This window comes from Amia ocellicauda, chromosome 1 (assembly GCF_036373705.1).
Source record: "Amia ocellicauda isolate fAmiCal2 chromosome 1, fAmiCal2.hap1, whole genome shotgun sequence".
Classification (NCBI taxonomy): Eukaryota; Metazoa; Chordata; class Actinopteri; order Amiiformes; family Amiidae; genus Amia; species Amia ocellicauda.
The window spans coordinates 21,440,476-21,673,015 of NC_089850.1; the positions used below are offsets into that span (position 1 = coordinate 21,440,476).

General features: G+C 37.5%; 6 protein-coding genes across 10 annotated transcripts; 5 read left to right on the forward strand and 1 right to left on the reverse strand.

Moving 5' to 3' along the window:
- The first annotated feature begins 46,034 nt into the window (after positions 1 to 46,034).
- On the forward strand, positions 46,035 to 93,772 carry lama4 (laminin, alpha 4). Its single transcript, XM_066698824.1, has 40 exons — positions 46,035 to 46,480; positions 51,171 to 51,272; positions 52,850 to 52,977; positions 53,435 to 53,515; positions 53,961 to 54,175; positions 54,672 to 54,772; positions 56,770 to 56,950; positions 58,920 to 59,012; positions 59,732 to 59,883; positions 60,835 to 60,945; positions 63,108 to 63,219; positions 63,506 to 63,670; positions 63,872 to 64,065; positions 65,635 to 65,751; positions 66,399 to 66,547; positions 68,575 to 68,716; positions 69,184 to 69,277; positions 69,627 to 69,743; positions 70,800 to 70,985; positions 72,201 to 72,340; positions 72,813 to 72,977; positions 73,409 to 73,554; positions 74,366 to 74,528; positions 76,096 to 76,229; positions 77,769 to 77,940; positions 78,209 to 78,340; positions 82,043 to 82,185; positions 83,067 to 83,196; positions 83,563 to 83,700; positions 85,414 to 85,547; positions 85,651 to 85,809; positions 86,100 to 86,253; positions 86,621 to 86,814; positions 87,113 to 87,302; positions 87,574 to 87,729; positions 88,304 to 88,463; positions 89,068 to 89,198; positions 91,578 to 91,671; positions 91,766 to 91,885; positions 92,765 to 93,772. The coding sequence occupies exons 1-40, from the start codon at positions 46,379 to 46,381 to the stop codon at positions 92,908 to 92,910; spliced, it is 5,643 nt and encodes a 1,880-aa protein (XP_066554921.1). The 5' UTR covers positions 46,035 to 46,378; the 3' UTR covers positions 92,911 to 93,772.
- Positions 93,773 to 96,426: 2,654 nt separating this feature from the next.
- On the forward strand, positions 96,427 to 107,997 carry tube1 (tubulin, epsilon 1). Its single transcript, XM_066698835.1, has 12 exons — positions 96,427 to 96,672; positions 96,905 to 96,978; positions 97,822 to 97,874; positions 98,102 to 98,162; positions 98,990 to 99,105; positions 99,385 to 99,506; positions 100,299 to 100,486; positions 101,229 to 101,401; positions 101,699 to 101,839; positions 103,996 to 104,136; positions 105,816 to 105,990; positions 107,281 to 107,997. Exons 1-12 carry the CDS (start codon positions 96,648 to 96,650, stop codon positions 107,437 to 107,439), a joined length of 1,428 nt encoding a protein of 475 aa, XP_066554932.1. The 5' UTR covers positions 96,427 to 96,647; the 3' UTR covers positions 107,440 to 107,997.
- Positions 107,998 to 108,236: 239 nt separating this feature from the next.
- ccn6 (cellular communication network factor 6) lies at positions 108,237 to 115,245 on the reverse strand. The gene is made up of 5 exons (XM_066698849.1): positions 114,945 to 115,245; positions 113,456 to 113,738; positions 111,123 to 111,362; positions 110,156 to 110,349; positions 108,237 to 109,006 (listed from the first exon to the last, which is right to left on the reverse strand). Exons 1-5 carry the CDS (start codon positions 114,990 to 114,992, stop codon positions 108,725 to 108,727), a joined length of 1,047 nt encoding a protein of 348 aa, XP_066554946.1. The 5' UTR covers positions 114,993 to 115,245; the 3' UTR covers positions 108,237 to 108,724.
- A 10,166-nt stretch (positions 115,246 to 125,411) lies between these two features.
- On the forward strand, positions 125,412 to 203,750 carry fynb (FYN proto-oncogene, Src family tyrosine kinase b). Of its 5 annotated transcripts, none has more exons than XM_066698895.1 (14): positions 125,412 to 125,690; positions 158,661 to 158,727; positions 182,443 to 182,699; positions 184,560 to 184,656; positions 189,269 to 189,367; positions 192,114 to 192,217; positions 192,725 to 192,874; positions 195,537 to 195,701; positions 196,205 to 196,360; positions 198,871 to 199,050; positions 199,866 to 199,942; positions 200,229 to 200,382; positions 200,998 to 201,129; positions 202,051 to 203,750. In XM_066698895.1, the coding sequence occupies exons 3-14, from the start codon at positions 182,453 to 182,455 to the stop codon at positions 202,257 to 202,259; spliced, it is 1,770 nt and encodes a 589-aa protein (XP_066554992.1). In that variant the 5' UTR covers positions 125,412 to 125,690; positions 158,661 to 158,727; positions 182,443 to 182,452; the 3' UTR covers positions 202,260 to 203,750. The 5 variants fall into 5 exon arrangements, with proteins under 5 accessions (XP_066554992.1, XP_066554974.1, XP_066554983.1 ...); XM_066698871.1 differs by lacking the exon at positions 196,205 to 196,360 and adding an exon at positions 134,240 to 134,371 and having other exon boundaries at positions 125,461 to 125,690; XM_066698877.1 differs by lacking the exon at positions 195,537 to 195,701 and having other exon boundaries at positions 125,414 to 125,690.
- A 4,605-nt stretch (positions 203,751 to 208,355) lies between these two features.
- LOC136759840 (probable G-protein coupled receptor 139) lies at positions 208,356 to 210,293 on the forward strand. Its single transcript, XM_066714923.1, has 2 exons — positions 208,356 to 208,457; positions 209,055 to 210,293. The coding sequence occupies exons 1-2, from the start codon at positions 208,385 to 208,387 to the stop codon at positions 210,062 to 210,064; spliced, it is 1,083 nt and encodes a 360-aa protein (XP_066571020.1). The 5' UTR covers positions 208,356 to 208,384; the 3' UTR covers positions 210,065 to 210,293.
- Positions 210,294 to 212,149: 1,856 nt separating this feature from the next.
- Positions 212,150 to 225,327, forward strand: traf3ip2a (TRAF3 interacting protein 2a). Its single transcript, XM_066698907.1, has 10 exons — positions 212,150 to 212,849; positions 213,588 to 213,648; positions 216,749 to 217,465; positions 218,075 to 218,234; positions 218,638 to 218,855; positions 219,255 to 219,343; positions 220,261 to 220,329; positions 221,602 to 221,706; positions 223,359 to 223,433; positions 223,968 to 225,327. The coding sequence occupies exons 2-10, from the start codon at positions 213,594 to 213,596 to the stop codon at positions 224,136 to 224,138; spliced, it is 1,659 nt and encodes a 552-aa protein (XP_066555004.1). The 5' UTR covers positions 212,150 to 212,849; positions 213,588 to 213,593; the 3' UTR covers positions 224,139 to 225,327.
- Positions 225,328 to 232,540: the final 7,213 nt, after the last annotated feature.

The window sequence follows — 232,540 nt, forward strand, 5'->3', positions numbered from 1 at the left end:
CAACCAATGTCGATCTCACGCTCACCCTTACGCAACCTTTCTATTTTATTTTATTTTTATTGAGAGAGTCAAGAAGATCTTTTTCTGCTTCTGCTATTTTTGTAGAAACGTTGGATTTTTTAGTCATGTCAATATTTTAAGGTAAACCACATAAGATCACTGCTCACAGACTGAGAACACATGTGGGATGATGGGAATGTGAGCCTAACAGCAGTTACGATAGATTTAGTGTAAAATACTTATGTTGTACCTTCACAGTCTCTGTAGTTGGAGAAAGGACAGCACTGTCAGCCATCAGCTCACCAGCCAATTTGCAGATGAAAGCCAATACGAGGACAGGTGGCGAAAAAAGACGATTTACAAAGAAATGTCATATAATCATTAGCGACGACTCTTTCAAACAATGAGTCAATGAATTGTGGGGACTCAACAGGTGGAAGAAAGTCTTGGACTGCTCAAAATAGCATCCATCCATCCATCCATTTTAAAAACCGCTTATCCTGGCAAGGTTTGCGGGGAAGCCAGCAGCCATAGACCGCAAGGCAGGAATATACTCAGGATGGGACGCCAGTCCATCGCTGCTCAAAATAGCAATTCCAGCAAAAAGCAGCATCAAATGATTTTATATGGCAGTAAACTAAAACTCTGCGGATTTGCAGCGATCAACTTCACGTAATGACCAAGGATTTCTTGAATATTCTGCTAGTATGTACCGTGAGGGAAAAAAGTATTTGATCCCCTGCTGATTTTGTACATTTGCCCACTGACAAAGAAATGATCAGTCTATGCTTTTAATGGTAGGTGTATTTTAACAGTGAGAGACAGGATAACAACAAAAAAATCCAGAAAAATGCATTTCAAAAAAGTTATAAATTGATTTGCATGTTAATGAGGGAAATAAGTATTTGACCCCTTCGACTTAGTACTTGGTGGCAAAACCCTTGTTGGCAATCACAGAGGTCAGACGTTTCTTGCAGTTGGCCACCAGGTTTGCACACATCTCAGGAGGGATTTTGTCCCACTCCTCTTTGCAGATCCTCTCCAAGTCATTAAGGATTCGAGGCTGACGTTTGGCAACTCGAACCTTCAGCTCCCTCCACAGATTTTCTATGGGATTAAGGTCTGGAGACTGGCTAGACCACTCCAGGACCTTAATGTGCTTCTTCTTGAGCCACTCCTTTGTTGCCTTGGCTGTGTGTTTTGGGTAATTGTCATGCTGGAATACCCATCCATGACCCATTTTCAATGCCCTGGCTGAGGGAAGGAGGTTCTCACACAAGATTTGACGGTACATGGCCCCATCCATCGTCCCTTTGATGCGGTGCAGTTGTCCTGTCCCCTTAGCAGAAAAACACCCCCAAAGCATAAAGTTTCCACCTCCATGTTTGACGGTGGGGATGGTGTTCTTGGGGTCATTCCTCCTCCTCCAAACACGGCGAGTTGAGTTGATGCCAAAGAGCTTGATTTTGGTCTCATCTGACCACAACACTTTCACCCAGTTCTCCTCTGAATCATTCAGATGTTCATTGGCAAACTTCAGATGGGCCTGTACATGTGCTTTCTTGAGCAGGGGGACCTTGCGGTCGCTGCAGGATTTCAGTCCTTCACGGCGTAGTGTGCTACCAATTGTTTTCTTGGTGACTATGGTCCCAGCTGCCTTGAGATCATTAACAAGATCCTCCCGTGTAGTTCTGGGCTGATTCCTCACCATTCTCATGATCATTGAAACTCCACGAGGTGAGATCTTGCATGGAGCCCCAGACCGAGGGAGACTGACAGTTATTTTGTGTTTCTTCCATTTGCGAATAATCGCACCGACTGTTGTCACCTTCTCACCAAGCTGCTTGGCGATGGTCTTGTAGCCCATTCCAGCCTTGTGTAGGTCTACAATCTTGTCCCTGACATCCTTGGACAGCTCTTTGGTCTTGGCCATGGTGGAGAGTTTGGAATCTAATTGATTGATTGCTTCTGTGGACAGGTGTCTTTTATACAGGTAACGAGCTGAGATTAGGAGCACTCCCTTTAAGAGAGTGCTCCTAATCTCAGCTCGTTACCTGTATAAAAGACACCTGGGAGCCAGAAATCTTGCTGATTGATAGGGGATCAAATACTTATTTCCCTCATTAACATGCAAATCAATTTATAACTTTTTTGAAATGCGTTTTTCTGGATTTTTTTGTTGTTATTCTGTCTCTCACTGTTAAAATACACCTACCATCAAAATTATAGACTGATCATTTCTTTGTCAGTGGGAAAACGTACAAAATCAGCAGGGGATCAAATACTTTTTTCCCTCACTGTATGCATGCATATCTGTCAAACTAACAGGCAAATGACACTTGAGTGGCTGTTCTGTCCATAGATTTATCAAATGCCTAATAACACCCAAACACACTAGAAGTGGAAACTGTGAGACCATTCCAACGTTAACTCCTTGAAAAGGGACCAACATGGTGTTCTTCATTAATCATTTGTGAAAATGATGCATCTGTACTCAGTTGACTGTCAGTTAATGGGTAAGTCATTTGGTTAATCATGTACAGTCCTGGTTGACAACATTTGTCACATAGTATCCATTATATGATTTTGTTTTTTTCACAAATTACCATGCAGGTCTATCACAGATGACTATGCTAAATGCCAAGATAGTATTTTTCCTTCAAATGTAAAGCCTTGCTCCAGTTCTTGTTATTCACAATCTTTCATGAATTCATCACATGAGCTGGGTTTCTTAGGTCTATAGAACAGGCCTGAACTGAACAACAACCCTAATATTGGCCATAGCTGCATTCTAGAAGTTTTAAATAGTGGCAATCCATCAATATTAAACTTTAAACATAATCCATAAGCGACAGTATTTTAAGCCTAAGGTCTTTTGCAGGATGTAAGGATTCCAAAATTATGGTATTGTTTAATGAACTATGTAATTGGTCTTGTTTTTCAGCAAAGTTGTAGCATCTTTAGGTAATTTAGGGTGATGGACACTAAAGAGACTTAACAGTGATGTTAAAGCAACCAATGTAATACCATAATGCAAGGCCCAGTTTATTAAGCCCTTAACTAGTGATGTATCTTTCTTTTCGGGGTCACCTTCACTATCAGAGTCATACACTGGAGCATCATCGTTTGAAGGACAATCAAACCAATCAGTTTAAGCTGCATGTTTTCCTCAACATCTGTATCCAGTGTGTAATTGTCTACATTATTGCCAACATCATGGCAAACAGATGCATACATAGTATTAGTGCCAGGTGTGTCAATTAAATAATTAATCTGCTCTGCATTTTCTTCTGTCATACTTCTGAGCAGTCTGTCTCCCAACTGGAAAGCCCTGGCAACACCTTTCTATCCATTTTATCTAAAATTAAAAATGTAATATAATAATAATTGTATACATGCATACATATTGATATGAATGAAGAAAAATACAAAACTGTATCAATTAGACTAGAATATTCAAAATGTATTAAGTGTTTTAAATTACTGAATGATTAAGAGTGAATCATCTTTCACTGAAATTGTAATTCTTCTATATGAATGAGGAACTTTACAATTGCAAATATATTTTATTGATGAGGCTCATTGTGTAACAAGCATTGTGCTGTGCAATAATTGTTATTTATGTATTGTTTATTCATTTGACATGTAATTCTCCTTTCTTGTGGCCTATATCTGATTCCATCTCTTCCTGTAATAATTATGTCAAATCATAATTGTACAGCCAATGGTGGTAGAGTATTTAGCTGACATATACAGATAAGCACTGGGCTGCATGCACTAAATGATGTAGTTAAGTTTTAATTTAATCCGGCCCATGATTAAGGTAAGAGATCACCAGAGATCATGAAGGACATCTTTGTGTTTTTTCAAGTTGATTTACAACATGAAGTTGTCATGATATGCATATCAAATTTATAAAGTGTATGGTCATATACAACCAATAAAGTAGGCCTAAGAAAACAAATAAAATGTAGGCTAATTCAACACATTTCAGTCAAAAAACTTGTAATGAAATAAAACCACTAGAGTTATTGGCAATCCCTACAAGACAAATTGTAATATTACTACTATTACTATAATAATAATACACTGCTAATTAACTTTGAAACAAGTCCTGATGTAGCAGGAGAAACCAGATGAAAGCTGAGAGGTTTCTAGCGGCACCCGAGAAGTCATGTGGCACACACACAGTGTGATATTTGATTTCTGTAGTCACCAGGATGATGACTACTTAGAGTGATGTTACCAGTATAAGAAACTACCAGTCTTAAACATCAAACATCATTTTAAAGTTTGGGTCACGTTTTCAGCTAATTTTCTGGAATCTACCTAGCAAGTTATGCATTTCAAACTTGAAACAGTTTAGGTTGATGATTTGATAAATCCCAAATTTTAAATCAATCCATACACAAGATTTTAAAATAAATGTGTTAGGGCCTACATCAGGCATTCACCCTGAAAAGTTTGAAAGTGATCAGTCATAAGTATTGTAATTGAAGTGCTAGTTGTTGATTTTGCCTTATTTATGCATTTTCGCTGCCTTGTTTTTTTTAGGTGGGTTTGCTTGTTTTAGGTATTTGAAGTTGTCCATCTGTTGACTGTACATACTTCTCCTTTCTATCCTTACCATCAATAAACTTGGGGAACAGTCTGTCCTTCTCTTCATGCAACATGCCATCCCAAACTATCTGGTTTATTTTGAGTTTTGTTACCTTCTGTAGTACATAATTCCACTGGCCATGGAGAGGTGCCTTCATATCAGCAAATTGCAGTTTTACAATATTGTTAAGTTTATCAAGGAGCTGTGGAATTTTCTATGATTTCCAGTTTGTGGACAATTTCATAAGGTGGATCTTTCTTTGATTCACATTCATTATTTGTCCAGTTTAAAAGTAATGGGTTATGTTTTGATGGAAAAAACATTAGGATTTGTTGAACATATTTACAAAAGATTTGTCATTGATCATGTTTGCTGATCTCCTGGCTTAATCATGTTTCTCGATTGCCCCCTGGGCTTTAACTGTTGAAAATATAAAGATATTATGTTTGATCGGCTCTGATAACCCCCGGTCATCTCCTGGTGTGTCTCTGGAAAGGTTTTATAATGACCGAATGTGTGCACTTTCTATTTAACTGTTAATCAGTGTCATAATATTGAAGTAAGTCCAAATAAGTCGTTGTGGATATGGAAAGTTTGAAGAATTTTAATTTAATTTAAAGACAAAAAACTTTATTGAAAAAGAAGGCTGAAAAGTATCTATACCAGAAAAAAATCTTCAGGACTGCTATGAAAACAAAATCACAGTCTCAATAGTGGATGCTCTTAGATATCGATCTTCGATGATGTTTTGAAATATAATTTCACTTCTAATTGAAAAGTGATAATTACAAAATGCTATCTGGTGGAAGCTGATCTTTGGGAGGATTTATGAGAGCACAAGTTCAATCATGACACCTGCATTAAAACAATAAAAGGCGACAAATCACCTGAAGGAGTTAATAAGTAGAACTTTAACATAATGTATGGACTACTTTTTCAAGATAAATATACGAGTGGATGTAATATCTAAATTATTAACTTTAAAACTTTAAAATGACCATTACTGTTTATTCTTTCGGGAAGAGCTGTGGCTGTGATGAATGTGGTAACAATATTTGTCACAGCCAATATCCTATTGTGTTGAGATCCTTCCATCTACTGAGGAATGTTCCTATATATTCTAATACGATTCAGCAAAACAAAACAGATACATCAACAAGTATTAACATCCTGCAATTTTAAATATTCTTTACAAATAATCTGTTCGTTGTTTTGTACAAAAACTAGTAAAGCACATTCTTCCTGTGACATTGGACTCAACAAGTTTATTAAAACATAATTCTGTATCATAATGTCTGTCTTCAGTGAATGTTTATAAATTCCAAATATTAATTTTCTCATTCTTTTCATATTTCCAGAAAAAAGAAGACTTCTGCCAACATATCAATAAATATTAAAACAATTAAAATATGTAAAATGTACAGTTCATGCAATCTTTGTAAAATTATCTTGCAGAGGCAAAAAAACTTTCAATGTACTCTCAAGGGAGCATACCTGCATAAAGAGAGTGTGTGTGAATAGAAGATGGTAAACAGGAACTCGTGTATGACCCATTTATAAGTCAAATGCCTAGAATTTCAAATATGTAAGCACTATGTATTGTATGTTAGGACAGGACACATTTTTTCTGTAAATTAATACAGAATGGCATATTTTGTGTAAAAGAGGCTTTCTCTCTGTCTGTGACCATTGTTGAACTCCAGGATGAACCCATGACCTTTCCACTTTCTGAGAACACAATAGCCTTTGATATGAGATGGTGGGAAACAGAGTGAGAGACTCATTACACATTCAGTTGAATTTCATCAGCCTGGTCGGGACTTCTAGTGGCTTTAAATGGATGCTGCCATTGATGGTTAAATCAATTTGTGATGGTGACAGCATGGCTGGGCTAGCCGACTGTAACAGTTTCAGATTACATCAAAGATATGCCCCTCCCACGTCTACTCCCTTTTCCTTTTTTGTGCTGCACATGGATATCAGTGCAGTGGGTTGGGGGTGGGAAAAATAAGTTAACCCGATTAGAATAATTCTTTCACATGAGAGAATGGAGCATAGGAAAATATACACATAAACTGCAACTAATTACATAGTGTTATTTCTCCCTCGGAAACTGTTAATATTGGAGACACGATTGTTAAGTATCCTGAACTACACTAAAGGGTGCTGTCACTGAGTGGGTGGTCTTGAACACTGAGACCATGTTGTGACACAGCAGGTTTAAAAAAAAGGTGGGGTTGCATGTGGTAACGAAGAATCAGCAATCAGACACAATAGCAGATCAAGTGTGCCCTCTTCAGGTACTGCTCACTGTGTCTGGAAAATAAATGAAAATGAAATATGCCAGGAATCCAGATTCTAATCATGAATTGGTGTAGAGGGTTCAATAGAGTTGTACTTATTTGTCAATGTCTTTTTGTAGGATAATATTTTTAAAAGAATCAAAAGGGAGATGTTATAATAAGAGGGTTTTGCACAAAATTAAATTATTTAATATGAAGCTATATTTAATGAAGGTAACATGTTTACTAAATACATCATAAAAAATGTAAAGCAAAATCAATATAATTCAATAACTATTTTAAATAATTAATGAAAACTGTGTGTGTGTATATATATATATATATATATATATATATATATATATATATATATATACACACACACATGTGGCACACAAATACTGTTTTTCTGTGTTCTGTGTTTATTTGAGTGGGGGAGGGCTGATACATGCAATACAACCCAGAGGTGGTCCATGGTTTCCATGGTAACAGTGTAGGCTGAAGTAGCTCTGAGCATATTGAGTGTGCAGAAAAATGCTCCCCTGAGATCTCTGAATGGATTTAAGATGGCTGTCAGGGATTGAGAGACATAATCCTGAATGAGCACCAATGCCATGGTTGTTAGAAAGCCAGCAGACAAAGGCTTATGCAGATATCAAACGTTACATTAACGTGTGCTGTTATTTTGTTATTTTGTTTCTTTTTTCTATATAAGACCAAACAATTTAAGGGTAAATATAATAAAAACATGCACGGTCTATTCTCCCTGTATTTGTTATATTTCTTAATATAATGTATTTTATATTAATACTAGATAGTCTCTTCCAAATGTATTCATACTATTAATATGATGCTTATATTAACTTTTATGGTCATAGTCACGAAACTATCTTTGTTTTGTCTTAAATTTGATAGAGCAATGCAGCAATTTGTTGTGAAGGGCACTCTATAATGTAAACACAAATTTGGTTGATTGATAAAGGGAAGGTAGTTGATTCAACAATATAAATTAAGGTATACATTCTATATTTATCAACATATGAAATATAAAACTTGAACTTGTATGACTTTAAGTTTAGGCGCATCTCAGGAAAAATTCTTAACCACTCCTCCATGCAGAACATCTCCAGCTCTTCCAAGTTCCACATTTACATTTAAACATTTTTCAGTTCATTCCACAAATGTTCTTCTGTGTCGAGGTCTGGAGATTGTGATGGCCTATCAAGAATGTTGCTTTTATCCTCCTTTAAAAACATGTTTCTTATACCCCATTCACACTAAAATAATTGCTGGCTATTTGGTGGAATTTTGTTGCCGGCAAGGTCTGGTGAATGGGTTTATACCTGCATATCGACACCAGCAATTTTCCACCTCGGGACCTAGTCTAAATGCCAGCAATATTCCGGCAACGGATCTGTGTGAATGGAGCAGAAAAACTAATGCCTGCATATGACGTGTCACGTCCTAGCGTTAAGCCACCTCTGACAGTAGTTTGTTTCAAATTATTTTATTTGATTTTAAGGCGGTAATGTCAAATTTAAAAAATATAAATTAAGTTGTTTTGAGCAATCAATCAATTGCAGATCTGCACTCCCAGACTGCTGATAGATATAGATATACACACAATTTTAGTTGATTTAACTTTGCTGCAGTGTGTCAAGACCCCACACAATGCCACAAGGCGACCATGAACCGAGAGCCGAGTCTCATACTTGGTTCACTGGTTCAATGATCTGTGACTGCTGGGTCCAGTGAACAAACCGCAAAAACACACAACCACACAGCCTGATGACCTGGTCATATCACAATTTCACTCCTGACTATTTGTTCTTGCTAGTGAGTCCAAACAGAACTGGCGCCCTGCTTAGAACCAATAACCCATTAAACACAATGGAAGGAAACTGGCAAAATGGGGAATTTTTACAAACATGTCCAGTATATCGGTCCATGTCTCCTCTCCCGAATCCACAGGCTTCCATAGCATCACGTTCCCAAGGCTACAGCGCTATTGCCTGCATTCTCTGTTTTCTGTCTGAATGACACCCTGCAATTTGCCGGCATTCAAAGCCAGTGGGAATAGGAGTGCAATAGGAAAAAAGCAGGCAAATGTTGCCTGCATTTTGCTGGCATTTCAGTGTGAATGGAGCTTTAGACTTGAATGCATGCTTTGTATTGTTGTTCTGCTGGAAACTCTTGACCAGTTCAGCCTGGGCTTTTTGACTGACGGCATTAGTTTCAGTGCTAAAATATTCTACAGTACTTTAGACTTTATCCCTACCTTCTAACAAGAGCAAATCTGCATCAGAGAGGGGATTACATTATTCTCAATATTTTGACAATATGCTATTGATATATTGTAGTCTATGGATTATCATATTTTTTCACATTTTGATACTGAATATACAACAGTATTTTCTTTTTTTATTTATTTCTGCACACACTATTGATTGTTGGTTAGTGCTTTTGCAGGTTTTATTACGCATTTGATTTTTGCACACTTTTGTCTTTGTTGAGCTGAGCCACTGAAGGACACATGCCTGCATTGACTAGGGCTGTCGCCGGCTCCCATTCACAGAGACCTGGTCACCTGTTTTTCCTCTGCATTAAAGAGGGCTATGTCATATATTGGGTAGTTTTAGGATTTAAGGCTCAGAGAGCCATATATTTTGTGTTTCTTTTCCAGTTAGGTTTTAAATTGTGTTTTGTCGCCCTGGATTTATTAAGGTGATCTTAAAATAGGAATTTCTAGTTTTGGAGTATATGGAGCACAGACGTCGTGCCCTGTCTCCTGTAATTTGTAATCTGTTCCTGTGATAAAATATACATTATTGCTTACCTGCTTTCCTGGTTAAGTGCACAACGATCTTGATCTGAACCTACTTGGGGGGCAGAAGGGTGGTGTTGAGGTTCACTCAGTAAACCTTTGGGGTGGTGTGGTCAGAGTGTTAAGAGTCACCACTACCTGTGACAGCCAGACTTTATTTTTTCATCAATAATTTTAACATATTTTAAGTTATTTTTTGTTTTTTTGATTTTTGGTCATAGTTTCTCTTTTTCACAATTAATAATGCCCCCATTGCATTAAGACCTTAGTTTCCATGATCACTGTAACCAAGTGAGAAGGAGAAGTATGAGAACCAGATGTCATTTTTTTCTTACGGGGAGGAAATTAAAACAAACGCATATTAGCTCAAAACATTTGGTAAATTGCCAAAAGTGAGATTTATCTAATATATCCAGTGTTACATCTGCTAGACTATGCAAATCAAACATCTGAACCTATCCACTGTCAATTAAGGATGGTGACTGAAGAACCGTATGTCTTTCCCTGGGTGTCTGTGTAAACAAGGTCACTGTCTCACTGTGCCACGGTACTGTGCCATATTTCAACCCTGATACCTAGAAGAACAGGGTCGGATAAGAAGCAATTTTCAGCAGGGATTTGGGCTTGATACATTGTACAAGCCCTCCTTATATTAAACATTAATTTTCCCTGGTTTAGCCATATATGGGTCTTCCTGGGCAGATGTGGGCCTGTTATCTGTCTCTCCTGTCTGGTTGGCATAAAAGTGCCTGTAGTTTGTAACTTCTCTAAGACTGTGCTTGAGATCGCCTCTCGAACACCTCTTCTGTGAAGCCGCTCATAATAAATTCTCTCTCTTAATTATTTGGACTCTTCAGCCCATGACCAGCAACATGGCAGAAGACAATACCCATGGAGAGAGAGAAGAGAACAGCGACATTGGAACTGGGAGATGGGAGAGGAAGAAGAGCACAGAGAGCTGGAGACCATCTTGTATTCTCCTTCAAGTTCACAGGTGCCAAGACAGAAGAGAAGGAATCCCAGTGTTGTCCGCTTTGAATAATCTCTCTACAGTCAAACAAAGGTTGCCTTATGAAAACACGTTTTATTTGATGCAGTATTTAATTAATGTTATATACAAATATACAAAATTGTTAAGGTTCAAGTTGCCTATACTCTTCTGTCTTCACAAATTGCACCTGAAGAGGAAGAATATGAGATTGTCTCCAGCTTGCTGTGCTCCTTTTCTGTCTCGTGGTCAAGAGTGCCAGGTTTGTAAAACTCTTCGCTCTTTTCCTTATGTTGTATACCACGTTGGTAGTTGTTCTTTAAATACTATGAATACGTCAACATTGTTCCTGGACTGCTGGGAATCCACAGAAAAATAATCAAATGGTTTAGAGTGCAAACAAGACTACGTGACATCGCAACAGAGGAAAATATATGAAAATCACAGTGGGAAGGACACATAGCTTGGTCACTGCTGGATCAAGAAAATGTTGAGTTATATCCCAAGATACCAAAAAAGATTAATCCTGTGAAGAACCACAGTACTGACAAAGGCTGTCAATGATTGAGCTGATAGTCAATTATGTTATCTCTGTGGTTTCAAAAGAGCATATGACATGCTTCCTTGTGATGTCAAATCTTTAATAAATGCTATTCAATCATTTATTATTAGCATCTAATTATCATTTTAATTCACACATACACACACATAACTCATTGTAACTAACCAATGATATTAAGCAGAATGACTATATATCATATTTAAAATGTACATTTGTATTGATTAAGTGCAATTTGCAGGTTACATTGCTCAGAAAACTGAGGAGTTGTTTAATTTAGTTGCATTAGCTAATTTTATGTGAATTAATGCTATTTGTTGCAATAGTTACATTCATTGATATTTTCAATATCATCTTTAGTCCATTATAGTAATCTTTTTTTTAGGAATCTGCATTTACAGACATAGGGCCGGATCAAATCAAAACTTTGACCCACCCGCTAATAACATTTATGATTAGAAGAAAGTGGCATCTAACTAAAAATGATGCCACCACTGAGCACAGTTCTGTAGTTTTCTATTAGCGGGTGGATCAAACTTTTGATTTATTCCCAGCCATAGTCTATATTCCCTAATGCATTGATAATTGCAAACACAATTTTGGAGTTCATTTTCACTGTTTAGATATTCTTGAAACCAACATATATGCACATAATTTTCAATGTTATTAAATACAATTAGATAAGCTTTTACATTAACTGTGAATAAGAAAAATAAACATGCATTTTCACTTAGGCAGAATAGTCATAAATAATCAAGTATATCAGTTGTTAAATGCACAAATGCAGTTTAGCACTTAATGCAACTCGAATTAATGAACTGTAACTTGAACTCAGCAGAAATATTCACAGTGACATTGCAAGAATTGTTTCCCAAGGCAATGTTCTCATTATACCTGCAGATTTTGTTTTTTACTTCACTAGTTTTATTATCCAAGGAAGTCATATAGACCACCGACAATTCATGCCTCATGCAGGATAAATTGGCTTGTCTGCTCAGAGGCCTTCTGTGCTTCCTGTCTTTGCGAGCCTGTGAAGACTTTGCAATTATGTTAAGAATGCAATCATACAGTATGAAATATCGGCATGGTACTATTATAATTCTGTATAATGACAAAGAACCATAGACAATGCTGCGAAGTTCTGCACAGTTGCATGAGATGACATTTCCGGCATGGGTCTAAAGAACACATCATCCTATTGTACAAGTTTATGGTGTCATGGGGGGTTCACGGAGGAAAAGAAGCAACGTGGGCCTTTGTATTTCATAGTAGCTGTCTTAATCCCTTTCTTAAATAGAAAAGTCCTCATCGTGCTAGTTGGTGCATCAGTGAAAGGAACTAACAGTGTGCAACAAGACATTACCCCCCTGCCGCTTTTAAATTGTAGAGTTTTATTTCCTCGATTACTTTTTAAGGAAATTAAAACTGGCAATATTTCAATATTAGATAGAATAGGCAATTTATTTTTGACATTCATTGTATGCTCATTGTACTAGGAGTTTTTTTTCACAACATAGACTGTACACCAATAATATGATTATTATTTACTGGACTAAAACAGTATTCAGGCTATAGAACAAGGAGTGATCTGTTACTAATAAGCAGTTCCACAGCACTTTCACTCAAATAGAAAAAAGCCACTGTCATTATTCTGTAATGATAATGGTGCCTCTTTGCAGGGCATAATTAAATTAAAATTAAAATCTACAAATAAATGTACGTACAACTGGCTGTTGTGTTTTAATTTATTTATTACATTTATTACATTAATGTATGTATTTGTTAGTTGTGGTGCAAAGCCTAAACTCTTTTCAGCTGTTTGATATTAATAAAGGTTTATGTAAAATTAAAAAGGCATAAGAAAGATATATTTCGTTGTGAATAGTGTGTATATGTAGCTTGTGTGATCAGAGCTCCCATTTAGACTCCAATCGCCATTTCAGGCACATCTCAGTGCAACCGATGCTGAAAGCGTTGCTGAAAGTCCCTATGTTTTATGCAACTGCAATACCCTAGATATTCCTGCAGCCTCCCTGTTAAAGTGAACACAAAATTAAGAAAGTGTGCACTAATTAGAAAAATAAAAACTAATTATGATTAGTATAAATGGTTATTGAACACATCAAAGAGTTAAAATAAACAGAGAGACCTAACTATGTAGTCTAAAATACTGCAATCAAAAAGTATTTAATTGAGCTAACCCAAGCAAAAATATACACCTGGTATTCTGTAATAACGATGGGTATAATTGATTTTGCACAACTCTGCACAAAATGTATCTTTAGACCACACTTGAAAGTCAACATTTATCACCAGAAAAAAAAACACAGAAAATGAAACTCTGAGATTGACAGCTATTAAACTACCTCCTCCAGTAAAAACATAAGTTATGAAGTTATGATGCCAAGAATATGTTATTTTCTCTTTGAAGAGGCATTTGAAAAAATAAAGTGCATTTTTGAACAAACGTAATAAATGACAAGCAATTTCTATAGCAGGCCAACTGGAAAGGGAATATCTATGGATTTGAAAGGAAAGGGAGCTTTAAGTGACTTTCATCTTTAATTTGAGGGTAGCTACATCCAAACTGGGTGAACGGTGTAGGAATTACACCCATTTGTATATGTGGTCCCCCCAATTGATCGACGATCATTATTTTCTCTACTTAATCAAACAGTTTTTTTTTCATTATAAAGACTGGCGATCATACAGTTAAATTATAAAGTAGGCTATTCATGTGAGAAATTGCATCACATCACAAGAGCTACAGTACAGTATCCATGCACAAAATGCATGGTTAAAAGATGCTAAAGGGAAAACTACAGTTGAGCTTTGGATTCAAACTGGATTCAGATGGAAACATTGAAGGCCAATTAAAGGAAAGGCATAGAGGGAAGAATTGAAAGTGGCTAAGGTGTACTGAAATTGCACAGATAGCTGGGCACTGAGCACTGTACAGCAATTTCCCAGCTCAGAGCTAACCACTGGCTGTGTCATCCTCACTCCACAATTCCACTGTTCGCCACCAGAGGTCATCATCCCCTGAATCCTAACCTGTATTTCTCATTCACAAGCATCAATCATCCAATTGACATTCCACAGCACCATGTGCACTTGCAACATTCAACCTCTCCCCTCATTGGATCAGCACCTCACATCCCTGTCCCCTGCCTCACTCTGCTCTGTATATAAACCCTTTGTTCTTTGCATTCAATGCTAAGTCTTGACTTTCCTTATGTTGTCATTTCTGACTGTTTTCCCCGACTGACTGTTTTCCCCGACTGACTGTTTTCCCCGACTGACTGTTTTCCCCGACTGACTGTTTTCCCCGACTGACTGTTTTCCCCGACTGACTGTTTTCCCCGACTGACTGTTTTCCCCGACTGACTGTTTTCCCCGACTGACTGTTTTCCCCGACTACTATTTCTTGGATTACCTCTTCTGCCTTGTTTGAACGATTGCCTGACCTCCAGACTGTCCCCCTTGACGACTCTTTTGCCTGTTCCCACGGATCCTGTTTGCCGGCCCCCGACCCTCGCATGTTTCAACTCCTCTTTGCTTCTCTGCACCTGAACATGACTTTAAGCTCCAGCAGATCACGGACACATTAAACTGCATTCTGCTTCATCTGCCACCAAGCACTGCAGCCAGTCCTGCGGTCCCGACTCCTTCACAACAGCCATGACATGAGAAATATGCCTCGCTGTCCCAGAAAGATATGATGGCAATCCAGAAAGATGCGAGGGCTTTGTTTTTCAATGCTCTCTGTACTTTGCCAACCAACCCATGGCTTTTCCTGATGATGCTGCCAGGATTGCCTTCATGATTACCCTTCTGACGGGGAAAGCCTTGCAGTGGCAGCGGCTGTGTGGTCACAGAGAGGTACCATCACACAGTCCTTGAGAGTGTTCCAGGCCCACTTCAAGGACATGTTCAACCATCCCACGGGAGGAAGGGGGGCTGTGGAGCAGCTTCTCCAGCTTCGTCAGGGCACATCGTCAGCAGTGGATTACGCCCTGCAGTTTTGCACGTTGGCGGCCTGCAGTGGATGGGAAGAAATAGCTCTGTTGATGGTGTTCAGACGGGATTACATGCAGACCTGCAGACAGAGCTCACATGTAGAGATGAGGATCTGGGTCTGGAGGAACTGATTCAACTGGCGGTTCAATTGGACCATCTCCTCCGGGCCAGAAGACGATGTCCTCCACATAACGACCTGCCCCTGTCAACCAGAGTCCCTCAACCCTTACCATCCATGCCTGATCCTGAGCCAATGAAGTTGTCTCACAGATGAGGAAAGACAGCGGAAGCGCCTGCAAGACATATACCTTTACTGCGGCCAGGCTGGGCTCTTCCATGAGTCCTGTCCGGCTTGTCCCAAACTTCTCTCCAAAGTTCCCATGAGTTCAGGACACTGTCCACTCTTACTCACAATCAATGTCTTTTTTCGGCCAGTATTATGTGGGAAGCTACAAATGTCCTCGTCTCTGTCTTGATTGATTCTGGCTCTGCAGGCAACTGCATCCACCGGACAACGGTGAATAAATTGGGAATTCCTCTGCTCTCCTGTGTGCTGTTGCTTCAGATCAAAGCATTCAACAATCAGCCTATTGGACCGGGCACAGTGACACAGATGACTATTCCCATCACGCTCCAAATTGACTGCCTGCACACGGAAACAATATCGCTGCTTGTCAACGACTCCCCCGGCACTGACATTATTTTGGGACTGCCATGGCTGGCTATCCATAATCCCACCATTTCCTGGAGGAATGGAGAAATCATGTAGTGGGATGTTCAATGTTTTGATCGCTGTCTCTCTCTGCCATGCACATTGAGAGTCCCGACCCATCCACTCCACCGGCAAATACCCATGGAATATGCAGACCTGGGGAAGGTTTTGAGCAAGACAATTTGTCATAGTGTACATTGATGACATTTTAATATTCTCCTCAATGTTGACAGAACATATAGCGCATGTACGCCAAGTATTAAGCTGCCTGTTACAAAACGGACTATTTGTGAAGGGGTTAAAATGTGAGTTTCATCGACAGAGCATCCGGTTTTCTGATACACAGGGGGTACACATGGATCAGGATAAAGTCAGTGCTGCCACCAAATGGAACCAGCCACACATAGTCAAGGAGCTCCAGCGATTCCTTGGATTTGGCAACTTTTACAGGCGATTCATTCGCAACTTCAGCACTGTCGCCTCACCCCTCACTTCCCTCCTGAAGGGCGCAAAGCGCTCTTTGGCCTGGACCACCCCAGCCACCCTGGCGTTTCAACAGTTAAAGACTCTGTTTTCCACAGCCCACATCTTGAAGCACCCGGATCCAACTGCTGGACACCGAGTTGGACAGTGACAGCTCAGAGGGTGATGAGGGGGCAGTTGAGCACCAGAGCACCATGGTGCCCACTCCTCCCCAGAACAGGGAGGTAGTTATAGTAGGAGACTCAATTCTTAGAGGCGTAGATCACACAGTGTGTTCTAGTGATAAGGAGACCCGCATGGTATCTTGCCTGCCTGGTGCTCAGGTTGCATGTCTCCCTAAAATAGTAGACAGGCTACTGGCCAAAGCCAGGGGAAATCCACTGGTCATGGTCCACATTGGAACCAATGACATAGGAAAAGGTAGGGCAGAGGTTCTGCAAGACAAAATAAAAGAGTTAGGAAAGAAACTAAAGAGCAGAACCTCCACGGTAGTTTTCTCCGAAATACCTCCGGTACCACGTGCATGGCCAGATTTATGGAGCATTGGTCTTTCTTCTGGGATAGATGGGACCTGTACAAACCGGATGGTCTACATCTAAACAGAAGGGGGGCTAATGCACTGGGAGAGCGTATGTGCAGAGTAATTGAGAATCTTTTAAACTAGGGACCAGGGGGGCAGGGAGTTCTGACAATGGGAGATGTTCCTCTAAGGAAAGAAAATCCCTGCATGTAGCAAGGATGTGGCTGTTATAATGGGGGATTTCAATTTCCCAAACTTAGACTGGGAAAGCCCAGTTGGGACTACAGAAGAAGAAATAGAAATGGTTGAGATGGTAAATGATTGCTGTCTAACTCAATTTGTCAGGGAACCAACCAGAGAGAGTGCATGTATTGACTTGATCATTTCAAATGACCAAGATACAGTCAGAGGGACACTAGTTAGAGAACCAAAGGCAAACTGCGATCACAATATGGTTAGCTTTGAGGCATATTTTCAAAATACAAGGACCAAGTCTAAAACAATGGTCTACAATTTTAGAAAAGCAAACCTTGAAGGTATGAGGCGGCACTTAGAAGAGGTAGACTGGAGCACATTGGATACAGATTCAGTTGAAAATTGATGGTTATATTGTAAGAATATAGTGTCATGGACAGTGCTAATTAGCTCCTTAATCACCCATGTGTTATATTTATTTTTTTACTTTGCAATATGATTGTGTGTATTTTTGGTAATTATATTGCCTTACTTTGTGTTTACTTTATCCTTCACTTATTGTTTAACTTGTTATTCACTTATTATTATTATTATTTTGATTGTTTGCACGTGTGTCTTATTTGTTTTTCTTTGAGTGAATCACTGCTGCATTTCATCACCACGCATCCTCACTTAATCACCCTGCCCTGGGAGAGGAGTAGAGGAGAGCATCTAATACGAGCAGAGAGATCTCCCGCATTGGAGAGCGAATAGCAGGCGAGCTGGTCTGCGGATTACAGGCAGACAGGAGGGGAGGTCGCAGACTGGGGAGCAGGTGCTTGACAACGTTGACGTGAAAAATGAGTGCGTCGAAAAAGCGAAAAGTGGAATGTCGTGTGTTCAAGGAGGAATGGACACCAAAATACTTCTTCACTAATGTTTTACAGAAGGCGTTGTGTCTGATATGCCAAGACAGTATTGCAATTTTTAAGGAATACAACCTCTGTCGTCATTTTTCAACCAAGCATGCTAACTACGCATGAAATCTGTTCTCCCAGGAAAAGGCAAGCAAGGCCTCTAAATTCTCCACGAACTTAAAAGGACAACAACATATTTTTACGAAACAGTGCTCTACCTCTACTCAAGAAGCGGTAACTAAGGCAAGCTATATAGTGGCATATAAATTTGCAAAGCATAGCAAGCCTTTTGCTGAAGGGGAGTTTGTGAAAGACCTGTATGGTGGAGACTGCTAGCATACTTTGTCCCGATAGTAAAAGCCAATTCGCGGCAGCCACACCTCTCCTGCCTGCAACGCCCACAGTGCGCGCCGCTACAGCCGTGTGCACATGCGCCCCTGCGCAAGCACGTTAATGACAGGGAAAAGTGGCGGAGCGACGCCCACGGGCTCCCTCCCCTTCTTCTGAGTCGTCGTTAGCCACGCCATCAGCGATGGAGAACCAGCTTCACAGACGGAGGCAGCAGGATGGACCACATCTGCGCCCTTCTGTCTGCACAGGCAGCGCAAACAGCAGCCCAGACCCTGACCCCCTCCGACATCAAGAGTCTCGACTGCTGGCCCATGTATCACGGGACTTTGAGGGGAGCCTCTATTCCCTGTCCATGGACAAGGACAGCAGACAGGTAATCTGGGAGGAGGACCGCTTATTACTCAGCCAGCACGCGGGTTTGAAGTTAGCATGCTCAACCTGCGAACCATGTCCCAGGCCTTCATTTCAGTGGATCTGAAATTTGCTTACTTTCTCATCCCTATTGCGCAGATGCACGGGAAGTTCCTCTGCTTCACCTAAGAGGGCCGAGCATTCGAGTTTGCTGTTCCCCCCTTCGGCCTGTCACTAGCCCTTTTTCCAAGTGCATGGATGTTGTGTTCGGCCCTAGGGGCTCCCTCTTCTGACTGAGAGCTCGCGTCAGGGTCCCTTGCCAGAGGCTGCTGGACCTCCTAGCGGTAGCATCACAGACCCTCCTCCTCTGCCTCCTCCGATTGAGGATGCTGCAGTGGTGGTTCGAGTCTTTACAGATGCATCTTCGCCTGGAAGGCGCTACATTGGTGTCGGAGCCCTCACAATTTGTCCCTCGGTGTGCCCCTGGGGCCAGTCTACCACCGAGCAGTTTTGTGTTTCTTCCATTTGCGAATAATCGCACCGACTGTTGTCACCTTCTCATCAAGCTGCTTGGCGATGGTCTTGTAGCCCATTCCAGCCTTGTGTAGGTCTACAATCTTGTCCCTGACATCCTTGGACAGCTCTTTGGTCTTGGCCATGGTGGAGAGTTTGGAATCTGATTGTTTGATTCCTTCTGTGGACAGGTGTCTTTTATACAGGTAACGAGCTGAGATTAGGAGCACTCCCTTTAAGAGAGAGCTCCTAATCTCAGCTCGTTACCTGTATAAAAGAGACCTGGGAGCCAGAAATCTTGCTGATTGATAGGGGATCAAATACTTATTTCCCTCATTAACATGCAAATCAATTTATAACTTTTTTGAAATGCGTTTTTCTGGATTTTTTTGTTGTTATTCTGTCTCTCACTGTTAAAATACACCTACCATCAAAATTATAGACTGATCATTTCTTTGTCAGTGGGCAAACATACAAAATCAGCAGGGGATCAAATACTTTTTTCCCCTCACTGTATATATATATCAATAATTGATTCTGTAATTTGGTCTAAACTCTATTTGCCAGGTAATCCCTTATAATTTTAATATGAAGTCAGTATTGAAAATTGGTTGACAGTTTACACTACAAATTAATTTAAATACCTGCATGAGATCATCAGATGATCACTGAAGGAGAACAGATGCAGATATCTGCATCACAGAACATAATTTAGCATTAAAGTAATTATTCAAATTTGAGAAAACCTACAATAATTACTTCCTAATGATCCAAGGATAACTTCATAAAGATCTTGACAACATCATGAATTGTAAATGTAGATAATTCATCTTAGACATTTAATTTACAACATTCAGGAAGATCATTAGATAATTCCCAGATGAGTCTAAGAATATATTATATTATATTTGAATTAGCAATTAGCTTATAAAGTGTCAGTACTGAGAGTTACTGTCATTAGGGTTAGTGGCCTAAAGAAAAGTCTTAATAAAATAAATAAAAACATTTATTTTCTCCAATCAAGTTGTTGCAAGCTCTATAAATAGCATTCGTTTTTTCAGTTCATTTACATACTGCAAACACAATTTGCCTTTTGCAAACATATTAGATTAGGTAATTAAAATCACATTTGTAAAATGTAGTGGATGTGATTTTTTGTCTAATAAAGTTAAACGCATATCTTATGTTCTTAAATAATGAAGAAGCTTAGCAGGAAGATACAGGACACAGTATCGTAACTTCAAATTTCACAGAGGACTCTTCAAAACCTTTGTTTTTGAAATTGCTTGCTCTCAGTACCTGGGAAATATATCTGATGATCTCAGACCATGTCTGAAGGCAAATTCGTGCCCATGACACCAGACTCCCGTTGGATCAGAATTGCAGTACATGATATGTTCGAGCATTTAAAGACATTAAAATGGACAAGTGGTTAATTAAAAATGGGAAATTAACAGTACAGATTTTTGTACTGATAATAGAATATAGTACTGATCTATAATTAAATCACACTAAATTAATTGGGTTCTGATCTGAGGCATAGCTGGACTGTTAGGGTTATTATCAAAGAAACTTGTACCAAAATAGAGCAGGAATGTGTGGAAGGACAGCCGAAGGAAATTATTTATTCTGCTCTAATGAACTGAAAATGAATTGTGATAGCTGGATTTGGAACCTCGCATCCATTTTTTTATATATTAAAGTTAAATACATCAGGGAAAGGTGGAAATGTAGGTGTGCCATACATACAAGAAAGGGAAGTATTTAATAATTTCTTTGGACTCTTGAGTAATTTCAATAAGGAGATGCCAATTTCTCTATTCCCTTGCCCCCTGCACTGCCCTGGATATATACCCCGCTCCGCAAACAAACAATAAATAAACAAATAATAATATTTTAATCTCACATTCACCCCTTCATAGACTGGTCACCTTTTTAGCCCCATTGAATGCGGAAAAGTCTAAACATTCTCGGTTTATTAAAAACAGATGTGGTTTTATGGCCCCTGGGTATCACTTTACCTCCTGTAGTTTTCTCTAGTTCTGCAGTCACAGCAGGAAAAGCTGCACAGCCGTCTGATCAGCTGGCCATTACCCAGACGTGTTTCACTGGGGAATGCTGTTTAACAATAATTTATTAGCAACCACATACCCCATGAAACAAGAGGACATTTCACAAATATGTGGCTTTATATGTGAAAATGTAGAAATGCATACGGATTTTGCCAACAAGCTGTTATAAATCGTATTTATTACATGACTGATATTTTAACACTATTGAATAGCTACAGCCTAGTTGTAAAAAAATATATAATTCACTTAATTCAAAGCCATGCAACCATGGCTGCTCTCCTGAATGTGTGTAATCCCCTGGGATTCACACTAATAGCATAGTTTGGATTGAACTATCAGCCTCTAGGATGTAGATCCTATCTTGCAGTAGTTTAAGTGCTTTAGTGATTTTAGATTTAGATTAGTTACATATATAAGATACTATTTCTTGAAAGTATTTTTGAAAGCAATCAGATCACATGATATGCTGTTTCGTGTTTGGGTGTTTTAAATAATTTCCATTACAAATTGGATTCAGTCCTCTTTTAACATAAAAAGGCAAACATCTATGCACTTGCTCATAAAACAAAACAGTTTCCAATGACTACATGTAGTAAAAATACAAATGTGTTTTTACCTTTCAGTCATTGGTTTATACTGACTGAATTTAAATTTCAGTTCCATTTTAAATTCAGTTTCTAGAGTTGTTTGTTGTTTTTTTGTCAGAAAAGGGGTTTCCTTTCCGATTAAATACAAATGCCTGCTTAAAAGCATGTCTCTGCTAACTTGATTAGTATGAACTTTCAAAATGTATGCCCTTGCATAACCCATTATTAAACCTTTCTCACTTACTGCATCTAGCTTGTGTTCCATCGGCAGCAAGCTGTAGTGTCCTATTCTGGGACTTCGCCCACAGGATGCCCACTTTCTGAGTCTCTGCATTCCTAAAACAGATGTTTTAAAGACAATAATTTTTGCAACTGGCAGGAAAGTGAAAAATAAAATCCTACACTAAAAGTGGCAGACATGAGTGATAATTCAATAATTATTTACAATTACATATTCAAAGATCAAAAAACCTCCCTCCAAAAACTATCCAACATAATTGTATAATTCATATTTTAGAAATATACCTGGCAGTATTGCCAAAAGTAACAACTTTTCATGCACTATAAGTGTAAAGCTTGAGAAAGAGAGTAGGAGGGCTATCCATAGTGTCAGAGATTGTAAAATAAAATAATTCACTAAGCAATCCATTATATTTTCAAAGATGATCAATTATACTACAAATATTGTGTGGTGTATTTAGCAAGAATTAAATACATTCTCTATTTCTATGGTGATTCTTTATAAGAACATAAGAACTCTCTGTGTGAAGAAGTGTCTCCTGTTTTCCATTTTGAATGCCTTGAAGTCCAATTTCCATTTGTGTCCCCGGGTGCGTGTGTCCCTGCTGATCTGAAAAAGCTCCTGTAGTTTGATATGGTCGATGCCTTTCATGATTTTGAAGACGTGAATCAAGTCCCCACATAGTCTTGAAGTGTGGAGCACAGAACTGTACACAGTATCCAGATGAGCTCTAACTAGTGCATTGTACAGTCTGAACATTACTGCCCTTGTTCTCAATTCTACACTTTTGACAATACCCTCACCTAAAGGATTATTAGGAACACCTGTTCAATTTCTCATTAATGCAATTATCTAACCAACCAATCACATGGCAGTTGCTTCAATGCATTTAGGGGTGTGGTCCTGGTCAAGACAATCTCCTGAACTCCAAACTGAATGTCTGAATGGGAAAGAAAGGTGATTTAAGCAATTTTGAGCGTGGCATGGTTGTTGGTGCCAGACGGGCCGGTCTGAGTATTTCACAATCTGCTCAGTTACTGGGATTTTCACGCACAACCATTTCTAGGGTTTACAAAGAATGGTGTGAAAAGGGAAAAACATCCAGTATGCGGCAGTCCTGTGGGGGCGAAAATGCCTTGTTGATGCTAGAGGTCAGAGGAGAATGGGCCGACTGATTCAAGCTGATAGAAGAGCAACTTTGACTGAAATAACCACTCGTTACAACCGAGGTATGCAGCAAAGCATTTGTGAAGCCACAACACGTACAACCTTGAGGCGGATGGGCTACAACAGCAGAAGACCCCACCGGGTACCACTCATCTCCACTACAAATAGGAAAAAGAGGCTACAATTTGCACAAGCTCACCAAAATTGGACAGTTGAAGACTGGAAAAATGTTGCCTGGTCTGATGAGTCTCGATTTCTGTTGAGACATTCAGATGGTAGAGTCAGAATTTGGCATAAACAGAATGAGAACATGGATCCATCATGCCTTGTTACCACTGTGCAGGCTGGTGGTGGTGGTGTAATGGTGTGGCGGATGTTTTCTTGGCACACTTTAGGCCCCTTAGTGCCAATTGGGCATCGTTTAAATGCCACGGCCTACCTGAGCATTGTTTCTGACCATGTCCATCCCTTTATGACCACCATGTACCCATCCTCTGATGGCTACTTCCAGCAGGATAATGCACCATGTCACAAAGGTCGAATCATTTCAAATTGGTTTCTTGAACATGACAATGAGTTCACTGTACTAAACTGGCCCCCACAGTCACCAGATCTCAACCCAATAGAGCATCTTTGGGATGTGGTGGAACGGGAGCTTCGTGCCCTGGATGTGCATCCCACAAATCTCCATCAACTGCAAGATGCTATCCTATCAATATGGGCCAACATTTCTAAAGAATGTTTTCAGCACCTTGTTGAATCAATGCCACGTAGAATTAAGGCAGTTCTGAAGGCGAAAGGGGGTCAAACACAGTATTAGTATGGTGTTCCTAATAATCCTTTAGGTGAGTGTATACCCTAACATTCTGTTTGTCTTTTTTATTGCTTCCCCACATTGTTTGGATGGAGAAAGTGAGGAGTCCACATTGACTCCTAGGTCTTTCTCATGCGTTACTTCTTCTAGTTCTATTCCTCCCATAGTGTAATTATAGTGGACATTTTTGTTACCTGCATGTAATACCTTGCAATTGTCCACATTGAATTTAATCTGCCAGGTGTCAGCCCACAACTGAATATTGTCTAAGTCCCTTTGAATAGCCTGTGCTGCTGAGTTTGTGTCTGCTGAGCCACCTATTTTAGTATCATCTGCAAATTTCACAAGTTTGCTAACTATCCCAGAGTACAGATCATTAATATAGATTAGAAAAGGCAAAGGCCCTAGTACTGATCCCTGTGGAACTCCACTAACAACCTCACTCCAGTTAGAAGTGACTCTTCTAATCAACGCGCTCTGCTTCCTAGACTTCAACCAGTTACATTACCCTGAATACCTCTAGCTTCCAATTTTAGGATCAATCTTTGGGGTGGAAAAGCTTATCAAAAGCTTTCTGAAAATCTAAGTATATCATATCCTTTCACATGATCCACAGCTGCAGTTGCATGTTCAAAAAACTCCAATAAATTTGTAAGACATGATCTGCCTCGTCTAAACCCATGTTGACTATCTCCAAGAATATGGTTTTCATTAAGATGTGCCTCTATTTTCTGTCTAATCATTTTTTCCATTTTACAAGTAATGCAGGTGAGACTGATTGGTTTGTTATTTCCTGGCTCAGTTTTGTCCCCTTTCTTGTGGATTGGTATGACATTTGTCGTCTTCCAGTCAGTTGGCACATCCTCCAAGTGTCTTTTAGAATATTTGAGTTAGCAGCCTATAAATAATTTCCCTCAAGTACTGTTGGAAATATACCATTTGTCCCAGGTGATTTGTTTGTTTTTAATCCTGCTAGTCCATTTAGTACCTCTTCCTCATTTATGCTGATCTCTCTTAGGGTTTGACTGGACTGGTTGTTAACCTGTGGCATGTTATCTGTTTTTTCTTTTGTAAAAACCTCTGTGAAATACTCATTTAGAACATTTGCCACATCTTGTTCGTTTTCCAGGATACTTCCATTTCTGCCCTTTATCTGTTTCACTTCCTCCTTTATTGACCTCTTGCTGTTGTAGTATTGAAAAAATCTCTTTGCATTAGTTTTAACTTTAGTTTCTTTCTATTTCCCTCTCTGCTTTCCTGATCCCTTTCTTAAAATCTCTTTGTAGTTCAACATATTCTTTGTATTTTGTTTAATCTCTGTCCCTTTTGGATGTGCTCTACAACATTTACTTTCTCTTGATATTTTATTGCATTCTTCTATTAAACCATTTTGGCCATTTGGTCCTCAATTTTCTAAGGTTTTAAGTATTTATCTAATCTCTATTTAATGTTTTGTTCAAAGAAAAACAGATTTACTTATAACCAACAATGAAACTAGAATAACGAAAGGTTGCATATGCAACCTCGGTTATCTGAAAAAGGAAGCACTGCCCAAGGGGGAGGGGTTTCTGCGCACTTCCAAAGGAACCCAATCCAAACGTCACTCTATCAAAGATGCCATTTGCCCCTGCGCGCGTCAATCAGAACAGGTCTCTTCCACTTCCTGTTCTATAAAACGTGACGTCAGTGCAAGTTCGTCCTCTTTTGCTGGGAGCCAGGACTCCCGCGCGACCTTGCAACCCTTGGGCAGTGCTTCGTTTTTCAGATAACCAGGGTTGCATACACAACCTATCGTTATATTTCAAGTCGGAAGCACTGGCCAAGGGGAGGTGTTACTGTATAACCAAGCCTTCGCAAGGGAGGAGGCAGCGAACTGATAAGGGAGCCTGCCCCGAGGTGTACCGTTCATGCACTCTTCGCATAACATGGGAGCATTGGCCGCTTGCTCCACTAGCCCAGCTAGGAGCGAGGCCACATCAGCTCTACAATGTTGTACAAATGAACAACAATATATATATATGAAACGAACTATATACAGGGCGGCCTTGTAAGGCAACGTGCTTGTAGGCCACATAAAAGACTCTGGGAACACATCGACAGGGCTGTCAGTAAATCCAGAAGCAGCTCGCGCGGGTGCTCAACTGGAAGGCATAGTCCAGTGGATGGGAAGACACGGTTCACTAGCTCCCTCAGGATGCACTTAACAGGGGCAGATTGGTAGAGGAAAAGGCAGGAGCCAGAGCCCGTAGGCTACTAGAGCTCGACTGCAGCCAACACTGGGTTCCTAATGAAAGGGACCGGTCCCGTCACGTCCAACCTGTAGAATCGGGCAAATGTAAGTGGCAAAGCCCAAGCTGCAGCCGCACAAATTTCTGCCAAGGGGGCGCCTTGATGAAGGGCCCAAGATGTGGCAACGCCTCGAGTGAAGTGGGCCACCAGGTGTTCAGGCACCGGGGTCCCGGTGGACTTGTAGCCCATGGTAATGGTGTCCACAATCCAATACAAGAGGCGCCAGGTCCTGTGTCCATAAGACACAAACAGTTTGTCTGAGCACCGAATTACCTAAGTGCGTTCCAAATAGCACCTGAGGGCCCGCACTGGGCAGAGCAGGTGAAGCCAACTCTCTTGCTCTGAAGCAAAGGGAGGAGGATGAAAACCCATCAACTCAATAGGTCTGTTGACATGGAATAGAGACAGCACTTTCGGGAGGAATGCAGGGTTAGGCCGTAGGGTGACCCTGGAGCCATCTCCCGCAAAACGGACACACAATGGGTGTACGGACAGGGCGTGTAACTCCCTCATGCGTTTGCAGAGGTGACTGCCAGCAAAAACACAGTCTTAAGTGACACCAGCTTCAGCTCACCTGTGTTCAGTGGCTCAAATGCGGCTTGGAAAAGTACGTCCAGCACTACATCAAGATGCCATGTGGGCAGTGAAGGGGTTCAAGGAGGCCGCACCCATCGAGCTACCTTTAAAAACTGCACAGCCAGGAAATGAGACCCAGGGGGCTCGCCATCAATCCAGACATGACATGCGGAGATGGCTGCCAGATACACATTGAGCATGGACGGGGACTTGCCCTGATCCAACAGGTCTTGTTAAAACTGTAATATGACCCCAATAGGACAATGAATTGGGTATTGACTGCCAGCTTGGCACCAGGTGCTAAACGTCCACTAGTGGTAGGAATACTGCAACCTCGTAGAGGGAGCTCTCACCGACTGAATTGTGGCTACTACCGCGTCTGACAGACCGCAGGCAATCAGTCACTCCTGCTCAGGGGCCAGGCCCAGAGCTGGAGGAGGCCCGGGTTGGGGTTCCAAAGCGTGCCCTGCACCTGGGACAACAAGTCCGCTCTCACTAGGAGGTGCCAAGGCTCTCCGTGGAGGAGGGCGATCAGGTCTGGGAACCAGAATCTGCGAGTCCACTGAGGGGCTATCAGCAGAACTGTTGCTCGTTCTCTCCTGAAAGGGTTCCTGAAGGGTCTTGGACGGAGAACCATAGTGGGCAGCGTGTGGATGCCCTGCCGAACCGGCTCCACAGTTGCTGTACCACAGATGGGTGAAGGCGCCATTCCAAGACTGGGGGGCCTCCCCGAGAGAGGAGGTCCGCTGCCATGTGGGACAGGCCTGGGAGGTGAACTGCTCTGATGGAGCGGAACCGTGGATGCGCCCACAGAAGCAGACGGCGTGCTAGACAGTACAGTCGCGTGACTGGAGACCTCCTTGCCTGTTGATATAGGCGACCACCGCTGTGTTGTCCGTCCGAACCAGCACGTCTGTCCCGCAGGACTGGCAGGAAATGAGACAGTCCAAAGAATACTGCTTGTAACTCCAGGACATTGATATGGAGGGCTCCGTCCACCTGTCTCGGACTCCATGTCTGTCGCAGACTGCTCCCCAACCCTGCTTGGAGGCGTCTGTCTTCATACAGTGAGGGAAAAAAGTATTTGATCCCCTGCTGATTTTGTACGTTTGCCCACTGACAAAGAAATGATCAGTCTATAATTTTAATGGTAGGTGTATTTTAACAGTGAGAGACAGAATAACAACAAACAAATCCAGAAAAACGCATTTCAAAAAAGTTATACATTGATTTGCATGTTAATGAGGGAAATAAGTATTTGACCCCTTCGACTTAGTACTTGGTGGAAAAACCCTTGTTGGCAATCACAGAGGTCAGACGTTTCTTGTAGTTGGCCACCAGGTTTGCACACATCTCAAGAGGGATTTTGTCCCACTCCTCTTTGCAGATCCTCTCCAAGTCATTAAGGTTTCGAGGCTGACGTTTGGCAACTCGAACCTTCAGCTCCCTCCACAGATTTTCTATGGGATTAAGGTGTGGAGACTGGCTAGGCCACTCCAGGACCATAATGTGCTTCTTCTTGAGCCACTCCTTTGTTGCCTTGGCTGTGTGTTTTGGGTCATTGTCATGCTGGAATACCCATCCACGACCCATTTTCAATGCCCTGGCTGAGGGAAGGAGGTTCTCATCCAAGATTTGACGGTACATGGCCCCGTCCATCGTCCCTTTGATGCGGTGCAGTTGTCCTGTCCCCTTAGCAGAGAAACACCCACAAAGCATAATGTTTCCACCTCCATGTTTGACGGTGGGGATGGTGTTCTTGGGGTCATTCCTCCTCCTCCAAACACAGCGAGTTGAGTTGATGCCAAAGAGCTCGATTTTGCTCTCATCTGACCACAACACTTTCACCCAGTTCTCCTCTGAATCATTCAGATGTTCATTGGCAAACTTCAGATGGGCATGTACATGTGCTTTCTTGAGCAGGGGGACCTTGCAGGCGCTGCAGGATTTCAGTCCTTCATGGCGTAGTGTGTTACCAATTGTTTTCTTGGTGACTACGGTCCCAGCTGCCTGGAGATCATTAACAAGATCCTCTCGTGTTGTTCTGGGCTGATTCCTCACCGTTCTCATGATCATTGAAACTCCACGAGGTGAGATCTTGCATGGAGCCCCAGACTGAGGGAGACTGACAGTTATTTTGTGTTTCTTCCATTTGCGAATAATCGCACCGACTGTTGTCACCTTCTCACCAAGCTGCTTGGCGATGGTCTTGTAGCCCATTCCAGCCTTGTGTAGGTCTACAATCTTGTCCCTGACATCCTTGGACAGCTCTTTGGTCTCGGCCATGGTGGAGAGTTTGGAATCTGATTGATTGATTGCTTCTGTGGACAGGTATCTTTTATACAGGTAACGAGCTGAGATTAGGAGCACTCCCTTTAAGAGAGTGCTCCTAATCTCAGCTCGTTACCTGTATAAAAGACACCTGGGAGCCAGAAATCTTGCTGATTGATAGGGGATCAAATACTTATTTCCCTCATTAACATGCAAATCAATGTATAACTTTTTTGAAATGCGTTTTTCTTGATTTTTTTGTTGTTATTCTGTCTCTCACTGTTAAAATACACCTACCATTAAAATTATAGACTGATCATTTCTTTGTCAGTGGGCAAATGCACAAAATCAGCAGGGGATCAAATACTTTTTCCCTTACTGTATATATATATATATGGGGCAGGTGAGGATTAAAAAGCTTGTTTTATCTTTAACATTTTCTTAATTATCAAAATAATTGGGCATTACATTTGTTGGAGAAAAAAACTAAATAATTGTATCATATTCATACATCTTTTACTGCAATATTGTAGTCAATCATCCATGAAATACATTTTTATCCATTTCTTTTAGTGCTATCCCATGCTCTGTAAATTCTGCTGCCTAAGTAGATGAAGATGTAAGTAATGTAATAACAGGCTGGTGCATGGAGGAATCATACTTTCACTCTCAGACAGGGACTGTTTCCTCCCTGTGGTCAGCACATGCTCCATCCATTAAGAAATTAAATGGCACATAACACAAGCACATTTAGAGGCTGCAGTGGGAGTTTAGAGAGCTCATTAAATGCAGCGTATTGTAGTACAGTGCCAGTGCAATTGGGGGTTAGGTCAAATGCTTGCCAAAGCTTTTTTTTTCTTGCTATACATGAGATTGAAGTTCTCTGGGACTCTCCCATTTGTGTATGAAATGCACTCATGATGATGGTTTCATCTGTGATATTTTTGCTCTTCCCAGACAGAACGTAACATAAAATAACAGCCACCTTAATCTACGCACACCAATAGTGTAGATGAGGTGAAAAAAGACAATGATAACCAAACAATCAACTTGCAATCCCAAAAAGTAATAAATATTTATTTAAAGAAAAAGCTGACATTTCGACACATGCCTTCATCAGGGTGAATATATATATGCAATACACATGCTTTTAAAGATCTTTCACAGGTCAAAAGGTCATTACTCTTGTGATAATGTATCATTAGTACAATAATCAGATTAAATAATTGCAATACAACGTTGAAGTTTTTACATAGTTAATCAATCACAGATCAAAAACGTTTGGTGATTAATATTTGAGTTAAATAGTTGCAATATAATTTAAGGTTTGTACATAGAGTACATTTAAAGACATTCAAATGATCAAAATGAGATAACGAGATGTTATCTGTACTATTGCACACCATAGAAAAACAATGGTACCTACTAATTCTATGCTAATTTTTCATGTTTTGACAATTTGAACCATTAAACTGGTTTATATAGCTTTAAAAATATGTAATACATTTAATACATTATTATTATTTATTTTTTTACATTATTTATCTTATATGTGATAATGTACTCAGGTCTATTCTTACAATGCTATTATCCACCACTCTTAAAAACTTTTGAATGCATATTGGCATTGGCAAAGCAGACCTGGAAACTAAACTGTTAATGAATATCAAACTATTATGTTTGCTTGTACAATAATACTAGCACATTTCACGTTTTCAATAAACAAGTTGTATCTTAAATCACGTACTTGCAATCAGGAGGATCTTGTTCACACTCAAGCTACAATGTGCTCCGTGACTAATTAAAGACATGCCGTACAGCAGGCTCCTACCTGGCTGTAAATGCCCTCTGGAATATTCTCAGGCACCTTGAACCCCCAGAACTCATGGGTTTATAATTTATTCAGATTTATATTTAAACTCAAATAAAATATTGAAAATGTTATTCCTTCAATGTATGCCTTTTAATTAAATTTAAGGTATATTAGATTAGTAAGAATTTACTACAATTAGACAATATGATTACAATACCTTAAATCTTCACTATGTCTATTTTTCTTCTCGGTTGCAGGCAATATATGTCCGGGTATTTAAAATATATACAATGCATGCTCTGAGTATTTAAGTTGAAGTTGAGGTCATGAATCTTAACATAATCACAATGTTTTTGTTACTTGAGAAACAATATCATAATTTGCAGAAATATATATTTGACAGGAAAAACTGGTTTACAAAATTTACAAAAATAATTTAAATTGACAGATTAAGTCATAGTCTTAATAAAATATTTTAAAAGATTAACTTGCAAATGTGTTTAGACTTCTACATTCATGTTTTGTATATCCAATGTATATTATATGTTCATACCTTTTGCCTATTTTTCAGCATTATGGGCTTCTCTCATGGTGGATCTGGCCTGCCCTCGCACTAGGCCACACACTGAGCCCAAACTCACATTATCAGCTGTAATCAGCGCTCACTTTGTGTTCAATAACATTGAAGCTCCTGGAGAGGGGCTGGTTTGAACAATATTTTTAACTATAATTACAGCAATATTGAGAGATATGATGAAAGGATGCACTACCCTAGTATGGTCTCAGTGTGGCTTTGTGTTTATACATTTCAGAAATGTCTAACAGAATACACTGTTATCATTATTTGGCCTGAATTGAAAAACAATTCTGACAACTGAACTGATATGAATATGAAATAAGGCCATTGATGGACTGAAAACTGCTTAGCAATTGTATTTGCATAAAAAGTCCTAATGTTTCCTGTTTCAATTACCTTCTTGTATCATATTTTAAAGACTACAGGCTAGGGTTCCATTTTGTAGCTTATTTTTAATCATTATTTTTCTACTACTACTACTACAACTACTACTAATGGCCCGTGGGAATATTTGGTTTGAACCAAACAATGTTAAACATTGCCATCTAGAGTGTCTGCTAAAGAACTACACCTCATTATTAGAAAGTGGACCAAGCACACTGTGTGACAAATGGATGTCTGATAGTACTGCAGGCTCTGAAATGCTAAAATGAATAAATGAACCACTGTATCCATACCTACTGTCTGTCTGCTGAAGGTAAAACAAACGTTCATACTATTTCTTTGTTCAATGTAGCACAGATTGATTTTTTTTTCAATGTATGCAGTGAAGTACTCAATGTTACAACATAAACAATAATAATAAGAAAATATTATAATATATTATTATACTATAATATCGTACATTAATATTCAAGATGTAACGTTGTCCCAACTTAAAATTTAGGTAGAGAAATGTGGTACCCTGATTGTGAACTTCATTCCACATTGTAGAAATGTTGAATGCCTGCAAGGAATTGTACCATGTACAACCATCAATTTCAAAATGTTTTGGCAATTACATGGGCAACACTGTCTATTTTCTCTATCAGAAATCAATTAATCAGATTTTGGATTACAAAATGTCCAAGAGTCCTTGGGGGTGAATACTTATGCAATACACTGTATGTATCTGTGCAAAGGATAAAGCAAATGGTTAGTTAAGGTATTATTTCAAAACATTTAATAAAAATAGAACACATCACATATTTGTTTCGACAGACAAAAATCTTTTAGTGATAATGTATTTACTTTATTATTCGTAAATTTTTAGATCCACCTCTTTTTAATTTGGCAGGTGCTGTTTTCTTTTGCGGCTGATTAATAATTCTGAACCACATGGGGATTATTTTTCTTTTTCCTTGTGCCAGTCCTATAGATCTGGGCCTCTTTAATCAGATCTCAGTGGCAAATACAGAGGCAGTACTGTTGGATACATGTCAGTATAATCGAAATCCGCAGTGAAAAGTCATACTATGAGGGAGGTGTAATGGTGCAGCCAGCTGTAAAGCATTTTGGCTGGCAGATTCAGATTGCTGGAAGGGGAGAGAGCAGTAATAGAACTGGCTGGTCTGTGCAAAGAGGAAACCTGATCCCTAAGTGTCTGGAGGCCTCTGAAGGGTTTGTCACTGTCAATGCCTAATACCATTGATGCTTCACTAATACAAGTTTACTGTTTTGATTAACTTCATTTGTCACAGTGAGGTTCCACTGGCTGGGAAAATCACCATTATGAATTGAGAAGCAATAAACTTCAGTCTAACTGTGTGATCCAAAGCATATTAAGTGCAATTGATCATATTCTACAGAAGTCTGCACTGGAGTCAGGTTTGAGGGATTTACTTTATTGTCTTAAAAATATGGGCAGAGCAGGAAATAAAGATTTTGAATGAATCAAGCTGAAGTTTTTGTCAGAAATAGGCAAGAAAGTCGTGGGTTAGCGCTGCTGCCTCACAGCTCCACTGTCTCGGGTTTGAGTCTAGCCTTCAGGGGCCTGTCTGTGTGAAGTTTGCATGTTCTTCACGTGACCGCGTGGGTTTTCTCTGGGCACTCCAGTTTCCTCCCACCATCCAAAGACATGCGAGTCAGGTTGATTGGTCTCGCTAAATTGCCCTGTGTGTGTGTTGCCCAGCAATGGACTGGCGTTCTGTCCTGGTTGTATTCCTGCCTTGTGCACTATGCCTGCCGGGATTGGCTCTGGCTTACCTATGACCCTCACCAGGATAAGCTGTTTTGAAGATGGATGGATGGAGGCAAGAAAATCCAAATAGTATTTTATATTATTAAAAGTAAGCACTTTTAATAATGCAGTCTTTACCTCAAGAAGGGGCGCCTATTCTTAGCAAATTCTATCCAACACCCTATCACATCAATCTTCAATACACATTAAAAAAATATCAATGTATTAAGAAAATGATCCAATATTTCATTTTTTAAGTTGGCTATTACACTTTTTCCTTAGTGAAAGTGCACGTGTGTGTGTTTTATATGCAATACAGTGTATGCTGGCTATAGAGTTCATATTGTGGTGGTCTGCAATACTTTAATAGTATGCAGAGTGAAAAAGTTTGGGAACCACAAACAAGACTATATTTAAAGTAGTTTCACATTATCTTTAAATAGAACTCAAATTCTTTACTAATCTATACTGCACCCTTTTTAAGACAGTGTTCATATTTTCATAGGCAAGAGCACCTATGCATGCAAAATGGACACCTAATATGTCATCTGCATTTATCTATCTATCTATCTATCTATCTATCTATCTATCTATATATATCTATCTATCTATCTATATATATATATATATATATGTATATATATATATACATATATATATACACTCACCTAAAGGATTATTAGGAACACCTGTTCAATTTCTCATTAATGCAATTATCTAACCAACCAATCACATGGCAGTTGCTTCAATGCATTTAGGGGTGTGGTCCTGGTCAAGACAATCTCCTGAACTCCAAACTGAATGTCTGAATGGGAAAGAAAGGTGATTTAAGCAATTTTGAGCGTGGCATGGTTGTTGGTGCCAGACGGGCCGGTCTGAGTATTTCACAATCTGCTCAGTTACTGGGATTCTCACGCACAACCATTTCTAGGGTTTACAAAGAATGGTGTGAAAAGGGAAAAACATCCAGTATGCGGCAGTCCTGTGGGCGAAAATGCCTTGTTGATGCCAGAGGTCAGAGGAGAATGGGCCGACTGATTCAAGCTGATAGAAGAGCAACTTTGACTGAAATAACCACTCGTTACAACCGAGGTATGCAGCAAAGCATTTGTGAAGCCACAACACGTACAACCTTGAGGCGGATGGGCTACAACAGCAGAAGACCCCACCGGGTACCACTCATCTCCACTACAAATAGGAAAAAGAGGATACAATTTGCACAAGCTCACCAAAATTGGACAGTTGAAGACTGGAAAAATGTTGCCTGGTCTGATGAGTCTCGATTTCTGTTGAGACATTCAGATGGTAGAGTCAGAATTTGGTGTAAACAGAATGAGAACATGGATCCATCATGCCTTGTTACCACTGTGCAGGCTGGTGGTGGTGGTGCAATGGTGTGGGGGATGTTTTCTTGGCACACTTTAGGCCCCTTAGTGCCAATTGGGCATCGTTTAAATGCCACGGCCTACCTGAGCATTGTTTCTGACCATGTCCATCCCTTTATGACCACCATGTACCCATCCTCTGATGGCTACTTCCAGCAGGATAATGCACCATGTCACAAAGGTCGAATCATTTCAAATTGGTTTCTTGAACATGAAAATGAGTTCACTGTACTAAACTGGCCCCCACAGTCACCAGATCTCAACCCAATAGAGCATCTTTGGGATGTGGTGGAACGGGAGCTTCGTGCCCTGGATGTGCATCCCACAAATCTCCATCAACTGCAAGATGCTATCCTATCAATACGGGCCAACATTTCTAAAGAATGCTTTCAGCACCTTGTTGAATCAATGCCACGTAGAATTAAGGCAGTTCTGAAGGCGAAAGGGGGTCAAACACAGTATTAGTATGGTGTTCCTAATAATCCTTTAGGTGAGTGTAATCTGCCAATCCTGCAATTTAATATATGTTGAAGAAATCAGAAGTTTTTCATTATTAAAAGTACAATCTGGCTATTAATGTTCATATGTTATTACAAATTGTGATATAACGTAAAAATTGTATTCCTGATTTAATAGAAATGTGACTCAGAGTATTTTTTCATTGCATACTGTCATCACATTCATGCTAAATTATGCAGTAAATTCAATGTTATGTCCCACTATATTGTATGTGTGACTGTAACATGTGTGTTTGTGTGTGTGGGAGGGGGGGCACTTTGGTGGCAGTTCACCTAGGATGTCAATTACCCTGGCACCATCCCACAAATTGAATTTTAATATAGCATATAGTGCTTGGGTGCAATTTCACCATAAAACAGCAGGGGTCACAATTGCAACTGGAATATTTAAAGCTTTTGTCCATTCTGTTAATATACCAAAAAAAGTATTTATCGATTTATTTGAATGTATCTAATTATTGTTTTATTTTGCTAGATTGGTTGTTGTTCTTTCAATGTTATTCACCATATTACTCTACAATTGTTGCATACATAGCTTTTGAGAAGGCATCTCAACATTTATAACATCAAGAAGTACAGAAGGGTGTCTGATTAAAGTTCTAACTTTTATTATTATTATTATTATTATTATTATTATTATTATTATTATTATTATTATTATTAAATAGGAGAAGCAGTATGACCACAAAGACAGATGATTTCAGTCCTAGGTAGAGATCTGAACTCATGTCTACAAGACTGCTGTAATAACTTAACAGTAGGTTCTGCAAGAAAGATATCAACTGACAACTGCACCTTAGTTATAGATTTAGTTTCTAGTATTGATAAACATAATCATAGTTTTATTATTATACATATATGCAGTTAAAGGCATTATACACATTTAAGCTCTTCTATTCAAAAGCAATTAAAAAAAATCTTCTTTCTTGTTGGAATACAAATCATTGTAATTGAAAATAACTCATTGTCGTTGTGAAGGTCTACAGATCAGTTGAATACATTGCTGGTTGCTCTTCTAATGGTCAGATCCCTGATAACAGGATTCTGTTCTTTTAATAGAAGGGGGGTTGAGCACATCAGCACATAATGTGTTAGTGCTATTTTCCAGAGGTTTACTTTACTTACTTAAGGGCAGCTACTTGTGAAAATGTACCAGATTCCCAATTTAGACTGACTGTTTCCCTTATTGTTAGCATACAACAATAAGTTATTTTTCCTTTCTCACTTACTTTATGAGTGTATTGACTTTAAAATATATTTTTAAATTATAGTATCGATTCATTTTAATTTCATGTTTTGTTCTTTTGTTTTGTTCCAGAACTGATTTGGAATATTATGTATGAGCTTCCCTTATGTGATTGCAGTTATGTTCTGTAATATCAAGAATTTGCTAATAAAATATGAGGTATATAATAAAATGCGATCAAAGGATGTGGCAGAGCTCAAATATGTGTCTGAATACGTAACAGTTGAACTCACTGCATTACAAGTACATTACTGTTTTGAAGGTCTAAGTCCCTAGTGTTAGATTACCTTTTGGCAATGTTAGCTTTCTATGTGCTATCACTCCATTTTTCATCCGTCTATCCTGCAGTGTACACCCATTTTTTGGCTGTTTGGCACTTGTAGTCAATTTACAACAAGCTAACATCCATAGAATACTCTCAAGTCATATATTATTGCTCATATCAAAGCTCAAATGTATCCAACTGACACACTTTTAAATTGCTAGGCTCAACTGACCCTTGACCTTTGACCTCTACAGCTGCAATAAGGTACATCTATATTGCTTTATAGCAACCACCAGCTTGATTTTAGTCTTCATTTGACTATCTCTAAGTAAAGGCCATTGCATAAGCTTTACAATGATATATAATATGTCAAAGAAATATGTCTAATGTGATCTAAGTCTTAGCAAACCTAGACATTTGTGAACAGCCATAGCAGCTATGAAACATTTCAGACTGTGCTGTAATAGTAGTACGATTCTGCATTAGGGTCTCCTTTTATGTGTAAGGGAAGCCAAGTACAATATAAGCTATAGCTTAAAACAATGCAAGAAAGACCAAGAAAAGACACAGCTGCTGTCTTTATACAGAATTTGAACTAACTCTAAAACATGGGGCTGGATTAAATCAAAACTTATAATAATAATAATAATAATAATAATAATAATAATAATAATAATAATAATAATAATAATAATAATAATAATAGAAAACTACAGAATTGTACTTAGTTGCAACTTCACTTTTAGCAAGATGACACTTTCTTCTAATCATAAATGTAACCGCTATGATGAACAGGTTTGTAGTTTTGTATTAGTGGGTGGGTCAAAGTTTTGATTTAATCCGGCCCATGGTCAGTATACAGTTGTAAGGGGAATATGGGGAAGCGCTCTTATGCATTATGGATAAATAAAATCTCTATGGTACTGTAACACTGTTAAGAACATTTACATTTTGGTTTCTTTAATAATGCATTTGTATTCATATTGTAATTTATTGAGGACACAACATAGCTCAGCCCCAGGGCTCATGCACACATGCACATTATTATTATTATTATTATTATTTATATATATTTTTTGTTAAAGCTGTGTAATACACTAAAGGAATTAAATCAATACGTTGATCCAGACCTATAATGGCAAGTTACAAACCCAGTAGGCAATGCCAGGTGTGTGTAAAATAATCTGGAAGTCTCCAGCAATCAAATATTGAGATTGTAATTGGTCAATGGTGGCTGGGTCTAAGATACAGTTAGGTCCATAAATATTTGGACAGTGACACAATTAACATCATTTTAGCTCTGTACGCGACCACAATGGATTTGAAAAATCCAGTTTAAAGTGTAGACTTTCATCTTTAATTTGAGGGTAGTTACATCCAAATTGGGTGAACGGTGTAGGAATTACACCCATTTTTATATGAGGTCCACTCAATTTTAGGGGCTCAAAAGTATTTGGACAAACTAACATAATCATTAATTAAATTGTGAGTTTCAATACTTGGTTGCAAATCCTTGCAGTCAATGACTGCCTGAAGTCTGGAACCCATAGACATCACCAGATGCTGGGTTTCTTCCCTGGTGATGCTCTGCCAGGCCTGCACTGCAGCTGTCTTTAGTTCCTGCTTGTTCTTGGGGCGTTTGGCCTTCAGTTATTCTTTTTAAGAGTGTACCAAATAGTTGATTTGGCCACAACTAATGTTTTTGCTATCTCTCTGATTGGTTTGTTTTGATTTCTAAGGCAACACTTTTTGATGAAAGTCTACACTTAAAGCACATCTTGATTGTTTCTTTTAAAATTCATTGTGGTGGCGCACAGAGCCAAAATGATGACAATTGTGTCACTGTCCAAATATTTATGGACCTAAATGTATGTAGATATTTTTGGTTTATTTGGTTTGGTATTATTTTTTCTTTGGCTTGTTAATGGTTTGTTGTTTCTTAGTTTGCATGTTTTTTAACTATTTTATACTTTCTAGTTTTATTTTACCAAATACATTCGAAGACACCATTCAGAATTTCTCAACACAACCCAATTAATTAAACTCTCGGGGTTAACCATAGCAGTTTGTTTTGTTTCTGTGGTAATGTAGATTAAACTTTGTCTTGGTATCAGTTTACAATGTAGGCTGTTTCCCATCAAAAAGAGCTGGAATGACTCATACTCCCATGACAGCTAGTTTTCCTCCCATTCCTTTAAAAGCCTATTCTCACACGACCCCCTCATTGCATCTGTTTTTAATCAAACTGCTCCAAGTCTTCCCAAGGCCAGGATGTGATGGGTATTAGACTCTGTACTTTCCCATGGGGGAACAGATTCTAAAGCATTGAAAGAATCTTTATAAGAAACTATCAAAAAGACAATAAATATTGTTCCTCTTTATGCATTAAGTAGCTCCCTTCACAAAGATCATTTTATATTTTGTTCAGATTTTTTGGATACTTTTTGACTTTCAAGTCTCGTGGACTCCTGTCTCCTTTCAGAAGTTTAAATAACATTCGTTTTTTTCTGTTTCCTTTGCTTAAACAATAACATTTTGTTTTATTGTTTTGGCTGTTTTGGAAAACATAGCTTTACAAAATGTAAATTGCTTTAACACAGGTTCAAATACTTCCTCTGAAAAAGGAAAAAACACATTTTTTGTTCTCTCTCTCTCTCTCTCTCTCTCTCTCTACATTATGTATGTATGTATATATATATATATATATATATATATATATATATATATATATATATATATACACTCACTTAAAGGATTATTAGGAACACCATACTAATACTGTGTTTGACCCCCTTTCGCCTTCAGAACTGCCTTAATTCTATGTGGCATTGATTCAACAAGGTGCTGAAAGCATTCTTTAGAAATGTTGGCCCATATTGATAGGATAGCATCTTGCAGTTGATGGAGATTTGTGGGTTGCACATCCAGGGCACGAAGCTCCCATTCCACCACATCCCAAAGATGCTCTATTGGGTTGAGATCTGGTGACTGTGGGGGCCAGTTTAGTACAGTGAACTCATTGTCATGTTCAAGAAACCAATTTGAAATGATTCCACCTTTGTGACATGGTGCATTATCCTGCTGGAAGTAGCCATCAGAGGATGGGTACATGGTGGTCATAAAGGGATGGACATGGTCAGAAACAATGCTCAGGTAGGCCGTGGCATTTAAACGATGCCCAATTGGCACTAAGGGGCCTAAAGTGTGCCAAGAAAACATCCCCCACACCATTACACCACCACCACCAGCCTGCACAGTGGTAACAAGGCATGATGGATCCATGTTCTCATTCTGTTTACGCCAAATTCTGACTCTACCATCTGAATGTCTCAACAGAAATCGAGACTCATCAGACCAGGCAACATTTTTCCAGTCTTCAACTGTCCAATTTTGGTGAGCTTGTGCAAATTGTAGCCTCTTTTTCCTATTTGTAGTGGAGATGAGTGGTACCTGGTGGGGTCTTCTGCTGTTGTAGCCCATCCGCCTCAAGGTTGTACGTGTTGTGGCTTCACAAATGCTTTGCTGCATACCTCGGTTGTAACGAGTGGTTATTTCAGTCAAAGTTGCTCTTCTATCAGCTTGAATCAGTCAGCCCATTCTCCTCTGACCTCTGGCATCAACAAGGCATTTTCGCCCACAGGACTGCCGCATACTGGATGTTTTTCCCTTTTCACACCATTTTTTGTAAACCCTAGAAATGGTAGAGCTTGAAAATCCCTGTAACTGAGCAGATTGTGAAATACTCAGACCGGCCCGTCTGGCACCAACAACCATGCCACGCTCAAAATGGCTTAAATCACCTTTCTTTCCCATTCAGACATTCAGTTTGGAGTTCAGGAGATTGTCTTGACCAGGACCACACCCCTAAATGCATTGAAGCAACTGCCATGTGATTGGTTGGTTAGATAATTGCATTAATGAGAAATTGAACAGGTGTTCCTAATAATCCTTTAGGTGAGTGTATATATATATATATATATATATATATATATATATATATACAGTACTGTGCAAAAGTTTTAGGCAGGTGTGAAAACATGCTGGGGCTGCATTTCTGCAAATGGAGTTGAGGATGTGGTCAGAATCAATGGTCTCCTCAATGCTGAGAAGTACAGGCAGATACTTATCCATCATGCAGTACCATCAGAGAGGCATCTGATTGGCCCCAAATTTATTCTGCAGCATGACAACGACCCCAAACATACAGCGAAAGGCATTAAGAACTATCTTCAGCATAAAGAAGAACAAGGACTCCTGGAAGTGATGGTTTGGCCCCCACAGAGCCCTGATCTCAACATCATCGAGTCTGTCTGGGATTACATGGAGAGAGAGAAGCAACTGAGGCTGCCTAAATCCACAGAAGAACTGTGGTTAGTTCTCCAAAATGTTTGGGCCAACCTACCTGCCGAGTTCCTTCAAAAACTGTGTGCAAGTGTACCTAGAAGAACTGATGCTGTTTTGAAGGCAAAGGGTGGTCACACCAAATATGGATTTGATGTAGATTTTTCTTCTGTTCACTCAATTTGCATTTAGTTAATTGATAAATATAATCTATTAACATGTCTATTTTTGAAAGCATTCTTACTTTACAGGATTTTTTCACACCTGCCTAAAACTTTTGCACAGTACTGTGTATATATATATATATATATATATATATATATATATATTCTAACAATGGAAGTGTCCATTTTGTAATCCTCATAATCCTTTAAGTGAGTGTATATATATATATATATATATATATATATATATATATATATATATATATATATATATATATATATATATATATATATACATACATACATAATGTAGAGAGAGAGAGAGAGAGATAACAAAAAATGTGTTTTTTCCTTTTTCAGAGGAAGTATTTGAACCTGTGTTAAAGCAATTTACATTTTGTAAAGCTATGTTTTCCAAAACAGCCAAAACAATAAAACAAAATGTTATTGTTTAAGCAAAGGAAACAGAAAAAAACTAATGTTATTTAAACTTCTGAAAGGAGACAGGAGTCCACGAGACTTGAAAGTCAAAAAGTATCCAAAAAATCTGAACAAAATATATATATACAGTATATGTTCATGTAAAACTTTGAAAAATGTTCACAAAAATACATACCAAAATTCCATCAAAGATATTTGCACATCAAGTTTGTACATAAATAAAAATATCTGTTTGTTTTCTTTCTGTTGACATTTTGCAACTTGTACATATTACAGCATAAGAAAATTGTGCAATGCCAATGAGCCATCCAGAATTGTTTTACTTGACAGCAGAATATAATCATGTATACAGTTATACATTTACAAACATTTCTATACTATATTCTGTGATTAAATCAATTGTTTCTAAATGATTAGTATCTGAGCACATATACTGCAATATAGGCTTAAGTAAATAAAATGTTGCAGTGTTATAATAGTAGAATCAGTAGTAGCAGATTTTTTAAGAGGGAGATTGTAGACAAACATATGGTGGCTTTAGAAGTTTGCACTCCACAGCTGTATGTCATAAAGGTTATATCAACACATTTGACATGTGCTGAGAACTCATAAAATATATGTGACTACATCATATCAGATTTCCGTTATAATTACATGGATTCTATGGTGTTACAGGGAAAATCCCCAACAATAAATAATAATTATGTCCTTTTCCTGTTTTTTCTGAGTGAGAAAGGTCATCTTTCTGTGCCTTAACTTCTGTAACACAGGGAACAGGAAAGCTTTAGACACTAGAGAGGAAATGTTTTTGCTGAAGGTCAATGATGTTGTCTAAACGTTTTTCATATTATTAATTTATAGAACAACATATATGGCCATAAAATTAAATATGGAATAAGGAATACATTGCCTTTGTGTGGAAATAATATACAGGAATATATATTTGTATTTAAACTCCCAAAGGTTATTTATGCATTGAACAATAATTTATATTTTGGCAAATGGGGTTGTCCAAAGTAACAAACTGTGCAGCCTCTTACATCAGAGCAACAGAATTAATATCAATACATTAAAATCACAGAAAAGTCAGAGTGTACTGAGAGTGTTATTCAATATTATTTATTTGAATGTGTAAATAAATAATTTAAATGTTTCAGTTTACTAATATGAACAAATAATTTGTGCAGAAACGTTTAATACCCACCCCCCCAAAACAAAACAGCACTAATTCCCAGAACAATTTATATAAAATACTGAAATTATAATAATGCCATATGATCAATACATACAATGACATTCTTCAAGGTTTGTTGCCAAATTTAGTACATTTGACTAGTAATGTCCACATTGTTGCCCTTGTCAGCAATATTTGTGCAAATAATTTTCCAAAACCGGACAAGCTGGTTGCAACATTTAAATGTTTAAACATTACCCAAAGACAATCCAACAAAAGGCTCTATGTTGCCACCTGAGTCATGAATTACACAATGTGGCACTTGGTATTCAATCAATCTTTATTTGGTATAACACCCTTCACATATTTGCCACAGAGTACTTCAAAGATAAAAGCAACAATCAAAGACTGTGATTCATATACACTATAAAAGTAAACCATTAGGCATGGAGGGGTAAAAAACAAAAACCCTGATAGAATGACAAACTTAAGGAGAAAATAAATCTCTGGGGGTCCACAGAGTAAGGCCTAGGCCTAATGATTGCCTCCCCTCCAGGGAATGTAACATAAACAGGCAGTGACCAGCACTCTTTGTTGGTTTAACCCTTTGGCACATACTTTGTAAGTCATACTGCTTGGATTGAGAGAGTGAGTTTTACCATGTTTGCTGAAAATAACAAATTCTATAATAGCATAACATTCTCCTTCTATTTAAATGCATTTTATTCTCAAACCAAAAGCTGCATCTTTGCACCTGTTTCTGCAGTTCATTGCATACATTTCCGCACTCCAGGTTGCATTACAGTTGGTGAGATACACTAAACCAATTATTTAGGCTAGTGTCTTTAAAGGGTGAACTGAACAGGATATGTCTAGGTTCCGTTTAATTTGATTTGCTCCCACTCTCACTGTGACTCGTCTAGAAAGCCAACTGAGGGTCTTGCACATTTTGAAAGATTGTAATTTGTTTAGGGAAGAGTTCTGTTTGTCGAAATTTTGAACATCCGTTCAACAGCAACTTTGTGGAAGAACAAATATTTACTGATTACAATATTGTGTTGTCATTGTTTTCTTATTGATCTTATTGTTAAGACTACACAAAGATTTTAGACAAACATATTTTACAAGGACTGACGCCCTAGATAACTACTATACCAACAACGATCAAACAAACTGGATAGTGAATATGAAGTGAATTTGCTCACGCATCGGTGTGGTGATATGGTAATCAATGGGTTGATTCTTAAAAATGTTTAACAAATGTGGAATTATTTAACTCTTCTCCCTCTCCCGATCTCTGACACGCTGTTAGCAGGCAAATTAATCCATTAAGATGTTTAGAGTTGTCTCTTAAGCCCAGAGTTTAGGAGAGCATGGACAGTGTGACAGAAATCCATAAATTCACAGTTGGACTCTCTGCCACTTCCTGCAATCGAAATCTTTGACCTGGAAGGTGTTAATCACTCCACCTTGCATTCCACAAGCAAAGGTGACTGATGTTATAAATCCACTGTCAGCTACCTGAGGAGCAGCCAATCACTAGGCGATGTATCTACCCCATGTGGAGCGCACCAAACGTATCACGGCCCATGAGGGGAAGTAAGCCCCATACGCTCGCATACATTTTCACTAAAGAGTGGCACTGACACTTCGCAACTTTACATGAAGTACATTAGATTAAGTACTCTTTTCAAGATGCAACCCAAGTCTGCGTTTCATGCTACTTAATTCTCAGAGTGAACTTTGAACCCAGATTTGAGATATCTCTAGTTGAATTTGAGATATCAGGGAATTGTGTCAGTTTGAGATATCTGTAATTCATTATAAAATATCTTAAACTGTATTTCAAGATATCTCTGAATGACAATATGGCTTGCCATATAAGTAGCAGTCCAGACTGTAGGGCATATCTGAGCCATCTACGGTTCCAGAGTGAGCTCCTATACTAGTAGCAATGATGGGAGGAGCCCAAGATACTTGTCTGAAGTGCCACAAACTTTTGTTTCTACTTCAGAAAGAATTATATCAACAGTATTCGACATCCTGTTTACTGGTCTTCATTGAGTAATAAGTTTCACATGGTTCTCTAAACAAATTAGTTAGTTTATGGTATTTTGAACTGCAAACAAAATCCTTTTTGTGGATGGTACAAAAGAACTTCATTATAATACATTGGACAGTGCTGCATTAGAAATGGGAAGATATTGCAGCAGGTTTCACTCTTTATTTAAGAGTTTAATAATATTTAGAAAATGATACCTAAATAATAGAAAGAAAACATAGCATGCATGAAGGCCAGGTTTCTTTTTCTTTCTTCTAAAAAGTGTGGGACTAGATCTTAACAAAATCTCTTTGTGCTCCATTCACTGCTGCTCTTTTTACACGATGAAAGAAGTTCTGGCCTCTAGCATGGTTTTCATAAATTTGGCACCTTCTTTGATGGTATGGCCTAAGAAAACATGCAAAGGGGTAGGTGGGGGGTAGGAGCTGATGCCACTGGAGGGGTTGGGGGGGGGGGGTCTGCTGAATATAAGCTACACCTTGCCTTTTTGACTAAAGACCACAAGTGGGAGGGACAAGCGTTCAGCCCAAGGTGAAAGGGTGCAGTGACTGTGTGAAAGAAGTCAGACTCATATGCATTCAATCTGCATCCTTATGAGGGAGAGAAGGTAGGATGCAAGCTGAGACTCACTGGTACACAAACTTCACTGACACTCGCTCTCTCTCTTTTCCTCTACGGACTGCCCATCTGCATGCTATATAATAGGAGGCCCTAGGGGAAAGGGAAGGAAGGGAAGGAAGTACATACAGTTAGTTGTACTGGATTTCAGCTGCACAAACGTAAGCAGCTCTACATCTGGAGTCTAAAGACACGGCAAAAGTCAAAACAACCGAAGCACTCATCCAAGGGGGAACTGACTCCCGAAGTGGCTATACAATAACCAGGAGATTAAAAAGGAGCCATTCTCAGATGAAGGAGAGGAAATGGATTTGCTAGTTTTTTTGTGCTTTTTTTCTATCTCCTTGGGACATATCTGTCCAGCATTTGGCGAACTGTACTCGGTACAACAACCTGAAGTGTGGAAAGTAAGTTCTGTTTCCTTATAAAAAAAAATTCATGTCTTACATATAAGAAAGGAAATAACTACAAATTGTGTCATATGAATTAAGCACAGACTAAAAAGTAATAGCTTTATGGGGAAGTTTTACAATATAATAAAGAATGCATCAAGATCCTTGGAGGAATGCAGAAGAATAAGTCTATTTTTTTACATATTTGATGTGTAAAATATATTACTTTGAAATATTGTCAAGAGGTAAACAATTGTATTATGCACAGATTCACTTCTACTTCTGATTCGGCTCTGCTTTGATTATTTGCACTAAATTGTAACTGGATCCTGCTGATCAGCAGAGAGACTATGGAGACTTTCCTCAGTCATAATAAGAACCATCTGTAGAGAATTTAGCACTAGAATAGCACAGAGTGAAGCTGTTAAGAAAGTGAATAATAGGGTAGGCATAATGAAAAACATTCTCTTAGGAAATGTTCAAATAATTTTGAGTGGACAGTATGACATTGTTTATGAAATCAGTTTTGTTTCCCGAAAACAATCTTTAACTTTATATATAACAGATATATAGCTAAAGTACTTTTTAAAAAGATTGATTTTCAAATGTTTCAAGAGCCATGTTTCAAGAGAACTTTATTAACTTGGACCCACCATTCAACCTCAATACATCATAGAGGTTGTTTGTTTTACATAGGATCCCTTTATTTCCAAAGGAAACCTGCTATAAAGTGTTAGATTTGTAATTTTCAATTTGTTGGTTTGCCAAAATGTTATATTTAATCAACACACAAATGTATAACTAAATGCCAGAATACCGCCAAGCAGTTTTAGCAGTCCACAAATAAGCAATCTTTAGTCTGATGGTGGCTCCTATGAATGCAGTTTCCTCCCTCCCACTGTACATGGAAAAAGTACTTCATGGCCCATGACTTGTAAGATTGGTTTGCACTTAAAGTTAGGTCTTGTTATTACTTGGATTCCCTGATATTTATGTAACAGCAAATACTCTGGTTTAGCTCTTGTCAGATCCATGATAAATCATGATTGAAGATAGCACAAGTACTCAAAAACACAAACGGTCAAAGATAATTATATTCTGGAATGTAATTATTCTAGAGGACCCAAAGAACTGGCTGAAACATTTAGGGTGTCACTACTGAACACGATCAACGTGATCTATTTTCTGTTCAACCAGTGATTCCACATGGTGTGTCATAAATAGATGATTTCACTCTTTAGGAAAATTATCTTTAGGGACATCCTTTCATGAGGATCCAAAAAGACAACATGCACAGTTAAGTGTAGCTTACAACACAATCCAAATTACTTAAAAAGCTGTAAAAAATATATATTTTTAAATAATTACAAAAACTTTACTTAGGACATATGTGTTTTGAATACTTTATATGTGCAAATAGCATGAAACCTAGATCACTAGGACTACAGGAAAAACGATTATTGCGTAATATTAATAAAATTAACATACCAACACAACTAAATATATTATGGCAGATGTGTTTTTCACTGTACCCTCATGATTAGACTGTCACCAGTACTTCAGTATATACTTTTTTCCAACTCTAAAATCAGGAAAGTTAAAAGGGTTACAGGAAATACTGAACTGCCACTGAGATTGGGTATAAAAGCTTTACTGTTCACAGGATGTTTCACATTAGTTCGCAGAAGAGGCATATCTTTGTGTTTCAGTACGCAAGGAAATAAATCAAGGGAAAATATGCATCAGAACTGGGCACATATTTTAAGAATGTGCAAATGCCTTCTTCACAAGACATAAAATAAATGTCCAATTGACAGCTTTTAATGGAAGGGCAAGACTTTCAAATTCTAACAGCCAGCTAAAAACAATGTCATATTGATAGAATGAGAATCATTTTAAAAGGGAGAGCTGTAGAGAACAACTAGGAATATGTGCAGTTTGGGGTTGGAAGGTTCAGGCTTCTGTCGCAGGGCTAGATTAAATCATAACTTCGACCCACCTGCTAGCAAACTACAAACCTGCACTTGACAGAGGTTATATTGAAGAGTAGAATAAAGAAGCATCTGACAAAGAGCCAGCACTGAATACATACTCCAGATGTCTTCAGATTCTAATTGTTCTGATTATCTATGACAAGATGAAAAGTCAATTTAACTTTATAACCTGTGGTTCCAGCTCACAGTAATTTAAATGAACCCTCAATTAAGCAAATAATTAATTTGATTTTTAACTTCAGTTTATAAGAAGTTGTAGATTTGAAGTTCTTTATACAATTTCATACACAACTTGAAATCTCCAACTTTTTCAAATCATTAAACACCTTTGATCAGGCAAAATTTTAATTGGACCAGACACCCACTTAAATTTGGAAGCTCTTGCGTATACCCTCGTATAATCTCCTAAAACGAAACATGTCGTTGGTCCCCCCCAGCAGCTGGATGGATCAGTAACACAACCCCCCTCTCCCCACCTACCACTGCTAGATAATTCATCAGCAGAAGTACAGCAGTTTTTATTTATTTTCCTTTTAATATGTATCTGAAGTTACATAACAATTGAATCACACAGCTGGTACCCGCTGCCCATTGTCTCATGCTTTGTACAAATAATTGCCAGCTAATTACTGGTCAGTTACTGTCATCTCATAAATCCTGCCTTGTTTCACATAAACTTTTTAAATTTAGAAATAAAGTGGTCGTTGTAGCTATTTTCTTAAATCATCTGTGTTAGCTATCACATAAAAAAAAAAATTGAAGCACCTGTATACAGTGAAAAGTCATTCTTATGTATGTAGGTATGTTTCTTCTAATTAAAAGCAATTATGAGATTATACACATAATATGACTTTTTTTTTTACATGATAACCCCTATACATTGCAAATATGAGTCCATTAAGGAAAATAATAGTAAGAAGACAAAATGTCATATAGTACAGAAAAATGTCATATGCAACACAATAATGTCTGATTCTGATGAAGGTTACACTTATAAGTTATAAATGTTACAAAAATTATAGTATTGAACAATAAAATCACAGATGTGTATACACTCCTACTAACACACAAGTAGGCCTACATATCAACTAGTCTTTTTCGGGACTTTGATAGTTCACCTTTAAGTCACCTTGTTTACCCCTCATAGATACAAGTGAAATCATATATCTCCTTAACTGCTAAGTGAATTTCAAATGACTAGAAGCCTGGTATACAAAAGACATTGATGTAATACATATTACAAATGTAGGCCTTTAGATTAAACTACTCTATAAGAGTATGTTCAAATATAGAATTAAATATATTTTGAAGTGCTATTTTGGGAGTTTCATAGAGAACACACTTGAAGAAGCCACAGAAACCTTTAATACATATTGCTTGGATGTTTAGGAGGTTTTCACAAGTTTCCTCAAAAGAGATTAATGTCCAGTCAAATCTGGATTCACAACAGGCTCTGATCTTAAGAGACGCACAATCTGCTTTTATCTAAAGTAAAAAAAATACTCCCAAATTTCCCATAATCCAGTACAGGAGCCTTCCTTACATAACAAAATGAACACATCATTTGTGGAGAGACATTTCCAGTCCAAACTCCCTTAATCTCTTTTGTCTCTGTAGTGAACAGGGGTCTACATGTTTCTGAGGGAGGCGGGGTATTGTTGGGCCAATGTAACATGAACTTTATGTCGGTACACTTCCTTAGAGAGTGTAAGCATGTAACAACTATTTTGCCACATGTCACATGGGCTGTTTCTTTTGGCAATGTGGTAACAAGCTTGCCTACACTGTTGGGAATCAAACCTTGGACCAGATTGGCATTCCCTCCAGCATTGCAATATATTAGCAACACAGATTAAGGTTAAAATAGACAATTAATTAGCTACACAGTTAGGATGGAAAAGCCACAATTCACAAGCAATCATGCTCAGAATTGTAATAATTTGGGCTTTGGCATGACAAATTATGAAATTAAATATTTCTGTCCTATTATTCTCTTGTATTTTTATATTTCTAATCCCTAAAATAATAATTCCTTAATTTCAAACATACTGCAATATTTTATGATTGTCTATATGACTATATTTTTCTTGTCTTCTTAATTTATTTTACTACATTTCAGAACATTATTTTCAAATAATCATTACATTCTGATTGTGCTTAGTTTTCTGACAGACCAGAACCTTTTGTCAGGACACTTTAAAGCATTTGAATAAAACTACTCTAAACATGATTTACACTTTCAATGATGGAGTTATTCTAGGGAAAGTTATTCAGAAAGCAAAGAGAGCTCTCAACATTAAAAAATATTTGTATAGGTAAATTGGAAATCCTAGTAAATGTGGCAAATGCATGTATTCATATGTTTTTATTATTATTCACTGTTCCTTTCCCCAGCATTATTTTCAGCTGAGCAGAAAATCTGGGGAATGAAGGGAAAAAAATGTTTTCTCAGCTATAAAATAACATTCCAGTGATGTGAACCTATAGTTTTAAAAGTCACAAGAAACTAACAAAAACAAAACTAAAAAACTAAAAAAAACAATTAGCCAAGTCAAGTGGCATTCCTGTTTTTCTATGCAGTATTGTTTAAAATTGACATATGAATCATGACAGAAATTAATGCACTTTGAATTGTTTTTTCATTCATGACTTAGGCTCACTTTTTGTATATTTGTTTGTTTTTAAAGTCTAACATTCCTTTCTTTTCTTAGATATGTGGGAAGGGATATTTTCTTGAAGAATTAAACAACTGCTTGCCTTGTAACTGTAATGGACACTCCAACCACTGTGAAGACATAACAGGAATTTGCATTGTAAGTCTTGTTCTTTCATAATAATAATAAAATAGGAACGTGATTATGGTATATGTATAATTGCAGGACAAATTTTAAACATTGATACAATAAATTACTACTTGTTTCAATTTTAATAAGGGAGTTCACAAAGGGCCGGATTAAATCAAAACTTTGACTCACCTGCTAATAGCAAACTACAAACCTGTACATCATAGCAGTTAAATTTATGATTAGAAGAAAGTGTCATCTTACTAAAAATGCAGCTGCAACTGAATATACAGCTCTGGAAAAAAATTAAGAGACCACTGCAAAATTATCAGCCTCTCTGGTTTTACTATTTATAGGTATGTGTTTGGGTAAAATTAACTACTGACAACATTTCTCCCAAATTCCAAATAAAAATATGAATGGAATGGAATGGCTGCCATACATGTAGAGATGCTAATTTAAAAAAAAATTGCAGTGGTCTCTTATTTCTTTCCAGAGCTGTAGTCCTGTAGTTTTCTATTAGTGAGTGAGTCAAAGTTTTGATTTAATCCGTCCCAAAGTGAAAAGAGAGGTGTCATTATTCAGCAATGTGTGCGTCAGACTGCATTAGGCTTGCAGTACGTTCAGGAGAGTAGGCAGAACAACTGGTGTTACTGTTTACTGCAAGTTGGGTGGAGATCAAAAATGCAAGTGGTTCTTGGTTGTTTAATATTGCTGGAGCCTTAGTTTCCAGTGTTTAATGTGCTCCTTTTGTGGCAATAAGCAGACACCCTTACCCAGGGCAACTTACAGTTTTCAATTTTCAACAAACATTTTCAAAGCATTACAAACTACAGTAAATACAATAAGTGCAATAGTTCATATATCCTGGTGCAAATGAGCTTGAACTGGATGCAAGCTGGGAGCGGAGTAGTGGAGTGGTGGAGTAGTGGAGTAGCATGGGCATATTGAGGCTGAAAGAACACCAGACAAGCAGCTGAGTTCTGGATGAGTTGAAGCAGATGAGTAGCAGATGTAGTAATCCAGCCAGGAGAGAACCAGACTCTTAACAAGGACCTGAGTTGAGTAGTTTGTGAGATCAGAAGAGAGTGAAGAGTAGAAATCTGGTTTGGAATGGTTAAGTTTGAGATAAAGTGAGTACATCTATGAGGAGATACCAGACACACAGATCCAAAAGGGAATGAGAGAATCAGAAAAGGGAGAGGAAAAGAAGATCTGGGAATCATCTACATATCTATGATACATTTCCAGAATTTGTTGAACACTGATTCAGCCTAGCAAAAACAAATAAATCAAGTTTACTTAAATTAGTAATAATACTTCTCTTGACTGCTACAGTATAGAATTCAATTAATTGGTGTTCAACAAACTTTATAGATAGATTACATTAATTGAATACATTAATCACAGAACAAAATTTTAAATTAAGGGTATGAATTACCCACTAAGTAACATTGATACTTTATACAACTGTATTTGGAAAAGTAGTAATCAATTGTGTTGTGTACAATGTGAGTTGTACCTCTTCAATAAAACATTGACAGACCATGTAAATCCAAGGAAAGTCATTTTGGATTGTTTAATATTTTCAATGCCTCATTTTACAGGACTGCCAAAATAACACCACTGGAGATTTCTGTGAGAAGTGTCGTGATGGATTCACTAAAGAAACCACTCCAGAGGGACAGCACGTTTGCCAGCCTTGTGCGTGTCCCTTGCCAATCACATCTAACAAGTAAGGCAGAATGTGTACCTGAAGTTACAAGACCTACACATGCTATTGCCTTTAGTTCACACTTACATTCATAATATCAATTTCAACATAATTTAAGTTAGAAATGGCAAGTCATAGTATACCTACAAAATGTCTTTAGCAACCCAGGATCCCTTATACAGGGAGAGCATAAAGAACTGTACGTTTTGGAAAAGTGGAGGACATGGATTAATTTATTTCAAGAAATAAAACAAAGAATATATGTATAAACTGATGTGTAATAAGATTTTGTAAGTAAATTGTTTCAATTGTACATGCTTCTGAGTAAAGCCCAAGTATCCCCTTTATGAATCAGTTTTTTTTCCATATAGTTGGAAAAGTAGCATCATTCTGTTAAATAGTTTTGTTCAGTAAAGGCGTTTATGGTGTTATTGATGTGCATATTTATTTCCACTTCATACCTCTTGCTCTTGGCCAGTTTTGCAGTGGCATGTGAAAGGAGAGGCAGGGCGGTGCGGTGTATGTGTCAGGAGGGCTACGCTGGACCCATCTGTGAAAGGTCAGTGCTGACGGGGACTTGGAGAGAAGAATGTGGCCCAGAATTATTCTCTTCCATCTGCTAAATATTCTAAATAAAGCTGTGATTATTATATTTGCATAGTAAAGCTTTAATTGTACTGTACAAGTTTTGTTTTTACATCTATGTTGCTTAAAAACATTTATTCATCACTTACAAGTCAGTCTTAATAGTTCCTGAGTTAATTATGCATTTTAGATATATTACTACTACTACAAATATAATTATAATGAATACATACATACATAAAATGGGTAAATAATGTCTTACAATTATCATAAATCATAAAATGAATAACACAACTCTACTACTATAATAATTATAAAGCAGTATCTTTGTTTTTGGAAACAAGCAAGAAATAGAAAATGATTCAGTCAAATACTGACCATTGCTTCACTATAAAAATCACTTCTAATTTATTCACTAGATGTGCTCCTGGTTACTATGGAAACCCCATAAGGATTGGTGACACTTGTAAGAAATGTGACTGCAATGGGAATTCTGATCCGAACCTCATTTTCAACGATTGTCATAACGTGACTGGCCAATGTCAGAACTGCTGGCACAATACTGCTGGCGTGAACTGTGAGCGATGTGCCCCCGGATACTTTGGAGATGCCATTAGTGCTAAGGATTGCAGAGGTGTGTGTCAGCATTACATGTTTATTTATATTGTATTGAAACAGGAAACTAAAGTAATGCAATTGTTTATAGTGTGTAAAAAATAAAAAATAAACACCTATATGAAGTGATTTTTTAAAACCTCATACTTTTGGATTCATGATTTGACTTTTGCCATTCATTTTTCTACTCTTTTTAGATGAGTAATTCTATATATCTGTGATTTGAAGGTACATGTAAAGGTTGCAATTTAGAAGCTAACTACCTGTAAAATAAGAGGGTGAAAAGTGGCTCAAGTTTATTTGCACAGTTGTCCCTGAGGGTTCTGTGATTGTCTGTCAAGCTATTATGCAAGATCAGAATTTCCATAACACATATGAACTTGGGAGGTTGGTATCTGGATGGTCTATTCAATTGAGGTGTTATTCATTACACAGTTTACTGAATTAAATTACAGCAAACTGTAATATTATATGTGTTGCATGCTATGTTTTTTTTTTTTTACTATTGCTTGCAGAGTGTCCTTGCAACAAATGTGGAACACAGTCTTGTGATGACAGGACGGGCAGATGTCACTGTAAGCCAGGAGTTACAGGCCGGTTATGTGACCAGTGTGAGGTAACAAAGTGAATCCATTCATATTAATTATTCATTAGAAGACTGTTCAGTGAAGAAGTAATGTATTTATTAAATATCATGTTTTGTGATAAAAATGCATCTCTGGGTGTCATTCAGCTTGATGTTTCAGGATGTACACAAAAACTGACTTAAATAAAGTCACTAATGCTAGAATTTTGTAACAAGCATCATAGAACTAGTTTATTTTACCTTATATCTAATCTGTATCTGTTGTGTCATTAAGAAAGTAAGCTACAGCTTGGGGGCTCTTAATATTAAAAAAGTGACTACATTTCAGATTTTACATAATCAGGAAACAGGGAAAAAGACTCTCTAAACTGACATAAAAAACATACCTATATGGCCAAAAATATATATTTTTCATATTGAGTTTTTAAATCCACAGAAATAACATAATTAATGTCTAAATTTCAAAATTGATTCACTGAAATTAGTTGTGAACATCTATGACTGTCTGTAATTCCAAAATATCTGGCTGTGTAAATGTGTATTTATAATATTTATAAAAAAAAGTTCTACCCAGTATAGTTGCATCATGTATTTTATTTATATAGAGCAGCCCTGTGTGGATATTGAATGCGATCAGAAAACATTTATTTATTCCCAGCCTTCACTTATGCACAAATGCAATATTCACTGTGGATTTTTCTGGACAATTGGCAACTGACATCTGTGAGTAATTGAGGGAGCTCGTCCTTGACCATATCCAGAAGTAGGGTCAATGAGGAGAAAAGGCTGACACCCAACCAACAGTTATTCCTCAGACTTCATGATTGCATCCTTGTCTGTAGAAAAAGTTGTAGAGATCCAAACCTTTCTCTCCCTCTTCAAGTTAAAAGACAGGGTGAGCATGGGAAGAATGTCAAACAATGCTGGGCTTCTTAATGGCCGCATCACAGGTCCTTCTCTAGGCTTTCTCCAGATGAGGCCTCTTCAAGCCTGGTTCAACACACTGGTGTTGTACCCACTATGCAATCAGCATCGCCAGGTGCTTGTCACTGTGTCCTGCTGCAACGCTCTCCGGTGTTGGCAGAGACCTTCCAATGTGACCCTCCCTTTGCGCCTCAGGCCTGTAAACCATCGAGAGGTCTTAATTTAAGACACTTCCAAGAAAGGTTGGGGGACGGTTTGGAATGGGACATGAGTCTGGATATGGATGGAGCCTCATCGGGCTCTCCAGATCAACATGTTGGAACTATATGCAGTGTTCCTGGATCTTCAGTACCTTTTGCTGGTCCTCAGGGGCAGCCATGTGCCTATACAATTAGACAATACCTCCATTGTGCCCAACATCAACAGACAAGGAGTCCTGTGCTCGCTGATGCTCAACTGTCTGGCACCTGTGGGCCCAGCCTTGGCTGGACTTGATCAGGATGGCTCACCTCACAGGGCTGACAAACATGGCAGCAGAACTTCTCTCAAGGTCTATGAACCTGCTGCCCTGCCAGTACCTATGTGAATAGAGGCATGGCTGTGTCCTGGGCTTTCTTAAGGGGAGCCTCCTCCATCTGAGCTCATACATGTATGCGTTTTTATAGGCTTAATGTCACAGGACCAGCCTCATTCATCTGGGCTCCTGTACTTGGTTCAGTTCACGCATCAGGACACTCTGTAGTGTCTTTGCTCATCACTATGGCTTCTTGTCTGAGCTGAGCTTTGGGCCCTTGTGGGTGTACTGCTTCTGGGTATGTCTTCTTGACTCAATTGAGCTTGGGCCCTCTGTGCCTCCCTTTGGCAGCTATTTTTAATTTAATAGCTAACATTAGATTGCACATGGAACCCTGGTTATCTGAACAAAGAAACAAGCTCAGAAACTTACAGGGTTGCACATAGGCCATAACTTCATAACTGGAATCAATCATAATTGTATATGTGGCTTTTTCTTGAATACCCATTTCATATATATCATACATATTATTTTATTGATAATTAAGTTCTTCATGAAAATAAATATTTAATGTGTGTTTTGATTGTAGGTTGGCTACTCTGGATTTGAAAGCTGCCTAGGATGTAAACGGTGTGAGTGTGCTTTGGCCTCAGTGAGATATGCCTGCAACCCATTGACACAAGCCTGTGAATGCCAGCCAGGGGTTATGGGTAGATACTGTGAACGATGCATGAGGGGCTACTGGAATTATGGACCTTCTGGCTGCCAGAGTAAGTAAAATATGTCATTAGACTGCTTGTCTCCTGAAAAATTAAATAGTATACTACAAAATGGACACTTCCATTGTTAGAATATATATATATATATATATATATATATATATATATATATATATATAGTACTGTGCAAAACTTTTAGGCAGGTGTAAAAACATGCTGTAAAGTAAGAATGCTTTCAAAAATAGACATGTTAATAGATTATATGTATTAATTAACTAAATGCAAAGTGAGTGAACAGAAGAAAAATCTACATCAAATCCATATTTGGTGTGACCACCCATTGCCTTCAAAACAGAATCAATTCTTCTAGGTACACTTGCACAAAGTCAGGGATTGTGTAGGCATATAGTCAGGTGTCTGATTAAACAATTATACCAAACAGGTGCTAATGATCATCAATTCAATATGTAGGTTGAAACACAATCACTAACTGAAACAGAAACAGCTGTGTAGGAGGAATAAAACTGGGTGAGGAACAGCCAAACTCAGCTAACAAGGTGAGGTTGCTGAAGACAGTTTACTGTCAAAAGTCATACACCATGGCAAGACTGAGCACAGCAACAAGACACAAGGTAGTTCTACTGCATCAGCAAGGTCTCTCCCAGGCAGACATTTCAAAGCAGACAGGGGTTTCCAGATGTGCTGTCCAAGCTCTTTTGAAGAAGCACAAAGAAATGGGCAACGTTGAGGACCGTAGACGCAGTGGTCAGCCAAGGAAACTTACTGCAGCAGATGAAAGACACATCATGCTTACTTCCCTTCCCAATCGGAAGATGTCCAGCAGTGCTATCAGGTCAGAATTGACAGAGACCCTGGTACAACCATCTACTGTCCGGAGAAGTCTGGTCAGAAGTGGCCTTCATGGAAGACTTGCGGCCAAAAAGCCATACCTCCGACGTGGCAACAAGGCCAAGCAACTCAACTATGCATGAAAACACAAGAACTGGGGTGCAGAAAAATGGCAGCAGGTGCTTTGGACTGATGAGTCAAAATGAGAAATATTTGGCTGAAGCAGAAGGCAGTTTGTTCACTGAAGGGCTGGAGTGCGGTACACGAATGAGTGTCTGCAGGCAACAGTGAAGCATGGTGAAGGTTCCTTGCAAGTTTAGGGCTGCATTTCTGCAAATGGAGTTGAGGATTTGGTCAGAATGAATGGTCTCCCCAATGCTGAGAAGTACAAGCAGCTATTTATCCATCATGCAATATCATCAGGGAGGCATCTGATTGGCCCCAAATTTATTCTGCAGCATGACAATGACCCCAAACATCCAGCGACTGTCATTATGAACTATCTTCAGTGTAAAGAAGAACAAGGAGTCCTGGAAGTGATGGTATGGCCCCCACAGAGCCCTGATCTCAACATCATCGAGTCTGTCTGGGATTACATTAAGAACTGTGGTTAGTTCTCCAAGATGTTTGGGTCAACCTACCTGCCGAGTTCCTTCAAAAACTGTGTGCAAGTGTACCTAGAAGAACTGATGCTGTTTTGAAGGCAAAGGGTGGTCACACCAAATATGGATTTGATGTAGATTTTTCTTCTGTTCACTCACTGTGATAAATAAAATTGATAAATATAACCTATTAACATGTCTATTTTTGAAAGCATTCTTACTTTACAGCATTTTTTTCACACCTGCCTAAAACTTCTGCACAGTACTATATATATATATATATATATATATATATATATATATATATATATATATATATATATACATATACATATATATATATATATATATATATATATATATATAATCAGATTTTTTGTTATTCGTTGAGTTAAGTTATTGCTTATTGGAATTTTGAGGTCCATCTCCATATTGTGTGTGTATAAGTGTTCACCCAGACACTATTTCAGACAGTATTCATGTTTTCTTATTTTATATTTACATTAATTCATACTGAAGTCTCAGAACCCAAATGTTGATAACATTTATCTTTTATTATTATTATTTAGAGTGCAATTGTGACGGAAAGCCGTGTGACAGCAAAACTGGAGAGTGCATTGTAGAGCCTTCAATACCCCCACATGTCAATGTCTGCAATATCAGTAAGTTCAACACTTAAAGAAGAGTTCCTTATTTAATTTGATGGTAAGGTATATGTTACAGCAAAAAGTTATTTTTAAATCATAAAAAAAGTAAATATGAACCTGTCATTCTTTACTTTTGGTACTTTCAGGAAGAGCAAGTTTCTATATATAGTACCTACAGGGAGTATTCAACCTACCTGGACTTGGACTTAGACATTTTGTTGTGTTACAAACTGAAATTGTTAAGCATTTACAGTGCCTATAGAAAGTCTACACCCTCTTTCAAAATGTTCACAAATTGTATTTGTATTGGATCTACACGTCCTATCCCACAACTTCCAAGTGAAAAGAATACCCAAGAATTTTTTGAAAATGTATTATAAATAGCAATCCTAAATTATGTGATACATGTATAACCAACTGCCTTCCAAATCACAAACCAAGGTTAAGTGGCCACCACCTGTGTTAAATTGTAGTGATTCACAGGATTTCAGGATCAATTTAGCAGTACCTGTAGGTTCACTCTGCTGGGTCGTGCATTTCAAATCAAAGATTCAACCATTCAACCACCAAGACCCTGCCTAGATCAGGTCATCCCCTCAAACTGGATGACCAAGCATGAAGGGGAAGGAATATTTATATATAGGTTTATATTTAACAGTGATCAGGCAGCAACAGTACTGCTGTGTGTCTAATTTGACTATTTTAATACTGCAAATATTGTTTTTTTTCAACAGGCTGTGATGAGTGTATCTGGTACCTAATTGAGGACATCATGTTGTCAAACAAGTCTCTGAAGGATGTCAAATCTAGCTTGATAAATATTTCCACTGGAGCTGCAGCCAATGACCGCTTAAATAACCTCAATTACACAACCCTGAACCTCAAGGTACCCTGCCTACCCTACATTTCACATCAGTGGAAAATGTACAATTCTTCTACTGGATACAGAACATATAATATAGCTTTTCGCTTCTCTTTTGTCCATTACCAGAAATATGTGAAAATCAGCATTGCAATTTGATAGGAAAAGGAACCACATGACATTGTATTGTAGGTTTTTAACTATATTTGCAATTAAACATTTTTGTTTTGCAGTTGATTTGTAAGCTGCTGAAAACAAATCATATACATTTCCTTAATGCATTATTTTCTTAACTTAACTTTTTTTTGTAACTGTTTTACATCAGTGGTTGATGTTCGTACATGAGCTGGCAGGTTTAATGTTTAGCACTGGTGTTCTGTATTGTAATGATAATACAGGGCTTAATTTTTGTGCGTGTCTATCCTGCACATTCATGGCATGGCTTGCTGTGACACGTTGTGGTGTAATAGCTGTATAAACAGCTGTATAAACAATTTAGTACATTACATTTTCAATTTTAATTTAAAAATATTTTTATTGTAAAATGGTGCTGTAAATAACATTGCTAATATGCATATGAACCACTACCTTTATCCTTTAAATTAAATAAGGAGAAATTCAAATTCTGAATTCAACAGTACAATGCATTCTTACCATTCAAACACGAAAATGTAAGGACTATTTTGTATTGGTCTATATGCTCATATCGAGAGTAAAATAAAACATGCATGGGATCTATTGAGTGTCTACTTAAGGCTTTGCATGACGCATAGGCGAATCTATCAAAATCCTTCTTTTGTGTCTGTTTTCTTTTGTGCTTGGTGTTGTGCCCCGTACACATGATTTGTGTGATGCCTACTCACATTCATATTGCATGGCTTTGCACATACACAGTATAATAGCATGGCTTTATGGCTTACCAACATTTTAGAAACATTGATCAATTCTGCTTTTTTTATTATTATTATTATTTAGAGTAAATTTTCAGAATGGAGGAACCAATCAGATGTTATGAGGATGCAAACAGAAGCCGTAGAGGAGGCTGCACTCCATGTCAAATCAGATATGGAAAATCTGGGAGAAAAGGTTTGTCTCACAATTATAATTAGGCCAGTACAAAACATAACATCGGTACTTCATATGAATTAGGAATATGTGAATTTAACATTGTTACCATGTATGTATTTCTTTATGTATTAGCATATACCCTTACAGTTAGTAGGGGCTTCTGTTTATCAGGACTTGGTTTGTATTTCAGTCCTCCAGCCCCCAGAGGTTGATATAGCCTCCATTTAAAGACAATTATGGAGCAACTACTGGCAATCATAAAAAAGGTTTCAACCACACTTTGTAGGCAGACCATTAGCTTTAATTCCTCATCGCTGTCTTTAGCTATCCACCTGTTTTTTTTCCTTCACTACACTGGGTAATGTAGTTTCCACATGAAAGCCATTTTGTGACCTGTAGTCTTCAAACAAGACACCATTTGGTGCAGGGACCCTGAAAAAGCTCCACCCTCCATGCAAAATCACTTTATGCACTTTATCACACAGACACACACAAACACACATAAGATACATAGTGGTTTGATGAGAAATAAAATAGGTTAATGTACACTAAAAGATTAAATTAGCTTAAAAGAAAAAACAGTGTCTTAAAACCATCTTTGTATGTTTCAGTTGTACCATATTGTAGCGCTGTGTATTCTGGCAGGCGCCTGTCACAGCCTCTCTCTCTTTCCCCTCTGCCTGGGTCTCAGTGTTCGGCCTGCAGTCTTAATTAGGAGAGCATAAGAGCTAGTCATGGAGTAAAAGAGCATTCCTATTTCTGAGCTCCTTTACTTACATACAGTTGTGAACTGTTACAGCTATTTAAGGTTTAATATAAATTACACTATTTGTGTAATAACGAAAGTACCAGCCAAGAACAATATATAGGCTCGTTGTAGCATAGTTTTCAACATAGCATTCGATATTGGCTCCTTATTGTGTACAAGAAAAATGAAACTGGGCCAAACAACTGCGCCCCTTTGTGTTCCCTAAACATAGCAAAGGCACTTGACAGTTTCCCTTACCTCTTTTGTAAAAAAGATTCGGTTAGGAAAAATATAAATGACCAAACTAATATGTAACAAGCCACAGTAGTTGCTTATTGTGTATATACAAAATGACAGAATGACAAAAAAAAGTAAATCATGCAGCACTTTCCCTCTCATTTTTCCCCTGTTCCTACCAATGGACTCCTCAACACAGCAATGTTAGATATTTCTCAGACTAACACCACATTAGACAATGCTGCTGCCTTACTGGCACAGTGACAGCTCTGTATCATTCAAAACTATTACTAAAGAGTAATTCTTAGGTGTTGTTTCTTGGAAATATTCTACTGTTCTGTATGTATAAAGCCATTAAGTTTTTCGATTGTTACATAACTTTTTGAAGTATATAGACACCTTTTCAAATGACTTCTTTACAAATCCAAATACAATCCTATTAAAATATACCTTTTATTGGCTATAATAATTGTAGAGTGAAATTAATAGATTTTTGTAAACTATATTTCTTTCATAATATTCCTCTTCTTATTCTTCCTTATTATTATTATTATTATTATTATTATTATTATTATTATTATTATACAGTTGGCTTAAGGTTCAGTGGAGTTGTTGTGAAATCTGCAGCAGATGCTCCTGCTGAGTCTTTCCCGTGGTTCCACAGCCAAACTGTTCCGTTTCTTCCTGGGCTCCGTACATCTCACCAATGTCAATCTCAGCCTATGCTTTGTTATGTTACATGTCAGTTTATTGTTGTTTTTCACGTGAGATAAATTGTAGGTTATACTAAATATCAGTATATAATAGTGGATACTGTTAAATGCATTTTCTCAATTAAATGCTATTGTTGTTGGTACATCAACTTTTAGGCTTCCTCTAAGTCCTTTGTTTAAATCTATGAATTTATTGAAATGCACATTCATTGTTTTCTAATTCATCACATATTGTTAATTAGATTAGTTAACCTGGAGTACCTATAGTGCCACCTGGAGGATACAAATTCAAATACACCTTAAAAAACTATATAATTTGAGATCACCTAACATTTTTTTTCCATGTATATTTGAAAGTTGTTAATTATAGGTGCTAGGCAAAAATATAGTTACCTCTATTTAATAATCTCTGGCTTTCACTGAGCATTGGAGTTTGACCAAAAAACAGACATCACTTGTCTATCATGGTTGTTGTTTGACAGGAGATTTCAGTAAAGTCCATGGGAGAAGACGTGAACCAAGACACACAAGACAGTCAACGTCGTGTTGATCAGCTCTTAATACAACTGTCCTCACTGAGCAGCACCATTCAAGGTATGGTATGATGACCTTAATACAAATTACAACAGAAACTCTACTGCATACTATGCAATACATCAATATTAACAATTGTCTTATATAATATGGCTCAGTATGAAGTTTTTGAGCTGTCTTCAGTGAAGGGGATTCAAGGGTAGCTTTTGAGAAAATGGCAAAATAGCAAAAATTGGGAACTGGGATTTTTTCACACTCTTCCTCCTCTCATGAAGTGCCTTTGATGTGAGACTAGTTGGGGTGCTGCTGAGTAAGTTCAACTTTCCATATGCTTTGCCATTCACAGGCATTGAAGATGATTGGAAGTTCTATAGTACAAAGCAGGACTTGGATCCGGAAGACATCACAAAAAAGATGTCAGACGCAGAGAATATGGTGAATATAATGAGAAAAACAGATGTCTCTATTAATAGACCAATCGCAAGAGAGGAATCTGTCAAAGCCCTTGAGCGTAAGTATTATCATTTATAGAGGATTAAAAAATATATATATTGCTTTTCTTTATTTTTAAATAATGCTCGCATATAACACTAGATAGTTTATACAAAGTTGTATAAAGCATTTTAAGCAATCTCAGGTAAAATGATACTGCTTGCTCTCAAATTGAGTGTTTGTTTTAAAGCAATACAAGATTACCTTATATGTTCTCTAGTTCTAAAGCGTGTCCGTCAGCTGGAAAGGAGGCAGAAGGGCACCGAGGGACTGGTTTCACCAATACGAGACCTGCTTTCAGAGTTCAGCAACAAGCTGACTGATTCCAGTGAACTTATTGAGCAAGCCTCAAGAACCACCCATGAAACTGAAGAGAAAAACAATGAAAACCTTGTCAAATTCCAGGAGAATGAGGTAACTTATCTAGCCTAAGTCCATGATCAAAGATAAGCACATTTTAAAGTTTCCTCTATACTAGGAATATGGCTGTGTAATATTTGTCATTATGCTTTAATTGATATTAAGTATTTTTGTAAAAGCTCAATTTTATATATCACCAAAGGTGTCATTTTAAAATATTTCAAAGGACTTAAATATGTTTCTGCTTGATGTATTTTCACTGTATTTTCACTGTATTCCCAAACATAGAGCTGCAATTGTTCAATAGTGAATGAATCAATTAATCCTCTCCATTTTGAATGAATCCTTTCCTTTCTGGAACCCATTTTACTACTTTGTACAGTTTCAACAGAAAACACAAGCAACCAATCAGAAGCAGTAAAACATGAGGTTTAGTTTACAAAGAAATCTCAATCTAAATAAAGAAGGAAATAATTTACATAAATCACTTTTGTTTTATAGTATTATCCCTTCACTACTTAACATCTATTGAAATCTCTTTTACAAGTAATGTTACCAAGTAGTAAATTTCATAGATACAAAGTAGAGTGATGTGTTTATTGGTCAAAAATCATACTTTGAATGTGTAATTTAAACTTAATTATATATAGTCAAAATTTGCAGGTGAAGGGATGAGAGTGTGTGTAGTAAAAACTTATATTTTTCAAGCTGAGTTAGTCTGATATTAAATAACAGTAATATATTTTTCCTTTAAAGCCTGTTTTCCATTAATTGGACATAATGCTAGTGTCCAAACTGAAGGCTGAAGATATAAATATGCAACTTTAAGTTTCTCAGTTAATCTACATTGCCCATAGAACTGAATTCTTTATTTAGCTTCAATGGATGCCTGAGAAAATACTTTAATACTCCACTCATTGCATTCCTTTATATTGCACATAGAATCATTCACGGGATTTCTGTGTAGGCCATTGTCTTATATTAATTGACAGTTATTTTAGCTTTGGGCTCATGTTTCAGTAAGTTTTAAATCTCCTTAATTAGATTTTTGGTAATACATTATCAAATGATTGGCAAGCCTTTTTTTAATAAAATAGGCTTTTCAATCAGTGTGCTTATTCAACAGTTCCACCTCTGGTATAAGCTCTGTACAGGGAAATGTAAGAATATGGTGTGTACATCTCAAACATTTTTATATGATTTGTATTTTATTTTGTCATTGAAAATATGTAGCTGGTAATGAATCACCCATTTTAAATATAATGCTGTTTGGTATAATGTATGGACATATGAAATAGAAGAATAAATAAATATGGTTGTGAGGCCTTTTTGAATGCAATCTATCAAACGATCTGCTTGTCTCATAACTTTTCCATTCAAGTAACCATATAAACTATACTATTACTGTAGTGAACCATGGTGTATTCATAGTAGTATACCACATTGAAGGCATACTGAACCCAAAAGATGCCACTGCAAAAATATATTTAAAACACAGTAGAATCATGTTAAAAGTGCAAAGAATCTACAATAAATTTACCTAACAAAGATGTCTGTTTCAAATATTTATTTCAAGAATTACTTTTCAGTTTAAGATAAAACCTCAAAATGTTGTTTTAACAGAATGTGCGTCGAAACCTGCTGGAAAATTATGGGATTGTCAACGAGACACTTCAGACAGCAGAATATGCAATAACTGATACAGGTCTCGCAGCTGATGACTTGCTGACAATGATTAAGGTAAAACAAACAAACAGAAATGTATGGTTTTGTTTTGTTTTTTTGGCAAGGGCAGCCCTTAGTCAGTGGAAAGGCTGGAGTGCTGTTGGACAGGGTCTGATTGACTGACTGACGAGAATGTAGTTGTATTATTTACTCTCATTGCATGATCATCACCTGATGAGGGGGGATTCTTCTTTAATCCAGAAAAGGCCTGTAGTCAATTACTTTTGGTTTATGTTAGTTGTTTTAGTTTGGGATTAGCATTGATCATTTCTTAATTGAAATGTGTTTAAATGTATTAAATGTTATTTTAAAAAGTCTATTTAAAAAAAGGCTTTATGTTTTTGCTCATATCAATATATCTTGATCTTATATGTTTCAATATTTTTGCTTAAAACAAACTTCGACTGTTCAGTTGTAAGAGCGTTTAGTGTCATGGTTTAATCTCATGTTTAATTTGAAATTTGTAGATTTAAGAATCTCTTGAAAAGAAGGCAGACATGTATGGTTAATACCTGAATTTCACACAATAAATACTTGATTGATTGATCTCTGAATTTCATGTGAAGGGGCTAAATTGCATGTAAAAATCATGCTATATAGAAGACTATAATAGAATCTACAGCAACTACATCCATACCTTTGTGATTTGTCTCAAATGGCAGAATGTGTCAGAATTTCACGCTGCGATTGATGGTGCCAGCAGACTATTGAGGGAAAAGGTGGATAATTTGTCAAGATCAGACAGCGATCTCGTCCTTCGAGCCACAGAATATGCCAAAGAACTTGAGACCCTTGCTGCACAGCTGGAACAGTAAGCATATCTATTTCGTGATATAAAAGAACCATATTAAAACAGAACACTACAATAATAATCCAATGTATATAGTTTAATTTCAGACAGATAAATTGTGTCTAAAGGCTGGATTAAATAAAAACAAATTCTTCTATGTCACCTTAATGAGAGGCTGCAAAAAAACTGCAGTTCTGAATATAGCCCTTTCACTCCCTTTCACTGCCTATGCAAACAGCCAGGAAAGTGGAGGACTCAAGTGCGGGACGAAGCAGGTATATAACAGTCGAGTTCAAAGAACTGGCAAACCAAGCAATAGAAGCAAAAGGAGTAGTTGGGGTCACATGTGGTAGGTAAATCGATGAGGCATACAAACAATCAGAGGGCAACCCAGGAGTCAAAACATAGGGAGTAAACAATGGTCAGGAAACACATGAGATCAGAAATTAAGAGGAACCCTTAGAATTGCAGATAAACTGACAAGCCTTAGCATTGAATGTAACTAACAGGGGGTTTAAATACTGATCAGAGGGAAGCAGGAGCCAGCGATCTGTAGTGTTGGTCCAACGGGAGCAGAGTGTCGATGGTGCATGTGCACATGGTGCTGAGGAGTATTAATTGGGTGATGCTTATTGTGCTGGGGAATGAGAGACAGGGCTAGAATTCAGGTGATAGTGACCTCTGTAGGCGAACTGGGGAAGTGTGGAGAGCTGATGTAACATCACTTTTCACTGTATTAAATCAATAATACCTTGAGCTGCGAAGCCAATGACTGTGGTTGTTATTCAGGATAAATCATAGAGTGGAAGCCAAGGAGTGTCACCACAAAAGACTACATACATTTGAGCTGGGTTTCGTGTCCTTGTATTATATTTTGAATTAGTGTATGTTGTGGATGTTATACCTAGAACATTAATAATAATACAAACAAACAAAAATCAGTCACATTAAAAAAGATAATAAGTCATATACTGTCATATTATGCAAATTAAAGATGTGCCTGATGTAGAACACTTTCTTTGAGAACGGTCTCATTCGACGATTCAACAGCTCATCCTGTAAATATTACCCAGACTCCTCTATAATGTTTTATCTAATTTACACATGTGAACCAGTTCATGCACGTTATAGGAAGAAAATCTAAAAACGTTATTCAGGACACTATAGAAACCCAACACCCCATTTATACCTAATTGCAATTATACTGCAATTGTATATTTCTATGGAATAAAAGAGGGGTCTAGCAGCACTAAATGTGATGACCTTGCCTCCCATAGGTACTGAGAGAATGTTATTGTCTCCCCTAATAATGTATAACTGGCTCCATAGGCAAGGGGACATGTCCCCCCCAATTCCGAAACCAAACCTATGCCACCGATGCCTCCATATATGACAGAATGTGCCAGGTCCCAATAAACATTTAGAACAGTCACATTGAAAAATGTTACTTATTACTATTGTTACAAGTGTATAGTCACATTTATAAACATCTTATGATCCATCTGTTTTTTCAAGTCCATATTTATTTTGTAAATATCTGCCTTCCCCCACAGCTGATGTATGTATTCCCCATGTATGTATATATGCAAGAAATCTATGTGTATAGATGAGTATATGAATTAAAATATCTGATCACGTCAGATTCAATACTGCTAATGCTACCGGGAAAATATTGCAGGGCGAACATAGAATTTGACCAAGTTCTGACTGCACATACCACACATAGATTACATCTGATGAAAGTTCAGCATATTGTTAACACTTTAAATTAAATATGTGTGAAAAGAAGGACAATCCATTGCAAGTTACACAAGTAGACCAGATTTTTTGCAACAATGCCTCCATTTTACTGTGGCCTGCTCAGCCACAGATGGCTGAATACACTCTGAATAGATTTAGTAAGAGGTAAGAGGTATAACATGAGCAGATGGTAAAGAGTAAACCAAAGTTAATTCATTTTACCTGAGGCTTTTTTGTTTTCTAAATATCAGCATTTCCTAAAATAAACAAAATGAAAATAATAACTGCTTTATTTCATTTTTCCATAGCAATATGAAAAACATTGATGCAAATGGGTTTGTCCAGAAAGCAATAAATGCTTCAAACGTGTATGAAAACATTGTCAAGTATATTGAGGATGCAAATGCTACAGGAGTGGAAACATTTAACTTGTCACAGAGGGCTGATGATGTGAGTGTGTAATTAAATAAATATATACATTTATTTGCATAACCTGCAAACAGTGGACTTAGTTTATTTATATCCTGTGGTTGGCATTATGTGATCATATAGCAAATTAATGTATAAACTGTAAATAAAGAAGAAATATATCCTTCTGCAGGCTGCTATGCACTGCATTCTATATTTCTGAATATGCTTTTAATAAATCAAATGCACAAAAAATAACAAACCTGTTTCTATATCAGAATTAACTTAATGAAATATGTCTTCATTTACAAAGAAAATTGTAAAACATATTTTAAATGTATGATTTACAAATGAAACTGCCAACACCATGACAATTTCAGAAACAACTGAAAAGAAACCTTTAAAAATCAAAACTAGCAGAAATATGTTGCTGATCCTAGCCAGTACAATGAATCTGAAAACCTGTTTAAAGTGCTTAATTATTCAACTAATCTTTATTGTTATTTAAGGCAATCTCTGGTATCAACACTCAGATTGAGCATCTTAAAAGTCTCAGTGAAACTCTCCTTGCAGAAGCAACCAAAGTACAAAAAGAAGGAACAGGTAATTTCCTTTTGACTTTTCCTACATTATTGTATTAGCACCGTAGAAAGCTCAGCAATTGCTTTAAAGCTAGTGCAGATTTAGATTCTAATAAATAATATCTGTAATGTTTGAAAGGAATTTGGATGTTTATTTGAGCATTTAAATAAATAGACATGTCTGATTTTGGATTTTCGTATATATATTCTTTATTAGATCAAATGTTTTAATATATACATATTTACCAACTATTGTTAATTTTTATAACCGTATTCTTAAATAATCATGTTTTAGTGTTTAGTAATAATTGTAGATGTGTTTTTGATAAAACATTATTTTCTTTTCATATATAATGCTTTGCTATTTCCAGATACAGAAGCTGAGGTCCTTGACAACAGCAAATATGTGGATGAGACTAAAGAGACAATGCATGAAGTAAAACAAAAACTGTCAGCAGTACGGAGTCATTTAAATTCAATTGATAAAGGTAAGAGGTCTTGAATTAGCATTTAATACAAATATTTCCATGGACTGCAAGGACATCATAAAAGAGGTCAGTGACTTAATAAAGCAACATGTATTTTTTAAATGGCAGATACATCATATATTATACAAATGAGTCCACTGGTAAATAATTGACTCTTTTGTGTTATTAGGGCTGTAGTAAAACAGACTACGTAAAAAATATAAATTTAACATCTGACCTTCCTGTGATTCACAAATTACAAGCCTGTACCCTTTCACAGTTAAATATATTGTCAAAAGCTGCTCTCTACTACTTTTTAATAAAACATAAGGAACAAGTTTCTAATATGACATTCACAGGCAGGTAAAAGTCTTAATTTGGTTTAGGCCTAGGTCACTCCTTTAGCCATATACTGTACATATGATTTAAACAATCTGGCTTCGCCCACTAATATGATTTAGGAACAATGTTTTACTGCCCACCTAGCAAGTCACTAGAAATGGGCTGAACTTTAGTGGAGTGTCCTCATTACAGACTACTGTTGTGATTCAGAAAACCTGACTTGTAAGACACACGTTTTGTGCATTGTTGCTGAGGTTTGCTAATACAGTAATTTGTGCTCTACTGGGATTTGCCAAATAGGTGAACCCAATTAGATGGACCTTCATCTTTATCTGATGAAGGCTTCTCGCTATCGGTTTACAACTGAAAATAGCTTCACCAAAAATATCAGGATTTATTTCCTGTGACTTAACAAACAATTGCCTACAGATTTGTCAAGGTCTTGCCTTTAACTAGTGGATATATAGACAAAAATGCTAGGCAGCCATTGACACTTAATGCACTCACATCAAACTAACTTGAGTTGTGCTTCATCCTGAATGTATTTATTTATTAACATTTTAACATTTCTGTGAAAATGAGGCTGATCTCCCTCCCTCCCTCTCTCTCTCTCTGTCTATCTATCTATCTATGAGAGAGAGAGAGATGTATGTATACATATGTATAAATCAATTCTTGTTCTTAATGCATGGTCTACATTCTAGACTAAATGTCAGCAATCTTTTGTCTTAACAGTTAACACAGCACAGCAGCTGAAGTTTGCAAAGGAAGTTGCTGAAAACGCCCTGAATAAAACCTCAGAGGTCCTGGAAAGTGTCAGTCCTGTCAATGAAAAAGTCCAAGAGTGGGCAAGGAATCTGAACAACTCTGAATATGACACGTCTGCATACAACCGGGCTGTGAGCTCCGCAGGGGAAGCAGGTATGCTAGCATATTATAAACATTAAGGGCATATTTTCAGAGGGCAAATTGCTTGTTAATGTACCATGGACTTTGCATCTTTTCCACAGAGAAAATAGGGACCTTTATGTTGGGATGTAATTGGCAGTGAAAAATACAATGTTCAATGACGGCCCCACTCCCCACACACACACTCACAAATTTATGCAAGAGCTTCCACATTATGAGTTGTTTTATTTCTCCTTTCTACCTATGCTAGTAAGCTGGGCCTAAACTTTTAATTAACTCACAAGGGTTTTTTGCAAAGGCCTTAAAGTTATAGAAAAACTAACTTTTTATTGACTCAAAAGCTCTTCTCCTTATCTGGATTTTTATATTGCTTGAGAAGTGCAGAGGTTAAAGACGGGATGAGAAAATGAAACCCTAGCATTGGCAAACATTCCTCTCGCTGGTATTGCTGCCAATTGTTTCGACAGAGACATTTTCTTGGCAAAGCTGAAATGTAAAATCTGCTCCTTGTAAAAGCTGCATCCTACTGCTAACCAGATTTACATAATATTACAGTTGCAAAAGAAAAGTGCTAAATAATTTCATTCAATGAACAATGATTATGTTTGATTATTAATAGTATGAGTGTAACAAATTGATGTTGTCTTACTAAATATAGACTAATTTCCATATTGTGATAACATACTTAATAATTTAGTATGCTTTCATCTTTATTGGGTGATTCTCTAACATTTTGTCCTTCAGTCTATATCACAGAAACAACCTTTTATTCATACAACACTTCTATATGAAATATATACATTTATAAATCTATAAATATATAGATATAAATCTGTATATCTCTAAATCTGTATCTATAATCTATGTAAAATCTGTCATGTAATCACTTGCATGTACATTTAAAAAATCTCAATCAAGGAGTTCAGGAAATCAGACTTTAATTTTGCCCCTTTTGAAAAAGGTGCTGCATATGCATATGTATGTATCCATTTCAATGCTTTTTAAAAGGACAATTACAATTTATTATTATTGTTGGTAGTAGTAATACTTATAATATAAATTATATACCAAAAACATGTATCCAAATTAATTTACAAATGAAATACAGCATAAGCACAACTTTGTTATTAATTTTATTTTGGCAATCCAGAAGCAGACAAAATTATGTTTGAGACTCTTGACCCAAACATTCTCAAGTCAATGTCTTATCTGCCTTCTTGTTTGCAGTTGAAAACCTGACAGAAATAGTACCAGAGCTACTGGATAAACTGCGGGTAGTGGAAGAAAAAAAGCCTATGAACAATATTTCAACCAACATAGTGAGAATTAGGGAGCTCATTGCTCAAGCCAGGAGTGTGGCAAGAAAGGTAAACTGATCCAAAATTGGGCTTCCAACACTATGGTCCTTCTTTCATGGCATTCCTTGACATTTATTCTATACATTGTTGGTATTTTATCTGGTAAAAATATTGAAAGCCTTCAATATACTTATTAGTAAATTGCCCTGTTGTCTAAGATCCTTTGTAATAAATCAACAGGTTGCAGATGCAATCCCTGTTATCTGAAAGAAAATAGTTCCCAAAGACATTATAGGACATTATGTTTCTAACAGGAAGCAGTTGAAACCTCATAGCAAAGCTTTTTAATTGAAAGATAACTATATGAAAAGTTATGTATATTTAGGTGGACAGTCAGTAGACAGATAATAAGCAGTTTTAAGATGTGAAATTGATTAACTGATTAGAAGGCATTTATTGTTTTGTTTTAAAAGATAACTGATAACCATTTGCATAGGTCTTTGCTCAAATCCAGGGACTTACACCTTTTGTTTGCAACCAGGTCCAAGTTTCCATGAAGTTTAATGGTCAGTCGGCTGTTGAAGTCTACCCAAAGACAAACCTTGAAGAGCTGAAGGCTGTCACCTCAATAAGTTTATATATAAGGGTAGAGAAAGAAAAGGAGAATTTGCAAGATAGATTAATCTTTTACCTTGGCAACAAAAATGTAAGTATAATTGTCACAGTATAGGCCTTACACATAACTAAACAGTTTAATTTGAATAAAGCACAACATAATGTATTGCATTACTGCACAATAAGGCTATCTTGTCTTTGTTGTTCAGGAGAATTGATATCACATAGACATAAATATGCCAGAATAAAGGAATGTGACCAACAATAAAAAACACCTTACATCCATGAACATTCTATCTTCAGTATTTTCAGAATGTTCAGACAGAATGTCTAGTTTTCTATAATGATTTTTCAAATATTTAAAATAATAAATACATTTATTTTTTAATAATAATAATAATAATAATAATAATAATAATAATAATAATAATAATAATAATAATAACGAACATGATCAACAAATAACCTTTTCTAACATATACCCTGTGTACTATGAGACTCACCATTTTGCCATGTTACTAGGGAAGAAAAGACTACATGGGTCTTGCTATCAAGAATGATAATCTGGTCTACATTTACAACCTTGGAAGTGGTGATGTTGAAATTGCTTTGAGCTCAAAGCCTGTCAGCACATGGCTGCCCTACTTCAACCTGGTTAAAGTGGAAAGGTAATTAATCCATATTATTACTGCACCAGAGAAGAAACATAAGTAATTAGCATAGTAGGCTGTATGGATTAGAGTTCATTTAACCTTGAGCTGTCGATTTTTCCTGTACAGCCAATGATATTATGAGAATCAAATTTGACGTATGTTATGAAGACTTCAGACTTTCAGTTTTGTCACGTCATAGGGCACTGTCAGCAGGATAGGCTGCATTGAAATGACTGTGTTTTGATTCAAAGTGGCGCCTCAAGTTGGCGACTTCACAGACTGCTACAGTGGTTTGGCATATTAAACCTGAAGGTCGTGCATTTGAATGAGATGGCAAAATGAAAACAAAATCTTCCATCCAATTTGGACTAAATGCAAAGTTTTCATTGTCCACTTTTTGGCATCGCTTTTGACTCCCGCTTGTACACATTTTTGTACTTCATTTCACACTCTGAAAAAGGGCCGGTGTCCTACCTGGTGCAACTGATGTAATCACGAGACCATAATATCCAATAGGGAATGATAAAGCAAATTGATAGGCAGCACATTTGACCATGATCAGTTGTATATGTTTCCTCGACATCCTGAATAATGTATTATCATCGCAAAAGTGCTGCCTTGTTTGTACCCCTGATCTATAAGTTAAATGTACGTCCTTCTCTTATATTTATTAGTTGGAGATGCCAATTAACAGAATTAAGAGCTTACAAAAATGTTCAATCAAAAAGAGAGAATTACTAATGTAGAGGTCGTACACAACCAAACCAGATTCTGTTTAACCATGTTTTTCATTGTTTTGTTTTGCCTCGCTTTGTTAATTTTGTAGACTCGGAAGACATGGGAAAGTGTCTCTCACAGTTCCAAGTCTCGGTATCACGGCGGAACAAAAGTTCATTCAGAAGGGAGAGTCTCCAGGAACAGAGTCTCTGTTTGACCTGGACCCAGAAAACACGGTCTTCTTTGTTGGGGGTGTTCCCCCAGATGTCAGGGTATTTAACCTGTTCCATTATCTTCTAGCTTGACCATTTCACAGTAACTAGTGTTCATGGATCTTCAATACCCATTCAGGTTTATATTCATATACACTCACCTAAAGGATTATTAGGAACACCTGTTCAATTTCTCATTAATGCAATTATCTAACCAACCAATCACATGGCAGTTGCTTCAATGCATTTAGGGGTGTGGTCCTGGTCAAGACAATCTCCTGAACTCCAAACTGAATGTCTGAATGGGAAAGAAAGGTGATTTAAGCCATTTTGAGCGTGGCATGGTTGTTGGTGCCAGACGGGCCGGTCTGAGTATTTCACAATCTGCTCAGTTACTGGGATTTTCACGCACAATCATTTCTAGGGTTTACAAAGAATGGTGTGAAAAGGGAAAAACATCCAGTATGCGGCAGTCCTGTGGGCGAAAATGCCTTGTTGATGCTAGAGGTCAGAGGAGAATGGGCCGACTGATTCAAGCTGATAGAAGAGCAACTTTGACTGAAATAGCCACTCGTTACAACCGAGGTATGCAGCAAAGCATTTGTGAAGCCACAACACGTACAACCTTGAGGCGGATGGGCTACAACAGCAGAAGACCCCACCGGGTACCACTCATCTCCACTACAAATAGGAAAAAGAGGCTACAATTTGCACAAGCTCACCAAAATTGGACAGTTGAAGACTGGAAAAATGTTGCCTGGTCTGATGAGTCTCGATTTCTGTTGAGACATTCAGATGGTAGAGTCAGAATTTGGCGTAAACAGAATGAGAACATGGATCCATCATGCCTTGTTAGCACTGTGCAGGCTGGTGGTGGTGGTGTAATGGTGTGGGGGATGTTTTCTTGGCACACTTTAGGCCCCTTAGTGCCAATTGGGCATCGTTTAAATGCCATGGCCTACCTGAGCATTGTTTCTGACCATGTCCATCCCTTTATGACCACCATGTACCCATCCTCTGATGGCTACTTCCAGCAGGATAATGCACCATGTCACAAAGGTCGAATCATTTCAAATTGGTTTCTTGAACATGACAATGAGTTCACTGTACTAAACTGGCCCCCACAGTCACCAGATCTCAACCCAATAGAGCATCTTTGGGATGTGGTGGAACGGGAGCTTTGTGCCCTGGATGTGCATCCCACAAATCTCCATCAACTGCAAGATGCTATCCTATCAATATGGGCCAACATTTCTAAAGAATGCTTTCAGCACCTTGTTGAATCAATGCCACGTAGAATTAAGGCAGTTCTGAAGGCGAAAGGGGGTCAAACACAGTATTAGTATGGTGTTCCTAATAATCCTTTAGGTGAGTGTATATATCCTGGACATGATACAGAAGCTCAGCAATTATGGAGATATTCATAGGTCATTGTGTATCAAAAGGGAAGCACTGTAGGATAAAGTATAGTATAATGACAGCTTTTCATATGAGTAGACAGGACTTGATGAAACTTGTTAATTAACAGCTCTTAATGTATCTCTTGAGATCTTTTCTAGTGGTCCCTCACATTACTCACTCCACTCAGAGTTACAGAATGAGATTTTTTCTACTTTTCTCTGTTTAGCTGCCACCCAGTTTGAACTTGGAGCCCTTTATTGGGTGTATTGAGCTGGCCACACTGAACAATGATGTTATCAGTTTGTACCACTTTAAACAAACCCACAAAATCAACACAGCAACATTGCCCCCTTGTGCCAGGTACAGTAAAAAAACGTTTTTATTTATGTTTTATTAGATTGCTTAGAATAAGAACCTATTGTTTTTGTTAGAATTATATATTTAGGCTTCAAAGTCAGAATGGCTTTCTCTGCCAAAATGGTAAAAGGTTCATGGAAGTCTCAAAGTTTAATGAAAAACGTGTTTGCAGAATAGATCTGAAACTGAATGAGAATTGTCCTAGTTTCAGTTTTGTTCCAGGAAACTTAATCAATTACATACTTTGGCAGTCATTTTGGGTTATTCCATAAATCTTCCATTGACTGTGGTGACATTTTGTGTGCATGACAATTATATGGTGGTTTATTTAGGGCAAGTTCCTGAAATAAACAAACACGGCTGCCTTTCAAATTTCAAATATGTGCCCTTTCACATACGTAGTTACACAATTGTATGTCCATTGGATTACAGTAGACAAATGAAGCTTGAGTTCACATCCACTGTTTGAACCTACAAGACATTGAAGCTGATGAGATATGTCCTATATAGTATGATACATTTTTACACTTCACAATGTTGCATACATTAAACTGGAAAAGCATGCCAATACAATTTTATTGTTGCTTTACTTATATTAATTGCTCTATAAAACTATATATAGCAGGAATAAATTTAAGGAAGCAAAGTACTTCCTTAAAAATGTGTTTTAAGGAAGTACTTTGCTTCCTTAAATTTATTCTTGCTTCAATCTTGTTCTGTCAGTGATTCTGCATGACATTACATAGCTTCACCTTTGAAAATGTGTGCAAATCTTGTACGGCCCAGCACAGCTGAGAGAAGGTGTGATTGTGGACCGAACTACATAGAGAGACCACTATTTGTACAGCAAAAAGCAACACAACTATTTTCCCCTGTTAGTTGAGGCTAGTGACATATATCTAGCTATTAATCATGATACAGTAAAGCTGTGAAAAATACATTTGAACAGTATAACCAATAAAATAAAATAAATGTACATAATAATAGCAAACAATATCTATAACTCCCTATTATTGGGTAATGTAAAATGTAAATGCAATTATTTTTTCCATTCTGTGCTCTCACAGTTTACATTTGGCATTTCTCGAAAGCTAGTGTGTGAAGCCAGATTGTGAGCAGTCACGCAGAAATCCCAGCTGGGTTTGGAATACAAAAACGCACCTTATATTACATTGGTGCTGTGGACCAATCAGATTTCTGCTTTGCTCTGTGTGAGAGCGTTTGTATTGTCAAAGGGAAAATGCAGTCTTTAACCCCCCACCCCTCTGTGTGGTGGAGCCAAAATGTCTGCAGCCACCAAGTTCCTCAAATTGAAAGACCTTGTTTCCACTATTGTGTGTAAACTTTGCAATGTGCAGTACTATTATTTTGTACACTACTATGCCATGTTTGCTGGATCAGTGATGATTGCGGCAAGCAGCCGTAATTATTATTATTATTATTATTATTATTATTATTATTATTATTATTATTATTATTATTATTATTATTATTAGTTAATTGAAAAAAATCAATCTCTCATTCATTTCCATTTGTGTTTAGGTACAAGCATGCTTTCACACAGAGTACTGTAACCAACTACTTGTTTGATGGACATGGATTCGCTCTTATCAACAACATTGAGAGAAGAGGAAAGTTTGGAGTTGTAACACGGTTTGACATTGAAGTCAGGACTGTAGTGGACAATGGTCTTCTCTTATTAATGGTTAATGGTGTAAGTACAATTCCAAATCACTTACACACTCTAACCACACTTGTGGTATCGCTGAGGATATTCAGTTTTATTTAAGGAAAATCTAGGAAAATTGCTTATTTTCTTCTGTATTTCATGAAATAGACAGATATTATGCATAAATCTAGCATTTGAAACAGTAGTTCTAGATTTTTTCCTTTTAATCTATGGTTCCATTTTTATAGAGAAAACTTGAAACAAAATGTACGTACTAAAAACTAACCAGTTATTTGTTTCTTTGTATCTGCAGACTAATTTTTTCAAACTAGAAATACAGAATGGTTTCTTGCGACTTGTTTATGACTTTGGGTTCACCAATGGCCCTGTTACTCTAGAAAGCAATATTTCAAAAATGCAGATTAATGATGCCAGGTATCACGAGGTAAGGATGATTATTATTTTATACAATTTTTATTTTGAAAAGTACAGTGTGTCAAGAAAAATAACTATGCAACTTTATACAGTTCCCTGTAAGTTATATCGTTTAATGTCAGTTGCCCAGGATATATTTATGTCACATAAGAGTAGAAAAAGAACAACAACAAGATGAAGAGGCACAAGAAGAAGCATACATCACTTTTTTTATAGCTCTAGTCTGTGTCCCAAACCACTCCCTCCCACACCCTGTAACAATCACTCCCCTCCAGCTTTGTGGATTTTTCTCCATGAACATTGCTGCACACCACTAGATACGATTTTGAGATTATTCCTCTGTCCCTGTATAATAACTTTGAAATGTATTACACTATTATATATCATAGATTCTTTAGTTATTCATTCATTTTTATTTAAAAGCCCTGATTAATTTGTGCAACATAAATTGAACAAATACTTTCACAATATCTACAATTATAGCATTTAGTTATAGGCTATATGTGCCTATTGTCCCACTTGTTTCCACCTTTAACTCCAAGAATTGTGTGACTTTGTGGGAAATTATTCTGCAGAAGTGTACTCTTGTGACACGTCATAAGATGGAGAGCATACTATTTCTGCCCTGCAAGGGAAGGTAACGAGGGAGCAAAGTTTGGGACACAGCCCTACTTGCTTTTGCCAAATGAAAAAAGTATTCTGTGATGAATAGTTACTATATACAGTGAGGGAAAAAAGTATGTGATCCCCTGCTGATTTTGTACGTTTGCCCTCTGACAAAGAAATGATCAGTCTATAATTTTAATGGTAGGTGTATTTTAACAGTGAGAGACAGAAAAACAACAAAACAATCCAGAAAAACGCATTTCAAAAAAGTTATACATTGATTTGCATGTTAATGAGGGAAATAAGTATTTGATCCCCTATCAATCAGCAAGATTTCTGCCTCCCAGGTGTCTTTTATACAGGTAACGGGCTGAGATTAGGAGCACTCTCTTAAAGGGAGTGCTCCTGATCTCAGCTCGTTAGCTGTATAAAAGACACCTGGGAGCCAGAAGCAATCAATCAATCAGATTCCAAACTCTCCACCATGGCCATGACCAAAGAGCTGTCCAAGGATGTCAGGGACAAGATTGTAGACCTACACAAGGCTGGAATGGGCTACAAGACCATCGCCAAGCAGCTTGGTGAGAAGGTGACAACAGATGGTGCGATTATTCGCAAATGGAAGAAACACAAAATACCTGTCAGTCTCCCTCGGTCTGGGGCTCCATGCAAGATCTCACCTCGTGGAGTTTCAATGATCATGATAACGGTGAGGAATCAGCCCAGAACTACACGGGAGGATCTTGTTAATGATCTCAAGGCAGCTGGGACCATAGTCACCAAGAAAACAATTGGTAACACACTACACCGTGAAGGACTGAAATCCTGCAGCGCCCGCAAGGTCTCCCTGCTCAAGAAAGCACATGTACAGGCCCGTCTGAAGTTTGCCAATGAACATCTGAATGATTCAGAGGAGAACTAAGTGAAAGTGTTGAGGTCAGATGAAACCAAAATCGAGCTCTTTGGCATCAACTCAACTCGCCGTGTTTGGAGGAGGAGGAATGACCCCAAGAACACCATCCCCACCGTCAAACATGGAGGTGGAAACATTATGCTTTGGGGGTGTTTTTCTGCTAAGAGGACAGGACAACTGTACTGCATCAAAGGGACGATGGACGGGGCCTTGTACCGTCAAATCTTGGGTGAGAACCTCCTTCCTTCAGCCAGGGCATTGAAAATGGGTCGTGGATGGGTATTCCAGCATGACAATGACCCAAAACACACAGCCAAGGCAACAAAGGAGTGGCTCAAGAAGAAGCACATTAAGGTCCTGGAGTGGCCTAGCCAGTCTCCAGACCTTAATCCCATAGAAAATCTGTGGAGGGAGCTGAAGGTTCGAGTTGCCAAACGTCAGCCTCGAAACCTTAGTGACTTGGAGAGGATCTGCAAAGAGGAGTGGGACAAAATCCCTCCTGAGATGTGTGCAAACCTGGTGGCCAACTACAAGAAACATCTGACCTCTGTGATTGCCAACCAGGGTTTTGCCACCAAGTACTAAGTCGAAGGGGTCAAATACTTATTTCCCTCATTAACATGCAAATCAATGTATAACTTTTTTGAAATGCGTTATTCTGGATTTTTTTGTTGTTATTCTGTCTCTCACTGTTAAAATACACCTACCATTAAAATTATAGACTGATCATTTCTTTGTCAGTGGGCAAACGTACAAAATCAGCAGGGGATCAAATACTTTTTTCCCCCACTGTACACTCACCTAAAGGATTATTAGGAACACCTGTTCAATTTCTCATTAATGCAATTATCTAACCAACCAATCACATGGCAGTTGCTTCAATGCATTTTGGGGTGTGGTCCTGGTCAAGACAATCTCCTGAACTCCAAACTGAATGTCTGAATGGGAAAGAAAGGTGATTTAAGCAATTTTGAGCGTGGCATGGTTGTTGGTGCCAGACGGGCCGGTCTGAGTATTTCACAATCTGCTCAGTTACTGGGATTTTCACGCACAACCATTTCTAGGGTTTACAAAGAATGGTGTGAAAAGGGAAAAACATCCAGTATGCAGCAGTCCTGTGGGCGAAAATGCCTTGTTGATGCTAGAGGTCAGAGGAGAATGGGCCGACTGATTCAAGTTGATAGAAGAGCAACTTTGACTGAAATAACCACTCGTTACAACCGAGGTATGTAGCAAAGCATTTGTGAAGCCACAACACGTACAACCTTGAGGCGGATGGGCTACAACAGCAGAAGACCCCACCGGGTACCACTCATCTCCACTACAAATAGGAAAAAGAGGCTACAATTTGCACAAGCTCACCAAAATTGGACAGTTGAAGACTGGAAAAATGTTGCCTGGTCTGATGAGTCTCGATTTCTGTTGAGACATTCAGATGGTAGAGTCAGAATTTGGCGTAAACAGAATGAGAACATGGATCCATCATGGCTTGTTACCACTGTGCAGGCTGGTGGTGGTGGTGTAATGGTGTGGGGGATGTTTTCTTGGCACACTTTAGGCCCCTTAGTGCCAATTGGGCATCGTTTAAATGCCACGGCCTACCTGAACATTGTTTCTGACCATGTCCATCCCTGTATGACCACCATGTTCCCATCCTCTGATGGCTACTTCCAGCAGGATAATGCACCATGTCACAAAGGTCGAATCATTTCAAATTGGTTTCTTGAACATGACAATGAGTTCACTGTACTAAACTGGCCCCCACAGTCACCAGATCTCAACCCAATAGAGCATCTTTGGGATGTGGTGGAACGGGAGCTTCATGCCCTGGATGTGCATCCCACAAATCTCCATCAACTGCAAGATGCTATCCTATCAATATGGACCAACATTTCTAAAGAATGCTTTCAGCACCTTGTTGAATCAATGCCACGTAGAATTAAGGCAGTTCTGAAGGTGAAAGGGGGTCAAACACAGTATTAGTATGGTGTTCCTAATAATCCTTTAGGTGAGTGTATATAGAAACATTAATTTAGTATTGTTATCTGTCAATTCAGTCAAATATGACTGACATCTTTTGCTGTTCATTTCATTCGTATTTCTGATTGGTGCCATATATAGAGAGTAATTGAAGGGAATATATATAGTCACTGTCAAAGCATGCTAAATTAAATTAATCCATCCTTTTTTCAGATTTCTGTAATTTATCATAATTCAAAGAAAATAATTTTACTGGTGGACAGAGGCCATGTGAAGTCAGTGGAAAATGAAAAGATACCCTTACCCTTCTCAGATATTTATATTGGAGGGGCGCCCTCAAACATCTTGTTGTCCAGGTATATATTTCCAAATCTATGTATCTTAGGTATCTCAGAATATATATATATATATATATATATATATATATATATATATATATATATATATATATATATATATATATATATATATCTGCAGTCGCAATGTTATTCAGTGATTCAGTCTAGGGAAAACTGTAATCACAGCAGGATGTACAGTATCTTATTTATACACTAAAATACATAAAAACACAAAAAAACAGTTACGCTATGAGACCAGGGGCCAGATTAAATCAAAACTTTGACCCACCCACTAATAGAAAACTACAAACCTGTTCATCATAGCAGTTACATTTATGATTAGAAGAAACTCACTCACTCTTACTCAAACTGAAGCCGCAATTGAGTACAGTCTTGTAGTTTTCTATTAGCGGGTGCATCAAAGTTTTGATTTAATATGGCCCCAGGTGTGTGTACACTTTTTCCCTCCATAGAAATTAATAGACAAATTATTAAATATCTTGGTGCTGCCTTGTTTAATTGAAATAATTATGTTAAATAATATTTCAATGCGATATATTTTAAGAAGACTTTGTAAAAGAGAAATTCATTTAAATATATTAGATCTATATATCCAGAAACTAAAAGCTGAATGTGCTATGTATGTCAGTTTTCTAATGAGTTTTGAATGATCTAATGATCAAATCTTAAGTTTGAATTTATTTCTGAATGTTATATTTATTTATTTATTTCCACAATATATGTATTTATCTGGTTGATTAGCATTCATTCCTAAATACACTTTTTTGTCATGGCCTTAAAATGTTAGGCAGGTATTTCTTGATATTATTACTCAATTATTTGTATTCATGTCACAATTTGCAAACTAATGATACAGTTTGATTGTTGTTCCTTACCAGACCTGAACTAGCTATGCTTGTTGGGCTGAGAGGCTGTGTCAAAGGCTTCCAATTTCAGAAGAAAGACTTCAACTTGCTGGAGGAACCAGGGACCTTTGGCATCAGCACTGGCTGTCCAGAGGAATCTTTTGTATGTTATAAAACTCATACAACACTGCTGTAAAACTTATTTCCCCCTTTTAAATTAATATTTTTTTAATTGTCAATTACACAATTCGCCTTATTGTTATAACCCATTATGCTAGCAATGGAGAGAGAAGAGAAATGCCTAGTCATTATTAATCCATCCATACTATAAATTCAACAATCATACAGAAGGTATTTCATGTTAGGAAGAGCAAGGATTTTGTCCCTTAATTTTCTGTGCTATAATACTGTTGTTTGCGTTAATCAAAGAGATGTTGTGATGAGTATTGCTACTGCACAGCATTCAGAAGTGTTGTTAATGAAGTACAGTTGTCATCATACTATTCCTCTTAATCTTGTATTTTCGCAGATGTCCCGTCAAGCGTATTTCAAAGGAGAAGGATTCCTCAGCTCCAGTGCACAGATATCTCCATTTCACAATTTTGAAGGAGGCTTCAATTTCCGAACACTGCAATCTCACGGCCTCCTTTTCTTTTACACTGAAGAGGTATGTGACATCACCTCTTCGGGAGCACTGTGCTGGTTGAATACCACATTAGCCTGAATGCTTCACCACGGTTTGTGTAATTCTAACTTGAAAATGTGACACAATCTCAAGTGTAGTCACTAAACTACCCCCAGCTGAGTCCTTTCAATTTAATGAATCAGAGGTGCAGTCTGATAATTACTTATATATAACAAATACTTGTGTTAATATAGACACAGTTAAAGTGGCATTCCAATATAGGTATACCCTGCTTTCCTCAACCCCACTATGCACACATTCATTATATAAAAAATGTATTAAAGTGTTATAAATGGTTGACAATAGTAGAACCGTTTGGCTTCATTATTTTAGTTTTGGGAAAAAAAAACGTTAAAAAAGAACAACAAAATATTATAATGGAACCAAAATGTGCCAGAAGTAAGTTGTGCATCAGTCAGGAGCCATGAAAATGTCACGTAGCACGAATTGTTGAGGTCCATCTCTCATGCAAACAGGTATACCTGTACTTAACTGAATAATACTTAGTGAAGTCAAGTAAAAACTCAGTGCAAGTTGATTATAAGTACATAACTGATATAGTGAGTGATCCAAAAGAAAAGCTATATATATATATATATATAGTTTATTTGCAGGTTCAAGTGGTATGGATGAAAAGTAGCCACCGTTTGCCGTTCTTGAATGTCCGGTTTACTTATTTCAAACTTAATTCAGCAGTTACACACATCAACAGCAGTAACTCTACTATACAGCATCTCACAGCGAACCCCCTGCATGGGCTGGGCAACCTGAATTTAAGCCCTTAACTAGGCTATTCTGTCCTTGTACCAACCAATCATTAGCACAGTATTAGTTAGTGCTGCTGCATGCATGTTACATATAGGGCAAACTCAGTTATACCTCAGATTCCCTCACAGAACACCCCCTGGCACGTTGCAATATTTAAAAATAATCAAATAAATCAGAAACCTGTGTGTTTAATAAAAAGGTGGTCAACAGTTCACTAGTGAGACCACTGGTGAATCAAAACCAAAAATATCCTTTATAAACTTTATATACTACTTTTCTGCAAAGACCACAATAAAAGCAAGTGGGGACAAAGTTAAAATTGTAAGTAAAATTGATTTAAAAGTTTAAAACAAAGAATATATATTTTATAAATGCAGTGGAAGGTTCTTTTTATTCCTAAAGATACAAATGTTAGTCAGTGTACAACAAGGTTACCTTGGGCAGCAGACTAAATAAAACCTCTTCCTCGCACCCCCAACATACCTACAACATTGTATGTTCATTGTACACTTAAATCAGGAAATGGTTCACTAAAATCAATGGTCTGCCATGCAGGGTGCCCTACAGTCACCAATAAAAACTAAATACAAAATTACCTCAAGAAATCTAAGGGGAGTAGCACAGAATAAAACCAATACCACAACTATCCCAACAAAAACTTTAAAACCAAGTTTTAGGGAGGATAAAAATAAAAAGGATTAAAACAACAATAGCGATAGGGTGCAAACACAGGTTGTGTCATGCTGCAAACAATGCCAGGATATACAGGAGAGGTGAGTTTGCCTATTTAAATGCTAAATAATGATCAGGTGTATTAATGTGAATGTCTGGCAGCCATACCCAAACTGCTGTATTAAATCATCAATTAGACATTTATTAAGTGTTAAATGAAGAACCATGTCAACTACATTTGTTTTATTCTGCTAGGCTGATGAATTTTCTATCTCACTGGAAAATGGAGCTGTTGTACTCACTTCTAAAGGCACCAAACTCCAATCTGAGAAGAAGCTTTATAATGATGGAAAGAGTCACTTCCTTGTTGCATTAGTCACACCTGAGAAGTAAGGCTTGTTTATTAAAAAAAAAAAACTAATTTTCATATTCTTTCCATTCTTTCCTTCTTCTTCTTCATTGTTATATACTGTACTATTTGTATCATTTTAGATATCTGTTGGTAATTGATGACAAAGATAAATACACCAAAGATCATCAGGCTACTTCACAGCCAACAGAAATATCTACCAGTAAGTTTTACTTTGGAGGCTCACCTACCAGCAAGATCTTGAATTTCACAGGCTGCATCAGCAATGCATATGTCAGCAGGTACGTGACTTTTCAAACCTTAACTACTAAGTATTTTTCTTATGTTTTCGATCAATTTCAATATGCTGGTTCTCAATTAGTTATTAGGCTTGACTTTCCATTTAGTTTTGAGATGTGACTTGGCTATATATTCCCTGACATTTTGTATTGTTATATACTGCACAATGTTAACAAATACAGTTCTGGTTAAGAACATATATGTTTTGTTATCCTAAATGTTGAAACTGGAAACAGACTGTAGCTGTTATTTGAAAGTACAATGTCTAATTATACTGTATTTTTCACTAAAGGCATAAAAGAGACATAGAGTTGGAAGACTTTCAGAAATATACTGAGAAGGTCCACACGTCACTACAGGATTGTCCTGTTGAGAAACCGCCTGCTGCCCTGCGTTTGAAAGAATACCCAAATTCTTCCAAAACAAAGAAGGGCCAGACAAGGAAGGTAAAAAGACACAGAAAATCATGATCAGTCTCCTTGAATTATGTGTATTTGCAGTTATGTCCTGCACTTTTATTGAGATCTAGGTAATTAAATGCATAGCATATAATGTAAAGTTGTTGGTACCACAATTTGGTATAAGAGCTTACAATAAAAATGCAATACCTCAAGTATTATTAATTCACAGATTTAGGTTCTAATATTCTGCTCTAAGGCTTTGTAGGTTTCTAAAGAAAAAAAATCATATTTCTTTTTACATTTTATAGGAAACAAGTATTAATGCCATGTTTATAAATTTGGAAGTATTCATGGAAACCTGTTGTACTTATTTGTTGTGATTAGAATAAATTGTAGATTTATGTTTTGAAAGGTGGGTAGAGACAAATCAAGCATTCCACAGGAACCCCTGGGCCTCAAGAGCAACCCTGCGGAGCTGACAGATACAGGAGAGATTCACTGCTATCTCTCGAAAAGACCCAGGGCCACCCGCCATGCTCATCACTATGGGGGTGTAGCCAACAGCCGACAGGAGTATGGCAATATTCCTGAGTCCTTCAACGAGAGGTCAGTACTAAAACACATGCTGAGCACTTTTCAACTTTCATCAAATACGTTTGTAAAATTCCTCACATTCTTATGAACAGGTGTCTTATAAGCAACAAATATTTATTTTTGTATTTTCAACACCATTACAAGAGTGCAAATATGGGATGATTAAAAATGTATATTTAATAATTTTGAATTCTTAATTATAAATATCTTATTCTCACTTTGGTTCATTATAGATAACTCTGTTAGATCTATTATTTGTCATTGGTTGAATGTATTATTATTATGATTTTTTGTGTGTTCTGGCTTGCAGGTCCCATTTTTCCCTTAGTCTGAAGACTCACTCGACCTTTGGCCTCATCTTCTATGTGTCCGATGAGGCAGAGGACAATTACATGGCTCTGTTTCTTGCTCATGGAAAATTAGTCTATATGTTCAACATTGGGAACATTAAGCTGAAAATTAAAAGCCATGAGAAGTATAATGATGGACTGTGGCATAATGTAAGCACATCATACTCAAATTGTATTCAAATTAAATAGCCTGTACCTATAACATAGATAGAATACAGATTATATCTTCATTATGTATCTTTAATATGTTATCTATATTTAATAACTGTATACAAAACATATTGAATGTATGCTCATTATTAAAGACGAATAAGATATGCATATTTAATAACTTTATAAATATACATCATTTTCCAGAGGAGTATGTTTTGGAAAGAACCAACTGGTATTACTCATCTCGTTTCATGGATTTGTTCTACAGGTTATTTTTATTCGCAACAGAAATGAAGGGAGATTAATTATTGATGGCCTCAGAGTGCTGGAGGATAGCGTTCCTACAATTAACACCTCCTGGCATGTCACGGCACCATTTTATGTAGGAGGGGTGCCACCTGGAAAAGCTCAGAAAAATATGCAGGTACTGTTCATATTATAGTTTGATTGACTTAAAGGGCACAGGTGACCAGAAATAATTGTGTTCACAGCAATGCGATATAAGGCAGCGAAAAAGGTAGAATATATAATTGTTTCTCAGCAGCCTGAGGAACTCTGTCTCAATAATATTCAGCATCAAGACAGAGGGGGGATAGGTGTCTTAAATGCCTTAATACTCATCAGATGGCATGTTTGGGTGATTAAATAGATTTCCCATTTACAAGCATGATGAAAGCAGGTAATACAGTTGAAATTAAAGTAGTGTGTTATTTATTAAATTATAACATTTGTAAGCTTTCAGGAAGGTAAGAGTTTTAATAGATTTGTTTTATTACACTATAGATGTTTATTATAATATATAATCATAAAGGTCTATATCATATTTTCTCATTCTTATCTTGAAATTATTTTCAGTAACTCTAAATATACTTGTACAATGAAGTGCTGTACCCTAGACTAGGACAGAATAGACTATAAAATCTTAAACACATTCTTTTGTAATAATAATGGCATAACAACACGTATAACCTGCCCTGCTCTGTGGTTCTGTCTTTCAGAAAAGCTCTGTGTACAGTTTCACCGGCTGTATTAAGAACTTCCAGCTGAATGGCCAGTGGCTCTCCTCTATTTCACAAACATTTGGGGTCACACCCTGTTTCGAGGGACCATCTGAGTCTGGAACATACTTCTCAGAAGAAGGGGGATATGTAGTTCTGGGTAATGGACTACTATACTTCAGTTCAGCTCCAAAGTCAATTATTCTCTGTTCTTTTGGAAGTAAAAACTGCATTCTTTTTAAATGTGTAAAAGAAATGTGAATCTATCCAAACTCATTATTTTTACCTTTTTATACTTGTTATTGAGTTATTTCAAATTAACTGTAGAATTATATGACTAAAAGGTGAGAGAATTCACTGGGATGAACATCTTTATCTTTACAATTTTATATATTGGGAGCATGAGCCACTTCATTATATTAAAATAAATAACATGCCTTTAACCTGCCTTATTTTAGAAATAATACAGGACTTACATTATGCCAAACTTTAGCTGGATTTAGCTGGAAAACAGAATGCATTAATTTAACTCATAGGTGTCCTTCAACAATTTTAAACTGAGAAAAATGCATTCCCTGCAAAGAGAACATGTAAGATTGAAGGAAAAGTAAATTAGCAGTAGATCCTGAAATTTAAAGACCTAAAGCTGTTGAATAGGTCCCAAAAGCATTACATTTTTAACAGAAGTACAGTTAAATGTTTCTTGTCTGCATATTGACAATGGAAACAGATTTTGATTGTGATATGTTTTTGAATTGCTTCAGATGATTCTTACAACCTGGGTTTGAAGTTTGAGTTGGTGTTTGAGGTGCGTCCCCGAGCAGCATCTGGGGTGCTACTGCATGTGTACACAAATGAGGGGGAATACCTCAATGTGCATATTCATCACGGCCAGGTAAGAAAAACAGCAGAACCACTGCCCTCGCCAACATGAAAATAGGGGCTCATCTTTCTCATACAATAATATATGTGTATATTGTAACATGGCCCAGGGTCCTATAATAATATAGGGGGGATATATACCAGCCCATGTCTTCAACTTTCTCAACTCTCAAATTACAGACCAAGAACAAAACTATAAACTCTGTGATGCCCTGGAAAAAAGAAAAAAAAACAAAGTGCCAGATTAAATCAAAACTGCGACCCATCCACTAACAGAAAACTACAGAACTGTACTCAGTTGCGGCTGCATTTTCAGTAAGATGGAACTTTCTTCTAATCAGAAATGTAACCGCTATGATGTACAGGTTTGTAGTTTGCTACAAAGTTTTGATTTAATCCGGCCCTATGTTCAACTACATGCTCCATGCAAGAGCTAGGAGTTATTTTCTGATTTCTTTTTGTTTGATCTACCTCTCGCTGTCCCCACCCATTATAAATTCCACCCTAAAAACCAAGTCCTTAATAATTATCACTGCCCTACCCCATGTTACTAATATATATATACTAATATATATATATATATACATACACACACATATACATATACATACAGTGAGGGGAAAAAGTATTTGATCCCCTGCTGATTTTGTACGTTTGCCCACTGACAAAGAAATGATCAGTCTATAATTTTAATGGTAGGTGTATTTTAACAGTGAGAGACAGAATAACAACAAAAAAATCCAGAAAAACGCATTTCAAAAAAGTTATAAATTGATTTGCATGTTAATGAGGGAAATAAGTATTTGACCCCTTCGACTTAGTACTTGGTGGCAAAACCCTTGTTGGCAATCACAGAGGTCAGACGTTTCTTGCAGTTGGCCACCAGGTTTGCACACATCTCAGGAGGGATTTTGTCCCACTCCTCTTTGCAGATCCTCTCCAAGTCATTAAGGATTCAAGGCTGACGTTTGGCAACTCGAACCTTCAGCTCCCTCCACAAATTTTCTATGGGATTAAGGTCTGGAGACTGGCTAGGCCACTCCAGGACCTTAATGTGCTTCTTCTTGAGCCACTCCTTTGTTGCCTTGGCTGTGTGTTTTGGGTCATTGTCATGCTGGAATACCCATCCACGACCCATTTTCAATGCCCTGGCTGAGGGAAGGAGGTTCTCACCCAAGATTTGACGGTACATGGCCCCGTCCATCGTCCCTTTGATGCGGTGCAGTTGTCCTGTCCCCTTAGCAGAAAAACACCCCCAAAGCATAATGTTTCCACCTCCATGTTTGACGGTGGGGATGGTGTTCTTGGGGTCATTCCTCCTCCTCCAAACACGGCGAGTTGAGTTGATGCCAAAGAGCTCGATTTTGGTCTCATCTGACCACAACACTTTCACCCAGTGCTCCTCTGAATCATTCAGATGTTCATTGGCAAACTTCAGACGGGCCTGTACATGTTCTTTCTTGAGCAGGGGGACCTTGCGGTCGCTGCAGGATTTCAGTCCTTCACGGCGTAGTGTGTTACCAATTGTTTTCTTGGTGACTATGGTCCCAGATCCTCCCGTGTAGTTCTGGGCTGATTCCTCACCGTTCTCATGATCATTGAAACTCCACGAGGTGAGATCTTGCATGGAGCCCCAGACCAAGGGAGTCTGACAGTTATCTTGCGTTTCTTCCATTTGCGAATAATCGCACCGACTGTTGTCACCTTCTCATCAAGCTGCTTGGCGATGGTCTTGTAGCCCATTCCAGCCTTGTGTAGGTCTACAATCTTGTCCCTGACATCCTTGGACAGCTCTTTGGTCTTGGTCATGGTGGAGAGTTTGGAATCTGATTGATTGATTGCTTCTGTGGACAGGTGTCTTTTATACAGGTAACGAGCTGAGATTAGGAGCACTCCCTTTAAGAGAGTGCTCCTAATCTCAGCTCGTTACCTGTATAAAAGACAGCTGGGAGCCAGAAATCTTGCTGATTGATAGGGGATCAAATACTTATTTCCCTCATTAACATGCAAATCAATTTATAACTTTTTTGAAATGCGTTTTTCTGGATTTTTTTGTTGTTATTCTATCTCTCACTGTTAAAATACACCTACCATCAAAATTATAGACCATTTCTTTGTCAGTGGGCAAACATACAAAATCAGCAGGGGATCAAATACTTTTTTCCCTCACTGTATATATATTTAAAATTGTATTACAAATGTACATAAGGTGCCATGATAATGAGATTATCAGTACTATTAACTTCACCTGTCAGTGGTCATAATGTTATGGCTGATCAGTGTATATATATATATATATATGTATATTGTGCCAGGTTTAAGAATGTAATTTTGATAGTGTGGAATCGATTAACCATCAGCACCTAAATCAGAGGTTTTTCTGATCTTTCAGGTTGTGGTTCAAATGAACAATGGGATCCGTGAATTTGCCACTCGAGTAACTCCAAAGCAAGGTCCCTGTGATGGCAGGTGGCACAGAATAGCAAGTAAGAAAGAATAAAGCTAAACACTGACTCAACAGATTGTCTGAGTACAACAGATATATTTGTGATACATGCATGTATTCTCCATTCAATTCAGTCATCAGAGATGCCAATGTAGTGCAGCTGGATGTGGATTCTGAGGTCAACCATGTGGTGGGTCCTCTCAACCCCAGAGCCATGGACCGCCAGACCCCTGTGTTTTTGGGGGGAGCCCCAGGTCAGTTCACTCATCTAATGTTTTATATTTGCAGGTTAACACCAAGCTGCAGTGTCCTTAACTCATACTCATCGTCACTCACTAATTCTATAAAGGAGATTTATTTATTTTTTTAGACATGTATTTGTTTATTTTATAATTATAGCCATTACTGATGAAGATCCTTTACAGTAGACTTATAGCACTTTAACATGTATCAAATGCAAAAATGTCTTATAAAGATGCTGAATTTAGACAACTTTTGTTTAAGATAAAGACAGCATTTTTGAAATAAGATAATTTAATGCAGAATATTGGATATAACAAAATGTTAAATATACTACAGACAGAAAATAAGTTTAGTGCAGGAACTGTAATTGTATACACAATGTTCACATAGTAAGATCTAATAGTAAACAGTTAAATCCTGTTTTATAATAACAGTATTTTGAACAGATTTGTCTGTAATGTAGAATGATACAAAATACATTTTTGCCATGAGAATTTAGATTGTTTAAGTTTATACCAATAATGCAATTGAATAATGAGACTTTATAATGGTAATTGGGCTTCAAGGCATTTAAGACGGAAAACAGGAGACACTTCTTCACATAGAGAGGCATCACAATCTAGAACAAACTCCCCAATGATGTGGTTGAAGCTGAAAATTTGGGAACATTTAAAAATAGACTGGATAGGATCCTTGTATCACTTAATTATTTATGGACACCAAACGAGCAGGATGGGGCGAATGGCCTCCTCTCGTTTGTAAACGTTCTTATGTTCTTATAATAATGAAAACATCTAGGACTATTGAGATTCCATGAAAATTGGAGTTCAAAACAGTCCAAGAATACAATATATATTAAAGCTCTGTTATTTTGTACTCTTATATTCCAGCATCTCTACTTCCCCAAAGTCTGGCAACCCATCGACCATACACTGGCTGTATGAGGAACGTGGCAGTGAATGAGATACCAGTCAGCTTCAGTAAAGCTGCTATAGTTAGCGGTGCTGTCAGTGTGGGTTCTTGTCCAGAAGCATAATACGAGGCCTGTATCTGCCCACCTCCTGCCTTCACACCGCAGCACTATGACAAGACACAACATGAGCTATATCATACTACTCTGTATCTGCTCTCCCACTGAACTAAAACATAAAATTGCATTGTCACTGTACTGTAAGAACATTTGTTTTTAATATATAGTATTTCCCTATTCCTACTCGTAATTGGACATTAGACATTAGGCTAGAGTACTACAGTTTAAAGAGCATACACATAGTTATGAACAGCAAAGATTAGTTTCTTAATGGGATCTCTACTTCACAGATATCATTGGTGTTCCTAAACACGGCTACAAACTGTTCTATAGTTTATTACATTATTGTAAAGAGATAATGAACACTCAAAACAAAATCACCTCACCAAAATTCCCTTGCTGCTCTAATTGTATGTATTCATTGTATAATAACAGAATGACCCAAACGATCTTTATAATCCCACACTACCAGTCTGACATGTCCGTGCATCTGTGCATTATGAAAAGTATATTTCATCAATTTAATCAATATTAATTTAATATATTATTAATGACAACAATGTGATATCAGTCTTCATTCATTATTTGTATGGAAACAGTATTCAGATTAACAAGGGTAATTCCTGATTTAAATATGAATGTCTTTCCTTTACTGGGAACTATAAGCAAGCATGCTATGGTTCTTTTGATTGGAAACAAGGACACAGTTAACAATGCTTTTATGTTTTTAATGTTTTACTACTTACTACTGTATTTTTTGGACAGATTATCAACTTTTTCTGCTGTTTCTGAAATATACATTTTGCTTTATAGTTGTGTTAAACCAGTCTCATGTGCTGCACAATAAAATGAAGAGCATTTAATTACCTGTTATGTGTCAATGATTGATATTAGAATAATAAATATTGTATAAATATTTCCCATGGGAGAGATGCTGCAGAAAAAGTTAGCTGGGGTTTTGAGGAAGATCACATCCACCTTGTTTTTTTTTTTTAAGATAAAGTCACAGCCAAGGATTAGGAATCTGTGGAATGTCAACATGTTTAGAACTTCAACCTTGAAGTTTGAGACAGTACAGCACCTTTAATTGTTAAAACATTAAACATGCCTGAAGAACTTGCTATCCAAGTGAATATCTTGTCAGACTGGAACATTTAACAGTGTTAATAACACATTAGCAAGACAGCCAGGAGGAGATGTCTGCTATTTAGGTGAGGAGCGTACAAGAAGACTGAAGACTGGCTGAGGTCCACTGTTCATTTAGCCAAATTGGACTACTTTGAAAATAGTGGTTGGTGCTAGGAAGGGTACACAATGGTCAACAGGCTGACACTACATCTCCCAGAAGCCATGTAAGACTGATTCATATTATGGAAGCACCTAACCTACACGGATCCCATGATTAGATTAAAAGAAAACCATTTGGCTTTGTATGTTATTTGTTTGTAGAGAGGGAATGAAAGAAATAAAGATAGGCACTTTAACCCCAACTCTGTAAGAAACAAAATATCACATTTTGGATATTGACCCCACTTCATTCTGACAATCCAAATATGAAAACGACCTGGAATGGATACCAACAACGATTACGTATTTTGACCCACGGATCACGAAGAGACAAAATGGAATGTTTGCATTCTGTTTTCTTCTGGAAACCGATTGGTGGCCAGAGCGTACTCAGGGACATGGGTAAAATGCCCAATCAGTCTACCAAAATGTTTTTCAGCAGTTTTCAACCCTGATACCTGGACACACATGCCCATGACCCGCACAGTGTAATAATATATATTACCTGCAAAAAACAGGCCCAGTGATTACAAAACATTCTTCACTTAACATGTAAAATTAGAAATACGTAAAAATAAAAAGAACCACAAATATTTCCCTGTTGTAAGATGAAAATGAAATGTGTTCTTCCTGTTACTGCTATGTTTTGATTTTGAAAATTAAAATTAGTCACCTCCTAAATAATTGGCACCAAAAAAGTCTGTATACAATAAATCAATGATTTTCAAACCGGTCCTGGAGTGCCCCCTGCCCTGCTGTTTTTTGTTCCAACCAAGGTCTTAATTGTTTAATTGAATCCTTAATTGATCAAACAAAGCACTATACAATTCAATTAAGTAATTAAGACCTAGGTTGGAACAAAAACCAGCAGGGCAGGGGGTACTCCAGGACAAGTTTGAAAACCACTGCAATACATAATAATCCATCCATCCATCCATCTTCGAAACCTCTTATCCTGGTGAGGGTTGTGGGGAAGCCAGAGCCGATCCCGGCAGGAATAGGGCACAAAGCAGGAATACACCCAGGATGGGACACTGGTCCATTGCTGTGCAATAAATAATTATAAAAATAATAAATAATGGGCTATATTTAATGCTAATAAATATGGGGAAACTATATTATGTTATACTAATACAATTGCTAAGATAAAATGTAATATGTAATATGTAATTTTCTCAAAAAGATAGGTGTTAAAATCATTGGCTCCCCTAAAGATTCTTATAAATAAAATCAAACAATATTAGATCTACATTAACATTGTACTTTTTTTAAGTACACCTTAGTCTTAAGGAACTGTATTGTGGCCTTCCATGGCTTCCTGTTTCACTGGTGTATATAAATTAGGTAACACACATGTAAAAATCAATTGTTCATCCATCAATCATCATAGTGAATTGTAAAAGGGTTTTCTAATGATCAATTAGCCTTTTAAAATGATAAACTTGGATTAGCAAACACAACGTGCCACTGGAGCACAGGATTGATGGTGGCTGATAATGGGCCTCTGTGCGCCTATGTAGGTATTCCATTACAAATCAGCCATTTCAGCTACAATAGTCATTTACAACATTAACAATGTCTGCACTGTATTTCTGATCAATTTAATGTTATTTTAATGGACAAAAAAAATGCTTTTCTTTCGAATACAAGGAAATTTCTAAGTGACCCCAAACTTTTGAACGGTCATGTATATATATGCATGGATACAACAGTAGTCATATTAATTCCAAGACTAGGAGAAAGGCTATGGATATCATATACGAGCTGTGTCTATGTTTATAATCAAGCTTTTATGTATCAAAAAAGTGATCGATTTAAGAGATGTGTCTACTGAGCTTTATTTTGAATATGCTAATATACCGAGCAAGCCCTTATTCTGAAATTAGACAAAAGTCTCTATAGGTTAATAATAATAATAATAATAATAAATCTAAATGCAAATCCAGCAGTTAATCCATGGTCGAATTTCTGAGAGGGACAACATGGACAATGACAATGTGCTGGCGGAATAAGACACACAGTAAAATAATACGCTGTCCGTTTTGCCTTCCTAGTACGTACACACGTCCAGACTATTCAATCGTCACATTGCCAGGTTGGAAAAGTAATGTGAGCTCACATTTAAGCGAGACACTGCGACAGCACGCCCGGCGAACACGCAGCCGCCGCCCGCTCACAACCGGGCGAAACAACACGCCGCGGCTCCGGTTTCTATGCACGTCATCAGTCCGCGACCATTGAACTGTGTCGGTAGAGAGGCGCCGCATTTAACTGAATGCGTCAAGTGTTCTCTTGTACTTTCTTATAGATTTCTGTATGTGTAAATGCAAGAGATCTGTAAAATCGTTACATTTCTGTTAAAGCTGTTATTATAACTAGTATTGTTATTATTATTATTATCGATATTATTATAAATGGTAAAGTCGTTGAAGCTACTAAAGTAAACTGTAACTATAATGACACAGTCCGTAGTAGTACAGGGTGAGTCGCTGTTATTTGCTTTATTATTTCGAATAGAAAGCAATACTTGAAATATTTATATTTCATATTTTATATTTTGCCAGTATTTTGTTTGGCAGAAATGTATGCATATTTGTATTTGCATTAATAATTGATTACAACGAATAGGCTATATTGTTGAATGTTTGAAGTGAACATTTAAAATCCATGCAGAATTGAGCTGATTTTCCACAATGCACTGCTTCCCCTCCAGTTGGACAGTGTGGCAACCAGGTTGGCTGCCAGTTCTGGGACCTAGCTTTACGAGAACATGCGCATATAAACAAAGTAGGTATTTGTTCAATAGTATTTGATTATACTATGTTTCAAAACAGGCTGCCAGTTCTAATGTCTGCATGATTGAAATGGTACATAAGGATAGTCTACCATTATCTTTTCACAACTGTCCGGATTAAGCACTATGTTATTAACTTCAGTGTTGCACCTTTGATGAAGTGATACCTTTGAGGATTTGTTATAGTGTCATAAAGCACACTTTTCATTTAGATGTGATACGTTTAGACCAGCAGTGTTTCTTTGTTTATTGCTTGTACATACAGACACCTAAAGAGCAGCAGAGAACTGAATTACATTGTTAGTTTTGGGTGCAAATTAGTACTATAGTTTGTTTTGAAGAATACAAAGTTTGTAGTTGAATCTTGACACTGTTTTGTGCCTGTAAGTACGTGCAGTGCGGGATGGTAATGTGTCATATTGTGATCCATGCTGTAGACCAGTGATTCAATGTGCTGGGACACATTGCTGTGTTTTCAGGCATGAACGGGTGTGCCATGGGATTTTTGCAGGAGTCATGCATGAGAAAAAAATTAATACAGACATTCAAATATAATATTATTCCCATTTATTACATTAAAGACTAGCTTAATGGGGAGGGTGGGAGCTTCTAAAGGTTGGGAGACATTGCTTTAAAATAGGTGAACAAGGTGGAACATAAGCTTTTAATTTTTAAAGACATAATTCTGTAATGATAAAAATACTTTCCATCTACACAACCTACTGCAATCTAGCTAATTTGTTTTATTGAGCTATTGTAAATTAAGTAAGTGTGTATAGATGCATCATGACTGGTTTTCAGAGTATTTCCTTTCTTTTTTGCTTTGTATTTTCTAGAAAGGAGTTTATGATGAAGCTTTAAGTAGTTTCTTTAGGAATGTGGATCCCAGGTAAAGATTATGCATTTCATATTAAAACACTTTCTCCTCTTCACACAGCTTAACTCATGCTTTTTAATTCTCTATTTTACATTTCCTACTTTCACTTTAGTGTCATTTTAATTTCACACCTGAATTTAAAATCTGTCCATCTTAAAATCTCGAACTGCCTGCTTCTTATGCGATGCTGTATGTTACATCATAAATAACAAAACATTGTTTGATTTGTTTGTTTCTAGGAGAAGCGAAGGGGAAGCTAATGAACTTTGTGGAGGAAAAATTAGATCCCTTAAAGCTAGGGTAAATGGAGCACTTTTCAGGAATGCTTATAATGTTTCTCTTTTTCATTGTTTTTTGCAACTGAAAATCTTATTTGTGTAGCAATATTATATGTTTAGCAATTTATGTTTTAATTGTATTATAATGTATATTTCTCAAATTAAGTTGTAGCCTACATTCATTGTAATCACTTGTACTTTGAAAAATTCTCAGTCATTGAATTCTTTCCAACCTTAATTGTAATTGAATATTAAAGCAACAGACGATACTATACAGTTACTGTAGTTTCAAAACACTTTTGTTAAAACCAAAACATTCTGAATTTGTTTTATATTTATTTATTTTACATGAAACCTCATTAGCAACATGGTGCGCACTGTTAAACGTATTTAGTCCTGAAGAACTCAAGAATTAGTATTCGTATAGTCCAGTGGTTTTCCTGGAGTACCCCCAGCCCTGCTGGATTTTGTTCCAACTGTGGTCTTAATTGCTTAATTGAACCATTCAATTAAATAATTAAGACCTAGATTGGAACAAAAAAGCAGCAGGGCAGTGGGTACTCCAGGACCGGTTTGAAAACCCCTGGTATAGTCAAACAAGGTATTGGTACATCTTTCATTCAGGAATACAGCTTTATCTACAGTATCTAAATTAACATATGCTTAATTACAGATACAATGAAATAATTGATTTGTTATTAATGAGCTGAAAATAAATGCATCTTTTTGTTCTCAAATTGAGATGAGTGTCAACTTCCATCCTTAATTTCTTCATGTGTACATTTGAATGGCCAGTTTAATTGAATGGCATACTTACCTGTGTTGATTCAGTGCTTGCCTTTTCTACAGGCTGTTCTCATTGACATGGAGGAAAGTGTTGTCAGTGAAATACTACAAGGACCACTGAGGGAAGTTTTTGACACAAAGCAGCTCATTACAGATGTTTCAGGCTCAGGCAACAACTGGTGAGGGTTGAACACATCATTTCATGCCAATTAATAAATGTATCCTTCTCTTACAGTGTACCAATCCATGGGAAATAATTTATATAGTGAAGTAATTTGATAAAAATGAAAAGCTTCACATTGTTATATTTCCGATCACTGGAAGCTAACAGTGATAATCCAGTGGGTGGCAAGGTCCCCATCATTTACAGGAGCCATTTGATTCTTATGAATGAAATCGTCATTTGCTTAAGAACGGTAAACGAAGAAAGGATGGTCTGTGTGTTTTTTCTCCTGCAGGGCAGTGGGGCATAAGGTGTATGGCTCTGCTTACCAGGAGCAGATCGTGGAGAGTCTCAGGAAAGCTGCAGAGCACTGTGACTGCCTGCAATGCTTCTTTGTCATTCACTCGATGGGAGGAGGTGAGTCATTGCTTTTCACAGTTCAATTAAACTGGAGAGATGCAAGTTCTGGTGTAATCACTTCTAGTATGTTTTCTATTAAACATAATAGCCTCCTCATGAAGCCACCTCATTAACTACCATTATCAATCATTCCATAGCCTTCGTTAATCATCTCATTTAGTCATTCTGTTACTAGAAAAGTAGATGCATGAGCATGTTGAATAACAGAATGGCATTTATGGCATTAAAACAAAATTAGCGCAATTCTTAAAATAACTGTTCTATGCGATTTTAGGTGTTGTTATAGTGTATCAGTAAGATATGTACCACTCAGTCACATAATCATATAAGCAACTTTTAAAAATGTAAAACTTACCAAATAATGGCAGGAGTCAAATTTCATGCACGTATGCTCTCAATTCGTTCGGATGTGTTGTGTCATAAGTGTTGTGTCAATCTTATCAAATCCACCGAATCTTAGCATTTCATGGTCTTCCTCCTTGACGGTAATTATAATTTGCATAGACAATATTAAGTATTCCTGTATCCACAGCTATGGGAAAAACAGTAAAGATGACATTATTTTTTTTTTTTCTTATATTATATCTTTATTATAGTTTAGCAATCTACAGAGTTCTCTATATACAAAAGGAAAAATCTGTAGCTTGGGTCAAAGGAAATTATTATTAGTCCTCACTGATGTACTAGTTCATGAAATATTAAAGAAGCATTTTTAATTAAGTCTTACAGGGTTTTGTTTTATTATTCAAACTGTGACTGCTGAAGTAATATTTTATTTATGCGTTTTAGGGACTGGATCTGGTCTGGGAACCTTTGTTCTTAAACTTCTTGAAGATGAATTCCCTGAGGTTTATAGGTTTGTCACTTCAGTGTACCCTTCTGCAGAAGACGATGTCATCACCTCCCCCTACAACAGTGTGCTCGCCATGCGAGAGCTGACTGACCATGCAGATTGTGTTCTCCCAATAGAAAACCAAGTGAGTGCAGTTATTAGTTAGTTTTTAGTTATTATTGACAAATATGGCCACAAGTTGCTAGTCCATTATATAGGTGATTAATTTGATAAATACATTTTAAAGTTAAATTATCTTTTAAGTCCCTGTTAGCATTCATCCTCATTTTCTGTTTGAGTATTAATTTGTCCTTTTTTTAGTGACAGTGTTTTTCTATGGCATGCTTAAAAGTACAGAAACTTCTAATTGGGACCAGGTGGTCTTCCCTTAGTGGACCTGTTTGGATAATAGAATAGCAATTGTAATGACACAATCTTGAATATAAAAATATAACTACTGCATGCAGCTTGTGCACATTAATATGCACATACCACAGCCAGATCTTTAGAATTAAAACCGTTTTAATTTGTTAGCATTTAAATCTACTATTACTCTACAAAATTACAAGAATCATGGACTAACTTACATTCCAAATATTTATTTGACCTCCAAAGCCTTGTTTATTGCCAAATCTGGTCACATAGGTGGTGATCTTTATCCTATATAATATTTGGTTTAACTGCGTTGTTTAGAAAATAGATCTTCAGAATATTTTGGTTTTCCAGTAATCCCCTTTGTAAAGATGCATATCAAACTTGTTTTGGCTTAATAAAAGTTCTGTATCAGGAGTTACTTGTCAGTACATGTTTTCAAATGAGTGCTATATTATTGATATGCACATTTGTCTTGTTTTTCTAAGTATGTCTTCATTTATTTATTTTTGCAGTCTTTAGTTAACATTGTTAACAAAATTAATCAAATGGCATATTCTGGAAAGTCGGGGGCTGTAATTAAACAGAACAGCACCATCATATCTGGACAGGGACCAGTGAATAGGACGGAGAAGCCCTTTGATGCCATGAACAATATTGTAGCTAACTTGCTACTAAACTTAACCAGGTATGGTGTGGCATTTTTGTCCTGTACTCTAAAATGTTTTATGAAAAAACTAATTTAAGTATAATCACAACTGGTATTTCTTACCATAAAAGTCATTTGATTTTGTTCCAGTGCAGTTTAAAACGGGGCACCTGATTAATCTATTTGTATGAGTTATGCTTTTAACATTTACTACCAAAATATCAACCGTGAAAATAACACCGTACAGAAAAAGAAGCATGTCATAAAAGTGTACTGAGACATTCTAACAGCCTTTTGAACTGCATAGCAATCACTTTTTGTTTGTTTTTATTTTAGTTCTGCTCGCTTTGAGGGCTCCCTCAACATGGACCTCAATGAGATTACTATGAATCTCGTTCCATTTCCAAGACTGCACTACCTGGTCTCCAGTTTAACTCCTCTGTACACTCTGGCGGATGTTAATTTTCCTTCAAGGAGGTACAGTGCACTTCAGAGCTTTTTAATGCCTCAGCTGTTTGTTTGTACTTCCAGGAGCTCAGGATATTGACTTTGAGTATGGAGGTCCATGGGTGCTCATAAAGAGCTCTTTCAGATACTATGAATAAGACCTTTTTAGCAAAACATTCACCTTCAATTCATCTGTATTAAATTCCACTGATGCTTAAAACAACACTAACTACATTTTTCTACTCTCTCAGTTCCAATGGAAATACATTCCAACTATCCCTATGCCTACTTACACACCAGTCACAGGGCACACATTTAAGTATTTTATAATAGTTATTTTCAACTGAAAAATGCATGACAATAATGTTTTTAATATATTGAGTGTACTCAAACGAAAGCCATAATATATATATATATATATATATATATATATAATATTTATATATAATATTTATCACAACAAAGCACTGAATTACAATAATTCATTTTTCTTTACAAAACTGTTTAAGCTCTGTCAAGTTTCTTGGGGAGGGATGATGGACAGCAATCTTCAAGTCATGTGATTGGATTTAGGTCAGATTTAGCTCTGACTTGAAGAACATTGACCTTTTTGTTCCTTAGCCACTTCACTGTAGTTCTGGCTGTGTGCTTCGGGTCACTGTCATGCTGAAAGGTGAACTTCCGTCCCAGTTTCAGCTTTCTTGAAAAGTCAGCAGGTTTTTCTCAAGGACTTTTCTATACTTTGCTTCATTCATATACAGTGCCCCAGTCCCTGCCAATGAGAATCATCTCCATAACATTACGCTGCTACCACCATGCTTCACAGTAGAGATGGTGTTCTTCGGCTGATGTTGGGTTTGTGCCAAACATAACATAAACATTTAGACCAAGGGGTTAAATTTTAGTTTTGTCAAACCAAGGAACTTTCTGTTACATGGCTAAAGAATATCCTGAGGTTTTAATTTATTTATTTATTGCATTCTTCAAACAGGGTCCAAGGTGAGCTTTCTTGAATAATGGCTTCCTTCTTACCACCCTACCATACAGGCCAGATTTATGGAGTGCATGAGATTTTGTTGTCACATGCACACTTTGACCAGTCTTGGCCATAAAAGCCTGTAGCTCTTGCAAAGGTGTCTCTGTCGTGAGACTTATTCCAAAATATAGGCCCTGTTTGGTCAATCTGAACCAAAACAACAATGGAAATTAATGAAAATAATGTTTTATGTGAAAATAATGTTTTATGTGATATCTCTACTCTTCTGGTTTCTGCCCTCTTTCAAATATTTAAAATATTAGCTGTTGCTTGGTCAACAGGTGTATTTATTTTACTTTACAACTTTTACTCAAATAGGAGTCTTGAGAGTGTGAACATAATAAACTAAAATAAAGAGCTTAAAAAATAGGCGAAACAAACGAAACATTAAGGCTCAGCAGTCAGACTCTCCAAGGTAATGCTGGGAGATTGCAGGTGCAGTGTGTCCGGTTTTGAAACGGAAAGAGGTTTAAATAAGATGAGGCACGCTGTGGGGAGGGTGTTGGTTCCAAGCTGGCACAGTGCCGCATGCAGCAGACACTCAAATAGTGTGAAAGACAGGTACAGTTCGCAGCTGCCAGCGCTAACAGAAATCAATCCCATAGCCACAGCAACTGAGCTCTGACAGAGCTGACCTTCACAACAGGTTAAAACAATGTTTAAAGTTTAGTTAGAAGTAAATATCTAGAATAGTATTTTATTAACAACATACATTTCTAAGTCACTCTATTTGGTATTAGAGCTTCCCTAATATCATGTCTTGAGACATGCAAAGAAAATAGTCTTGTCCTGAGTTAACACTACTGTAACTGGTGATTTTGTGTTACATGGTATTACAGGTATAACAGATTGTATGTTTTCAACCAAAGAGCTACAGTAAAGATTTATGGAGAGTACATAAAGATAGAAATGCTCTGTAATATTATAAAGTAAACAAGAGTCTTGCCATCTAGAGGAAGTAATGTGCTGTCTTGAAACACATGCCACTTAGTAAAATACATTGCAAATCAACTTATTAGATAAAGAGACTGATTCTGTCAAGAATGCCAAGAATGCTGCCTTACTGACCCTGGATTTGTTTTTCTTTATTACTTGAAATTGTGCACAATTGTTTTATTAATTGTGTTTTTAATCTTGCTTTGTTAATCAGGTTGGATCAGATGTTTACCGATGCTTTCAGTACAGATCATCAATTGATCCATGCTGACCCAAAGCATAATTTGTATCTTGCGTGTGCCCTCATGGTGCGTGGCAATGTTCAGATCTCCGATCTCAGAAGGAACATTGAAAGGTAAGAGGCAAGCCTAAATTATACACAGACAGAATGTGTTTCTAAATTATGTGAGATCTGAAAGATGTACTGAAAGCTTACCCTTCCAGCTCCTCCCAATTTGCAGGCAAAAGGTACTGGGTTCACCCATTGTTAGTAGTAGCCTATACAAATGGAAGGGAAAATGTTTCCGGTGCACTTCACAGAAATGTAATTGTTGAATCAGTGTGACTGATTTGGGGAAATACCTTTGAGTGATTTACTGAGTCTAGCCATGTTGCGGTAGCCCTATAACCTCGTAAACATCAAGGAAAGCAGAGTGAGTGCATAAGAAGATAATCTGTAGATTTTATAGCTTGGTTTGTTTTTCAAAGATTATCTCCTAAAAAACACAAAAGTCTGGAGGAGAAATAGATTCAAAACTTAAACGTAACTGTTTTTAAACTGTTTATTTACAGTGAATAACACTGATAATCTCGTTATCATGGCACCTGTCAGTGGGTGTGATATATTAGGCAGCAAGTGAACATTTTGTCCTCAAAGTTGATGTGTTAGAAGCAGGAAAAATGGGCAGCGTAAAGATCTGAGCGACTTTGACAAGGGCCAAATTGTGATGGTTAGACGACTGGGTCAGAGCATCTCCAAAACTGCAGCTCTTGTGGGGTGTTCCCAGTCTGCAGTGGTCAGTACCTATAAAAAGTGGTCCAAGGAAGGAAAAGCGGTGAACCGGCGACAGGGTCATGGGTGGCCAAGGCTCATTGATGCACGTGGGGAGTGAAGGCTGGCCTGTGTGGTCCGATCCAACAGACGAGCTACTGTAGCTCAAATTGCTGAAAAAGTGAATGCTGGTTCTGATAGAAAGGTGTCAGAACACACAGTGCATCGCAGTTTGTTGCGTATGGGGCTGCGTAGCCGCAGACCAGTCAGGGTGCCCATGCTGACCCCTGTCCACTGCCGAAAGCACCTACAATGGGCACGTGAGCATCAGAACTGGACCACGGAGCAATGTAAGAAGGTGGCCTGGTCTGATGAATCACGAGTTCAAGGTGTTGACTTCCAATCGAGCATCTGTGGGATGTGCTGGACAAACAAGTCCGATCCATGGAGGCTCCACCCCACAACTTACAGGACTTAAAGGATCTGCTGCTAACGTCTTGGTGCCAGATACCACAGCACACCTTCAGAGGTCTAGTGGAGTCCATGCCTCGACGGGTCAGGGCTGTTTTGGCGGCAAAAGGGGGACCTACACAATATTAGGCAGGTGGTCATAATGTTAATGCTGATTGGTGTACATTGAACTGACAGTTTTTTTCAAATACAGGCCTATTTTTGGCACTAAGAACAGACTGAGATGATTTTCTGGAATCGTCTGAAAGCAATAAAAAGGGATTATATTCACCTATGCTTACGAAATGACCTTACCCTGAATTTTAATTGCTCTGTAATCATGACATTAAGGTGCAGGATGTACCATTATGTTGTTACTCCCAGGGGATTACAGAATAGTGAATGTACCTGTACTTTGTCACTGCGAAAAAAAGGGTTAAGTGTTAAAATATAATTTGATATAATTTAATACAAAAATCACAGATACTTTACTGATATATCCCTTACTGAAAAATTTGGACATGTGAACCAGTCATTTGGAAACTCTGATAAGTAATGCACATAGCAAATTCTGTTTATTTCCCAATCTGTAGGCTGAAACCTTCTCTTCAGTTTGTGTCCTGGAACCAGGAAGGCTGGAAGACTGGCCTGTGTTCTGTACCTCCAGTTGGACATTCATGTTCCTTACTCGCCCTGGCAAACAACACCTGCATCAAGTCAACATTTGTTGACCTCAGAGACAGATTTGTCAAGCTCTATAAGAAAAAGGTAAGTTGATGGACATCTTTAGATGACCAAATCAATCTGATTGCTCTGCAAAGGTTGCAAATGTTTGTCCTGTACCAAAGCAAACCAAAAACATATCTGTGAAATATCCCAATATCAAGATTCACTTTGAAAACTGACAACTTGTTTTCAAGCTTCCGGCGGGTTGAGATAAATCTAATAACACTGGCATTATTATAGCCAGAAACATCATTATACAGTTATATAATAATTCATAATTAATTCATATCATGCTGAATTATTAATGTACTAAAGCATGATATTAATTAATTATGAATTATTATATAACTGTATGTTCATAGTATTACACTGCATTGTGTTGTTCCTGGCCATGTGGTGGTGAATGTCTTCGATTTGCATTTTATATGCTACCGGTATTAGGTTTCCAGTATTTTAATGATTTACTGTACCATCTGATAATCTTGTTGTAATGATTGAAGTGCATATCTTCAGTTTCCTTCTGCCTCAAACAAATTTAGAACAAATGCACAGTGCGCTGTAACTACAATGCCTCATGCTGGAAAGACAACCATCACAATTTGTTTTCCTAATATTTATAAGCTACATTTGCATATTCACAATTACAGACATTGTTCTAACATTTTGAATGCATACTTATTTGCCTCCCCTTCTTTACTTTTATTATTTATTTATTTTTACTAGTTATTGTATTGCATGTTTCAGGAGTATTCATTCTTATTACTAGTAGTGGCACAGAGTAAAAAATAAGTAAAGGTGAAATGCTGAATGCAAACTATTTTGTATTTCTTTTTCTCTGTTTTGTGCCCCATTTAAAAGGTCCATAATACCAGCTGTGGATTGATCCTTGAGTGGTCTATTTTACCTTCTCATTTTCCTGCCTATTTTAGTGATTTGCTTCTCCATCCTTTTTGCAGGACAGAGAGGCTTTGTTTTGGCAGCGTGAATTGGTAGTTGCAAACCTGCGATTATATTCTCTGCTTTTCACTTTCTTGGGAGCGACAAGGGTTTTGATTTGATCTAGTCCTATGTTTTGAAAACTTAAATGGAAGTCATTTTAAAAGGAAAAAGAACAATTATGTATGTTATACCTTCTTCTGTTTATAGTGCAAAAAGTAAAGGGTTTTTAGCCAGCCAGGTGCTGCTTGTGTTCTATAATGTTGCCAAGTGTATACATATCTTTCAAGATCTCAGTGTAAACAAGAATTATATCATAGCACTGTGTGATAGATCATTTTCTACTCCAGTTATACCTGAAATAACAGTACAGTAATTTATATATTGTACTTCCAGGCTCACCTTCACCATTATTTGCAAGTCGATGGGATGGAACAGACTTGTTTTACAGAAGCAATCTCGTCGTTGTCATCACTAATGGATGAATACAGTCAGCTGGATGCTACAAGGGGTTTATTAGTGCCAGATGCACCAAGGCTTAACATAGCCACATAAAGGACTTTTTAATTGACTTAATCTTCATCGTAGTCAGAGTTCTCTTATGGCAATTTTGAGCATGAACTTAACGACAGGAAAAATAAATACATATATTATACTTTATAATTATTAATATTAATGTATGTATAATCCCAGACTAATTTATTTATATTAACTTTATTTTTAAGTAATGAAACTTTAAACTTTAAAAAGGTCCAGAAAAATGTTCTGACATTCTGTTGAATAAAATAAAAACAAAAAGTAATACATTTGCCATAAGTATAAGTGACAACGTTTACTACCCAGAAGACTCCGAAAGTACAAAGAAATTAAGAAAATGATTGCATATAGTCTTTTTCTCCCAAAATATAAATTATTGATGGTATGTTGTATTTTTATACTTTTTCTGTATAGAATGTTTTGTAAATTGTTAAGACATAGAGTTTATATATTCATTTATAATTAAAAATGCATATGGTACCGGTAACATGAAGATCTAGGTTTTGAACAGGAAGTCATTGTTTGGCGTTTACTAGAATGAACATAAAGAATAAAAATATTAATTGTATAATTTAATATTTTACTAGATATGTATACATTGTTTTACAGTTCTAGATTTAGTGCAATGATGTTTAATTTTCTATTACATCTCATGAATATATATATATATATATATATATATATATATATATATATATATATATATATATTATTATTATTATTATTATTTTTTTTTAAGTATAAATGTATGCAACATATGGAATTATACAGGAATTCATACAGGTCATACTGAACAATGATACTACTTCCAATGGTTGGATAATTATTCAAAACTTTTAATGAAGTATTTGATATTTAATTGTGTTTTATTATCCCTCTCTCCATTTGCTGTTGAAAATATTCATTATAAGTTATGTCTCTTCCAAATAATGTCCTTGTGAAAATTTGTTCTGAAGTATTTAGTACATCATCCAAGGAAAGCAGCCAGGAAGTAGATCTCTCTTGTGTTTGGGATGTTCATGAACACAATTCATCCAGTTTCCCTGAAGCTGGGGTTCTAGTCACAAATAAGCTCCATGATTAGGTAGAAAAATCAGTGCTTTCCCAGACATGTGAAATCTGTCATATTACCTGTTTTTATCCTATTCTAAACTTGAGAGCACTGTCAAATGTCACAATAGCTACCTGACTGGTGCAGTCAACATGCTCTACAGGTTCTTTCACTGGTTGCTTAGAAACACTGTCTTTCTTAACATTGATATGTTTTTCATTATCTAACTCTGAGGTAATAGTGCTGAGGAGACTAGAAAAACCCTAGTTCAGAGAAAATGTCCCCGGGATCATGGCAGTTCTTCTGGCACACACAGGAGGTGATCCATAACATCTTCCATGCTGGGTCTCCCCCGTCCCCGCAGTGAAACTGGACTGTGATCATCGTGGATTTATTGGGGATGCAGCAGCGCCTGTCACTGCAGACTCCACAGTATGTTGGTTTGTAGCTCTGAGTGCTTTGGCAACCAGATAGAACCAGCTTCTCCGATTTCTTTGACTGGAACTTTGGTTGACACGTCTTTCCTTTCGCAATCTACAAATAAAATTAATTTACATTATTTTGAAATGAAAGTAACAATTATGCAATGTAATGTAATGTGTAATATATCCAGCATTTGATTTGTTTTTTGTTTGACTTACATTTACAGCTGTGCTGAGCAGTTATTTTTTATAATCAATTACATGTTTATCTGATTTTAGGAAATAATTCAATTTTAAATACCAAGATAAACTAAAATAGTGTTCCAAGCAGCATAAGATTCACAGGTTTTTAACAAAAACAGAAAGATTCAAACTGTTCCCTGGAACATTTTTCCCTCAATGAAGCAAGCAGGGACCTGGCTCTATGTAAATTATAGTGCAAATAAGATTTTAAAATGAGATGAGGTGAGCTAGACTTTTTTACTTGAATCTAGTGAGTTATGAGCAGGTTATCATGGAGGGAAAACAACTTTCAATCCTTTTTGGGTGAAAGGTTATTGTGTGCTCCAGCAACTGCAGACCCAAGCAAGAATGTCTGGCCCACATGGTGAAGGGTCTGGTTGTGACAGTGTTTCACCCTGAGGAGCAGACATTTCCGCTTGGGTCTGCAGTTGCTGGAACACACAATGCCTGTACCTCTTTTGCCAGGATTGGAAATCTTCTGTCGAGTTCCCTTCACCAGCTCAGTGAATTCCTTTGGCAAGCTTGAATAATAATATTACTCTTGAAGCTATTTGAAAAGCAGCTTTCCCAACAGCAGTCTCACTAGATGCTTGCTGCTCCTGTCTTCTACTCAGCTAGCTACATCATTAAAAGTAAAAGAAGGTAGCTGGCAGCTACCTTCTAGAAAATGTATAATGTAAACATTTTACATTTTATTAAGGGATGTTTTTTTCAGACTCAAAAAATTTGCTTGCTACATGTCATTACTCAACTGTCTATCTGGCTGCAACTTCCTTTCTTGTTGACTGAATGAATCTGGTCAAAATGCATTTTGATAATGCAGTTAAAAAAAAAATGTTACACAATCAAAATATAACAGAAAGTCCAGTTAATTGCTCACCACTAATGTACATATATAGCTGGTGTTCACTTTAATAATACAATTGAAAAAAGTTACACGTTTTGGTTCTTGTAAACTATGAAAGTAAATGACTTTAAACATATTGTATGTTTTCATATACAGGGCAGTAACAATTACCTTAACATTTCTGAGTATAGTTGTATCACAAGGCCTCAGGATGCAGAGTCGGCGATCTTTCCTCAGTTCACATTTGCTGTTGTTGTTGGTCACTCTGACTGAGATGCCCATCCCACAGGTCCTAGAGCATGGGCTCCATGGTGTTGTCTGGAACAGGCAGCTCTTCTTCATTGCTAAAGGGTGATCCCTGTAAGCTGTCAGTATTACAGTTAAAAACACTGCACAACCATTCGTTATGATTCACTTATTGTGTTTGTATGGTTTTGCTCCAAACAAGTGTAAAATGAAATAATAATAAACCTCACTAGTTACACTGAGGGAGAGCATCCAGGCCAAACAGACAAGGTCTGTTACAGCTGATGGCTTAAAATATTTTAATGACTTTGTCCTAACTATACAATCATTTGAAGCCTGTAGAGGAATATTAAATGCATTCGGTTCATCAAGTTAATAAACTAGTTATGTAAATGGAGCTGGGTTGGAAAAAACCCAAAAGGCTTCAGGAAATGAGTGTGTGATCCCTGCTATAGTACTATTTAAAGACTGCATCTTACTTGAATTGCATGCCTTAAAGCAGAGCTGGCCAGCCCTGGTCCCGGAGAGCCATGATGTTTGGGGGGTTTGTTTTATTTAAACTCAATTATTGGGCTAAATTAGCCAAAATACCATGTGTTCAAGGTATTCAGGTATTATGGCTCTCCAAGAACAGACTGGGCAACCACTGCCCTTGAAGCCTTCATTCTTCAAGTCAAGAAAGCATCTTTGAAAATAATATCCCAGTTTGCTAGTATATTTAAGATTGTGTTTAGGTAAAACAAGATTTGCTTTTCTGTGTTATACTTAATACATTTTGCATTGTAAGGATAATTGAATACCTGTCTCCATGTTTTAATTTCTGTTAATTCTTAAAATTGGGTTTAGATTTACATCGGTCATTTTTCCTGGTATTCTTCGAAAGACTACACACCTGGCATTGCTCTGTATGTTGTATCCTGTTGATGCTTCCTCGACTCCTTGGCACCCCTTAACTGGCTTGGCCTTCCACCATTGGCAGCCGTTCCCTGTAGGGCAGCTGGTTTCTGAGTGAAGGCTGGCGTGCAGCCAAATGCCCCCGCAACACAAATGCATTTGTAGAAGGGATTTGGCTGAAACGCCTGGCCGTTGTCATAGAAAACACCGTTGAGCTCGCATCCCACCGCCGTCAGATCTGTGGACAGTGAGAGGAGACTTGTATCAATGTGGATCAAATTGATGGCATGTTCAGAGGAATAATACTCAATAGTAACACATTTAATATACAGTGGCTCTCAAACATATTCACCCCCTTTGGACTTTTCCACATTGTATTGTGTTACAAAATGAAATCAGAATGGATTTAATCAGGAGTTTTCACACCTGATCAACACAGAAAATGTCCATAATGTCAAAGTGAAAAATATAATCTGCAAATTGTTCTAAGTTAATTACAAATACAAAACAGAAAATAATTAAATGCATAAGTAATCACCCCTTTTGCTATGCTGTGGCGATAGTGTGTTTAGAAGTCATGTAATGTTGAATGGAGTCCAACTCTGTGCAATGTGTGTCACATGATTTCAGGTTAAATACACCTGTCTCTGGCAGGGTCCACAGTTGGTTAGTACAATTCCTAACACGAACAACATCATGAAGATGAAGGAACATTCAATGCAAATCCAGAATAAGGTTCTTCAAAAGCACCAATCAGGGGTAGGATATAAGAACATTTCCAAGGCATTGAATATCCCGGAGCACGGTAAAGTCTATTATTAAGAAATGGAGAGAATATGGCACTGTGAATCTGCCTACATCAGGCTGTCCTCAAAAATTGAGTATTCAGACGAAATGGGCACTAGTCAGGGAGGCCACCAAGAGGCCTATGGCCACTCTAAAGGAGTTACAGTCTTCCACAGCTGAGCTGGGAGACACTGTACATACTGTAACAATAGCCGGAGTGCTTCACAAAAGTGGCCTTTATGGTAAAGAAAAAAACTCGCATCAAATCTTAGCTAGAGTTTTTCTGATGAGACCAGAATAGAGCTTTTTGGAGCAAACCTAACACTGCACATCATCCTGAGAACACCAACCCTACCATGAAGCATGGTGGTGGCAGCATCATACTACGGGATGCTTCTCTGCATCAGGGCCTGGAAACCTTGTAAAGATAGAGGGATGCAGCAAAGTACAAAGAAATCCTGGAAGAAAACTTGCTGATGTCTGCAAGAGACCTGGGACTTGGGAGAAGTTTAATCTTCCAGCAGGACAATGACCCCAAACATACAGCCAAAGCCACACTGGAATGGCTAAAAAACAAAAAGGTCAATGTCCTGGAGTGGACAAGTCAAAGAGTTGAAAATTGCTGTTCACCAAAGGTCCCCATCCAAGTTGATGGAGCTTGAGCAATTTTGCAAAGAAGAATTGGCATAAATTGCTGTGTCCAGATGTGCAAAGCTTGTAGAGACTTATCCGTATCCAAAGGTGCCTCTACCAAATATTGACTGCAGGGGGTGATTACTTATGCATTCAATTATTTTCTGTGTTGTATTTGAAATTAATTTAGAACAATTTGCAGATTATAATTGTCACTTTGACATTATGGACAGTTTCTGTGTTGGTCAGTGACAAAAACCCCTGATTAAATCCATTCTGATTTCATTTCACAATGACATGTTGAAAACCCTTGTATAAAGCAAACAAAAATTAACTTGAATTTAATAATTGCTTTGAAGCATCAGTTAGCAAAATCAAGATGATTGTCTAATTCACAGGTTTTCAAACTGATCCTGGAGTACCCCCTGCCCTGCTGGTTTTTGTTCCAACCTAGGTCTTAATTACTTAATTGAATGGTATATTGCTTTGTTAGGGCAATTAAGGATTCAATTAAGCAATTAATAAAAGCCAGCAGGGCAGGGGGTATGTCAGGACCGGTTTGAAAACCACTGGTCTAATTCATAGAAAATCATTGACTGGTTACAACTACACTTCCTTACTGCTGTGGTCAGGGGTGTCGCAAGGGGGTAGGCATCCTAGGCAATTGCCTGGGGCCCCGGGCTGAGGGGGGGCCCCCAAATGGGCAACCCCCCACCCTCGGTCCGCCAACCCCCCATCCCCTCCCCTGCGGCATCACCGTCAGGAATTATTTTGCCTGGGGCCCCCACATACCCTAGAATCACCTCTGGCTGTGGTCAAATGTATGATGGTCTGGTAAATTCAGTCCTAAACTGTGGTAGTGTTGTAGGTTGGTATTTTCAGTATGTGTGAACCCATCACATGGTCACTTACAAGCACAGACTCCAACCTCAAACCGCGGCTTGTCAGAAGAATAGTCACAGTACATCCCTTTGTGGGGGTCACACACATCCGCTTCGTTGCAGGCCTCTCCAACCTGTTTGGCACAGATCTTGCAGCAGTCACAGCCATCCTTTACTAGACTGACACCTGGTGCACACAGGGGGGGCTTGACACGACAACTGCACGGCCAGTGACAGACCTGTCTGCGCTCGGCACTTCCTGTGCCAGTTCTGGGCCCTGCCAGCTGGCCATTGCTCGGTGCCCTGCAGAAAACCTTGAGGTATAATATTAAACTGAGAACAGGAGTATCCTATTCTCCATGTATTCCTGTAGATATATGTAACTCAGACAACTATGTGACATTTGTCAATTATTACATATTGTATTTAAATCATATATTGCATATATGAAGTTTCAATATGGCATCTGAAGGAAATTGTAATTTAATGATATTCACAATCAATATAAAATATATTAATATACAGTGTATATTCTATATAATTAATGTATTAATACATAAAAACAGATCTTCATACAAATAATGTATTATGGTAATCTGGTGTTATTATATTTTGAAGTACACAACTCTGCAATACATTTCAGAAAAATACTTCAAACTCCATGACATATCCTTTGCTCTACAAACCTACTGAATGTCCTCTACTGAAAGCAGTAATACAAAATAAGTTAAAATGCTGAAAATCATATAGTCCATAGTTATTGATATTGACAATTCACAGAAAAAGCACTAAAACAGTTCACAGTCCAAAAAATATATATTCAAGTATATTCAAGTTTACTTAGATAGGAACCTCAGGTTGTGTTTAGCACCCAGTTGTGAGGTTGAGGGGTTTCAGAGTGGAAATACAAAGACACTTGTGACTTGTGTCTCCTGCACTAACACTGAATGACATCTCCAAACTGCCAAAGGTCTCTAGGTTGGACAAAAAATCTTAAGCCTCTCTGTTAAGTTAACAGACTGAGGTGATTTTTTCCTTTCTGTGGGCCTGTTGGAAGAGGTACCGTAGATGTAAAATGGTCAACATGCTTTAGTATATTTCTTCTTCATATAATTTGCTATTCTTGAAACTGTTTCAAGAAAAAAATACCTTGCTGTAGCTCACTATATTTCAGCTATGTAGTTTTCCTTATTAGCATTAAAGAACCATAATGCACAGCTGTACTATACAATATTTCAGCAAATTGTCTGTTCCCAGTGTATTAAAACTAAGCAATAAATTACAAGCCATCTTCTTCCTCTTTATTTATTTATTTGAGATGTTTATTTGCAACCAATTTAGTAAAGAGACTCACATTAAACTCCGTGGATAAGCCATTGTCTTTCACAGAAATCTGCCTCAACAAAATAATTTACAATAACATCCTTAAACAAATTAAACCTGTTCAAGAAAACTATTGCATATATGTTTAGTAAGGAAAAGTAGGTCAATTATTTTCAGAATTTCTAAGTGGCCCTTACCTGTTGTGCGAAAATTAATAGAAGGATATTGCAAAAGAGCCCCAGCATCTTATTTTTCCCAGCTATGAGAGACGTCTGAGGGCTGAGGGAGTGAGAGGAGGAGAAGGAGGGAGGGAGAGAGGCTGAGTTGGTGTCTAGAGAAAGAGAGAGAGAGCTGATATGTATGAAAAGTGCACAAAGCTCTCCTCTGTCTCCTCTCTAAGCACACCTTTCCTCAGAATTCAAATATTTCTCTTCATAAATGGTCACATGTGCATGGAATTCCCATAGATGTTTTCCTATTAAACATATTTAATTTTTAATTTGCAAAATGTTTACATTAGTAAATATAACTAATTTGTATATCCATAGTATAGTATATCTTTCAGCTGTTTTGGATGTGGTAATCTAGATTGTAAAATTATTTTGTATCTCTTTATATGCCAGTTCAAATTTCTCAATCTGGAATTTGCTATGAAATGCATAATTTCTCCATGGTTCTGGTCTTGTTTTTCACTGGTATTTGTAGCAGTAATTTAGAGGGTTTGAATAATTTTCCAGTAATCTTGCTTTGCTGCATACCTTGCACACTGGATTTGACTTGCACTGTTATTGAGGTGTTTGTGCACTTTGCTCACTTTAGATGCCCTGAAATGTTGTTAAGAATGTTGGCAACTATGCATGAAGTGGTCTGAGAAATTAAATACTCCAAATAGCTCACTGTTCTCAGGAGTCACGTGCAGTCTTGTGTGGCAGCAATGCTAATTCAAAAGGTTAAGAATTCTGTGTTTTTGTCTGTCTTAGCCATTTGGTTTTAATGTTTAATCTTTTATACAATCAGGTATGAGATTACCACTTTACTGCCAATTGCTTTTTGAGCAAAACCAATAATGGCATATTAGTTAACTCTCATATCATAGTGTAGTGTGTGACAGTAGTGTTTTTATTTGGTATTTTAATGCTGCAATGTAATATATTCCAACAATATTCCAGTATATTCACTGCGTACAGGTTGAGCTGTTAATTTTTACTTTTTTTTTTATATACATACATACATCTACATATTATAAAGTAACTAAAATACATGGATACAAATACAAATAAATTATAAATATAAATGGCTTTATAATGGTTTAGCTATATATACACGTGTGTTTTTATGTATATACACTACCGGTCAAAAGTTTTTCCGGCTTTTATTTAAATGTATGCAGTTTAATGTCTCAATGTACTCTGATATTAAAGCATAGAACAAATAAACAATTTGAGATAAAAAAGAAATCATTGAATCATTTTGTTTAACAAAATGTAACCCCTTAAGCTGATAAACCCCTCTGGTACCAAATCCAGGGCACCAAATCCATGTGCTTCTCTTTAATCCCATGTGTACTCTTCACTGTTGAGACTCTCAGCTTTCTAATGATGTGAAGCATTCTCTGATGTGAAAAACTTGTTTTTTATAACCCCCTGCATTTATGCCCCCCCCTCCGCATTCTGAAATGGCGGGGTGGGGGGATATTTGGTCTGAGTAGGAATACAAAATCTCAGAAAATATGGACAATTATGACATATTCTGGAACCAGACAGTCTACTGATCAAAACAAGACCATCCACGTTTTGGTAGAAGCAACACACACCCGTAGAGAGCTCAAAATATCAAGATGGAAAACTCTGTTTACAGTGTACTAATACACAATGATTTTACATAACTGGTTGGATCTGAACTTCTCTTTGTATTTAAAAGAACATCAAATAATACATACTGGATTAATCGTTAGGTTGTTCTGAACAAAACAAGCCTATTTACAATCTGTGACTGTCTTATGACAGACTGAAACTGTAAATCGGATGTGTTTGAGACTGAAACATGCTGGTAGCCAAGAGAATAAGCTTTCAAACGATGTGTGCATTGTAGGAATACAGTGTAACTTATATGCACAGGAGCTGCGTGTAACACTGCCAAATAATGCTTAAGAGGGTGTAGTAACTCAGTATATAATTCAGAAATATACATTATGTTTCAGTGTTTGGTAACTTAAACTTTTTTTTTTAACCTCTTGCAGTTTACCACTTACCTAAAAAAACATTTCAGGTTATTCACTGGATTTAAATGTCAATAAAAACTGGAAAAATGGGGGTGTTCTAAAACTTTTGACCAGGTGTGTGTTTGTACATATATACTGTATATTAGTAGTAATTAATTATATAATTAACAGTATAATTGATCTTATAGAAGAAATTAAACAAAGAACAAAACAAAATGGAGTTCATTTGGGAGAGCAAATTTACCCGTTTGCTTGAAGAGAAAATATAAACATAATACTAGTACTCACCTTTACTAACAGTGCTCACTTATGGCTCTGAAATCTGGTCACTAAATGCAAAGCTTTGACAGAAACTGGAAACTACACAAAGAATCATGGAAAGATAACAAGAATAACAAGAAGACACAAAACAAATAAATGGATCTGAGAACAAACAAAAGTATGTGACATCATTGTAAGAGTGAAAATGTTAAAATGGCAATGGGCCGGACACATTGCAAGAATAACATGGTCAAAATAAGTTAGGACAGGACAGGATTCCACAAGGTGAAGAAAAACCTAAATGAAGGCCATATAAAACATGGAGAGATTAAATAAGAAGTTTCCTGGCTTGACCAGGAAAACAGACCCTGCCAATCGAAACAAGTGGAAATATCTTGGGGAGGCCTTCAACCTGTACTGAATTGACTAAGGCTAATGATGTTGCTGATTGTATATATATATATATATATATATATATATATATATATATATATATATGTATTTGTATATGTATACATGGACATACATGTGTATATATAATATATATATAAACCCAGCTTTGGGCACTTTCAGCATACGACCACTTGAGGGTGTAGGAAGCTCATATCTGAGATTCACACACAAAAAAAAAAAAAGAAAGGCTACAGTTATGCCAGGCATTATAAATGTGGTTATATTATTAATTATTATTTATTACATTCGTATTTTTTTAACAGACATGTGTACCTGGGCTGACATACAGTTGTCAAAATACAAGATGAGATATTAACCCTAACTGAAGAAAATTATCTGAAAGGAAGTTCAGTGCAAGAATCTATTATGGTGTAGTTCAAGTCAAAGCAAAAATGTGCAGTGATAAGTGCACTCGGATCAAAGCATAATTGATCCCCAGATGGCAGAGGATCCACCATCTGGTACTGACAGCGCTGGGTTATCCTAGTCCAGGGAAACTGAAGGGTTCATTTCTCTGTGAAGTGTTTGTACATTAACACCAATAATAGAGGTGTACTTCCAATTAAGGCAATAATATAATATGGTGCAATAGTAAGGACCTGACCTTGGGGGTAGAGAGTTCCAGTACTTGGGGGCAAGGGTAGAGAAAGAGCATGTTCTGGAGGTACGGGAGCAAACAGGGGCTACTGGCAATCTTCTAGTACAGTGCTTCGGCAGGGTCATTGGGGGAAAATATTTTGAGAATTGACAACTGTGTACTTATTTTGTGTACAAAATATGTTCATCTATAAAACCCATGCAGTTAGCAGTTTTAACTATTTTGCTTCCTGTTATTGCCTTAACTAATGTTAATATTGGTTAATTTAGTTTTTGACCAAACTGTGAGATCCTACACTTAAGTCCTACACTGTCCTAAAAGAGAGGCCCTATTTCTATGTAATCAGGATGTTATGCTATAGATGTGTGCAACTGGGACTGATCAAGTTCAAAATCATAGAGCATGAAGAATGAAACTAGATGGAACAAAAATGTGTCCCAATTGCCTCTCCCCCGATCCATGCTGGGATCTGCAACTCGGAACTTGAACCCACCACCACCCCCCCTCCATCGCACTCCGCCAGCACCCACCCCACTGGACCGCACTTTGCCAGCACTCCCCCCTGCCCCGAATTGCACTTCGCCAGCACTCCCCACCAAGACCACACTTCACCAGCACCCCCCAGACCGAAGTGCTCCTTTGTTTGTTTAAGCCACTGCCCCTCCACAAGGCTGTGCACATTACTAAGTTTGTATCATTTGTGCAGTGCAAAGTTTTGAGCATTATCCAAGTGGCCAAAAATATTTCCAAACAAAACTATAGTAAAATTACAATATTTAAAAAAAAAACCTAGCATGGTAACATACCACCCGTCCCCCCCGAAGAACTGCTGACAAATTGATTGGCCCCCTAAATTGTGCCTGGCAGCGCCACTGACTGGCCCCTCTAACAGTACAACTGGCCCCCCAGTTGAAATGCCACTGTCTACAAAGAGAATATAAGTGGAGCTGAAGAGTACCATGGGGAGTGTACATGTTCTGTATGTACACACCCTGAACACAAAAAGCTAACACTCCTAGTATAATCCTGGATGCCAAACTTTAGATGAAATAGAAATAACCAAATAATATTACTTACTAATCCACAACAGGATTCAGGCCAATCATCACATCCAGGGTGTTTGTGTCATGTCGCTCTGCTGTCCCCGGGGGAAAATGGCACAGACAGATGTTGGGTGGGGGGGGGGTGGGGGGCTCACAGATCCGTCGATCGGATTTACTTGCAAATAGGCTTGTTTTGTTCAGAACACCCCAATGATTATGCAAGCATATACTATGTGATGTTCTATATAACAATTTCAGATCCGATGATGTAAAATAGATTGGTAGTACACTGTAAAGAGTGTGTTTACTTCCTGACATTTTGAGCTCTTTACTGGCATAGCATCATAAGTATTGAATAAAAAATAAAAAATATCGTAAATGAGAAAAATAAAGTTGACAACGTAACAAGAATAATACAGTCGAAAGCAAAATGTACAGTTGTAAACAAAAATAATTATATCAAAAGCAAAACCTAAAAAACTTGAAAACAAATAATTGTGAGAGCAATAAAATAAGTGAAAGCAAATCTCTAATTCATTTCAGCTCGCCTGGAATCCCTGCCTTTGGTTACGATACTGGAATATTTGTAAACGCCGCCGGTTTTCTTGCTTTTGCTTATTTTCTTTACAAGTTTTGGCACAGTTTTGCCGTGAAGGCGGGGTTTACAGGGAGGCATAGATCATGGCTCTCCATTGGTCAACTAGGTTTGAGTGACGGTTCACGGAGCCACAACAGCCTGATCCTCAACTGCCTCTCTGAGTTGGGCCTCCTGGTCAACAGAGAGAAGAGCTGTCTCATGCCAACTCAGCAGTGAACAGCATGGCGATGGAGGAACAGCACCTCAATTCCATCGCCATGCTGTCCACACTGGTGGCAGAGAGAGTTGCCTCCATAAGCATGTGTCTCTCCCTCTTCCAGTTGAGAACCCGCATCAGGGTGTCTCTTTGCCAGAGGTTGCTGGGCCTTCTAGCAGCTGCGTCCCAAATCCTCCCCCTCGGCCATTTAAGGCCTCTGCAGTGGTGGTTCAGGTCTCATGGGATGCATCCTCGCTGTGACAGAGCATGTTGAGTGATAGTCATTCAGGCGTGCTGAAAGGTGCTCTGTTGGTGGCGGAGTCCTTCAAATTTAGCCCTCGGTGTGCCTTGTGGCATCTGCCACCGAGTGGTTCTGACAACAGAAGCCTCCAAGCAGTGTTGGGGAGCTGTCTGCAATGGACAAGGAATCCGGGGCAGTTGGACGGCACCCGTCAGTGCCCTCCATATCAATGCCCTGGCATTACGAGCTGTGCTCCATCACCTTATGCTGGCCTTTCAAGTATTTTTGCACTTTGCATTGCTCTTAGGTTTTGTAAGTTGCCCTGGATAAGGGCGTCTGCCAATAAATAAATAATAATAATAATAATAATAATAATAATAATAATAATAATAATAGTGTGGACAGACATCACAGCGGTGGTTGCCTACATCAACAGGCAGGGAGGTCTCTGGTTGCACACACTATATCATCTAGTGCGTTGTCTGGTTCTATGGACGCAGCCTCAGCTTCGTTCCATTAAAGCAGCTCACCTCTGGGCATCTCCAACATGGCGGCGGACCTCCTCTCTCAGGAACGCCCCCCTGGTGTCAGAATGGCGCCTTCACCCACTAGTGATTCAACAGCTTTGGAGCTGCTATGGCAGGGCAGAGGTGGACCTCTTCGTCTGGGTGGAGTACACACATTGTCCCCTATGGTTCTCCGTTCGAGACCCCTCAGGGACCCTGGGGATCGACACGCTAGCCCACACATGGCCGCATCTCCTCTATGCGTTCCCAATGTTCCCTCTTCTCCCTGTGGTTCTGAAGATCAGGCATGAATGAGTGACAGTTCTGCTGGTAGTGCCCTGGTGGGTGGGGTTTGTGGACCTGTTCTCCCTCTTGGACAGAGAGCATTGGCAGCTTCCCCTGCGGGTGGACTTGCTGTCTGAGTTGCAGGGCACACTTTGGCATCCCAACCCAGGCCTGGCCCCTGAGCGGGATCGCCTGATGGCTTGAGGTCTGTCAGACGCGGTAGTGGCCACTATTCAGTCGGCGAGAGCTCCCTCTGCAGTACTCCTACTGCTGGCGGACTTTTCAAACTTGGTGTCAAGAGAAGACTCATGTCATATAGGTGTCATTCTGCAATTCCTGCAGGAGCTGTTGGACCAGGGCTAGTCCCTGTCCATGCTCAAGATGGTTCCAGAATTATGCTTTGGCCTAATTCTGCATTCATCACGAAAATGCTGTCTCCTTTCCATATCAACAGGCTTATTGAGTTGACGGCTTTCCATCCTCCTCCCTTCTCTTCGGAGGAGGAGAGTAGGCTGCACCTACAGTTCCCGTAGCTCTCAGGTGCTATTCGGAGCGCACTAAGGACATTTGGCGCTCAGAGCATGGACGCAGTGCCAGGTGCTTTCAAAATAGAGCCTCTTGCACTGGGTTGTGGACACCACTACCATGGCCTACAAGTCGGCTGGAGCCCCGGCGCCTGAACACCTGGTGGCGTACTCGACTCAAGGTGTAGCCATGTTGTGGGCCCTTTTTCAAGGAGCCCCACTGGCAGATATTTGTATGGCTGCGAATTGGTTCTCACCACACACCTTTGTTCAGTTCCACAGGCTGGGACCGGCTCCTTCTATTGGAAATCTGGTGTTGGCTTCAGCTGAGTTTCAGTAGCCTATCAGTCACTGGCTCCTGGCTTTTCTATTCCTGTCTGCCCCTGTTGAGCATGCTTGAAGAAGCTATGCAGAACCATTTTCAAAAAGAGGAACTCTCTGTACAGACATCACCTTTTATAAAAACAGGAAGTGGAAGGGTCCTGTTTAAGTGACGGGCACAGGGGCCAATGGCAGCTTTGATAGACAAATGTTTTTGATACGTTCCAGCGGATGTGTGCTGAAACCCCTCCCTGTGCAGCCTAGGGCAGTTTGGAGGCATTCCCTCACCACGTCGCCAGCATGGTGTCACAAAAAAATAAAAGCATTGTTTAACTTTCATTTTATTGTTAATAATTCTTATATGGAATAGCAAACTACTCCAGCTTCAGGAAATTCCTAGTTAATGGCTGCTTTTCTAATGCAGCTGATCAGATTTTGTGTTATGCATTTACAGAGGAAAAACAACATTTCAATACTTTGATACTTTGATTGTTTTTCTACTTCATGAGAAAAAAATACATCTAGAAAAATCTTCTGTTGCCATCTGTTAACTTATTTATAATGCATAACTGCAGATGTGTGTGTGCTTCTGTGCATGTATGAGAACAGTACAGAAAGGCATATGTCAGCTGTAAGACCTCTGTCGCCTTTTGCAAAACTTTGAGAATCATTGCATTTTAAAGGAGGGTGACTCATTGCCAGAGTTTAAAAGCCCAGCCCCCTTCCCTATCCCAACAACTGAAGAGTCTTTCTCTTGTGGAGCTGGCACTGATATGAATGTCTGAATGTCATGAAGTACTGGATACAAGACATTAGACAACAACTGGCATTTAAGCTAGGCTACAACAGAAGGTCCAGAAAGGCAACAGCTGCAATCCTATTGGGAGGGACACTTTTTTGTCAAACTCAGTGCTGCATGTTTTTGATCATAAAAACCTAAACTAAATCTTTCATAGGTGTTAATGTGTATTCATTTATCAAACGTTTTTATTAAATAGGCTCATCTAATTACTGTTTTATTGCCAGTACTTGAAAAATGTCTGTTTCATTTATCAATTGAGTATACATAAAAGCATTAGAAAATACAAATTCTGAATAAACAAATTAAGAATTGTATTGCCATAAGGAATACAAAACACAAGTGTAAATGATAATACAATTCCTAAAACACACTTTAACAGTAAAGACTTGAAACTCAGAGATTACTCAGCAGAGTTTACATCCTGTTGTTAAAAGCATTTATAGTAAGGAAACTATGTAACTTTAGCTTAAGTTGTAACATGTTCCAGTATTCTCTGAACTAAAATGAGTTATTACCAAAAACAGTACATCATTAAGATTGGCATTATTTCATGATTTCACTTCATTTTAAATTGTAAGACAAAGAAGAGAATTGTAACATATTATGCAAATACATTTGGTTTTGCTAATAAAAATCTATAAGTTATAAATACACCTCCTATGTAAAGAAGACACCAGGCATACATCTTATGGTTGAATTATATAATACTTCAAGCCTCCAAAGTGTGGTTTTGAAAATAATTTTCTAAATGACATAAAAAATAGGAAAGTCTGAAATCTGAACTGGAGAGGACTGTGTAGATTGAGAAAAACAAGACTTGTTGTGAAAAACAAAAACCTGTCCAGACAATTTTAACTTGTCAAATTGTCGATCTGTGTATTAAAAGTTAAGGTACTACACAGTCAGAACCCAAGAAATATAAATGTTACAACTTGCCTTAGAAGCAATTCCTGTTGAAGAGCACCACTCAACTGATGAACACATTCAAAGGTAAGCTTTCTCTGAAGCAGTACATCAATAATAAACCTCACAAATGGGGGATCAAACTTTTCTCCATACCGGAGTAAGCAGAGTGCTTTATCACTCTGGGGTTTATGGTTTATGTTGGTAAGGGGAAATAATCCCTTGACATAAGTGGATACATTGTCCTGAGACTTGTTAAAGGTCTTCCAACTGAAGAGAATGTAAATATCTACTTTGTCAATTGGTTTGCATTCTATGATCTTGTTGCTACCCTGAAGGAAATTGGATTCTGATAGAGAGAGAGTTCATGAAGTTACAGAAAACTGCAGGATCGGTGTCTTGCCTATGACATGTTAAGCATCTATTCAGTAGAGGGCGCTCGGTTTCATAATAATAATAATAATAATAATAATAATAATAATAATGATAATAATAATAATAATAATAATTGCTGTTGATTGTCAATTTCAAAACATAATCGATTGAATTGAGCTCCAAAATTGGCTATCATTAAAACATAATAATAATAATAATAATAATAATAATAATAATAATACAATTTTTAAAATAAGAGATAATTTGTTTATATGCCACTGGTGACGTTATAACATCTATACAAATGATGATGATGATGATGATAATCAGTACCAGCAGCAGAAGAAGACTACGTTAGACACGTCATTTGCTCACTCCCTAGTCAACCACTTCAAATGGTCTTGAAATAGCATGTATATTGTGTTTTCCTTAGAGCATCATGTTATTGTTCTACACTAAGTTCAATAGTTCCACCATACTGTTTTGACGCACTTCCTTTCTATTGTAATTCGTACAGGATGATAGTCTCCGCCTGCTCATCCCTGAAACAGGAGGTCGGCGTTGGAAATATTATAATGCAACACGCTAAGCTATAATCTATGTTTATCTATATCTATCTATATCTGTATATACATATAGCCGCTTGATATATTCGATCCCTCACAAAATGTGCTGGATGAGCAGTAGGTGTTTTGAACAGCAGACGGAATGCAGATGTGCTTTAAGCATGAGCAGTATGTGCAGGCTGTGGCAGCACCAGAACACAGAACACAGAACACAGAACACAGAACACTGAACACTGCAGAACTCGAACTTTCTCTCTACACAGACATGCACCTGCACAATTAGATCTATCTATCTATCTATATCTGCAGTAGTGTGTAGTAGGATCAGTAACGTGGGAAATAATGATTACACAAACCTATGGAAAACAGCGTTAATGTATAAAGGAAATGAACCTTAAAATGATCCCATATTTGATGCTACATCGTGACATTTCTATTGATGGTGGGTTTTAGCAAAACATAATACAACAACATATCGTGGTAAGAATACTTAATACTCGTTGGACTTGTTCCTTTTTTTGGTAGTAATTATTATTTTAAACGTGTTTTTGAGGAGACTCGCTGTGGATATGATTACATTCAGCGGATGCTACTTTAGGTGGCCGTCAATACAACAGCCCGGTAGCCGGGGTCCGGGCGCTAGTGTGGCGCGGCTCACGCTGGGGAAACCGCTCCCCGCATTCTCGCCTCGACGTGCCTCTAACTGTATTCACAGACCCACACACACGCACAAAGCAACGCATGTCTGCAATCTCCCATCGGGTCACCAGAGACACCCCCTAACCTGTTTACAAATCGCCTCCCCCGTCCCCTTATCTCAGGAGAAGCCGGTTATTGGGTTGCGGGGAATCAGTTTCATCGCCAATTGGCTGCGCGGCGCGTCAGTCCGGGCGGCCCGTTACTCCGTGCGCCTCCGCAGCTGCGCCATCATCTGCTGTGCGCGGCGGCAGGGCGAAGACAGGCAGACCCGCAAAACAGCGCTCACGACTACACGACTGTCCCGCAGCGCTGGCCATGGGATATATAATGCATTGAGCTGCTTCAGTTCAGGTGAGGGGGTTTGTTTTCAATGTACAGATCATTTTGAATTGCACAAACCAATATACACCGTGCAATTGCGGGATGATGATCATAACATTTGATGATGTTAGCCTGCCATTGAAATAGTACTGGGTTACTAATATACTGGATTAATCCAAGCGACAGGCTTCTTTTCCCCTTGCAGACGCTGGTGGTGCTTGTTTAAAACGCAGGGGTCTATTACACTGGTGGACTCGACGGCACACAACTGATGCCAGTCGGTTTCCAGCTCACAGGCTTTAACGAAAGTGCAGTATTTATGCGATGGAGCTCAATAAATGTGCTGTGTCGGCGAAAAGGGCCGGCAAACCGTGATTGTCCGGCTCTCCTTACCGCATCTGGCCATTAAGGCAAGTGTTTACCAGTCGCCATATGTCGTCAACTTACCCGACATTCATTCATTTGGCCGGCGGTGCGTTTCATTGCAGACGAGCTTAGATTCGCAATTGAGAGGACGGTCCCACCTTCGCGCATGATGCTCGCTTTTGCACAAGTCTGCCGATGGTTGATAATGTAACTTGGCGTAGGATACATTGTTGCATGGTGTAGCTTCAGCTTTCGAGGTCGCATTTCTCCCAACCTGTCCTTCCAGACGGTATACATCTATATGCAGCCGTGTCATAGTCTTGGTTAGCGTAACAGTGTCGACAATCAGAGGTTGTTTTTGCTTGACAGGATGCCATTGCGTGGCCTGTGCTTGTGTGTGCATCACGGCTCTACCCTGTCTTTGCATGTATACTGTCTGACTGCTGTGGCCCATCATTTTCATTCAGCACTAGTTTGTATCTTTTTATGTACACGGTTTGTAGAACATGGCAGATAAACGTGTTACCTTTTGAGTATTGTTTTTTTAATTACTGATACGATTCTGTTTAGATTGGCTTACAAAGCAGCCACAGCAAACCCCCCTGCCGTCTTCATTTCTTATACATGTACTTTCAGTGTGTACTATTTGTATACTTTGAACACGTCCTTGTTGTGTGGTAGCTAAAAGTATTTGTAGGATTGACAGAGTGGCATATGTTTCTACAGTAAATTCATATTTGAAAGGGCAAAGTGTGCTTGGGTGGGACAAGGATTAGCTTAGAGTTTATAAAGCGCTACTGTCGTTTTTAATTGGGGTCAGTCAAGACACTGAGACCCCACATCCTCCAGGTCTCCACACATCCTTCCTTTTACTCGCATCCAAAAAGAGAGAATCTCTCCAATGCTTGGTTCACTTCCTGTGGATGTAATATTTTGCAGAGATTTTATTTTCGCTTGAAGCTAGAAATAGCTTTTGGCATTGAAAGCTTTATTAGTTCCATACTTTAGCCATTTTATTTGAACACATCTGCGTAATAGCTTCACATTAAAATAAACCATGAAATTTGGGTAAGAGGTATTGCTATAAATTTCATTTAGCTGATTCTCGGTCATGTACTCAATCATTCCCTCTAAAATGCACAGTGAGTCTAATAGGGCACCTTGTTGCCACACACCATTGCCCTTTCTTACAATAACAGGTCCAATCTCTGAACCGTACTCAAGGCATATCAAAGTTTGTAGGACTATATTCAACCTGAGACTCTTTGTCCATATCTCGAAGGTTCTGCATGTACTTTGTCTAAATAATAATTTTTAGATATTCACTTATTCATCCTCTTTTTGCTTAACTTATTTTTAATATGTGTGCAGCTACTTCACTCATTTGCAGTGAGTTTTCTGTGGTGATTGCTTCCTTATATCACATATCAAAATGCCAAACCAGTCTCGGCAACAGGCAGCGTAGGACACCGGTCCCTATCCTTTCCCACTTAATCTCTTGTGGTTTTCAGTACTGTATTTAAAGGTCATAAACTAGGAATTATGGAATGTTTTCTTATTTTACTTTTTTATTAAAGAGGGATCATTTTTGATGCTTTTAATCTTTTGTATGTTTTGACCTAAAGCAATGAATTCCAGAATTCACCAACTACAATATACAAGTCACATTTTTTTTACAACAATGTGAATAACATGTTACCAGCTGCCAGTTTTTGGTTAATGGACATCTTATAGAATGTACACAATTTTTTCACTGAGTAAATGTATTTATGTGCAAATGCAGGGTGGTAAAACTATATACAACGTGTATATGTACACACACTAAAGATGCTAGTACATTTAAATGTAAGGTGTTTTAACTTAAATTGTAATGTATTTACTTTATTTCCAATTGGAATAATTAATGTTCCCTCTTCATAATTAAGAAAGTGTAATGCAATAAAGGGTACTGGTGATATCCTAAAGACCAAATAGTGTGACTCTGCAAATATAGCAGTTTGCCTGCCTTCATCTTACTGTTTAAGTAACATGCAGCTTTAAGTTTCTTATTGTTCACATCTTAAAGGTGGTAATCCTAGCTGCAACCAGGGGACAAAATGTCCACATATGTAGAGTAGCAGGATAACAAGAGGAGCCTATATACAGTTAGGTCCATAAATATTTGGACAGTGACACAATTGTCATCATTTTGGCTATGCCATTTGGGTACGCCACCACAATGGATTTGAAAGGAAACAATCAAGATGTGCTTTAAGTGTAGACTTTTTAATCTTTACTTTGAGGATAGTTACATCCAAATTTGGTGAACAGTGTAGGAATTACACCCATTTTAGGGGCTCAAAAGTAACAGAAGAATTATTTCACTGGTGATAAAAAAAAAAAAACAACCTTCACAACAGTTGGCCAGATCAAGAACACCCTCCGGGAGGTAGGCGTGTCTGTGTCAAAGTCAACAATCAAAAGAAGACTTCACCAGAGTAAATACAGAGGGTTTACCACAAGATGTAAACCATTAGTAAGTCCCAAAAACAGGAAGACCAGATTAGAGTTTGCCAAAAACACATGTAAAGAACCCTGTACAGTTCTGGAACAACATCCTATGGACAGATGAGACAAAGATCAACCAGAATGATGGGAAGAGAAGAGTATGGAGAAGGGAAGGAACTGCTCATGATCCGAAGCGTACCATCTCATCTGTGAAGCATGTATGGCTGCCAATGGAACTGGTTCCCTTGTATTTATTGATGATTATTGCTGACAAAAGCAGCAGGATGAATTCTGAAGTGTTTAGGGCTATATTATCTGCTCAGATTCAGCCAAATGCTTCCAAACTCATTGGACAGCGCTTCACAGTGCAGATGGACAGTGACATGAAGCATACTGCGAAAGCAACCCAAGACTTTATTAAGGTGAAGAAGAGGAATGTTCTGCAGTGGCCAAGTCAATCACCTGACTTGAATCCAATTGAGCAGCATTTCACTTGCTGAAGGCAAAACTGAAGGCCAAACGCCCCAAGAACAAGCAGGAACTAAAGACAGCTGCAGTGCAGGCCTGGCAGAGCATCACCAGGGAAGAAACCCAGCATCTGGTGATGTCTATGGGTTCCAGACTTCAGGCAGTCATTGGCTGCAAAGGATTTGCAACCAAGTATTGAAACTCATAATTCAATTCATGTTTGTCCAGTTTGTCCAATTACTTTTGAGCCCCTAAAATTGGGGGATCACATATAAAAATTGGTGTAATTCCTACACCATTCACCCAATTTGGATGTAACTACCCTCAAATTAAAGATGAAAGTCTACACTTAAAGCTTCCTTTCAAATGAATTGTTGTGACATACAGACATACACTGTACAAATATGTATGGACCTAACTATATATAGTCTAGTATATTATGGGTTTACCCTTTGCATACTGTAAATCAAACTGTGCAAAACTGACTTGAGCTTGCCTATGTTAGTGATTTTTTTATCCATAAGAAAAGCTATATTTTTGTGGCAGGCAGTATCTCAAATTACATCTCATCCAGCCAGTTTATAAACCTGTAACTGTCTTGCATTGAGCAAATGGAGCACAACGTGTTAACCCCACTCCTGCTTGGTCAAATTATTTATTTATTGTTATTGTTACATCTCATATAATAGAAATGTTGCATTGCAGTAGAGCCAGAAGATTGTCTATATTATAAGGCAATTACTTAGTCATTACTGCTGCCTGTATTCAGGATGTGGTTTTCAGAATGAATGGAAAATATATTCAAAAATAGCAGTAATGGCAGAAAGGCTATAGGAAGTAGCTCTCTCAGTTCTCAAGTTCTCAAGTTTTATGATAAAAGCTGTCATTATAGGTTGCTGGTTAAAAAGAAAAAAGGTGTGTATGTGTTTTTTGGGGGGGTCAATTGTTATATATACAATAAATTGGTACTCAAAATGTTATAAAATACAAATGGCAACATTTTTTCATATTATATTGAATATTAGTAAAGTAATATAGTAGGAGACTTTATGAAGCTGAAATAAGAAACAAACGATTTTGTAGAATTATTATCAGAGAAAATGTACAGACACCGTATTTCCCCCATTTTAAAATCTTAAATTTTCAGTACTGCACACAACCTTAAATATTTTAAATCCTCATTATGAATGATGCATCATATTAATACATATCTGCACTGTTGATGACTTCAGTGTGGATCTGAAACCTTCACCTTGAAAAGACATTGCAATATTCTACATTTCCAGCAAGTCATTTCATTTAAAGTGTTTCTGGAAGCAAACACTAAAACATCTAATTCATAAATATATTTTTATGTTTTTATCAAAATTAAAAGCCATATATACAAAATTTATATTGTGTAGTGTGCAAAATGTTGTGCATGCTTTTGACTAATATTAAATCTTTCACATGGCTATAACTGAGTTTTCAGAGAAATCTTCCTGTATTTAGGGTGTATAGCAAAATGTGAACTACTTGAAATACTACTACATTCACACACACAAACTGTTTTAAAAAAAAAATGATTGCTGTATTTCTGTCCGAGCTTTGAATGTGTATTCTCATATTTTTTGCCTTGCTTTGTTTGTACAGTCTTGTTAGAGTGCCTTCCTGAGAGGAAGGTGATGTCAGAAATAATATCTAAACCCTGCCTGTGAATTTCCTCTTGAAAATCACTGACCTTCTCAGTAATTCACACTGCATTAGAAAGTATTTTTATTTTGCTTATTTTTGTCATTATTCCTCTCTCTATTGAGGATTAAAAAGTAATTTAAACTTCTCAAACAAAATACTAAAGTTTCTTCATCCTCAGATAATCTTCCTTATTTGGGATTTTTCAATTCATTGCATATTCTTGCTTTTCCGTGGCATGTAAAGTACACTTTACTGTCCTCTATGCAGATTATATCAAATAATTTTTTCGAAGAATCTTCTGAGAATACGTAATTATAACAGAAATGAGAAGGGAAGTTATTCCATGAATACCAACAGAAGTAAATGCATATTTACAACAGAAGTAAATACACATTTGTGAAAAGTTTTTATTTTTTTTATTTCAAGAAATGCCATTACAAGAAGACGGGCAAAACAACAGCTGTTCACTACATTTCTATCCAGTAAATGTTTGTTCAGCTATATTTATTTGTATTGTGTATTGTCTAAATTATGTCTAGTTTAATTTGTTACTGATTCAAGGATAGTGTACTGTTCTGATGGAGCACAATAAAGAGCTTTCACAATTTCCTGTTTGAAATAAGGTCAACATAAGTTGATTAATTTTGTTTGGAAGAGACTGATATAAGATAAACCTACTGTATATGTTTGTTTTGCAGTGTAACCGCAGTTTTACTAAAGATATAAATGTGGATATTTAATAGATTAGCAGTCAAAGCATGCCCCTGTTTTAACTTGGGTCAATCAGCTGGATTCGCACAAATGTTCTGTAGGTGAATCAGTGTTCAGCAAGCTATGAAAATATATTGTTGATTATAAAATGAGGAAATGTATACAATTTCGACTTAAATGTTTGGATTCTTTAAACTGCTGTAGATTGCATGGTGATTGGAAATCCCATAGTATATTAGACAGGATCTGTAATGGCAGGCTATAATACAAAACTCAGATTTGACAGTTGATGAGTAATTTTTTTATTACATTTTTTATCAGAAAGAACATTAACCCACAGCAAATTCTGGATTTCCCCCTCTCTTTCTCCTCGTTTATAATCCAAATGTTGGAAAATGAAGACATGGGTTTCCTGCAACGCTATTCTGACGGTGCTATACAAATTGGTGCTGCCTGGCCAAACATGCGTGAAGAAAAAAATTACAGGAAACTTTAAAGCATGTGCTCCACCCCCCATGCTCGTTCTCCACAGCTAACCCCCCCGCTCAACAATTCAATTCAGTACCGCCTTGCCAATGCAAATTTCTGAAGACCCACTTCCAGTTCTGAAGGCACTGTAATATTCACAATGCAAGCATAGTTTGAATGATAAAAACAAATGGGCAATACATTTATGTAAAGAATGGAAAAAAGCTCTTTACTTCTAGTCAGTTTTGGTTTCTGTCACTTGACTTCTGTTACCGTACAGCAGGTTGTCTTTTACTGAAAGAGAGATGCACAGCTCTAGGTTGCAAATGCTCTTTTGTGTTGTTAACTATTAGAGCTCATCTCCAGCATGGCTGTACTTTATTTTATAATATTATTGTTACAATATTTATGTAATGTGTGATTGAAATTGCTATTGAGTCTTCTGAAATACATAGCTATAACTGAACTTGAATTGCATTAATATTTACATTAATATGTATTTTGAAAATAAATGCTGACATGTCTGTTTGGAAGTTTTGAGACTTTGTATGTGTGGCATGGGAGGAAGAAGCGGTAAAGATTGACAGGCCAATAGAGTCCACCCCATTCAATAAATGGATGGTGAATTTGTCTGCATTCTTTTATTGGTGTTGATTGAACTGTACTTGGCCTTGAAAGACTGTACACGTTCATATTTAGCATTAGACTCAGGTGGTGTTTCTTAGACAAGAATTGATATTTTTAAACAATTGATACCTTTAAAAAAAAAAAAAAAACATTATAGAATTAAAATCTTAATGGAGGAAAAAAATGCAGATCCAACAGGAATTGGATTTTCACAATAAATAATATTGTGAATAAATAAATATACAAAATCATCCAGTAGAAAGCTTTTTCTTGTGCTGTTAAAATGTAATTCATTTTAAATTGTAAAACAAAACTAATTTACTTTAAGATTTAATTGTTCTTGCCATCACCTTGCTAATTCCCTTCTTGGCACCTAAATCCCTGTCTGCAGGTTTTGAACACAATCAATTGTGGATGGTTTCAAAGCAAATCTTTGCCATCTATTTTTTTTTTTTAGAAATCTAGCAAACTGAATTTCTTATGACATTTTGCTTTCATTTTACCTGTTAAGCCTGTTTACCGGTTAATCTATTTTATTCTACATGCATTCTCTGATACAAGTCATGCTCTGACTTCTCAGTGTGGGATCAAGGCATCATTGTCTTCATGTAGACAGTCTTTACTCTTGCTCTGTGACTCTGCTACATTGTAGTGCACATTTTATGGTGCATGGTAGACTTTGCAGGACCTACACTGTAGTGGGTAATTAATTACTTACTAATTACAAGTAATGACTTGAACTTTAAACATGGACAAGATGGATATATTTTTTTGTTGCTTAAGGAGAACAAGTGGGGAGGTGTACAGCACCTATGGTAACAGTTGTGCAGCTTCAACCCCCACATTATGAACACTTAACATTCTCCAGAGTTCAATTTTAATTTTAATATGAAGGTCATTGGTCTTAAAGGTCAGAGGAAAGGTCTTGGACTTTTTGTTTTTATTTTTGAATACAGGGAAAATCTCAATCATTCATAGTGCAGTATATTTACAAAGGAATGTGACTGGCTGACTATTACAGATGTCTCATAGTTAAATTATCAGTGGGACTCGTGTATATATAGGCTATGCTTGCATCAACAGTCAAAATGTCGATGAAGCCACCAGCATCACTAAAGAAAAGGAAATGGTGTTGCTGAGAGTATATCATATTTCTTTACAGGTTTTAATGTAGCTTGAGTTGAGATGAGACTCTACAGGCTGGTTTCACACACCCATATTACTGCTAGTCATGCAATTTTAGGTAGAGCAATCAATAAGTAGTGTTTCTCAAGGTCTTTGAAAGCAGCTGTACATTTTGTTTCCATAGCCTTCTTTAAATAGAGGACAAATCACTGCTCACCTTTTGACTTATTATACTGTGCCTTACCATATATAATCATGTATAATACCATTCACACATAAGCAGACCCACCCCCCCCAGATTTTTTTAATGTAAAGAAACAATAAATAATACATTAAATGGGAAAGAAAGACCATTTCAGCAACATCTTCTTAAAGTAATTTTGAGATCATGATTTTGGCAGGTTGCAAGTACATTCATTAGTCTTTTCTACTTCAAAAGATTTCAAATAACATATTTTGAAATTCAGATTCATGAATATGACATTTAAAGTTTAATGACTATGAAATCCTGCCACTGGATACACTGAGTGCTAATTGGTGGCTGAGAGTTAAAAGTTGCAGGCAGGATTAATGTAATGCAATCAAATTTCAGCATGCATCTGAACAGCAGGGGTGTGTCCTCAAGCTCCTCTCTCTCTCTGCATCGCTCATAGCTGCTGGAGAGATGTCAACCACAGGTGCTTCCATTGCATTACAGAGCGGTATTTCTCCAGCAGCTGCAAGTGACATCAGACAGCTCTGTGGAGATCCCCTGCAGGAAAGAAACTTGACTTGACTCATAGTGTGTAAGTTGAAATGTCTTATCAAGATTGAATTAACAAAGTTCCTTAGAGATGAAGCAACATGGTGATGTATTGTTTTTTGGAACCTGCTTCCTTTTATTCAAGACTGCTTATAAATATCGTAAAAGGTTGCTGTATTTTCTTATTCTCATGAAAATAATCATAATAAATTGTAAAACCAACAAAAAATTTCACTGCTGATTGTTCTGTTGACCTTTATGAGCAATAATTTGTGGGGGTGGTCATTGACTAGAAAAAAAAAAAATCATAGTGTGGGTATGCTGTAACTGTGTACCCATTTGTTCTTTTTTAAAACTACTTGGAGAGGCCCAGTTTGTAAAGTGTTGGTTTTCAAAAGAAACGTACAGGAAACAGAAGTGCATAGTTAAGAATTATATTGTTATTTAATAGGATGTACTGTATTAGTAAAATCACTATGTAATCTTCCACAGGACACTAAACAATAGAGAATGTGTTTCTTGGATTGTTAAAACCAAATATCCTCTATGTAATACAGAGGAGTTACAGAACAAATACGGATCATGGTACTCAATCCAGCTATTCCCATTCCCATTAAGGGAATACATATACAAAAATATTATGAATGCGCATTGATAACAAATCAATATGTTTTACGTGTATTCGTTGATGTGCTCAAAGATGGACCATGCAAGGTGTAATACAAACCACATAATTAGTACGACTTTACTTTATTCATGTCAGATGATCTTTCATGATATGCTGACACTGCTGGACCTAAACGTTGGTCATAACATTTTATATATAATTACTGCAGGTACTGGTTTATTGGATATCTTGATCATATAGCTTTTCCTCATGTTGTTCTGTTTTAAGTGCCTTGCTATTTTTATTTCCGTCTGGCACCAGAAAAAAATAAAGTTTTCTCTTATTACAAATTTATTTTTAAATCGTTCATACTATAATAATGTACTCTGAAAGGACCTGTTAAGGATATATTTAAATGTCTAAATATGTTTTGTTACATCGCCCTCTCCCACACTCATGCCACACCCCCTAAAATATATGTATATATAGTAGTGGCTCATGACTGAAGCAGCAATGCCAGGTTCCTGTTCCACAGTCTGTGCCATATGTAGCAGTGAGGATTACTACCAGATTGTTGAGATTTACCCAGGGTGTGCAATTACAGTAGAAGGGAAGTTTGCTTCCTTTATAAAAAGTGAAGAAATATCAATGTATTTTAAGATCTTAACAGTTTCTCAAATCAAAACTTCTGAGCAGAGCTGGATCAGTAGAGTAGCAAGTCTTTGCCCAGAGCTGGAGGAAGGGAAAATTTCCCTGATCCGTGCTCCAACTTTTTGGGGAAAATTTTCAATATTACTTTTATTTTATGTTTGACTGAATGCAGGGGTGACTGGTTAACAGTGTTCGCTTGTTCGCCAAACCCTCAGTTTTTTTATTAATCGATTGTGCTGGCCGTGTTCTGGGTGACGTGTTTCTTTCCCCCTACTCACATGACAGTGGCACAACAACAATGCAGCTCCTCCTCCTCCTATAGCATACAGTATATATGTATTTTAATTTTATAATATTTGTATATGTTTATAAATCCTGTCCATCTGTGTCAGGTATTTTTTATTTAGGTTTATATAGGTCAGATCAGTGTTTTCTCCCCCTACGAATTCTTTGAGAAATAAATGCAGGTCACCCAAAAATGTTGTCCATCAGCCGCCACTGACTGACTGGTTCTTTCAGTATTTATTTTTTCATTTTTGATGGCATTCAAGGATTTGATGGCTTTAGTACAGTTGATAAAATTCAGAATGAGGTTTCCCATAAAAAAGTATTAGTTTTTTGGAAAATCAGTGATATCCTTTCTTTCAAATAATTTTATTAGCAGCCACTAAGTGTCTGGAGCCAAGCAGTGTGTAACTACATACAATAATGGACTGATCCTGTGTTTACTACTTGTATTACAACAGAAAAATAGTGTTGGATAGTGCTGTGGAGGGAGGTTGATGTAACATGTAAGTTTTCTTCACAGTGGGTGGTTGTTTAATTGTGTGGTTTCAGTGCTCTCTGCATGTGCTTGACTTATCTGCAGCAAAGGTACTAGCCTAAAAAAAAGTCTTGCCATGATGGTAGAATCACAAATTTTAATACTACCCCAAATGTTTGGTTATGGTTAAGTAGTGGCTTTAATTCTGTAATTGGGTCTATTTTTGTAATTGTCCATTGAACTTGATTGATATTCTCATTCTATGGCTGGCTTCAGTTTCTTGGTAAAAGTTATAAAATCTTGAAGATTTCTGGAATTGGCACATTTTCATAAACATAAGCATCACCTGGGATATTTTTTTTATTTTACTTTGAGTTTTTTCAGCAGCAGGGTGCCCCAGCCTTTATCCCTTTGACCTTCCCTCCACAGCCTCTCTTCCAGTGCACTGTCACCTTGTGGATGGATAATAAGTCATTTCAATTTCTGTGAAAATGTTTGGGGATGAAGTACTGTAATTAGGTTAACTCTAGGAGGAAACCATCTTGTGCAGAATTATCATATTTAACATCATGTAAACAGAATAAATTGGATTTGAATAGACGGTGCAGTGGTGGGGCAGCTGCCTCATCGCTCATGGGACACCAGTTCGATTCTAGCCTTGGGTGCCGGCCTGTGTGGAATTTGCATGTACTTCCTGTAGCTGGGCAGGTTTTCACTGGTTGCTCCAGTTTCCACCCACATCCCAAAGACTTCATGTTAATTTCTCAAGAAGAGTATCTGCAGGGCAAAGAGAAGGTGTGCCTGTTTGAGAGAGACGGGGACAGAAACATTTCCTGTATCTTTATTTTTCTTTCAGTGAAGGAGAGAATTTCAGACCCTGGTGTTACAGTGGGAAATAGTGATATTATTCTTCAGGATATCATCCACATGATTTTAGGCTTATGATATAACAATGACCATACTGTTGGCTTACACATATTTCTGAAGGAAATTAATACAGATTCAATCAACTGGAACCAACTTTTTTGTTTTAATGATGCTGAGTTCTGAGTACTTTTTTAACCTGTTCAGTGCTAACTCGTTTTTTTTTTTTAATCAATGTTGGGTTTTAGATCAAAATGTTTCCAATATTGCAGCCACTTATATAATTTGTGTAATTAAGTATTTGGTTATGAGATTTATTTTAAAAAGAAATATAGAATGGCTCCATATATTATGAATACCCGTTAAGAGCAGTGGTGTAGTCGAGGGCATATGCAGGCATATTTTGCATTTGCCCACATAACTTCGTGTATACCTGCAAATATTTTGCGTATACCCTCCTATAATTCCAAATTGTAATTTGTCTGCCATTCCTTGGTCAACAAATCGCTTTTTTGTAGTTAGCATCTTGGTAGTGGTCAAAATCTTATCGGCCTTCTTCCAGATGTACACCCATTGTCTCTATACAGTTATTCTGACATACTGTATTTCCAGATTGTGACTCTCAAGGTCTCTCTTCTGAGAATAATTCTGCAAGCTGAGGCAAACAGCCCCACTTACATGCCTATGAAAGGAAAATGCTGTTGCAGAAAACTTTCACCTGAACATGTTCATAATTACAAAAGTTTTTAAGTTTTTCTTTAAAAGAATTCTTCCAGATTGTTGCCATTCACCTAGTATGTATCTTGTGTAGTCCCAAGACACACCTAAGTGAAGGGCTTTGCACTAAAGTAAGCTAGAAGAACCTTGTCTAGAGGTACACATGAATTATGATTATAATTGCTAATTGTGATGGTAGTATTTCATGATTACATTGCCATATAGGATTAGACATGTAGCCTGAACTGTTTGGTTGTAAGTGGATATATTTGTACTCGTGTTACATGTTTAAAAAACTTCAAACTACACAGTCTTCATTACTATTTCCTGTGGATTTCCTGTAACAGCACAAAACCTTTTTTGCCTCAGAGTATATAACTGCTGTACTACCCTGCAGCCCCTGGCATTTCAATGTGATGCAGCAAATGATATTTGCAGAATGTTGACTATGCAACGTTGTGTAAACCGTCATTATGTCAGCAAAATAACTGAAATGAAATTAGGTCAATGAAGAAAACCGTGAATACATTCTTGTAAGAATAACATAAAAAAACTTAATGTATTATTGTTACAAAGGTCTTGAATAGTATAATTTGTCAAGTCAAATTTCTCTGAGATGCTCTTCTATTGATTTCACTACATTTAAAAAAACAAATACATTTTCAGTCAGTTGGTGTAATTTATAGGTTAATCCTCTGCTGTATTGCTTTTCATAATTATCTGTTTTTTCCTGTCTTGTGATCAGGGCATGTAGCAAAATGTGATGTCTTCTGTTATTTGCCAGGGAGGCAACTCGCATCTCGGTCAGTACTGTACTGTGTGGGATCAAACTTTCCTGAAATAGAATTAGACTATATCGTGCATGTTAAATACACAGGTTATTTAATTTGTTTTTGTGATACTTACTGTAAATAGGCAGTCTTTGATAATGTCCTTGTTGGGTCAATGTGTTTGTCAGTGGCAAATCATTTGTGAAAGAGTTTATAGTGATCCATAATCCACAATTTGATACTTTAGTGGTGCTTTTCTATATACATGACCTATATACAAGAGCTTTCAGGTGTCTGTTTTCATTACATTAAGTTTTTCTTTGGAGAGTGTTTTTGTTAATAAATTACTTGGTAATTAGCTTTTCTTTTGTCTTCAGCATACATTCTCTTAGTGGCTTCTTTCTATTAAAAACTTCTGTGGAAATGGGGAATTACTTGTAAGCGACCGATGGCAAGAGCATGAGTGCGCTTGTTGTGTTTTAGTGGTCATGTGTAACCTCTGGGAGCCTCTTGGTGCTGCCCTGGGCATCTGATCCTGAATGTTTTCTTTTGGAATCTGTTAGATGCATGATAACAAGTTGGTGCGGACATAAATGTTTAGTGGTGACTAACTTGCAATTTTCTGCTGTTCAGAGCAGAAAATCACATGTTTGTGTTGCTTGCAGTGGAGGGACTGTATATTTTTGTTCATATTTCAAGCCTCATCCAGAAGACTTAAAATAAATACTGTTTTAAATAGATAACCTACTTTATCATCTTAAGGGTCATGTTCAGCTATAATTCTTAGGTTATAGTTACAAGTTTGTGTATAATTTAGAAGACATGGTTTGGGCATTGATAAATTACATGACTAAATTGTTTATAAGATCTAACATCTGATTTTAAAAATCCTTCTTGATGAAGTTGGAAATTATAAAAATTGCTTATTATTCATGTTAACAGTTGTCACTTTTGATGTCCATGCTTGTTGGGGGGGTGGTTCCCTGTATTCTGTATAAACACCTGGTAAACTAAAGCTACCAAATGTTCCTAAAATCCTTTTGACTTGCAACTATTATATATGCAGTGTTTCCCCCAGAAATTATGCATAGGCAGGATGTTCTGGTACTGAATTTTTGCTGAGGTGGGTGCTCTGGCAGATCATTGGGGGTGTAGTGGTGTAGTAGATGTAGCAGACAAAAGTGTGGGGCTCTCTCATAGCACTTTCCCACCGACAAAGAGCCGGTGCTGGAGCCGGAGCCGGTGCTCGGCCTGGGAAGCAGTAGCGCTTTTCCACCGACAAGGAGCCGGTGCTAGTTCGGAGCCGGTGCCTAATTTGGAACCATTTTTGGCACGGAGCCACTTTTTCTGGCACCAAAAACTTGCTGGTCTGGAACCTAAGAACCAGTGACGTCAGGAGCCAGGGAGCGGGGTTAAGTCATCTCCACAAAAAGTTATGTGCTGGAGTTCAGCCGCCATGTTTAAAATGCCAGCAGAGATGCGAGCAGTGAGGTCTGCGGTCTGTCGAGGAGAGAGATACTACAGTAATAATATGTCTCACCAGGTCAATAACTAGTTAGTTGTTGGCAAATGGCAGCAATGAGAGACGACTGAGCGCAGCTTCCGTGACAAGAAAGACGTGTTACAGCGATATTATGATGATGAGAGTTAATGCGAAGATATAGATTTGACAGAAATGTTTGTTAATGAACTGGTCATTAACTGGTCCGGTGCGGCGCTGAATCCAGCGCCCCTATGAGTCATGTGTCCCGGGTTGGTTTGCGCATGATTAATAATGTATGAATAAATTCATTTTCTTAGCACAGGGCGAATTACACAAAACACACATATTGTACAGTAAGAGATCAAATACAAATTAAGATCTGTTACAGTGATGTGCTTTGTGCTCACACGCCAGCAGTGCTGACAATGGATTATTATTATTATTATTATTATTAATAATATGTATTTGTTAGCAGACACTCTTATCCAGGGCGACTTTCAACACATAAGAGCATCGCTGCATGTCTGGCAACAGGGACAATGCAACACTGATGTGGGACCATCATCCCAGACTTCAGCAATAAGCACAATTTCCCATCAAACCATTAACATCACCTGACATCTCTGACAGGTTATTGATCTGCCCGCGACTGCACCGCAAACACCCCCAAAACAGCCGCATCCATAATCAATAGGACAGCCTATAGTCATTGTTTTTTAAACAAGAATACAAGTAAAAATACGCCACAAAATTAATGAAAATGTATCCACTGGTACAAAGTATATTCATAATGAACTGTGTGCGCGGTGACGAATGCATGTTAACTCTAACTTGTGTTTTATTCAATACAGTAAAAGTGTCTGAAATAGCGAATGTGTAAATCCCTTAATGCATCAATAAAAATAAAAATAAAAGGCTGAGTTATCTTAGCATATTCGTATAGCTGTATTTTCGTTTCTGCTTGTCTACATGTGATCTCGCGTTTTTTGTTTTGCTTTTTACAATGAGTTTGATTGTGATGTTAAATAGGGTTTAAAGTCGCAGTCGCCTCGGTGCTGTTTATTATTGCTGTGTTTCTCTTCTACTCCGCACTTGGGAACTCCCACATCCAGTGACGTAAGCGTTGGGTTCCAAAACCAGTGGAAAAGCGGGCAGGTTCCCAAAAAGATCAGCTGGTTCCCAGGCCAAGCACTGGCTCCGGCTCCAGCACCGGCTCCTTGTCAGTGGAAAAGCGCTATTAGTGTTGTTCAAGGGGGGTTGGGTTTGTGGTTTCCTCTGCCGGGAGACTGAAACTTGGCCGCGAGAGTATCTTCCAGCAAGATGATGACCCAAAGCACACATCAAATCCACAAAGAAATGGTTAATTGACCACAAAATCTATATTTTACAATTACATTCTTAGTCTCCAGACTTGAGTCCCATTGGAAACCTGTGGTTTTAATTGAAGAGGACAGTTCATAAGTGCAGACCAAAGGAACTTAAGGATCTGGAAGGATTCTAAATGGAGGTATGGTCTAACATCCAACGTGTTCTCCAATCTCCTAAACAATCATAGAAAAAGGCTCCTTGATGTTATCCTTGCAAAGGGAGGGTGCACAATGTACTGCAAACAATTGTGACACTTAATTTTTGGGGAAATACAGCTCTGGAAAAAATTAAGAGACCACTGCAAATGTTAAATGGTGCCTTAATGTATAAATTGAGAAGTGTATTCCACTGGATGTTTTAGAAGACGGAAACATAAGAGAATCAAGGGAGAATTGACTACACTTATAAGAAAACGCAGCTTGGTAATGGTATAGACAGTCATTGTGTTGATGCTACAGAGTGAACAACCTGACAGATACCTATTCAGCATCTCTACATGTATGGCAGCCATTCCATTCCAGTGTCTGTCACAGGCACACCTCCTTCTACTGAATGAGGTACTGATCACTTGAACCAAAGCTTATTTAGCAAGGAACAGTATAAAAACCACTGCTGTGGTCATCATTATCCTCTTGCAATAGGACCAGCTGGATGGCAAAAACAGTGCTAGTAGTATCTCAAAAGTAATTGGAATGAAAAAATAACTATTGACCGTACCAAAAGAGTTGAAAAGGAAAGTTTTGACTGAGGAAAAGAAGGGTTAAAAATTCCTTAACATTTCAAAGATGGTGGTTCATAAGAACAAGGTCAAGCAGCAGATATTGGGGACAACAAAGCTACAGACCGGCAGAGGGCAAAAACGACTCTACACTGACCGGGATGATCGCCAACTAATTCGAATGTCACTCAACAACCATAGGATGACATCAGTTGAACTACAAAAAGAATGGCATACTTCATTCATCTTCTCTGATGAGTCCAATTTTCAGCTTTGCCTAACACCTGGTCGTCTAATGGTTAGACGGAAACCTGGAGAGGCCTACAAGCCTCAGTTTCTCGCACCCACTGTGAAATTTGGTGGAGGATCGGTGATGATCTGGGGGTGCTTCAGCAAGGCTGGAATCAGGCAGATTTGTCTCTGTGAAGGACGCATGAATCAAGCCACGTACATGGTTGTCCTGGAAGAAAACTTGCTTCCTTTTGCTCTGACAATGTTCCTCAACTCTGAGGATTGTTTTTTCCAGCAGCACAATGCTCCATGCCACACATCCACGTCGAGCAAGGTGTGGATGGAGGACCACCAGATTATGACCCCGTCATGGCCAGCCCAATCTCCAGATCTGAACCCCTTTGAAAACTTCTGGAATGTGTTCAAGAGGAAAATGTGATCAGAGGCAGCACTGTGGAGTAGTGCTAGGGCTCTGGACTCATAACTGGAAGGCTGTGGGTTCAAATCAGTGCTTCACTTAGATTGCTCTAGTAAAAATGCCCAGCTGTATAAATGGATACAAATGTAAGTCACCCTGGATAAGAGCGTCTGCTAAATGACAAATAATGTGATGTAAAAGATGGATGGTCACAAGCCATCAAACAAAGCTGAGCTGCTTGAATTTTTGCACCAGGAGTGGCATAAAGTCACCCAACATCAATGTGAAAGACTGGTGGAGAGCTTGCCAAGACGCATGAAGCTGTGATTGAAAATCAGGGTTATTCCACCAAGTACTGATTTCTGAACTCTTCCTAAGTTGAAAAATTAGTATTGTGTTTAAAAGTTAATATGAACTTATTTTCTTTGCATTATTTGAGGTCTGACAACACTGCATCTTTTTGGTAATTTTGACCAGAATAAATACTCGAAATGACAATATTTTTATTTGGAATATGCGAGAAATATTGTCCGTAATAAAACAAAAAAATTAATTTTACCCAAACACATCTATAAATTGTAAAACCAGAGAAACTGATAATTTTGCAGTGGTCTCTTAATTTTTTACAATCTGTACAGCCAGGGGTAGCGGCAGGGTATGGCTTGGTTGGGCTACAGCCCCACCTTATCCCCATCATGGAACAACCAAGAATATCACTGAGCAGAATAAGCGCAGCCAGTTCCATCTGTGTCACTGCTGTGTGAAACTGCAGGCGTCAGCACATTGTAGTCTGAGCCAAATTAGTTAACGCTAGCTAGCTAAGTAATTTGGGAAATTGTAACATTGATAATATTATTATGGATCGATCCAACCGCAACAACCGGCGGATTGTGCTCCTTTGAAAACGTAAATGGTGAGTTTGAATATATTTTAAATAATAGGGTCGATTTGGAAACTGCTGACTTTGTGGCATTTTGTGTGGTATCGGCAGCCACCTGTTGTGCTTCCCCGTTAACTACTGTAGCTCTCTGTCTCTGTGTCTCTCTCTTACTTTCTCTGTGTGTGTGAGGAGTGTGACACGTTGTGTTTGTAGTGGACAGGTTTGCCAGACAACGTGAACGAGTTTAAATAGCATGAATAGTATTGCCTAAACTCAGTAGTAGTGACCGTCCACGTCTGCTGCTCTCGATGTAATTTTGCATGTGAAAAAAGGAGTCAGTGCAATCATCTCGCCCAACATTGGTTTTCAAACTGTGGTACGTGTATCCACAAATGGGGTCTGGTACTCCGATAAATCCCCTCCCCGCTCCCACATTATTTCACAGTCAGCCTGCTTACCCCCTGCTCAGTGGGGGTACCCTGCCAAAATCTGGGCACCAAGGGGGTCCCTGGGTTCAAAAAGTTTGGGAACCCCTGATCTAACCCATAGAAGCCTAATGTGTGGTATTTCTAGCTACTGGGAACGGTGCTATTCCATTGTGTGAGTATTCACATTGAAATTCAGACGTTGATTTGAGCCCCACCACTGTATGGATTAGCCCCACTGTAGTTTAGCCAAAAAAAAAATACTCTGCCGCCGCCAATGTGTGTAGCTGTACATTCATAATTCAAGGTGTAATTTTGGTTGAGTCCCTCAAATCATTAGAATGTTGGAAAATTATAATATAGCTAATTATCTGTGTTTTATACAGATTCTTGGCTCCTCTTTATCAAGGGTGCCAATAATTATGGAAATAGAGATGATTGTAATTGTTTATTATCATTTTCGGTTTTCTGTATTTTTAAGTTGCCATTCATCTAATGAATTTTAGTCAAGGGTTCAAACCCAGCAGTCAATCATACATTTTCAAGCCCACTAATTGCTGCAGGGTTCTCAACTGTGACCAAAACACTCACATTTGCATCCCTTGCAACACCTATTTCCTATTAGTTTCAAGGGTACCAGTGAAGTAATAGAGCCATTAGTAGAGTAATGGTCACGTTAGTCTTTAGTTGAGTTTGCTTACGCTGGGATACGATTGACTAGTAAACAGATACCACTTCAGGGCAGTGAAAAATTATGTATCATAAATACCATCTTTTTTAATATATAGCCTGTACTTCATAACCTGCAGCTGGAATAGTAACAAAAACAATTTGTGGTGAGATATTGGAATAGGTATCTGTCAGGTTGTTCACTCTGTAGCATCAACACAATGACTGTCTATACAATTACCAAGCTGCGTTTTCTTATAAGTGTAGTCAATTCTCCCTTGATTCTCTTATGTTTCCGTCTTCTAAAACATCCAGTGGAATACACTTCTCAATTTATACATTAAGGCACCATTTACCATAGATAATAATCTCAATAATAGGTCTCAAACTTTCAGTAACACTTCTATCAAATATCTTCACCTATTCTGATCAATAGAAGGATCAGGAGTTATACTTTGTTGATTCATGGTGAAGGCTTTTTTTGAACATGTCAATTGAAAGCAATATATTGTAGTGCAGTGTTTCCTACAGGTTTCTATGTTAGCAGCGGGGACACCCATTGTTCTAGGGGTCAGACGGGGTCAAAAGAGCTGTCAGAAGGTCACCTCTGATAGTCTTACATTGTTTCATGTGTGCATGTATTTATACAAAACAAAAACAAACATTGTACACTTTTCTTTGCTTAAACAATTTTTGTTACATTGAATCAGGGGTATGCATAAATCTGGAAGGCACACTATATGTAACGGTAAGGTACAACAAAGTAGATGACACCAAAGTCGTCAGAGTATATTTCTTAAAAGATAATTTAACGAGCAAATTTAAACAAATAAAAATGTCCATTATAATGACTGGCGATTATACGGTTAACACTAGCAGCACCGACATTTCAAACTACCTACAAGAGCCAAAACTATAGTATAAAAATTGAGTAGTGTATTTAAATAGAAATATGAACATGACGCATAAAAATGATTGTTATAAATGACATCAAATCACTTTTTTTCTCTAAACGGGTACACTGCACAATCAGAACACATAGATGAAACAAGTGTTTATTTGTGGGGTAATCACTCTGTGTCCACTCAGTCTGACTATAGTTGTAAGAAGACACTTGTAATGCTGTACAATGCGTGTGTTTTTCAAGCATATGAAAGACTGTAGACTGTAGGTGAGGTAGAGATTGCATCTCGGACCTGATTTGCGTTTATGCAGCTAAAACGCCGCAGGCATATTTTATACATATATTAGGGCTGGGCGATATTACTTTAAAATCTCGATATTTTTGGGGAAGTTTGGTCGATACACGATATATACCTCGATATGCCTTGTTTTTATCCAATCAAGCTACAAAATAAGACCAAAGACATTTAAACAAGTCTTTATTTAATCATTAAATATGCAAAACTAAAAAATACTACATGCAGGCTGTCATGGTAAATATATGCAGAATGCAATATATAACTGCAAGTGGTGTGTGATTACTATTACGTGTGTTATGTTATGGGATATATATATATATATATATATATATATATATATATATATAATATATATATATATATATATAAGCATGCATACATATACACATGATTTACTGTCTTATAACAATAACACAAGTAATGGTAATCACGCAACACATGCTGTAAAATGGTATAGATTCAGTTATATTTACCACAGCCAGGTTTACAGTGGCGCATTAACATCTGCTAGACAGGGACATTTCCTCTCGATTATACTTACCGGTACAGCACGTGTTAATACTAAATAGTTATAATAATATTAATAATTTAAAAAAAATATATATAATAATAATAAAATATGAATAATAATATAAATAAAATATATTAATAATAAAAGCTGTTATACCACTTCACCATCTAATTAAACTTTCTGCATCTGTTTGCATTGCTTTCCAATTTATTAAAATGCAAACAAACTATTATTCTTTAATTTTATACAAATTATATCCGTCTAAATTAGCGGGGGTGGGGGTGCGATCGTGTATTGTCGGGGGTGCTGCTTGCAGATTGAGTTTAGCCCGGCGAAGAGAGCGGGGCAGACCATGTGCACATTAAAGTATCTCTTGGTTGTGTTGGTTATTGTTTGTCAGTTCACTCTCCTCCATGTCTGTCTGTGTTTCTGATTCACATTTCTTGCCACACCCGGCACGTGTGGAAGAACCGGGGAGAACGCAAAGAGTCCAAATGAAGAAAAATACTGCCGTAAAGAGTGTGATTTGCGACACCATGATATAAACGATAGAGCATAATATGAAACGATAGACGTTTTTCTATTGTCATACGATATATATTGTCATATCGCACAGCCCTAACATATATTTAGGAAAAGTCACGAACATGTATCCACAGGGCCGGCCTGTGGCATAGGCGGAATAGGCAAACGCTAGGGGCAGCACTTTTTTTTTTTTTTTTTTACTTATACTATATTAATACTATTAATTTGAAATATTACAAAAAAGAGAAAGCCCCCACAACAACATGACAACATAGTTTATTAGGCCATATTTTCTGTGTTGCCGGCAGCATCACCCCGGCCTGCACATCAATCCCCGCCCCCGGCCGATCTCATTGTTAGACTGACCTGATTGTGGGGGGAGCAAGTTCAGTTATCTGAAGCAGTGACATCTGCTTGCACACTATATGGCGCTGGGCATCAAGCAACTTGTGCGCCCTCCGCATATTAACATGGCAGTGAACCCCTGATCCTGCAGGAGCAGGGCCACAGACCCACTGCATAGCACACAACTGGCTAGTCAACTGAGTAGCCACAGCTGGAACAGTATATACAGCGTGGCAGCAGGAACATTCATGCTGCCTCCACGCAGCACAGGAAAATCACGTTCACTGAACGGTGCAGAGCAGGCCCAGAGCTGGAGGAGGCCTGGATTGTGGTGCCAAAGCGTGCCCTGCACCTGGGACAACAAGTCCTCTCTCACTGGGAGCTGCCAAGGATCTCCATGGAGGAGAACCATCAGGTCTGCGAACCAGAATCTGCGAGGCCACCGAGGGACTATCAGCAGAACTGTTGCTCGTTCTCTCCTGACCTTCTGCAGGACCACCAGGAGAAGCTGGTAGGGTGGGAATGTGTAAAGGAGATCGACGCGCTTTCTGAGTGGTCTTGGAGGGAGAACCATAGTGGGCAGTGTGTGGACTCTGCCGAGGTAAAGAGATCCACTTCCGCCCTGCCGAACCAGCTCCATAATTGCTGTATCATTCTGAGACCAGAGCGCCTATCCGAGAGAGGAGGTCTGCTGCTGTGTTGGACAGGCCTGGGAGGTGAACTGCTCTGATGGAGTGAAGCTGTAGCTGCGCCCACAGAAGCAGACAGCATGCTAGACAGTACAGTCCGTGCGAACGGAGATCTCTCTGCCTGTTGATATAGGCGACCACCGCTGTGTTCGTCCGAACCAGCACACGTCTGTCCCGTAGGACTGGCAGGAAATGACACAGTTTGTAACTCCAGAACACTGATATGGAGGGCCCGTGCGGGCTCCGTCCACTTACCTTGGACACCGCATCCGTTGCAAACTACTCCCCAACCTTGTTTGGAGGCGTCTGTCATCATCACCACTCGGTGGCAGACTGGTCTCAGTGGGACTCCGAGGGTCAAACTGTAAGGGTTCTGCCATCAACGGAGTGCCTTCCAGAATGCCGGAGTGAGTGTGACTCGGCGTGCGTAATCTCGGCGGGGATGCATCTGTAAAGACCCGAACCACCACTGTAGCATCCTCAATCGGAGGAGGCCGAGGGGGAGGGTCTGTGATGCCACAGCTAGGAGGCCCAGCAGCCTCTGGCAAGGGGACGTCCTGACACGAGCTCTCAGTCAGAAGAGGGAGAGACACGCGTGTATGGATGCAACTCTCTCTGGCGCCAGCGTATAATTGAAGACTTGGACCCTAGGGGGCGAACACGACATCCATGTACTTGGGAAAAGTGCATGAGGCTAGCGACAGGCCGAAGGGAAGAACAGCAAACTAGAAAGCTCAGCTCTCATAGGCGAAGCAGAGGAACTTCCTGTGTACCTGCCCAAAAGGGATGTGAAAGTAATTGACCAGCACAATGAACCAGTCGCAGGGCTTGATGGCCTAGGACATGGTGCGCAGGTCGAGCATGCTGAAGCACAACACCCTGAGGCTGTATGTCGAGCACCAGGTGCTGGATACAAGTGCTGCGTAGGCCTGTAGGCTTAACCACACCATGTGTGCTGGGGTTTCTGAGGACACCAGCCCCCGGATCCCGTGTCACGTGAGGGTAGTAGACCACCAGCCGTAGCGGGAAACTGAAGGAGCACTTCACGCGGGCGAGATCTCTTGCGACACACTGAGGCTCAGGCCGGGCAAACGGGCCTCGGATTTTACTGCTGCTATTGGCGGTCCTGCTGTGGAGGAAGAAGCCCTGTGGATAAAAAAACAACACAGCAAGCAATCGGATAATATATGGCACTATATAAACACGATTATTCATTTAAAAATGCTCTATATGTGAACTGGAACTGAAACCGAAAGCGCAGCCGGAGCTCCAGTGCGTGGACGGACAGGATCGGAATAACCTATAAATATAACTAATAAGACACAATAGAGACGGATGTAGTGAAACGGTGATGAACAACACTGTTAGTGAAGCCAGCTATCCGAAATACGCAGTTTTTAATGTCAAATGCAATACAGCAATTGAAAGCTCTCGTTATTGGGTCCAGTCGAAATAGCAAAAGAGGACGAACCTATGCTGACGTCACGTTTTATGGAACAGGAACAGGAAGTGGGAAGGGACCTGTTCTGAGTGACGTGCGCAGGGGCCAAAGGCAGTGAAGTTTTCGATTGGGTTCCTAAGGAAGTGTGCAAGAAACCCCTCCCCCTTGGGTAGTGCATTCCGATTTACATACAGTATAGAAAGTGTTTTCAAGCTACATCCTACAAGATAATCCTACGTAATTTATGTTGCTACAGCTTTGTTGCAGCTTTGTCAGTTAGCAGGGTTGTGAGTGCTGCACATCGAACCTGAATTGCCTAGCAACCCTACGTTTGTAAAGGAAACCCCCGACAAATGCGATCGCACCCCCCACCCCCTCTAATTTAGACCAATACAAGTTGTATAAAAATTTAAAGAATAATAAAGTTTGTTTGCATTTTAATAAATTGCAAAGCTATGCAAACAGATGCAGAAAGTTTCATTAGATAGTGAAGTGGTGCAACAGCTTTTATTATTATTATTATTATTATTATTATTATTATTATTATAATAACTATTTTGCATTAACTCGTGCTGTACCGGTAAGCAGAATCAAAACACGACAGTCAGAGAAGAAATGTCCCTGTCTAGCAGATGTTAATGCTCCACTATAAACCCGGATGTGGTAAATCTACCTGAATCTATACCATTTTACAGCGCATGTCTTGCGGGATTACTATTACTTGTGTTGTTGTTATGTGACAGTAAATCATGTGTGTATGTATGTGTGTCTATATATATATATCCCATAACATAACACACGTAATAGTAATCACACACCACTTGCGCTGTAATATGTTCTGCATATATTTACCAAAACAGCCTGCATGTATTATTTGTTAGTTTTGCATATTTAATGATTAACGACATACTTGTAGTTTGAATGTCTTTGGTCTTATGTTGTAGCTTGATTGGATAAAAACAAGAAATATCGAGATATATATTGTGTATTGCTCAAACTTCTAAAAATATTGAGATATTATTTTTAAGTCATATCGCCCAGCCCTACCGCTGCTCCAGAATAACGGTGTAGGAAACACTGCTGTAGTGGCTTAACATTTCTGAAAACAGCTTTTATATGAATTCACTACCTGATGCAATGGAACAAAGAAACCAAAACATGTAAAAATGTCCTCTGTTGGTTAGGTGTGATACCTAAATAGACATGGGAAATTATGTTTTGGGTTTCAGGGTGTGCTGTTATTACATCTATGCAACCTGAATGAGCTCTGATCAAGCTTACAGACAACGAAAGTATTTTTTTTAAATACTACTTTAACAATATGCGTGATTCCAAATTGAAATAATTTAGCATGTAAACTGAACAGTTAAATGCCAACTTTAAAATCTTATTCTTTCTTGAAAGTGTTGTGAGATTATGGAGCCAGGTAGGAATAATTTGGTAGTAATAATTAAAATAGATTCTACTGTCATATGTTTGTAGAACGTAAAAAATAAAACGAAATATATATATTAGAACTATATGAAAAATAAAGTTACAAATAAAATTCCCTAATACATTTTGTGCATAAACGAAGTAACTGCTGTAGTCTGTAGTGTGTTAACTACGATTAATGTATTTGGGGATATTGTGAGTTCTCAGAAAGAAGCCATCGGTCTTTGGATAAGAAAATAGTTTTCAAATAAGCAGTCTTTTAAAAAAAAATGTGTTCTCTCCTTTAGAGATTTAACTTTGGAAACACTGTAGTCTTATAATTCATCATTGTTTGTCATTGACAGTGACAGGCATTTGCTCAGTAGCCAAAATTGTTGCTCACAGGGCCTTCACTGCACAGCTATAATGTTTTCCTGCTTTTCAATATATTAGTGGATTTTACTTGTGTGCAAAATGAAGATTCACGATTTATTTTATCTCAGTTGTTAGTGGTGTAACAAAGGCATACAAATTTGTTTAATTTAGTTCTTAAATGAATGTCAAGGTTTTTATGTACTTTGGTGTAACATATTCTATATGTGAATAAGGCTTCAGCTCTCAAATTCCCTTTAGTTACTGTGCTGAAATAAATCACATTTATAGTTTAATATGAAAATATGTTGGCGGGGGAAATGTTATCAGTTTCTTACATGTTCGTAATTGTTATCTATTCTCACAGGAAACATTCACACCAAATAATTGAGTTGTGTTTTTTCACTTTATGATATACTGAGGAGAATGAGAGGAGGAAATGTCATCTAAAAAGAGAGAAGTGTGTTTAAGGTATCGTTGTCAGCTGGCAGGGCTGTTTTTGCTATGGAAATCAATCACTGGAGAATCAAAGAATTATTGTTCTAGGACTTTTTGTTTCTGTACCTTAGACGACCCATAAAGACCTAAGGATATTGACTCCCAAGTTTTTTCATGTCAAAATCTATGCCTTCCATTACCAGAAGACAGCTTTTAGACGCCTAGTAAACAAGTGGTTATGAGTATAGCTGTGGTTGAGAGCTGAGCCACACCCTTTCAGTCTTCCAGGTTATAGCAGGGGCATTTTTAGCCGGGTAGCACCGCATGTAAGGTCTTCAGACGATGGCTGATTGAGAACATGAAATTGGTTACACAGAACTATTCCCTGTGGTAGTTTGCAGTCTTTTGATTTGGCATAGTTAGCTGTAGCCTCAAGATATATAGAGTCATAAACGTGTACTTTTATTTATTACTTTGCTGAATGATGTTGAACAAGTTCTGAGTACCGTTATTTTAAAACGGCTGCTAGATCAGTCAAGTTCAAGTAAATTACCAAGTTCATGTAAATTACCTTAGGAAAGCCTTTAGAACAGATGTATTGCTTCAACCAATATTATGGTGATTCTGGTGGTTCCCTTTACCCTGCAGGGGGAAGACTAAAATGCTAACAGTTAAAGGTAAATTTATTTGCCTATAAATTATTTAAATCACTTACATTTTAACACAGTTAAAGCAGTTGTTTTGTATTGAAACATATTTCTAAAATGTATAAATGCAATAATATTTTTCAATACATGCTCAAGCAAACCGATGGAGTTTTTAATAAGCCAATACATATACCAGCAAACCAATATATGTCACTAAACAATACACATGCCAACAACCCAATACATGTATGTCATAAAACACAATACATATGCCAGCATATCAATATAAATACCAGCAAACCAAATGCAAATTAGGGCTGGGCAGTATACCGTAAAAAAAACTATATACCGGTATTCATTTATGGACCGGTTTGGACTTTCACTATACCTTCATAACAGTATTTTAAAGTTTTGAATAATTTACAATTTACCGTGCCATTCAGTCATAGCATTCGGCTACCAATAAACTGGATTGTGTTTGTGTATCCCACAACTTGCTGTGCCGGCTGCTTGAGTCTGTGCTGTCTGACATGAGACGCATCTGATCAAAGAACGCCCATAGTGTTCGTGTAATGCAAATTTCCACAGATCTGCGCAGATCTGCACAACTCCAACAATGGGTTAGGTTGGATCCTGCAGATCTGGGCATAACTCCGCAAATCTGCGCTACAAGAACACGACCATCTTTCTTCACAAACCCTGCAGAAATCAATGTAATTGGATGATTTAATTTCTTATTATTTTTATATTTTAGTTTTTATTTAAAAAAATAGAATTGCCGATCATTTAAGTAACAACCTAATTAATGTGCATCATAGATTTACATTCAATTTTTAAAAATAATTGATGTAATTATTTAATAAAGCATTTACAAGGGTCGATCTAGAATTCTATATCTATGATTTTGACAATGCTGTTCACAGCTTCATTGTGTAATGGAAGTTGACATTCGCCTCCGCTAACAAGGGGGCAGCAGTAGTTTTCATTCAGCTTAATATGTCCCTCTTGATTTCTGCATAATCTTGTGTCTCACAGCCACAGCTCGCCTCCTGCTGCAGCTTCTCAGAGCTGCGCTGGGCTGTGTGATTCTGCGCAGATTTCTGTGGGTGGGGCTTAGTGGCATCATGCAGACACGCTCAAGAACGCGCATCACTGAGTCTCTGTGCAGAACTGCACTTCTCGAACAAGACCCTTGTTTTGTAGTGAATGCGCCTCAGCCAAATATCGAAAATAAATTCCATGTGTATTGCGTGTTGACAAACGTGATCAATGCATGATGAATGAAGATGAGATTGGGGAGAGTAGTGTGGGTGAAACTTCACAGCAAAGTGACCCAGTGAATCTGTCCCGAGGAAATGTGTGTCGTCGATAGTGTGGACATGATTTGGTTTCAAGACAACTGACACAGAACAGGGAAACGTAATTCAGTGTCAGTTGTGTCATTATTTTTGCTTTACGAACAGTATAAAATGGTTATTAAAAAATACCGTCATACCGTCAAAAAAGTGAAAAATACCGCGATACTGTATTTTGGCCATATCGCCCAGCACTAATGCAAATGCACTTAAAATTAATGTTTACTGTGACATTAAACCTTTGGAACCTTTTGTGACATATGTTTCACACAGCAGCCTGGTGAATGTGCATGTTGAATTAATTCTGTGCCAATTACATGTTTGTGACACGTATGTCACACTGGTTAATGGGGATGTTCTGGTAAAGATTAATTCTGTTTGCATCGGTTTAGAGATCACCGTCAGCAGATTAAATTAGTTTTGATCTTTACTCATCTGTCCTGACACTAAGCAGACCCTGACGTCCTATTCCACTCCTAATTCACTCAGCTACTGTAAACATAAAACAGTTTTTATATTTTTAACTATGAAAAATAATGTATTACAACAAATAAGAGTATATATATTTATTTTTATCACTAAAGTCTTGATTATTTGTTATTTTGTAGGAAATGGTTTTACTTGTGTCTTTTCTAGTCAATATATTCTACTTTTCTCATGTTGGTTATGCATGTTTATGTCCTTAACCAGCAAGAATTCCTTTAAATTGAACTTGCCTTTTCCATTGTAGAAGTAAATTAATAGGAAACATGTTTTAATTAACTTTGCTAGCTATTGGAATAAGTGAAGAGCAGGTATTTAAAAAAAGCTCAGCCCGTGTGGAATTAAGCCTTTGAACCTGCAAACTTTTAATTTTAAATTGGTTAACGTCAACATTTTCTGATTCATGACATTCTAAAAGTAGTGTGTGTTTATAAAATGGTGTGTGGCTGTAACCTCATTAATGTTAAATATGACGCAAGATTAAGTGTTCAATTGTAACTATGGTTAAGTACCTCCATCTGTACAGAATATGTGGTACACAAAAACCAACAGCAACACCTTGTATAAGCAACACTTCACCGTGGACATTTCCTTTACTGCTGATTATCTGCTGTGTAAGTGCATTGTGAATTTAGCTCACACTCTACATACATGAAGTCATAGTCATTTTGGCAAAATCGACGTGTCAAAGTTTCTCTATATATTCGTTCTATAGAAATAGGAGAGATTTGACATTGCGAAGCACTGAAGGCTTCTCAAAACTAAGCTGTCATCAAGTGGGAGATTTTAATAAAAAATGTGGGGATTGTTCTTCGAACAACATTTGCTATAACCCTCTTCACAACAAGTTGCCATGGAGCATATTCACAAATGTAAAACTGAACAAGGACAATACACTAAACTCAGTAGGACTATAAAAGTCAATATAACCATCGGGCACAGAGGAGAGTTGAAAAAATAAAATGGCAAAAAAATCCAATCATCTGTCTCCCTTTCAAATAGTTAGTTTATGGTGAGAGTAGGTGTGAGGTGGGTATGAATTCTTTATTATGTATTTAGAAGTACAGTCTTCTAGGCCCGGGTTGTTGGTCAGTCAGCCGACAGGTTGAAGTCTGTAGAATCAGATTCAGTGTCCTGGGGAAGAATCGTCCAGGATCCCCACCTCATCACCGTTGGTCAGTCCCAGAGTGTGGTCGATATTAGGAATAGCGTGAAAGTGGAGCTGGTTGAACTTGTGAAGCTTCCCGATGGGGTTCCTATATATGGTCCAGGTCCCTTATCCATATAATAATCTGGGGATAATCACTGCAGAAGAGACCTTCACTTTTACTTGTGAAATCATATTATGGGATTACCAGAGCCTCTTTGGCAGATGAGGAAGCAGTAGTAATGCATGCACAGTGTGAAGGCATTGGTGACAATGCTCTCAGAAACTTGAAGACCCTTATCCTCGATCTCCTTCTACAATGTCTCTTCTAATTTTAGCACCATAACCTGTCTTCTTGATATTTAACTATTGTTTAAGTGTAGTCTGAACTGTAGCACAGCCAGAGTGACGCTATCCTTAATATTGTAATAAATCTGCAAACTGACAGTTTGTCCATATAAATGTCAGACAACGAGCTTTCATCCAAAAATCTATCTTGATAGTTTTGGTGCTTAATTTCTGAGCTCCGCCAACTAAGTGTGATCAGCTGTGATCAGAAAGTCGATGAAGTCACTGTGGTGCAAGGGGACTCAATTTGGCAATGGTGTTAATGCATTTCTGTTTAAAGACTACTTCAAAATCCCATCCCGTATCAAAGTGGCATACCGAACAGGGGGCCATACAATCACATTACACTGAACGTAGCTGCTGCGGGGAAGACAAATCCCGTGCTCTTAGATGCAGTGTCTTATTGTAAGCATTGAAATGATACACCCGGAAACACAGAAGAGCTCTCCTTTGGGGTATATACTGTATGATTGTGATGGGAAAAAAAAGTTACTAAAATGATAATGTTTAATCGGAAAAATCACATACTTTTAATTATACACCCCTACTAACAGGAGTACATATAAACCAATCTATTCAGGGACTGCACTAGTTTCCCTTTAAGTCTATTTAAAGATTCTCTGAGCTTTAAATACATTGATTTATTGAATTGCACCAAATCCTAAACATCATAATGAGTTTTTCTCATTAATCACTGCTTCCCTCGTGACTTCCTAATTGTGGCTTAGATGATTTGACACTTGATAGAAAACAACCAACAGCTGACAAAACCAAGTACCAAGAAAGCAAGTGTAGCCTATATGTCCATGGTTACACTTTTTTGTCATTATTGCTTATGATAATGATAGCTTGGATCACATGTTAAATTTATGGATAGAACTGAAATGTAGGTCTTAAATTGTAATCTAGAGCTAATGGAACATTCACTAAATTTTGATTGGCTGAAACACTATGAATACATGAAAAATTTAAAATGTATGTATTTGTAATTGAAAGTTTTGAGTTGTGATGAAACAGTAAAGTCACAGTAGTTGGTAGAGTCCTGAATGCCACTTTTCATTTTCAGTTAGATTTTGTCTTGTTTGTTGTATAAAAACTATCCAACTACTACTACTATCCATACTCCTAATATCCCACTGTCCTCTTCGAGTAAAAATAATGTTGTGCGAGTCTGAAATACAATTTGGGTGCACAGTGCGAATACAATTTTTGAACTCATTATCCCCCAAGATTTCCCCCCATTCAAATGTTGTTGTTGTTGTTGCTATTATTATTTATGTATTAATTTATTTATTGGCAGATGCCGTTATCCAGGGCGACTTACAAAATATAAGCACAATACAAAGTGCAAAAATACAGTTCAGTACAAGGCATCAAACATTACAAATTCAAATAATACAGTGCAATTCAAAGCATAATACATTTTACAAATTCCAATTTACACAAGAGAATACAATCATTGAGGTCGTACATCCTGGATTGTAAAAGCTGAGTGCAGACAAGATGTTAGGTCACAGTCAAGGGCCATAGGGGAAATCAAAATAATACGAGTACTAGTAACGCAAGAAGTATGATAAAACATTGTAAAGTGCTATCTTACAGGAGAGTAAAGCACTAATGTTACAAGTACAGTCTGAAAAGATGTGTCTTGAGTAATTGCTGGAAGGAGTTCAGAGACTCTGCTGTTTTGACTTCGGTGGGCAGGTCGTTCCACCACTTAGGGTTCAGGGATGAGAAGGAGCGGCTCTGGAGGAAGGAGAGTGGAGAGGAGGCAGAGTTAGTCTTCTGGCAACAGAAGGCTGCAGTGGTCTGGAGGGGATGTATGGAGAGACGAGTGACTGAAGGTAACTTGGTAACAGTGTGATTGAGACAGCGGTAGGTGAGGGTCAATGTCTTGAACTGCATGCGTGCCGCTATCGGGAGCCAGTGGAGGCAGTGGAGCAGTGGAGTAGCGTGTGCGAATCGGGGCAGAGAGACACCAGACGAGCCGCAGAGTTGTGGATGAGCTGGAGCGGCGGGTAGTAGTTGCAGGCAGGCCGGCAAGGAGGGAGTTGCAGTAGTCCAGGCGGGAGAGGACCAGGGACTGGACGAGTAGCTGAGTTGAGTAATCAGTGAGGAAGGGACTGATTCGGCGTATGTTGCTCAGGAAGAGTCTACAGGTGCATGTCAGTGTGGTGATGTGCCGAGTGTAGGAGAGCGCAGGATCGAGGGTGACTCTTAGGTTTTTAGCGGAAGAAGGAGAGAGTGAGAGTGATGTTGCCCCCAAATTTCCCCCTGGGCACTTAGAAATCCCCCAATCTGGCAACAGTGCTTCCCTATCAGGATGAGCTGCCCGGTAGTCTGGAAAAAAAAATGGGCTACTGCTTGGAATGAACTGCCACAATTGAAAACATTAGGAAGCTCATCCTGTCAGACATAAAGAACCTGTTGGAATGGGCTACCAGCTGTTTTTCAACACTCATACTGTATTTTAACCCTTCAAAACCTAGCTAACTCATCCTGTCATCCATGTGACATTTCTACAGTTCACATGTGTTTCTGTTCTGCCACTCTCATGTCTCAAACTGGAGATTTTTGGGATGGCTCATTTTAATGTAGCTAAGCTTTGTAATACATGGACAATTACATCCGAAAAGGTTTTGCACATAGGGGGCCTTTTTGGACTGAAGTGTAAATTGCTATTGCTGTACAGTGCTGTTGTACCCTTGAGCAAGGTACTTCACTTAGATTACTGCAGTAAAATACCCACCCTGGATAAGAGCGTCTGCTAAATGACAAATAATGTAATGTAATGATTAATGTACATATTTTATTCCAATCTCAATGAATAATGTAATATTTTATCTCCACAGGGCTTCTGTTTTTGCTATGCACAAAGCGATGTGGAACAAATAAGATCCTGATACACTGAAACTAGAGGTTAGTAGAGCCAGTTTCATTACTGTTTTTGTGCTGCTCACTTTCCTACATTCCTGTTGGGGTTGAATTTAGCAAGAACAATACAGCCATTTGCTGCAGTTAGTAAATTGACATTACCTTAAGAAGAAAAGTGTTAATCATCAGCCAGTTGAGTACATGTGTATTATCTGTTTTATTGTTTGTGTGAATGTCTTATTTTCTTTCTAAGATTGAGATAAAGTTGATAGGAAGTTTTTTATTTTATTGCTCTTTTTCCAAATTAATATGGTGTTACATTGTTGGACATACAGGGTTTCCCCCAGGAATTTGCATAGGTCTGGTGGTCATTTACCAAATTGTTGACGGGAGTAGGGGGTGTTACTTTATCGTTAATAGGGTGGGGGGTGTTTTAGTTTTTTGGTGGTTTGTTGGATGTTCGAGGGGTGTGGCTCATGAGCTTGATGGAGGGAGCTCCCAAGTGTAATTTTAGGGGAAACAGTAACATATTTTTAGACAGAGGCCAATTAAAAGAAACTACAGATAACCGTATGTGAATATGGGCACTTGGCTTAGTGATATCTGGCTTTATTTGTATTTTTTTATTACTAAATTTAGTTTTTTCATGTGTATCAAAGATAAATTCACAATGTTTCTCTTATTGTATTGGAAAAGGTAAGACTTCACACCTTGAAACATCCTCATTCTTCAGAAAATAGTGAAATGCACTGGTTATTGTGTTTTAATTAAACAAATCCCAATTTCAAAAATGTCTCTAATTTGGTGTTTATCTTCAGTTAATTTTACCAATTATCTTTAGAAAATATGTAATTTATAAAAAATCTTGTGCAGTGCCATTAAAACACAAGAAAGCATCAACAAAAACTTGCATGGTTCCCCTTAATTTATTTCTTGGCATTTTCTCTGGGTATGGGCGTCTGCTAAGAAATAAATTAATTAAGGAGAACCATGCAAGTTTTTATTTAATGTTGTGTGCATTAAGTTGTCCTACAATTTCTCTCATAATCACCCCTGAATATCAATGATAATTATAGATACATTACATTTTTAAATTGATATATTTTATGTCCTTCCTTCATGCCTCTGTAATTATACTACTGATCATCTCTAATGATATTTCAGTTTAAAAGAACCATCAGCTGCTGATTTCTCATACAGTTAGCAGCCTTGTCCCAGGTTTAGATATTTTACCTTCTGAATGGGTTATGTACACTGCATTACAAACTGCTATAATTGTCATGAGTAATTAGGATAAAATACTATTTATCTTTCTAAAATCAATAATAAATGTTTGCATAACCCAATATTTTATATATAGATGTTATTTCTGAGTAGGATTTCAGTACAAATTTACAGGTGTCTCAATAATGTTGACCATCTGTATGTATGCATAGGAAGAGGAAGGTTCTCAACTTTTCTCACCAAGCATGATACAAGAATATAAACCAGACGCTGCTTAACAAGGTGCTGTTAACCACTGACTTGTGAAATATATAATGACTTTCAAGCTGTGAAACATGGTACCACTTGAAGTCAGTAATTTTTTGTATATTCACTAAACATCTTTTCATCCTTTCCTTAGACTGCAACACCTGGTTTGTCATTAAATTGATATTACTAAATTGTTTTATAGTCAGCAGCATTGTGGGAAACCGATGTACCTTATTCATCTGCCCTGGTTTTCAGGTTTTATCTGACATTTTCACCAGGGCACTTGGTTACCTGTATATCTTAAATGTATATTGTTGATGGCATACATCATACATGATGGCATGACAAATAAAAAATACTGACTTTCATTGTTTAATATTTCAATATACTTTGACTCTAGATCTTCTGTAGTGATTGATTTTCCTGCAGAATCAGTAATAATATTATTAATAATAATAATAATAATAATAATAATATTATTATTAATAAATATGTTGTTACAGCAGCAGAGCCAGGTGAGTTGAGTGCAACCCCACCAAGTCATTATTTCTGAATTACAGAAACACAACCTTCTGACACAACCGACACAACCTTCCATAGTGTAAATGGAATAAATATGAAAGGTTGAAGGTGCTTCATCATTTCCAGCAAGATTAAGTTTAGAAAAAAGGTGGTTTCTTTATGTAAATTAGTTATTTTACAGGACTTCATCAGCCAGGAATTGACCATGTTATTTTTATTGATTTGAAAACACATTGTTTTTAATCTGCCAGATTAGATCAAATTAAAACATTAATTAAACAATAGGTTCTACTTTTAATACTTTGATATAATACTTCCCAAATTGCATTGATATACTGTATTACCAAAGGCTTTATATAGTGGTCCAACCACTGAACCGGAATAATAAAAATGATATGGCAAATATGACACATTATTTAATAACCGGAAATGTCAAGGTTTGTATTTTTTACAAAGAAAAGAAAATGTCACTGTAGTGACACACCATACCACATCATTGTTTTCCCTGGTCTTATCTAGGGCCGGATTAAATCAAAACTTTGACCCACCTGCTATTAGAAAACTACAGAACTGTACTCAGTTGGCCCTGAGGATGAGGCCATTGGAAACCCCCCCCCTCCCCCCACCAAATGATTGGATGCAGCCTAGGAGTTGCTGTAAAGGTAGAGACTGGGGAGGCAGAGGGATGATGTTCTGGGTTTAAAAGGGAGCTTGGTACTGAGGTGAGGGAAAGGAACTTGCTTGCTACATTTTATGATGGTGCTTATACATGAGGGTGTATCTCGGATGTTGTGCTTGGATCAGTGAAACGAAGTTTTAAACTCCATTAAATGAACAGGCACAAACGTTCTCATTCCGATATTCCTGTATTATAACTGTGCCAAATAATATATATATAGACTTGTACCTAGTGCAGTATAACCAAATGCCTATCTAGGTGGATTTTCTACATGCAGAACTTGGTAATTTCAAAGACTGCACTTTTACCCAATTTTGTACTATTTATGAGTGTACAGTTATCTTAACTGTCTTTTTTTTTTTTTTTTGTTTCCTCCTGCTTGGAACTTCTGTGAATTTATTGTCGGCATTCATATTCTGCTGTCTGGCATTAATTGTTAGAAAGCTGGACTAGACATCCGTGAATAAAAACACAGGAACATATTAGTTGATGAAAACTGTCAGCTCTGTGTACATCAAAGTGTTTCTAGACGTGAGCACAGCACACTCACTTTCATGAACCTTGCCATGAGGGTTTCTGGCTGACTGAGCAGAGCTATTCCTCTTCAAATGAATGCTAAGATAATTGGAGGGGGTGGGGGACGGAGCAAGGACTGTCCCTTTTTATAATTTTCCCTTGTGAAAGTCCAATCCATAACGTTGAATATAAAATCTGCCTTAATATCTATGACTCAGAGCCTTGCACTAATGTGACCCTACCCAGTGATGAGCCTTTTCACTGAGTAAGAAGATAAGTCAAACAAAGAAGTCTGTCAAGTTTTAGAGAATAAGTTCCCCTCTACATTGTAGCCCTATAGCTTTAGTTGCTCAATAGTGATTAAAACTGTAATGTAGGGCTGCACGATTATGGCCAAAATGATAATCACGATTATTTAGCACGATTATTCATTGATTTTAGGGACAAGATATTTTTATTGCACTTTCACATTTAAATAAACAGACCATTGCTTTCACTTCCATGTTGTACATCAAAATAAGACTGGTCCTTAAAGTGCATCATAAATAAATAAAATAAAATTGTACCCAAAATATACAATTTACAACTAAAAATAAATATGCCATCACAGAATGCAGCCAAATGAAAACAATTCAGGCCTATGCAGAAAAGGCAATAACATAGTGTTTACAGGTTTTTGGCAAGAAACACCAGCCTGTCAACATTTTCTGGCTTGAGTGACGAGCGAAGCAGAGGGGTGTACTACGAAGGGAGTTTAACCTACTCAGAGTTAACGCAGGTTTATCAAGGAAAGTCAGGGTTGACAAACTGATTGCCTAAACTGGTGTTAACCAGTACTACGACAGTGATTTAAGATGTCAGTTAGTTGACTCGGTGTTAACTGGAGTTAGTGCGCGTTCCCGTGAAAGGGGCGCGTCTGCAGCGCATGCTCAGTGTCTGCAGTGTGCACGGTGTCTGTGCGCTGGACTGTCCCCGGAATAATGCAGCTGATAATGTCAGATATGAGGGTTTAAAGAAAGGTTAGCTTCTGTTCAATAGTGAGGGCATCACTCCGGAGTGACATTGACACGTCTGGCCCTAGAAGTGGCAAAGACACTGAATTCCCTCGGATGAGAATCGCTATCTTTCATAGAGAGCATCATCGGGGTGAGCTAGAGGAGCTGCCCGGTCTCTACACACCCTCACCCTGCGGAGTGAGCATCTCACAACCCAGGCCCAGTGTCGATTGGGTCCCGACAAGACTGTGGCGGAGAGGCGGTACTTATACAGGGTAACACCGGGTTAACCATGAACATACCCTGCTCGGAGCAGTGCAGAGATGCGCATATACTGTCATGACAGCAGACCTCGGGTAAAACTTACCCACCTTCGTAGTGCGGGTTAACCGGGAAGTTACACCCGACCTCGCAAAGTTACTCCTGAACTTACCTGGATAAGCCAGTTACCTCGCTTCGTAGTACAGCCCTCAGGTCACGACATCTGTTGTATATTACTCTTCTACTCTGGATTGGTCGCTGGAGGGTGCGCGCACAGCCAAATCGCCCCCTCGTGGCTGGCTGTAAGTTTATGAAGCGCTTGATTTGATATGCTGCAGAGTTTTCTATGAGCAGAGCACGCATTTTAAACTTCAATATCGCAGTCGATCATGTTAATTTAATTGTGGGAAGCCAAAATCGTAATCGAGATCAATATTCGATTAATTGTGCAGCCCTACTGTAATGTTTTATCAAAAAAGTTTGCAGATGCCCTTCAACATTGAATAATATTGAATATTGAAATGTCTCATTACAGTCAAACGTCTCTGTTTTCTAACCTAAACAGCCGTTTCTTAGTTTTCTAAATCCTTTACAATTGCAAAAGCCAGTTCACACTGTTCTCTACAGACCTACTGTGGATTTTGTTTTCCTCACACAACGCTAAGTGTGGTCCATTTACTTTTGATACACAATGCTCTTGAAGATGTTGGTCCCTGAACTGTGGCCTTGTTTTCAAAAGGGACAGATTTTTTGTTTGGATTGATTTGTACAATGTGATTGCACAATAAATTAACCAAAGCAAATCATATGCTTAATTTTTATTCAATTTGGTGTCTTTCATTTTAGAAAGAAAAAAAAAATGGTACATTTTAATATTATATGAAAGTTATATGAATTTTCTGTAGACTAATTTTGCCAATTTAAAACATTCTATATTGTACAAGAGGCCAGTGGAATCAGACTCCCCTGTGTTATAACAACTGATTACATCACCAAGTTGCTGCATCCATTTATGAGATTTACTGTGTGCTCCTTGTAGGGAGGGGGAGGACAGACCTTTTAAATTAGTCCCATAAATGAACAAGAAAAGGGCTCGTCAGTCTTTGGCTCAATTGAATCTCAGTGCACAGTATACATTTATGCATTGTGTAAACTCGTTGTGTATTGGTACAATGTAAACAGAGTTTTCCATCTTGATATTTTGAGCTCTGTACAGGTGTGTGTTGCTTCTGCCAAAATGTGGATGGTCTTGTTTTGATTGGTAGACTGTCTGGTTCCAGAATATGTCATAATTGTCAATATTATTTGAGATTTTGTATTCTTACTCAGACCTAGTATCCCCCCACGCCCCCATTTCAGAATGCAGTGGGGGATAAAAATTATATTTTTCACATCACTAGAATGCTGAGAGTCTCAGCTTCCATGGGATACCAAACACTTGGCAAACAACACAACAGTGAAAAGTACACATGGGATTAAAGAGAAGCACATAAAGTTGGTGTCCGTTAGGTGTTAAAATTTGTTAAACAAAACTATTCCATTACTTATATTTGTATAAATTGTTTATTTGTTCTATGCTTTAATTTCAGAGTACATTGAGTATGCATTGAAACTGCGTACATTTCAATAAAAACTGGAAACATTGAGGTGTTCTAAAACTTTTGACCGGTAGTGTAATTTAGTTGTGACAACTTTTGTTAAGTGGTGGCTACTCCTCTGTTAGTACTAGCCAAATTAGGTGTCATGAGGGAATTCATTGCTCTTGGGAGGCTATTCATGAGGTCAACACTGTACTTCTGGTATGTGAGAAATTTTAATTGAACTGATTGTTAAACAAAATGTTGTGCACTCAAATTTGTCTATAAGCCTGATACTTACACATTTTACATAAATATCATAATGAGGATAACATGTGAACTGTTTGGTAAAACAGTAGTAAAGTAGATATTTTTCTGTAAAGGAGCACAGGGCAGCACTAAAGCTTGAAAAATCATTGTTTTCTTTGGTATCATGTTCAATTGTATCCACTGTAAATAATAGTAATTCAGTGTATGTGTTTTAAGTAAGACTCATCACCTTGCAATTCAAAAATGAAGAAATGACAAATAGCTTTTTTTTTTTTTTCCCTAACACAAAAGCAGAACTTCTTCAGTCAGCATTTATCTCTCTCATTCTTGGTGTGCAATGTGTCTTTTGAAAACTGTTTCAAGATTTCAGACTACAGTTCTATGAAGAGTTTGTGTGTGTTTGTTTATTCTTCCAGTTGTGAACTGTAAGAAAGCTACTTCTGTATCTCTAGTGGTGCAGCATTTAAGAATGATGTCCTTGGGAAATTTGAATCAAATAGAACTGATAGGAGCTGAACTAAAGAAAGCTGAGTTCACGTCCAGCATGTTGGAATGTCAAAGTTACTAACATGTCTATACTTCTACATATAGCATGCTTACCATCTTCCAATGAAACACAAATGTTGTGATTTTTGCTGTGAGAATATATATGTAACAACATTTTATATAGACCTGACCGAACATTATTTGAAGGCAGTTGTGTAAAAGGCTGTCATGTGGTGTCTTGTTCTTGTACAGTGACGTAGTCTGTAGCATTAGCAGTGCTCTGTAGAACAGCTGGAAAGGTCTTTGAGGTGAACATGTTATTTTCATTCATGTTCAAGTATGGCTGAGAGGAACCGTTATACTCTTTAATTATGTAATTTGAAATGATGGTCTTTGATAAATTCTGCGCACATTTCAAATAACGCCATCAGTGACTAAGAATATTCACTTTTTTAAATCCTAAATCATTTCTGTTTTGATGTCATTGCAAGTGACTTCAAAATCTAAATATTAATATTACAATAGTACAGGGAAAAAAAACTATATTTTTGTATCTATGGTACTATGTACCATGTATTTTCTAGTGTGTGTGTACCACATTACAGATCGACATTTTAAGATAAAATAGTTAATGACTACTTCGAACGCAGTACGTATGAATACTGTGTTGTTGCCGAGAGCAAACAAATGTTTATAAAATTCCTATGTACTATCTATTACTATCAGTCTGTTTTGTTGGTCTGTCCCCTTATGAAAATTGCTTATAAGTTTCTCTATATTTAAGTATATTAAATATATATAGCCTACACAAAGCATATTTACTGGTCGATTCTGATTCTTCTCAATTCACAATGTATTCCAAAAGTAGTTATCTTAATGGATTATATCGCCTATAAAAGTATGTGGGCTTAGTTTCTGCTTATTTCTCGAGTTGATTAAAATTGTGAATGTTGTGAATGTTCAGTACTTCTCAATTTACTCCAGTCAAAAAGTTGTGAAAAGTGTTGAGGTCCAATTGAGGGCAAATTCTTTTCATACTTTCCTTGTCTGTGGTGATTGGACAGTTCAGATTAATGGGTTGTGATATGTTAGTTCCTTATTGGCTTTTCTAGTCTGAGGACAGCCCACTATTCGTCAGGTGTCCAACTAATGGATGATGCTTGATCTGCATACCAGCAGATTTATGACAGCCCACTCTCTCTGCTGACTTTTGATAGCGTTCTGAGGCACTGCTGCCAAGATAATGTGTCCTGGTCTCCTTTGTGTCTAAATAAGCTGGTACTTAATGATATTAACAAAAGGGTTAGTCTGAGGTTTTTATCGCCTAGCCTGGCAGACAGGCAGGCTCCATTCAGGCGACAAACGCAGAGACGGAGAGGACCTTGGCTTCAAATCCAAACCAAAATGTAATTTATTTCATAACAGAAATATATTAGTCTTTTAGTGATTAACAGCACAAATCATGCATCTTCCACTTACTTACCAGTAATCACATAATTGTATGGAAATATTAAAATGTTTAAACACTATAAGGAAAAACTAAGATTTTTTGTACTAAGATAAATGTGCATGAAAAATGAATACTGTTATTGAAACATTCCAGTTGATAAAACTAAGTTTAAGACAGGATTTGCCAAAATGTCCACATCTCCATAGATACACATCAAAGGCAACTGTATTAACTCAATCAACTGGAAACTAGTATAACACATGGATGATTATAGGTGCTGCTATACATTGACATAACCTTACCATTTTGAACACTATTTGCATACAACACACCTGGAAGAATACTGCCTCCACAAATAGACACACAGAAGTTCTTTAAATCAAGTACACCTGTTACCCACTCAAATAAATGTAATCACAAAAGTATTACCCTGTTACACTAGTACTTACTAGGAGGGATGAATGGATGGATGTATATAAATATCAAGAATAAATTGAGTTTTAAACTGAGGTTCGAGAGCAGGACAACCCCAGTCTCTTAGGTATGACTGTTGCCAAAGCACAAAAAAAGTGAAATAAAATGGTCATAATGATGAAATTATGTGGGTGTTTTTTTTTTTACAGTTTTTCTTATTCAAACTTTTGGTAAACTGTAAGTTGCCATGACAGTGAGTGTTTAATGAAGGTAGCTGCTCCCATTGGCATTCTTGAAGACTGTAAGATGTTCACTATCAAGACCAGAGCAGATTGATGTGCTCTTGTGCATGAGATTGAGATGGGATCAATGTTAACTATCTCCAAAAAGGAAAAGTCTCGTTAAATTACAAATGTTATGTTTAAGTGAACATAGTATATATTTTTTCCATTTCAAATGAGGGAGGCCATGAGCTATTTTATTTAATGTACATTAAAAGTAACACAAATAAACCACATACTAGGGTTGGACAATACACTGAGGTCATGTATTTATTTTTAATATATTATATTCATTCATAATTGCCAGCCTTCATGCAGTAGTGCATTTCTGAAAGTGTGCTGCATGCAACTCTTCTAAAAATCCTTTCGCCACACAGTTTGTTTTATTTCCTTTGTGTGAGATGTGTTATTTTCAGTCTAGCATTCTTACTCATTTTAAGTATTGCAGAAAAAGCTAAACAATTATCGTCTTGGATGCCAACCCGAGAAGATTTATCAAGTCCCAGCCTTTGTTTTTTAATTTTCTGAAACTATTTTACATGGCTTCTAGATGCATGTATTTGTGTATGTGTACATATTACCATAAGTTACCAAAGAATCCTAAGAAGAAAAATAAGACTTTATATAATTTCATGCATTTCATAGAGTGTAGGCCCAACCTCAGCCTTAAGAAATGTTACCATACTAGAGAGGATATTTCACCGATTAGTGCTGTTTCTAGTACAAGAGAAGCTTGTCTAAACCATTTTTTGGGGATGTATGATATGTGCAATATGGCAATAAACGAAGATTCCATGTTGGGGGCCGTTTCCCAGAAGCAACGTCAGCCAAGTAACATCGTTAAATCATCGTAAGTGCAATGTTTCATAATGTGATGGGTTTTCCAGCCACTGACGACAGTTAAGACGTTCGTAAAGAGCTTTGTGAAGATAAATAATTTGTACTTTTGTAATCTACCATTAAGTAATATACAAAAAATCTGTTCCGATTGTGCCTCTGCTGTATTAATAGCTGCTGCTGATTTGTCTGCACCACCCATCGGTATGCACACCAAGATGTTTTTTGATTGCATTGAAACAGGATGAATCCGCCATTATGTTTAAAATTCATAACATGTTTGACAGGTTGGCAGTACAATGAAGTGATGGCAAAGGAATGAGCAACATTAAGTATTCTTAAAAGGTCCTACTTCACATTAAAACTTTTCAATAGTGCGTTGTGGGAAGGTTGAGTGCACTCCATAGCCCACTACCTCTAACGCCCTGAACTGGCAAGTGCCTGAGAGTCCACAGAAGTCACTCCGTGGAATGGCATGCACCCCAGCTGACTTCCACCAAAACTTGATCAAGACCAGTTCACCGGACACCTGTGCCACTTGGGAGCATTCAAATGCATTAATAATCTCCCTATTAGCATTAGTCTTCATCCTGTGGTACTGGAAATCTAATTGGCAATCCCAGTTACTATCAGTTTATTTCTAACATTTGGTTTATTTTCTAAATAACTTTATTTTTAAGTCTCTACTTTCTTTATACATGAAGTGGATTCTGTGATTGAAACTTACCTCGTTGCTTTTTTTGTAAAACAATAAAAATAGAAGTTTGCAATACCCAACTGATTTTATTACTTCTCTTCAGTTTTTCGTTATTAATGAAGGTGTCATTTTACTATTGGATATTTTTCTATTGACATTTGTCATTGTGTAACTATATCATAGTTCTCAACTTGAAAAAATTTAAACATGGGTTACAAATTCAATTCAAAATGTAATGTCATTAATTAACGTTTTAGGCAAACACTGCATGTGTATATGATTTGTGTGTGAAAATGCTGTATATGAGAGAATTAACCTGTGGTGTCATTGCATACTATTTTTTGGTTAGTCTTTCATTAGTTTACAAAGATTATACATTTTCAGGATTAACAGAAAAAGCACTAAATAGACATCGAAAGATACCGTGTGAATAATCTCTTGAGTGGTTGTTTTTACGGTGTAGTGGTTTGGTTAGATTTGTAATGTTTAGATTATTTTTTGCGTTGCTTTAAACTTACTAAATCATTGCTATTGGGTTATTAATATTTTTCCCTTGAGGAATAGAAATGTCTGTTTATTTAAAAATATGTATTGTTCTGTCCTTTATATACTGACACATGTGAATGGAAACTGAACATATGGACGGTAGTACATATAGGGTAACCACATCCTTGCAGTTTTAAGCAGCAGCAATGATTGTTCGAAGATAGCCATCAGTCTGCATTGTGTGAGTTTGAGGCAGAGAAGGTGTTGTTTTGAAGCTGCAAGAAAAAAAAAAATGTCAACCTCATTTTCAAGAGACGCTTAGAACAACAAATACCTGCATCTAAAATGTCTGTCAGTGTGTTAACATCGACCAGATGTGAAATTTTGGTAATCATTAAAATGGAAAAATGTTCTGCTTGCTGTTTAAGGTTTTATCTCACTTAAAATATATGCACTTCATATTTTCTATATTTTATTTAAAAATGAAAATTGTTCTCACTAATTTAAAATGACATTCTTTAGTTGCAGATTGCTAAAGTTTTTGTACTTTTTTAATTTTGAGATTTTATATATTTATTTTATTTGAGCTATTATTCCAAATACAGGTGTATTAACATAATGTCATGGTAATGTTTAAAGTGCTGAGTTACTAAGAGCATTTACATGTATAATGCTCTGTGAAGAAAAATCTCTATCAAGTTTGATCACTCTTGTTCTTTAGTTCTGCATGACTAATTCACAGAACACCATATCAATATCTGAAACATTAAAAATCACAAGGATAGTTGCATAACTTTTTTTAAATAGTTTTCTTCAGATTCTTTTTGAAGGCTACTGCTTTATGAATTTAAAGTGAAAGTGAAGTGAAATAATTTGTTAATCCTGACAGTTTTCACAGAATCTCTCACACATAAACCTGGCTAGTAAGATCAACCTTTTTCTCTCCAGGATTTAGTGTAGCTTGCGCAGTACATTTGAGTTAAAGTTCACAGTTTAAATGCACCTGTTTCCTGTGGATAGTAAGATTCCTGTGTCTAATTTAGTTTACTATTAGTTTGCTCAATTCCCTAGAGGCTGGTCTAAGACGTTTGCATCATTGAGATGAAACCGTACTGCTCATGAGTCCTGCCAAAGCAGGCAGCCTCCATCTACTCTACAGTTGTCTTTCCCTCCTTTCCTTTGTTTGGATCTGTAAATAAAGAATGTAGTCTCTCTGAAACTGGTATTTGTAATACAAAGACATGTTAATACAGTTAAAATAAATGTATTGTGAAGTGTTGTGACTGCTGAGAGAATGCTCCCTCTTCTGAAAGCAGTTATGAGTCTTGCCTTTACATCAGTCTGTGTGGTGAAATTGCAAGTGCCATGAAGGGAAGGGGAAAACTGCCATTGTGAGATATGACTTGTCATTTATTATAGGTAGGTATTGTGCAGTTTTGATGGGTATACATACTTCAAGTTTGTTCTGTGGTGGTTGTTGTTTTTGCATTTCTTTTTTATGGGACCTATATTTTTGAGAATCTATATCCTATATCTTTGAAAAGATTTTGTTTCATAGAATTGTCAGTATTATAGGTTTAGGTCTATCTAATTCTTTCTTGATTCATGAATATATACAGATTTTGGAGGTTAGCTTGACTTTGAATTACAGATGTCTTTTACATTGTTCTAAAAATGAAAGGACATTTCTGCATTATGTTAACAATAGTATACTTCCTGCTGATGCTTCCTGTGACAAGCACATCAATGTCATTGTGGGTATAACTGGTGCTATATCTTCAGAGAAATTTGGGCCTAGCATTGACCAGTATTCTGAGCAAGCACTATTATTGATGTTAGCACTAGGAAATTATCCTCCTTTTTATACTCTTTATTTTTCCAGAGCAACCTGGAAATCTTATTGAAATACAACAAATAGGAAGAATAATAATGAACAACCCATTTAGTTTTGACCCTTCTCGGCTTTCACAAAAGAAGGTATCAGAGGCTATCTTTTGTTAGTATTTTATAGGAAACTTCAGTGGACTAAAGTTTAGGTATTGGGGGAGACCTGTATCTTTAAGAGTCATTATCGATTTAAAAAAATAGACCCTTCACCCACGTGTAGCCTTTCTGAGGGTGTTGCATGTTGTTGAAGAATGGAATAGTATTGTGGATTTTCCGATAACTCCGATATCACTATACAACATTTTGCTTTACTTTTCGGATATGGTTTAATCTGGGAACTGATACAAAAAACATTGTTTCAAATGTCTTTAACAGACTTATTCAATGCGCTTTTGACCAGTTTTCATAGTTTTGTATTCTTCTGTGTGGGTTTTGACATTTCCCTCAGAGGTTTTCAGGTTATCAGCTCTCATCTTCTAGGAGGCATCTCACAGTTTTCTTGATGTCGAATTGAACTTGGCAGCGAGTTGGGTGCTGCAGTGGAACAGATTAGCCTGGGACGTTTAGCCAGACTTCTTTACAGATTTTCTTTCTGCTTTGGACACTTTTGCACAGCTACCAGTTCTTCTGTATCTCTTTTTCTATATACACTCACCTAAAGGATTATTAGGAACACCATACTAATACTGTGTTTGACCCCCTTTCGCCTTCAGAACTGCCTTAATTCTACGTGGCATTGATTCAACAAGGTGCTGAAAGCATTCTTTAGAAATGTTGGCCCATATTGATAGGATAGCATCTTGCAGTTGATGGAGATTTGTGGGATACACATCCAGGGCACGAAGCTCCCGTTCCACCACATCCCAAAGATGCTCTATTGGGTTGAGATCTGGTGACTGTGGGGGCCAGTTTAGTACAGTGAAATGATTCGACCTTTGTGACATGGTGCATTATCCTGCTGGAAGTAGCCATCAGAGGATGGGTACATGGTGGTCATAAAGGGATGGACATGGTCAGAAACAATGCTCAGGAAGGCCGTGGCATTTAAACGATGCCCAATTGGCACTAAGGGGCCTAAAGTGTGCCAAGAAAACATCCCCCACACCATTACACCACCACCACCAGCCTGCACAGTGGTAACAAGGCATGATGGATCCATGTTCTCATTCTGTTTACGCCAAATTCTGACTCTACCATCTGAATGTCTCAACAGAAATCGAGACTCATCAGACCAGGCAACATTTTTCCAGTCTTCAACTGTCCAATTTTGGTGAGCTTGTGCAAATTGTAGCCTCTTTTTCCTATTTGTAGTGGAGGATGAGTGGTACCCGGTGGGGTCTTCTGCTGTTGTAGCCCATCCGCCTCAAGGTTGTACGTGTTGTGGCTTCACAAATGCTTTGCTGCATACCTCGGTTGTAACGAGTGGTTATTTCAGTCAAAGTTGCTGTTCTATCAGCTTGAATCAGTCGGCCCATTCTCCTCTGACCTCTAGCATCAACAAGGCATTTTCGCCCACAGGACTGCCGCATACTGGATGTTTTTCCCTTTTCACACCATTCTTTGTAAACCCTAGAAATGGTTGTGCGTGAAAATCCCAGTAACTGAGCAGATTGTGAAATACTCAGACCGGCCCGTCTGGCACCAACAACCATGCCACGCTCAAAATTGCTTAAATTACCTTTCTTTCCCATTCAGACATTCAGTTTGGAGTTCAGGAGATTGTCTTGACCAGGACCACACCCCTAAATGCATTGAAGCAACTGCCATGTGATTGGTTGGTTAGATAATTGCATTAATGAGAAATTGAACAGGTGTTCCTAATAATCCTTTAGGTGAGTGTATGTGTGTGTGTGTATATATATATATATATATATATATATATATAATGACCCTTTCGAGTGCAGAATAACTATGAATAAACAATCAGTTGAATGGGACAAACTGAGGTTACCAATTAAACACATCCACTGTTTGTAATTTGTTTTGAAACAAATTCTGTGTATTTATTTGTTACCTTTCAATAAGATAGTGTGAAAGTGTGAAAAATATTGTAGGTTTATTGGGATTTGAACTCCACAGATGTGCAGTAGATCTTTTGTTGTTAAAGATTACTGCTGTCCTATTCATGTACATACAGAAAAGTAAATGTATTGTTTTGCTAATTTTACCTCCAATATATCCATAAAATATTGAAGTATAATACGAAACATTGGGGAGGAAATGTCCAACCTCCTGATTTACAGCTCTGGAAAAAATTGAGACCACTCCAAGTTCAGAAATCAATGTTAAGTGGTCTCTGTATTTTTTCTAGAACTGTATATCCTATCCTAGGATGCTGTTAGGGAGTGGGTGAAGGGTTCAATCTTTAACCACAGATGATATTGTTATGAATAGGCAGAATGTTTTCCCTTTGCTTATATCACATGTTTGTTTGGGGGGGGATCTACATCTTTCATCTTTCTGAGTGAAAGAATTTGATATTTTGGGTTTGGGACCCTGACGAATTATAATAAGAAGAATTGGCACATGTTGGCCACCATGTGAAGAGGGAAGCTACGTTAGAGCCTGGCCTGGCCTGATTATAGAGGACTTCCTTGTTTCCTAGAATCCAGGAAAACAGCAGAGGTGGACTTACACATCAAAATGCCTGGGGAATAGACCCTTTCAATGAACAGCACATTACTCTTCTGCCTGTCAGTTACTAGTGAGCTGATCCAGTTCTCTATGGGACCCTGCTGTTTGCGTTAATATTGAACTCTTGTGACATAATGGTGTCACAAATTGCCTTACCAACAAGGCCAGCATTCTTGGTTTACAGTGCTCTTTGTACGGTTTTAAAGAATTCTGCATCCTAATGTCCTTCGTGCTTATGTTACAAAGTTCATTGGACATACCTAGAGTAAATTTCGAAGTTTTGCAGGGAGTTGCATTATTGATCAGAACAAGCTATTTATAGAATTCTGTGTTAAAATAACGACATCCCAGGTTCATATGTACAGTATAATCCTATGTATGAATTGTGGTGTGGTTCTGGAAAAATAGTAATCTTAATCTGATTCAGCGGTTACGATTGGCTCCTAATCGTACATACCGTAGTTAATAAAGCTGAGTTTCTATGTGTAGTCATATAAATGTATACGTTTATTACCATTTCCAGTCTATATTGTAAATCCACCATTTTAATCCTGACTGCCTAAGAAAATGCCCTAATTTTATGCTAGTCTAGAAGCAATACAGTAAATGATTCTAACAGGCACCACAGGGAGCAGCATTAGAGAATGAATAGTCTGTGTTGTGGGGAACAAGATAGTCCCTGCCTGCTTTTTAATTAGGGAATATATAGCACCAGCCAGCAGCCTTCCCAGTGGATTAATGTTGTAAAAAATACCACAAACAAGATAATGCATACCAGATATCACAGGCAGAGAAGCTGAGCTCCCTGTAGGTTGCATGTGCTCCTGTAAGCAAACAGGCATTTACAGTGTTGGAAGGATCGTGCTTTCTGCATTGAAAATTTCAACAACAAACCATGAAAGTGCAGCCCTGTTGTTATACCAATGTAGCTTATCAGTCACTCCTTTATGAAAAAATGGGCTTATCATACTGTATAAAGAACAGGTTATTATGGGAGGTATAAACCAGATACGAAGTCATGTATTTTCTGATCTACTTTGTAAACAAAGTTTCAAAAAGGAAACTAATCCACTGTTTCACTGTGACTTCCCAAAGACAAGAAAGCAATAAAACTGTTCGTTATCTGGCAAAAGCTGCTCTTCAAAAATCAGAAAGAGAAGCAAAGTGCTCTTTTTGTTGGAAACAGGAGGGTAAGCCTACCCCTTTTAGAGCCACCGTATTGGGGAGTTTTTGATTACGCCTGCTCAAACAACAGCATTGTGCAACAGTGTTTCCCTACAGAACTGCCAGGCGACCCTGCGACCCCTAGGCAGAGGGCCAGTTCTACCAAAACAACTGCCCCTTAGATAAGCACAGCAAGTGCAGTCAATCTGAGATGCAGCAGCCCGGATGAAACACGGACTTCCACTTCCTCCAAACTGCTAATGAATAAAATTAAACCAGGCCATTTACAGCTCCTGCACAGGGATGCTATAGCACCAACCTGTTCAGATAAGCTGTGCAATCATATCTGGAGTATTTACTCATGTCTTAATTGCCCTGATTTCCTTCAGAATGTTAGTATGTTGATTTATTTAATCAGACATTTGCCCTGCAGATGTTATAGTAATTAGACCAGCACCAGACAACCCTGTATCACACACATGTAAGGAATAAAATGTGGTTAATTCAGGGGTAATTGTGTAATGTCCTAATAACTTTTGTTGTGTATTTGATCTGTTCTATATACCTGCTAGACTGATGCCATTCCACCCAGCAGCAGGAAATAGTGCATCATGAAATCGAAACATTTAAAACATGTTTCTGTGCAGACTGCAGAATGGATAACCGTAAGACTAAACCTAGTATACTGTTTTACCATATTATATTAAGACTAATTATTACACAGCACAACCTGAAGTGTGTTGGCTGCTTCTCTCTGTGGGTGACTACCAGCAGTCTATTTTTGTAGACCGCACAACTGTTTCTTATATTAGCTTGATGAAGTTGTTTTTTCCCAGCTAAATGATTTTGCAACTTGAGTTGGCATCTCTTCTCATAGTTGTGACTTATTGACTTTTGTGATGCGTAATTCTGTAAATTGTGGTATTCATAATAATAATAATAATAATACATTTTCTTTTACATTATGCCTTTCATGCACAAATATCCCAAAGTGGATTGCAACCATACCCCCCCCCCTTACTAACAATAAGACAATAAAACAGTGGAGTGAACACTAGGAGATTGCACTAATAAATACCATGGTAAAAGCCAAAATATAAATATTGAATGCTCTTTGGAAGATCAATCCATAGACTGCAGTCAAGGTCACCAATGATTGATTACCAAGAGAATGGCATTGGGATGCTCAGTAAATTAGAGACTTAGAAACTAAGCCAAATATAATGAAATACTGATACAGAAATACATAAAGCTTTGTATCAAGTTTATTCTACTTAAACTCAGCTATTTAACAAGACTAATTTTATTTGACTACAGGTATATGTATTTATCTAAATCCTCCCTTTTTATCTTTCATGATAGCTGGTTTTGGACTGCCACTCTCCCTGCAGGTGTATTTTTTTAAACCATGGAAGAATTACGATTCTGTAGGAATAAAGTGAAAATAACTTGTGTACATGAGTGAGGCATCTTGCTAATGACTGTTAGCCCCTTCACCCTGACATTAAAGATCGGTGCATTTTTTCATGAAAATACAGTAGCTTGTTTTAAGTGCACAACTTTTCAATTAAATAAAAATATTGCAACCGTTTCTCTGCCAATATGCCTTCAAGGTAGATTAGTATTTTTTTATAAATATTTCTTAGAAAAGCAGTGTTTTAGGACATTGCAATTAATCCCTTTACACTATTAACTATTAAGTCAGAAGCATCTTTAACTGAATTGTATTATACTGACTTTTAAATTATGAATCAACTCAGAAGTCTCCTCAAATTTAAACTTGTAATAATTGACATACATTAATTTGTGATCTCATTTGAGCATTAGCATTATTATGCTTTCTGGAATGCATGGGTTTATCTATTATTAATAATAATAATAATTTCTTAATACATAATTATGAAACTACAAAAAAGAATATACTGATAGTGTCTTTCCATGCCCTGGCAATAAGATGATCTAGGGTCAAAAGGTTATCAAACCCAATTGAATGCTACATTGAGCTGCCTCCTTCAGCTCCTGTGATTTTACTGTACAAGTAACCGAAATCTCGGAACCAGCTAACCTCCTTCTGATGCCAAAACCTGATATTATTTGTTTCTAATTATAAAGGAATAATTAATTGGATAGAGAGCAGCTAAATACTGAAAGCTTTGTGTGTGAAGAGTTCAAAGAAAGTATTAATGAGCGGATTCCATTTGTTAGTATCCGTCCATTCTCCTCGGCACTGGGGAGGTGTTCCCTTCAACCTTGACTCAACACTGTAACTCTTCTTTGTCCTCTACTTACCACCTATACCACCTTGTTACTGAGGACAGTCTAGCATTCTAGCACAATCCCTGAGGATTAGTGCAAGGAATTAACACCTTTCTGGCTCGGACACTGGATTGCTACCTCACAGTTCCTTTAACAGTGTCTCTCAAATCCAGTTCATGATGTTTTCATAAACTATTTAACCAAATTGACTATTTATTCTGTTTTTATCAGGTGAAAGTAGAAATATTTATTTTATTTTATGAAAGAAAATGTATTGTTTATGGACACCAGGGGAAGTTTAGAAACACTGCTCCAAACCATATTTCAGTTTACTGTTCTATTAATGTTGGCAATTACAGACACTCACTCAAGAAAGTTACCAGGTGAGTTATTAAAATCGTACAAGTAAAACGCAACAACAGTAGACCACATATTTTAAAAGTCATGCAAACATTTATTTCTGCATTTAGGTGAAAGGTTTCAGCCTCCCAGTCTTTGTTGGATCCAAATGGAAATGAATGGAAATGTAGCAGCCAAGTTTGATGATGCATTATTCACTCACCTTCTGTCAACTGCAATGTTTGGTTCTATGGGATGCATTAATTAATGTCACCTCACTTGATTTTTTTATTTACACTTTGCGTTGTTTTTGTAATCTTTTCAGATGGGGTCATGAAACAATGGTATAAATATATACACTGTTGCATCCATATTTATTCATTAATTTTGTAAAGTGTAATTAAAACGTATTATTTATGGAAATAGAGGTACATTCTGATTTAATAAAATATGAAAGCGTGTCTGTTAATATTACATGTATCAATGTCAAATTATATATATTCTGTAGATATAGACAGTCAGCATGTATTTATATTATATCAGGATAAATTATATATTGCTATAAAAAAACTATGCAGATTGATAGATTTATCCAAAAAGATGTCAGTTTTTTTCAGTTGATAAAAACTCAGTCATTAATAAAACCTTTCAAAAACAGACGTTTCAGTGGAGGGAACATGAGAGGTAGGTAGGTAGGTAGGTACAGATCATTTGTAAATCAACAGTCATATCTAAATACCAGAGGTTTGTGTAACTCGTATTCATGTGTACAAACTTTTCAATAATTGGAAATGATTTTTTTTTTTTTACTTTATGTTCCCAATGTTGAAGAAAAAATAAAAGTAAGATGAATCCCTTTGTCATTCAGAAGCAGCTTTTAGCCTTGCAGTCAGGGTGGCAATTGTCTTCTCCTGGTAAAGGGTCAACACCCAATGTACCTCTTAGTAATGTAAATGCTTTCCTATTCTGTGAGAATGCTTTATAAAGTAGGAGGGGAAAGCATCTGAGAGCACATTCTTTCATTGCTTGTGCCGCTTTGGTGCTGGCGTTTCATGTGGTTTGTAGAAATATCTGAAGGGCTGCTCTGGGTACTTAAAAAGACATGGAAGAAAATAGCTGTTATTGAAAACATAAGGAACATGCATTTTTGAGGTCAGCATTTTAGTCTCATGCTTAGATCTCCATAATATCTAACTTGAAAGCTAACTGAAATATAATTTAATGTTTTTGTTTTGTTAAGCTGCAAAATGCCAAGAGCACAAAAAGAACTGCTTTTTCCATATTTGTGTTTCAAAATGTTAGCATGTGACACTGTATGCTTTAGCTAAAGCACTATATCCAGTCCAGTATTTACAAAGTCATATATGAGTGTGCTGAAAAATACTGCAGTATTCATTTGACACATAATCGCCAATATTGCACTAGCATCCTGGATACTCTGTATTTAGAAAATGTATTTATTCAATTCAGCCTTAGAAGATGTCAAGGACCATAGTCAGAATTCAGAATGTTTTAATAAACAACCATGTGGGGCGGAAGGAGGTGCTCTACCCCAGAGCCTGGGGGAGGTAAACGAGCAGGGGGGACGCATGACGAGCTGACTCCCTGCGAGTCGCTCCCCGCCAAGATGGAATAGGATGTGGTCAGCTTCCTGTTCTGGAGAGGCAGGAGGAGTGCCTGGGAGCGAGAGAGAGCAAACGTCAAGAATAGTGATCTACACTAACAGACTTAGCTGTGGCTTCTGTCTTGTTGTTTATTAGTTGTATGTTTAGACAGGGTGTCTACGTACAGTATGGCTTGAAAAGAAGTTAGGCTTTTGTTTGGATTTTGGGTTTATTTTGGGAATCAAGAAGCACTGTAAATATAATCTGAAAGTCCTTTCACCAAATCCCTGTCTGTGACTGTTTCCTAAATCCCGCCTTTATTGAACCCCGGTGCTGTGTACATCCCCACACAGTGCCTGTGTGTGTGTGTGTGTGTGTGTGTGTGTGTGTGTGTGTGTGTGTGTGTGTGTGTGTGCGCGTGTGCGTGTGCGTGTGTATATATCATCACCATCAGTCTATGTCGATCCACTGCTAGATGAAGGCCTCCCCAAGATGTTTCCCACTTGCTTCATCCTACAGCTTCTCTTTTCCATGTCTGTCCTGCAAAGTTTATGATTTAATCTTCCCATCTTTTATGTGGCCGTCCATTTTAACATTTTCCCTCTTTTGATGTCACACATTTTGGTTTGTTCTCGTACCCCTTGCTTGTAATTCCAACCAATTTCAATGCTCCTTTGTGTCATCTGCACACTGGTAGTATGCATTGATTTAATACTTTTCTCTTAAGGCTAGTGGGTAGATTTCCTTTCATCAACATGCTGCTGTTTCCAAATGCACTCCATCCCATTTTTACTCTTTTGATTTCTTGCATAATATCTCCCTCTGCAATGATTTGTTGTCCAAGGTAGACATAACTTTAGACTTATTTGAGTATCTACTTAAATTTATCAAAGCTGCTAAACATGACTTTTTTTTCACTCATTTTCATTTTAAGTCCACATATAAATAAATTATATATATATATATATATATATATATATACACACACACACACACACACACACATTTATATACAGATATACACACAAATATATCAAACTTGATATTTATGAAGCCTGATATTTTTACAGTGAAAATTGATCATTAATTTTCCTATTTATACATTGATGTTTGATGTATACATATCAAACTTTAATTTATATATCAAAGACCGGTATTTATGCAGTGAAACTCTATTTAGATCAAAGTTTGATGTATACATTCGTTTTATTTTTGTATAGTGAAACGAAAGAGAGCGAGATATATTGGGCTCAGGCACAAGACCACCTAATGTGTATAAGGGAATGTAAGATTTTGCAATGTGCTACAGACAAAGTGTGATTGAAAATAATATATTCATATTTTTCTCTATTCCATTATGTAAAGTGGGCACTTTGTTAGTTTAGCCAGAGTCCTTGACAATTTCCGATGGAGGACCAATGAGAACTTGAGGCGGGAACAGGGATAGAGCAAATAAACTCGGAACCATAATAAGAGTCACAGTATCAAGATGATCTTTAAGGCATCTGGACATGCGCTCTAAAACATTTCAATCAAAGGGAACTTGACCAACATGAGGAAGGCAGAAAATACTGAGTTTTATTTGAAGCAGTAAAATCTCACAAAGCTGTATTTACGTGGCAGATAAAATGATGTAGTCTTATGGTACATATTGTAAATGTCTTTCTTCACCAGAATCAAGTGAATCAAGTCACATAGTAATATAGACAGAAATATTTAGGTTTCAAAAAACATAATTTGTTTCTCTAGTGCATCACAAGATCCTTGTTTGTTTCCCAAAAACTATGGTTGTTTTCTAGCTATCAGCTCTACAATAATTATAATGGCAAAACTTGTCAGTTGAATAATGAACAAATTAATTTTATGAATATTTATATTTCCGAATGATTTGTATATCTTACATCATAATCTAGCCACAACCCTCACCAGGATAAATGGGCGTGAAATTAATGAACATCTTAATCTAATCCCTTTGAAAAAAGTCCCCTAATGCAGGATAACACGTTTAATCTGTATTCTAGAAAGGCTAGTATGAAATCTAACTGGAAGAAATAATGCAATTCTACTAAGGAAATACTCAACTTTAATTTAAACACTAATTGATAAATATCAAAATATGAATATTAACCTGAATTGTTAAAATATGTATCATCAGAATGCACATGTAATCTAAGGTATATCCGTCAAAGTTACACAACATCTTTATACTTGTCAATTTTACTATTCAGTTCCTTTAAAAAAAAAAATCCTATAGTGATGTGATCATGGAATAATCAATTAAATGATAATTGATTTCATTGTTATTTTTTGGTGGTGGTGGTAACCCTTTTATTGGAAAAAAACAACTCCTTATGGAAATTAACAACTTATGAAGTCAGACAACTGTATGAGCAGAAGTCAGCTTAATCCATTATGAATATTGTGAGACAAATGGACAGAAATATTGGAGAGTGCAACTGGCTGCTTCAATGTTGGCTTTGTTGAAGACAAAGCATCTGAATATTTTAGTTTGTCTATTGCTTTAAATCTCGTTTTTTCCTTTTTTATTTTATTGTGTAATCTGATATTAACAAATGGCACAGAACCTCTGATTTATCAGGTTCATTTTTCATGTAAGGAAACTGCAATAGCAATATTCCATTAAAACAGCAATACCAGCTGTGCAACTATCATTTTTACTAACCTATTCATAGCTTCAGAAATTTGACCTACATAAGATAGTGATTCCTTATGGCTGGTATTGAACAATGTTTTTATGCTATCGTTTCTGTCTGTATAAAATGAAATAAGTATCGAAAGCAAGAAAAAAAACATCCAGATGTTATTGAATTAACCTTCAACGCTGTAGAATTTGTGGAGGACAGATTACATTTTCTTTGTTCGTTTGGTGTCACACCTGTTTTACACAATTCCCCTTCTCCTATTTTTGCAGAATTTGGATAATGGGCTGTGTGCAATGCAAGGATAAAGAAGCAGCAAAACTTACAGACGAGAGGGACACCAGTATAAGCCAGAACGCAGGCTATCGCTATGGGGCAGATCCCACACCACAGCACTATCCCAGCTTCGGTGTCACTGCCATTCCAAACTTCAACAACTTCCATGCGCCCGGTGGTCAGGGGATGACTGTGTTCGGTGGGGTGAACTCGTCCTCTCACACCGGGACCCTGCGCTCCCGCGGTGGAACAGGTATGCTGCAGTTAGATACTCCTCTACACGCTGATTGAACAGTTGGAGATTCTCTATAATTAAAGAAGGCTGATTAGACTTTCTCAGAATGGACTGAAGCCCATTGAACACTGTAAGGCTCCTTTGTGATATATTTCTCAATTGTTGAGAAATGCGATGCAATTATCCCTTTTACTGCAGTTGCTATTCATCTTGTTGTGGACTTCAGACAGTATTTTCAATGTGCAGCAGTTCCCTGGGATTTCTAAAAGGAACAAGCTGTAACATTAATAAGGCACTGTTCTCAGTTCAGTGCTGCAGACATTATTTTCATGGGGATGTGCAGTAAGAAAATGCTGGTGGGGAAATACAGCAGCCTGCCAGAAAATTATTACTCATCACTTGAATGAATCCAGTGGAAATGCCAGGGCACAGCATGTGACAGCTTTCCCAACAAATATTTTAAAACTCGTTTCAAACACCTAGAGACAATTCAGTGCCTTGAGACTGAGTTGCATGACACGGTTCAGTTCCAACTGTATGAATGTTGTGCTTTTACATTAAAAATCAAATCCACTGTGCCGCTTAAATGAAATGAAGCCATTTGAGTGACAATCACTAGCATTAAAGGCCATAGAGGGTAGAGTTATTTTGCAGTTTGTGAAACAAGGATGATAACAAGGTTTACATTTGATGAAGTTGAATTATTTTGGTAATTTGGTAACTTGGTCATTTTTAATAATTTGTCTCTGCTTTATCTTCTATATTATACTTCTATATTGTTTTATACCAAAAATAATTGGTTACAGTTGTGATTCCACTACTCATAACAAAACAAAAACATAAAGCATTACAATCATCCTTCTTCTGTTCTCTTTATTTTACTATACTGCCCTCTCCATTCCTCAAGCATTTAATCACTAGTAGTTATCCACTCCTTCATATTGCAGACATAACTAATAAACAAGTGTGGTTGTTATGTGGTTTAGTAAGCGAATAGATTAATGTATGCTACATTGTAATAGTAACCAACCAGTATATATTTTTATTTTATTATTTATACTACTGCAGCATGTTTCGTTGTCACTGTAGAGATGTAGATAGGTTTTGTTTTTGGTCAACACTGGGATAGCAGATGTGTAGGAATTATATTATTCATTTTCACATTAAATATAACTCTTTAGATATGATGTAACCTTTCCTTGTGGGGGCCCTGGGCAATTGGCCTAGTTTCCCCCCCAAAAAAAGACTGGCAATAGCTGCAGCCCAAGATGGGAAGAGCATAGTATGTCTGACGTGTGCCTCTACAGCTGTGTCTGTGTTATTCTTGTCAACAGACCATCGCTGCTTACATCATATGGAAAGAGTTTGGAATTTATAATTTTATATATGTGTATAAAATGCCTTGCAAAAATACTCACCCCCTGCAAAGTGTCCTCCCCCCCCACCCCACCCCATCTGAGTTGATCTTCACAATCTACTTCAAACTGATAGTTAAACAATGCTGATATTATAAAATAAGTTAGATTTTCTTTAAGACTCTCAATTGCATAAGTATTCAACCCCTTTGGTACTGAAACCCTAAAACAGTTAAGGTACACAATATTTTTTTGAAAGGTTACAAAATTACGGAGGTGTCTTTAGACAGCCAAAACATTCAGGGCAGTCACTGAGCAGGGAACCAATCAGAGACATTTTCTTTGTATTAAAAACCCAAACCAATATGAATTCAGTTCCTAACATAAGTTACATTGTTCAGGTAATGTATACGTTAAATATACAGTGTAATTTTAATCAAAATCCTGGTGAAGGATTTCTTTCGCAGTCCTGTTAATCATCTTATTTCTGACTGCAGCTTCTTCCTTCTCTTGCTTCTTTCAGGCGTTACTCTATTTGTGGCACTTTATGACTATGAAGCACGGACAGAAGATGACCTTAGCTTTAGGAAAGGAGAGAAATTTCAGATACTGAACAGCACGTAAGTATGCATAGTACCAATTTTATTAGAATGTATTTGTATTTTTTTTTTGTGAGCCATAGTAGTAATACTTATGCTTTCTAATACATATATTTTTATTTCCATGATTAGTTGTTGAGACTTTGGATTGTTATTATAATGCTGTAAAGTAGTGTAAGTAGTCTGTTCTTTCACAGGCAGTACACCAGTAGAAAAGTTATTGTTGTCAATGGGGTTGCATCTTATTTTATGCAATTGTCCACTGGGAGATTCCAGAACGTGTACGGTGATTGTAACCTGCATGATGTGATGGTAAGCTAATGTGACACATGCAGTCTATAGTAAACATTCAATATTAATAAATCCATCTGGGCTAGGACGACCAGCTTTTTGCTTTTACCACTAGTGAGTATATGTAGAAAGATATGCTTGGATAGTGGTTTATTGATGGTCTCAGTTTAGCTTGCACAGCATCACATACATACTTTGTGGTTCTGCACAGTGATATTAATTAGATTTCCCTGTTTTTCTGGAATTGGGTGTACTCATTTACTCTGAACATCAGTAACATCATGACAGGAAGTGTGTGTGTGATGCTTCAAGAATTTGACCTTCTTGATGAGTGTCACAAATTCATTTAATTTGGGAACTTTAACTGCAGTAACACAATGGTGCTTTGTGCGTCTCTCACTCTGCAGTTTTTGTAAGCTAATCACTGATCAGTGCTGCATTGTGAACTGAATAAAGATAGTATGGTAGTTAGATTGAAATCTATTTTTCTGAGTAGCTGAATTACCATCACTTGTTTACTTGCGGTAAATATAATTAGAAACTTAACACATTTGAGGACCGTTACAGTGCTGTGAATTGAATTGCCTACTATTATATAATATAAGTAAATGGGTTACTCAGTTTATTTGGGTTACTCCAATTACTGTTTGGCAATGCAACGTATAAACGATTAGTGTATAAATTAATCTATTGGACTGTTAAATGTTTCAGATGTCTGAACTGTTTATTAGATATGTACGTGTGTCTGCCTGCTGGAGAGCTTCTGCTGTCTGTCATTACATAGAGGAGACGTGGACTAGAAGATATTTGCAAATAAGCAATAAGCAAAAGCACAAAATCTCATGGTTTAATCAGCATGTTTTATCAGGTTAATCCATGTTTCAAGCGAGTTCAGATTTTAAAACATTGTTACAGGTTGAATATTCATGAATCTCTTTAGTGCCTCCCATGTTTGACTTTGACTTGAAGGTTATGAGTTACTACTGCAAAAAAGAGCTGCGGAGTGCTGTACATGGCAGCTATAGAGATCTAAAGATTTGGATGCACATAATGAACATCATGTTCTCTTGCCACTACCACTTATTTTTGTGTGTTAGAGAAACAGAAACTCTTAACCTCCTGTGCTTTATTGGAGCTGTGGTTGTGTGTCTATAGCCCAAGCCTGGGTCCTGTCCCAGAGGAAGAGGAGGGGCAGTTTTTCTTCTCCCAAGCAGCTGAATCTGAACTGTTATGTTTAAACCCATCTTTAGCTGATATCCATCACTCTTTCACAGTACAGCTGGGACTATGTACACTTTCTGAAGGCTATAAAATCATTCAAGTAATCCATAGGTGACTGTTTTTTCTTTTTTGTCTTCCTTCATGCACCCACATATATTCATCTGAAAAATAGTAATTTAGTTTGTTATGGCCACCTGCTGGGAAGAGGACACATTACATGCACTGATGCTACTTTATCAGAGGCAAAATAACCTATTGGATTTGGCATCTCCTTCAACTAGAGATGCCAGTGAAGCTGATCATTTGAAATTACTTGTGACCCCCATTGAGAGTTGCAGTGTTGATAATCAAGTTCAAGATTTACAGAAGACAAGGCACATAAATAAATAATAATGGCACGTCAGCTCCTCAGAACAGCACAGGACTAGCTGGTTGTCTGCCCCAGGACACAGGTGATCAGAGTGTCAGCCATTTCTTCTACAGTGGAATTTGTTTTGCTTGGTATTTGTGTAGATGGTTATACTGTAATGGTACTTGTATAATGATCAGCACCATCATTTATGCAAAGCAGCTATTTTAATGCTATACATTATATTGTGAACCTTTGACAACAACAAATACATGTTTTTACTTAACATCAACAGACCACTGTGTGTTCATGAATTAAATGTGCTGGAGTTGAGAGAACAAAGAGGCCCATTGCTTGTCTTCAGAAGCAACCACTGCATAACCTGTTGAAAGTCACAGAAAGGAAACTACATTTAATGGAAAAGCATCACCAGGGCTGCAGAGATATGAATATGCAGAAAATTGACATTATTTCTGCACTACAAATTTAAAAAAGAGAAGCATGTGACTAAACCATTATTATACTATGCAGTATCCTCATTATTTCTTAGCATCAAGCTTTTTTCCAAAATAATTGTACTTAGAAACTGTAATTTCCTTAGAGCAAAGGGAAAATATTTTTTTCTCTCAAAATCAAATTGCTGGCTTTCTATCTGCTGCTATATTCTATCAGTAGGTCAATGTTCTTATGTAACTTTCTAATTCTACATGAAGCAAGGTTATGATCAGCACAGGGTTAAGCTGCATTATTATCAGCAAATGCTTGCATGTTTCAGTCTAGCTGGTCCATGACTTGGGGAGCATGTCTGGGAGCTGCTCGTTTGTGTTGAAGGTGACATTCAAACATTAGTCCTCAGGACTTCCTCAGAATCATCTATTTTGTCTGGCTATAGATGTGTGGTCTCCTCAGCATCTCATTACAGTATACATCTAGTGATTTAAAAGAAATAACCGTGTAAATTAGGCTCATTGCTTTTTCTCTGGTTCTTTTTTTCCTTAATTACCATAAGGTGCACTTTTTAAGATTTTCCAGAAAACAGAGAGGCTAGTTGAATAATCTTAAATGCATCTATTCTCTAAGATGTTAAAATATATCTGAATCAACATTTTTTATTAGATTGTCCACATGTGTTAAGAGTTTTGGGTTTCTAATCTATATAACATAATTCTGTCCTCTGTTTAGCTCCCCCTGTCTAGAAATGAGTCTAGTCTACATGCATAATGTATTGGGAATTGCAAGTATACAATGTGAACATGCACCAAATGTTACTACTGTTGAATAGGCGAAGTCCTGGAAGTGTAGAAAACATTATCTTTGTGGTAAAGCTTTATTTAATGTATTTATTTGGGGGGGTTCCTATGTTGCGTGTGATAATGTATCGATTCAGCTACATGCTGTGTCATTGTTGACAATGTGATGGACCTTATTAGAGATACCTTGTGTAAGTTAGTTAAATGTATTCAATAAATTGACAAATAACTGCAGATGTGCATGAAGTTTGAATTAGAGGGCAGACCAGTGTTCTGCAATGTGGTCTCCTGGGAGGGGCTATATGTGTACATTCAAAATCTGTAGAACAATGTTTATAGCTTTAACTATGCAAATGTAGATTATATATTAGGAAAACAAATTGTTACAGTGTTGTTGCTGTACTATCACTTTAAATGTGTGCTGTACCTGTGTGAACCAGAAGGAAGCAGAACATATGTACTTCAATCATTACAACAAAACTATTGGTTAAAACTGAGAGACCCCTAAAGCTTGTTATGAATTATATACTGTACTTGTATCATATTAGACTGTATTGTTGCTTACCATTTTAGCACACAATATGATCTGTAATTGATTTGCATTGCAAAATGGCTTTTTATAAATGTTTCCACTTTGACTGATTTAATATGCACACTTACTATGTACTGCTATAACTATGCTCTATTTAATGTTTTTTTAACATCCTCAACCAAAGTGTGATAGTTTAATTAAATGGTTTATTATTATTATTATTATTATTATTATTATTATTATTGTTATTATTATTAATCCATTTTTTTACTACTGTTTATTAAAATGTTTTGAGACATTTACATAGTTGTTCAAACTATCACAGAGGTAGTTATTGTTTGCTTTATACTCAGTTCTTCAATTTACCATAGTGTTCAATAGCTTAAAAAATGGACTTGCAAATTGATTTATCACTGGAGTTTGTTTGATTTGGAAAGTGAACCTGCAAAATATTTCAACACTTTTGCAGCTTTTGCACCAACTTTTGTGGTATGATTAAGTCTACCACATGAGAGAGTGTATTTTCAGCAGTAAAACAGCTGCTAAAATAAATTCCTCCTTTCTTTGCCTTATTTTCCAGTTTTAGGAAAGTTCCATCAATAATCACCTTACTGTATAGTACATATAATTTATTTTCATCCTCCATAAAACACATCCAATTGTAAGACTTTAGGGAACATTTCTGCACATTTCAATATTGAGATCAGTTCAATTAAATGGGTATACATTTCCAACATGTTTGTGAGAGAACAGTGAAAACTGAATTTGTTCTTGTTTTTCACTGTTGGAAAACAGGGGCCAAAGGGCCCACTCCGTAGTAATTTAATTTTGTAGGAATGTTGCCGAGTTTGCCCATAGTGGTAATTGGACCCAGTTTGTGTTGCTATTTCATAAAGCAGGTAGCATATGGCACTAAACCACATGTATTTGCTGATTTAGTACTTCTTGTTCATGCAACCGTTTCTCTCTCTTCTCTCTCCTTTCTCTCAGTGAAGGGGACTGGTGGGAGGCCCGCTCTCTGACAACGGGTGGAACCGGCTACATTCCCAGTAATTACGTGGCTCCAGTGGACTCTATCCAGGCCGAGGAGTAAGTCATAAAAGAGAGCACTTTTTTTTTTTTCTGCAGTAATTTCATTAGATAAAAAAAAACTGCTAACAAATGCTTTGCATATGTTTTGAGATCTTGTATTTAGTTTTTCCACAATGAACGTGCTGGGTGGGTATGGTGATGTCACCAGTTTGGAACAATACACGTATTTTTCATGTTCAGTAATTGCGTCATACGACCATTGTCAGAAATGAGAGAATAATGTATAATCATCATCATTCTGTAGTGCAATGGGATGGATGATTTAATTTTTATTTGATAGAGTAACATCATGTTATATGAAACCATGTGTGTAGGTTTATAGGGGGGTGGGGGGGACCCTCAATTTTTGGGTTATTCTCAAATTCCCTGTAGTCCTGTAGCCCTGCTCCTGGTCTGTTTGACAGGGAATGCACATGTGCCCGTTGGCCCCTGCCTCCAATTTCCTTTTTCTTGTATTTCCAGTTGAGCAGGCCTTGGTGCCCTGCTCCTGGTTTATTTGGTTTGTTGAAGTGTGGGTCCCTGCCCCCTCTATCATTTCCTTGATTTTAAGTTGAGGTCTCCCTCGTGATGACTTTATTATGCAGCATCCCATTCCCCTTCTAGTATTCTGAACTTGAAAGATAACCATGGTTGCATTTATCAACCTATCTGAGACAATACTATCCAAAGTCTTATGAAGTTGCCCATGAGCCTAAGGGCTCTGACAAAAAGAAGCTGAGTAACTTAGTTCTTATCTCCACCGACCTCATTGTTTGGTAGCCAGTAACACAGTATAACAACAAATTGGGACATGCAGGATACGTCTTTTGTGTATACATCTACCTGCACCACAACAAATGTACTTTTCTGACAGTTCCTTATTCATTGTTTCACTGAACACTTGACAATGTAACATTGTATTCTGGATGTTTTTGTATGGCCCTGCGATTTTTGGGACTTACAGGTTTTGTAACCTGTATTTCAGTCTTCCAGCACCAAGAGACTGATAGCCTCTTCTTAAAGCCACTAATTGAGTAGTTATTAACAATCATACAGTCCCCATCCCAAGTTTATTGCTACAAATTACACACATTAGCATGTAGATTTAAGAGTGATTTATTTTGCCACAGACACTTAATCATGTATCCGTATTCTTTAGGAGTATGAAAGATAATGCATCATTTATGTTTTTTTTCCGAACCTTCCATATCCATCTGCAATTTCTGAATTTGAATCTGCAGTTTTTGCCCCATAGAACAGTTCTGACCATGGTAAAGGGCAAAGCCTTCTCTGTGATTGTGAGATCCAAAACAGCCTCTTCATCTGCAGCTCTCCAGAGCTGTACAGTAATATACACTCACCTAAAGGATTATTAGGAAAACCTGTTCAATTTCTCATTAATGCAATTATCTAACCAACCAATCACATGGCAGTTGCTTCAATGCATTTAGGGGTGTGGTCCTGGTCAAGACAATCTCCTGAACTCCAAACTGAATGTCTGAATGGGGAAAGAAAGGTGATTTAAGCAATTTTGAGCGTGGCATGGTTGTTGGTGCCAGACGGGCCGGTCTGAGTATTTCACAATCTGCTCAGTTACTGGGATTTTCACGCACAACCATTTCTAGGGTTTACAAAGAATGGTGTGAAAAGGGAAAAACATCCAGTATGCGGCAGTCCTGTGGGCGAAAATGCCTTGTTGATGCTAGAGGTCAGAGGAGAATGGGCCGACTGATTCAAGCTGATAGAGCAACTTTGACTGAAATAACCACTCGTTACAACAGAGGTATGCAGCAAAGCATTTGTGAAGCCACAACACGTACAACCTTGAGGCGGATGGGCTACAACAGCAGAAGACCCCACCGGGTACCACTCATCTCCACTACAAAAAGGAAAAAGAGGCTACAATTTGCACAAGCTCACCAAAATTGGACAGTTGAAGACTGGAAAAATGTTGCCTGGTCTGATGAGTCTCGATTTCTGTTGAGACATTCAGATGGTAGAGTCAGAATTTGGCGTAAACAGAATGAGAACATGGATCCATCATGGCTTGTTACCACTGTGCAGGCTGGTGGTGGTGGTGTAATGGTGTGGGGGATGTTTTCTTGGCACACTTTAGGCCCCTTAGTGCCAATTGGGCATCGTTTAAATGCCACGGCCTACCTGAGCATTGTTTCTGACCATGTCCATCCCTTTATGACCACCATGTGCCCATCCTCTGATGGCTACTTCCAGCAGGATAATGCACCATGTCACAAAGGACGAATCATTTCAAATTGGTTTCTTGAACATGACAATGAGTTCACTGTACTAAACTGGCCCCCACAGTCACCAGATCTCAACCCAATAGAGCATCTTTGGGATGTGGTGGAACGGGAGCTTCGTGCCCTGGATGTGCATCCCACAAATCTCCATCAACTGCAAGATGCTATCCTATCAATATGGGCCAACATTTCTAAAGAATGCTTTCAGCACCTTGTTGAATCAATGCCACGTAGAATTAAGGCAGTTCTGAAGGCGAAAGGGGGTCAAACACAGTATTAGTATGGTGTTCCTAATAATCCTTTAGGTGAGTGTAATTTGTGAGACATGTTCATAGAATTCTTGCATTTTTTGGTATTTACTGTTGAATTGTTTAAGAAAGATGTATGTTTTTCAAAGCAACAATTATTAGATCTATTAAGAAGCAGGCTTTCAAGTCATCTGAATGATTGTGTTCCTAGGGGAATTGAGTAAATGTAATTATGCAATGCTTTACTTTTTACAGTTGGTACTTTGGTAAACTTGGCCGGAAAGATGCAGAAAGACAGCTTCTTTCAAATGGTAACCCCAGAGGTACCTTCCTCATCCGAGAAAGTGAAACCACCAAAGGTAATAACGCACTTCACAGGAACATTTATGGTAAAAGGCAGTATGAAAATACTAAAAATCAATAAACAATTTCAGATATTATTTTGTCCTGTCTAAGAAAGTATGAGTAAAAAATCAACATGATTGAACGGAGAACATTCTATGTAAATAATTGTTGCTTTATAACACTTCAATAATATATACACTAATCTAGAGGAATGTAATGAGAGGTTTGCCCTTTAACAGCAAACCCCTTTTTGATTGTTGAAACAGGGACTAAGTTTCTTCAAGTGTGTGCCATGAAAGTATGAGAGAGTCCTTCATATCACCATGTATTATGGGAAACAGTGTGATGTAATCATTTTTGCATCGTCTACTTAAAATTATGAAAAAGTAGCAGCAATGTAGAATGTCCAGGATATAAGTTCAGAAAGGAACTGAAGTGTCACGTTTTCCTAACAATTGTCATTATGTATATATTCTGTGTTCATGTAGCTTTATTCTCTTTCACTACCCCGCCCCTTTCAGGTGCCTTTTCCCTGTCTATACGAGACTGGGATGATATTAAAGGAGATCACGTGAAACACTATAAAATTCGAAAGTTAGACAGTGGTGGATATTATATCACAACCCGAGCCCAGTTTGAAACTCTCCAGCAGTTGGTCCAGCATTACACAGGTGGGTTTAAAAACTGTATTACAGATCTTGTAAGCTCTTTTCCAGTCCTCATTAAAACATTACAGCATCCATGTTTTTCCCCCCCATTACATTTTATATCTGTTGTTTCTGTGCCACTGGAGGGCTCCAGCCAACATGTTTCTATTGCCTAATTTAGACATTTAGTACCAGGGGAGATGGAGCCGTTTATAGTGATGAATCTTGACAGGATGTAGTAGGTGGTTGATCTAGCTGCCAATCATCAGCTGCAGCACAACTGATTGTCCACAGGTTCCTAAGTCCAAGATGTGAGATAAGCCTGCCATTGTAGCAAGGAACTGAAGGGCTGTATAGGCCTAAAGCGAAATGTCTTTTAGAAATCAACAAAAATAGTTACAGATAATCAGATTATCACAAATCAATTAGCACTTCATTACAGATTACTCTGACTTCATAATTTTTATAACACAGAAGTTGACAAGTAAAAGTCCCACATTTCAGGCAAATTAATGCATGCTTCAGTTGTCACTTAATATTTAGGGTTAGGGTTATATATTATATTGAATATAAAATAAGATTTTTCTATATATTGTTTCTCACTTCAAGTGATAAAATTAAAAGCATGTATTCCTTCTAAACAATTACTTTTAATTTAAACCTTGTATGTTTTTTAGTGCATGTGAAAAACAATTGTTACTTCACCTTCACATTTGTATTGTAGTCTTCTCCATTTCTCAGTGTCATTTTCTAAAGATCCTGCATACTATTTATTATATAATTACATTCCAGTTTTAATTATACAAGATATGTATAGGTTGTAAATGTGGATTTATTTGTTGTCAGTCAAACTTTCAGCATTTGAGCTCACTATGTATTTTACTTTGTTTTATTTGATAGGGAAATGGTGTTTACCATATGCTGTTTTACAGCAATATGAGTGAACCAGTTTCCACCACTTTCACACTATGCTTCAGTAAAACGGCATTTACGGTTAATTGAAATGGGTTTTATGGTCTCAACTCCCATTTATGATATTGACATGTTTTATTATAGAAGACAAGACACAAAGTACAATATTGATATTGCTTATGGCCTGTTATTGCATTCTGAGAATTGTATTCATCTGTGCTCTAGTTACTGAGTCATTAAATACTTGGCCACATATGAGCAGCTTGTATATAGCATGTTGATTTTCATTTTATGATCATGAGTAAATACAGTTTGCCTCATCATGTGGAATACAGAGTTCTTCTGTGCACATAATCAATACATTTATTTTGTAAATGTCATGGAACAAAACGCATATAAACAAAAATCAATTAGTATTTTAGGTACCACTTTTTAATGTGAACAAAACTGTTGTGTATTGTGTGTGGTGATGAAGATGCTTTCCTATGTCAAGATTGGTATATTTTGTATTATTCTATATCTAATATATACAATTAGTTACTTATGACTGAATTATGGTAGCTGTTGAAGAATAAATGCTCTGGGCTAATAATTTAAGATTTATCAGTTAAAATCATGGGACCAGGTATTTCAGAGTTTTAGTTTTCAGCTAATATCAAACAATGTTGATTTAATTGAAACAGATTTAATTATACATTTTTAATAACTTGCATATAAGCCTGTCCCAACTGAATAATACAAAAAAAAAACATGTGAAACCACAAAATCCTTATGAATACAAATCAATTGAAATGAATTTACCAGCCAGAACTTCCTCAAACTATTGAACCAACCGTTTTTTTTTTTCACTTTCATATATGCTTTCATATAAATGTTTTCTGGGAGATAGGAAGATGTTATAATTCAGTTTTACTTCATAAACATTGTAGTATTATTTGCATAAATTATGTAAAAACATGTTCTTGATTGTATTACCATTTGAAAATAATCGCTTTGAATGTAAGAAGAATTCTGCTTTTTCTCTTCCCTAGATCAAAGATATTTTTTTAGAATTTCTTTCCATTCTGCTTTGCAAAAATACAGCAAATTAGCTTTCAACTTGTATACACCATTTGTCAGAATTGTGGATATATTTCTATTAGTTTTGTTACAACTAAGCAACAAAATTGCTGATGTTGCATCTGGTTCCATTTCTCTTTGCAGATATTTTGCTGCTATGCTTTTATTTTTCATGTTGCCTTAATCATAATATAGATAGTGAACCAAGAAAACGTATTTACTTAATTGTGCTTGTAATGCATACAATAACTTAATTTCCAGGAATTAAATGGATAAACTCTCTATCCCTGTCACTGCTCGATGTTGTATTTTATTGTATAGATTACAAATAAGAAAAAAGCCTTCAAACTAAATCAGACCAGAAGTGCATTGTACCAAAGTGCACGATCTGTCGAACACAAAAATATTGTACATTGTCATATTTTACATACACTGTTTTAAACCATATTGTTGTTTCATCCGTTTTCATACTTATTTTCTTTAACAATGGTTAACCTGGGCAGCATAAGCAAAAATGATTAACTAAAAGGAACAATGCACATGGAGGAGCAATGCTCTATTGTATTTATTTTATTAATGATAGTATATTCCTCCTCTAATTAAGCGCTTAAATCTGTAAATCGCTGCAATGTCCTCCCTGGCCTGCAGCAGGTGCTTTGCTGTGTGCTGTGCGGTCTCACCGAGTCGTCTTGTGCTTCCCTGTGCTTCTGTCCAGAGCGAGCTGCAGGCCTGTGCTGTCGCTTAGTGGTGCCCTGCCATAAGGGGATGCCACGGCTAGCTGACCTGTCTGTCAAAACCAAAGACGTGTGGGAGATCCCGAGGGAATCCCTGCAGCTCATCAAAAGGCTCGGGAATGGGCAGTTTGGGGAGGTTTGGATGGGTAGGAACATCAAACACTAAAGTACTGTATATCAGAGGCCCGATGGAAGGTTCAGTGTGCATATGGGAATGGGAGGTTTGGGATTAGGGGGGTAATCTCACAAAAAGGTGTTTTTTTTTCTGCTAAAACTAAAGTAAGATTAGCTCTGGCAGAGACAGAGCAGTTACAGCAGGTAACAGGTAAATTGGAACAATCCACTAATCTGCCGCTTGAATAGGTGGAAAAAATCTGTAATACAGACAAAATGATTGACTAATTGAATTGAATTAGTCATAATGCATACTAACATTTTCACATACTCCATCTTTTTGAAAGTAGAATGTATTTAACTTCTGCTTCTACTACATTAGATTTTCCTAATTAATTTAGCAGAGAAAAAGGCTGCTCTTTGATTATTTTATGTGGAGTGCACATTCAGCACTTGAACTGACTCACCTTCCATCTCCCTCTGTGCATGTTTTATTTCTTGGTCATAAATACTCTCTGCCTTACATTCTTTGTAGAAAGTGCTGATGGTTTGTGCTTTAATTTAACTACGGTGTGCGTGAATTACTCACCACATACTGTGGGCCTGGCTCCTGATGCATGGGAAGTTACCAGAGATTCTCTTGATTTGGAAACAAAGCTGGGGGCAGGCTGTTTTGCTGATGTTTGGTGTGGTAAGACAAAATGTTAAATATTTTAAATGTTCATTTTTAAACACAAAATGAAGGCACTTGAATGTAAATTATGTGAAAGTGTCAGAATTGGTTGCCTTTTCTGGTTTTACCATTTTTTATATACAGTGAGGGGAAAAAAGTATTTGATCCCCTGCTGATTTTCTACGTTTGCCCACTTACAAATAAATGATCAGTCTATAATTTTAATGGTAGGTGTATTTTAACAGTGAGGTACAGAATAACAACAAAAAAATCCAGAAAAACGCATTTCAAAAAAGTTATAAATTGACTTGCATGTTAATGAGGGAAATAAGTATTTGATCCCCTATCAATCAGCAAGATTTCTGGATCCCAGGTGTCTTTTATACAGGTAACGAGCTGAGATTAGGAGCACTCTCTTAAAGGGAGTGCTCCTAATCTCAGCTCGTTACCTGTATAAAAGACACCTGTCCACAGAAGCAATCAATCAATCAGATTCCAAACTCTCCACCATGGCCAAGACCAAAGAGCTGTCCAAGGATGTCAGGGACAAGATTGTAGACCTACACAAGGCTGGAATGGGCTACAAGACCATCGCCAAGCAGCTTGGTGAGAAGGTGACAACAGTTGGTGCGATTATTCACAAATGGAAGAAACACAAAATAACTGTCAGTCTCCCTCGGTCTGGGGCTCCATGCAAGATCTCACCTCGTGGAGTTTCAATGATCATGAGAACGGTGAGGAATCATCCCAGAACTACACGGGAGGGTCTTGTTAATGATCTCAAGGCAGCTGGGACCATAGTCACCAAGAAAACAATTGGTAACACACTACGCCGTGAAGGACTGAAATCCTGCAGCGCCCGCAAGGTCCCCCTGCTCAAGAAAGCACATGTACAGGCCCGTCTGAAGTTTGCCAATGAACATCTGAATGATTCAGAGGAGAACTGGGTGAAAGTGTTGTGGTCAGATGAGACCAAATTCGAGCTCTTTGGCATCAACTCAACTCGCCGTGTTTGGAGGAGGAGGAATGACCCCAAGAACACCATCCCCACCATCAAACATGGAGGTGGAAACATTATGCTTTGGGGGTGTTTTTCTGCTAAGGGGACAGGACAACTGCACCGCATCAAAGGGACGATGGACGGGGCCATGTACCGTCAAATATTGGGTGAGAACCTCCTTCCCTCAGCCAGGGCATTGAAAATGGGTCGTGGATGGGTATTCCAGCATGACAATGACCCAAAACACACAGCCAAGGCAACAAAGGAGTGGCTCAAGAAGAAGCACATTAAGGTCCTGGAGTGGCCTATCCAGTCTCCAGACCTTAATCCCATAGAAAATCTGTGCAGGGAGCTGAAGGTTCGAGTTGCCAAACGTCAGCCTCGAAACCTTAATGACTTGGAGAGGATCTGCAAAGAGGAGTGGGACAAAATCCCTCCTGAGATGTGTGCAAACCTGGTGGCCAACTGCAAGAAACGTCTGACCTCTGTGATTGCCAACAAGGGTTTTGCCACCAAGTACTAAGTCGAAGGGATCAAATACTTATTTCCCTCATTAACATGCAAATCAATTATTAACTTTTTTGAAATGCGTTTTTCTGGATTTTTTTGCTGTTATTCTGTCTCTCACTGTTAAAATACACCTACCATTAAAATTATAGACTGATCATTTCTTTGTCAGTGGGCAAACGTACAAAATCAGCAGGGGATCAAATACTTTTTTCCCTCACTGTGTATATATATATATAATATATGTTTATAGTCACCTTTATACTAAAGTTATTTGGAAAGCCCTGTGACAGTCCTATTTGATATCTTGTAGTCAGTCAGTAAAATCAATGCTGTCACCTATAAGTAAACCAAGCTGAGTGATACTCGTTTCTCTGGTAAGTGCACTCTGCATTGTCACTCCTTTAGTCCAACAAACCACTAATTTGAATGCACTGCTCCTCATAGCATCATATTAAGCAGATTGGTATATTGTAAGTTGGATTCAATTTACTATTTGTCAGTGTAGTACTGGTGAGAATGTTTCATGCTGTGAGAGTACAGGGGTATCTGTACTACAGCTCCAAAATGCAAAATGTTTGAAATGCTGAAATGAATTTGAAGAACTCTAGCATTTAAATTTGTATAAATCCATATATTTCTGTATTTAAAATGTAGTAAAATAAGAATACTATAGCACAATCTGCAATGCATGTCTTTAAATGTTGGGACAGTGTCAGAGAAGAGCATTATTTTACTAAATGCTTTTATTAATCCAGCATCTCTTTCTGAAAGTGTATTTGTTTTCTAAATAATGTAATGCATTAACTGATCAATTGAAGCCTATCACTAGATATATCATAATCTTCAATAAAGTTGTGCAAACATAAAGGTTTCTAGCATAATAATCAAAGGTAAAGTGTGGTTTTATTTGGATTCATGTTATATTCAATATATTAAAAACCGTGAGCTGTAAAATCTCTGCTGTATGTACCAAAATATGTCTTTGAATGGCTGATTGTTGCTCATTTTACAATGAAAGGCACATGGAATGGAACCACTAAAGTGGCAGTGAAGACACTGAAGCCAGGAACGATGTCCCCAGAGTCGTTCCTGGAGGAAGCCCAGATCATGAAGAAGCTGAGACACGACAAGTTGGTTCAGCTGTATGCGGTGGTGTCAGAAGAGCCCATCTACATCGTCACTGAGTACATGAGCAAGGGTCAGTGTGCATTCATTTACCATGTTTTTCTTTTGAAACATTTTATGAGTCTTCATGTCCTCCAAATATTCTCTCTGAAGCACATATCGTATTCCACTAGAGTGATATTGTATTTGATTATTTCAGATTCCTATTTGACAACAATCATGGTGTTGGGAGTTGTAAGGGAAACTAATTTACATGCATTAAGCTTTTCAAAATAGTAGTTAAGGCAAATGTGTAATGTTCTAAGTAGCATCATACATGTGATGCAATAAATCCTTCAGTTTTGATCCATTTCTAAAGATGTAATCAAGTTTTTATTCCAGAAGTACCAATTTCCTACCAGTGTCTTTCAATATATTAAAAAAAAACTGAATTCTTGAATACCCAGAAGTTCTCTCTTTCAAGACTTTGAGCACTGAATGAGTTTTGATTTGCTCCAAAGAACTTAAATTATTTAACTCAATCTTTAAAATTTGGTATATGTCAAATTTCATAAATATAATGAACAACACTTTTAAAACTGTCAAGAAGGAAATCTACAGTATGATTGTTATTCAGAAATGTGGGAATAGGAAAACACCAGATTACATTTAATCATATTTATAACCCAACTGTGAACTGCTTACCAGATCACTTCTGTTTACACAGAATTGTATTCATAAATAACTTAATTAGAGCAAAAAGTAAACAAAACAAATTATTAAAGTACATTATATGGAATCTGCTCATGATTGCTCTTTCTAAGGAGAACATTTCAGTTGTTCTTTATATATTTTAAAGTTCCTTACAAACAGAAGTTGATATTCAAAACAGTGCACATGTCATTTCAGGTAGTTTACTGGATTTCTTAAAAGATGGAGAAGGACGGGCATTGAAACTGCCAAACCTTGTGGATATGGCAGCACAGGTAGACTTTTTTTCATTGTTATTCATTCCTGCCTCTTAGCAGGAAAATGTAAGGAGTCACTTTTCTCCACTGCCTTCAGCATCAGTTCATTATGTTTTGTTCCAACATTGCGAGAGGTGGTATGATAGTATGAAACGAATTCACTGCAGATTAAATTTTCTCATGGATTGTTAAAACTAGAACAAAATACAATGGAATTGTGTTTAACATCTGCTTCTGTTTGATATATGTATGTTCGGCATATGACATGAAAACGATTGTAGAGTATCACGTGCTCCTAATCCAGGTAGCTGCTGGTATGGCTTACATCGAGAGGATGAATTACATTCATCGAGATCTGCGATCTGCCAATATCCTGGTAGGAGACAATTTAGTGTGCAAGATTGCGGACTTTGGTCTGGCACGGCTTATTGAGGATAACGAGTACACCGCTCGACAAGGTAAGGTTTACATCTCATTTCAGACCAAGTCAGATTGCACACTGACTCAACTTATTTCTTTATTTATTTAATTTATTGATTGTATAGTCTGGAAACTAATCTGGTAACAGACAGAGAGACTATCACCTTGAAATGTTCAGTTCATCTTAGCATGGCTGGTGGATTACATTTTTGTAGTAAAGACCAAACTGATTTAATTCTGTTTCATTACATAATTTGTTTGGTCTACACATTATGAAATCACTGATTAAATACATAATTTCTAGTTAGAATACATACTTTGATTAATTGAACATGACACTCTTGGCTGTGTATTGATTTTCTTTGGAAATTGATGATATTTTCAATATTATAAAATAAGTACAACTTGGTTTTAGTTTTGCCCGTACAGTTTTACTAGTTGGAGGATATTGTTCTGAATTAGACTTCTGGAGGGGACCATTAACAGGATATAAAATGCTAATTGTCATATTTGAAATACATTATTAAAAGAAATGTTCCAAATAGTATTGTATATGTTAATTTACCATTTGTATTATTTTATTATATTTTTTTTTACTATTTAAACTGTTCTATGTAGTATTGATCATGTGCTTGGTGTTCTCCCTATTTTAGGTGCAAAGTTCCCAATAAAATGGACTGCACCAGAGGCTGCACTTTATGGAAAGTTCACAATCAAATCAGACGTGTGGTCATTTGGCATCCTTCTCACAGAACTGGTGACAAAAGGACGGGTACCCTATCCAGGTCAGTACAAAAGCTCTGATAGAACATTTTCCATTTATAGAACTAAAAGTCTGAAACGCAAGAATCAATAATTTAATGAAATGATGACTACCTTTTTACGCAAAAAGGAAAATGTCACTTACTTTTAGAGGTTACATAAATTAAAATGATCACAGACATTGTGGTGGTTTATCTATAAAAGAAAATGGTCTCGAAATGCCAGCATGCCTGAATGCATTTAAATTCATTATGATTTAATAAACACAGATGTTCACCTTACAGCCAGTTTCATCAGATTTACCTATTTTCCAATCATTCATGATTTAAAAAAAATATTTCTGAAAGCCCAGCCTTTGCCAAAGGGAAGTAAATGCAAGCTTATGGTGTTTCCACTGTAGTATCTGAGGGGGAACACATGTTCATACAGATGGAGTGTGCAATGCATCTGAGGAGGTGTTGAGAAGCTGTCAGAGACCCCACACTGTCAGCTGAAAAATGGGAGGCGGACTATTTAACAACCGATATATTTTTAGACGAGACCATCAATAATTAATTCCATAGTAGAGCATCATTAAAACTATCTGTAGCAGTTCCTAATGCCCCTGTTAAGAAGCTTGCAAATAAACGGTTATGATTTGCAGGCTTCTTATTAGTGTCAGGTTTCTTTCAAATGCTGGGTTACTCTGAAAGAACCCTTTAAAAAGATGTACACCACCTCTGCCTGAAACCGCGTTCTGCTCACCTGGCCCTTTCAATCTATCACTAGAATGTGAGTATTATTTCAAGTATTAATTATTAATCATATTAATTTCAACTTTCTATACAAAATAAAAACTGCCACAGTATGTAGACTGTGGATTTTTGTCTAATGCACCCACAGCATTTTGAGTTTAGCAGTTGTATGAACGTTCTGATGTGTTCAAACATGTTTTTGTTGTGCAGGGATGAACAACCGGGAGGTGCTGGAGCAGGTGGAGCGTGGCTACAGGATGCCCTGTCCCCAGGACTGCCCCAGCTCCCTCCACGAGCTCATGGTGCAGTGCTGGAAAAAGGACCCCGAGGAGAGGCCTACGTTTGAGTACCTGCAGGCCTTCCTGGAGGATTACTTCACAGCCACTGAGCCCCAGTACCAGCCTGGGGACAACCTCTAAACATCCCCCATCCCCCCAGCTTTGCTCACAGACTGCGGTCTTCAGGTGCATCCCATAGCTTCCAGTGCCATGACAGATTACCCTCGATGGGGAAATTGCCAGTACATCCATTGACTGTGTATTGGAAATATACAGCTTCCAGTGTTTCAAACCATTGCCACTGTCCTTAAACACCAGATATACTCTGTTTTAATGAGGCTGACTTAAAGAAAAGAAAAAAAAAACTTTGATTAAAAAGGTGTTTGGGGTTCTTTATGAGGTGAAGGGAGGGAAGAAAGGATTATAATGTCAATGTCAATGAAATGCCTGTTTCCAGTGTAAATAATAACTGCTTGTTTACTTATCCCTTGTTTTTCCTTGTTTTTTTTAATAAAGATAATAACAATGATGATGATGATAAAAATAATAATAATAATAACTTAAATACAACAATCTTCTGGAATTGCAAAAGTCCTGGGGAATGAGAAACCCAGTGCTCTTCCTTGGTTTGTAGTAAACCTCTTGTTTTGTTCTCAAGTTACAGAATGGATGTTGCTGCAGCATTCTTTAAAAAAATAATAATGCTCCTAAAGTTTAAACACCTTTCTCTTTTCCTAAGTAGCTTGTATTAATTGTATTAATTCCTTTTTAAAACTTTGCTACGTCATCTGTTTTGGAGTCATTAACATGCTGGCGCTTTCCAATGTGTTACTGGCTATAGTCGAGCATGACAACTTCCTCAGATAATTTTGCACTGCCTTTAAGGATTTTTTGTTTTTGTTTAGTTTTTTTAATGTTAAATAGCTGTTCCTTCTTAAAGTCAAATGTGTTAGGCTAATGCTGTAACAATGTTATTTTACAAATAATGTATGTTACATTTTGTAATTACAGCCAAATGTGTAAGAATGATACTTTTAAACATATCTCTCTTGTAGAAGGTTAAAATGAAGCCTGGTTGGTAAATTTGCCACCATTTTAACTGGAATGATGGAAGAATCTCTTTCTATCACAAATATGTATACTGAAATGACATGTGGTTTATTTAAAAAGATCTAGTATTACATTTAGCCTAATGGTCTTATTTTACCTTGTATACATTGTAACATTTACAGTCATTCCAATCTGTCTCATGTCCATGTTTACTTAATTTTAAGCATAACAATGTAAAAGAGAAGCGTTTACGAATCCTGTCTCCTCTGATGTGCACCTCACTCGTGTTTTTCTGAGTTACTATGCACTCCTTCATCAAATGCCGGACTTCATTGTCGGAAAACAACTTCAGAAGGTTTTGTTCAACTGACCATGGATATCAAATAAAAAATTTGTTATATATATTTAACCAAATCAACTAGTTCTTGGAAGTATTGATTTGTTCTTCGACTGCTTATATCGTTTGTTTTTGTTTTGTTTCCAGTTTTACATTATGGTTTTTGTTTTTAATATTTTTTTTAAACATTACTTTAGGTAATGTAACTGTCATTAAAAAATAACAATAAACATTTTACACTGTTACCAATTTTTTTTATTAAATATTTTTTACTACATGGCATTTTAGAAAAGCTTCAGGAGCCGTTTAGTTACATTGATGCCAAATGATTTCCATATTACACTTTAATCTAGTTATGTATGCAGTAAGACATGGCTATGTTTGAGTATATAAGAACAAGGAATGATTTCCATCAAATATGAAAATTGACACTTGTTTATTTGTTCATTGAGATCTGGTGTACATAATTTGTACACAAACAAGGACTAACTAAAATAAGAGTAAGATAAAAGTGAAATGACTCACAACAGTATCAAAGAAGAATAAAGAACATTTTAATTCAGTGAAACACCACTGTAATTAAGTAATTTTTTTTTTTTTTTCCTAAACATAACCAATATTCTGAAAAATGCAATGATTAACTATGGACACATGAGGGAGCCCAAGTCTTCATGCAAAAGTAACATTTTGTTTATCTTAGCACTTAAATATATCCTTTAATATATATATATTTAAAGGAATAAAATATAAAACAAAATGTGTCAAGTTCACTGGACTAATATTCTGTCAGATCAGTGGAGTCAATTAAGTTTTTAAACAACATAGATAATACATTCTCAGAATAAAAGTTCACATTTTAATAATAAAGATATTAAACTTGTGAATGCAGTTTAAATGTGAACAGCAATTAAAACCACATCATACAAAATCATACAAGATCTTGGTGTTTTCATACAATATACAATTATAATGACTTAAAATATGACACAAGTCTTCAATCCACATTGTATAGATTCAAATTAAATATGAATGACCAGATTTAAAATAAAGTAAAAAGTAAAGTAACTTGATTTTATTTGTCCCTGTTTATGAAGTATGTAGCACTTTTAAGGTTTGAAATGTGACATTTATATGATCTGTAAATGAGTAACAGTCTTCGCTTTTCACTATTGACTTGATTTTGTCCATCTATTACCACACAGTGGGATGGATGTGTAATACTACATCACAACAAGATTGCACTGCTTTATATACCAGTTTTTCTGATACTATAGGTTATCATGAAGATGGTACTTTTCATCTTGTATTAAGGAACTAAACCTTTTACATATATATCTGAAATGTTAATATTTTAGAGATTAAGAAAATAAGTAAACATATAGCTGTCCTTGGCCACAATATTGGTAAACATATAAGAAGTATTTTCCTGGGCAATAAGATTATAAAAATCATTTCAAATGACACAGTCGATGAACCTTTATCTCATGCTCTTTCCTGCATGTACCATCTACACATTGTTTGCTTGATTACTCAGTCTTGCCTGTGTTAAGTGCTGGCCTCATTATGGATCTGTACTGTTACTGACATACTTTAAATGAGTCCTGTCTTATTTATGTGTGAATTATTCCTTGAACTGATCATTGTGGATGGAAAACCTGCAGCAAATACAAGTGGCACAGACTGCAGACCATCAGTCTTTTCCAAAAATGTCTCCAAAATGTAAGTAGGAACATTTTAATAGTTAACATTTATGTGGCATCTTGCATGTAAAATATTTTTCTTCTTTCTGTATTATATATATATATATATATATATATATATATATATATATATATATATATATATACACACACAGTACTGTGCAAAAGTTTTAGGCAGGTGTGAAAAAATGCTGTAAAGTAAGAATGCTTTCAAAATAGACATGCGAATAGATTATATTTATCAATGAACTAAATGCAAAGTGAGTGAACAGAAGAAATATCTAAATCAAATCCATATTTGGTGTGACCACCCTTTGCCTTCAGAACAGCATCAATTCTTCTATGTACACTTGCACACAGTCAGGGATTGTGTAGGCATATAGTCAGGTGTCTGATTAAACAATTATACCAAACAGGTGCTAATGATCATCAATTCAATATGTAGGTTGAAACACAATCACTAACTGAAACAGAAACAGCTATATAGGAGGAATAAAACTGGGTGAGGAACAGCCAAACTCAGCTAACAAGGTGAGGCTGCTGAAGACAGTTTACTGTCAAAAGTCATACACCATGGCAAGACTGAGCACAGCAACAAGACACAAGGTAGTTCTACTGCATCAGCAAGGTCTCTCCCAGGCCGACATTTCAAGGCAGACGGGTTTCAGAAATGGCAGAAAACAGTGGGACCCTGGTACACCCATCTACTGTCCGGAGAAGTCTGGTCAGAAGTGGCCTTCATGGAAGACTTGCAGCCAAAAAAAACATACCTCCGACGTGGCAACAAGGCCATCGACGCAACTATGCATGAAAACACAAGAACTGGGGTGCAGAAAAATGGCAGCAGGTGCTCTGGACTGATGAGTCAAAATGTGAAATATCTGGCTGTAGCAGAAGGCAGTTTGTTCACTGAAGGGCTGAAGAGCGGTACACGAATGAGTGTCTGCAGGCAACAGTGAAGCATGGTGAAGGTTCCTTGCAAGTTTGGGGCTGCATTTCTGCAAATGGAGTTGGGGATTTGGTCAGAATTAATGGTCTCCTCAATGCTGAGAAGTACAGGCAGATACTTATCCATCATACAATACCATCAGGGAGGCATCTGATTTATTCTGCAGCATGACAACGACCCCAAACATCCAGCGACTGTCATTATGAACTATCTTCAGCGTAAAGAAGAACAAGGACTCCTGGAAGTGATGGTTTGGCCCCCACAGAGCCCTGATCTCAACATCATCGAGTCTGTCTGGGATTACATGAAGAGAGAGAAGCAACTGAGGCTGCCTAAATCCACAGAAGAACTGTGGTTAGTTCTCCAAGATGTTTGGGTCCAACTGCCTGCCGAGTTCCTTCAAAAACTGTGTGCAAGTGTACCTAGAAGAATTGATGCTGTTTTGAGGGCAAAGGGTGGTCACACCAAATACTGATTTGATATAATTTTTTCTTCTGTTCACTCACTTTGCATTTAGTTCATTGATAAATATAATCTATTAACGTCTATTTTTGAAAGCATGCTTACTTCATAGCATTTTTTCACACCTGCCTAAAACTTTTGCACAGTACTGTGTGTGTATGTATATATATTATACCACAGCATTATTGAAATAATAATAATAATAATTGCTGCATGATATTATGAGATTTAATATCTATACCAGCTTTTTGTATGGCTTCCATTAATTCAACCTTTATTTTCATGCAAGGTACTCCTTCCAGTTGGTTTTATTTATACTGAAGCAAAGAGAATGCACCATAAATACTTGACTGTAACTATACACAGTTTACACAGTTACGTCAATTACTATAAATGATAGCCTTTCTTTAAATATGAAACACTTACATATTTTATCAGTATCATAATCTGTGAGAGACACAATGGGCAGGTGTTTAGACGTGTGAGCAATTGTAATGTTTACCAAGAATTTATGTTCATACCCCACCTTAAAAGCAACCTGAGCACCATTATAGGCAACACAATTATCTCTTCATCGCTATAATCATTTGACCTTTACTGAGTGAAATTCAACATGGTAACAGGATGTATTTTTTAATCTCTACATGGGCACAGAAATTGATGATTGTTTTTCATCAGAAAATGAGGTGGGTAACAATGTTACAATGTTTTATATTTGGGGAAAAGCCTAACCGAATTGTAATTATAAAATGGCACTTCGTACATTTTAACTTTTATGGTTACTATTAACAAAATATTGAGTTTACTTTGTAGCAAAAAGCTTGGAAAATCACTGTCTCAGTGTACATCTATGAATCATTTTGTAAAATAATGTAATCTGATGAGATGCATACATATTGTGAAATGTAGTGATATGTAGGACTGTACATTCAGGATTGATTTATACCCACTTCTACCACAGAAAGGTTAGTTGGTTGTATGAATAGACAGAGAGAAGTACAGATTAAGCACCTAAATACAATATTTTTAGTTTTTACTTTACAGAAATAATGAATTTACAAGGCTTTACATAAAGCATTTAAATCAACAATACTAATAATGGCACAAATTAGTTATAATGAAGATAGATTATTTAAGAGATTAGCAGTCTATCTATACTGTTTTTCTTTAGGGTGCTTCCATAATTAATACTGCCCACTGGTGCCAACATGAACATGCATTTTCAAAACTATTACATTTTAAAAATATTTTAAAACATTGAATACAATCCTAATGACAATAATATATAATGGTGAGAATTTGTCTTTCATTTCATCTAGTGTCTATGTGCGCATGTTTAATGCAGTTTATTTTATTTTGTAATCACATTGTAATTACTCCATTTGAAGCATATTCAAATGCTGTTCTTGAGAAAATCCCACACGGCAATATAACCAGTGCATAGCAATGCAGTTCAAAATACAGTCTGGTAAGGACATGTCTTTGTAACACCACTAACGTAATTTAGACTTAATTTGCATTTAATCTTGCATGACTGAAACTGGCATGTAAAAACACATGCCATAGATGGTGATAGACATCCTAAAATTATATGTGATGGGTGTAATAAACAACTACTTAAATACCTTGTTACATCTGACTATAATATATTTTACTCGGTTCATGTTCTTTATACCCACTAAATATCCAGTTGTCACATTCAATTAATGTTTACCATCTAGGTATTATAAAGCCTGATACTGTCTGCTGTTAATGAAGACTTTGAAGGATGCAGGATACAAGTGTCTTCGTTATCATTCAAAAGGTCTATTACCCTTTTCTGTGTGCTGTGGGAATACCAGGTTTGTAGGAGTTTCTTTATTTGTTGTTGTAGGTCTGTATGCAGTAGCTAATATGAAAATAGACACTATTTAATTCCATTATTAAAACTGACTCTTCCATTTTACAGGAAACATGCAGGAGAAAAGTACAATTGTATAACATATGAGTTCAATATGCCCATGCTTGGTTACAATTTGGCATTTTTATATCCCCTGTCCTTCGCCAATATTATAGAAAATGACATACAAAAACATGTTTTGAAAGAACTGGATACTAACCTAAGAAACTGAATTGACTATACACGACTATTTGTAGTGCAAGCCACAACAGAATAAGGTGTCATATCAGAACTGGACTTAAATGTGGAAATGGCATTCAGAACTCGACTGATACTGGTCTTCAGAGAAAGCTGTGTCAGTGTAGAACAAGTAGAAATTGTCAGTGTTCATGAGGTAATCCCTGCAGTACACCACTGTCATGAAGATATTTAATCTTGTTATCTGCAAATGAGTAAAACAATAAGTATTGTTTTTTCTATTATTATATTAGCAATGGGTTATAAAGATTAAAGTTGATGATCTGATATTTAATGAGATGCCCTTCTTGTTATTCTACAGCCAACCTCTTCACGTTCTACATGATCAGGTTCCGCAAATGTGGCATGTCAGAGACTGCAATCATCTACCTTGGCTCCCTGGCAATTATGGATTGTTTTTACTTGATTTGGGTGATACTTCTCGACCTAACCTTGACATTTCACCAAGCCCAGCCCTTCTGGCATTCCTACCCTTGGTGTGGGATCCTCTCGTTCCTGCAGTATGGCTCCTTGTACAGCTCCTCTTGGATCGTGGTGGTCTTCACCATAGAGCGCTACCTGGTGCTCAGGATCACTAAAGCGAAGAAGCACTTCTCTAAGACGGGCATTATCGTGTTCATTACCATTCTGATAATCTTGCTTTGCCACATCATTTCCATCCCGCTGTACTGGATCCACGATGTCACATTGCTGAACATCACGATGGCTGGCGAGAACGTCACTGTGTCCAGGTGTCTGTATAACAACAAGCTCTATTCCACCGTGCTGGTATGGATCACCACTTTCCTCTCTGGAGGAATCCCCATCATTCTAGTCATTGTCTTTAATTCCCTCATCGCACACCATCTCCAGAAGGCCAGGAAGATGTTCACCAAGGAGGAGAGAAGGACCATGAAAGGAGTCACCTCCAAAGGCATGGTTAAGAGGACTATCATGCTTCTGTGCACCGTGTCTGTTACCTTTGTTGTCCTGAGTCTCCCTCGGTTCGTGACCTACTGCATCCTGAGAACCATGTATAACTATAAGGAATTCAACAGGAATGATTACAGCCTGCCCATCAATGTCATCAGTGACCTGGCAAACATGCTGCAAAATCTCAACTCCACCACTAACTTCCTCTTGTACTGCATGGTGAGCAGGAGGTTCAGACAGGAGCTGCTCTGGCTGCTGACCTGCAAACCCAAAGGCAGGGAACTGGGGTCTTTCATCACTCAGACAACCATGAAAGTGTTTTCTGTCATGGATCATAAAGCGGAGAACTCCCGAGATTCTGTCGATGTGGTCCTGACAAAACTAAATCACACTCAGTAATGCCCTAGTGCCACTGTGAGCTTCCACATCCACAGTCTGCCTTTGTAAATTAATTGGAAGAAGCCCCCACTTATTAGCACAGAGTAGTGTTTTGTTACTTAAATTTACCAAATGGTAAATATATTTTCCAGTAGCATTACGTTGCATTTAATACACATTGCACATAACAAACTACAGTGAGGGGAAAAGTATTTGATCCCCTGCTGATTTTGTACGTTTGCCCACTGACAAAGAAATGATCAGTCTATAATTTTAATGGTAGGTGTATTTTAACAGTGAGAGACAGAATAACAACAACAAAAATCCAGAAAAACGCATTTCAAAAACTATATAAATTGATTTGCATGTTAATGAGGGAAATAAGTATTTGATCCCCTATCAATCAGCAAGATTTCTGGCTCCCAGGTGTCTTTTATACAGGTAACGAGCTGAGATTAGGAGCACTCTCTTAAAGGGAGTGCTCCTAAGCTCAGCTCGTTACCTGTATAAAAGACACCTGTCCACAGAAGCAATCAATCAATCAGATTCCAAACTCTCCACCATGGCCAAGACCAAAGAGCTGTCCAAGGATGTCAGGGACAAGATTGTAGACCTACACAAGGCTGGAATGGGCTACAAGACCATCGCCAAGCAGCTTGGTGAGAAGGTGACAACAGTTGGTGCGATTATTCGCAAATGGAAGAAACACAAAATAACTGTCAGTCTCCCTCGGTCTGGGGCTCCATGCAAGATCTCACCTCGTGGAGTTTCAATGATCATGAGAACGGTGAGGAATCAGCCCAGAACTACACGGGAGGATCTTGTTAATGATCTCAAGGCAGCTGGGACCATAGTCACCAAGAAAACAATTGGTAACACACTACGCTGTGAAGGACTGAAATCCTGCAGCGCCCGCAAGGTCCCCCTGCTCAAGAAAGCACATGTACAGGCCCGTCTGAAGTTTGCCAATGAACATCTGAATGATTCAGAGGAGAACTGGGTGAAAGTGTTGAGGTCAGATGAGACCAAAATCAAGCTCTTTGGCATCAACTCAACTCGCCGTGTTTGGAGGAGGAGGAATGACCCCAAGAACACCATCCCCACCATCAAACATGGACGTGGAAACATTATGCTTTGGGGGTGTTTCTCTGCTAAGGGGACAGGACAACTGCACCGCATCAAAGGGACGATGGACGGGGCCATGTACCGTCAAATCTTGGGTGAGAACCTCCTTCCCTCAGCCAGGGCATGAAAATGGGTCGTGGATGGGTATTCCAGCATGACAATGACCCAAAACACACAGCCAAGGCAACAAAGGAGTGGCTCAAGAAGAAGCACATTAAGGTCCTGGAGTGGCCTATCCAGTCTCCAGACCTTAATCCCATAGAAAATCTGTGCAGGGAGCTGAAGGTTCGAGTTGCCAAACGTCAGCCTGGAAACCTTAATGACTTGGAGAGGATCTGCAAAGAGGAGTGGGACAAAATCCCTCCTGAGATGTGTGCAAACCTGGTGGCCAACTGCAAGAAACGTCTGACCTCTGTGATTGCCAACAAGGGTTTTGCCACCAAGTACTAAGTCGAAGGGATCAAATACTTATTTCCCTCATTAACATGCAAATCAATTATTAACTTTTTTGAAATGCGTTTTTCTGGATTTTGTTGTTGTTATTCTGTCTCTCACTGTTAAAATACACCTACCATTAAAATTATAGACTGATCATTTCTTTGTCAGTGGGCAAACGTACAAAATCAGCAGGGGATCAAATACTTTTTTCCCTCACTGTATTATTTATCTGCATGTCCTGAGTATATAGTGCAGCTCTGTGTGATAATCTATTGTCAGTCACTCAGAATAAAGGCATCTGTAAATACATACATAAGAAAATGGTACCGGAAAATCTTTTATTTTTCTGTTATGTACAAGACAGGAGAATAACTGTAAGACAAATCTTCTGTTCTGTGAAGGCTGGATTACTTTTAAAATGTAAACACACATATTGCAAGTATTTCAACTATAAAATGTTAAACACTCAGAAATCAAGGGACAAAATACTCTTAAACTCTTTCAAATACAAAACACTAAAGGTATGTCTTCTGCTTTAAAATGCAGACCTATACAATGATACAAATTATTATTATTTTAGAGCTGCATTAAAGCAATTAAGTGTTTACACTTTAAAATCTGAATACATTCCTTTCATTCATTTAGATGACTGAAATAGTAGGCTTGTACAATATGTGGTTAATGTCTGAGCTGCATACAGGGTTTAGTTGTCCTTTTTAACAGGAACTATATAGCCCTATTTTATATGATTATAAGTCTCATAAATGCCATCTTGCAAACATGATGAACAGTAAACCTACAATCTTACAAATATGCAGGCCTACAAAGTACAGAGCTCAAGCTTTTTGAATCCAAAAAGTAACAGGAAAAACAGTACCCTTGAGCGAGAGAGAAACGGCATTTAATTATTATTTTCTTTTCACATTGAAAACCCAGGCTAACACCTCCAATGCAACAAAACTGCTTCTGGTTTCTCTCACCACACCTGTGCAAATCCAGCGCTACGTCTCTGTACTGACGCACAGGAGCGGCGTGACGTAGCGGCGTGACTGCGGGCAGAATTCCGTGCGCCTGTGACGCGCGTCCTGATTGGTGGACTCCGCTGTAATTTATGCAGTAGATTTGCATACACGGGGTTGTTTTTCTTCCCGATTTGCATGTTTGAAAATCTCTTCCTTGTGAAAAAGCGCCGCGGATTCCCATCAGGGCAGCAGGTTTCCTCTTGTGCGGCTGCAGCTCAAAGGTACGGACATTGTTTATGTCATGTATATATTTGCAACAGAAGACTATTAAACATTATGAATTATGACATGTATATAGTTTTAAAAGAGTTGGGACAATGAAATATAGACAATGAGTGTTGGGAGGATTAACTGATTTAAAGAACTAGAAACAAACACTGTGGTTGAATGTGCTCATGAACAGCATATATTACCTTAACTTTACAAAGGTGTATGTCATTTCATTTACTTCAGGTGCCTTCACGAAGTCTGTTAAATATTGTATGTCATTTTAAATAAAGTACTAAATACAATTCAGTGAAAATGAGTGATGATTTGTTCTGTCCCAAAGACTGATCAACAATTCTGCTTCATTGTCAGTCTTTTAGAGCTGCCTGTATTGTATATGGATTTAAGCAAGAGTTGGCAGCCAAAAGTTTGTATAGATGTCAAAAATAATGCATTTGGCAAAAGCCCACTGTATTTTCCTTTGAAGAGTATGGTCTCCCAAAAGATTAACAGAAAGGAGCTCTTTATGTTCGATGTCCTACTCTGTCGCCTCTCTGTCCTGGGATGTCTGAACACTTGGACCTCGCACTTCAGCTTCTCTAATAAGCTATTTTTAATATTTAGATAATTTACCATGATGACACATGTCCTGTTTTTTTCATGGAACCATGAAAGGTTCATCATTGCGTCCACTCTTTTGTATGACTTTCATTTTGGTTATTTCCTCCTTTCTCTCTATTCTTGTTTCCCAGCATTGGATGTTGTTTTGGAAACATAGTCGGCCTGAACCACAGACAATGGATTCATTCACAGGTGACTCATTTATCAGGCAGAGGGGGCTGTGTGTGTGTTACAGGGGCCTTTACAGTGAGGGAAAGAAGTATTTGATCCCCTGCTGATTTTGTACGTTTGCCCACTGACAAAGAAATGATCAGTCTATAATTTTAATGGTAGGTGTATTTTAACAGTGAGAGACAGAATAACAACAAAAAAATCCAGAAAAACGCATTTCAAAAAAGTTATAAATTGATTTGCATGTTAATGAGGGAAATAAGTATTTGACCCCTTCGACTTAGTACTTGGTGGCAAAACCCTTGTTGGCAATCACAGAGGTCAGACGTTTCTTGTAGTTGGCCACCAGGTTTGCACACATCTCAGGAGGGATTTTGTCCCACTCCTCTTTGCAGATCCTCTCCAAGTCATTAAGGTTTCGAGGCTGACGTTTGGCAACTCGAACCTTCAGCTCCCTCCACAGATTTTCTATGGGATTAAGGTCTGGAGACTGGCTAGGCCACTCCAGGACCTTGATGTGCTTCTTCTTGAGCCACTCCTTTGTTGCCTTGGCTGTGTTTTGGGTCATTGTCATGCTGGAATACCCATCCACGACCCATTTTCAATGCCCTGGCTGAGGGAAGGAGGTTCTCACCCAAGATTTGACGGTACATGGCCCCGTCCATCGTCCCTTTGATGCGGTGCAGTTGTCCTGTCCCCTTAGCAGAAAAACACCCCCAAAGCATAATGTTTCCACCTCCATGTTTGACGGTGGGGATGGTGTTCTTGGGGTCATTCCTCCTCCTCCAAACACGGCGAGTTGAGTTGATGCAAAAGAGCTCGATTTTGGTCTCATCTGACCACAACACTTTCACCCAGTTCTCCTCTGAATCATTCAGATGTTCATTGGCAAACTTCAGACGGGCCTGTACATGTGCTTTCTTGAGCAGGGGGACCTTGCGGGCGCTGCAGGATTTCAGTCCTTCACGGCGTAGTGTGTTACCAATTGTTTTCTTGGTGACTATGGTCCCAGCTGCCTTGAGATCATTAACAAGATCCTCCCGTGTAGTTCTGGGCTGATTCCTCACCGTTCTCATGATCATTGAAACTCCACGAGGTGAGATCTTGCATGGAGCCCCAGACCGAGGGAGACTGACAGTTATTTTGTGTTTCTTCCATTTGCGAATAATCGCACCAACTGTTGTCACCTTCTCACCAAGCTGCTTGGCGATGGTCTTGTAGCCCATTCCAGCCTTGTGTAGGTCTACAATCTTGTCCCTGACATCCTTGGACAGCTCTTTGGTCTTGGCCATGGTGGAGAGTTTGGAATCTGATTGATTGATTGCTTCTGTGGACAGGTGTCTTTTATACAGGTAACGAGCTGAGCTTAGGAGCACTCCCTTTAAGAGAGTGCTCCTAATCTCAGCTCGTTACCTGTATAAAAGACACCTGGGAGCCAGAAATCTTGCTGATTGATAGGGGATCAAATACTTATTTCCCTCATTAACATGCAAATCAATTTATATAGTTTTTTAAATGCGTTTTTCTGGATTTTTGTTGTTGTTATTCTGTCTCTCACTGTTAAAATACACCTACCATTAAAATTATAGACTGATCATTTCTTTGTCAGTGGGCAAACGTACAAAATCAGCAGGGGATCAAATACTTTTTTCCCTCACTGTACACTCACCTAAAGGATTATTAGGAACACCTGTTCAATTTCTCATTAATGCAATTATCTAACCAACCAATCACATGGCAGTTGCTTCAATGCATTTAGGGGTGTGGTCCTGGTCAAGACAATCTCCTGAACTCCAAACTGAATGTCTGAATGGGAAAGAAAGGTGATTTAAGCAATTTTGAGCGTGGCATGGTTGTTGGTGCCAGACAGGTCGGTCTGAGTATTTCACAATCTGCTCAGTTACTGGGATTTTCACGCACAAACATTTCTAGGGTTTACAAAGAATGGTGTGAAAAGGGAAAAACATCCAGTATGCGGCAGTCCTGTGGGCGAAAATGCCTTGTTGATGCTAGAGGTCAGAGGAGAATGGGCCGACTGATTCAAGCTGATAGAAGAGCAACTTTGACTGAAATAAGCACTCGTTACAACCGAGGTATGCAGCAAAGCATTTGTGAAGCCACAACACATACAACCTTGAGGCGGATGGGCTACAACAGCAGAAGACCCCACCAGGTACCACTCATCTCCACTACAAATAGGAAAAAGAGGCTACAATTTGCACAAGCTCACCAAAATTGGACAGTTGAAGACTGGAAAAATGATGCCTGGTCTGATGAGTCTCGATTTCTGTTGAGACATTCAGATGGTAGAGTCAGAATTTGGCGTAAACAGAATGAGAACATGGATCCATCATGCCTTGTTACCACTGTGCAGGCTGGTGGTGGTGGTGTAATGGTGTGGGGGATGTTTTCTTGGCACACTTTAGGCCCCTTAGTGCCAATTGGGCATCGTTTAAATGCCACGGCCTACCTGAGCATTGTTTCTGACCATGTCCATCCCTTTATGACCACCATGTACCCATCCTCTGATGGCTACTTCCAGCAGGATAATGCACCATGTCACAAAGGTCGAATCATTTCAAATTGGTTTCTTGAACATGACAATGAGTTCACTGTACTAAACTGGCCCCGACAGTCACCAGATCTCAACCCAATAGAGCATCTTTGGGATGTGGTGGAACGGGAGCTTCGTGCCCTGGATGTGCATCCCACAAATCTCCATCAACTGCAAGATGCTATCCTATCAATATGGGCCAACGTTTCTAAAGAATGCTTTCAGCACCTTGTTGAATCAATGCCACGTAGAATTAAGGCAGTTCTGAAGGCGAAAGGGGGTCAAACACAGTATTAGTATGGTGTTCCTAATAATCCTTTAGGTGAGTGTATATGGCTTCATTATTTTTCTTTGCATGGGTGTAGTTGCATTAGTATTGTTTTTGAAGACGCACTGACAAGAATTGTGTAACTCTCTCTTTCAACATGCTTCTGTATATATAAAAAAAGATTAAAATGATAACAGACAAACTATAACAGGGTGGGTAAAAGTCAGTACCATGTTTTTTATTGCATTTCCTTCCTCACTGAGCAGACCTCACTTTATATTTGTTATCTGTATTTTAAGACTTCCACTCTCGCAGAAGCATTCCCATTGAAATGGATGAGTCCATGACATTATTGGAACTTTTTGCAAAATTTAAAGAGGAGCGTCGCTTCCCGGAGAATAGAGAGAAAATGGGGATTGTGGATGATTACTCAGGAATTCAAGAGGAGATGGCCAATGGACCAGGACAGGGCCGTTCCAATTTAAATAAGTTCTTAAATGTCCAGGACAATGTCTATCAAACTCAGGCTTCGGAGGAGGACTCATGGCTGAGTCCTGAGATAAGGCCCAATCCATCAAGGAGCAGGGTTTTGGGGGCCAATACTTCACCAGGGCTGCAGCAGTTAGGAGGGCCGCTACTTCAGAGATGTTCAGAACCAGCCCCTAGCTATTCACAACAGTTACCAGGCCCTTCAGAAGATAGTTACTATTACACAGATTTGAAACTACATCCCAGCAAGGGAAAGGGTTTTGAAGAAGTCAGAGTTTTCCCTCAGGAAAATATAATCCATCCGTCACTGAACAGACCATTAGACCTCCCCAGTAAGGACACTGGCTATGGATCCGAGCCACAGAAGGACATGGAAATCCAACTGCATGACCCTCCTTTGCCTCTGAGATCAGACTTTGGCAGTCCTATAAGTGAGGATCCGATGATACAGGGGGACAGAGAAGCTGGATTCTGTGTTAGATCACACAGTGCTCGTCAGCAATGCCATCACTACATGCCTCCTCCACGTAAGTTGCACTTCAGACATGACTAACAGGGATAGGGGATTTATCACTGTTCACAGTCCATTTTGTAATTTTTTACATGTAAATAATGTTCCTCATTTTTTATACCCTGACTAGTATAAATGCAACAGCTCACTGCAAGAAAACAATCCTTACAAATGTATTTTAAAGATTTATAAACCAAGTCATTTTAAATGCAATCAAAGCACAATTATTTGTCAATGGGATAAAAACATGTATCTTAAAATATTCAATCGAAATTACACACATATAAATACTTTTGCTTAAGATCGGCAATACAATTGGGTCATATGATTATATAGTTTATAGAAATAATTATAGTTTAGCAAAGAAACATCAAAGTTATTAACACAAACAATATCTTTATTCTAAATGTACACAAGACATTCTGCTGTCTTTCTCTCATATGCCCAGGCCTGCACTATGTTCTGGAATAACACCATCTCTTAATAAAGACTAGTTCCTTATAAAGTTACAATAATGTAAACTGAACTCTTGTTCTTCTACATGCCTGATCTAATAGAGTCATCAGGGTATAATTTGATACAATCTGCACATAGCTTTATCTGTTGTTCCTCTCCCAATCCACAGAACGCCATGCGGTGGAATGCAGCTATGCTCACTCTCCACAGTCCTGGACATTCCCGCGGCAAGGTGTGGATCCCAGGCTGTGCGCTCTTCAGCAGCCGATTGGCAGATGTCACCCTGAGCCCCAGGAAAATGTCAGGCATTGGCCAACGCCACAGGGCTGGTAAGTAAAGCACGTCTGTGGGATTTTCATCGCTTCAGGACTTCTAAGCTCAAAACATTAATGAAAAGTTAACATAAGTGAAGCTTATCCTGCTTGTGGAAACATTTGCTTAAAAGACAACTAGAGAAGTCCGCGTATCCGTAATGCACACATTTTCAGTACTTGCATAACTTAAAGATCACATTGTACATCTTTGTTTTCTCTGTGATATCAAGATTATTGACCTGAGATGGAAACACAAACTGGGGAAGAAAATATCTGGTTCACTGAGCTGTGGTATAAAAAGAACGGTTTAAAGAGCAAAGATGTACTTGAGTAAAAATAGTGGTGGTATGCAAGTGTCTATAAAAAGAATTTCAAAATGTTATACACTGACCACAGTTATTGCATTGACCTTTTTCAGGAATCAGCCCGGCTTTGCATTTAATGTGAGTGACACTCCACCTGCCTCCTGTGGTGTCAATCATATCCTTCACACAGCACCGCCCTGCGCCGCTCAGCCTGTAGAAGTCATGTCTCAGATCGACCTGATCCCCGCCCCGGGCGCAGGTGGGGTGCGTGTTGGCAGAAGCAATGAGAGGCAGGGCGTGATGAAAACCATCAGCCTGCCAGATGAATGCCGTGAGTGAACATTATAGAGTTATACTTTACCATACTCTTAGTGTACACAATGAAAATATTCTATACAAGTTATCTGTAAGTACTTTGTTATTAGAAAACTTAATTTACCTAAAATAAAAAAACTCAGGTATTTATTTTATTTTATCTTACAATGAACAGTAATCAAGCATTTTTTACCAATTTGTTTTAAATACTTTACCAAAAACTAGTTAACTTGAGAAGTGTTTCTAATTTCTCAAAATATACTACAAAAGTATAATTGTTTAAGAGCCTTTTTTAGTCACACTGAAGTTATATTTATCATGTCTATTTGGATAATGTGGTTCATGTTTGATTTTATATTGAGAATTGAAAGTGCAGAACATCCGGGCAGAGTTTTATTTGCTCGTTCAATTGCAGGAAATGTATTTGTCACCTATTCAGTGGACACGGCTCGTGAGATACTAACATTTGTGGAATTTTTGACAAATCAAGGCTTTCGACCAGCAGTAAGTAAACTTCTGATATTGTGTTTGTTTGTGATATTAAAGTACTTCAGGACTGTCTGACATTAATATCATCACTCATAATTTCTCATGGCATGAACAGAGAAATGAAATTGACTGGCTAGCCAATTAAGGAACATTTGTTGTTTACGTCATTCAACTTCAGCAGGTTCAAAGAAAAGACATCACATTACATTGCTTCTACAGAATCAATTTAATATAAGATAAAAGTGTACAGAGCACACACATGTACTCCAGGCAACAGTGAAATGGACTGAACAATGCAATTGTTGAAATCCTCCAGCTTAAATGTCTGATTGCTTGGCCTTTCAGAAATAAAAGTGCTTTCATTCCCTTTATGTTTGAACATTTGTGTCCATTTTTAGCTTAAAGTTGGTCAAATTCTTGGCAAAACAGAAACAGTCATATTACAAAATACAGGGAAACCTTTGGTCCAGCTGAATTGCTAGTAGTTACCATGATTAAAGTCAAAACATACATCTTCCCAAGTTACAATTATTTGCCCTAAGAATCAGTGGCCTCCGGGACCTTCTCTACACTTCCCCTGCACACTTTACAAAGGTTACCCATTCTAAGACACTGAAAAGACACACAATGAGCAGGGTTATATTGAAGTATTGTAAGTTTCAGATATACAGCAGTAAAATATAAGAAAGTATCAATTTGGTTATGCAAAATGCTCTTATCCTTACAGAAAGTATTCACAGTTACACTTATGCAGTTTTATAATTGCAGTTATAATGCATACCACAGCAAGAGGTAGGTCAATTGAAAACAGGCTTCAGAAGCTCCATTATGAACCATTGTAGTTGCATTAAACTTTTTGCCACATAATCTGAGCTGTATTTGTATTTTCTTTAACATAATGATTGCTAATGGCATCTCTTACTGTGTTCCAGATTGATATATTTGACAACCCTATAAGGCGCATGGACATCAATAAGTGGATGGACAGTTATTTAAAAGATGTAGGTATAATGTATTTAATATGTTTAATATAGTGATGCTAAATATAGTTACATTATGCACTTCCAGTTCAGTTGCATCTATAGAGCATACCTGTTACGTGACCTTTTTTCGGGCCGCTGCCATCATGGTAGACAAGTCCTGCCCTGAGTGCAGAACGTTAGAGCGCTTCAATAGAAAAAGAGCTTCTAATCTGTGACCAATGATAAGAAAATAATAATAATAATAATCATGATAAGTGATTATCGGACAAAGTAATTTAACTACCATGAAATTAATGGTGAAGTTTTTAATTTGAACTGAATCATTATATTAAAAAATCATAATGTTATATTTGCTTTACAGTTAGCAGTTTATTTAGAATAAATATAAAATTTTAATTAAAGATTGCTTAAAGAATACCAGTTGTGAGAACAAGTTGCCATCATTTTTACATTTTGTTTTTATTTTAGCTTGTCTGCAACTTGCCTTGAATTTGATGATTTATATGATCACAGTCATGTTCAATATTATAAAATTATCATTATTGAATAAACAAATTTGTCAACCATATTTTTACACTGAATGAATACAAAATGTAAGCAATACTGATAATGATTAAAATTAGTTTAAGAAATACTTTATCGAATCGAGATTGGAACCTGACAGAAAAAACATAATTAATAGTTTAAACTTAGTGAAGGAGTGCATAATGAATAGTGATGAAAGACATAATATATATGATTTTTTAAATCAAAGAAACTTGAATTTCTAGATACGAGCAGATAATTTCAATATTTGACAGGGTAAATTGCCACAAGCTTTTTCACAGAAATAAATATGTCTCAACATTAACTTCCATATTTACACACAGAAATGTCTAGGACATTGATGACGTTGTTGAGTTAGTTGAAAGGCAGACAGAATCACACACATTCATAAGTGCACAGCAGGCTAAGACCATTGACCTGTGAATTGCTTCCCTTGTCTACGACACACGTGTTCGCTCTATACCTGTAAAACAGCACAAACAACTTGTTGTTGCTTTTGAAATATATATTGTGATGAATAGCTCAGTCCTCTGCATTTGTCCTGACCCAGAAGCCTCTTGACAAGGCTGTGCACCTGCATCCTAGTTAAGATAAAAGCTGTATTGTGACTGAAATAGGATCGTCTTGAAAGCAATGTGAAAACAGACAATAATGAAACCTGTTTATTAGGTATATGCTCAGTGCAGTGACACTCTGAAAGTGATATTGTTTGCTGTGGTCTTACTGTGAAATTTTCTATTGTAGAAATCTGTGCTGATAATTGTTGTTGTCAGTCCCAAGTATAAGGAGGACATTGAGGGAGATGGGATGGATGAGCATGGGTTACACACTAAATACATTCATACAATGGTAAGTAGTCCTGAAACTTCTGAATCTTACTCTTTATTAACCATTAACAAAAAAAAAAGTTTTAAGGAGAAACCTCACTTTTATTTAAAGGTCAGTGCTGCAGAGATAAAATCACCTGTACTATATGAGACTAATAGCCAGAGAACCACACTTATACAAGTATTCAAATCCCAGACTCTGTGATGAAAGGGGTAGCAATAAGCATTTTAAAAACTTAACACATTGTAGTGAAATGTTAACAATGCATTTGAATAATTTCATAAATAGGGCCCTGCATTGTTTACATTTGTTATACTGCAACTTCAACTAAAATAAGTTGAGACACACATTCCAGACAGCAGCTCCCATAGACCCACCCATGATATACGTTCACATGTATAGCTAAAATAAACAATGTTGTGCTTATCAAAATAATGGAGCCTTGATCTTCAACAGCCCATTAGGATTTAGAAGCCAAGCCATTAGTAGACAGTTGTGACGCAAAAGGTTATGTAATCTATTTTATAATATATTTGATCAATGCCTACAAGTAGCACTCACTTATGGCTCTAAAACCTGGTCAATAAATGAAAAATAACAAACTAGAAATAATACAAAGAGGCATGGAAAGATGTATAATTGGAATAAGAAGAAGAGACAGAAAAAAATGCATGGATCCAAGAACAAACAAAAGTATATGACATCATTGTCTGAATACCAGACCAAAGATAGAGAAAATAATCTGATTTAAAAAGGCGGTCACATAAAATATAGGAAGATTAAATACGAAGCTTTGCTGGGGTGACCTGGAAAAGAGAAACAAGTGAAAACATCATGGGGAGACCTTCATCAATCATTTGATTGATACAGGCTGCTGATGATATATAACTGATATATAAGGAGATTCTTGTATGGATCTTTCCCTAACCGTTTAATTTTTGTACTGAAATGTGTCTTGCACTGCTGCCACCTTGAGGTACCTGCATGTCAATTCAGTCATTCAGACTCCAGGACCCTATATTGACACATTTGCAGCCAATGCCAAGACATTGGAATTGACAGCTGGCAGACTGTGAAGTCGCAGACTCAGGGACTAGTGTTCAGCACGGCACGACTGCCAGAGCAGAGCTGTCCAGCACAGCCCAACTGTCTTGTCTTTATAGTGGAATGGCACTCACTCTTGACACAGCATATAATCACTTGCTCCAAACAACGCAGGCTAGTTCTATCTGATTATGGAATCAGAGGTTATTTTTAGTGGACTGTAATAGGAAATAATAACTATAATATTTGCTAGGGATTAAATGGAAATAAAGGTCATTTTGTGCATAATAAAGGCACAGATGTTTAGCAGTGGTTAATTACTTCTACATCACTCATGGATAATACTGTATATATCTCTAGGCTAGGAGAGGACAGCTTACCTTCAATAAGGGTAAAAAAAAATGAGTTCTGAAACTGGAAAGGGGAAGTCGTCTCTTAACACTTAAATCCTAGCTCTATAAACAGTGTTTGATGTAGTATTACCACTGATACTTAATAGCAAATAAAACAATTTTACATTTAACCTGATAGTATCTATGTAAAAAAATAATGATTCAATGAAACTCATGACATCCACTACACGTTGGACATATGTCATAACTTCTTGTTTTTTATATTTGGGTTTTCAGATGCAGAATGAATTCATACAACAAGGAAGCCTGAATTTCAGATTTATCCCTGTGCTTTTCCCCAATGCCACCAAGGTGAGTACTGCTGACTACAGCTTTGCAAATGAGTGGGGGAGTCTGGCTATCATAATATAAGCATAGAAAGCGAAATATTAGCTATAAACAGGGATTCATGTTTTTCAATGATTATATATTCATTCAAAATCCTATTTAAATTCTAGACTGATTACAGTACAATGGAGGTGCATTACACGTTTGCAGGTATTCCTCTTGCTAGTTGATTAAAACATCTTAAGTATTGAATAAGTTCAGTAGAAATATAGCACCTTTCCCCTTAACTAGTCTGTTGACTTCAGTGTGTTAATTTACTTTGTGCAACACCCTAAAAGTCGATTAGGAAAAACTTTAAGAAGAAAGCTATTAAAGATGTCTCTTAGCAAGACATTGAAGTGAAAGACAACAAACAAATCTCTTGGGTTCCAGAGTATTGATTAAAATGAGTAAAGTGCACTTATATCATGTTTTGTTTGTTACTTTCTTGTTATGTTTTTAGTATTAGACTATGTTTAGAGCAAGTTTGAGTTTTGCAGTGTTTGTGTGTCTCTACAGAGGCATGTCCCTGGCTGGCTGCAGAACACCCGTATCTACAGATGGCCCATGGACACTGAAGACCTGCTGCTCAGACTGCTCCGAGAAGAAAAATACATCTCCCCCCCACTGGGGAAAAGTCTCACTCTGCACATAAGACCTGTGGGGGCAGATCAGTTAATTCAATCATAATGATGTGTACAATTAATATATTTCTATACACTGCACAGATGTATACAATTCCTAAACAAAAAAAAGATTGTCACAACCAATGAAATGGGTCATACAGCCTAGATGTGTTTTTTTAATTCCGTTTTTCCTGATGCCAGATTTATCAAGGAGCCCCCAGGGAGCAGCACTCAATTGGGGGAGCACTGCCAGGACAGGGTGGATACAAAAAAGGTTCGGTCATCCTCAGAACTGCATATACCAAAGCCATTGTGCAGCTTCTCGGGGGGCTGCAGGTTTTGTTTGATAGCACAAAAAGTAGAAAACAGCTTTGACAGTGTACAGTTCGGAGGAAGTGGGCTTTGTTTCTTTCAACCTGCGGAAGCATCGAGTAGCGGTGGACTTGATTAACCAGCAGCTCCACAGTGGGTGAAAGAAGGGAAAAATACGTGTAGATACCAAATGTAAAAATAAATGGTATAAATAAACTTGTGAGGTTAGACTAAAAATACTTTTTTTCACTTGCATGGTTCTTGCCATAAAATCAGAGGTGGATGTACCATAAATATGTGGTGTCTATGGAATACTAAACCGTAATGTTTCCTCACTTTAAAGACAAGAAAACCTATATTCCATGCATGTATAATATAACTATATATAATGTTTGATAGCTTTGTACAGTATATGATTATTTTGTAACATAAATACAATTTTCTAACCAAGTTGTATGAGTTGATGAGTTGATGGTGGTGTGTTTATTTACTTCATTTTGAGAATTGTAATTGAATCACCATGTATACAGACAGCTGGTGAAGATGAACAGTAATATTCAGTGTGCTACGCACTATACCCCAGTTTTCAATAAACCATTTTAAAACGACCCTATTTAAAAACAATGATCACTTATCTTTGAGATGCTTTCTAAAACCAAATATATTTCAAACCTTGCATGTGCTATAATCATTGTAAATGTCTATACTTGTATTTTTCTGCTCCTGAAGATCAGGGATATGTGGTATATACTCCTGTTCTGTTTGTTTGCTGAAGGAGGCCCCCCTCTGTTCTAAAATGTTCAATTAAATTCCCATAGGTTTGATGTATATTGTTGTTTAATCAACATGTTTACAATCCTTATAAATATTGCAAGCATTGTCTATTCTACAAAGTAAAAAAATAAATTGAGTCTGAGTCTTGTAAGTCCTCTTGTGGTGTCAGAATTATTCTATTGCTAGCTAGTCTTGCTTAATTGCTTTAATTTAACTTATATCTCACTTATTCTCATGTAGATACCAGGTGGGTTTTGCTGTGAGCTATTTGTAAATAGATTTCTTAAATTAGCCAGCAGTTGGTGTTTTGTAGATTATTTTGTAGATGAACATCTTGAGGATTTAGGACTAAAATAATTGTTAAACTATTATAATTCTCCAGTGAAGTTGACAGGATCCATATAATTACTCATACAAAGCTAATCTAATCAAATCAAATCAACCCACCTACACATTTTTATTACGTATTTGGAAGGGCAAATCTTCTGTCAAAGAACAACAAAACAAAAACAGCAAATGTAAGAATTATAATTTGAGATTAGTAGTAGCCCTAACTCAGATTCAAACTCTCTCAAAGGTTGCATCTGTTTGACCACAAGATGGCAGTGTTAGCATTTATTCTAGTGAAAACCTTTTAGTAATCCAAGAAAACAAAAATCCAATTTCATCTTTGCATTGTTGATATATAGCAAAGCTATATTTGTCTGTAGCCTTTGCTAAATCTGAAGGGTACACTGAGGATGACATCAGTGAAGACAGTCTATGACACTGTTTGTCCACATCCTCAGTTCTCCCGGCAGAAGGACAGGTGAAGACTGCCAATGCTGACATGTAACAGATACTCCAGCAGTTTCCATAATGGCTACCATGCATCCTGATAGCAGAGCAAACAGTTTCCACACTACAACAACAATCACTTCAGAACATAACCACAGACCTTCACAAGAGAAGTGGAAGTTCACTCTATGTTTGCTTCCACTGATCTTCCATTCTGGCATCCAGTCATGAGTCTGTAATGATAAATACAACAGATGGCTGGTAATAAGCAATCATCTACACAGAGAATTAATTATTGCTGTAGACTTTATCCATACAAATACCTTTCTGTGTAAGCATGATCAATAGCATCCTATCAATGTGTGAAACTGTTGATCGCCAATTTGCCAGTTGATGTCCTCTACTCAAATGGGACACTGGACTAGAACAGTTTTTGAAAAAAAATCCTTTCCTAAATGTGGTTTTGATTGAAGCAACATTGTACATGTTAAGATTTACTGGTATCAACGTAATTATGCATGTTACAAAAAGAGATCATTAGGAACCGTTACCATGATCAATTTGTGTGTATTACTTTAAGTTTAAATTTAAAACTGACACTGTTGAATGTTCTTCAATGGTTAGATCATAAAAAAATGTGTTTCTCTGTCGGATATTTTCTTTGCAGATCATCTTTTGTCTGACCAGTTCTCAAAGTTTACAGTCACTTTGTTTCGACCTAGGGGTGTCACTTAGCCTACATGATGTGACACAATCCATGATATCTGTGTGTGTGTGAGAGAGCTTACAGTGCTCTTTATGATCATTGCCTTCAGAGACGACAGGAAAATGTCTCTCCAATAGTATTTGTATAGTTTTTCCACAGTAATGTAATAAGTAGTAACACAGATCAACTTGTTTTAAAGCTTTATTGAAAAAGGATGATACATTCTGCCAGCATGGCACTTCTAAGACACCTTACCTAACCATGTGTTTATTATATTGTGGAATATAGTATGTATATAAATAGCGTTGTTTTGTGATACTAGACATTGCTGGATATTCAACAACCTTTTTCTCTCTATAATAAAAATATCGATATTTTTCTTTAATCTTTTTAGCGACGGGTTTATAATAGATGCTACGAGTGCCCTTATATACACAGCAAGTGGGTCTGACTTCACCTCCATTGACAGATATAGAAAATGTTCGAATTATTCTCATTTTGGCCTACCAAGCTAGTTTTTATTTATTGATTAACACATTACAGATCCTGAGTGCTCAAATGTACTCTTACAGTATTGGTATTTAATTTAAAAAAAATCACAATTATACCCAACATTGCCACACTAAAATGGAATGCTATCGCACGCTGCCAGAGATCCAGTTATTAACCATTTGCCACCGACATTAATTTTGCTGTTTCCTGTGTCCATGAATCTGTTTCCCACGATTACAACTGAACTGGAACACACAAGGCCCAATTTGTATCTAGCGAGTCCAAGACGACAGATGCAGTTAACACCAATAAGCAATAATGGGGGGTAGCTCTTGAAGCAGGATATGTTTTAAAATGCAAGCTGTCATCTTATCTGAGACAGGAATGTACAAGACTGACCTGGCAAATTGAACTGTTCAAGCTGATACGCTATGATTGATCTGGTTTTAAAAGTAGCACTTTCTTTCAATGGAATCTCTTACATTTGATTGTGGATAGTATTGTTCAGGTAGTTTAATAAACCATTTTTAATTGTGTGTGTGTGTGTGTGTGTGTGTGTGTGTGTGTTTATTATACAATTTAATTGAACTACAATGATCTCAGGTATAAACGTTTCTTCAGTTCACTGTCTGTAGGTGCCAATTAACTGAATCAATGTCAATTTTCTAGGCAAAAACACCCGAAAACAAACAAATGTAAACTGTCACACATGTATGGCTAATATTGTGAAGGCACACAGTTTCCTGTTCTGATGATCTTTTGGTAGCACTGACCAAGTTCAAGGTCAGTCTCGGAGCTATCGCCAGCAAAACCATACTCATTCGATTTGAAATGCAAATGTTATGCCACTTACAGGAGGAAGCCCTTAAAGTACTTTAGCGTCTCTAACATTTTAGTTTTCTGTAACAATAGCAGCCCTGTGGAATTCTAATACTTGGACTGTAATATTTCCACAGGAAACTACAGCTTTCAGAGGTTTGTTACATGATTTAGACACCAATAATGTTTATTTTTTGTTGTTGTTTTATATCAAATGATTATAGGTTTCAAGCATAACAAGTCTTTGTTGTCAGTGATTTGGGTACTTCTATATAATCCTGGAATTCAATGGAAATTCCATAATATATTTTTTTTTTTTTATAATGTATGCACATTCTGAATTAGGCCTATGTACTTTCATTGTATATTTCTACTTTTTATTTGCTATTGAAAGTGTTCCAGAAAAATATCTGAAAAGATTCCAGAAGACTGAATGTGAGTTGGGCCGGTATATCAGACTAGTGCGGCGCAGCGAGCCAGGCAGCTTTGAGAGGGTCTATGAACGTGTCTGCTGTTGGAATGTTAGATGGTGTGGCTCATAAACATTTTGGCAGAAGCAACAAGCAGAACTTCTCCCTTTCGGATGAATGCAGAACAGAGAAAATCAGTTCCAATTTTCAACCAGGCGTAATAAGTATTTATATAATGAGTGTTCAGTATATATTTTGTAATATCTTTGTATTCTCAATAATATTGTTAAATTTCTTAAAAGACGCCCTTATCCAGGGTAACAATTGTTACAATGTACAGTGAGGGAAAAAAGTATTTGATCCCCTGCTGATTTTGTGCGTTTGCCCACTGACAAAGAAATGATCAGTCTATAATTTTAATGGTAGGTGTATTTTAACAGTGAGAGACAGAATAACAACAAAAAAATCCAGAAAAACGCATTTCAAAAAAGTTATAAATTGATTTGCATGTTAATGAGGGAAATAAGTATTTGATCCCCTATCAATATATAATATATATTAATATATACTCTCTTAAAGGGAGTGCTCCTAATCTCAGCTCGTTACCTGTATAAAAGACACCTGTCCACAGAAGCAATCAATCAATCAGATTCCAAACTCTCCACCATGGCCAAGACCAAAGAGCTGTCCAAGGATGTCAAGGACAAGATTGTAGACCTACACAAGGCTGGAATGGGCTACAAGACCATCGCCAAGCAGCTTGGTGAGAAGGTGACAACAGTTGGTGCGATTATTCGCAAATGGAAGAAACACAAAATAACTGTCAGTCTCCCTCGGTCTGGGGCTCCATGCAAGATCTCACCTCGTGGAGTTTCAATGATCATGAGAACGGTGAGGAATCAGCCCAGAACTACACGGGAGGATCTTGTTAATGATCTCAAGGCAGCTGGGACCATAGTCACCAAGAAAACAATTGGTAACACACTACGCCGTGAAGGACTGAAAACCTGCAGTGCCCGCAAGGTCCCCCTGCTCAAGAAAGCACATGTACAGGCCCGTCTGAAGTTTGCCAATGAACATCTGAATGATTCAGAGGAGAACTGGGAGAAAGTGTTGTGGTCAGATGAGACCAAAATCGAGCTCTTAGCATCAACTCAACTCGCCTTGTTTGGAGGAGGAGGAATGACCCCAAGAATACCATCCCCACCGTCAAACATGGAGGTGGAAACATTATGCTTTGGGGGTGTTTTTCTGCTAAGGGGACAGGACAACTGCACCGCATCAAAGGGACGATGGACGGGGCCATGTACCGTCAAATCTTGGGTGAGAACCTCCTTCCCTCAGCCAGGGCATTGAAAATGGGTCGTGGATGGGTATTCCAGCATGACAATGACCCAAAACACACAGCCAAGGCAACAGAGGAGTGGCTCAAGAAGAAGCACATTAAGGTCCTGGAGTGGCCTAGCCAGTCTCCAGACCTTAATCCCATAGAAAATCTGTGGAGGGAGCTGAAGGTTCGAGTTGCCAAACGTCAGCCTCGAAACCTTAATGACTTGGAGAGGATCTGCAAAGAGGAGTGGGACAAAATCCCTCCTGAGATGTGTGCAAACCTGGTGGCCAACTGCAAGAAACGTCTGACCTCTGTGATTGCCAACAAGGGTTTTGCCACCAAGTACTAAGTCGAAAGGGTCAAATACTTATTTCCCTCATTAACATGCAAATCAATTTATAACGTTTTTGAAATGTGTTTTTCTGGATTTTTTTGTTGTTATTCTGTCTCTCACTGTTAAAATACACCTACCATTAAAATTATAGACTGATCATTTCTTTGTCAGTGGGCAAACTTACAAAATCAGCAGGGGATCAAATACTTTTTTCCCTCACTGTATAACTTTATTTTAATATACAATTACCCATTTATACAGCTGGAGGAATCTAGGTAAAGTACCTTTGTTCAAGGGTACAACGGCAGTGTCCCCCACCTGGAACTGAACCCAAGACCCTCCACTCAGGAGTCCAGACTCCAGAGCCCTAGCCGCTACATGAGGACAGTCATCTGAAGATACGGCTCCACAGTGATTGTGATATGAATTCCTGCAGGGGGAGCACAATGTAACTTGCCAGTCTCACAGATGTAGCTATATGTCCACAATCAGACTGATCTTGACTAATTGTTCCCCAGTACTAAGGTCTTACCTTACTTGTGATATTTTCTTCACACTCTATGGTTTTTCATGTACTGCCTTCACACTTCTACAGATTTGATTAATTTGAAGTTCAAACCAATTTTTGTACATTTAGAGCTTTCCTTAATTAACCAGACTCTTTAATGGTGTCTGTGAATCAACGGGAAGTTAGAGAGATTTAAGGTAATTATTTAAACAATGCATTATAAAGGTGGATAAATAACAATTTGCTTAATTGAAGGTCATGGTTCTATTTTTATGGCTTTTAGAGGTTATGGTCCAGTGATTTTGCAATCGTCCTGCCATAATTTGCCTATACCGCTGCACCAATTTTTTTATACAATCAGGAAAGGTTCATTTAGAGAGTGAATGAGACCTAGGTGTCTTATGGTGTCCTCATATAAACTACAACATTATAATTTTAACCATCCCAGAGACATATAAAAATGTTAAAAGCTGCCTATACCAAACTGTAATGGAAATGAACAGCCTACTGTAGCTCCATTCAATAGCATATTCTTGGATATAATAGCTTATGTCTTGTGACCTATGCCTAATAGAATTATTGTTATACTTTTCTGATATTTGTACTTTATAACAGAACAACACTATCAGCTAGTATAAAAGAATAAAAAAAAAAATCCCCTTACAGTCAGATATGTTGGCATTACTCTTTCTTCATACAATATCTGCAAATAATTGTATCCTTATTTTAAAGAGTATCCACTTTTGTTCATTCAGCTGTGCTATGGATTTCATACTTTCCTGGAACAAAGATTGTAAATCTTTCCAATTCAAATAAGCATAAACATCAGTAACACACAGCTTTTTTATACTTGAATATGTAAAATGGTGAATTTCTTCTATTCATTTAACTTAAATGATTATAAACATATATCCAGTAAGTGATTATATAATTTGAAAATAGAGCTATTGCACAATTCTCACTATGCTGCAGTAAAAAAATGTTTGCAGGTCTAATGCATTTCTATCATTTTATAATACAGCTCTTACCTGGGCTTGTAAGAATTGGAGATTAATAATGAAAAATGAGACTCTATAATGACAACAAAATATATTTATTCAAATATTAACAATGATAAAACACAACTATGCCTATGTGTCTTTCAATTGGGCCGTTGAATTTCCTAGCTGTGCTAACTTTGGCAGATTGGCTCCTTTTCATGACTCCTAGGTCGGATCTAATCATTTTTAATGTAATTTTTACAACTGATGCCTCATGTACTTATATTTGCAGTTTAGTCCCTCAACACTGATTCTATACAACAGCTGCCTTCATTAGAGAAATCACAAACAATGGAGAAACAAAACTCAGTAACTCAACTTTAACTTAAGTTTCAGATTTCAAGCTCCTCTGAGAAGTGAAGAGAACTTTTCCTGAGAAGGCTACTGATATCGATTCAGATGTAGGTAATTTCACAGAATTAGTTCACATTGACGTGTGCCTTAATACTTGAAATGCAATCAATGGTATAACTACCATAAAAAAATTACTTTTAAAATACCTTATGTAATAAAATTATAGGACAATTACACACAAATGTGAGAATATTTTTTGGGAAAATGGCAATTCTGAAAATTGCACAACCCATTACACATGAATATTGACAAGAGTTGAAGTAAATAATAATACAAAATATGGATCCTGTTAAAGGCATTGTATCTCCCTTTCAAATGCAAAGCTTTCTTAGATCCAACTTTTACAGCCCCTACAGCAACAGCTATTTAAAATGTCTTAAAAACAAGGGGGCTTCTATCAGTTTCCTCCATAGTGTCTGATGTGTCACATAGGTGAGGTTTTAGTCAAGATCACACACAGACATTCCCAAATTCCTGCCTCTGTGGGGCCCATCATTATTTAATATTATATTGGTTTGTTTTTTCATGATGTATCTTTCTGATGTTGAAGACATGGTATCTTTCACTGAATAACAAGTCTTTGCCCACACATGCAATGTTTACTCAATTA

Bases quoted from the DNA above. Each gene is read 5' to 3' on its own strand.
- lama4 (XM_066698824.1), top strand. From the start codon at position 46,379: ATGGATTTGCTAGTTTTTTTGTGCTTTTTTTCTATCTCCTTGGGACAT. The intron at 85,548-85,650 runs GTAAGGCTTGTT...GTATCATTTTAG, and splicing joins GCATTAGTCACACCTGAGAA to ATATCTGTTGGTAATTGATG. The intron at 89,199-91,577 runs GTAAGAAAAACA...CTGATCTTTCAG, and splicing joins TGCATATTCATCACGGCCAG to GTTGTGGTTCAAATGAACAA.
- tube1 (XM_066698835.1), top strand. From the start codon at position 96,648: ATGACACAGTCCGTAGTAGTACAGG. The intron at 96,673-96,904 runs GTGAGTCGCTGT...CTTCCCCTCCAG, and splicing joins ACAGTCCGTAGTAGTACAGG to TTGGACAGTGTGGCAACCAG. The intron at 100,487-101,228 runs GTGAGTGCAGTT...TTATTTTTGCAG, and splicing joins TTCTCCCAATAGAAAACCAA to TCTTTAGTTAACATTGTTAA.
- ccn6 (XM_066698849.1), bottom strand. From the start codon at position 114,992: ATGCTGGGGCTCTTTTGCAATATCCTTCTATTAATTTTCGCACAACAG. The intron at 111,363-113,455 runs GTAAGTGACCAT...CACTGTCCACAG, and splicing joins TGAGGTTGGAGTCTGTGCTT to ATCTGACGGCGGTGGGATGC. The intron at 109,007-110,155 runs GTAATTGTTACT...TTTTATTTGTAG, and splicing joins CTATACTCAGAAATGTTAAG to ATTGCGAAAGGAAAGACGTG.
- fynb (XM_066698895.1), top strand. From the start codon at position 182,453: ATGGGCTGTGTGCAATGCAAGGATAAAGAAGCAGCAAAACTTACAGAC. The intron at 182,700-184,559 runs GTATGCTGCAGT...TGCTTCTTTCAG, and splicing joins GCGCTCCCGCGGTGGAACAG to GCGTTACTCTATTTGTGGCA. The intron at 195,702-196,204 runs GTAGGAACATCA...CATTCTTTGTAG, and splicing joins GTTTGGGGAGGTTTGGATGG to AAAGTGCTGATGGTTTGTGC.
- LOC136759840 (XM_066714923.1), top strand. From the start codon at position 208,385: ATGCAGGATACAAGTGTCTTCGTTATCATTCAAAAGGTCTATTACCCT. The intron at 208,458-209,054 runs GTTTGTAGGAGT...GTTATTCTACAG, and splicing joins GTGTGCTGTGGGAATACCAG to CCAACCTCTTCACGTTCTAC.
- traf3ip2a (XM_066698907.1), top strand. From the start codon at position 213,594: ATGTTGTTTTGGAAACATAGTCGGCCTGAACCACAGACAATGGATTCA. The intron at 213,649-216,748 runs GTGACTCATTTA...CTGTATTTTAAG, and splicing joins GACAATGGATTCATTCACAG to ACTTCCACTCTCGCAGAAGC. The intron at 217,466-218,074 runs GTAAGTTGCACT...CCCAATCCACAG, and splicing joins TCACTACATGCCTCCTCCAC to AACGCCATGCGGTGGAATGC.